This window comes from Podarcis gaigeae, assembly GCF_964106915.1.
Source record: "Podarcis gaigeae genome assembly, chromosome: 13".
NCBI classification, from domain to species: Eukaryota; Metazoa; Chordata; class Lepidosauria; order Squamata; family Lacertidae; genus Podarcis; species Podarcis gaigeae.
The window spans coordinates 17,886,090-18,142,323 of NC_139689.1; the positions used below are offsets into that span (position 1 = coordinate 17,886,090).

Sequence of the window (256,234 nt, forward strand, 5' to 3'; positions counted from 1 at the left end):
GCTCCCCCTCTGGAAACGGCTAGACATCCTGCCTTTTCCTGCTTCCATTTAGACCCATGTTCCGCTTTCCTTTTCCCTGCTGAAGAACCCTATGCGACCCAACACCCTGTGGCCCTGCTCTAATACCAGCAACTGGACTTCTAGAGGAAAAAGAGATACCTTGGCCCATGCTCTCTTTTTTTCTGAAAGGGGTGCCCACTAATACTGTTCTCTATCCTTCCCAGTTTCATTCATTCCAGCAACTTTCTCATGTAAAAATGCAGCAATACCAGTTCTATTCTTTCATGACTGGTGGTTTTTTGTTCCCCCGTTGGCTCATTTGCCATTCTTCCAACTTCTTGCGCTGCCCTTTTTCTTCTTCCTCCTCTTTTGTACTTGCGCCTTCATCTTGAAGAGTAGTGTCACCTCTCCCCCCCCCCCATAAAACCCACCACCACTCTTACCAGTCTGTTCTCTTCTTTGCAAGGCCCTTGGCTCCTTCTTTCTCTTCCATTGCCTCGTCCACAATTTCCACTTTCACGCTCCAACTTCCACCGGTCCCGTTTGTTAGAATCATTTTGCTCAGAGCGGTATTCCCTCGACATTGATTTTATTCATTTCTCCAGCCAATACCATAAATTTCACTGCCGTTCTCTTTCCTGTTGAGTGGCTGGGTGATGGATTCGGTTATACAAGCCAACCTCCACGCCTGTGTTTGTGTGTGCCACCAATCCAGGCAGCTTTGGCCTCCTTGTTAGCAGACCTCCTCTGACGCAACAGTTAACTCACTACAACAACCTCCCACCTGCAAAACTCTGGTGGGCTCTTCGCTGCTTGTTCCTGCTTGCTGTCTTTGTAAACACGACGGATGAGAGCAGGAGACCTAAGAAGTGTTTCCTCTCTTGCTGCTGCTGGTTCTGTTCATTTGTTCCCAGCAAACATGTAAACATGCTCCCCACCTCCTTCCCAGGGGGGTGGGGAAAAAGAGCTTTTCTCCGGCAGGTTCTTGTAAACATGGAATATCGAAAGAGTTTTATTTGCTGTCGAAATTTGGCAGTGGATGGAAGATGGGCAGATGGGTCATTGGTTGAACAGATGACTGGATGGATGGAAGGAGAGTGAGAGAGAGTGCAGAGAGAGGGAGAAAATGGCGGAGAGGAAAGAGGAGATGGGAATACATCCCCATCTAATATTTGTTTTCTTTCTCCTGTTTCGCCTTATTTTTGGTTAGCTAAAATCCCTAGAAGGATGGGACACATGCAAGCATAGCAAAGACGTTGTTTCTCTCAGTTTCTCTCTCTCGTGTCCCTCTCTCTTTCTCTCCCTCATCTCCGTTCTTGTGCTCCTGTTTTTGCATGGTTCAGAGATGGATGGGGACATGGGATGGATGTTCTGTACTCATGCTGGCTCCCAGCTCCAAAGATGAACGTTTCGGTGCTAGGGATGAAGTGGCAAGTTGAGTGCCGCCTTCACTGGAACACTGAGGGGTTCGGGTGGGGAAGGAGAGGGATTCAGGGGCACGGTGGGTTGGGGTTGGGGGAGCGGAATAAGAACACAGGGAAGGAGAACAGAAGAAGGAGATTTTTACTACCTGGAAAGAAACATGGAGGGGAAAACATTTTCACACATGCCCCAATTCAACCTCCCCACACCTGGCTTCCACTAGAATCTGGAGCATGTGGGAACAGGTCATTGGGAAAGCAACATGGAGGCTAAGGAGGCAACGTCAGGGGAAGGTCTGATGGATGCACTTATTTTCTCCTTTTTTTGTTTTTGGCTGCTTTAGGTATGCTGGCAGCAGGAAGCAGGGAAGGTAGGATGGGAAAGGGTTCTGAGGAGACATTGGTAGTTATGAAGATGGCCTGCTGCTTAGAATTAGGGCCAAGGTTGTGGCTGAAGGCCAAGGCCGACATAACCTTACGAAAAGCACTGTGTAATGCGAGGGGTGGGGAGGCTGTAGCCATCCACATGTCTTTGGGATTCCCATTTCCATCAGCCTGGGTCAAAGGTCAGGATTAGTGGGAGTTGTAACATCTGGAGAAAACATCTGGAGGACCACAGGTTCCCCATATCTGGGATAATGTGTAATAATTTGGGGGGGAAAGAAGCAATAGCTGTGCTCGGGGAGGGGGGTTGCTCTGAAGGGAGAACATGAAAAGCAGAGCATACAGCAAAAGGGATAAAACTGACCATTTCAAGAAGCTGCCATTTTCCCCAGAGGGTTAGGAAGAAAATGGAGGTGTTGGGGACAACTTTATGAGGAAAAGAAAAGCTCTTTTCTTTTGAGAAGGGAAGGCATGGAACTCGCCTCACTCCTCAGGTAAGAGTGATCCTGACTGCTCTCCTGAACTCTCAAAATACTTTTGTAAGTGTACACAGCAGGATATGAAAGGGGTAGGAGAGGCAGTCTCTTTCTTTGATTTGGTTTCTAACCCCCCCCTCAAAAAGACCCCACCTTTCACACTCTTCTTGAGATTTGGCAACAAAATATTGTGGCGTGGAGTGCTCCCTATATTCAGTGTTCCAGCCAGCCATGCCTCCTCCATCCCACGTCCACCCTTGTCTTTCCTTCCCAGCAGATAATAATAATAATAATAATAATTTATTATTTATACCACGCCCATCTGGGCGGCTTCCAACAAAATATTAAAATACAATAGTCTGTTAGACATTAAAAGCTTCCCTAAACAGACACTCAGCATTTCATGATTTCTGAGCATGCTTAGCCCTTTCTGGGTTCCTTCAGGTTGGGGGCTTAATGGAGTTTTCTTCTATTCTCTCCCCCCTCCCCCAACATCATCTCCTGCAAAATTCCGCAAACTTGCTGATCCCTCCCCCTTTTTCTCTCAGTAGCCCCATTTTGGCGACAGAATTAACTTAGCACCTGCATTATATATGTATATTATCTCTCCACTGATAAGCCTTTCTCTTAAGAAGGGCAACTGTTACAAAGATAGCCAATTTGGAGCAGCTTCCCCTTGCTTTAAGCAGCCCCCTCTATTCCACTGGCTCAGGGAGAGGTCACAATCTGATACAGTACAAACATATATTCTTGACTAGAAATTGCACCATCTGTTTATTTATTTCATAAAATTTATACACCCCTTGGCTATAAAGTAAAATTGGTTTAAAACAATACTTCTGTGACTAAGCACTGAGTGCTGTGGCAGATGCTGACTTTTTAAATGGCAATATTAAGGATTCTAAGAATAATATATTCTCCTCTGGCCTGATGGTGTCCCACAGGTCGCAGGTCCCCCTCAAAAGCACTCAGGCAGTCAGGATCCAGCTGAAATACGCTGTCAAGTGGCATGTGTGCAAATGAGCCACCATTAGTGTTTCCATCCCTAGGCTCACTACGTCCCATAATGCTTTGCCAAGCCCTTCTCTGGCCAAACTGATCACAAATGTTACTTTTTTTCAAAAACCCCAAAATCCCTGGAATCCCATTCTGCTGGTTTCTTTGTATACTGCAGCAGAAGACTGGGCAAGGGGGTTAGAGCTTAAAGGACAAAATGTTTGGACAAGAGTCCTCTCCACCCCCCAGTTCTTGGGATACTCACCTCCGAAGTTGATGGCGCAAGATGCCACGATGATGAGCACCCCCCCGACCAACGCAACAATGCTCAGCAGCTTTGCTACCCGTCCCAGGCGCCGTGCGCCGTCAATGTCTCCCTGCTGGAAGCTGTTCCGGGACTGGCGAGGAATTACAAAAGAAAAGAAAAAAGGAGCAAGGGTTTGGTGATTGTCCTGACATACAGCCTTTTGGAAGAACAGGGAGAATTGAAAGAGAAAACTCTACACTTGCCTGCATTGTCAGAGGAAAATGGGCCCACAGGCAGGGGGCCCTCAGCATGGTGCCACCAACACCCACCCACCCCCAAGGCAGTGTGTGCTTCTGTTTCAGCTGCTATGGCAGCAGCAGCAGCCCCAGCCTTCTGCTGTAGATTTCATAGATCTATAGGCTGGGGCCACCATATTCATCAAGAAAGCAGGCAGTCACCACAGACGATACCACTAAAACAGCCATCCAGGGGGTCCATGGGGAGGTAAATGGCAGCAGAGCTGGGTCAGGCTGGTGAGGGACCCTTCTGAACCCCTGGGGTCCTCACCCACTGCCTCACCTGGCTGGCTGCTGGGGAAAAGCCAGGGTTGTGGGGTGAGAGTCTTGCTGTGCTGTCCCAGGCTGGGTCCTCAGCACCTTCAACGAAAGGCATCTCTGGCTGCAGGTATGGGGAGGACCTTTGCTAAAGAGGCTGTCAATCCACTGCCAGTTCAAGGGGACAGCAGCCAAGGGACTCATGGCCTGACCTGTCACGAGGCGGCTGCATCAGTGCATGGGGTTTGGGAGAGGACCTAATGCTATGGCAAGAAGCCAAGAAGTTGAGATCCTTCTTGGCTGCCGCTTGGATAGAAGTAGTCTCTGAGCTTCCTAACGGAAGAACGAGACACAAGAAAACAGAATTTAAGCCTGTGATCCTATGCCCACCTGGAAGTAAACCTCGTGTAGCTCAACAGAACTTACTTTTGAGAAGACACAGAGAGGATTGTGCAGTGAGAGGCTCGTAGGGTGGTAACGTGTGCTCAAAATGGATTTGGGTGGGTTGCAAATGGTCAGCTGGCATGAGCCGCCAAACCTATTTTGTTACATTTAGCGGGTTTTACCAAATAGGAAACCTGAAGGAAACTTTCTAGTAGGTTGGTCGACTCTCGGAGAGGTGTCCCAGACTGTCTTCTTGTGTGGATAGATTTACCTGTGAGGAGGTGCTCCAGTCTGAGATTTTAAGCAGCAGACTGAGCCACTTCCAAGTTAGTAGCCTTGTTCCTTGGCTGAGGAGGAGATTGACCCACAACCTCAAGGGGCAAATGAAAGAGAAAAGTGACAAGGAAGCGTTATTGTGGGGACAGCCGTGGTGCTGGTGGGTGTATCAAAGCAGTAGGTGGCTCTCCTAGTGTTCCAGGACACACAAACCAAATACACACACACACACACACAGAGAGAGAGAGAGAGAGAGAGAGAGAGAGAGAGAGGCGCCACTCCCTTTTTTTCACTTACCATGACAGAATACACAAAGGCGACGATGTTGATAGGCCAGATTGGACAGAAACAGGAGAGGGCAGCAATGAATATGTAGTCTCTGGGTTTCTCCCCAGCTTCACCAGCTGCTGATCCTGTTGCAGAGGCCTGCCGGCTCAGGCTGGCCCGTGGAGACCCCGCGGATCCCGCTAAGTGCACCTGAGACCCGGACAAACTGCCCCTCACGACAGCCCTTGGGCCGCCATTGATGCTGTTCTGAGGCTTCAGGTCATTCAACGACGCCGACTTGGAGCGGGCTGGGGGGCTAGTGGGTGGGGCCGGGGTGGTCCCTATCTCCTCAGCTGAGCCAGCCCTAATCCCCGGGGGGTCCCCATTCTCCTGCGGCTCCCCCACCGTCTCCTCCTCAATGGTCACCGTCACCATCACGGGTGATGCGGGGGTCTCGGGCCCTTTGGGGCTCTTAGGTGGGGACTGCGGCTTGGGCTGCTCCTCAGGCTTCCCCTCCTCCTTCTCCTCCTGGGCATGATCCTCAGGCTTGCCCTGCTCCTGCTTCTCCTCCTCCTTCCCTTGCTGCTCCTGTTCTGGGGGAGCCTCGTTCTTCTCAGCGTCGTCCGACATGGCAGGCAGCTACCTGGATTAGAGGAGAATTAGAGGAGGGGGAATGTTCAGGGTGGAGAACCAGCCGTCTTTCCCCTCCCTGCCTGGTTCTGGGTCTGATCTGCAGAACCAAAGTCCAGGACCAATGGACCAGCGCTTCTCAACTTGCAGCCAAGTTCCCAGAGTCCTCCAACCCCCTAGCAGCCTTCAGTGTCCCTTTGAGCTGCCTAAAGCAGGGATGGGTGACTTGACGGCCTTCAGAGATGGTTGTGTTCCATTTCTCATCGTTCCTGGCTTCTGCTGGAGATACCCCTTCCCAGTGCTTTTTTTCTAAAACAAAATGTTTAGGGGTACTCTCATTTTCCTACTCGTATTGAAATACTGCCCCTCAATGAGGCCAAACTTAGATTCATTATATGTTTAGGGGTATGCGTACCCCTGCATACCCCCCCAGGGGAAAAAAGCACTGCCCTCTCCCCTGGTCTAAAGCGATGCGTTGATCAGGTTGATGTGCAAAAAGGTTGACCAACTTATCAACCGTGGCAAAAATTGTGACAGCTGCGTATGGGGGAGGGAGGAAATAACATCACCTCTCTTCTATGTGATTGGTTTTTTATAGGATATGGGACGTTGCTGTGAAAATTGCTACTTCTTATTAGACACGTGCTCAAGAGAAATAAAGTATATGACGCTCGGTTTGTAAAGAAAGGTGAATGGCTTTTAGCATTATATGGAAATATTAATTCAGCTGTGATGCAAGGTTTGTTTATTTTAATTGCTCCTATATATGGAATAACGTAACAGGTGCTATTCATAGGGCAATAATTCATAGCTACTGTACATGCCTTTCTAACAACACAATTATTTCATAATATATAATATAATACATACTAAAATATGAACAGAATGCCTCTGAATTTATGCTTTCCCTTTCACCTAAGTAGCAGGTCTTCTAACACCAAAGATTGGGGGTTAGTATTTATTTCCTTCTCTTTCAGCAATTTTGAGCCCAGCATTTCATTTTTATTTTATTTTTTACTGTGTAATGGGTGGCACCCATCCAGGTGCAGACACTCACTCAAGAAGGCCAACCCAAGACACTCTGCCGCCTGAGGCAAAATAAAACATTGCATCCCCTCTGGATCTCACTTCAGCACTGACAATGGGACTCACATCTGAGTCAGCTGACTAGTTTAGCAGGGCCCTGTGTGACATACATCGCTCTACCTTCAACAGAGAGAGGTGGCTGGGAGGTTCAGAAAGAACAGCATAGCTGTCAACCTCCCCTTTTTTGTGGGAAATTCCCTTATTCCAGCGCCGTTTCCCGCTGCTATCCTGGATTGTTAGATATCCTGTAGTCTGTTCCCGGAACAGGTGAGGCTACTGATCCCTTATTTTCAAATCTGAAAGTTGACAGCTATGAAGCAGAGTCAAGGACTGATACAACTCCCCACCCCCCTGTGACACCTGAGGCAGTTTCCTCACTCTGCCGCATGATCCAGCTGGCCCTACCACCCAAATAAATACCCACCATCGCTATCATCACCATCTTTCCAACCAACACAACCCAATATTGCCATTCCACTGAGTGGCACATGTGCTGTTAGAAATTAGCCAGGCGCCAGGCACGTTTTGCTACTGGTGTGGTTCCAATAGCAACTACGTGGAGATTTCTGGGTGCCGCAGTTTAAAAACCTCTGCCTTAGTCCATTATTCCATTTCTATTTCCACTGTGTGTGTGTTCCTCCTCCTTGCATACTGGGACAAGTGAATTGTTGTGAGAGCAAGCTACAGTCAAGGAACGTAGATGAGATCATAGGATAATAGAACTGTAGCATTGGAAAGGACCCCAAGGATCATCCAGTCCAACCCCCTGGAGAATAGACCTAGATTTAAGACGCCATTTGACACCTTGCTTATATACCTGAGTTTCTAGTGCTGGGCACATGTCAATCTAAATGATGCACACAGCCCTTCTGTTACCGAGAAAACAACCTGGCTCCTATATATCTAAAGAGCCCCTGCGGACCCTTTACTGTTTTGTCCCATCATGATCTACAAGAAGGACTAAGAAACTACTTATTACTTTATGAAAAGCATTTGCAGTCCGCCTTTTGTTTCATGGAGACACTTCTGTGGGAGACGTGTGTTTTTAGTTGCCAGTGGGAGCACCTAACAGTTGGCACATCTCCAGAGGTAACTCATTTCACACAAGTTGGGCTCCTGCATGGAGGAGGTCTTCCCTGCAGTACCATTTAGCGGACCTAGGGAACCTGTGGCACACTTAACAGGACCTCCTCCACAGATTGTGTTTATATTAAATTTCGCCCAGTTTCTTATTTGGCAGAAATTCAGATTCAGCTTTTACGTTGCCCTTGGAAATGGACTTGGAGGAATGCTTAATGAAGAGCCTGCCAACAAACCCGTAAGGCGAGTAATGTGAAGCATAAACTCAAGGTGCCATTTCAGATTTCAGTAGCGGGTGGATGAGGGTGAGATAGAGATATAAGTGGTTGGGAGATAAGCCCTAGCAGCTGGTTTGTGCATACCTTCCTAGTTAAATTGCAAAAAGCGAAACAAAACAACAAAACATGCATGCATACTCAGTGGCGTAGCGTGGGTTGTCAGCAGCCGGGGCAAGGCAAGTAATTTGCACCCCCTAACCCGTGGATTTGCGCCCCCTAACCCCAACCCCCAGATGTTGCACCCGGTGCGGCCGGGGCCCCCTGCACCCCCCACGCTACGCCACTGCACATACTTTAAGACATACCATTGCATAAAGGAAAATTGTTATGTGTGTGTGTGTATAATCTGTGTTGTGATTATTTTCTTCTTTTATACTTCACAGTATCTATGACAGTTTTTATTCACAGAGGATAAAGACCTGCCTCACCCCTTTTTGAATGCAAAGAGATCTCTGGCAAGCGCACCTTGTATGCATCTCTATTCCGTTGCTCAACAATAGGCTACATAGCGTACAGAACCAGAGAATGGGCTCGAGAGCAGCTAAGTGCTCCATCACATGGGGCTGTCCCTGCCTTCCCTGAATGGTGTTCCTAACGCCAACACTCCAGATTCAATATCTATGCTTTTCTCTTTCCAGAAACAAAACTGGGGAAAGCAGTCTTTGAAAGGAGGTAGAAATGGAACTCAAACAAGAAATAAATGCTCCCGTTTTAAATCAATAAAGTAGCTGCAAACACTAGCCCACTTGAAAACACACACCAAAACAACTGTTATCAAGGACATGCACAAAACTAAAGGCATCCTCTTGCCCAAGGCACAGCTCTTAGGAATTGTGAGAAGGGCTAAGTACAAACGGAAGTCTGGAAATAGCAAGCATTAAACTGGCGGCTCTGGTCAGTGGACCACTTCACACGTAAACAGACTCCCTGACAGGGCCCTATAGCCAAAGGCAGCTCCTTTGCAAATGTACCTCTATGATGCATATTTGCAAGCAGGTGTGTATTGCATTCCCTTCTAAAAATGCCCTGCATAAACTGGCCTTCCGGACTGCCTGCACCACAGCTATCAGTGCAAGCAAGTGGACCCGCCATTCATCTTTGGCTGATATGCCACCTATACCTGGAAGCTGCCTTAGACCAGATTAGACCATCAGGTATTTTTTCCACTGACTGGGGGCAGCTCTCCAGTGTTCCAGTAAGGAGCCTTTTCCCAGTCCTTACCTGGAGCTGCTGGGGATTGAACCTAAGACCTTCTGCATGCAAAGCAGATGCTCTTCCAGCTGAGCTATGGTTGTTCACCTACCGCTGGGAGATCAAGGCACTGATGTGCATGCTTTGGTGGCTTCCAGATTAGTGCCCTCTGAAGCCCTCCACATGTGCTTGAAGATAGTTTGGAAACTTCAGCTAGCGGAAAATGCAGCAGCAGCAGCCCACCTGCAGACAGATGTATGCGACTGTTCTTAAATCTCACCTATTTTGAGACATCTGCCCTTAAAATCCTAGAGGTTTAGAGTCCTCATGAACTCTTAAGATCTTCTGATGAAGACCTGTTGCTGATGCTCTATGGAGAGGTTGGATTCACTCCCAAATATGGACAGCATCTTCTCAGTCACAGCTCTGATGTTCTGCGAACTCTTTATGAGGCAGGTGAATAGTTTCTCCCCTGCTGTCTTCCGAAAACTGAGCTAAAATGTTTATTTTTCAGAAAGCCTTTAGAAATCAGTTGGTTTGTTATGCTTTGTTTGATTGCTGGCCTAAGCTCCTTCTAAAACTGTTGTGGCTTTTATCATTGTCAATGTTTGTTGGCGTACAGTTTTTGTGATTAAAATTGTAAGCCGCTGTGCAGGTTTTTTTTAAAAAAAGAGACACACATGTGATAACATAAACAGACAAACAAACAATTGTACTTCCTAGTGGGCATCCTGTGATCTGTTGGGACACTTCCCTGGCACGTGTTGCAGTGCCTCTATAGTTGTGTAACACCAAAGCAGACTCTCATCATATACCAGGCTGTTAAGTGCAAAGCATTATCAGAAGACACAAGGTCCCAAATGAATGTGCGAAAGCAGAGCTATATGCATGATTATTTACATTTCTATCCTGTTTTTCTTCCATCATAGAATTCAATATGATGTACATCTCCCATCCAGGCAGAGACCAGACCCAGATGTGCTTAGTTTCATTGAGTGGCGGCCTTCAGACTGCACCCTAGAGCTCACAAAGTCAGAGGAGACCAAGTCAAAGGACACACACAAACACACACAACTCCAAAACATCCAGTATAACAAATACCTTGCATCGGCTTATCAGGAATTGGAAATGATCAGGACAGTTCACATCGGATCCAAGGAGAGAGACTGTAGAACTGGTATGCAAACCAAGAGCATCTTTCACCACAGTGAGATGAGCAAAACAGAAGCAGACTCTCACTACATACAGGGAATGTGTATGCAGAATTGAACTGCTGGTTGGTATTGGAGGGGAGCAGTAGGTGGTGGAACCATATTGAATTATCTTAAATTTATTGATTCTGCAGAGGAGAAATTAAATCTTGGCAGGCATAATTATTCCATCAGACTCCTTCCTAGGTCATGCTAACCTCTGCTTAGGTGAGTTATCACTAATCTCCACCTTAAATCCCTTTCCACCAGAGTATTCACAAGGAAATTTCAGGGTGGGAACTGACCAACCTTGGACCCCCTCTTCTTTTCCCCTTCCTTCAGTTCAGTTCTTTGACAGAGGATAGACCATATGAGTGATGCTGTGGGTTGATAATCTTCAACAAAAGATGTTACAACTTCTGCACTTTCAGGTCTGACCTACCTCTCAAAGATCTGGGGCGCTTGGCCTGGACACAGTATACTGCAGTGTTAAAATGTGCAAAGGCAATGCAATTTTAGAAGGTATGATCAGTTGCAGGGAGAGGGAGAGGGCATGGATCATCAGAAGAAAATAGAAGCTAGAGGGAGCTGGTATAGATCTTGTAGAGAGGAAAAAGGAAACCTTAACTATGTGAAGGGCACCAAATCACATGGGAGGGAGAAGAGGGGAGGGGGTAGGATGGATGGGGAAGCCCCATGGGCCATCTCTGACCTACAGGCCAGAGGCAGCTCCCCCACAGCTGACAGACTGTGCTAATTTCCCTGTGGATACCACTGGGAGTGATCCTGATTCAAATGGAACTTACTCTCACAGGTAAATGTGCATACGATTTGCAGGCAGACTTTGGCTCAGACTTCAGAGCACAATCCATTGGGTTTCCTGCAAAAGCACTACTGAAATTAATGGGAAATATGAAATATATTATTTGGAGGGAAGCAACAACCAGGGGAAATTTAGAGTTCTTCTCTAGAGGCATAAATGGTTTAGGAAATCATACGTCAAGGATGCAGGAGGCTGTGTTCATGCATTCCGTCCTACAATCTGGCCAAGTGGTTCTCCAAAGCTGTTTTAGCCCTGTTGTTTGTAAGAGGGAAGAGTGGCAGGGATGTGTGTGTTTTTTCCCTCTTAAGAAAGTGCTACAACAATTGTCATGATATACTGGTTCTCATTACCATGTTCCTGCTTCCTGACTGACACACTCTTTGAACGAGACACAGACAGACAACATGATTAAAACACTGGCAGGCACAAAGATGCCATAACAGATTCTGTGACTGACACAGCCATCTGATTATTATGGAGCCTGGAGGCATGGAACACCTCCACACGACCAAGGCAGTTGTTTCTGACATCCTGCTCCTTGCTGATCCACATAGTGCAATGGGCATCCACACAATTTCTCTAGTACCCATTCAGCAGGCACATAGAGAAGGCTGACATGTGGCACGGCCACCACTTTGTGCAATTCAGATGCACAGAGACCTGATTTGTTCCCGAGGCAGATTATTATTTTATGACAAACCCCAATGCAATGGACATTGATCCTTAAAACCATTACCTTATTTCCACACACTTGCATGTGCCCTGCACACATTTTGATCGTCTACTGTGCAGCAGATGTAACCACAGCAGTAAATCCTGGGCCATCACAAAGAGATCTTTGCCTGACACCTCCAATTAGCCTGACCAGCCGATCTCTGTGCATGACAGCCTCAACAATTCCTTCCCAGTTACTGGCTCTGGCAACCAGCTGCTGTCTTCCTCAAACGGAGGATCTGCCATGGGGAGGCTGACTCCCCCATCTGTTGAAGCCATACGCCATTGAAGTCATCCTGACAGGCCCCATGGTCAAGTCACCAATGGTCTCACCCACTCTCTCCTTCACCCACCCACAGCCTTGCCATTACATCACATCCTTGGTCCACTGCTAAGCATTTTCTCTTATAAGAAGAGGACACACACACACACACACACACACACACACAGCATAGTGCTGATGCAGACTCTCCTTTGACTTAGGGTAGTTCTGTGTGCTTTGTCCCTCGCCTGTCCACCCTCTGCAAGCAGTCACACGTTATGCTTGCTGCAAAGACCTATTAGGTGGCTTAAGGAGAGCCGTTGGTCTTCCGACAGCTTCTTCTGCCAAACAGAATGGGAATTGTTGTACATTAAAGCATGCAAGCATCATAAAATCATCTAAGTCTCATTTATACTGCAGGTAGCTGGGGAGTGAACTTGGAAACCAGTTTGGGGGCCACACATCAGAGAGATAGTGCTTGACCCTACCTTGGAAGGAATTCCCTTTCTCAGATAAATCACCTGTTTTGGGACAGAGGATCTCACGTGTGAATGTGTTCTGTGCTTTACATAGGCAACATCCCTCCCTCCCTTCTCTTTCTCTAAGACCACACCCAACTGGGCAAACCCACCTTGGCGCCCCCCCCACCAGAGCCGCCCCTCTCTTTGGGCTGCTTCCACACACCCAAGCCCCACACAGTCCCTCCTTCTCCCTCTTGTACCAGGGGCAATTTCTCCTTCACAGCATCCATCCACAATCGCCTTCCCACCACCCAAACCCCCTCCCTTGGGGACTCCCCTTCTATCCTTCATCTTACCCCTGGCGGGAGCTCACCTCCACACGTCCTTCCCTCCTCACCTGTTTTGCCTCACTGTTTACGCCCCCCTCTCCCCCTCCGCCCAGTGACTTCACTCCCCTAGACCACACGACCAACGCCTTTTGCTACCAAGGACAGCTCCTTGCAACCCTTTTCTAACTCCGAGACGCGTCTGTATCTCCTCCTCCTCCTCCTCACATCCACCCCGGTCCCCAGCTTCAAAGGGGAAAAGCAACCCTCCTTCTCCAACCTGCCAGCCATTCACTGCCCCCCTTGCTCACTAAAACCCCTTTCAGAGAGACTTATGGGGAAATCCTACACGGGTCTACACAGCAGCTGGTCCCATTGAGTTCCATAGGACTTACTTCCAGGAAAGAGAGCATCGGGTTGTAGTTTTAGCAAAGGCTCGCCACAGCCCACCCCTCTGCCCCCTTCGTCTCCTCCTAAACACCCACTGCCCTCCCCCCTCTATTTATTTCCAACTTCCCTCTCACGCCCTCCTTCCTTCACACCCATTTCTGAGCAAGGCTGAGCCAGAGATTCTCCACACTCAGCCTCCCTCTTCCACCTCCCTTAGCCAGCCCGTCCAACTCTTCTACCCATTTCTCGTTAAGAAACACGCACGCGCGCGTACACACGGGATCGAGACCCTCCGAACATCTCCCCCAACCCCAAAACCAGGTGCTTTCTTCCTCCTCCTCCCTCCCGCTGCCGCCCTCCTTTTCCGCGCTGCACCTTTCCCTTTTTCCCATTTCTGTGCCCATAGATGACACCAGCAGCCGGCGAGGGGATTCGGTTGCCCTACATATCCACCCCCACCCACTACTCCTTGCTGCCCCGCCCTCACTTCGCATCCCTACACCCCCACCGCCAGATGCCTCCGTGAATCTTCCAGCCCCCCATCTCCATCGTCACCCCTTGGAGAGTGCCCCCCGCTCCCCTTTTCCCGTTCACACCCATCTCCCCTGCTCCCTTCAGTCCCCCCCCCGGCTCCCCCGCCCGCTTGCCGCAGCACCGTTATCCTTTTAGACAAATAGATAAATAGGGGTTGGGGGGGGGCTAAGGATGGACCAAGGCAGGGTCTCTCTTCTCCTACCTGGGCTCCCGGCTGTGTCCAGTTGGCAGAAGGGGGTGGGGTGGGCAAATGGCTGGCAGGATTAGTGCCCCCCCTTACGCACACATCACACCCCTCCCTTTCTGCTGTATCCCTCCTTCTCTCCCCTCCCCTTCTCTCCCTGGCTTCAGAGGGAGGAATAGATGGGGAAATGCAGCCTCCGCCCCCCTTCCCTCCCCCCCACAAACCCACCCCTCTTACTTGCTCACTCGGCAGCTTTGTCTGCAAAGACGCCCCTTCCCCTCCCTTTGCACGAGTGTGTGCATCAAATGGTCTAATCGACCCTGCTTCTTCAAGGCAAGCTGGTTGAGGTTGGGGGGAGGGAGTTGTGGTTTGGGTTTTATGAAGAATCAGCTGATCGGGCGGGGGCAAGACATTAGCAGAAATGGTGTTGGTACTGGAAGCGTCCCACATATTCTGTATCTCCTCTCCACCTCAACCCCCCTGGAATAGACCAAAACTTCACGTCAGCAAGCCACAAGTGCAATGAGCATCAAAGGACTAAGAAGTCCCAGCACCGCCACCATTGCCTCCTCCTCCTCAGGACTGCCCAGAGGCACAAACGTGTGCTGAATAAAAATGGGAGCTGGCAGATAGGGCTGAAGGGTGCCTGGGAAGACCCCATGGGTGGGACCTGAGGGTGCGGGGCTGAAGGGGACCCCGGCTGGGCGAAGGAGGGAAACTGTGCCCTCCGCCCAGCTGAGCTCAGCAAGATGATGTGGGAAATTTTCTGCACCAATCTGTTTTTGGGGAATCCTGGCTCCACAGCCCTCCCTCCTCCCCCTCCGGGAGAAAATTATATAAAATCTCTCGCTTCCAGTTTCTCATCCATTATTTATAACCTGCCCCGGCTGCTGCACAAGGGAGGGAGGAAAGAGCCCACAATTAACCCACCTCGCTCACACCATGCCACAGCTCCAGTGCAGCATTTGCTGTCTACCAACCAGCAAAAAACCCACTGCCGCTGCCCCCACCGCCGCCACCACCACCCAGATGTCCAGCCACAAGGCATTGGCTCCTTCTCCTAGAAAGGGGAGTTTGATGCAGCAACCATGAAAAAAAGAGAAGAGATCCTCCTGGGTAATCACAGGAAGCAAGGAAGTGCATTGGGAAACCCACTTAGAGCTGAGAATTGCGACCTGGTGCCAGATCCATTAGACATTTTAAATTTGCAGAAAGGTCCTGAGAGGAGATTCTGATGGTGTAAGGAGGTAGGCAGAGCAAGAGACCAGCAAACGTAATACTTCCCCCTTTACACTCAAAGTGACACAGAAACGGTCTAACAATAAACAGACAAGAGTGTGGATTTTTTTCCTTCAATGTTTTTACTAAAATCTTTTGCTGTTGAGACACAGATCCAGAAAGGGTGCATGGGAGAAGGAAAGATGTGGGGTGAGGGAGGGAACAGGGAGAAAGGATAGATGGACACAGCTTCATTACATTTTGTGTTAACAAAAAACGAAAACAAAAAAAAAAAAAAACCACAAAGGGAGTTTATTTTAAATGTCAGGGGATTTTTTTTTTAATATATATAATACAAAAAAGCGAGGACTCTAACCCCAAACTGTGGGGGTTGCATGCAACAAGAAAGGTTTTCAGCGGGTGGGGCATCAATGCTTGGTGTGGGGGGCTGACACGCTTGGAACACGAATCACGAGAGAAGCTCAGGGAATGGAGCATTAAAACAGACACCATGAAAGAATGAGGTGCTTGGGCAAGGAGGGAAATTCAGAGCAGTTCCTCAGCAGGGGAATGGAGGGCACTCCACACTGAAGCCATGGAGAAATCCAATCCAATCCTTTTTCATCCCATCCCACTGCAGCCCCCTGCCACCCCAGACTTGAGCTCCTGGCACCTACAATGCCCCTCAATCCTGATTTTCATCCCTCTTCTAACTTCTTTTTGGGTTTCCCAAGTTCTGTCAACCCCTCAACCAACACAACTCTATTCCCAACTCTGGCCTCCCCCCGCCACCAGCTGCAATCTTGCCCCACAATTTTGTCCCACAGGTATCCCATCCTTGAGCCCTCCTCGTTCTGTTCCTGAGCTGAGCTTGTTAAGTCTTTCCTGTCCCATTGTCTCACTCTTTTTGTGTAGCTGATTTAGGGGCAATAGGGAGCACTGCTGGAATGAGCAAGAGACTTAAGGTGACGAAGACTGTAGCTATTTGGCTAAGGACAGGAGAGGGTGCATGGGTTTATGGGACTCTTGTGGGGCTAGACGTTAAGGGGACTAGAGCAGGGGAGTCAATAAAACGAGGGTGCTCTCTGAATGCACACACAGCCCTTCCATGGCCCTCTGAACAAGAGCTGCTGCTTTGGCTGGGCAGGTGCTTTCCCAGCACCACTATTTTACGAGCACAGGCAGGGGAGAGAATGAATGAAACCACCATTAAATTAAACACCCAAATATGGCCACTGCATATTCATCTGGGCTTGGAGGCTCCAGCTGCCAGTGAGGGAGAGGGATGGGACTGGGAGGGTCGGCTTCTGCCTCCCCACTCCCAGAAATCACCAGGGCTGTGTGGGGAGGGCTTGGCTCACAACCGAAGCTCCCTCCATGGGCAGCACCGTGACGGCGGCGGGAGGTGGGGCCGAGACGGCTGCCGCGAGGGGGCAGACCTCACCCGTACCTGTGGAGGAAGACAGATGTACAAAGTCAAAGGGGTTTCTCACCCTCAGAAATTTAATTAACACAGTTGTGTAGCCTGCTTCCTCCCACCCTCCCCCTGCTGTAAGCTGGAGCAGAAGACACAGCTGGTTTCACGTAGTAAGAAAGAGATGGATGCAGCTGCCCCTTCCTCCAAAGCACCATATTTATCCATGTCCTGTAGGGAAGTTCCCTTCCTTAAAAGGCTGAAAAATAAAGCAAGGTTGAAAGAACTCACTAGCTCTAACTCGAAATTAACCGCAGATAATACAACTAACTGGGGTTTATCACTTAAATTGTTGTCCTAATGCATAATAAAGGTTAAACTTTCACAGGAAAGTTTTCTCAGGGGACTCCAGCTCTCACAGTTCTCCAAGATGCATGATACATAGGGAATACATCCATAGCAGTGAATGGGGCTAGAAAATCTCCCACTACATTACAGCATCTCATGGGAATAGATTCACTTACTGCTGCCCCATGATCAGTTGTGTCTCAAAAGCAACAGTTACGCCTAATGTTGGACAGGAGACAAAGTAATGAAGGGCAAAAAGGAGACAAAACACCCATCAATGTGCCCTGTCTGTTGCTAACTTCAAAATATTAATCGTAGTCTATATTTCTTGTTAAAAGTACAAGAACTCCTTTGACTTTGGAAAAATAAAACAATATTCAGATAAATAAAACATTCAAAGGATTATGTGCACCTTTTAATTTAAAAAAAAATGAAAGCTCAATCCTGCTTCTATCCTCTTTAGATGAACCTGCAAAAGGATCCTTAGTCACACATAAGCATCCAAACCAAGATAGGCACTGCAATATGCAGGCACTTAAACACTGGCAGAGGGATGCTAATTTAGGATGCAGCCGCCCCAGGGGAGATGGGGTTCTCCGTCTCCCACTGAGAATACAAGGACACGTGGGTACCCTACGGGACAGATGGGCCTCCCCTCCCCATTCCCTAGGACAGAAGGAAGCGGCTCTTGCCTGGTGGCCCGGCCAGCGTTTCACCGCAGCGGTTGGCCCTCAGTGGCCGCAGCCCCTTCTCCTGCGTGCGTCTGCAGATGCCCGTTGAGCTGAGCCGGGGTCTTGCAGTGCACACCACACAGCTTGCAAAGGAAACGCTCCAGCCGCGGGGCGGCCAGTCCGTGGTCCTTGACCGCGTGGACCCTGAGGTAGGCCGCTGTGGTGAACCCTACGGGAGGGGGAGAAGGACAAAAACCAGCCAGGTCAGTGTCCGGTCTACTGAAAACGTACTCCAGTGTCCTGTAATGCTTGGCTGTGCCTCACCCTAGAGGCGGCTGCGTCTCAACATCTAGTGAAAGATCCATTGCGACAGGGCTCCCTGGTGAAGAGGCAGCTTCTCCACCCCAGAGATGGCTGCATCTTGCCACCAGGTAAGCTATCTCTGTATGAACAACAGACCCCACTCTAGGGGCAGCTGCATCGCGGCATTGAGGAAGTAAAGGTGAGGAACTTAAGACTCAACACAAAAATATCAGAGCTGTAATCCTAGACCAGAAGTAGCTGGATGAGAAGAAAGCAGATTTCCTGCTCCCGCCCCACAGCAAATCTATGTTATCTATATTCTCTGCAACATGAAATATTTAAGCCATAAAAGAATTATAAGAAGTGATTAATAGTAAACTGCTGCTTTATGCTTCTGAGAATCCAGTTATCTACAATATGTTGAAGATTTTATTTTAAATATATGGGTAAAGCATATATGGGATTATGCATATTATCCAGTGAGATAATCCAGGTGTTTCCACAAAGGAAAAGCAGATTGTTATTATTATTGTTTTTTAAAAACTGTTTCTTACTACCCTGCACATTATTCAGCCTATTTTGACTTATGTTTTAAGGATATTGTTTTCTATTTAAAAATAATATACCCATCTAAGTATATCAGATGGGTAAAGTTGTAACACACAAAATTCAAATATTAGCAGTCCTCTTTTCATACTGTTTAGTTATCTACCTGCACATTGGATTCCACCTATATATGGAGAATTAGCAAATCTAACTATATACAATAAATCATGTCATCCTACACTTACACAGTACAGTGAAGCTATTTAAGTCTGTGGCAAAATGGTACTAAGGAGATACTCGGACATGTAAATAGAGAAAAAAAGATTAGGAGCCAGCTGTCTTGCCAAGCAGTTTTCTTATTGAGATAAAGCAGGAAGTCTGAGCAACAGCTGCAGGCCAACAAAAATAAAATGCTGCCTGGTCTCAACATTGGTCCTTCAAATGCAGCTTGTTTCAAAGGCATTATTATATATCCTTATCAAGTCAGTCCTCTTCTGCAATTCTGTATTTAATCCTCACAGAGAGGAAGTTTGGCCTCACATGTAAAGGATTCAAATCCGGCTGACTACTTCTAAAGCAGGCATATGCAACTTTGACTTACCAAGATGAATGCAGCCCACCTACCACATACTGCGGCCTGTCAGTTGGATAATAAACCAATATAGCTATCTATAAGGCCCTGGTGGGTCACCATCCATGGCTGTTCAGCTGAGCTGAAGTTAGTGAGAACCTGGCAGGTCTGTTTGAAAGCTTGTGGAAAACCAGCCACATCTAATTCAAACTGCAAATGAAATAACCTGAAGCAGGTCTCAAGCATGACTCTGGCTGATATGCTGAGGAACCATATTATAAAGGAGCAAGCACTTATGCAAGTACCAATTAAAGTTGGAATCCTATGCAAATGCAGCTGGGAGTAAGCTCCATTGAAACCTAATTCTTACAAAACCATTCCCAGAAGAGACGGTTAAGTATTTTTCTCTCCCTTCCAGATACTTTCACAGAGAGCCCTGTCCTCTTACCTTTGTTGCACAGTTCACAGACATGATTCGGCCCTTGGCTGTGTACTTTCATGTGGTCCGTGATGTAGGCGGCGCTCAGCATCTTTCCACACACGTGACATGGCACCTTCTCCTCATGACGGACTGTGTGAGCACGCAGCCGATCCTTGGTGGCAAAGGCTGCTTCACATGTCTGCACAAACAGAGAGAAAGGAATCATGGCGAAAATGTTTTTGCCTACAGCAGCCCACTTCCCAAGGCAACCAAAGACTACGGGACTTGAGAACGTGCAAAGTTCCCTTTAAGTACAGGGGACCTGACATTGCCTTCTCTTGCACCAGAAACAGGCAGATTATTGGTGACAAATTAAATAATGGGAGGGAGTAGAGAGCTGATACAGCAATACTGTCAGTGGGGGAAGGTACCTCACATTTGAAGGGTCTCTCTGTCGAGTGGACTTGCCGCACATGGCTGTTCAAATGGTCCGGACTGTGGGAGGCAAGAAATATTCAAGTAAGTGATCTGTTCTTGAGGAATTCTCTTTCATTCCCTGCTATAAAGGTCCATGTCCCCCCATTATTAAATTCATCTCCTTTTCCTTCTCAATCCCAACTATGTTGCTATAGTTTCATGTCTCCTAAAGCTGGGTTGTCCCTGTTTCTTTTACTGGTAAAGTTTTTCTGCTTTTAACAGATGCACAGGAATATGCTTCGTTTGGAAAAGCTGTTCCTCTTAAACGCCAGTTAGCTTGTAGCTGTTAACAGTAAAATAACCCTGTCATTAAAAAGTGCCAGTTATAGTTTTCACAGGCTTAATTCATCATTTTCAAGCATGCACTGATGTGAGTCTAGGCAAGATGAGTGAGGGAGACTATGTGCCTACAGAAATGTTCTTGGGGAATTCATCCACTCAATGGTTTATTAATTAGCCACAGATTAGTCACAGATACTAATAAAACCTAAGCTGGAAAACAATTCAGAAAAGGATTTGACACTCAAGAATCCAATTGATTTACAGGGAACCCTCCATTAGAAAGCAAGCTGAAAATAGAAACTGTAAACTTAGAACTAAGAGATGCTGACATGTTTTAATCTCTTTTTAGTTTAGAGCTGATTTTAATTTTTTTTAACGTTTCTTATTTTTAACTAGCTTTGTTGATAATATTCTTGTAAACCTTTTAGAGGTTTTGTTACAATAAAATGGCATATAAATTTTGTTAAATAAATAAAATAAAGGTTGTCACTTATTTGAAAGGGTAAGAAAGTGCAGTGTTGGGAGCAACCTTGAATATATATAGCTAGCTTGCCTAGAGGAAATTTCTACAGCACATGTGTAATTTATATGTGCTTTCTGCTGCTAAAATTACAAGCCCTTGTGGTGATGAAAAAAAATTCTGGATATATTCAAGTAGTTTCTACCCAACGAAATAAACAAAAAGGGTGTAGAAAACAGTGTATTCTAGTCAGGTGTTAACGGTCCTATGTATTTTCTGTAGTTCTGTGTGACTTGAGTGTATATGTATCAGACCATACCAACACTCATATTTTAAAGACCTACTTTAAAAAGGTTGCATTTCTAAAGTTATTTCTTTAAAAGTTCATGTTTACTCCTTTATTGTTGCAAGTCAGAAGCCTGACTCTATGGCCTCTAGGAGCTGTGAAGCCTGGAATGTTACTAGAATTTTTTGTTAAATAGGTTAAATAAATTTGTAATTTTATGTTGTGAACCACCCTGATATCTATGGGTATTGTGTAGTACACAAATTTAATAAACCAATCAACCAACCTACACCTGTCCTCTTGCTTCCATTTCTACAAGGGCTGTCAGATCAGAAAACTTCAGCAACCTTCTTTTTATGTTCATGCTTTTACTGGGGGCTTACAAGAACATCTAAAGCCCATGGGGCAATTTGTTTCTCTGGAATTTTCTTTGTATTTTGAGCACAGGCTGCTCTTGGTATTCCATGCAACTGCAGGTCCACACAAAACCTGGGCCAAGTGAGAGAATTGAGATGGCCTAACTTATTTTAAAGAGCAAGTGCATTCTTTCTACAATTGTACAGAAAAGCTGGCAAATGTAAGGGCAATTCTGGTAAAACCTCAGAAAAAAAGGGAGAGAAACCTGGTCACAGAGCCTTTCTGATCAGGCTGCAACTTATCAGTGTTCTATGCTGCCAGCATGGTGACAATGCAATTACTAAGTACATTTGCAAATGTTTAATTCTGGAAATGTGAGGTTTTCTTTCCCCACAAGCTGACCTCATTGTCTGTTGCTTGATCTAACAGCCAATTAATATGCAAAGAAATTCCATAGATCTGGCACTTCTTGAACTGTACACTTCAGACTGCAGGTGAGGTACTACATGTTTGAATACACCTTCCTGTTAAAACAAATCCCTTGAATGAAAAGCTTTTAGTTTCTTACTAACATGCTAGTTCAGTATATGCAGGGATTTGTTTTTACACGGAGGAACAATGAAACACGGACACGTCTGTTGAGTTGACAAAGTAAGGAGAAGTCATGCTATTTCTACATGTTTGAATCTGACCTGAAATGGGCAATATTAAATTGTGGGGTTATATTTACATTTTCCTGTTTCTTTTCAATACTTTATGAAAGCCACTCGTTGCACTTTTGTGAAGGTTCTTTGAATGTCTACACTTACCTCCCATGGGTGTCGATGCCTCAATCCCAGTTAGAAGCCTCTTGTTAATGGTTGCATTTTATAGGTGGTCAGAAAGTAACACTGCCTAACACTCTCTGGTATTATAATACAAAAGTACTAGTGGCAGGACTGGGGAAATTTTCTGGATTGGGTTATACTTAAAATAACTTAAAATAACTTAAAATAAGTCAGTGAACCACAATTAATATGTGCTTTCACATGCCTCCCCTTTCCTTTCCTTTCTTTCTGTCCTGTTTGTTCAGCTGGATTGGTACGTAAGAACTGCAATGAGTTAGCTGCTCCTAGGAATGGAACTGGTGAGGGATTTGGATGGATTTCCTATGTGGTCTTTACTGTTCTGGAGTCCTCCCACAGAACCAGCACCAGTTGGTATCCCTCATAAAACCTCTTATATGGCCAAGGTAGTCAAGATTAGGCTTGGAGGAATTTGAGTTATGGCAAGAGCTGCAAAGGGAAGGGATCCTGAGGCGCCCCCAGACATCCCTCAATCAGTTAATGTTAGCTTCTAGTGTAATAGCGCCATCCTAACTCATACTGGTTCAGGATGTTGTCTGCTAAAGCTTATTCTCTATCACAAGGGGAAACACCTTTTCTAAAAGCCAACCTTCCTCATGTAAGCCCTGCAACAAGTCCCCTTTGAACTGCCTCCTCCCTGCACCCTTGAATCCCTCGTACCGAGAGAAACTCTTCCCACAGTGGCTGCAGATGTACGGCTTGTGCACAGCACCATCATGCGAACGGACGTGATAGCTCATGCGGTCCTTCCGCTTGAATCGCTGCTGGCAGACAGGACACTGGTAGGGCTTCTCGTCTGAATGGGACAACTTATGCCGATTGAGATGGTAGACGTCCCGGAAGGCTTTCCCACACATCTCACAAGCATGGTTCTTCCGGATGCGTTTGCCTGATGCTGTAGTGGTCACCAGCCCTGCTCCTGACCCTGCTGTGTTTCCGGCACCTTCGGCAGGGGCAGGTGTTGCTGCTGTTGTGCCACCGATGGCGGAAACACTAAGCAAGCTGAGGGGGACCATGGTGGGCATCTTCATGGTCGTGGGTCCAGCGCGAGAAGCTTTGGCCCCCGTATGAATGGCTTCATGGCGCCGCAGGTTGTAGCCATTTTTGAATTCTTTAGCACACAGGGAGCAGATGTAGGGACCTTTGCTCTTGGGCTTCTTCTGGGCATCACCTTGCTGTTGCGTAGCAGAAGCTGCCTGGGAGGTTGGGGCTTGTGTAGTTTGAGAGGATGGTGCTACCTGCCCACCACCACCCTCTGAGGCAGAAGGTTGCTGCTGCTTCAAAGCGGCCGTGTCTACTGTGGAAGCAGATGGTGCAGAGCCAGTAGCGGCAGCAACCACAGCAGCAGCAGCGGCTGTTTCCTGGGCTGCAGCCAAGACTGGAAGGAGATCCACTTGGAGGGATTCAGCAGGGGTGGCTGACTGCTGGGGAGGGGCTGTTGTGGTGGCAGTCTGAACAGAAAAAGAGATTTTATACTTGAAAAATACAGTAATGAACAATGAATTCTGAAAGCCTACAGTATTCTAGTAACTTGTAGAGTGGATGGAATAGTAAATTCCCATTTCAAAAGCATCCATCTCTCATAAACTAGCTTGAACTCATCTTAGGTGGGGGAAGATTAAGATGGGCTGGATTATTATTTACCAAATGTTATGGGAGGAGAAGCAGGAATACTCACTACAAACACTCACCAGCTCCACTGAATAGTTAGAATTCAAGTTAAAGACCTGGGCATCTCAGAGTTGGAGAGCTCTGCTTTTACAGATACCATGCCCTGCAAAGTGAAGACTTTGGTATTTCTTACTAAGTCTGGAAAATCTAGCTCAGTACAGTGCCATCAGCTTAAGTGTACTGGAAGCTTCACCCTAACTCCAACCACAGAAAATACTAGCCCATTTGCTCTCATGCATCTGCACGTTTACAGGTGGGAGAAGGACAACCAGGTTCCAGTTTGTTAAACATTTCTTGCTGGTTGCCTGTGTGTCAAAGGCAACTGGATGATTGGCTATTTACAAACTTGGATTACAGAAACTTTATCTGGGATAGCTTTCTGCCTATCTTAAATGTGTACCCTCCATTCTAATAATACTAATAATATCATCATAAGCCTTTAAAATTGATGCCAGTGAATGGTGTGGAAACCACAGCATGCCTGAAGCTAATCAGGTGTGAACCTGATCGTTCTCTTGGATGGGAGTTCCGAGTACGAGCAGAAAATAAAAAACACATTAGAAAAGAAATTCAGCCTACAATTCAGCTTACATATATGTCTGATGCAGCTTTGTACTATTTAAGTACTAGCCTGGTAGCCATCAGTGAGAAGGAATTCTATGCAGGCAAGTGAGTAGTCTCAGGAAGGAGTTTTCCATCCCTCCTGTGCACCTACCAGAGAAATGCAGCTAACTGATGCAGGAGGGACAAAGCTCTCTGTCCATCTGCCATCCCTAGTGTGCTAGTAAAAACATGGCAGAAAAGCAATGTTTGTAAACTTATTTACAAGGCTTTTAGAAAGAAGAAATGCACAGATTTGAGCCAACAACCATTTAGACACCAATTTGTTCTTATTCCTTGGCCAAAATATTTCCCAGAATTTTCAATCAGGAAATAAATCACAGGATTAGAGAAAAATGTGTTTGGAACCTTTTAAAAATCTAGAAAAGTATTCTTTTAAAAATGCTAACAATTTAGAAATCAATTTCAATGAAAATATGTTCAGTCCATATATGGCAATCCATGGGTCCAAACTAAGCCGTTTTACTTTGTGATTTTCACATTTACAAAGAGAGATTAAATTTTTTTCACTCCAAATTCTACAAACCAAAAATTACTTCTTCACTGAGAAGCTTTTGTGCATTAGCTATATAAGGTGATGAACATAAATCAAATATCTTTAATACGGTCAATGACCAGAAAGCAATTTATAAAAAAATATGACATTATAAGTAGTATTGTGCTACAAATAACAGTGGAAATATGGCCAATTCACTGAATTGGTGCTTAGATGAACATAATTTAACTCCAGGCAACAAAGAAATACATAAGGACCCATGGTACTGGCTTGCCTGGCTAGAAGACTTTCTAGTGCCCATCACCATCAGAAAACAGTAAGGACAACTACCATATCATGAAGTGACAGTCTTTCTTAACTTCTATAGATGTGAAGTTAAGAAGAGACTTGAATTCAAATTCCTGTTCAGTCACTGATTTGTGACTAAGATCAAGTCATATGTGTCAGAAACTAGGCAGAGTTACTTGGAAGTAAATTATGCTTTGTTTTGCATTGCTTATTCCCAGGAAAATGTGTGAAGAACTAACCCCTTAATCTCTGTACACTGGTCAGAAAAATGGAACAAGGGATGCTATCAGGAAAAATGACAAACCACTACATAAACCTAAGTTCAATCTAGCATTTCAGAGATCTGTTATTATTCAAAAATACAGTTGTCTTGGTTATGTTCCTTCATGACCTTTTAAATTCAATATAGAGCATTATCTGTAAGTGAAGTTCAAATAGTTCTTTCTCTGGTAGAGGTTTGTCAGCATCCAAGTCTGGGTAGCTTCCAAAACAACCAGCTATATGCAACATTAAAGGTAAAGGTAAAGGTACCCCTGCCCGTACGGGCCAGTCTTGACAGACTCTGGGGTTGTGCGCCCATCTCACTTAAGAGGCCAGGGGCCAGCGCTGTCCGGAGACACTTCCGGGTCACGTGGCCAGCGTGACAAAGCTGCATCTGGCGAGCCAGAGCCGCACACGGAAACGCCGTTTACCTTCCCGCTGGTAAGCGGTCCCTAATTATCTACTTGCACCCGGAGGTGCTTTCGAACTGCTAGGTTGGCAGGCGCTGGGACCGAGCAGCGGGAGCGCACCCCGCCGCAGGGATTTGAACCGCCGACCTTTCGATCGGCAAGTCCTAGGCGCTGAGGCTTTAACCCACAGCGCCACCTGCATCCCTATGCAACATTAGTTATACTCAAAACAGATCCACTGAAATCAATGAACCTAAGTAACACCAGTTGATTTCACTGGGTCTACTCAGGGTATGATTTAATTAGATATTACCCAATAAAACTTTGATTTTAAAGTATAGAGTTAACCAGGGAAGGGCTGACCTTAAACTGCAATCCTACGCCTACTGAACATGGTGACACTTCTGAAAAAATGTGTATGGGATAAAGCTGCCTATCAGGGTATTTACACAATAATAATTTATTTTGTTTTAATTTGTTACCTGCTGAAGTCTGGGATATATGAGGCTAGTAAAATTAATAAAAGCAAAATAAATCTAAATAGAACCAAGGTAATATCTGCACAGCAAGGCAGAATTCTTGGCCCAGTAAAACTTTAACTTTTAATTCAGAGTAAACTTGAAGTGCACCAAATTAACTTCATGGGTTTGGTAACTGTGAACTGGGAAAAGGGGACGGTTACTTTTAACATAAGGGTATAGATTTAAAGTACTTGGCTTTAAAACTCTGCACAAGCTTTATAGGGTGGTCTCTGGCAAATCATTATTTCAGAGCCTCAGTCCCACAACTGTTTTATGCTGTTTTTCTTTTTTAATTGGTGCTGCTTCTGTAATGATTTTAATTGACTGAATATAGTTGTATTTTACTGATTTTAATTTGTGAACTGCCCAGAGGACATGGTTAATTGGGTGGTATATAAATGCTGAAAGTAAACAAATAAAAATAAACATTAAGTGACTGACATCAAGTAAGAGTGGCTAAATAAATGTAAAACAGTATTTACAGTAAGAAATACAGAAATTATTTTTTAAAATCAAGTATTTGTACAGGGTACCCTTTGAGGTTGAGGCAATTCGTATAAAAAATTTTGGTCTCCAGCACTGAGATGCAGCTGCCTCAAGTAGATATCGTTTTTCAAAGGGGTCCATCGCTCTCCATTTGGTGCCCAGACAGAGCTCACCTGGAAGGGGCTTTGACTGCAGCCCTGAGCAGCAAAAAATCTGGACTGGATTTCGGTCCCAACCTGCAGAGGGTTCTGTGTATGACTCTGCTAAAGAGACAGAAAAAAAGAAAGATTAGGGAACCTTAAAAGAATCCTCCCCACCCTTCAGCAAATTTGGAAACTCAAGAGTTACCGTAAATTCAAAGGACGGCAAGAGAGAAATGGGTAATTGTAGGAAATCAGTGTGTTTGGTTATTCCACAGGAACTATGGGTGATGAGGTGAAAGATGTAGAGAGAGCAGCAATTGCTTGACCCAAGTAACTTCAAGCACTGAATGTAAGTGTGTAGTAGTTATGGTTTACAACAGGAAAAATATGGGGTTGAATCCAATGTAAGTAGGGCAATTTAAATTAATAAATATGCCTTTCTGGTCCATTAATTTCAGTGGGTCTACTCTAAGCAGAACTTAGTTGGTTTCCCATGGTGTGGGAAAGGAGGAAAGTTTGTTTGTGGGAGAACAGAAAGCTGGGTGTAAGGTATGGGACTGTAAAGATAAATTGCTACACTGGGCCAAGATGAAGGTTTGAATATTGTGTACAAAAGTATGGAATAAAAGAGGGCATGTACTAGGAGAGTCTACTTTTCTTCGGGAATGGGGAAAAGGACAGGCAAGGAATTCCCAACAGCAGTAGATATGGGCCAGCATTATGTTAAGGTCTATGCCTGGGAGATCCCCCTCCCCAACCACACACATGATGGTGAAGTACTAGGGGAGCCATGTCTCTGACTTATAAGAGGAGAGACATTAAGGAAAAAGCAAGTACAGTAGTTGCATATCTGAAAAAGGGGAAGGCCTGAGGCTGAGCTCTGCAAAGGGAAAACCCGGGCAGGAAGCACTAGGAGGGAGGGCGATTACCCAGGAAAGGAGCCAAGGGTGACAGCAGCAGGCAGGAGGTTATTATTTGGTCAGAAACTGGAAAGGGGAGGTGGCTGGGGAGGTGGGGCTGCAGGTTTAAAGAGGAAATTGACTGCAAGGGAGGCTCAAGAAGTGGAAGCAGGAGGTTAAGACAAGGAGCTCCAAAGGGTGGGGAAGTAGGGGCCTCATGCAATCTTGACAAAATTTGGCCACACGTGCCTGGTCACAGGAAAAGTTGGAGGTAATGTACCTCCCACCGTGTATACAGCCACTATATCATAATGCATTTGTAGGTGAGGAGGAAAGAAGTGGGGTCATCTCCCTGCATTTTTTAATGTCCAGAGACGGCCCCTTTAGGAGTCCACACATAAAGGTAGGCAGGAAACAGGTGGGAAATCCAACACTACACCTGTTGGCTGCCAAAGGTCACACCTAGCTACCTCCTTTTGTGCCTGCGCTTCAGGGTAAGTAAATAGTGGGGCCAGGAAATGAGCATGAAGCCTCTCCTTGGCATGTGTGGCCAAACTCGCACTGGTGTTAGGCAGAAACCCCTAGAGGGCACAGCTTTGGGGAGGGGAGAGCAATTATGGCAGGAGGACATTTTATTTTGTGGGGGGCATGACGGGAAGAGAGGATTATGCGCGCGTAGCCTTGGAGAGGGCGAGGCAGCTGTAGTGCGTGTGTATCTGAGGGGGGGCATTTTGGAAAGCAGGATCACTGGGAGTGGGACCGAGGAGGCACCGAGGTAGCAACTGGCAGGGAAAAAGGTGGGGGACAAGCGCGAGGGGATGGGCAGAGCGAGCGCGAGAGGGAGGTGACCGTTGGTGGGGGGGAGAGGGAGATGAAGCGCGAGGCGGAGGGAGGGGCTGGGCACAGCGAGCGTAGAGAACGAGGGGGTAGGGGGAGCGCAAGGCTGCGCTGGGCGGAGGGAGGTGACCGTTGGGGCAGCGCGAGGCGGGGGGGGGGGAGCGCGTGCTGAGTGCGCCCTGCTGGCCCGCGCGCGCAAGGGCCCCCGCCCGCTGGGATTCCCGAGGGGAGGGGCGGGGCAGGGAGGGTGTGAGCGGGGAGCCTAGAGCTCTTGCTTGCGCTCCCTTGTCCTCCGCTCGCGCTCCCCCCTTTTTTAGCGGAGAAGGGAGGGGGGAAGGTGGAGGAGAAGGGAGGGGGGGTTACCTGGAAGATGAAGCTGCTCCAGTTGCTCGGGTCCATGGCGGCGGCAACGAGCGGGGGAGGGGGGGTTCAGCTCGGCGAGAGGGGGGGTCGGGAAGGGAGGGGGGAGCGAGTGGGGAGCAGCAGCAACGTCGCGCGGGCGGGGGGAGTGAAGGTGGGAGGGGGGATAGAGCGAGGAGGCAGCGGCGCGAGGAAACCTCGGCGCGCACGCTGATTGGCCCCCTCTGCGCGCGCGCGCGCCCCCCGGCGCCACAGCCTCTCTGGGCGGGGAGGGGTGAATAGGGGGTATGGAGAAGGCGGCAGGTAGCGATTGGGTGGGGCTGCTGTCCTCGCTCCCGACGTGCGCGGGATCGTACAAAAGGCCCCCACGTGTGGTGCTTGCTGATTGGGTGGAGTGACGAGCGCTGTGGCCGTAGGGTTTTTTTCTTTTAAAGAAGAAAGTTGATTGGCCGGCGCCGAGGCGGCCGCGCGCGAGTAACGGTTGCTCCTTTCCCCTCCCCGTTAGTTTTCTTTTGAGTGACTCCGTCCCCTCTCACAAAATGGCCGCCAGGGAAGAGCTTCATCCGTAATGGCCATTATGGTGCCTTTTCTCTTTCTGCCCCTCATTCCGTATTATTCAACCCCCTGCCGTACACTTATGTCGCCTATATTTAAAAAAATGTCGCAGGGAAGACGAACGAACTCGACAGCATATTTGGGCTTGCAGGTACTAGTAAGTAAAGTGTAGGACGATCTGCATGACGCCTGCTGTGATCTAGAACTTAACACAGACAGCTATGCTTTCATAGTATGGGATTATGTCACTGGCATGCGGCATTGTACTGCAGCTTCAACCATATCTGGAAATAAACCCCGTTGAATCCAGTAGAAATTCTGAATAGATATGGTTTGTATTGCCCTCTTGGCGCTTACACCACAAACAGGAGATTTTACTCATTTATGCAAGTTACTTTAATGTGACTTTAATGCAGACTTCACCTGGACAACCTTCAGCAAGAACTTGAGTTAAATGTGAGACTTCTAACTCTATGTCACCTCTTGGCCAAGAAGGCCTCAACCACAATTATCTAGCTCCCTTGTTTTATCACATGACAGGCTTGGGAAAACATCAGGATCGCATTTGTGCACCAAGTGTTCTTAATTGAGCTCATATTTAGCACCACGATGCTGCTGACTCAACTTGGCTGGCAAACAGATAACAATTTTTAGTAGAAATCCCAGTGGGTAATACCTTGTTTACTTATTTTTACTGTGATCGCTGTCCCATGCACCCTGTTCAATCCACATTATACTTGTGCCAGGGCAGATTTGTAAGTTAGCTACGTTCATTTAATATATGCTATTTTACTACATTTATAATTTTCTTGTCCAAGGAGTTCAAGTGGAGTACTTGATACCCTGTGGGATAAGTTCCAAATAGTGACAACGCCAAGGTCACCCAGAGCTTCATGGGCCAATGGGAATTTGAACACTATGAGTCTTCCTTGACTAGAGGGATACTAACCTCTATAGCACTCTGTCTCCTGGCTTGAATTGCACTTTGCAACCACAAACCACTGAGCGCCAGACTTTTACATTGATGCTGTCAACATATTTTCTCAACGCCTCTGCTTGGTTTTGAGTTGGGCTTTTAAAAAAATCTTCCAGTAACCAATTTTCCACAAGCCTGCCTGTGTCTTGAATGATTCTGATAACTTACTTGTTTTAAAGCCAACCCAAAACACAAGTTTACAACCTATTTGTTGTATCCTATGTAGCACTGAGCTGGGCAAATTGAGGAGTGCTTTTGAGGGATTACAATGTATCACTATTATAATCGCTATATAATAGGAAGATGCTTCAAATACTTAAGTGGTGGTGGAGGAGGTGAAAATAAACATTTTTTAACAATGACAATGTCTGGCCCTGCTCCTGGATCATGCATATTCCAAAATATAACTGTGTTGCTTATGAGTGGGTATAGAATGGGACTCATTAAAGAGGGACTGCAGCCCTGCTGTGCAGTCCTGTGCATGGTTTCAAAAGCAAAGCCTTCTATGTTGAATGATGTTTACTCACAGGCACAAGTATGATTAGGGTCGCTACCTTAGGGCTTCCAAGTAAACAGGAGTCGAAGTGGAATGTTTGCCGCACAAGTGAGGTCACGCAGTTTGCTTGGATGTGACGGCAGAGGAAATGGCTGGCAGATTAACCCCCCAAAATGACACGCTTTTGTTTTTCTGGTGCACCTTTCAAATGGCTGAAGTGGACAATTAGTATTCCTTAAATTAAAAAACAACAACAACAGACTAGGTGACGTTACGGTACAGAATTTGTCTTGTTTTGGAAGCTATTTCTCAACGCGCATGCGTTTTGCAGCAGTTCGGTACCGTAGTCTGAAAAAGAAGGAAAATACGCATGCGCTTTGGGAGAAACGGGGGCGTAGCAGTGAGCCGTGCATAGACCGATGCGGAGGCTCTGCGAAAACAATACGCTCGTGCGCAGTACAGCTCGCTGGTTGTGTCGCGCGCGCGGCTATATAGTGTAAATAAATCAATGCGCATGCTCCTAAAGCTTCGGAGAGCGCATGCGCAGCGGGACGCCTGCGTCTTCCGACTGCCGTGAAGAATGCAGTATGCGTTTGCCGCATGCGTAGTAAAAGCACCTCGCGATTTGCCGCCTCCCCTCGTTTCCCGTATGAGTTGTGATCTCCATTTTACTCTGCCTGAGCGCCAGCAGTGCTGCCTGTGAGCGAATTTCAGTCCGGATTGATTCATTTTTGCAATAAATGTGAAGAGGCCAGGATTGAAAGCAGTTGCTCAAGAGGGTTCCTGATGAAGAATTAAGTGTGAAGCACGTTGGGTTTAATTTTTAAAAACGCATATATTATTCAGTCTTCTATCCCTGCGACTGATGCCTTCCCTCCTTTTTTACTGTTAATGTGTAAGAAGGAAGAAAATAAAGCATCAAAAGTAACCAGGAATTCCCACCTTCAATTCAACTAAAGAAAGTATTTAACTGATAATTATTCTGTAGACCTCATGCGATCTTAGTGGACTTGAAGCTCATAGGTGTGGGAGGGGAAGCACTGTAAGGAACAAACGTTCAAATCATATAGGAGACTCTTCTTCAAGCTAGAATTTCAGTGAATTTCTCCCCCAAGCTGTTTTGTGTATCTAATAACCAGAAAAGTGCTGAAATCATTTCTTCTACATTGCTTCTGTACTCGTTACAATAATGTGGGGTTGGCTTTTCTTTTTCATTTGTATACTGCCCACCATCTGAAAATCTCAGGGGTGGTTCACAAGACAAATAAAAGATAAAAAAACTACAAAATATATGATAAAAACAAAAAAACCAGCAATGCTCCCCTCCCTGCCACACACAGCAAAGGGCTGGTTGTAGAGAAATGTAATGAAGGCACCAGGCAGACCTCCCTGGGGAAAGCAAACAAACAAGAAGGCCTGTTCTTGTGTTGCCAGTCACCCTCCAGATCTCTCATGGAGGAGGCACACGAAGAAGGACCTTGGAAGATGATCACAGGGTCTGGGTCGGATCATATGGGAAGAGGTGGTCTTTGGGGTATTGTGGTCCAGTACCAGGACTTTGAATTAGGCCCAGAAATTAATTTGCAGCTAGTGCAGTCAAGCCAGGATCAGTGTCATGCTCAAACAGTCTTGCCCTGGTGAGCAACCTGGCTGCTGAATTCTGCACCAGCTGAAGCATCCAAACCCATCTTCAGAGGCAGCCCCACATATAGCTCATTGCAGTAATCTAATCTAGTGGTTACCAGAGCATAGACAACTGTAGTTGAGCTAATATTTTTGACAAATGGATAAACTGAGATGAGGCTATGACTGCAATCCTAATCCTGTTTACCTAAGAGTAAATCCCATTGATTCACTTGGATTTACTTCTGAGTAGACATGGTTAGGATTGTGTTGTAAGAAATAATTGTCTAGATTTGAAGCAAGGATTCAAAGCTTGAGCTCATACCCATGGGTAAATTATTCAACCACTTAAAGAGAAATATGTATTCCTAGATGTGCCCAGGTAGTCTGATACAGTACAGCATACCAAGTGTGCATCTATTACACAAATGTAAAGCAGTTTAGGCACCAGTGCTTTGCCCCAAAGGAACATAAGAATTGTAGGATGACATCTCAGGCAGAGATTCCTTGGTCCCTAAAACAGCTACTATTCACTGTGAATGCTAAAAACTTTTCTATCTGAAGTTGAATGATTATGCTGGATGTAGGGTAGGTTAGGGTGGCCAACTGTGCTAGGGCTCCTGTGCCTTTAACTGCTGCCCTATAGTCTTCCCCTCATGGTTGAAGTGATTGAAAAAGCAGCATTCTGCTGCATTCCCTCCTTTCATGCAACTGTTAAAAAGGGAGCCCTGCCCTAAAATAGTCTTTGGTAATTTGCCAGCTTTTAGCAATTGGGTTGCTAGCCTCTTTGTTTATTGAAGGAGTTATGTAACTTGAGAAGTAAATAACCAGGCCGAATTAAGTGTGAAGCACTTTTTACAAGTTTTCATCAGACCCACCTATCCCAGCATGATATATAAAAATGCTTCTAAGTCAAGTAGAAAATCTCTAACAATTTTAATACCCCAGTAAGTTAAGGTTACCAGACGTCCCTGTTTCCCGGGGACAGCCCCCGGATTTACAAATCAGTCCCCATGCAAAATCCATTGAAGTTGAAAAGTGTCTCTGAATTCATTGGAAAAAAATCTGGTAACCTTACAGTAAGTCAGTCTCAAGTATCTTTATATGTGAGTGGGATTATACAATATCTGGTAGGAAGGCTATGATACGATATCTGGTAGGCCACTTCCCTCGCATGGGAATTTCCTTGTGACTTTACAGCTATGTAAAGGACAGGCTTTCAACAAAGAAGTGTTTCCCACCACTGCTCAAACTTCAGCTGTTATTCTCCATCACGGCCAGCTCAAGACATTTTAGCACCTGAGGCAAACCACAAAATGGTGCCTCCCCATTGCCAGGGGGAAAGGAAAGAGTGAAGTTCTACATTGGGAACAAGGGTGGGAGGGAGACCCACAGCACCTCCTGTTTGTCAAGAGGCTGCTGTAGAGTGGGCATGAGGGGGCTCTGCCGTCATTGCCACCATGGGTGGTGCTTTCCTTGCAGGCTGGATCTGCTGCCCCCGTGCATCCTGCTGCCTGAGGTGACAGACCCAAAGGAGGGCTTGTGAGAGTGGTTGGGTGCAGGGGTACCAAAGAAGGAGGTTAAAAAATGCCAGAGTAAACTTTATTAAAAGAAAGTTGCAGATTTCAGCAAATCAGCCTGCCAGCGTCTCCCAGCCTTTACAGATGTGGGACAGACACTGCAGCGAGGACTTGGCTTGCCCGCACCCAAGCAAATCTGCATATATTACTTACACACAAAGCAGCATTTGTCACTTTGGCCAGGACTTCCATCACTCCACCTGACTAGGTGAAGGCATAGGTGGCAAATACCCAAATCTTACAGCTAGTTCGCCTTTCTGGGCTCAGAGCCCCGCACCCTAAGCCCACATATAAGGATAACCTCAAAGCAAGCCCATTAGCCTATTACAAAGCAAATGCATATACAGTGGTACCTCGGGTTAAGAACTTAATTCGTTCTGGAGGTCTGTTCTTAACCTGAAATTGTTCTTTTTTAAAAAAAAAAATATTTATTAAGGTTTTAAAAGATTACAAAATTAAAGAAAAAAGAGCAAAAACACAGAGAAATAAAAACAATTAAGAAAAAAACAAATTAATCCTTCCATAACTTATCTTTCATTTGCTTGTTTCCTTGACCTCCTCACACCTCCCTTTTTTGTATTCTAGTTCAATTAGCTATTTCAGCAAATCCTTTCCATCTTTGTTTTTATCCTAATAATTTATCTTAATATAATGTAACTTTACATTCTCACCAATTAACAATCTATTTTTACTTAATCTTTTATAACATTTCTGCTAAAACCACGTAACTTCATTCCAACATCCTTCTAACATTCCTTTTTACAATGTTTCTGTAAATAAACTTTAAATTTCTTCCAATCTTCTTCCACCGACTCTTCTCCCTGGTCTCGGATTCTGCCATTCATTTCTGCCAGTTCCATGTAGTCCATCACCTTCATCTTCCCAGGTGGGTAGATCTTGTGTCTTCCAATACTTTGCAATAAGTATTCTTGCTGCTGTTGTAGCATACATAAAAAAACTTCTGTCCTTCTTTGACACCGATTGGCCGACCATGCCCAGGAGAAAGGCCTCTGGTTTCTCCAGAAAGGTATATTTAAATACCTTTTTCATTTCATTATAGATCATCTCCCAGAAAGTCTTAATCCTTGGGCATGTCCACCAAAGGTGAAAGAATGTACCTTCAGTCTCTTTACATTTCCAGCATTTATTATCAGGCAAGTGCTATAGTTTTGCAAGCTTGACTGGTGTCATGTACCACCTGTAAATCATTTTCATTATATTCTCTCTTAGGGCATTACATGCCGTGAACTTCATACCTGTGGTCCATAACCGTTCCCAGTCAGCCATCATAATATTATGTCCAACATCTTGTGCCCATTTAATCATAGCTGATTTCACCGTTTCATCCTGAGTATTCCATTTCAACAGCAAGTTATATATTCTTGACAAGTTCTTAGTTTTGGGATCTAACAGTTCTGTTTCCAATTTTGATTTTTCCACCTGGAAGCCAATTTTCTTGTCCAAAACCTGAAATTGTTCTTAACCTGAAGCACCACTTTAGTTAATGGGACCTCCTGCTGCTGCTGTGCCGCCGCTGCACGATTTCTGTTCTCATCCTGAAGCAAAGTGTATGTAACCTGAAGCGTATGTAACCTGAGGTACCACTGTATAAGAGCTCATTGCTGCAACAACTACCAATTAATTGTGGGGTTATCTCAACTACCAAGGTGGTATTAGCAGAGCTTCCAGAACAGTTCACCTTTGGATCAACACAGTGGTTGCCTCACCTTGCCTCACGGATGGACCAGCCCTGATCCCCACCCTCTCTTTCTTTGCCTGACACTGCACCGCCCACAACCATTGTAGGCATGATGCTGAAGTATTTTTCGCTCTATAAGACACACCAGACCATAAGACACACCTAGTTTTTGGAGGAGGAAAACAAGGGGGGGGGGAATCTGAATCTCAGAAGCCAGAACAACAAGAGGGATCACTGTGCAACAAAAGCAGCGATCCCTCTTGCTATTCTGGCTTCTGGGATAGCTGTGCAGCCTGCATTCGCTCCATAAGACGCACACACATTTCCCCTTACTCTTTAGGAAGGAAAAAGTGAGTCTTGTAGAGCAAAAAATACGGTAATTACCAGTTCCCAAAAATCCAGAAGGCTGTTCTCTACAATATGGCATTGAATCCTGCCTGCTCCAAAGCTTCACATGACAATAAGCCACTGTCAAGGGCATATTCACGTATGAATAATAGCCAAAAGATGTAGGGGGGCAATAAGGAGCTAGGAGTTCACATCCCAGAATAAGCTCTGAGCACCACAAAGCCATGCTTCTGGGGGAGTGTCCTCTGTAAGATGGTGTTGAATTCCATCTAGCTCAAAGCTTACTTGGGGTGCAATGGATATATATTATTACATTTTGGGGCTATTGTCCCTGTGCAGACATGCACTTGGCTGTTCCTTGCACCCAGAGGATTCATCAACATTTCATAGAAGACCGTGTCCCAGTTGTGCAGGTGCATGCTTTGTGTGGTCCCAAACCTCATCCTGAGTTGCTGGCTCTCAGTTCCTTGCTTTTATATTGTCACATGTTATCACACATTTAGGAGTGTTGTGCAAAGATGGTCATTTTGGGCTGAGTCCAATGCTAGTCCTATTCAATGAGTAGCCTCATTGAAATGATCGCATCTAAGTTAGGGTCTGCTCTGAGCAGGATTAACATTGGGTTAGATGATAGAAAATCATTGCTTGTCCCAAAGGGAAGAGTCCCCTGAAAATGGAGGAATGTGGGGTCAGTATACTTACCTTGTGATTCAGTTCAGGGACATATATTTCTTTTTTAGAATTATAGAATCATAGAGTTGGAAGAGACCACAAGGGCCATCGAGTCCAACCCCCTGCCAAGCAGGAAACACCATCAGAGCACTCCTGACATATGGTTGTCAAGCCTCTGCTTAAAGACCTCCAAAGAAGGAGACTCCACCACACTCCTTGGCAGCAAATTCCACTGTCGAACAGCTCTTACTGTCAGGAAGTTCTTCCTAATGTTTAGATGGAATCTTCTTTCTTGTAGTTTGGATCCATTGCTCCATGTCCGCTTCTCTGGAGCAGCAGAAAACAACCTTTCTCCCTCTATGTGACATCCTTTTATATATTTGAACATGGCTATCATATCACCCCTTAACCTCCTCTTCTCCAGGCTAAACATGCCCAGCTCCCTTAGCCGTTCCTCATAAGGCATCATTTCCAGGCCTTTGACCATTTTGGTTGCCATCCTCTGGACACGTTCCAGTTTGTCAGTGTCCTTCTTGAACTGTGGTGCCCAGAACTGGACACAGTACTCCAGGTGAGGTCTGACCAGAGCAGAATACAATGGCACTATTACTTCCCTTGATCTAGATGCTATACTCCTATTGATGCAGCCCAGAATTGCATTCGCTTTTTTAGCTGCCGCGTCACACTGTTGGCTCATGTCAAGTTTTGGTCAACCAAGACTCCTAGATCCTTTTCACATGTACTGCTCTCAAGCCAGGTGTCACCCATCTTGTATTTGTGCCTCTCATTTTTTTTTTGCCCAATTGCAATACTTTACATTAAAATTCATCTTGTTTGTTTCATCTTGTAGTGTTATGAACTTTCATCAGATAAGGAACTGGGAATTAGGAAGCTACTTCAGCATGATGAGGCAAATCTAGAACTAGGATATGAGAAGTAGGAACCAGCTTTAGCAACATAATAGTGGCTGAGATGTGTGGCCACACTTCTATTATGAGCAGACCCAGTTCCGTTTGATAAGTTTGTCGTGTCTAAGAACGCCCAATATGATGATTAGGGGATACAACTACCAATGTCTCTTCTCCCCAGTCTTTCAAGGTGTGGCCCCTGCCCTTATGATTCCTTCTATGCTGTTAGGGTCATAAATTAAATTGCACCATCCATTTAGCATTCTGCTTTCCCTTTAAAAGGTTCTCTCCCACTCGCTCCTCCTCTACCAGGAACCGAAAGCTTCAGGGGGAATTCCTGGCTACAAAACTCTCCAGAAAACAAGCGCTCTGCTCTGCAGTAAGTTTTCTCCTCTCGCAGATTCCGCTTCATTTTAGCTAGTAGACGTCTTCGCTTGGGATGTGCTCTGGATACAATCCATCTAGAATCGGGAGGTTGCTTACAAAAGCAATAATCCCTTCCCAGGCTGGAGCTTGAGGAATTCGGAGTTGCTGAATCCTTCCGTCTGCCATTATCTGGAAATTTAATTTGTCTTGCTTTTTCTCCCTCCCTCTCAGATACCAAGTGCTGCAGCTAAGCTGTTGGAGAAGTCTAGCCTGAGATTTATATTTCCAACAACATTCAGGTCCTGTAACTTCCTGTCCTAGTCTTTTTATGTGCCTGATTGCTAAGCACTTTCCCTGTAATTGCCTGGAGACTTTGATTCTGCTCCGTGGAAGTGGGTGTGTCCCCTTCGTAGCACCCCCATCCAGGCTTGTGGTTGTTGCTGTATATTGGTTTCTGCAAAATAGGGCAGGGCTGGGTTCCCTCAGTTTGTTGAAGGATTAAGTGCAGCGAAAGGCATTGGTTTTAGCACAATGTGGATACAAAGGGTGTTGCACAGTTCCTCCAAGCCCTGCCCATGGGGGTAAGCCTGTGGGAAGGTGACTCAGGAGTCGAGGGTGTGCCCAGGGCAGCATTTTAAACTGGAGATTTCTGTCGGGTTCATCCTATTCAGATTGCCCTCTCTTTACAACCGCTCTCAGGAGTCGAGATGGCAGCTGAATCGATAATCCGGATCCCCCCATACCATTACATCCATGTCTTGGACCAGAACTCAAATGTGACTCGAGTGGAAGTGGGACCCAAGACCTATATCCGCCAAGACAATGAGAGGTGAGCAAGCCTCAAAAAAGGAGGGCAGCGGATGGGTAGTTTCTGTTTGCCCCCTTTCCTCAGGAGGGCTCCAGTAGTGCCACAAACAGTGAGTGACACAAGTGTTAGTACGTAATTCCCTGCGGTAGTTATGCTCCTCTTCCTGCTTCTCCGTTTTCTCTTTCTCCCACAGATATACACTTCACTTTTTAATAGTTGTTTATGAGAGGCATCGCCCACCCTTAACCATAAGGTTCGGGTTTTTTGTTTTCGATAAATTGGCTTTATTTATACGTAGGGGAGACCACAGTAACAGAATCGTTACCTTAAAAGTGGCTAAAAGAAAACAATGTCAGAAAGGGCAAACCGAACTCTAAAGTTCTGAGGTATGTTACAACAGGCATGGCTGTGGAATCTTGCCTAGGCCGAAGCTTACTTCAGGTGCAAAGGACATTCGCCTTTCTGTACTCTATTTGCACTAGTCTGTCACTGCACAGCCCTGTTGTAGGTTTGGAAGTGATTTGCATGAAGTCAGGGAAGTGGAGGGGATCCAGTTGCACAATGGGCATGGCAATGGAGTGAGAAAGGAGAGAAGTGGTGCTTTACAAAACGATGGGGAGAGGCTGAAGAGGGTGAGAAGGGGGAAACATTGAGGTTTTGTTTTTTTAAACAAGTTTTAACAAGGGAGAAAGAGTGAAGATGTATACAACTCACAAGCCACAAATGCCTTTCTCGGCTCCCTTCTTGCTATACTCAAACCTGGTTTAAACCGCCACATCTTTCCCCTCAGTGTCCTTGCAAGACTACGGGTATAATGAGGTCACTTTGCTAAACCTGAGCTGCCAACAAGCTCAGATATAAGATCTCTTCCCAGCTGCAGAGAACCCACAAGTCCACAGTCCTAGCTGAGCCTTTTAATACTTCCCTCCAAACCTTCCTTTAATACTTCCCTCCAGGATTGTGTTTGCCCCAGTGAAGATGGTGATGGTCCCCCCTCGCTATTACTGCGTCATCCTCAATCCAGTGGTCCGAGGAGCAGATGGTGCCGTTGAGCTCAACGTCGGGGGGCAGGTGCGGCTGAGGCATGCCGACCTAGAGATCAGACTGACTCAGGACCCTTTCCCTCTGTACCCCGGGGAAGAGCTACAGCAGGTAAGGACACGTGAGCTTCTGCTCTCCACAGCGGGGCCCCATAGCGAGGGCACAATCAGAGGGCCATTAGATGTGGGGCACATGTGTTTGGGCCTACAGCTGTTAGCCGTGATGGTTCCATTAACCTCCATCATCACAGACAAGACGCATTTGAATAACAATAGCTAGGATCGAGCAGGACCTTGTGCCCAGGTCCTGCTTGGGGGCTTCGCAGGGGCATGTGGTCAGCCGCTGTGAGAACAGGATCCTGGACCAGATAGGCCTTTGGCCTGATCCAGTGTGGTGTTCCTTTGAGATTCAGCATTTTGAGATTCTCCAGAGGAGTCGGAACATAAGAAGGGTCTGGTGGATCAGGCCAGTTGCCCGTTTCGTCCAGCATCCTGTTCTTACAGTGGCCAGCCGGATGCCAGTGGAAATCTTCATGTGTTAATCCAAAAGCAGGACCTGAGCACAAAGCCTTTGACCTGGGAATTGTTCTGTTGCTATGACTCCCTTTGCTCACTGTCTCCCCCTCCCTCTCTCCAGGGTGTTACACCTCTGCAGGTCGTCCTGCCTAACACTGCCCTGCATCTGAAAGCCCTCTTGGACTTTGAGGATGACCATGGCGGCAAATACGTTGCTGGGGATGAATGGTTGTTTGAAGGGCCTGGTAAGTGAGAATAAACTGAAGTTCAGTTGTGGCCCAAATGCTTGGTACGCAGAGAGTTCCAGGTTCAATGGCTGGCTTCCCCAGTTAAAAGGAACAGGTAGAAGTTGGTGTGAAGAGACTTCACCTGAGACTTTTGCTGGTCAGACTAGACCAGAGCTTCCCAAACTTGGTCTTCCAGTTTTGTTTTGTATGGACTACAATTCCCATCATCCCTGACTACTGGCCCTGCTAGCTAGGGATGATGGGATTTGTAGTCCAAAACCAGCCAGAAACCCAATTTTGGGGAAACGCCGGACTAGACAATAGGTGGACCCAACAGCCTGGCCTGGTGAAAGTTCATCTGTGTGGTTTGAGGCCCACCTTCTTGTATAACATCCTTGTTGTTCATAGGCACCTACATCCCACAAAAGGAGGTTGAAGTTGTGCAGACGATCCAGGCCACCATCATTCGGCCCAACCAAGCCATAAGACTTCAGGCACGGAAAGAGTGCAAGGACAGAGAGGGCAATAAGCGTGTGACAGGTATTCCTGCCATCCCACCTGCAGTCTAGTAAGATGTTCTGTTTTTCCAATATGACCTGCCTTGTGACTCCCTCTTCTTCACAGGTGAGGAGTGGCTGGTGAAGCGGGTTGGGGCTTACCTGCCAGGCGTGTTTGAGGAAGTAGTTGATACCGTTGACGCCTATGTCCTGACTGAAAAGGTGAGTGATGGGCTTGTTGCCCCTCGTGATGAGTGGAGGAGGCATGTGGATCAAGTAGCTGAGCAAGGATGCTTTGTAGGATATTGTTAAGAGTGCTCAAGGTCCATACTTTGGAGAAGGGGGAATCGCAACAGCTCTGAGGGGAAAGTGATTGCTCATCAGCTACCTCTTGGCTCTCCAGCCTAGGCACTTAAAGTTGATTACCCTGCAGGTGGTTGAAAATATAATATTTTCAGAGTCAGAGCAAACAAGTGGGTGGGACAGCTTTTATCTTTGCCCCCCCCCCCCAGCTCAGTAGGCTGCCAGGGAAGAGGCCAATATCTTTTGCCAGAGCTCTGAACTGACCACTTGCAAAGTTTTTTTTTTGAAATATATAATTCAGCTTAAAGGTAAAGGTAAAGGTACCCCTGCCCGTACGGACCAGTCTTGACAGACTCTGGGGTTGTGCGCCCATCTCACTTAAGAGGCCAGGGGCCAGCGCTGTCCGGAGACACTTCCGGGTCACGTGGCCAGCGTGACATCGCTTCTCTGGCGAGCCAGAGCCGCACACGGAAACGCCGTTTACCTTCCCGCTGGTAAGCGGTCCCTATTTATCTACTTGCACCCGGAGGTGCTTTCGAACTGCTAGGTTGGCAGGCGCTGGGACCGAGCAGCGGGAGCGCACCCCGCCGCAGGGATTCGAACCGCCGACCTTTCGAACGGCAAGTCCTAGGTGCTGAGGCTTTAACCCACAGCGCCACCTGCGTCCCCATAATTCAGCTTAGGGCCATGTAAAATTAGGCAAAGGGCCTCAGATGGCTCACTTGTGCTCCAGCCCAGTGGTTCCCAATTAGCTAAGTACTGATGACCCCCTGTTTTTCAAAAGCCAAGCTGTTAAATAGTTCCTTTAAACAGCCTACCTAGACCATTCCCCATGCTCGGGTAGGCAACCTAAGGCACGGGGGCCGGAGGCGGCCCAATCGCCTTCTCAATCCGGCCCACAGATGGTCTGGGAATCAGCATGTTTTTACATGAGTAGAATGTGTCCCTTTATTTAAAATGTATCTCTGGGTTATTTGTAAGGCATAGGAATTCGTTCATTTATTTTTTTTCAAAATATAGCCCGGCACACCACATAGTCTGAGGGACAGTGGACCGGTCCATGGCTGGAAAAGGTTGCTGACCCCTGCCCATGCTGCAGTTGGTGTGGCCACCTGTTGGTGACCACATGAACTGCAGAACATGATGGCACCTTAGGTTTTTATGTATATAGGTGCTGTGGGTTAAACCACAGAGCCTAGGACTTGCAAATCAGAAGGTTAGTGGTTCGAATCCCTGCGACAGGGTGAGCTCCCGTTTCTCAGTCCCTGCTCCTGCCAACCTAGCGGTTTGAAAGCACGTCAAAGTGCAAGTAGATAAATAGGTACCGCTCTGGCGGGAAGGTAAACGGCGTTTCCGTGTGCTGCTCTGGTTCGCCAGAAGTGGTTTTGTCATGCTGGCCACATGACCCGGAAGCTGTACGCCGGCTCCCTCGGCCAATAAAGCGAGATGAGCACCGCAACTCCAGAGTCGGCCACGACTGGACCTAATGGTCAGGGGTCCCTGACCTTTACTTTGCATGTGTGCGGGGGGGGGGGGGGGAGGCAGAATTAAAAATGGTCAAAAAGCCATGGAATGGATCACAGATTTTTTTTTAATCACATGTTCGTTAATCTAGATAAAACCTGAGTTGTTATATAACTTCATCAGACTGAAGTTATGTATCTCTCCCTCCCCCCATGCATCTGAATATTATTGCAGTATGGTGGTACAGTATGGTTAGTAGAAAGTAGAAAGTGGTTGGCTACCACAGCCAGCCAGAATGACTAATTGTGTGTGTGGAGGTCACTTGTATGAAAAGTATGTGGAAAAACAATGGTGGCTTTCCCCACAAATTCATGCCATTGTCTCTTTCCTTCTTACTCTTCCCTCCTCAAAGAAAGCACTGCACCTCCGGGCCTCAAAGACGTTCCGGGACTCCCAGGGTGTTACCCGGAAGACAGGAGAAGAGTGGCTGGTCACCATGGCTGACACCGAGGCCCACATCCCCGATGTTTACGAGGAAGTCCTGGGTGTTGTCGATATCACCACCCTGAACAGCTGCCAGTACTGCGTGGTTTGTGACCCAGTTGGAGCAGATGGCAAACCCCAGCTGGGACAGAAGAAGGTGATCAAGGTATGCGGCCAAACTCACATAGCACAGAGGACTTTGGGGGAACAGTACTTTAAACCTCAGAAAGCACCATGGGAGTTTCACACTAGTAATTACGGCCAATCTCTTTACACTGTAGGAGGGTGAATCTATTTATCTGTATACCGATATTAGGCAGGGGCCTGCTAAAAACTTCATTGTTTCACCAAGTCCAGGCATCTAATTTTAGCATGTGATATGTGGTTTTAGTGAGTACAAGTGTTTTATAACGTTGTGTGTGTTTTTGTGGTATTTTTTAATTATTGCTTTAGACTGTCTCGCATCACTTAGGAGGTCTTTTGTTCTAGTAAGTAGTACAGTGGTGCCCCGCAAGACAAATGCCTCGCAAAATGAAAAACGTGCAAGACGAAAGGGTTTTTCGGTTTTTGCGTCGCTTCGCAAGACGAATTTCCCTATGGGCTTGCTTCGCAAGACAAAAACGTCTTGCGAGTTTGTTCGCTTTTTTCCTAAAGCCGCTTGAAGAGGCGCAGTTGCGACGGACCGTGCTTCGCAAGACGAAAAACATCGCAAGACGAAAAGACTCGCGGAACGAATTAATTTCGTCTTGCGAGGCACCACTGTATATACATTTTGTAAAATAGAATCGCCACATTTCCAAGCTGGCTGCAGAGCTGCCCCCTGCCTCCCTCTCTGATTTTCTCCAACCCTCATTGCTGTTTCCGCAGGGGGAGATATCGTTCTTCCTGCAGCCTGGAGAGTGGCTGGAGCAGGGCATCCAAGACGTTTACATCCTTTCGGAAGAAGAGGGCCTCCTGCTCCGTGCCCTTCGTCCCTTGGAAGAAACAAACGAGGTAGGAGGACTTGAGCTTGCAGTGGGGGAAGGTCCGCTGGAGCACATGGGGCGCTGCTGCCCCATTGCGTGACCGACAGCCCAACCAGTCCAGGGGCCTCCTCTTTAGTCTCGGCAGCAACAGCAGGTTGGGGGACAAAACTAGAATTCCTTGGCTCTGCCTCTCATTGGCTCTGGCCTCCCTGCCTTCTGCCCTCCCAGTGGTAATCGGCACCGGCCACCCCTGTGAGCTTGTGCTTGCGCCAGGGAAAAAGACTGGTCGCATCAACGCAGGTGGGCACGGGAGGAGCCATTTCCCCCTGTTGTCTTTCTCCCTCGCACCCAGGACGGAGAGGAGGTTACGCACAAGCCGGGTGACCGTTGGCTGATCCGGGGGCCCCTGGAGTATGTGCCGCCGGCTGAGGTGGAAGTGCTGGAGCGGCGCCACTCCATCCCGCTGGCTGAGAACGAGGGCATCTATGTGCGGGATATCAAGACGGGGAAGGTGAGTGGAGCAGGCAAGACAGCGGTTACTGGATATCGGCTGCTCCTGGAGAAGCCTCTACGCAGCGCAGCCTAAACACACCAATTAGCAGCACCCTTGAGACACACACACCTCCAGAGGTCACTGCTAACAAAAGTATCGTGGCACTCTGGACACAGTTTGTGTATTTGTGTACATTATTTATTAACCGTCCTTCAGTTGAAGCTTAAGCGCAAGCCTCTCTCTCTCTCACTCTCTCTCACATACACACGTGTAAAAGATATCATATGACTTCTATTCTGGTGCCTTGGTTGTGGTCCTTTGCAGGGATTAGAGAGAGAGTCCCTTGAATATGATCCTCTGCTAGAAGCAATGCTGAAGGTCGTTTTCTGCCGGCAGGAGACCCCAGTAAAACGTCCCTCCAGCAATCCAGCTGTTTTGCTGTTTTGCTGGAGAGGGTGTCAGGAAAGAGCCCCCCGTGGCACTCCTGGAGGGACTGTGTTCAAGTCAAAGGGTTCCAGGGTCAGATTTTCCCAACTCTTTCTGAGCTTATTGGGGTAGCTGAACTGAAGCTTGCTCTCTGATCACCGGAAAGTGTACAACCCCCTCAGAAAACCTTAAGGAATTAGAGGCATTTCTTTTGGCATGGAGGTTGCACTCCGTTGGAAAAGCTAGGACAGGTTTTTCCAGAAAGGTTGGTTGGCCCATGCATGGTCAGTTGTACTTTCTGAGCGCCATAGGGTTGCTCAACACTATAGAGGGTGGTCAGAGGTCCTTCGAGAAGGAACCATTATGAGGAATTGTGGTTCCTTTCTTATGCTCTGTAACAGAATGTGCCTCAAACCAACCCACTAGTTTCTCCTTTCACATGATGGGGAAGACTATTGCTCTTGAAGCAAGACATTCGCTACTTGATGTAACACCCTCTCCAGTTAATTGGGTTCCTTTCCTATGTCGTTATTTTTTTCCAATAGATTGAGAAAAAAGTATACTTTCCAATGCTTAGTATGTTTGTTGGTTATTTGTTCCTTGCTTTTGTACTTGCTCCCCCCCCCCAAAAAAAAAATTAATAAAAATGAATTGCCAAAAAGAAAGAAAAAGCATTTGAAAGAAAGAAGCCATTTTGTTTGCTAGGCTTCATAAAGTGAAGATATAATATTCCAGGTAGGCTTTTCAGCCAGTGATGTTACTGCAGTATATTTCAATCTATTGTATCAAAGCTCAGCATAGTTCCTGACTGTGCTCTATCTATCATCTATCATCTATCTATCTATCTATCTATCTATCTATCTATCATCTATCTATCTATCATCTGTCTATCTGTCTATCTCTATCTCTCTCTCTTTCTCTCACAGGTCCGAGCTGTAATTGGCCACACTTACATGCTGTCTCAGGATGAGGAGCTGTGGGAAAAGGAACTTCCGCCCCACGTGGAGGCCTTGTTGACTGTCGGAAGGGACGCTCTTATTGATCGTTCCAGGGATACATCTGAAGGGAGCACTGGGGCGGCCCGTGACCGGACTCGGGTCGTGACCTACCACGTCCCCCACAATGCCGCAGTGCAAGTGTACGACTACAAGGAGCGGAAGTCCAGGTGAGAGGACCAATGAGGGTGTGAGAGATTTCCCTCCACCCTTGGAAGAAAGCTAAACGTGAAATATGAGGGGAGCAGTATGTTATTTGAGGGTCTTGCTTAACTCAGTAATTGGGAAGCCCATGTTCTTCCATTACGTCGTTGGACTACAACTCCCATTGTTCCTGTTCCTTGGCCTTGCTGGGCTGGAGCTGGTGGGACTTGAGTGCCCGCTGACCACAAGTTCCCCCACCCCTGGCTTACATTTGGGAATTAATTTCAGGAATTTGTGGCCTCTGACCCAGCAGGAAGCCTTTCCTCAATCGTAGGTGGAGGGGTTGCTGGTCTGTTCTGCGGGAATTTCCCACATCTTGGCAACGGCTGATGGTGGAATGAAGCCTTAGCAGCTCCACCCTCCCAATTTGAACTTGCTCCTCTAAGCCCCTTGCCTGAGAAGGGTGGCTCCTCAAAGAGCCAACCCTTTGGCCTGAAGGCGGCAGGCATTCCTGCTTTGTTTTGCAGCCTCTCACCTGGCATTCTCCCTGTGGCAGACTCTTCAGGTGAACTGGGCTTGGAGGAAGGCACCTGTAAGGGGTTCTGCAGGCCCCTGGCTAGCAACCTCTGGTTCTGTATCAGGAAACCTTGGCCAGTGACACAGCAGCCCTAGTTTCTGCTAGTTCCACCTGCTCTGTCTCTGCCCTTGTTCCAAGAGCCTAGGCACCAAAAGCAGATGGTGTGACCAAGGTTTTTTCTAGGCGAGCTCTCTTGTTCGTTTTTCATTCATTCACCCGCATCCTTTTGTGTTCATATCCCGCCTTTCCCTCAAGGAACTCGAGATAGCATCCATGGCTCTTGCACATGTGCATACACACATTTTTATTTTATTTTATTTTTGCCGCAACCCTGCAATGTCGGTTAGGTTGAGAGCTTGTTCCTAGCTTAATGTTTCCCAGTGAGCTTTTGACAGCATGGTTGCCTTACAGCGGGTTTATTCTGCCCAGGATGGGCAGGCAAAGCTGTATTGAACCTTCTAAGGGCTTCTGTGAGGCCCACATGCTCCTTAGAGAGTTTCTCTAGAAGACTAGAATTAATGAAAGGAAGCCGCTAATGAAAGGACCTCCTAACATGGGATCAGGTGTTTTCAAAACTGGGGGCGATTCATCACTCATCCTACTCTTAATAGGAAGCCGCAAAACGAGTGGAAACATTTTATGAACCTTGTGGGAGACCTTTTCTGAACAGGACTTCCTTGTGAGTAAGCATTTTGAAAGGACTGAGGTCATAAAGATGGGCATCGCTGGTCGTTCTGCACTGCTCTAACTGCTTTGTGAAGTCCCGCTTTTAACTCCAGTTCTGTTGTGGAAAATCAATGTCTCAGCAGGACTAAATGAGTTTAGGATAGATGGCAGTTCTGTCCTGGTTGAGCAGTATCTTAGGAACACCTCCGATGTAGGCGGGCACTGAAGGTCTGTGCTCGTGGAGGTGCCGTGTTCCTTTCAAGAGTTCATTTCCAAGTCGGTTGGAAATGAAGTTTAATGCCCCCTCCTTTTATTCTCCCTCAGGGTGGTCTTTGGGCCAGAACTTGTGCTTCTGGGTCCAGATGAACAGTTCACGGTGCTCAGCCTGTCGGGGGGCCGACCCAAGCGCCCCCATGCTCGCCGCGCCCTCTGCCTCCTCCTGGGGCCGGATTTCTGCACTGATGTTGTCACCATTGAAACGGCTGACCATGCCCGCCTGCAGCTGCAACTGGCTTACAACTGGTGAGTTGGAGACTACTACTGAAGGGAGGCCGAAGGGAGACCCTCAGGTGGGCCAGGAGGGGGTTGTGCTGAGGGATGGGGACATGTTGATAACAGTATGGAGGGCTGACAATACAGTGGTACCTCAGGTTACAGACACTTCAGGTTACAGACTCCGCTAACCCAGAAATAGTACCTCGGGTTAAGAACTTTACCTCAGGATGAGAACAGAAATCGTGTGGCGGGAGTAGGAGGCCCCATTAGCTAAAGTGGTATCTCAGGTTAAGAACAGTTTCAGGTTAAAAACGGACCTCCAGAACGAATTAAGTTCTTAACCTGAGGTACCACTGTATGCACAGAACTGAGTATTTTTTGTTTCTTTTTTATGTTCTCTATAACTCTTCCAGCGCACGCAGGCATACACTGTGCACCTTATTCTCCTCCCAGAATTCATGTGTGTGTTTTTTGAAGCCTCTGGGTTAGCTCAGTTGGTAAAACATGAGATTCTTAATCTCAGGGTTCTGGGTTCAAGCCCCACATTGGGTGAAAGAATCCTGCATTGCAGGGGGTTGGGCCAGGTGACCCCTGAGGCCCCTTCCAACTCCATAATTATATGAAATAAAACAGGATGGGGAAAGACGCATGTGTCACCCAGGTGTCTTTACAGTTCACATGTAAAGCAAACATGGGATGTATTTCTTTTTTAAACGAGAAAGAACACGTGATGGAGTGGAGGGCAACCCACCCCTCGCTCCCCAGATTTATTCTCCACCTTCCCTCATGGTGCCCTGTAGTATTTAAGCCATTTCTCCCAGTCCTCTGGCTCAGCTCCAGCATGGCAGACAGGCTGGAAGGAAACTGGCCAAAAGAAAACTACGGTGGTACTTCACGCAGCAAGGCTGCAGCAAAGTGTGTTGTGTGTGCCAGGGAGAAGCTGTCATTTCCACCCCTCACTCATTCCTAGTCTGGGTGGGTGGGTGTGTTTTGAAATAGACCCTGACCCACTTATGTAAGTAAAAGGGCAGAAACACAAACATGTCTCCACTGCATTTTATATGGCACAAGGTAATTTTTTCAGCAGGATCACAATGGAGGGAAGGAATGAGGTGGGGCCATGATGGGAGGTCAGGTCAAGTTGGCTAAGAGTTGTGGGAGATGACAGATAACAGTATCTGTCAGGGAAGACAAGTATGTTTTGCTTAAGTCCCGTTCCATAAGTACTGGAAGACGGTGCTGACAAGGCAGGCAGGCTCTCTGAACCTTGACTGCACACTGCTGCTGTCATGTATTTGTTTATTTGTTTATACAACTGAGGACTATCAAGTATATCCACCAATTTCCCCCCTCAGGCACTTTGAGATCCCCTCTGCTGCTGAAGCTTCCCGCCTGTTTAGCGTCCCAGATTTTGTGGGTGACGCCTGCAAGACCCTGGCCTCGCGTATCCGGGGGGCAGTGGCTGCCGTCACCTTTGACGACTTCCATAAGGTGAGCTGTGTTTTCCCCCTTGACTTCCTGTCACTCGGAGGGCACAAATACTTATATGTCTCTATTTTTTCCCCTTTCTGTTTGGGGGGTGGGTGGGAACCCTTAGTCCTGTATTCATCAATATCCATGGCCAGACCAATATATTTTGCTGCCTAAGGCAAAGTGGCGGGTCTTGGTTTTGCATTGTCATTTCCCCAGTTCATTATACTAATGCGTTCGCTGGCGCAGAAGCTGTGAAATGCTATTTCTTACTGGAAGTAAATGTTGCCAGAACTCGAACCGCCTGATCTGTGCTGCCGTGTTTGGCTTCGATGGGGAAGGGACCATGCGCGGCTCCCTCCGCTTCGCCCCCAACGGCCTCGTCATCAGCAGCATTGACATCCAGAGCGTGGAGCCCGTGGACCAGAGGACGCGAGATGCCCTCCAGAAAAGCGTCCAGCTGGCTATCGAGATCACCACCAACTCTCAGGAGGCAGCTGCCAAGTAGGGAACCTCTCCGGAGGGGCATGGGGGACCCTCAAGCCGACTCTTCCCCAGCTACGCTCCAATCCATGTGACACTTCCTTGGCCAAAGCATTGCCTGGTCCCTCCTCCTCTTTGGCCTGTTATTCCTGTTCCCCTGTTAGGACAAAATGTCCATGAAACAACCATCTGTCCAGAATTCTGACTCTGGAGCATCGTGATACATGCAGTGTCATTTTGGAAAATCCTTAGAAATCATGCTAGTTGCTTTTTTAAAAAAAAAACAAAACCCAATGTAATTCATAGCGACTTAAGACAACATGAAAACCACCCTAAAAATAAAACAGAAAAATCTAAAACTCATTCCTTTTATAAAAAGGCAGGACTGTTTTCTATATCCAGTCTCTGCGCACACATCCAGTATTTTGCATGTACATGGCATGTAGATTTCAAAATCCTGTACCAAATTAAAGCTGGTCTTTGTGGCCACCAGGAATTACACAGTTATAGCTCTTTTTCCATCCAAGATTAGCTCCCAGAGTAGCTCTCAATTAAAACTCACGCAAGTGGTACAATCAAATTAGGGATTTGGGAGGGGATGATCTCTTCGGTCCAGACCCCGGGCTCTGCTCTGCTCTCATTCAAAGACAAGCAGCCCTCTCTGCTGGGCAAACGAAACAGCTGTACACACCCCTCTTGTGTCCTGTTGCTTGTTCGGCTTTAGCTAGCTGCATGAAGAGGCAAGGAGCTAAACCGGGCTCTGCAACCACCGGAAATCTGATTCGGGCATCTCTCTGGCTTCTGAAATTTCAGCGGATCATTGAGGTGCCACACTTTCAAGCATGTCTTGGCAACTGCATGGGCAGTTTAAGGCTTCCCAAGCTCCTTTCTTGACTCCATCCAAGTGTCCACATCTATTGCTTTCCAAACATCCAAGCCCCACAAGGAGTTTTTCCTATTCACTCGCCCCTCTCCATCTTCCTGACCCTTCCACAAGTGGCAAGCGGTCTCTCCCACACCCTTTCCCTTTCAGACCACCAGAGCTTCAGACCAAGAGAGGACGATGGCAACTTTTTTGCAGTCCTTCAAATGGATGAATCTCTGCCCTGCCCACTCTGCCCTTCTGTTTTCTTCTTCTCTGATACCATTTTCTTTCCCCCACATCTCAGGCACGAAGCAGAGAGGCTAGAACAAGAAGCTCGTGGGCGTCTTGAGCGGCAGAAAATCCTTGACCAGGCCGAGGCCGAACGGGCCCGGAAGGAGCTGCTGGAGCTGGAAGCACTGAGGTGAGCAAGTCAGGATTGAGAAGGGGCCAGCCCCGAAGTGGCCCGGAGCGTCGCATGGGCCCGGCGGCAGATAACGCCCAGGGGGGCTTCACCTTCCCTCACTCCTCTCCCCACAGCACAGCGGTCGAGAGCACCGGGGCGGCAAAGGCTGAAGCCCAGTCACGGGCAGAAGCTGCCCGGATTGAAGGTGAAGGGGCAGTACTGCAGGCCAAGCTGAAGGCCGAAGCCACAGCCATAGAGACGGTGAGCTCCTCTGCGTCCTCTTGTGGTTCTTTCCTAGTCTTGCCTCCCTCTTGGCGCCAAGACAATGGCGGCTCTCCTGTTCCCCTCTCTAGCACAGTGCAGTGGTACCTTGGTTCTCAAACTTAATCCATTCTGGGAGTCCGTTTGACTCCTGAAACCGTTCAAAAACTAAAGCGTGGCTTCCAATTGGCTACAGGAGCTTCCTGCACTCAATCGGAAGCCACGTCCGCAAACTGGAACACTTCCAGGGTTGCGGCGTTCAGGAGCTGATTTGTTCGACAGCTAAACCAAGGTACCACTGTGTCGTGAGCTGCTGGGAAAACTCATCTGAAAACGTATGTTGACTACTATAATTTCTTCTTTTTTGTGTTCTTTTTTAAAAATCTCCAAAGCATTTGTCACTAAACAGTTTTTTATACATACATAGTTTCTTCTTGACTTCCCACCCCTTCTTTCCTGATGTTTGTTTTTTAACTCCTTTTTATTAACTGTTTCGATAATCCACGGCTTCTGTTTCAAATCCTGCCTGCGACTTCATGTATGGGTGATAATTTGATAGATAAATCCATCCGTCATCTCATTTCCTCCTTAAACACTTCGTCATTGTTCCCTTGTAATTTAGCAGTCAATTTCGCCATTTTTCCACCTGCTATAATTTCCCTCCCAACTGTCAGAAACTTGCTTACTCTCTTCCTTCCTGTGCTTAACTCATAACTGCACCTTTAGCCTAATAATAGCATTGTTTTGGTTCTCTGTTTTGTTAGCACAGTTCTCTAGCGCTTGCCAGAGTTGGGGCATTTTGCTACAGTAGTGGATTTTTTTGCACGGAGATATAGTTGAGTTGCATGGCATGCTGAGATCCATTTCAGCTCTAGCATTCTACCCTTGTCTGAGTGGAATTAAAAATTCCTGATTAAGAAAATGTTTCTTAATCAATACATCAAGAACACTACACTCGGGAACGCCTGACTTGGAGACTTTTAAAATTCCATGGCTCAGCTATTCCAGGAGCCTTTGGCTCGGTGGCTCCTTCAGCGAGCCCTAGGCCCTGGCAGCTGCCCAAATTTGTTTAGAAGAAATGATGGCTGTATTAGTGGCACGTTTGAATTTTTAAATACATTGACTGAATCCAGAAGTGCCTTTCTGTATACAAAAGCCATCTTCCTCTTGTCGAAGTAGTGCCTCTCTTTATACCCTTGTCTCCAGGACATTGGGAAAGAAAAGTGGAAAATAATAATAATAAATGCTTTTCCTTTGGTGTAAAGCTCTTCCATAATTGGCAGTATGAGACCCAGTTATCAAGACTGCATGCCACACGCTGCTCTGCTTCTAGGCTCTTGTGCAGATGTTTTAACGTAGAGCTGGCTTAAAAACTGTGGCCCTCCAGATGTTGGTGAATTCCCAACTCAAGCTACCTTGAGTCCTGCCAAGGTGAAAAGCGAGGTATAGATAAATCTACAATAATATATAATAATCGGCCACCATGGTCAATGGCAAGGAATGGTGGGAGTTGTAATCCAAGGCCATCTGCTCCTGGTCTAAGGAACCGTGCTAGTGGACTGCTTTGGCTTCCGCTCAGATGTTTGGATCCAAACCAATGTGTCCTCCTAGGTGCAATGTTTATTTCAGAAAAACAACCCAAACCCTTTTTTATGCTGGTTGTCATTGTCCCATGGGCTGAGCATGTTGCACACTCTCTTCCCCACCATCCCTTGCAGGAGTCAGAACTGAAGCGCCTGGACCGAGCGCGAGAGCAGGAGCTGCGCTTCTGCAAGACTCAGGCCGAGCTGGACGTGGCTCGGGCGGAGGCTCTGGCTGCTGTTGAAGTGAAGAAATTTGAGGCGGTGATAAATGCGCTGGGGGCCAGCACTATCCGTGACATTGCTGTGGCCGGCCCAGAGATGCAGGTGAAAAGCGAGGAGAGGAGAGAGGGTTCTGGAGCAATAGGGAGGGGTTCTTTAGAAGTGTGTCACTTTTATCGGGGAAGGAGCCGTAGCTCAGTGGCAAAGCTTGTGCTTGGTCCCAGTTCTATCCCTGCTGGCTGCTTCCGTTAGGAAGGATGAGCCTGCCAGGTGGAGTAGAAGATAACTGAGCTTTTTCTAAAGCAAGTAACTTGACCTGGCCTAAGGACTTGAGGGATGTGGGGGGACAAAACAGAACTTGAGTGTTCGCAACAGGGAATCCTAAGAGATTGCTTTGTTTTGGCCAAGGGGATTGATGAATTATCTCACTAATCTTGTGCAAGGTCCTTGAGCGGGTGGTTGCGGACCAGATCCAGGCATTCTTGGAGGAAAATGATTTTCTAGATCCATTTCAGTCGGGGTTCAGGTCTGGTTTTGGCACAGAAACTGCTTTGGTTGCCCTGTATGATGACCTCTCTTGGGAGAGAGACAGGGGAAATGTGTCCCTGTTAATTCCCCTCAACGTCTCAGTGGCTCTCAATACCATTGACCACTGTATCCTTCTGGAGTTAGGAGTGGGTAGTCCTGAGTGCCCAGCTGCACCCCTATCTGCAGAGCGGTAGCCTAAGTTTGGTTCTCTGTGCTCTGGTAACCTCTAGATTATATTACTGCAAGGCATTATATGTGGGGCTGCCTCTGAAGATGGTTTGGAAATTTCAACTGGTGCAGAATTTGGCAGCCAGGCTGTGCTCACCTGGGCAAGATGATTTGAGCATATTACACTGATCATGGCCTGACTGCACTGGCTGCCAATGAGTTTCCAGGCCTAATTCAAAGTGCTGGTTTTGACCTTTAAAGCTTTAAATGGCTCAGGACTACATCTCCCCATATGACCCAACCTGGACCCTGCAATCATCCTCTGAGGCCCTTCTTCATGTGACTCCTCCATGAGATGTCTGGAGGGTGGCAACACAGGAATGGGCCCCAGATGTCTGGAGGGTGGCTCCCCATTTGTGGAATGCCCTCTCCAGGGAAGCTTGCCTGGTGCCTTCATTACATATCTTTAGGCACCAGGTGAAGATTTTTCTCTTTAACTAGGCCTTTGGCTGATTGATGTTCTATGCCTTTCAAAATGTGTTAGTGGGAGGGGGGTAGTTATTGGTTTTTGTTATTTTATTTTATGTCCTCATTTTATATTTTTAGGTTGTGCCCTGTGATCTTTGGATGAAGGGTGGTATACAGATTTAATTATATTATTATTAATAAAATAAATAATCTTCCATGCAGGCAAAACTACTCCAGGGCCTGGGCATTCAATCCACACTCATCACAGATGGTTCTTCCCCTATCAACCTTTTCACAGCTGCAGGAGGATTGTTGGGGATTTTGCCCAAGCCTTCTGAGACCTGATAGATCCTGGAGATGGATGCTTCCCTTCCGGATGAAAGCTTTCTTTAAGTACCTTTGCAAACAACATAGAATGTAATAATTTCCCCAGGCCATCGGAGCCTCCTTTGAATGTGCCTTTTTTTTTTTTGTACAAGTATACAATAAACACTGAAGCAATCTATTCTCTGTAATTCCCTTACTCATTTTCATTTAAAGTATGGAGTTGTCGTCTTGTGGGAACATTGATCCTGGGTTTGTTGGGGGGTGTTGGGAAGAATCTTGGCTTTTAAGTGAAGGAGGGAGTGTTGGTCAGAGATGGGAGGCACATGCATTGTGAGGTCATAGAAAGTGGGTGTGGCCAGGAGAGCAGCTATGCTGAGCAGAGGGCAAAATCTGCTACTCCAGCTCCTGTACTCTTTTACAAATCTCCCTGAGCTGATCCTGAGTAGTCCTCGGCTTGTGACAGGTGAGCACAGGTCTCCCTCCACTGGGCCTCCTTCCACCCCACTCATCCCCAGCAGCAGTGAGTGCTGCAGAAGTGACCATGGCTCAGTGCTATTCCTTTCAGGCGGAAGATCCCAGGTTCAATCTCTGCATCTCCCGTGAAAAGGGTCTGGAGTAGGAGATGATGGGGAAGACCTTCCAGCTGAGATGCTGGAGAGCTGCTGCCAGTTGGGGTAGACAATACTGATCCTAGGTTTAAGGCTGCTTCCTAGACCTTGCCTTATGAACCCTGGGATGTTTCAATTGGCTGTGTGAAGGGTCTCTCCACAGTATAATTTTGACCCCTGGCATTTCCACACTACTTGTTTTAAACTGCTTTAATTGAAAGCCATAACAGGGAGTCCTTGGATTCTGATCTAGAAACGTGTCAACAATCTTGCATTATTTTTATATTTTATATTTTTATATGGTTCCAGCCATATAAACCAACCAAGTTAAGGCCCTTTGAAACTACATGTTATACTTGTTGAAGTGATATGGTTACTGCCAAAATTCCCCATTACCGCAGTAGCTTCCAAGTAGGTTCTCAGTGGAGATTATTGTCCCAATAAGGTTCTGATGATCTTGGAGGTCTCTTTCCTTCTCCACGTTCGTCTTGCAGCACAGATTGTAGCAGGAAACATTTGCTCCTTTTTAACTTCTGCTCTTGCCCAAGCAAAGTAAAGGGCTGTGTGGGGCAGCTGTTTGCGAGGCCAAAAGGAGTTTGCGGTGGGCTGTGTGGGGCCTAAATCAGGGCTACGATAAAGCATTAGCGTTGTGTGGCTGGCTGGAAGGCAAATATTCATTGCTGCTGCAATGCAAAGGCATGACTGTTCGTGGAACAGGAAATTAGTAGCAAATGTTTCTTGGAAAACAGATTTTTTTTGTGTGCTTGTGTTCGTAATGAGGTAAATGGACTAAGCACAGGAATGCTAAAAGCGCCCACTGATGGGAGGTGCTTTTGGGGCCCACAGCTCGTGCAGGAAACCTGGGAAATGCCACCGAGACAGATTTGTCCCGACATCAGCCGCTCTGGTTTGATTATCCCGACTCGGATGAGAAGAAGATCCTTGCTGTTTACAAGCTCATTGGAGAGCAGCCTGAGTTTATTCCCCCAAGTGAGTCCCCCTGCCACTCCTGTCTCTTGACCCTCTCTCAAACGCTCCCTCCCCAATAGCACCTGCAGGGGAGGGGGCTGAGCACAGCCTTTGCAGGCACCAAGTCCCAGCAGGTTCAATCCCTGGCATCTCCAGGTAAGAGCTGGGAAAGACCCAGAGCACCACTGATGGCCTGAGTTGACCATATTAGGCTAGCTGGACTAATGGCCTGATTCCCCCTGCTCTATGCCTAACCTCTGCTGTCCTCCCTTTCCAGAATGATTCAGGGCTGCTTTGGGCTTCCTCCTCCTTGCCCTTTTGCCCTTGCTCTGCTCTAGCCTTGCCCTATTTCCCCGTGACAAACCAACCCTCCTCTTCTCTGCCCCCTGCAGGTTCATTCCCTCACCAGCTGCGTTATATCCTAGTGGGATCCATTATACTCATCCTGCTGTTCTTCCTCTATCAGATCATATCAAAAGTGTACGTGTCATTTTGGTCGGTGTATGTTATGCTGCAAGTATTCTCCCTGCCTCCTTATTGCCTTTGGATATCATTATTTACTCCCACTTCCACGGATGGAATGACACCCCCTCCCCTCCTTCTTCTTCCGCAATTTCATTCAGGATCTTCAAGAAGTCAAATGCAGGATAAACATCCAGGTGATCAGCAGATACGGCTCTGTAGCCAGCCAGCCACTCTTTGTCTTTTCCTCTGTTCAATAAAAGGCTATTGAATGAGGGGGTTTTTTTGCAATTGGTGTGATGTGCCAATGGAAAATCAATGGGGGAAGGAGAGCTGGGATTGGCAGGTTTGGTTTATGGGGCACACGAGGGCTTAAACAGCAGACAGACCTAAGTTCAGTACTGCGATCGGCCGGTGGAAGGCTTAGCAGGGAGAAGAAAGAAAGACACACATTGGCCCTCTGCTGGCATTAGATAAAGGCTCCTTTAATACTTTTGCAGACCTCAGGTTATAAATACAGCCCGCCCGCCCCCTATTTACAGCTGGATCCCTGCCCCATGGAATGGGCGTTCCTAGGAGGGAAGAGGGAAGGGGTTGGTGTGCCGAACAGAGGAGGAGGTGGAGGCAAGAGGCTTGGTTATTGCTAGGTGGAGGGAGGGGTGGGCGCATGTTAGGAAGCACACCTCTTGGAACCTTCCCAGTGCAAGGGGATACATTTTATACAGCATTTGGGGGTTTTCTGGGCAGGTGGCATCACAGTAATACTGAAGATCACTTGCAATTTAGCTGCATCCAAAAATTCCAGGGTGTTTCCCTATTAGCTACCCTACAACAATTCCTAATTCTGCTGATAGAACCCCTAATAATACAGTGTGAGGAAATCCAGACTATTTCCCTGCCCCTTTTAATAATAGCTGTGATACTGTGACTCTATGGATAATAGTATAGAAAAGCCCCCGTTGTCTCTCTTCCCTTCCTCCCCACCCGCATCACTAGCATCTCTCTCTGTTCCCAAGAAACAGCACCACCCCACCCAAATAACTGAGTTGTCTCCTTGCCTAGTATGGGCTCAGGTAGTCCTGGGGTGCTCACAGCATTGTGTGGAAATAAATAGCACATATATTATTTGGGGGGTGTGATTTGTGAGAGCCCCTAACACACTAGAGATGCCTTGTTCTTATCTTGCAGCCTCAAATAAACTTCGTCCATGTATCCTGTTCTCAGCCCTCCTATATAACCACTGGCCTGAAAGTCCCTCTGTAAAAGAAACATCATATATATAATATATATATATATATATATATATATATATATATCCCTTTGGTTTAGGTCTCTACCCCCATCCCCGCCCCCGAGGAGTTTCAAAATACTGAGTGTTGCAATATTAGAGGGCTGCCTTTAGCAAAGGAACCCCACACTGCACCAAAGGACTACTGTCTCTGTCCCTTCCAAATACTTCACTGGAACCCCCCACCCCCCACAACGCCTTTCCAGGCCTCCCCAAATCCCCTTTGGCCTAGGAGCCCACTCCCCCAATCCATCCAGTCCCTCCCATACCCCAATAAATAAATAAGTTAGAGGAAATGTGGTCTGTCCGTCTGTGGCTGAGGAGGGAGAGGTATCATCAGTCCAGCACCTGCGTCTCTGGCCTGTGCCCATTTCGCAGCACCTGATCCTTGGCAGCGCCCTGGGAGCGGTATACGCGGAAAGCGCCACGGCATATGAGGCCAAACCAGTAAACCTGGGGCGCCATGAGGATGGCCGATCCCAAGTTGTACTCGGCGGGGATGGAGAAGGGCACACGATAAAGGGGCAGGCCGGCATAGTGCCCGTATACCCAGTACATGTAAGGAAAGAGCAGGATCCGGCAGCAGAAGAATGTGATCAGCATGATTATCCCATTCACCTTATGAAGAAGGGTGTGTTGCTGCTTGTACTGTGGCAGGAAAGAAGAGGAGGGGTTGAGAGGGCAGTCAGGCCACAACCAGCTCCCTCCAGGAAGCCCAAGAACCTGCTCTGCCCCGCTGGGTTCTCGTTCCTCTCCCCAGAAAACCCACAGGACTGGGCCATACTTACCAGGATGAGGACTTTGCCGAGGCAGACAAAAGGGGTGCTGAGCTCAGCCATCAACATACAACCCAGGAAGAAATCGCCCTTGCCCTGGCGCCAGAGCTGAAGTGGGGGAAAGCGAGAAGGGTGACTTTTGGGGGGTGGGCGTTAGCAGCCTCTAAAGCACACAGCCCCTCTCTGCCCCACTCTTGCTCCATACATTGGCATCCCATCCCTTCCTTGCCTCCTCCTCCTCCTGTGGTCAGAGGTTCCCATGGCAGGCCACACTCACCACGGACATGGGGAAGCAAACCAGCACCATGAAGAGATGGTGGACCACCATGAGGAACTCCTTGTGCAAGTAGGTGCGGACGACGGTGCGCAGCGTCCGGGTGCCGGCCGACTCGTGCCCTTTGACCCGGTACTTGTGCCAGTGGCACAAGAACATGGCGTAGATGTCGTAGATGAAGTAGGGGATGGCAAACTGGGTGTAGGAGGAGGTCAGCCAGTGCCTGCAGAAGGAGGAGAAAGAATGCTAGGGCAGGGGAAGGTTGTGAGCAAGACACAGTCCTGGCAGTGACTCAGCAGGGAATTCCAGCGGGGGGGGGGGGGAGCAGCAAGAGGAGCTGCCCCGCCCCCTTGGAACAGGCTCACGGCCATGATCAATGAGTATTGATGACCTGCTGATGCGCTCTGCTCACACAAGGTCAATGAGAACAAAGCCTTGCCCATACCCCCCAAGTTCTTCCATTCCTGCTCTCTGCTCTCACAACGCTGGGCTCTCTGTGGTTTAACAGCTCCCTGTTGTTTCTCCAAGCCACGCTGACCACGGCCATAACCAAGCATTGGGCTGCCATTCCCACCTCACCTTGTCCTGACATTGCCTTTCAATCCTGACCACAGCCCCACTGCCACCCCCAGTCAGGGCACCCTCAATCCCCTTAGATCCGGGATATTTTGTCTGACTACCGGCAGCAAACCATGCTTCCGACCTTGTGCTTATTTAGAAGTCCACAAGTTCTATAAAAGGTAATAGGATTAATGTAAATAAGTCCAAGACATTGGCCTTAATCCTATTCCATTTCAGGTGATAAGAGGGGAATTCAGGGACTGAAAAAGGTGCTTCTAGCCCTGATCCCTTTCCCCCTTCAAGCTGAGAGGAAGGCAAATGGAGTGCTGTTTCTTTAAATCTGGGCTGTGACTTCCTTACTGCCACCTCCCCAGCTGACTTCTCGTCACTCTCCTCCCTCACCACTGCAGCCTGCCTGGGCATTTGTGCTGATGGCTCCATGCAAGGTGATTAGGCCAAATGCCAGAGAAGCAGCCAGGATGCTGCAGTGCTATGCGGGATGCAGGGCCCAAGAGACGCTGTGGGGTGCTCAGCTTGGAGACCAAAATGGGGCAGGTGGGTTCCAAGCAGAATTCAGATGGGGTGGAGGTGGGGGCGCTGGTAGACGGTTTCTGTGCTACAGGACTGCAAAGATGATATCAGGAGCCCGGCATTGGGGTCAGTTAAGGGAACGCTTCAAAAGAGTTGAAATCTTGCCCACCCTCACCCACATTGCTTCCCAACAGGAGATTCCCAGTGCAAAGGGCACAGTGAGAGCATTGTAATGGATATACAGAAATCTGGAAACTCTTCTCTTTGCCCTAAGAGAATCCTCAACTCCTGTCTCTAACTGCCTTGCTCTAACCAGCTGGAGTTTACTCTCCAAAAACCCAGATATCCAGCCTCCATATGATGTAACCTGCTAGAGCCCCTCCCCCCTCTAGGGAGCCCAGGAATTCGTCATCACTGGTTGCCCAATAAAGCCAATTATGAATCCACAGAACGCAAATCAGCAGTAGAAACAGCTGTTGCTTTGGTCTAATCCCCTGCCCTGCTCTATCCTAGGGGAGAATTAGCACACGTGCTCCCCATTCTAGCCTGTCCTGGGGAAGGGACTAATCCCAGCTAAATTCATTAGCATGAAATGAAGCAATCCTGATGGCAAAGCGAAAAGGGATGGCGGATTGGAAAAGGCCCAGACACATACACACCCCACACCTCTATCCCGTCCCTCTTCCAGGAGCTCTCTGGGTTCCTGCTGTGTTTATGGTCCTGCTTGCCCTGCAGAGCTGCCCTCTTGCCAAATTGGTCTCTGCAGAGACCAAGGTCTGGCAGCTGTCCTAGAATCCAGTGGGACTAGCGGCTCCTGCCCCTTTGCTCTCTCTCCAGCACACGCTCTGGGAATCCTCAACTCAGGTGCCCCATGAACTGTTTGTGCAAGAGGGAGCTGCCCATGGTGCTGAACCTAGAAGCTGTAGGGATGAGGCTAGCATTTCTGCAGCACCACGGACAGCGCTCTGTGCCACACAGGCCAATCTGCCTCAGTTATTGCCATCGCTTTTGCCCTGCTCTCTCTCTCCAGCACCCCCTGTTGGATTTGTAGCAAGTGGGAGCAGCTTCCAAAAGGAAAGTTCCCGACTTTACTCTCCAACTACCTCCCAAATACCTTCTTATGGGGCAGAAACAGCAAGGCACTGTCCTCTTCCCACAAGCCACTGCTTCCACCAATGCTGTTCCCCACAGCACCTCCTGCTGGTAAGATTATTTCATTTCCTGTGCTGTGCCTTCCAGTTCCCTGTACTGACTTCTTCCCAGGCCTACTCCTTGCTGCACATCTGCCTGTAACATGTCACTGTCATCCTGTTCTAAATTTGGTGCCCATCCCGGTGAGGGTGTCAGGTTTCTCACTAGCGTGACCTTGCCAACACTCTGCTGGGTTGGGAAAGGTGTGGGAGACACAGGGAGAGAGAGGTTACCGCACTGCAGTGCTGGGCTGGCATGCACACAGCAAATGCTGACTTACTGGTCGTCGATAATGTGCTTGCAGGAAGAGGAGACGATGTAGCCGACCGTGGAAGCCATGATGGCCTGCACCGAGGAGACAAACCTGTTGTCGGGAAGAAGGGGCAAACAAAAACAAAGTTAACTGCCATCGCCTCTCTCTTCTCTTGGACTCAATAGTCTCCTCACCATTCCAGTTCTGACCCCGGGAATCCAGACCAGCAGACCTCAGAGCAATGAAATGCCCCATGGAGCTGATCTGGGCCTCCTCCACCTTGAGCCCGGCCAAGCACCTTCAAATCCATGCTCTTTGCCATCCCAGAACAGCTGCTATCTTAAGGTCATCTTAGGGGATCAGCAACAATTGCTAAGAGCCTCAGCTGCTCCGTGACCCTGACACACAGCCTTGTCATGTGATCACCAGAGACTGCCAACCCTGGAGCAGCTTTTGAGCGCCTAGATATATGCACTAAGCAATGAGAGCAACCAGACATTCTGCCCCAGAGCGTCCCCCTGGAGACACTGAGCAGACCAAGTGTCTTGACACTCCTGGGAAGCCCAGCAAACAGCCTTGATCTCCTGAAACACCCTCTTAACAGCAGATCCCCCGGAATCTCATCCCTCACAAGTCACAGACCTTGCCAAACCCTAACCCTAACCGTGGGTTCACCAATCTCCTCAATGCTGGGCTCCAAACATCTTGCTGAGAGGAACCCTGGGTTTATATGGGCTACTGCTTCTATTGGCTGTCATTGTGGGATAGTGACACCTCATCACCCGAGTTCAGCTTTAGCTCAGCTCTTGATTCCCAATTAATATGCCCCAATCTTGAGAAACCCAGAGGTCTGGCTCATGGTCCCAGGCACTCCACCTCTCCCAGAGAATCCAGCAGATCTGTCCCTCTGCTTCCTTGCAGATATGCCCACGGATCCACTAGGGAAAGCCACTTTGCAACTTGCTGCACCCCATTCCAATCCCAACGGACCCAGGAAACCTGGCTCCCAACCCCGCCTCATTCTAGCACCTATTTTTAAAAAGCGCCTCATTAGAAAAACCTAGTTCATAGCCCATCCTCTCTATGCCCTTGTACCACTCCCCTTTCAAAGGAGCCTGCCCCTTTGCCTGACGCCCTGGACCCACAGCGTCCACCCTCATCCTTCAAGAAAATATGGGAGGGAAGAGTCCTAGCCCCTCACACCTGAGGCCTGCTGGATGCCCACCCTCGCCTGATGCGGCCCACCCTCCGCTGCTGGACCCTGGCTGCATCCTCCCTCCCCTGGCTCCCTGGTTACCTGGCGGAGACGATGACCGCGTCGGCCTCCTCCCATCGCAGCCATGGCAGCCACTTGAGGCCGTTCTTGGACAACAAGAAGAGGCCGGGGAAGACAATGCCCCCTGCTACCAAGGCGTGAAACATCTCGCTCAGGCTGCAGGGTTGAGGGGGGAGGAGGAGGAGGAGGAAGAGGAGGAGGAGGAGGGGGCCACACAGATGGGGAGGGTCAGCGGGGCTAGGATCCCTCCAGGCGCTCCCCTCGAGGAAGACTCATGGTATCCAAGGGGGCGAGGGGGGGATGGAGAGGGAAGGGGGGGATGGCGGTGGTGTGCGGGTTGGTCCCAAGCAGAGCTGCTGTGACAGACAGAGAGACAGAGCCAGGGGAGGGAGGGGGAGCAGGGAGCAGCTGTCAGCACAGTGCGGGAGGGAACTTAAAGAGACAGTGGCCTGTGGTGTGTGGAGGGACTGGCGGAGGAGAGGAGCGGGCGGAAGGAGGATGCTGCGAGGATCAGCGCAGCCAGGAGCTCAGGGGGAAGCAGCGGCAGCAGAGCCCGGGAGGAGGAGGAAAGGGAAGAAGCGGGTGCTGATAGGAGGGAGGCAGGGAGAGGATGCGGGTTGGGGCTGCTGGACTCTATAGGTGGATCCGAAGCGGGGAGAGGTTTGGGGTGGTGACTCAGAGCGGGAGGCTTGGGACAGGGAAGAGTGGCGGAAGGAGGGAGAGGAATCTGCCCATTCATCTCCTTAAAACCCTCACCGCAGCAGGGAGTCCCCTGGGTTTAGCCTCTGCCTCTTTTAAACTGGGAGAAGCTGGCTAAGAAGATTGGGGGTGGGGGGAGGAGGAGGCATTCCCCCCCATTTGCGGCTAATCAGGCAGCAGAATTAACCCCCTGAGTGCCAGATCATCCTTTCCCCTATCTCTCCCTCTCTCCCTCGCTTAGCAGGAAGTCGTGCTCACAGGATGATTTAGGCTAATCCTATAATCCCAGCCTGGTTTGTGAGGAAGGATCAGGTCTCTGATGTGGGAAGTGGGAGGGTGTGGGGGCGGGGAGAGAGAGAGGTAAAATGAAGGGGTGGGGGCAATTAACCCTTTCCGCTCCCAAAGCATTAGGGACTAATCCTCCAATAAAGCTCCACCTGCTGAGCAGGTGACCCTGATGTGACCTTTGATAGGTGCGTGGAAAGAGCCTGGCAAGTGCCTGTGGAACTAACTAAAGCAATACTGACACCTTGTGCTGGACTATAGGAACTGCAGCAGGTGGGTTTCCCAAAGAACAGAGGTGACCTGGTTTTATGAATTGCTTTAACCCATTTCTAAGGTGGGCCAAAGATATTATGTAGTCTTGAAGTGTGTGGGAGAAGATTACGTGCTCACCTACAGGAGCTGACTGGACTGGCAGCTGAATCTTGCTTTGAACTTCAGCATAGGACTGCCTCTCCACTATATCTGAAGGCAAGAGCACACAGGGCTCCGTCCTTCAACACCTCATCATTGTTCCATCCTTCCCACCTTTCACCCCCATCTGATGAATGGTAGGGCCACCTCTCTCTCTCTCTCTCTCTCTCTCTCTCTCTCTCTCTCTCTCTCTCTCTCTCACACACACACACACACACACACACACACACTAAGAGAATCTGGGTGTCCAGGTAGTCTCTCACTTGGCAGATACATAGACTGCATTGAGCTCCTCCATTTGCCCAAAGCGACGCAGAAACCGATACACTGTGTAGAAGAAGCTAGGATAGGCGGCCAAACCCAGGAGAAAGAAATAGGGAAATTCTATCTGCAAAAACTGGGAGTGGGAGAGAATGTCAAAAATTAGATTAGTCTCCTAACTAACAGAAGATTCTCCTCCAATAAAAAGTCAGCACATCACTCTGGTCAGCAAAGTACAACTATTCCGCTGGTTATTTTGGTCATTCCCCCCCCCCCCTTACATATAAATTATTGGAGGAAAGTATTGTAGCAGCTGGTAGCCATGACAGCTGAGGCATGGTGCAACAAGGCAAGCTTAGGCTATGGAGTCCATGGTCTCCAAGGAACCACCTTCATTTGGAAATGTGAATTACTTCGTTTGCCAACAATGCTGTGTTTAGGGGCCCTTCTACTTATTCTGCTGAGAGGGTCCCCCCAAAGCCCCACCCTGTTGGCATCAGCTGTAATGTGGACGTGGTTGCTCCACGGACAGAAGCAAGACACCTCTGCTAGCAGATGCCAAGAACAAAGGACAAGAGGGTCTCCCTGCTACACTCTGCTTGTGAACTTACTGGGCTGGATACAGGATGAAGGCTTGACAAGACCTTTGGCTCCATACAGGAAGGCAGTTCTTATTGTGCTCTCAGCCAGCCAGTTCATTGTGAGCAAAGTATACTTTCTGTTAAAATGAATGAAGATTTTCACACTGCAACCCTATAAACATGACTGCCTAAGAAAGTAAGTCCCATGTACTTTGATGTGGCTTGCTCCCTGGTTACAGGATTGCAGCCTAAATTGACTTAATCAAAAGCAAGACTGGAGCATAGTAAGAACTGCCTTGCTGGATTGGACCACAAAGTCCATCGATAACTCTTACATTCCAGAGCTTTTCAATTAATTGTGCCATTATTTCCTGGGTCGTCCTGTCCTTCCCCTTCTCCCCACCCCACTCTCCACCATCTGCTGCTGGAGAAAACTGAATTTCCTTTGCTTCTGGGAGGAGCCTCTTCACTGGTACAGAAATCAATGAAGTGCACATATTTGACCTCAACCAACTCACCTGTTCCCATGCCATCCTAGCAAAGACAGCAGTGGTCACAAATGACATCCCAACCATCCGCTGTCCTCCACATCTATGGAGGGTATTTCATGTTGGCAAGCGATCTTCCCTAAGGGGCTAATGAAGATGTAATTGAAATCTCACAGCTGAAAAGGATTCTACTTCAACCACATATTATTTCTTGAATATATTATTGATTTAATTTGTATACCACCTTGCCTACCCAAGGTAAAGATAGGTTTTCACATTCCTCCTGAAAGTTACGGTAATAAAAATGGAAACTGGCACAGCTCACTAGGGATGGCATTCCACAACCCAAGTGATCAAATTGTACTGGAACAAACAACTGAGGTAACCAAGAGATGCATTTCCTAATAACCCATCCATGGCCTAGTGGCTAGAGCAGTGGTCCTCAAAAGGGTGTGGCGTGTCACACGGGTTGGGCAGGAGAGGATGGCAAGTGTGGCAGGAAGATTCAATGACAATCAATATTGTATCTGGGAGATGATTTGTGTTCTTATGTATTGTTTTATACATTCTGAATGTCCCATGAGCATATTATAAAGTAGGTGTGTTCTATGATATAAATCAAGCACTGCTATTTTTTGTTTTGTTTTCCAATGTGTTTCTTATCAATAAAAATCCAGTGTGGTGCAAGCAAATTATTATTATTATTATTATTATCAACTGAATTTATATACCTCCCTATACCTAGAGGTCTCCGAGCGGTTCATACTTTATTCTGAAAGTGTGTCCCAGAGAAAAAAGTTTGAGAACCACTGGGCTGGAGGGTTAGACTCAGACCATTCCCATTCCCTGATGAGGATCACTTAGGCTGGTCACAATCTCTCAGCCTAATCCTACCTCACAGGGTTGTTGTAATGATGAAATGAAGGGAGGTTATGCCTGCCACCTTGAGCTCCTTGAATAAAGGTTTGGATGGAAATGTAATAAATAAAACATATATTTACTCCTGTGGGATAAACGCCACAACACAAACATACGAAAAAAAGAAAGCAGCAGGTTTTATGCAAACACAGACACAATCCAAAGCTGTGCACTTTCCGATGTCATTGATCTCAACAGTGCAACCCTGTGTGAAATAGCCACACTTTAGGTTTTCAAAAAGACCTGGAAAACCCACTTGATCTCGGTGGCTCTTTCATATTACTCCATCCAGTTATTGTACTCCTTTTGGCTGGCAGGTTTGTTAAGGTTGTGGCTATATTCAATAAAGCCACAATATGGTATTTTATCTTTGCGCTATAATGAAGTGCACCTCTAGCGTATCTGAGGTATTCACCAGTATATTTTAGTGGCATACCTGGTGTTGCATCAGTGCAGCAAGGCTTCTGCCCTCTATCCCAGTGGTTCCCAAAATCGCCCCCCCCCCCACTTAGCCCCATGGGCCACATGAAAATTGGCAGACCGCTCTGCCTTTGTAGCAATTTCAGTGTATTGCACTAGATGCTGTATGATATTTAATTGTAATTTCAGACAAGCTGTAGACCACCAGAATGAAGTTTGTCTGGAGACCACCATTTGGGAACTTCTTTAGGCCCCCAGCCAGCATAACTGAAGCACATAATTCTTTGGGGGGAGTCTGATATTTGAAGATTTGGGCTGCAGTCCAACTCTTGAGTGGGTTAATAATGGGCTGAGGAGGCTCTGCCACTGCTGAAATTCCTGGTGTCCTCGGTAGCTAGGAAAAAGACACCCCAAATGGAGCATTAAGGGCACAGGGACAGGCAGAGCAAGGACAGCCAATGAACCGCTGGATATGGGATGGATTTGGTTCCTGCTGCTGTGCCAGCCGCTCCAGGGTCCCTGGGGCCACATGGCCAGAGGTTAGGATTGCTCAGCTAGCACTTCTGAGTGAAAAACGCATAGTAAATTTCAAAACATTGGGGTATCTAAATGTTATTTTTTTCTGATTAGCAACCACTTAGTAACAATGAGTAAGTAGTTCAGCGTGAAAACCTTTGGATAGGAACCAAAAAGGGAAGCTGTTAATATGCTGAAGTTTCAGCATTACAGTGGTACCTCGGGTTACACACGCTTCAGGTTACATATGCTTCAGGTTACAGACTCCGCTAACCCAGAAATAGTACCTCGGGTTAAGAACTTTGTTTCAGGATGAGAACAGAAATTGTGCTCCAGCGGCGCGGCGGAAGTGGGAGGCCCCATTAGCTAAAGTGGTGCTTCAGGTTAAAAACAGTTTCAGGTTAAGAACGGACCTCCGGAGCAAATTAAGTACTTAACCCGAGGTACCACTGTATATCTAGGGGGGGAAATGACATATTTTCTATTACATAAATGAACCATAGGTGTCAATTTCATAGAATGGCAAGAGACCAACGAAGGTCATCTAATCGAACCGCCTGCAATGCAGAAACCTTTTGCCCAATAGCCCTGAGATGAAGAGTCTGCTGCTCTACCAAATGAGCCATCCAGTGCGAAGAGTGAAAATCCATTTTTTTACGAGAACGAGGCACCTAAATGCTTACCCACCTTCAGGAATATTAATGCAGCGACCTAAATATTTTCTTATGAAGGCAGATCTGCGTATATATTTAAATGACTCTTTCAATTATTACATATGCACCGCCATTCACCTGGGCGCATCTGAGTAACTCTGCAGGTCCGCTCTCCTTCCCGCCTAGTCCTGGGGCTAATTAACGAGGGGTGATTAATACATTTAAATTATTGCAGCAAATGTCTGCGCAAACCCAAATCGCGGCCTGCCCTCGTCTCTCCTGCTCTCGCCGCGCATCTAACGTATTGCACGCAGCCCGCCCCAGGCCTAACTGCCCCTTCAGATAGTTTGTGGTTTCCGTGGCAACAACGAGCCGCCAACAGTAGCGGGGGCACGGGGAGGTGGAGGGGTGGAGCAGGAGAGACGCTTTGCGCATGTGCACAGAGCTGCAACCCGTCTTCGAGACAGATGCAGGAAAAGTGAAGAGGGGGCAACGCGGTTTTTTCTGAAGACGGGACTTCTTGGGTTCCCTTCTCTCTTTTTCTCTCCCTCCCAAACCCCACCACCACGTGGGGAGGGGGGAGCGTTGTCCATAGCAAACAAAGAAGATCGCAGCTCCGTAGCCGAGGCTCTACGTGGGATCGGAGCCCCTCCCCCATTTCTCACCTCTGATTGTCATTTAGTGCGGGAAATGCGTTTAAAAATAAAAACCCTGGCAACGCCAATGTAGCCCATTAATCATCCTCTTTCTTGCAGGCTGCGGTACTGCAGGAGGGAAAGAAAGAGCGCTTTGCAACAGCCCTGCAGTGCAGCCGCCCCGTGAAATGTTGTTGTGTTGAGAGAACAATAATTTGTATTGATTTGGGGCTTTGCTATTGTATATTGGGTTTCTATTTCTTTCGTAAGCTGCTATGGGTATTCACTTGGAAGAGCGGAGCAGAAGTATCCTAATATGAAATAATAATAATAATAATAATAATAATAATAATAATAATAATAATAATATAACGGGGAAGCTGTTCTGCAGCATCTGCTCTGGTTTCTAGTTCCAAACCCTCACGCAAAATACCCTTCAGACAGCAGGAAAGCCGAATCTGCTTAAATTGTACCCCGAGGCGAGGCCAAATCCTGTGCTCAGTTGCACTCAAAATCCTGGGGCTCCGTCGAATCGCATGCATGCAGATGGGTGGGTGTGCTGCACTTTGAAATGCTTAATTAAAAAAATGAAAATAAATACGGAGCAACTCCCGAATAATAGTACGATCTCCTATTTTTGCTGCTGTTTATGGGGCGTGGACACTCCACTTCTCTGTCACACCTAACACTAAAATCTTGCATCAATTTCCCCCGTCATTTTCTATCAGCAGCGGCCTCTTTCTGTCCTGGAGGAGACTGAATATGACGCCCGAAGTAAACCCGCTGGCAGCCTCCGCGTTCAAGTGTTTTGTTTATAAATCTATAATCTTGCTATTGAGCGCATGCGCTGCGCCGCGGTAAACGGCGAAGAAAACCGAGCGAATCATCCGCGCATGCGCAGCTCGTGGAGCAACGACTGTCATGAACTTTAGAATATGATGCTCTTTCCGTTTTACCCCCACCCGGCCCCGCCCCGCCTCCTTCCCTCCAGCTTTCGGGGCCTGATTGGTCGCTACAACGGGCCAATGCCGCGCTACAGAACACTCCCGTTACTGGGTAGATTTCCTTCAATAGGTAGGATGAGTCTGTCTGGCGACGTTTCTGTGAGGACCGAGAGAAGAGTGGAGGAAAAGGCTGATGGTTTGGCGGGTTGCTTGTTAGGAATGAACTGGGACGACGTTTACTCGAATGCAGGAAATAAGGGAAATTCCCGGCCACGAGATTAGATGAAGGGCTTTGACTATTGTACCTCATCCCGCCCCCCCCGCACCAAAATGGAAGAGGCCCACTCGCTTCCCCTCTCGCTGACGTCACTTCTGGCGCAGGCGCCGCATTTCCGTTGACGCCACTTTTTTCATTCCTGTCCTATCTCTCGCCTCACTTCCGCGGAGGAAAACAGCGGCCTTAAAAGAGTTTGGTCGCAGTGGGAGCCCGTAGCGGGCCGCGCGCGCAGGTGCGGTTTCCAGGGCGACCGAGGGACGCCTTGGTATATTTACATACTGCATGGCTTCCAAGTTGCTCAGAGCAGCGTCTCCCACTCTCCCGTTTTATCCTCACAAAAGCCCCGTGAGGTAGGCCAGGCTGAGAGACAACGGCTTGAGCTTCAGAGCCCAGTTTAGTCTCGGCCGCTCGCTCCACAATGCAGGAAGCCTGGGAAACGTATGAACGTGCTACGAATAAAGCTGCACCGTGAATGATAAACTATATTCATAAGGGAGTGGACATCAATGAGAAGAGCCTGGAGGTTCATCAACATTGGGAGGAGGAGGAAGGCCTGTTTCGTTTCCATTTGGTTATGGAAAGAGGGAATTTTGAGGAAGGAATGCTATGAACAGGGAGAGGGGAAGTAGGCTTGTGGGAGGGGGTTGTGGGGTCAACTGTCAAAAGAGAAGACTGTCAAAACTGTCAAAATATTCGAGCTTCATTTCCAAAATAAAAATTTATTTATCCCAGTGACACTGAAACTTTAATACCATTCTACACATGTGTGTGTTATAACAGCAACATAAGAGCTTTGGAGCCTGTTTGATCAGTCTCAATATGGTTGAGACCTCTTTGAAATCAGTAGTGTTCAGAGTTAATGTATATGCATGAAAGCTTCATGAAGAAAGTGAGTTTTAACTCTGTTGTTTAGTAAATTCTGATCCTCTCTTTTGATTTAGCAGACTATAAGGAACAAGTGGAAGCATGGACTGTAATAGCTTCAAGTTATTTGTCTCTTCCTCGGGGCTCTGAGCTATCCATGGAGCCTCCAGAGGTTGATGCCTAGTCCTTCCCCAACTGAGGAATGGCAGTAAGTAGAGCATTCTTACTCTGTATTCACACTGCCCTTCACTTCACTTCTCAAAGTGCCCCATCTCTCCTCTCCCAGTTTGACATGTGATTGAACTAAATTTAATAAATCTACTTAGGAATCAGTGAAGACTGATTTGAAAACCATGTGTTAAAATTCAAACATTTTGAGTTTGGCATATTGATTATTGTGGGATACTCTCCATATAAGTTTTAGTATGTGATCCTCTGTGCCTCACAGATATTTGAAGGTTAGTACTGTTTAGTGAGTTTCTATCTCTGCAGCTGCTGCTGCCACCACCAAATTAAGAGGAATCACCTAACTTCCAAACATGTACTAACCTATGTCAGAGAAGCTATACACTTGGTTATATGCTTCTGGTCAGAGGTTAAACATTCCCTCTGCCAATTTTCTGATATTAAGAACCTTCCAGTTTCCCAGAAGGTATTTCATGTTAAGTCAAAAGCTGTATTTCAGTGCTCAGCCATGTAATTCCTTTAATTGCTCTTCTTCCTCCTCACCACTCCATACTGTAAACGTCCCTTCTCCTTTGGCTTTCCTCCCCTTACAGACTCCATCGCTGAACCCTCCACCAGACCTCCCTTTTGCCACAACCTTATTCCTGCCTCTCCCTGCCATCGTTTTCTTGGTCGTTGGATCCTACTTAATACTCCTGGCCCTGGTCCTTGTCCTCCGACAGTGCCTGATGGTAACTTGGGGAAGGGATGGCAATAGTTGAAAGGGCAAACACATTTGGGGATTTTTAAGTGTTGGTGTTGACCTTTAAAGCCCTAAACGGCCTCGGCCCAGTATACCTGAAGGAGCGTCTCCACCCCCATCGTTCTGCCCGGATGCTGAGGTCCAGCGCCGAGGGCCTTCTGGCGGTTCCCTCATTGCGAGAAGCAAAGCTACAGGGAACCAGGCAGAGGGCCTTTTCGGTAGTGGCGCCCGCCCTGTGGAACGCCCTCCCATCAGATGTCAAAACGATAAACAACTACCTGACATTCAGAAGACATCTTAAGGCAGCCCTGTTCAGGGAAGTTTTTAATGTATGATATTTTAGTGTTTTCTGGTTTCTATGGAAGCCGCCCAGAGTGGCTGGGGAAACCCAGCCAGATGGGCGGGGTACAAATAATAAATTATTATTATTATTATTATTATTATTATTATTATTATAGGTGTAGTAATGAGAATAGATCTATCTTTTCCATAGTGCATTACAGCATACCACATGACAGTGCATTATGGGAGCAGTAGTCCTTTGGAGAGCAAGTAGAAAGGGGAACAAATTCACATTGTTAATATTGTGCGGTTGGTGTTCTGACAATTTTGGATTACTTGCAATCAATTCCGTAACAAATCATAGGAGCTCTAGCCTATAAGAGATAAAAGGAATTGCTTCTTAACTCAAGTTGTTTGGTGAACCAACCTGGTTTTCCTTCTCTTACCTCTTTGCAGGCCCGGGGTCTTTGTGCCAACTGCTGTTCCTGTGAAAAGCGGCCTTGGCCAAACATGTGCGAATGCTGTTTGACCTGTGCAGAATCATGTGACTGTGCCCTTCCTTCCCCAACCCGCTGTATGGATCACTACTGCACCTGTACTAATGTGAGTTTTCCCTCCGGATAATTGATCAGCTTTTTGGAAATATCTGAGACTAGTTCTCCCTGGGGCATTTGAATACAGTGGTACCTCTGGTTACAAACTTAATTCGTTTGTTTTTTTACTAAAGCCCATACTTAAAATCATATGCTAAGCAAAACAGTATATATAATTTGAAAGGAGGAGAGGGACAGGCAAGAGGGATCCGTGTGGGAGGAAGAAAGATGAACAGGGTAGACAGACACTTACACTTTCTTTAGAGCTTGTCAGAGCTTCTCCAGGGAGGCTGTGGCCTACATGTTGAGAAACATCAAACTTACAGGTGTTCAGAGTGGAAAAATGTCAAGGGAACTTACCATGATATTCAGACCTAACCTTTGCTGATATCTTATCTTCAGACAATGCCTATTTATTAATTTAAAATATTTATACCCTGCCTTGCAACAGTCTTGTGGTAATCATTATTCAGTATTTCCCTGAGTCTCAAGTTTAGTGAAGGATGCTGTAACATCTTGATGCAGGTATTTCCATAGGTTAACAGTGTACAATTTCTGTCTCTTACCAGCAGGGCTGGGAACCAGGGGCTTGTTCCTTTCCTCGCTTGTGTCCACTCTGCGATTGTGCCTGCACATACCAGCCCCCAGACTGCCAGAACATCAATTGCATTTGCTTTGAGATCAAACTGCGATAAAGAACTCAAAATAACAAAAATATTATGTCTGTGATTTGGGAGTGTGGGAGGCTTTGGAAGTCTTCATACAAGTGGTGGACAAGTAAAATGGGGAGTTAGTTGCTCAGCCTGACATAATTAACTTGTCCTGATGCAAGAAGTTTTGAAACTGAGCTTTTTCTTTTTCATGTTGATTTTTCAAGTGCTTTTGTACTTTGTACTGCATGTTTGATATTAATGTTTTTATATGAATTGCTGCATTTTATAATAAAGCAGGTTGAATATCACTTGTGTCTCTCTTTAATGAGAATGCAAATGGAGTCCATTTAATAGACATTTGCTGCATGGAGAAGTTTATGAAAAAGTTTAGGTATTTTTTCTTGTTCACCGAAGTATGCAGTTGAATGTTGGAAGCTGGAAGAAATGCAATGAGGATATCATTGTCAGAAGATCTGTGTGAAATAAAAAATAATAATATAGTATCTTCCAGTAGGGAAAAAAAAGCTTTCCTCCCCGATTGCATTTAAAGCAGTATCATGCCACTTTAGATAGTCATGACATTCCCCAAATAATCCTGGGAAATGCAGTTTGTTAAGGGTGCCGAGAGTTACTAGGAGGCTCCCTATTCCCTTCACAGAGCTACAGAGTTTCTTGGGAAGAGGGATTGACTGTTAAATCACTTTGTGTGGAGGGGAATAGATGTCTCCTAATAACTCACAGCTCCCTTAACATACTGCAGTTCCCAGGATTTTTTTGGGGGGGAAGCCATGTTTAAAGTGGTAGCATAGTGCTTTAAATGGATAGTGCAGATGGGGCCTCAGTGATAGCCTCAAAAATGACCAGTAGTCCCTCCAAGCCACATAAAAGCATCTACAATGTGACAAACACCCTTGCCCCCTCTTAAGTGCACAAACACATGAGGGACAGGCGTTTAATTACCATTACAATTATCTGCATTCTGCCTTTCAGGATACAGATCAAGCTAGCTCACAAGAAGCACTGAACTTTAATCACATTTAAAAACGCAATAACATTTCAATAAACATAATAAATAACAAGATGAAAGATGAAAAAATCTTTTTAAATAATTCCAGTGGCACCTTTAAGATCAACTAAATATAAACTTTCAAGGTATGAGCTTTCGTGTGTAATATTTAGTTGAGTATAACAGATCAACATGGCTATCCACCTCAATGTAATTTCAATGAACAATATGAATATTTTAAAAAGTAATCAGCACAGCTGGAGAAGGCTCACATGCCTGTTTCTTATCTCCAGGATCCATTCCCACAGGACCAGTAATGGTAGATGTCCTGGAGAGGAAAACACACCCAAATAGCTCTAGGCAGCTGGATGTAAAAACACAAACATTGGGATATGGCATATATTCTGGATGTGTCCTAAACTCAGAAAGTGCTGGGAAGAGATAAGAACAGAAATTGAAGAAATAATGGGCTATACTTTACCCAAGGGTCCTCTAATTTTCCCATTTGGGTATGCTCAAGAAGCTCTTTTAATAGAGGACAGGGAATGAAGACAACATCTCTTGATGGCTGCCAGAATTATTATTTGTCAAAATTGGGGGAAACAGAGCATCTATGAGGGGGGAAATAATTAAAATATGGGACACAGTATGCATGGTTAAGCTCACATGTGGTTAGAACCAGAGAGGGTAGACAGCAAGGTAACAGATTTATGGAGAAATGGAGTCTTTGTAATGTACTGGAGCCATAAGGTACAGAATAATGCAGTTATTTAGAACTTTGATCTGTTATACTTATTTTCATATGGAAATTGGTTTTGCTATGTTCAGTTCTAGATACCCCTTATAGTTTTGTTTTCAGCATTTGTTATATTTTGTTGTGTTCCACAAACATACACTAACAGCTCTAGGCAAACATGGAGGAGAATGAGCAAAGGAAAGTGTAAAAGGATCACGAAGAGATTGGGGAATAGGGTTGTACCAGAAAGTCTGTGCCTAGCCCTGAAGATGTTCCTGGGAAGCTGAGGTGCCCTGGCTGTCTGAAGAAACTATTGTGTGCTACCTTTTGGTTCTGCAGACCTAGGGCCATCAAGGATAAAGTATGGTTTCTCATAGAATCATAGAGTTGGAGGGGCCACAACGACCATCTAGTCCAACCCCCTGCAATGCAGGAATCTTTTGCTCAATGTGGCACTTGAAGAGACGCATGCTCTACTGACTGACCTATCCCAGCTAACAGGGAAACTGTCCCTCAAAAATAAAAGCCAACTTCCTATTGGGGGTGCATGCACCTTAGTTCACCAAGTCTCTTTACAAGGCTAACAATGGGATCCTATGCATGCCTTACTCAAAATCCCATCAGACTTACCGTACTCCCAAGTAAGCATGCATAAGATTGTTGCTCCAGTAGTTTGATATATTTGCATGTGCAGATGAGGGATGTAAAATTTGAATGGAGCGGAAGAGCACTAGTAACTGATACCCTGGATATCCCAGCAAAATACTTTTAATCACTATATTCAACAATTGCTAAACAGCCGGTCCTCTCGTCCTTCTTTACTGAAGCATTATCACAACAGGGGGGGGGGGAGTGGGAAGCCCACAGTTAAACCTCCCATCACAAAAGCAGCAGCTTGTCGCTAGATGGAGAGGCGACTTCATCTTGGAACTGGGGCTCGTTCCCACAGCCAAGATGACTCTTTCCCCTTCCCGGCAGCTTCACGGCCAGCTTGCCCGGCCTCAAGATGGCCGCCCCTCCCCGGTTTAAAGGGGGAGCGGGGGTGCGTCACTTTCCCATCAACCCTTCTGTAGCTGCAATCAGGGTCGCTTGCAGCGATTTGAGGGAGGGGAGGCTGCTGGCTGGAGCGCTGGGGCTCTGAATGGGTTAGAGACGGGGAGCCGGGAGCCAGGATGCCTGGGTCCTCTGGGGAGGAGGGAGCGGGGCTGCAATAGGTCGTGGCCGGGAGCTGTGGGGTTCCCCGGGAGGAGGCGAGGTGTGCGAGGGAAGCCATGTGCAGACAAGGGAGAGAGGGCTTCATTGTGGCGCTGCTGCAGAGGGGCACGCTGAAGAGCGCTTGGAGGGTGCACAGCTGATCTTTTTTCCTTTTTGGAGGGGGAGGCTTTTCAAGATTGCTTTTGATCCGTTAAAGGGCTGCAATGCAGCATCGGGGTGTTGCTTCCAGGGAATACTGGAGAGTAGTAGAGTGGATGCATGGACATCGGAGGGGAGTGAGGAGTTGCATTATTGTTTGTCCAGAGCTGGTGGGGTGGTAGGCAGATAGGTTTCGGGAGGCTGCGTGCAATATTTTTGGATGCTGGAAATTTTGGGAGCCAGGCTACTTCTGGGGGTGTGTTTTATTATTGTTCTGCTGCACTGGGGCTAGTTGGGGGGTGGGGTAGAGAACGGTGGCCAATTTGTGATCTATCGAGGTGGTTGGGGAATGGTCTCCATTAGGGGACGCTGTTTGGGGTGCTGTACCTTTCTCCAGAGGATAACCAGTGAATTGGGGACGGGCTGATAACAGGAGTGGATCTGTGAAAAGTCCCCATTAACCTTTTGGTGGGTTAAATCCTATGCTGGGGTAAGAATGCTTTCATATGGGAGTGTTGCAATTCTGTGGAAGTTATTCTATTCACTTGGTGGGTATGTCTCTTCATCTGAGAAAGATTAGGTTTTGAAAAGGTTGATTTCCTCCAAACCTTGACTTTTTAAAAAAACAACCAGCAGTATCCTGCTACGTTGATGAGGTGCTGGAGGAATTCTGGAGGATTTTTTAGAGGTTGCAGTCATATCACACTTTTTGGGGGGGAGGGTTGTGTGTGCTACTTAATTCACCAAGTATGACCTCTTAATTTTGTAGGGATGTTCTAATACAAGGACGTAAATATACTGTACGTGTTCCCTGCAGATATACCACTGGTTTCGTTGTATTATATGAAGATGGTTATTCAGTAGAACCTGTATTTGAGTAGGTATTTAACTGTTAATAGGGTAGGTTGGTCAGGGAAGTGCCCCTTCCCCATTATATTAGAACTTGGGAGGGATGTCTAGAAGTGACCTAACTTTTCATGACATCCCATTAATTTCCAGGATTTGATTGCAGGTTGTAGAAGTGTTGTCTGCATTTCTTAGTTATTTCTTTCCTTTTTGGAAATCTACTATTGTCCGAGAAGAGGGGTGTGGATGCTGTCAAGGGATATCAAATTTAGATTATCTCAGTATAAGAGAACTTGGGGTGGAGCGACATAACGAAGAACCGTATTCCTTGGGGGGGGGGGAGGGTGTTATGTGTATCTGGATTATTTGGAGGTCACACTGAGCTGGAAGGAAACCGGAACAGCTACATGAGGTCACTGTTCAACAGGTTAATTTCCTCTTGACAAAGTGCTCTCAGACTCCAGGGCAACTTAGAGATCAGTTTTCTCGGCTATAATACAGGGGGGTGGGTTTCTTTCCACCCCCTGATGCTGCCCCAAGCCATGTCGGCTTTTGGGGATGCCCATGAGTGGTATATGGGGGCTCTGAGCCGGCAGGAAGCAGCCGCCTGTCTCCAGGGACACCGCCATGGAACCTTCCTGGTACGGGACAGCACCACTTGCCCCGGCGACTACGTGCTGTCCGTCAGCGAGAACTCCAAGGTGATTTCTGAAAAAGGGAATTTGGGGGTGGAAGGGCCCCATAGGAGGAGCTGAAAGTGTGTGGGTTTAATTGCACGTTGGAAGCGGAGGGAGGAAGCTGGGTGTGTGCCTGCGGAGGGTCACGGTGCAACAGCCTCCTGCTTCTCTACCCTTCTCTTTCCTCCAGGTGTCTCACTACATCATAAACAGCCTCCCCGGGCGCCTGCGGATCGGGGAGCACGAGTTTGACGGCTTCCCTGCTCTGCTAGATTTCTACCGCCTCCACTACTTAGACACGACCACTTTGGTCGCCCCCGTGGGACGGGTTGTGGCGCCGGCCTCTGCCCAGCCGCCTCCCGCTGGGGAATGGGTCCGGGCTCTCTATGACTTCGTCGGCCGCGATCAGGAAGACCTCCCTTTCTCCAAGGGAGAACCGCTGAGGGTGCTGGCCAAGCCGGAAGAGCAGTGGTGGACAGCACAGAGGGCCGATGGGCGTGTGGGCATGATCCCCGTGCCGTACGTCCAGCCCTGTCCGTACGCTCACCCGAGCAGCCACGGTGCCCCTCGCCACGCTCCGGTCATAGCGAGGGCAGTGCAGCGAAGGGTGCCCGGTGCCAGCGACAAGACGGCACTGGCCTTCGAGGCAAGTAATGGGGTGGTCTGCACTGGGAGCAAGTGCACAGGGTTCCTGGTTACCAGGTGGGTTGGGGAAATGTGCAGATTACTGTTTTTTGTTGCACAGAAATGTGGCGTTCTGGTCCGGCCCTCTTCGCACCCCCAAACAAAAAGCTTGCGTTTGGACTAGATTTTGCACATTAATTCAAATGAAATAGTTATGCAGCATAACACTTATCTGGAGGGTTGATGAGCATAACTTTGAATAGCTGTGGAGCAGGATGAGTGGTGTAGTGGAAGGAGGAAAGAATGTGTCAGTTCAGATAGAAAGAAGATTCCACCTAAACATTAGGAAGAACTTCCTGACAGTAAGAGCTGTTCGACAGTGGAATTTGCTGCCAAGGAGTGTGGTGGAGTCTCCTTCTTTGGAGGTCTTTAAGCAGAGGCTTGACAACCATATGTCAGGAGTGCTCTGATGGTGTTTCCTGCTTGGCAGGGGGTTGGACTCGATGGCCCTTGTGGTCTCTATGATTCTATGGATGGGAAAGGGTGTGGAGGCTGTGTGGGAGTGCAGACGTTCATCCACACATTAGATTCTGTGGTCCCATTGCCAGGCTACACTCCTGAAAACTAGGATCTTCAATCCATGTCATGTTTCCGTGCGGCAAAACTCCATACAACACACCCTGCCTTTGATCCTGTTCCTCATTTGAAATGGCAGTGAAGGGAAGATGAGAAGCTGTGTGATTTATTCAGGAGAAAGGCTTATTTCCAGGGGGGCAGGAAGGAGGAAAGGGAAAACTGGCTGTGCAGTGGTGGGTGGGTAAAAAAAATGCCCCCATGATATTTGCATTCTGATCCTTTCTGTGTCTCATGATGCTCTACAGGTGGGTGACCTCATTGCTGTCACCAAGATGAATGTCAACGGCCAATGGGAGGGGGAGCTGAACGGGCGCCGTGGCCATTTCCCCTTCACCCACGTCAAGGTCCTGGACCCTGAAGAAGCCAGCTGAACATTTGATGGTGTAACCCATAGAACGCTGACTTTCCCTGCAGTGGGGCACGACCCTTGAACTCTGACCCACACTTGTGAGCTTCTGACCGTCTCAAACATTGTACTTCCTTGAATTTTGACCTACCCGGTGGATGTTATTGATCATCCGGTTCATTGATACTCAAGCTCCTTGGATATGGACCTCTTCTACCACTTTGGACTCCTTCACCCATGAACCTTGTTCCTTGACTCGCTGTTCTTAAAATGCTGTGGTAGTTGAACCCTATAAACTTTTGACTCTTTACGGGGACCCGTTCATATTTCCTCCCTAGAAACATTGATCCATTTTGGCCTTGTGATTTTTTCAACTCTGATTATGTGCCCTTGAATCTTGCAACTCCCCATCCTGTGCCCTGTGAACCCAGAAACTCTTGAGCTTTGATTATTGATCCCCTTATTCTTGTGATTTTTTCCCCCATTTGATCCTGTCCACTTGGGGTGGGGAAACAGGGCAGGGGGGGGGGGAGTGCTTGGCTTTGGCCAGATGGCTGACAGGAAATCCTCCCCACTCCTTATAGAGCCCCTGCTTCACTTGTTGTCTGTTCCAAACTGCCTTGTTAATTAAAGTTTCCTGCTGATTATCCCTTGCTGGAAATTTACTCCTTCTGGGGTGGGGCTAGAGGGTTAATATGGGAAAAGAGTAGCACAGTTGTTATGGTAACGAGCATCACAACCCAGGCCTCAAATGTTGCCATGGTGAAGTGGAGCACAGCCTATTGCTGTAGGCAGGAGGAGGCAGCAGCAGCAGCAGCAGGCCACAAATGCTGTGTAGAGCATCTTGGTTGCGTGAGGATCACTATTAAGTCTCTCTCCATGCCTGCCAATGGTTCCTGCTTAATAGGTACAGTATTCCCCCCCCCCCGCTTGTACCTCTTCTTGATACAGTCCCAGCTTCTCCCTTCTCTTAACAACATCATTGGCATATTCAGAATTTCTAAATTCAGTATGTTATAGAATTTAGAGCAGGCTTCCCCAACCTGGTGTCTTCCAGACGCCTTAAAACACCAAATAATAATAATAATAATAATAATAATAATAATAATAATAATAATAATAATTTATTATTTATACCCTGCCCATCTGGCTGGGCTTCCTCAGCCACTCTGGGCGGCTTCCAAAATAATATTAAAATACTGTAATACATCAAACATTAAAAGCTTCCCTGAACAGGGCTGCCTTCAGATGTCTTCCAAAAGTCTGGTAGTTGTTCTCTTTGACATTTGGTGGGAGGGTGTTCCACAGGGAGGACGCCACTACTGAGAAGGCCCTCTGCCTGGTTCCCTGTAACTTGGCTTCTCGCAGTGAGGGAACCGCCAGAAGGGGAAGGCCCTCGGCGCTGGACCTCAGCGTCCGGGCAGAACGATGGGGGTGGAGACGCTCCTTCAGGTATACTGGACCAAGGCCGTTTAGGGCTTTAAAGGTCAGCACCAACACTTTGAATTGTGCTCGGAAATAGTGTCTGATCTTGGAAGCTAAGCAGCGTCTGTCCTAGGGAGTACTTGGAGAGAGCCGGTGTGGTGAAGTGGTTACAGTGTCAGGCTAGGATTTAGGAGGCCAGGGTTCAAATGCCCATTTGGCTCAGGAAGCTCGCTGGGTGAGCTTGGCCCAGTCACTGCCTCTCTGCCTAACCTACCTCACAAGATAAGAACTCCCGTCAGTCCCAGGCAGCTTGATGGAGCTGTAGTCCAAACCATCTAGCTGGCACCAACACAGGGAAAGACTGGTTTAGAGGCACGATTTGTGTGGCACACCATACACAAATTACATCTGTACATACACAACCCCTTGATAGAAGGTAAAAAGTCATCTTGCTGATCTGTAGTCGTGTTTTTGTCATTACTTTCCCCAAAATCCCTCTGTGATCCACGGACATCTTAACCCATGTTTATCTCTAGATAGAAATTATTCTTTCTAGGTGGCAGGGAAATGTTAGCATCATAGTACCACCATCACTGTTGGTCATTTAGTTCAAGAGCAGGATCTTGCTCAGGACGCAATCTGCAAATGCAGGATACCACCTCAGCATCCTTGACATTTGGATGTCCAGCCTCAGCTTCCAAAACTCCCCAGTCCATTCCACTATCAAACAGCTCCTACCATTAAGAAAACTTCCCCTGATATTTCAGATGCAATCTGCTACTTGTACCCATTGGTTTGAGCCCTGCCCTAGGCACCTATTGTGTCTTCCTGGGTCTGGCCTGGGTGTTCTCTCTGCTAAACAGGCCAGGGCAATGTCAACTCTTCCTCGCAGGACTTGGCTGAAGTTCCAAAAGCCCTGTAGCGGCCAAATTCACCCGCCCATGAGGAAGCATCTAGTTGTGTTGACACTTGCTCTGCACTGCTTATATAATGTAAAATGAGACAGCCTTCCCCCACCCCCTTCATCATCTGATGAATTTGGGAAGATGTAACTTCTGTCCACTTCATAGCAGCGAAACATCAGCTAGAAAAACAGAGGGGCTCTTGGTCTGCCAGCCAGCTGCTTTACAGCTGTTGTAGCCCCTGCCTCCTCTTCCAGTAATAATTTGAGGTGGGGTTTGTGTGATAATTCCCAGTTCCAATTGGTTGTGTAGCTCTAACTGTAGACCTGAAGAGCCTGACATGTCCCTTAAATAATCTTAAGGCCTATTTCCTCCCCAGGCCCTAAATATCAGGAATCCACTTCCTTTAGCTGAGTTGGTCCACCACACCCATTGCTTTTAAAAAGATTTCATAATCCTAGAATCATACTGTGGAAAGGGACCCTAGAGGTCAACGATAGCACCCTACACAACTCAATGCAGGGTGTGTTAATGCAGGATGTACCCCCGACTGATGTCTGCCAGCCCCGCTCTTAAAATATTTCCAGTAAACCAGAGTCTGCCATCTCCTCAGGTCCTGCTCTGAAATGGATCGTGCCATCTTTCTGTAATCTAAACAGCGAGTTGCATATACAGTGGTACCTCGGTTTAAGTACTTAATTCGTTCCGGAGGTCCGTACTTAACCTGAAACTGTTCTTAACCTGAAGCACCACTTTAGCTAATGGGGCCTCCTGCTGCCGCCGCGCCGCCAGAGCCTGATTTCTGTTCTTATCCTGAAGCAAAGTTCTTAACCTGAAGCACTATTTCTGGGTTAGCAGAGTCTGTAACCTGAAACGTATGTAACCTGAGGTACCACTGTACCTCTCGTTTTTTTCAAAAAAGAAAAACAAACCCCTTTTGGTATTGAGTTGTTGTTCCTGCAGGGGGGCAGCAGATGGCGCTGGGAGACTTAAGGTCCTGGGGTAGGGGCAGAAATGGGAAACCCAACAGAAGCTTTAAAATGCAAGCCAGTAGCAAGAGAAAATTGGGGGGGGGGGGGAATCACCCAAGATGGAAGGTGGAAGTTGCCTCCTTTAGCCTTCTCCTTGGGAAAGGGAGGAGGGGGCTGGATACAGCTCACAGGTTGAGGCGGATGGCCAAAATATATTCTAAACCCTAGGGGTTGCTTGTAGTCTGCACCACCGCCAACGCAGGGCTGCAGGGAAGTGGGTCAAAACTTGGCTTTCCGGCAGCGAGAAGGATAGCATGCATGTGTGGGGATGGTTGCTTGATTGGGACTGAGCCACACTGGGGGAGGGGGTATCGCACAGGTCTCTCAGCCCCGGGCCCCGTGACACCCTTGCTGTTCCTTGCTCTGCAGGGAATGTCAGAGGCCTCGTGTTTCACATTCCCAGACCCCAAGGCCTATATTTAGGCTGCCCTGCAAAAGGCCAGGGGTCGGGGAGAAGGTTAGCGCGGCCCCTCCCTCCCGCTCCGGCTCCCTTCTTATACAGCCCGGCCCCCGGTTTTGCCTCTGCCAGTCACCCAGCACCCAACGGAGCCGTCGTGTCTTGCCAGAACCCCCGCTACACCCACGGTATCTGGGAGATGGGAGGGAAAGGAGGGGGCTGTGGAGGGGTGGGTGGGAGTCGGGAGAAGGGGCTGTCGAGAAGAGGCAAATCTGAATGGTCGCGCTGCTAGGAAAGGGCCCAAGATGCTGCCTGCAGGATGTGGGGCTCAGTAGGGGTGCAGTGAGCAGCCTTAGCGGGAAACAACATCTATAGCTCAGCTAGTTGCAGTGTGGTGCTGATAACGCCAAGGTGGCCTGTTCGATCCCCAAATGGGACATGCGCATATTCCTGCATTGCAGAGGGTTGGACTAGATGATCCTTGGGGTCCCTTCCAACTATGCAATGCTATTATTCCATCTCTGTGAATGACAAGGCATGTGATTGGTGGATGCTGTCTCAAGGGCATATCCTTTTGTTTAAAACAGACAAAACCCTCTGCCTGTTCTGAGTTTACGAACAGTATATTTCTCCTTTAAAAGGAAAAAAAAGCAACAACACTGAGCCTGTCTGTGTCTGATCCCCCCCCCCTTAAATCCTGTCTCTGTTCTCTTCCCATCACCCCCTTTATCATTTATTTATTATGTAATTGATGGGGCCTCCCTAAACCTTGAATCCTGTTTTCATACATCCAGTAGTTACTCCATGTAAGACCAAAGGGACTCCAGCTATATTATCTAACACGGCTGTTTCCTTTGAATGCTGCAATGACTTGCAAAAGTCTTGCACAGTTGCTGATTGTTTGAGGAAGTAACGCTCACATAATCCCATGGTATCTGGGACACAGGAACAGAAAGTATGTGTGTGTGTGTGTGTGTGTGTGTGTGTGTGTGTGTGTGTCTGTCTGTCTCAATCCTTCTGTCCCTGGTGCTTGCCCAATCCACCGCTCCAGGGTTTGGGTGTGTGTGTGTGTGTGTGTTGCACCTTCCAGTATTTGTCTTGTAAGCAAGCCTGTGGCCTCACTTTGCCTGGACCTCCATTGCTCCTTGGCTCATTCTTTGCTCCTCCTTAACCTGCTTCCATCTCTTGTCTTATCTAAGGCAGCTTTCTTCCAAAGGATGCTTTCAATCAGGTCGTGCAATCCCTGCATCTGCAACTCAGATGTAAAGCCTACATTGAATGGAATGTATACTTTGATTTTAAAAGCCCCGCCTGCCGCTTTCTATCCTGCATGAAAAGGATGCCCTTGTCCACACTGCAGCTATTCTGAACATTACTTGTGAAAACCCTCTTCCAGATAAGGTGGTCTGGACAGGGTGTGTATGGTAGATCATTGTGGGCACTAAATGGGTTGCAGTTTGCCGACTTGCAGGTTGCCGACTAGTGATCTGGCATTTTTTAAAAAAGGGCTGCAGTCGTTTCTTGGAAGGATCTGCCTTGTTTTTGCTTATTTGTTGTTAAGGGCCTGGGGACACGCAGTCAAGCTCCTTCCTTTGTCCCCCCCCCCCCCGCCACTTCTTTGGGGAGCAAGAGCTTCCAGAGGTGGGTAGCTGGGTTAATGTGTTGCAGGGGAAAAATCAATTAATAGTCTTACGGCACTTTGAAGACTTAACAGATTTATTGTAACATAAGCTTTTGTGGACAAGAGTCCACACCATCCTTCAGAGGAAATGGATTTAAGTCCACGAAAGCTGCCACAACAAATCTGCAGCGAGGCTCTTTGATATTTGAGATGGGGAAGGCAGAGCTATAATGCCCTTAACAGTTGCCGGTGGAGCAGAAATTTTAGTAGGCTAAACTTTCCTTAGCATGAAGACGAAGAGGGGGAAAGCTTCACCCCCTACACTTCTGCACTGGAAGCCCGGTGGCAGTGTTATTATTCAAAAGGCTTCTGTACCGAGTACTCTCAAAGCGGCTTGCCATCCATACCGTTCATTAAAACAACCAACAATGAACATCTATTGCCATTCAGCAACCGTTTCAAAGAGACAGGGAGCCTTCGCCACCTTCTTCCTGGAGCCTAGACACCTCCTCCTATACCCCCCTTGTTAACATTTCGGGGCTTGGTCATTTTGGCGTTGTGGATGAGCAGCTATTCGACTGCATTTGTCGTTTAAAGGCTGGCTGATCTAAGACTCTGCAGAAACTTTATAGGGGGCGAGTGGCTGTGATAGTTGTGGTGAGAAGGGGTTGGTCTTACTGGCCCTGCAGAGGTGGAGCAAACAGTATTAACTGCTGCGGGTAGGCCTCCCCCCCCCCCGCCGCCACCTCCTCTCCCTGTTGTACCTTTAAGGCAGTGCATGAGGTGGAGAAATCCGGGAAACGCTTCACCTGTTGAATGGGTGCCTGACCTGCTATTTAATTAAAAAGGCCGGGCAGCTTCCGGTGTAAATCACTTTGTTGATTAACTGCTCGGTATGACTGTGCGTTTTGGAAACGTAAAAAAAGAGTAATGGAGATATTTTTTTTAAAAAAAGAGACAGGGACGTTCTCCTCAGGGAGGGGGAAGAGGTCAGGAGGCAACCTTACTGGAAAAGCGTTGGGATCGGGTGGGGAGAAAGAAATCGGCGCATGAGGAAGAGGGATCTGAACGGATGGTGACGTTTCTGCCGTTCAAGCCGCGCGTACGTTCAGTCCTGGCAGGGAAGCTCCCAATCAGCCAACCCTGTTTATAGTCGCCAGTCAGGTCCGAATGGGGGGAGGGGGAGGGGCGCCTCTCTCGTACCCCCTGCCGCCCGCTACGTGCTTTCCTGCACAGAGACCAGTGACTCAGCTATTACCGTAATCACCCCAAGAGAAGCCCAGTTTGGATTCTGACCAGGACTAAGAAGAAGGTTCTGGACTTCGGATTGGGGAGCCAAGGCAAAGGGGCGGCGGAGGGGGGGGGGTTGCAGCATTCCCATGTTACACTGACCCCACAGGTGCCTGGCCTTTTCGCTCCTCTCATCAATCAAACAGCAGCTGCCTCTCACTTCCCAGCCGCTGGGGTGTTATATAACCCATGGTGCTCCCGTGGCAGTTCCTTGCTCAGTGCAAAAAAACCGACAACAGGCCAGTTTTCCACCCCAGCCCACATCTTAGATGTGCATAAACGCCCAGCTTTTTCTCTGGGTTATTGATCTCTCCTGGTTCATTACAAGTGCAATAATTGCACAGGAAAATCTGCCCTACAACTGAAACAAACAAGCCGAAATGCACTGTTCTCCTTAAAACATGGATCAGTGGCACTTTGAATTGCAACTAGCATATTTTATTAAATTTATCCCTCCCTTTTTTACAAGAAAAAAGGTCTCAAAGCAACTGACAGCAAGTTGAAAATGCAAAGATGACATAAAATAGCCCAAAGCAACTAAACATGGTACTAAAAGTTTACATCCACCAGCAATCAGTAACAGAAAAATAACATCTGCCCATCCCAAAATGTGGACACCATGAACAGGCCAAAAATCAAGCCACGGCAAGATCCAAATGCTTGGGAAAACTGGAATGTATCTGCCTGGTGCCTAAAATCTTACGAGACAGATGCCAAGGGAACCTCCTTATCTGGCTCTCTAAATTGCAAATGTGTTGGCGCCAGAGAATGTCAGATGGGACGAATGTTTGGCTCCTAACACCACAAAAGGTTGAGACTCATCCCAGTGTAGTCTTGAGCAAAAGGCATTCTGCGCTCGCTCTGAAGCACCCCTATTTATGAGTTTACAGGACTAAGAAGAGTGAAACCAGGTTCTGGGAAGGTGCCCTGAATTGGGTTAAGTTCTGGGCAGAATTCAAAGTGGTTCAGATAATTTTGGGTTTATATGTTTTGCTTTTTTTAAAAAAACTATTGGACAGCTGGACTGTTTCGGTGGGCAGGTTTTGAGTCATTATTACAATTCTTCCTCCCCACCGCTAATCTCAGTTAGCCACCCATGACATCTTTACCCCTATGCACAGCTTGTAGGCCAATAAAGCACTGGCAGGATCACAACTCCAGAACCCAGATGCTTGGTCTTGTCAAAGAAATCTCTGTTGCCCCTATACTGATAAAACCACCAGTTTTGACCCTGGAGCTTTTATGGGGAGTTCAGAATCTTCGCTGTTGTTGCTTCTGATCTTTTAGTACTGTAATCCCTTATCCTGGATTTAAAGGCAACGTTTTGCAGTCGCCTGTGGCTACGGCCAGCAAATATTTGTCCTTTCAAACGGGTCCTACTCTCTTGCAAATGTGCTTAGGCTTGCAGCCTTTCCCCGTTATAGAAGCTGCCCTTTCGCTTGTGAAAATTCCTTTCTGCGGGGCCACCGGTTCCATCTTATCGCTCCCACTCCGGTTCTCTCTCTTGCCCAGGCCTCTCTCTCTTTTCCGCAGCTCAAGCCCAACACTCATGGGGGTGAGGGGATCCAGAAATAGCAGCATGTCCTTCAGAAAAGGACAGAGGAGCTGGAGGAGCGGGGATCAGGTGTCCCCTTGAAAGGTCATCGCTGAAACTAGAGTCTGGCAGAGGATGCAAAGGGGGGAAAGACCTATGGAGCCCGATTTGGCTTCCCTTTCCATCTCCCAGGAAGATGGGGCAACGCCCTCGGTCCTCAACAACATTTTATCCCTCCGTGGTCTTTAAACGAGCAGGTTAAAAAGTGCATGTGCCCTTTTAGGGTATGCAGTGAATGCGCCTAGCTTATGGAGGTTTCTAATCTAATCGCAAATATGAAAACGTGATTTTGCTCCTAAGCACATGCTGGGGTTCTGCAGCACGGTCGGCCACGGGAATGAAACCTCTTATTTCCACGCGTAGGACTCAGTCGAGTGGAGCAGAGTTCGTCCACGCTTATCTCCGTTTCCTTATATTTAAATAAATACCTTCGCCGCTATTAGGGGGTGGGAGAGCTTGGGCCCTTTAAGTCTCCTCCCTCCCCCCTCCTCAATGAGTCAATTTCACACCCTTTTCCGCCTTGCCCTGTTACATGACGTTCGATCCTGGAACGCGGAGCTTCTTTTGAGCATTCGATTCGAACGCTTCACTTTGCTCGCGCCCATCCCGGCTCCTGTTTGCTGCTGCTAAGGAAGAAGGCAGGTTTGACTCCCCCCCCCCCCATTTTCTTACGCACGCATTCCTCCAAGGAGAATCCTTCCTCTTTACAGATTAGGATTTCGGGGGGGTTGGAGTGGGGAGTAAAGAAAAAAATAAGGAATGGTCGCAGGAGCACTTGCGGATATTCTCTCCTGCCGCCGCCGCCGCCGCGGTTTATATAATATGGGGATCGGACTTGGAGATAGATAAGATGGAGACGGTAAAACGTGGGGTGGAGTGGGGGAAGGGAGGAGGAAGTCCCGGTGGGGGAAAAAACGCAGCATTTGAAATCACGTGACGAAGCTTAATGTACAACTGTTGCAGAGGGGAAAAGAAAACAGGACCCCCCCCCACAAAAACCCCTAAAGTAAGCGTAAATATTCCTAACTCCTTCGCTTACACTTTCCAGTTTTTCCCCCCTGCAATGGAACTCGCATTGCAAAGGTGCTGCAGCTGATTGCGGTAGCTAATATCAGGGGGAAAGCTCAGAGCATGGCGTGGAGTTGGAAAAACTGGGGGGGGGGGGACTGGGGTTCTCTTGAGGAACAGGGTAAACGGCTATTTCCTCTGTCCTTGAAACGTCCTTGGTATCTACTAGCTATCACCTGCTGGAGCCTTTCCTCCTTCTTTCAAATATGGCTTTAATCTGGGCATCCCCTTTGACCTTAGTGGGAATCCTCCGGTTTCCATAGCAACAGGGAGGAGCAGAATTCTCTCCCGCCCTCCTTGCCAGTCTCTGTACAGACACGAAGGTCCTTGTTGTGGGTGTCTCCTTCAGATACAGGACTGAGCAGGCAGAAAAGAGGAAGGCAAGTCCAGAGACTGCGTTGCCAGGCTTGTATTAACACTTCTTTGCCTTCTCCAGTTTAGCCATTCAAGATGCCTCACCAATACCCAGCCTTGACACCCGAGCAGAAGAAGGAGCTGTCGGACATTGCCCACCGCATTGTGGCCAAGGGCAAAGGCATCCTTGCTGCTGATGAATCCACCGGTAAGGGACGGAGAGCTGCTGGGTGGGGAGGACGAGCCAGGAATGTGGAATCAAAAAAGGGCTGCACAGCCTTCCTTTTAACGTAACAACTGTTTGCTTCATCCTCTCCTCCGCCTCCTAGGCAGCATTGCCAAGCGCCTGCAGTCCATCGGCGCCGAGAACACCGAAGAAAACCGTCGCTTCTACAGGCAGCTGCTCTTCACCGCTGATGACCGGGTCAACCCCTGCATTGGTGGAGTCATCCTCTTCCATGAGACCATGTACCAGAAAGCCGATGATGGCCGCCAGTTCACCCAGGTCATTAAGGACAAGGGTGGCGTTGTTGGCATCAAGGTAAGCAACGTGGGTGGCAAGTGATAAGTCTGAAATTGCTGAGCCCACCATGCTTGGTGCTCTAGGAGGTAGGCCAGTTCCAGTATTCTGGACGCATGACCTTGAAGGCTGCATGACCTTGCAAAAAAAACCACAACAAACCACCACAACGCAGGAAAAAATGCTCCGATTTGAAGACACCACCCACTTTTTAAAAAATCTGTTTGCAGAAGGGCTTGCTAACTGATTGAGCTAGCATCTGAGCAAACCTTAAAGAAAATTCATATTTTCTTTAAATTTAGATAACCTCTCCACATGTCATAAGAGACATCATTTTAGAAGAGGCATTCTCTCCTGTGTGTGAGAGGGGCAGTTGTAAGCAATAGAAAATTATTCATTTTTTTAAATAAAAAAGTCTGCCTGACTTGATGGTTTATTTATTTAGAAAATGTATAGTCGTGCTTTCTCCTTGCTTGCTCAGAGTAGTTTACAAATACGAAAGGAAAAGAGTGGTCTGGCCATTAACACTAATTACCAAACTAAGAACAGCAGCCAAAACACACACAAAGAACTTCATCACGGCACTTGTGATCAGTGCACTAAGCAGCAATAGGGAAAAGCTTGTTTAAAAAGGAATGTTTTCAGTCACTGGAATGGAGACAGAGGGAGACTGCCTAGCCTCATGGGGCAGAGAGTTCCACATATGGGGCTGGTGGCACAGAGAAAGCCACCTTGGGCACTGCTACCTCTCTTGCCTCAAGAAGACAGACCATAAACACTGCAGTCCTACTGCATAAATGTGGATATGCTTAGATGGGAACTAATCTTAAAGGGATGAAAGCATTGGAGACCACAGGGTTATCTGGATTTGTCTATTGCCTCCTTCCCTCCAAATCACGGCCAGATATTTTGAATCCCAGCTACCTATTCACTAAGGAAACAAAAATCTTGGTCTAAACAACTTGCATATGGCCTACAGACTATTGAGTTGGGCCAGCAAGTTGATGAGCAGGAGCCACTATTTATGTTGTTTGTTTCTGGATGAATGACTTGATAGGACAAGATGTGTAGCTCAGTGGAAAGAAACTTGCCACGAAGCAAGCCAAAGGCTTAACAGACTTCTCTGCCTCGCTTTCCTCCCTGCAGGTTGACAAAGGTGTTGTGCCTCTTGCTGGGACTAACGGAGAGACTACTACCCAGGGTGAGTCTAGATCTCTGTGTGTTGGTAGGGTGAGTTGCAAAGGGAAGTCAGTCTAGCCTAGAGCTAGGAGAAGCAGCTGGGTTCGGCGGCATCCGCCCTTAACCCCCCTTTTACCTGTGCAGGTCTGGATGGCTTGTCTGAACGCTGTGCCCAGTACAAGAAGGATGGCGCTGACTTTGCCAAGTGGCGCTGCGTCTTGAAGATCACTCCAACCACCCCTTCCCACCTGGCCATCATTGAGAACGCCAATGTGCTGGCTCGCTATGCCAGCATCTGCCAGGCGGTGAGTGCCAGCAGGCATTGAGGGGAAAGGGGGCATTTACAGTATCAACATCTACTTAAGCACTAAGCAGTTTCTAGAAAGACCCACTTGTTTTCCGTTTTTTGGATGCTGGAAGAAGGTTGAGTCATCAGGTTATGTGCAGCTCATGGATCATTTTATGACTGACCGGATGGTTGGCATTAGGAGTGTTTTATCTGCTCTGTATCGCTGTTTATATATTTTAAGAAGGGATTTGTAACCAACCCTGAGGTTGTTAGATGGTGGGTGGGATGGAAGTTCCCCAAATAAACAAACAAACGGATGGAGGAGTGGTCTGACTCTGTAGGGCAGTTCTTTGAATCTGACTTGCAGCTTGGCAGTCAGATTGCATCTCAAGATGGTAGTGTTGAAATGGCAGTTTCGTCCTCTTCGCCAAATACCGCTCTGGGAAATTTCCCAAGGACATGCAGTGCCCTTATTTTGCAAATGGGTGGAGGCAGTCTTCTGCAACTGCAGTACCCATCTGCTGCTACAAGAGGGCAGCAAGGAATTTGGTAGGTTAGACATGTGGCTTCCCCTCCTGGGTGGAATTTCCAGCTCTGATGTACTTGAACTAGGAAGAAGTTCCACATATTCAGTAGCTGCTGAAACATCTAGGTGGAGCCCTCAATTAGAGCCTAAGTTGCATCTAACTAGATTAGGCATGTGATCAAATGTCCTTCTTGCAACTTGGAATTCTTACTGTGTTTTGATTTAGCTCTGTTTTTTTCTGTGGGATCTTAACTATCCATCTCCCCTGTCTCTCAACTCCAGAACGGGATTGTCCCCATTGTGGAACCCGAAATCCTCCCTGACGGTGACCATGACCTCAAGCGCTGCCAGTATGTGACTGAAAAGGTGAGGTGGACCTGGAGGGAGGCGCTTGATTGACGCAAGTTGGTGTGGGCTGGCTTTTGCCTTTTTTTGCCTCTGCCGTGGAAGGAAAGGAGAAGGACCTCGGAAGAACTTCCCAGCACTGACCTCCTGCTCCTTCTGCCATGCCTAGGTTCTGGCTGCCGTGTACAAAGCCCTGAGCGACCACCACATCTACCTGGAGGGGACCCTGCTCAAGCCAAACATGGTGACCGCTGGTCACGCTTGCACCCAGAAATACACCAATGAGGAAATTGCCATGGCAACCGTCACCGCCCTGCGCCGCACTGTGCCCCCAGCAGTTACTGGTAAGCGAATGGTACCCAGAAGCACCTGTTCCTTCCTGCCCCACAAAAAATAGGTGGCAGCCCTCAAAAATTTACACTGCAGTAATATATAGAGCCCACCCCTACAGGACGGTTGCTGGTATCTGTTCAATAGTGGAGTTATCATTCTAATGGCTACAGAGTTGCCACCATAGTTTGTTACAGTCGTACCTCCGGTTACTTAAAATTCAGGATATGTAAGCAGCAAACCTGGAAGCATATTTCTGGGGGTTTGCTACATGCACAGAAGCAGTCCCTCCGGTTGCGGAAACCTCGGGATCCGACCAGAGCTCCGGAACGGATCCTGTCCACAACCGGAGGTACCATTGTATTTGTTCAAGGAAACTCCTTTAGCTTTTGCCTGGAGAGCTTCCTGTAGTTGAGACATTGTCCCACCCCACCAGCTTTTTTGAAAAAGGTGTTGTGCTAGACAAACCCATTTTTTGTGTGAAGGGAGAAGCGGTGATTCAGGAGGCAGGACTGGGGTGTGTGTGGATATAATACCCTCTATTCCTAACGTTTTCTGCAATCAAACTCCATTCTTCTCCCTCCTCACCCTTCAATTCTGCATTTCTCAGATGTTAAACCGTTCCTTCCTTACCAGCTGCTAACTGTATTGTCTTGCCGCAGGTATCACTTTCCTGTCTGGTGGCCAGAGTGAGGAAGAGGCCACCATCAACCTGAATGCCATCAACAACTGCCCCCTGCACAAGCCATGGGCCCTGACCTTCTCCTATGGCCGTGCCCTGCAAGCCTCTGCCCTCAAGGCCTGGAGTGGCAAGAAAGAGAACCTCAAGAATGCTCAGGAAGAATACATCAAGCGCGCTATGGTACGTATTGCCGGGGCCCCAGTCGCCCTTGGGAGTGGGATCTAGCAGGTCAAGGCAAGGGGCTGGGTAGCCACTGGACAGCAGCAACTCCTTTAAGAAGGTGCTCAGGGGTTGGGTATGTCCAGCGATCATCTCCCCAAAAGCTGCCAAAAGCTGCCCTTTGACAGAGGCACTCAAAAGGGCTTTAGGAAGACATGTATTATTAGTAAGAGGATCAAATGCAACAAACCTGGTTGGGTGCAAATAGCAGAAAAACTAAAAGCAACGTTGGTGGGGAACGGGAAGGGGTCTGAGGTGTGTCTTTGAAAAATAAACAAATTAACTGGTCACTCATTGCATTGAGAGTCAGGGTTCCCAGGTTCTGTTCGCCCAACCTTTTGGTGGCAAAAGGTAGGGCTATGGGCAAGGTGGCAGGGGGTTGCAATTGTCAAAGTTACGGGTAAAGTGACACTGGGAATCAGGACTCCTTGGTGTTTCCTCCTGGTAGGAGACAGGAGTTTTGTGTGTCAGGAAAAGGGGCCTAATTTATGTTGTGGCTGTGATCCTAATAAGGAGGATGTGCGAAGTGTAGCTTTTCCTTTTAAAGAGGAAAGCAGTTCCAACATCTCTTCTCACTCCCCCCTCTTGTTTTACACAGGCCAACAGCCTTGCCTGCCAGGGCAAATATGTTCCATCTGGAAAAGGCGGAGCCGCTGCCAGCGAGTCCCTCTTTGTCTCCAATCATGCTTATTAAAATCAGAGGCCTGGCTGCGCTCTTTTGTTGTTACATTGTGCCTGTGGTGTCTCTTGTTCTGTTTCTTGCCCTGCCCTGCTCCCTCTCTACCAGCTTCTATAGCAGGGAAAGGTGGACATCTTTGCCTTGCCTTGAAAGAACCCAGAAGCCTTGGCTTCTTCCTTCCCCTTGATCCGCCTCCCCCCCCCCCACCTCTGTATGCCTTGTGTGTGTGTGATGTCCCGCTTTTCCTTCTGGTGACCGACGACACTCCTGGTCCGTGGCCATAACACCGAAATGTCTCCGGAGCTGGGACGACGCCTGACTCGCGGACTTCTAGAAATAAAAGAGAATCTATTTAAACATTGCCAGGGTCTCTGTTGTTCTTTCTCTCCCCCCCCCCCCCTGCAGAGTTCTAGAAGATGTACAGGGAGCTGCATTGGGCTTATGTCCTATTTTGCCAATTGTTGTTGACTCCAGGGATAGCCAGTGAATGCAGTGCCTTCAATATGTTGTGGACTGCAGCTCCCATCGTAAGGACATAAGAAGCGTGGCCCCCCTGATCCAACATCCTGTTCTCAGTGGCCACCCAGATGCCTGTAGGAATCCAGCAAGCAGAACCCCAGAGCACAAGAGCACTCTTCCCTCCTGTGGTTTCCAGCAAGTGGTATTTAGAAGCATTTTCTGCCTCCAACCATTGAGGCAGATTATAGCAGTTAGTAGCCATTGATAGCCCTACCCTCCCTGACCATTGACCATGCTGGCCAGGGGTGATGGTGGTCTCCAGATGTTTTGGACAAATACTCAACATGTTGAGTGGCAGATTGTGTCCCCCCCACCTTGCCCTTCTTTTTGAGAGTCTTTGAAGCCAGGGGCTTGAATCTCTTCTATATACCTGTTCAGCTATGCTTCTTAATGACTTAGCTATCAAAGTGTGTGTCTCCATTTCCCCCAGAAAAGTGTTGAGCGAAATAGTGGTGAAGACTGTAGATCATGGGAAGTAGCATCAAGGTCTTTGCTAGTTAGCTTTTCTTAGAAGAAGCCACATTAGTTTTTATTCACTACTGCACAGAAAATTGCTCCTGATCATGGATAGTTTGAGCAATTAATATGGGATGTAGAGCTGGATTCATCTGAATGCTATTTAGATTACTGCTAATAATTCCTGTAATATTTGGGAAGTGTGGATTACAGAAGATCTTTTGGTTTGAGAAAAACCTAGCATATTAACCTGGTAATTCCATTGCAGATTGGCTAGAGGCCTATAGAATAGGAATATCACATGCAAAAGGAACTTGAAAATATGGGTATACAGTACTGCAATGCTTTTAGTTAACCATTGTACTACATAGAACACAGCCCAATTTGCAATCAAATGGAAGGGAAAATGGATAGGATAGTCTTTAAGTGAGACAGGATTGATAAGATGTCTATCTTTTTTAGTGGCTTGACCATAAGTGTGGTGTAGTGGTTGAGAGTGGTAGTCTTGTAATCTGGGGAACCGGGTTCGTGTCTCCGCTCCTCCACATGCAGCTGCTGGGTGACCTTGGGCCAGTCGCACTTCTTTGAAGTCTCTCAGCCCCACTCACCTCACAGAGTGTTTGTTGTGGGGGAGGAAGGGAAAGGAGAATGTTAGCCGCTTTGAGACTCCTTAAAGGGAGTGAAAGGCGGGATATCAAATCCAAACTCCTCTTCTTCTTCTTCTTCTTCTTGGGTGTGCTAACAACCCCCCAACCCTGTATCTCTAGGTTTTGAAAAATGTTGGATATAGAACAAAGGGAGAGTCATCAGCTTGGGCTATCCTCAGTACATGCACAAATCAGGCTTTCGTGTGGTCTTGTAGTATTTCACAGTTCAAACTTAGCATAATGAGGTGAGTGCTCAATTGAATGCTCAATTGTTTCAAAGCACAAGTGCTAAGGGATGGAAGGTGCTGACAAATCTCTGGATTCAGCCAGAATAACAATTAACTTCTGCACAAGTGGATTTGATTTTCTCCGAATATATATGCTGGTCCAGTGTTTGGCTGGATGAGGACAGTACACGAGGGACACAGAAAATATACAGCAGAAAAATAATTATGCACATTTAGAAGGTTGTACATATATCTTAAGCTCGATGACTAAGCAGCCCCCTTAAGGCCATAGTTCCGCCCCTTTGGCTGAAACCCTCTGGATCCACGGAACGCAGCGCTGCCTGCCCTGTCTAGACTCTGCTAACTGGTAGCCACTCACACCCCAGGGGCTTCAGACGGAGCTCTTTCCTACAACATAACAGCGTTGATGGGCGGTAGGGTTGCAAATCATTCTGCTTTGGGACTGGGGACACTTTAAAATCCCTTTCCCACCCGCCCCCGCATGGCTCATCACGCCCCTCAACTGAGCCCTCAGAAAGTCAGGAGGCGCATCCTCGCCTCCATTTCAGGAGGCTCCCTCCCTCCAGCAGCTTCCGCCCGTGATACTAGGCCACTTCCAGACCGACATCCTTCTGCCTCCCAAGAGACAGAGACAGACCTTTTGAACTCCAACTCCCATCAGCCCCAGCCGGCAAGGCCGACGGCGACGAATGACGGGGGCTGTAGTTCAGCAGAACCTGAAGTCCCATAAGGTGGCCTCCAGCCACGCTTTCGTTCTCGACCCCCTAGCTACCTGCAAACACCTTGTGAAGTGCTGTCTAACTAATACCATGTTCATATTTAAAAGGAATGCGCGTCAGTTAAATAATAATTGGGGGTGTTATTGTTCTTATTTTGATTTTATATATTGTGATTTTTTTATGTGAACGCCCTGAGACATTCGGGTATAGGGCGGTATATATTCAATAAATAAAATAAAATAAAATAAGAAGGTCCCCCCCCCCACGATTTCCGTCACTTCCGCCGGAGTGTCAGCGGCGCCTTTTAAACCCCAGCATGGCCGGCATACTTTTTCCGCCCCGCCCCGCCCTTTTCCGTCACATCCGATGAGTCAAGGTCCCGCCCCTTCAAAGGGATAGCGGTGAGAAGCCCCGCCTCACCAGCGCCCGTTCTTGGTCCTAGAAGGAAGCGGAAGTGACGTCCAGCGCCCAGTAGTTGGTGGGAGAGCCGGAAAGCGAGAGGGGGAGGGGCCGGGCCCGGGAGCCGGAGGGAGCCGCGGAGCAGCCGCCACCGTCGCCGCCGCCGCTACCGGGACCCCAGGTAGGCGCCCGGGAGGTGGGGCGTCCGCGGAGGGAGGGGGAGACGTCCTTTCCTTTGGCTCCTGGCCGCGGGCGGGGGCGCCGGGGAAAGTTGGTTGCCATAGAGACAGCAGCCTGTGGGGTCGGGAGGGGGAAGAGGGGAGAGTTGTCACCTGGAGGGAGGCTCTAGGCGCTTTTCACAAGCGAGACGGCCAGAGCTTCCTGGGGGAGCGGGGCAGGTGGGGCCCATGAGGAGGAGGCGGGAGAAAGAGGGGCTTCTTTCCCCTCAGGCTCATGGAGGGGGCAGGCGTCGCTCTGTCTTGGGGTTGTCCAGCCTCGTGGAGTGAAGTGTTTTATGTTTTTCCCCGAAAGGAAGGCTTTTTGGAAAGGGATGGGCGTGGGGTGGAAGGTGGCCCTTCTGAGGGTGCGAGGGAATACAGCACGTAGCACCTGGCTGAGTAGGTTTTATTAACTTGCTTGATTTCTTTATATGCAAATATCCCTTTGCCCTTTTAATGGCTAGTTCAGGGGATATGGGCTCATTTAGAAGCGTGAGGGGGGCAGAGAAGCAAAGATGGGTGCCATGATGGGAAGATCTTAGGGACCTATAGGGTGGCATTGTCATAGTAACAGGAGGTAGTTGGTCATGCTCTGCTCTCTCCTTTGATGTGACTCATCACTCCTTATCTTAAAAAGTTCTGGGTATCATTCGGCAAAGAGATCAGATAGCGAGGTGGAGACCTGGCCTTTTGAGTGAGATGGTTGGGTGGAGGCACCTTCTCATTACTGTTGGATAAGAAAGATGGAGAAGGTGGGAACTTTTTCCTAGGAGATAGGAAACACTCACTCTGTTGGTGTTGAAAAGAAGTCCTGGGACACAACATAAAGATTTCACCACCCTCTCCCCTCAGATAACTGAAGTGTGTAGAACAATGATCATTGTTTTTATAACAATGCATTTTATTTTACTGCCTTCCAAATCAATGTATTGCCTTTTCAGTGTATGAGACAGTTTGCATAAATCTTTGGAGAAGCTTGAAAGAGAGTGCCTCTGCTACCAACAACCTCATATTATCAGAGGGTCTGAAAGTATAGTCTTTTCCAGCACTTTTTAGTAACACACATATATGAATATAATCCAGCTTGGGTTTAATTCACTTTCTTATTTTGTCTTTGTTTTGTTACAGTTTGTGAAGTTTTTTTACAGGTGCTTCAGGGTAGTATAAGGGGTTTACTATATAGATCAGCCTTCCCTAACCTGGTGTCCTCCAGATGTTTTGGTCTCCTATCAGCCCCAGCCTGCTTGACCAATAGAAATTAATAGTCCAGCAAAATTTAGAGAGCACCAGCTTGGGAAATGCTGATATAGATTATAAGTCTCTCCCTTACTGATATTCCTTGTGATTCTTCCTACAATAGTAGAAAACAACATAGAGCTGAGGGCCTATTATTTGACTTTTATTCTCATCCTTTTTGATGGAAATACTTTCTGGGTGTATGTGCTCGATTCCTTTTCCCCATTGTCATAAAAGCTGTATGCCTTGATGTTAAATGTTAATTTTTTTAAAAAAACTTGACTGCAATTTTATTCCTATAAGGGGGCAAGATGGCCGAAATCAGTGACCTTGATCGTCAGATTGAGCAGTTGCGGCGCTGTGAGCTCATCAAGGAGAGCGAGGTCAAAGCCCTCTGTGCCAAGGCCAGGTGAGTGTTGCCTGACATCTATAAGAATACCTGTTCTAAGACTGTAAAATGCAGCCAATTATGGTGTAGAGTGTCTGTGTGAGACACATTTCCTTTTCTTTCTCTGCAGAGAGATCTTGGTGGAAGAAAGCAACGTCCAGAGAGTAGATTCCCCAGTAACAGTGAGTCTTGTTTTTAAGCGAATGTTCATCTGTGTTTGGGGACTCAAATGCTGGCAGCAATAACACCTGAACTTTTTATTTTATCCTTTAAAAAAATTTGCTATCACAAGGCATTTTACAAATAAGAAACTGAAGCAGGCTGCTGATTAAAAAAAAATACATCCTTTGAAGCAGGTTGAGGGAGGCCAAAGGTGACTTTCTAGGACACTATCTGGCCTTCAGAACTATTCCATATGCCATGTTACTGTGTAATATCCTCATGTGTTTTTCCCTCAATTGGAACATGTGCTTGAAATGTAATCATGTCTCTTTCCTGGATGGAAATTTGGTGTGTGTCTGCGTAGGTGTACAAACCTCTTGAGTTTTGCCTGACTGGAATGTAGTCTTGTATAAGAGGTACAAGTCACAGCTGTTTCTCCATCCATTTCTGCCTTTGGCCTCATTCCCTACTAGCAGGCAGAAACTGGACACAGGCCAACAGTGGAATGTGAAAAAGGTTCTCCTTTCTTCCCTTAATGAATGAACAATAACAGAAGAAAAAGAATATCAAAACACAGCACCTGGATTCTTCTGAAAGTTCCAAAGTTCTTTTGAATAAGAGGAATGACAGAGGGAACACATATTTCCCTGGGGGTGTAGTTTCAAGAATGTTGTGCTATCACAAAAAATGCCATGCCCATTCCTATCTAGTGCTTACTGGTGGGCAGAGAGAAAGGCCTTGGTCTTTCAGATATACTGGACTAGGTATGATAGTAGTAATAGCCACCTTGAGAACATTAAAGAGTTCAATATTCTTTCCAGGTTTGTGGGGATATCCATGGCCAGTTCTATGACCTTAAAGAGCTCTTCAGGGTGAGTACTGCTCAGGCATCCAATTCCAGTGCCCAACTTCAGCTTTCAAGCTCTCCTGGGACAATATATTTACCTGCCCTTTGTTTCTCTCCTGCAGGTGGGTGGTGATGTGCCTGAGACCAACTATCTCTTCATGGGTGACTTTGTCGACCGTGGCTTCTACAGTGTTGAAACATTCTTGCTACTGCTGGCGCTCAAGGTTAGGAACGACCTTTGCCCTTAATGAATCCAAGGATGCTTTCCTTGTTCTACCTGAATAGAGATGTTTGGAATTCTGGGTTACATAACATTTCCATGTCTGTGGCCTATGCTGGTTTGGTTGTTTTCCCTTACAGGTCCGGTACCCTGACAGGATCACCCTGATCCGTGGCAACCATGAGAGCAGACAGATCACCCAAGTATATGGCTTTTACGATGAGTGCCTGAGGAAATATGGCTCTGTCACCGTTTGGCGCTACTGCACTGAGATCTTTGACTACCTCAGCCTCTCTGCTATCATTGATGGCAAGGTAAGCATGCTGTGTGTGTTTATGATGGTAGGAGTATTTGAGAAAGAGTGTGTACACACCATCACTGTGTGCAGGGCTTTCCAGAGTACTAGAGGCCCTGCCCCTGCGGCAAGGGCCTTGCAGCCTAAAAAACACTTAGGTTTTCTGGTGTGAGAATAGAGTGCAACAGTTAGACTAAAGTGGGAAGGCAGCAGCATGAGTTTCAATGTGGTGGGTGGGGAGGTGCTGTTTGGCCCTAGAGCTTCTAATTGAGGCTTTCCAAATGCACACGTTCCTTTTCTGTTGCAGATTTTCTGTGTCCATGGTGGTCTGTCCCCATCCATCCAGACACTGGACCAGATTCGAACGATAGATCGCAAACAGGAGGTTCCTCATGATGGTCCCATGTGTGATCTTCTTTGGTCTGACCCTGAAGGTATATTTGCGTGTGGAGTGGGGTGGTTTTGTGTGTGTGCGCGCGCGCGCGCCATGCATGAAGGAGAAAGGAATCTTTGTGCGTTGGATATGGTTAAGATGGTAATAGTATTTGGTCCAGGAAAAGTTTAATAGGCTAAACAGTATTAGGAGCAGAGCGTACCAGGAAGAGCCGTGTAGCCTAAGCAGAAGGGCATTGAGCCTTTAATTCTGGCTTAAAATTGCATTGGAACCCAAAGAGGCGGAGTCTGTTACCAAGAGGTCCCCAGCAACTTTGATCTGACCTTGTACTTCCGCAGCCCAAGCGGGGTGGGGTGAGGGCTTTATACGAAATCCTACCTCTTGGCCAATTGCTGATCAGCTTTGTTCAATAAGTTCATCAAGAGCAGCTGCCCTTTCCCCTCGTCGATCATGCCTGGTTCTTAGTTTCCTTTGTGTCGTAAGCCCAGCTTTTCTGTCCTTTGCAGATACTACAGGCTGGGGGGTGAGCCCACGAGGTGCCGGTTACTTATTCGGCAGTGACGTGGTGGCGCAATTCAACGCGGCGAACGACATCGACATGATCTGTCGAGCGCATCAGCTGGTCATGGAGGGGTACAAGTGGCACTTCAACGAAACAGTTCTTACTGTGTGGTCAGCTCCCAACTACTGCTACCGGTGAGGAGACAGAAGGGACGGGTGTGGAATAGGGGGCAGATATGGCAAGCCTAGCACTGTGTACCATTTGAGCTGTGTGGCATATAGGAGGGATTGCAGGGTCAGTGTGTTGAAGGGTGGAAGGATGGCATTGATGAAACTGGAGGCCCTAGAGCCCATTGTGACCCTTCTCCTCTGCTCTGCACACAGCTGTGGGAATGTGGCAGCCATCCTGGAACTGGATGAACACCTTCAGAAGGAATTTATTATCTTTGAAGCTGCCCCCCAAGAAACTCGAGGCATCCCGTCTAAGAAGCCTGTTGCGGACTACTTCCTGTGAATGCTTCTTCCCTCTCCCCCCACCCTCCCCTCGTGCGGCTTCTGTTTTTCTTGTCCTGGCTGGGGTGGGCAGCCTCTTTGAAGTTTGGCAGGGTTCAGGTCTCTTCTCCCCCCCCCCCGCCCCACTCCATTCCCCTTGCCCAATAAACCCTCCGTTCTGGACCCCTTAGACTGAATTGGCCATCTTTTTCCACACTACTGAATTCCAGCCAGTCGCTTTATAGTCTCTTCAGGGCTGCCCTACTTTTTATTCTCCGCCCGAAACACATTTTTGGGACCTCTGGTCATTGAAAAACCTAGAACTCTGTTGATCTCAGATCACTGCAGGCGAAACGGGGGGGGGGGGGGAAGGTCAACCCAGAAATGGAGAGAAGCTTCAGAGTTCTATGGTTTCCTAGGGGCGCAGCTGACAGCCTCCCAGCCTAGTTCTCTAGCTCATCTGCAGTGCGACTGGAAATTATTTATAGAGGATGTATCAGATGGAGAGAACTGGACTTGGAAATAAAGAGGAAACCAGTGACCAAAGAATATCTGCAACTGTTAGGAGGATGAGGTCTCTGGACTAGTTCTCTGCTTCTACGTCACTTAGGTGCTTCCTGGTTTAACTCTTTTTTAAAAACAAAAATATTTTTACTTTTTGTTCGGCTGATCTTTGAACTCCGGTTTTGGTGCCATTCCATAGCATTTAAGCAGAGAATAGGAAGTGCTTCAAACCTTGCTGTGTCTGGTTGCTGGAAGACCTAGAACGCTGGTTTCTTCGCACTTCGGTGTATAGTCTGCTTGAGCTACATGGAGTAGATGAACATAGACTGGGAAGTGGTTCCTCTGTGTGCCGCCATATCTCATTCCCACTTTCCTCAAACATTTATTGGCCACTGGAAGGTTAAACTGTCCCCACCTTTTTGCCAGACTTTGCAAAATAAATAAAATTAAAATAAAGTAGACTTTCTGGTCACTGGAGGATGCAAATGCTTTATGAAATCCATTTAAACTTTTTTGTGGTGGATTTATTAAATGTATTATTGGCAAATCTATATCCTGTTTACCCTGCCGCTCCTTCTCCTTGAGTGGGGAGACTGGGACCATATCACGCTAGTTAATTTGACCAATGGGGCTTGTTCTCTGTCTCTCTCCATCCCTCCATATCCTACCCCCTGTGGGGTTGGTGTATCCAAATCCCACCCACCACAGGGTCAAAATCTCCCACCCCCTCCCCTTTATTCCTGTGAAGGGATACTCACATTCAATCCAGATATCTACTTAGAGTTAGAAGGGGAAGGTGGAACTTCCTGCCACTTTTCTTACGTCTAGGAGTGCTTTCCCCTCCGATGATCTGTCTCTTGCTCTAATTTTATTTTGTTTTCATTTTGGGTTTTTTCCTATTTACAACTTTTAGATAAAAAAATTCTAATAAAACTAAAAAAAAATTGACATTTTGTACATTGCGTATTTCTGTGGCCACATGATTTGTGAGCAGGGTGCATGTTGAATGCTGCCAGATCCTGGGAAGAAATGGCTGTGTAGGTGTCCTCCTTGTCCTTCCTTACCTCCCAAACCTGCTTGGCTCCTGCAAAGAGTGGAGGATGAGATGAGCTCCATACTTTCACTGTTGGGGAGTGTTTCCACTTCTTTTATTGAGTTGAAGCTGACAGAATATAGGGTCAAGCAATCTTCATGGCCTTCAATCATACCACAGGGAGAATCTGTCTACCGCGGAGCTTGTCATCTAATATATGTTACTACTACTTCCTACATTTTTTACAAACGAGTTTCTCACTTGATGGTGCTGCTTCTCGAGGCAGGTTGATGCTACACACACCCATCAATACTTCTTGCCCCAAAACTGCGCTCTGCAACTGAGAACTGCCCCGATTTATTTAACCTGTTTTGGTGAAATGTTTTAAAAGGATCTGCTGAAGCCTTCTGACGTATAACTTTAAACCAGTCAAGCTGTCTGGCAGAAATCTAGGCTGGAATTTCAGAATTCTAGCTTGCTTAAATATGTCATGGAAGAAAACAGACGTACACTATGTTATGACCTTAAAATTGTTTAATTATAAGACAGGCAGGATACAGACAAGTTGACCCTTCCCAACATGGACAGTAATAAAGAAACAGGGAAAGCCATGAGATCTAGCAGGGGAAACAGAATACCTAGAAGACAGGAATTCCAGGGTTTGTGGGAGGAGCAAGAGTTAGAGCATAGGTGGCTGAGAGCCAGGATAGCCAGAGGGGGGCCCATAGACGCGAGGTGGAGGTGGGTAGGGTGTGAAGCTGAATTTGAAAGGGGGAGAGGAGGAGGTATTGGGGGGTTCTGTTCCCCCAAGGAATGGAATAATATCCAGCCCATTCCAACTCGCCGGGAGCATAGGTCTGAAATCAGATTGCTCGGGAGGTGACTTGGTAGTTGGGGATGATGGAGGAGCTGCCATTTCTTGACTTGGGCTGTGGGGGAAAGATGAGGGTAAGTCAAACACTGATAAAAATGCAGGTGGCCCCCATTTGAGTGGCTCGACATGACCAAACTTCCAACTGCGTGTATCTGCCCAACTACGCCTCCCCACAAACAGCTATAGTTTTTCTGTATGCTACTGGTTCTGGCTTCCCCATAGATAATGCTCCAGCCCTGAATGTCTTTTTCTGCATTCTCGCCTTGCATATTGTTCCTGTTAAATGTCATATTGTGTGGGATGTTGGCCACAGTAATCAGTACGTGGTTAATTCTGGTTCTACCACAGAATGGCCTTGGTAAGGGCCAAACAACTTTATCAGTTAGAGAGTTCTGCACTGGGTTGGGTTCAAGAGTAAGACGGAGTGATGAAGGATGCTTAGCATTCAAATCTTGTGAATAATCAGAGACTCCGCCATTGCATGCAGCTGGTGACAATTTGTGGCTGCTCTCTGTTACGGATCAAGCACTAGCATAAGTAAAGTGGTGTTTACTCACTAAAGGCTGCAGGTTATCTATTTGTGTAGGTTTTTAAGAGACTGCTCTAGTGGCTTTTTTCATCGTGGGCATGACCTTTGCTTTGTAACTTGCTTTACAACTGTATCTTCCAGTAAGTTAAATGTTGGTTAGCAGCTACTCTGGTATGTCAGGCAGACTTCTACTTACTTTTAAAAATAGTTTTTAACTGGCACAAGTACATTTATTTGTTCAACACACCAAAAAATAGGGGGGGACATCACAGCTGGTAGCCAACTGCTAACAAGAGAGGGCAATACCTATTTTCAGACTAAAAAGCAAAGTGAACTTACAAATATGCTAAAGACACTTGTATTGCCCTGGAGCCAGGGTGGCCATGGGAGTGCCCTGCAGATGTTGCTGAACTCCCATCTACCATCAGCCCCAGTCAGCATGGCCAATGGTCAGTGAGGAGGGAAGTTGTAGACGATAGCATATGGAGGGCACCATGTTGGCTAATATTTAGAGTACAGTGGTACCTCGGGTGACAGACGCTTCAGGTTACAGACTCCACTAACCCAGAAATAGTACCTTGGGTTAAGAACTTTGCTTCAGGATGAGAACAGAAATCACATGGTGATGGCACGGCGGCAGCGGGAGGCCCCATTAGCTAAAGTGGTACCTCAGGTTAAGAACAGTTTCAGGTTAAGAATGGACCTCCAGAATGAATTAAGTTCTTAACCTGAGGTACCACTGGTCTTTGCCAGGTGCAGCTGCAGTAATTCTCAAAGTAAATTTTGGACAATGGGCACATAAAATCATAGAAGTGTTGAGTTGGAAGGGACCACGAGGGCCATTTGGTCCAACCCTCTGCAATTCAGGAATCTTTTGTCCAACATGGGGCTCAAACCCTCAACCCTGAGAATAAGAGTCTCGTGCTCTACTGACTTGTTTACAATGCCATGATGTAGCTGTAGAGAATTCCAATTACAGTGGTACCTTGGTTTTCGAACTTAATCCATTCCAGAAGTCCATTGATGCCATCAAAAGGAAAAAGTGCCCATTGCCAAGTGGGTTTTTTTTGTTCTTCAACGTATTAGGCGTGGCAAGAAATCAGAGCACTTCAAATAATTGCCTTAAATGCTGTGAGGGTGCTTTCAAATCAGCCCTACCCCTCTAAAATCATTTATACCTGTTTATACCCTAAGACAGGGTTTATTCAGCTACCAAAGGAAACCTGAACATCAGGGGTGATTCAGATCACCCAGGGATGCTCCACGCTTATTTTACAAAGGCAGAAGTTTGGCATCACAGCTCTAGAACTCGGGGAATGTGACATGGCTGGCTCACCTGCCGTAGGGTGAGGGTGCCCCCCGCAAGCCATGGAAGGCGGCTGGGTGCTGCACATAAGCCTCTGCTCCGCTGGGATTGATCCCTGCAGGCGGGTAGAAGGAGCAAGAAGGGTGTGGAAGCGCAGGTGGTGGCTGTTGCTCCAGAGGTGTCTCCTCTGTCAAGGTGGAGTCGCAGGGGCCTTTCTTGCTCTCTAGGTGGAGGCGAAGTGCAGGTAGGGAAGGAAAAGCAGACAGAAGGTTATATAATGGGAAAGGGGAATAATAAAACCGTACTCGTATGGATTTAGAAAGCACATAAATGTGGCATAGGAGGGAGCGAACCTCTAGGGACATATACAACTTTAAAAAAATATATCCAAAATAACAGGTTCTCTGGAATGTTGTCTGAAATAAAGAGGGAATTCATTATAGTACCTGGGGTTGTGACCTTTTGAGGTAAGGGCCCTCTAGCAAGTTTGTGCTATCAAGGCAGAGCAGGATGTGATTGTAATTGTGGGGAAAGACAGTTCAGAGGAGGCAAAAATATGAAGCAGCAGGTATAATTTAATGAGTTATAGGACTCGGGGTGAGGGAAGTGATGGGATGTTGTGGCGGGGGTCACAAAAGTCAAGCAGTGAAAGGAAGCAAAAGGTGGCCATTGTATGCGGCATTGTAAGAAATGGATATACATTGGGCAGTGAGTAGCTACCGAGATTTAAGGATGGTGAGGAGGAAAACAGAGTATCCACTTAAATGATCCTCACTTTGTTTAATGATGTCTGCAGAGAAATGTTGTGTTTTGCTTTTAAAGTGGCGGAAGGAGACAGAGACCAGACAATGTCTTATGAAGCTAAGCGACAGAATAAGGTATGTTTGTTTCGCTTACCATTTCCCCCCATGTTGGCTTCACATTCATTTGCCTTCATTTTCCTCTTGATTCGGGCCTCGCGCTCCCTAAATTTTGTAAGGGGGACCATAATAAGATGTGGAAAAGCAATGGTAGAAGCCAGGAGCAGACTGTAATAATATGGTGCCCTGAGCAAGGGCAAAAATCCCGCCCCCCAATATTTATTATTTTCTCAAGAATTCCTTTTGGCATGGTTGCTTTTTTAATGGATCGTCTCAGCAGGTACCAGTATAAATATAGTAGTAGCAGTTGTTATGAGCCCATTCATTTTGGCGCCCTGTGATTCTCCAGCCCAGTGAACTACAGTATTTCTCCAGTGAGGACAAGCCCATTTCATAGAATCATAGAGTTGGAAGAGACCACAAGGGCCATCGAGTCCAACCCCCTGCCAAGCAGGAAACACCATCAGAGCACTCCTGACATATGGTTCTCAAGCCTCTGCTTAAAGACCTCCATTTCCGTATGGTCTACGCCCCCCCCTGCCCCCCTGTCAGTGGCAAACATTTTGGGAAGGGAATCACTGCTGCCAGCTAATGTGAAGGCTGAAATAGCTCCTCTCTATGGCGTTGACATCTTTCGTGATTGGGTCAGTTCACCTTTTGCTGTTCATGCCGTTCTCCCGGAAGCCCTTTGCGAAAGGGTTGCTCTCTATCTTCATCTGAGTGATCTGGGAGGGGAGGAAACAGGAAAATGTAAGGTAGGTAATTGAAAGGGTATGATCAGATGTATACGCACATATATTTTTATGTTTTATGAGATTTGGTTTAGCGTACGAGCACAGATATATGATCAATATTTCCACTTTTGTATTATGTTTTCAAAAATGATAGAATACTGGCATATGCTGACAGCATATTCAAGTTTCAGAACCTAGAGCAAAACTTTTGCTTTTGCGTGGGCTTCTTTAATAGAGGAGACGGTCAACAAAGGCAGCTCTCCTAAACACCTCTCTACTTTTGCTGGTACTAGTTCTTACCTAGATGTGAGCTGTTTGCCATGTTACTGTTTTTTCCAGGTTTGGGGCCACACACACACACACACACACACACACACACACACACACACTGCTGGGGGTACGCAGGGGTATGCATACTCATAAACCTTTTGTGAATCTAAGTTTGGCCTCATTGAGGGGCAGTATTTCAATATGAGTAGGAAAATGAGAGTACCCCTAAACATTCTCTCTCTCTCTCTCTCTCTCTCTCTCTCTCTCTCTCTCTCTCTCTCTGTATCTATATCTGTCTGTCTGAACTGTTCAAAGTGGGTATGCGTGCAAAATAGCTTTTAACCAATCTAGTGCTCTTCAGAAGTATTGGGCTACAACTCCCATCAGCCCAGGCCGGCACATAATAGGAGGAATGAGACAGAAGGCACTATTTTAAGACCGGAGGAGGGATATATAGTGCAATAGCTATTGTAGACCCTGTGTGAGAGTAGAGGACTTGCACTGAATAATAGTTTTGTTAAGGGATATTAAGGTCCAAGGAAATGGTTAAATAACCGAGAAGCTGAATTTGTGAGGGGGGGAGGGGTATATTACTTACAAAGGAATATCGCAAAACATGGAAAGACTCCCGATGAAAGGTAAAGGCTCTGACTGAGTAGAGGAAAGGATATTTTGGTTGGGAGGTATGAAGAGCTATTCAAAAGTGGAAGAAACACAGGAATGGAGTAATAAATAAGGACACATAGGGGAGATACAAAATGATGAGGGCTGCAGGGGCCCAAGCGGAGGTGGAAGGGCAGCATTCAGCATGAGGTGAAAGGTTGTGGAGTGAAGGGATATGGCCAGGAGGAGAAAGGAGCTGAGGTGATTTAGAGGTGGAAGAATCCTGAGGAGAAGCCATTGTGTTCTAGCTGTAATGGCATCAATAGATGTGGGTGAGCAAGTGAAGAAGGGAGGCCTCAGGCCTGAGTTTGATGGAGGTGGACAAGTAGGGGAAGAGAGCTTCATAGGAAGGCGGAGGGTGTCAACAATCCCGGATTTCATGGAGGTAAGTGAAATGTAAGGTTTGCCCCATGTCACAGAGATTAAAAAAAAAAGTCGGGGTGGGGAGAATATACTTTTGCAGCACTATTTAAAAGGAAAAGTGTCAAAGCTGTCTTAGTCAAAGGATGCTGTTAAGCATGAGGGGGCGAAGGAATATGGGCAGAGAAAAGGAAAACAGGCCATTTTAGCGACATAGAAATGCTCAGGGAAGGTCAGTGGAGTTCCAAAATGTGCAGTGTTGGAATGGTTTTTAGTTTGCTGTGATTTTTCCTGCTGTATTGATAGTGAGTCGCATGGGATTAAATTGAAAGCGAAGTCACTTAGGATCCCTTGCGCCTGCCCCTCTGGACATGGGGTTCGGTTGCTACTTAGAAGTGAGGGGAAAATGCTGTGTGTGTGTGTGTGTGTGTGTGTGTGTGTGTGTGTGTGTAAAACCCTTGTGAAAACAGAGGCATCTTCTTGCCATACTTCCACAAAATAGCGGTGGTGGTTCAGGAATATGTTGATGGATTAATATTTGTGCCAATTCCAGAGTGTCTCTAAGGAAATGAGCATTGGAAGGCTGCCGTTTCTGGAGCCTGGTGAAAAGAACAGGCACAAAAATAATATGGAGTGGGGTGTTGGTCTCACAGAAAGCTAAATTAACTTTCTGGGGAGGGTCTCCTGTGCTATTTCTCTAAAATGAAGCTCTGTCTCACATTTGTGCTTCTATTCTAAACATATTTCCTCTGAAGTCCTTTAGAATTTGACGGGGTTGATGTTCGCCTGAGAATTCTCAGGACTGCCGCCTTATTTTAATGGCCAGTTTTTTATTTGATTATCATTTGCTGATGGAAAAAAGTGCCTTTCCTTCAGAGATAAGCAATGGGGGTGGGCAGTGAGGGCGGGAAATGGATAAATCATTTGTCCAAGGTGACACATCCCTGCTTCCTGCCACCAATGGGGAAGGGCCTTTTAGATGTAAATATTACATTTATAACAGTGGCCTTGTTTCTCACCTGTGGGTTCTGGTAGGCCGTGACAGTCAGAAACTGGGTCTCGGGAAAGGTGAAGGAAGCGCAGCCACTGCCTGCCCCACGGCGTCCTCCGGCTCCAACCACATGTATCCTCGGCTGGTAACGGTGCATGGAGTGAACAATCAGCTGAGAAGGGGGTGCAAGAGCCAGAGGTGAGTCTTATTATTTATTTACTTGTCCAAACAGTTTTTCCTACCATATTTCATTTTTAATGCAAACAGATATTTTAGCTCCCGTTGTAGTCAGGGCCAGTGTAAATTCTGTGAATCTGCCTGAAGCACAGGCTTTTTTATGTTAACTTGCAGGATTCACTCGCTTGAGAATCTCTGTTTTATTGTTCATTAAGAAGGATAGCAAGATTCTAGTCCTCATGGCTACATAATGAGGTTTCAGTCCCTGGTGAAATCACATGGACTGAGTAGACTTCTAATGATCTAAATATGGGGCTTCAGGGAGCTGCATAGTTACTTGCCCTTTCTCACGAATGATGGGAGCAAATTATGCACAGAATCATAGAATTGTAGAGTTAGAAGGGACCCCGAGGGTCATCTAGTCCTACCCCCTGCCATTCTGGAATCTCAACTACAGCATATGTGAGAGAGAAAGCAATACATCTACGTGTGTTTAGTTTATATAATTTGCAGACAATGTAGAATTACAGAATGCTGGAGGAGATTTTATTTTAAGCACAAATTGTACAAAACCCTGGGTATGCCTCTTTGCTATATAACCCATAGCCATAATCCATTATTGTTATCAATCTGAACCGCCCAGTATCTGTTAGTGCCATTCTTTTAACCCATTTTTCCCTTGAGGCGCTCAGAGCATTCCCCACAGCTATATTCCTTTCCACCAAATATCCTATGGTTCCATATAGCCTCATGCCCAAAGTGCCCTTTCCCCCTGGCCATACATGTCCATGGGGATCCAGTGTGTTGTTGGTGAGCTTGAGCCGGTGGAAGGATACAGGTTGGCGCATCCAGTGGGCGCCTGATGCAGGCGAGTCGGGGTGGATGTAGACCCTGTCTGGTGGGGGCAGTTCAGCCTTGCCACTGGCGTCCCACCGCTTGCCATGCCATTTGTACCGGGAGCTGCCCACCGGGACCACATCCACTAGCAGCAGGTACTTGGCTTCAGGATCCAGTCCTGTTACTGAAACTTTTAGCTGTGGAAACATCCGCCTGTAAAGTTGATTAAAAATGTGGGTTAGAATATTTTAATTGGGCAGGTTGTGGGGGGGGGAGAGGTTTCATCAGTGAGACATAACAAAGGGCGGGGGGGGGGGGAATAGGACCACCACTTATTCCTGCTGCCGCCGCCACCCTCAGCATTAGTTGGCACAAATTATTATTTTTTTCATTTTTGATGCTGACAACTTCAGAAAAATAAAAGAACGGGGTGAGTGATCCTGTCATACTGGACTTCTATGTACAGGGAAAAGTGAAGAAAATTAACAGTTCCTGATGATATACATCCCATCTCAGTACTAAGCTCCATACAACTCAGCGGAAACTCCCTAAAATTGTTCAAGTGTGCATATATATGCCTCTGACATGAAGGTTCCATTAGTTGCAGATAGTTGTATTCTGTGTGTGTGTGTCTAAGTCTAAGTGTCTAATCTTTCCAAAGTCATCTCAGCTAGTGATCATCATCACATCATGTGGCATTGAATCCTGTGGATTAATTCCGAGTAATGTGAATAAGTTATTTCGTCTTTTGTGTGCTTTGAATGTACTGCCAGTCATTTCATTTTGATGACACTTCGCTCCAGGATCTAGCATGGAACTTACAGGAGGGATGAAGGAAATAGAGAGCTATGTTTATCAGCCTCTACTCTTCCTTGATTCTGAGTTTCTTGAGCAGTAATTTCTAAGGAGAAAGGGGATATGCACTGGCTCTGATTACTCAGTACTGGGGAAGATGCAATCTGCGTTGGTTCAGATGCATTGGTTTTGCATGTGGCTGGGGAATCTCTAGCACTGGACAGGGTTCTGGAGCTCAAGGTCCACTTTTTTCTCCTTTACCTCCTGCTTGGCATCTCACCTGCCTGCCTTGGTGATGATCATCTCTGTACCAATCCCACTGAAACGCTTCCAAAGTTCTCCATTCTCCAGGCTCATCCGTACTCCCGGGGGTAGGCGTGTAGTTGGTGGGGGGCCGGATGGGAGAGGCTGGCCTGTCCCATAAGGGAGGCCAGGAGCAGAGGGCAGGAGGCGCCCTGGGGGTTCCAACCCAGGGAAGAAGCTATCCAGCTTAGGGGCAGCATCAAGTTCTGATGGCAGGGAAGAGAAGAGAAGGGAACAAGTCAGAAAAGAGGCCTGATGGAGCTGAGGGATATTGGTTGAGCTAGGGGGGGGGCGGGAAAGACAGGGGCTTGCAGGCAAGACTGAGGGGCTTCATCCCAGGAATTTGTCACCCTCCTGCTGGTTTCCGCCTGTTTGCTCCCCCCTCACATCTCCCCCGACCAGTTGGTCTTGGGTGCTAAAAGTCCAGCTGATGGGAGCAGGAAGCAAGCAATGGAATTTATGTGAATTTTGCATTTCTTCTGTCCCAGCCTGCCCTCCCACTGGCCTGTTAAACCCACAACTGCTTTCTTCTTTTCTGGGTACCGCTGAGTCCTACTCATGCCCCTCCTTTGGGTGCCTGCTCTCAGCCTTCCTCTTGTTCCCCCCCCCCCTTCAGATTCTAAGTCCTACATTTCTCCCAGAGCATAAAGCAACTCTGGCCTTCAAATCCCTTTGCCCCATTCAACCATCTCTGAGAATTCAGCAGTCTTGGTTCCCACCCAGTCCCCATTCTGTTCTATCCCACTTATCTCCTGCCAAGCACAGAAGTCCTGGGTTGCAGACTTTCCTCTCCCCTTTCTCTAAACCACTCTCCCTCCCAAAGAACCTGGAAGTCCTCCTTATTCTAGTTCCATCTGCTCTAATCTCTTAAGACATTGCTATTCCACCCCACTCCCATTCTAAAGAACGCCACAAACTGTGGCTCTCATATGTTTCCGTTCTTTTATCCCACCCTTCTTCCAAGGAGTCTAGGGAAGCACATGCGGTCTTCTTCCTCAACAACCATGTAAGGTAGGTTATATTAGAATGAGGCATGGTGACTGGCCCAGCATCAGCCAGTGGCTGAAATGAGGATGCACTTCAGCTCAGTCAACATTTTTGGTATGTGATTGCTCCTTTACTCACCCTTGTAATCTTACTTTGGCTTTTAATTTCCCTCCCCCTCTCCCACCACCTCCACCACCTTCCCCACCACCATATCCCAATTTCTCACCTGGATATCTGAAGGCTTCATATTGAGGTACCTGACCCTGGGGATACCCAGCCCCGGGAGGTGGGGGAGGTCGCAGAGGATAGGAGCCCCCATACTGTGAGAACATCTCTGTGGGGTGATACATGGGGTGCTGCAGGAAGCCTTGGAGCCAGGACTTCTGGGTTCTCTGGGAAAGGAGTGAGGAGCTCGTGGGTTAGAACAGGTGAGACTGGAAGCCAGGGCTCCTGCTTTCTCTGGGTAGGAAGGAAGGTCTAGAGGGTTAGAGGGATGGTGCAAGTCGTAAGGGGACCTCTGGGGGAGTGGGGTGCAGAGTAGGAGCCTGGAAGGAAGGGAGGCTGTTCGGCTAGAGCAGGGTTGAGGGGCTGGGAGCCAGCTTTCCCCGGTTCTGTCTCTGGAGGCAAGTCTGGGATGCATCCACCCTGCAGATCCTCTCTTTCCCTGAGGAGCCCCTGGCTGGGGCTGTATTTATGATTCAGCTAAGACCCTTTGAAGTGAGACCCCAAATGGCACATTCACACCTCAAGAGGGGAGGGGTTTGGGGCTTAAGGCAGGGGAACAAGGGAGAGAAGTAGCAGGGACATATATATTCTCTGTCGCAGGGCGTCCCATCCTTACACACCTCCTAGCTATTTCTGTCAACATTGCTCTATTTTATCCCACTTCCTCCTTCCCTGCTATTTCATCTCTGGCCTGTCTGCTGTCATGCAAGATGTGTGCAGAATCCACTCCCCCCTCCCTATTCCTGTCCAATCCCCACTTCATCTCTTCTGTCCCAATTTAAGCCCCCCCCCCACGCCCAGTCCCACCTCAGACTTCATTAAGAACAGTCAGCTGAGTCCCTTTCTGAGCCCACCACTTGATTTCTCCTAATTGCCTAATTAACACCCTTGCTCCAAAGTTTCCTGATTGATCCTGACCTATGGGATCCTTGGTTTACAAGTGGGTGAGGGAGGAGGTGCCATGGTCATTTGTCATCCAGTTGTTTTCACAGCTGGACAGGACAGCTGCAAAGGGACTGTCAGATCCTTGGGAGTGCAGAGTAGGTCCTTGAGTTTATATCCACAGTTGGAGAGCCCAGGATACCTTGCTTCTCTGGAAGCTCATTGTGGTACAATATTTTCTAAACTGTTAATTTAATTGCTCGTGGAAACTACTATGTGATTGCACACTATAATGGCACAAGTGGAACAGACAGAGGAGTAATTAAGTATTGTGATGCCTCAGGATGTATTATGCCAGGCGTGTCCAAAGTCCGTTTCGGGGGCCTAATCCTGCCTACCAGTCGATTTAATTCAGTCCCTGTGGCACTTTAGCTCCTGGGGTAAAATCCTAAAAAACCCCCAACAACTTCAATCCTAAAAAAACCTCACAACTTTGGGGTAAAATCATAAAAAGGTCAACAACTTTGGTCTGCCCTCACGGCCCTTCACTTCATCAAATCTGGCCCTCTTTGAAAAAAGTTTGCACACGACTATGCTGTTGATAGTAAGTTGTATGCATAGCCCTATTCAACAAAAGAGGAGTGTCTGTAATCAACAAGAATGTTCTTTAACAAATCAAAGGTCAAAATTCTGTATTGTTCACTTTTATGTGTTTTTGTTCTGTCCTTCCACTAAGGAACTTAGGGCAGTGAATAGGGTTGTTTCCCCATGTTTTCTTCAGAAGAACCCTGTGAGGTGGTCAGACCGAGAGGTAATGATAGGCCAAAGGCCACGCAGTGAGCTTCATGACTGAGTTGGGGTTTGAACCTGCATCTACCCAGCTCTAATGTGACATTCTAGGGACGCGGGTGGTGCTGTGGGTTAAACCACAGAGCCTAGGACTTGCCGATCAGAAGGTCGGCAGTTTGAATCCCTGCGACGGGGTGAGCTCCCGTTCTGGCGGGAAGATAAACGGCGTTTCCGTGCGCTGCTCTGGTTCACCAGAAGTGGCTTAGTCATGCTGGCCACTTGAACCGGAAGCTGTACGCTGGCTCCCTCGGCCAATAAAGCGAGATGAGCGCCGCAACCCCAGAGTCGGTCACGACTGGACCTAATGGTCAGGGGTCTACCTTTACCTTTACCTTTTAATGTGCCACACTACATCTCCAATTATGCTCCCATAAAGGCTGAATTCTGCAACCTGACCAATTTGTGCCAGTTAAACAAATCTGCACGCAGTTACTTATTTTGCAGAATTTATTCTCCTTTTCCTAGCCATGATAAAAGGGCAAGGAGCTTGCTAAGTCACAGAAGTCCTTCTCCTGATTGCTGGAAGTTATTTGGCTTTGCTGCTGACTTTGTAGACTTCACTGGAAGTTATGTCTGTGTTTATGTCTCTGTGGTTCTAAGGGCAGGACACTAGAATTCTTAAAATACAAGGTGATGAATTCTGCACCCATATATATTTTTTTGTTTGATTTATACACCCCCCTTTATTTAAAGATCCCGGGGCTATATACAACTTTAATAACATAATTTACACAGCATAATAAAAAAAATATAATACACAGCATAATAATAAAATAATCATAACAACAGTCTCCCCCACATTTAACAGGCCATAGGTTATTTAATGGTTGAAGGCCTGGGTAAAGAGGAATGCTTTTGCCTGGTGCCTAAAGACATGTAATGATGGCGCCAGATCAGCCTTTTGGGAGAGAGCATTCCACAAATGGGCAGCCACCACCGAAAAGGCCCTTTCTCATGTTGCCACCCCCCAAACGTCTTGGGAAGGGAGGGTGTAAAGAAGGGGCTCGGGTGGCAAGTGCAGGGTCTGGGTTGGTTTGTATGGGGAGAGGCCGTCCTAAAGGTATTGGGGTCCTGAGCTGTGCAAGGCTTTATAGGTCAGCACCAGCACTTTGTATTGGGCCTGGGAACTAATTGGCAGCCAGTGCAGTCAGGTCAGGATCAGCGTTAATGTGGTCAAACTGTCTTGCTCTTTAGCAAGGCTGACGGGGAAAATCCGACACCAGAGCGACCAAGCTTTCCTGGGAACACAAAACTCTGGCCAAAAAATTACTCCACTCCAGAGAGAGTGGAGTAAATTTATTCAATATATAGACAGTTATTGTAAACATGTAAAGACACTGGCAGGACTGTGATAAATCATGCAGTGTTTATTGGAAGAAATTTTCTATTTTGTGCATTAAGTTTAGGATAAGTTAGGATGAATGTAGAATTGAGACGGTATAAATGTGTGAATTTAAGATATGCTTTATAAAAACCAGATGACAGAACGGAGGGAAGTCAAGTGGCTTGGTGGAGCTAAAAACGTATAAATGGAGATATGACGTTATAATATTGTTAAAAATGGATATATATATATATCACAAACTGTCTTGTTCTGGTGAGCAACCTGGCTGTCAAATTTTGCACCTGCTGAAGTTTCCAAGCCGTCTTCAGAGGCAGCCCCACGTATAATGCATTGCAGTAATCCAGTTTGGAGATTACTGGAGCGTAGGCCACAGAGGTTAGGCTATCCTTGTTCCGAAGGCATTCCGTGCCACCTCTGCACAGGGATGTGCCCTACACCTTCTGCAACATGCTCATTCAGCTTCTCTGCGAACTCATTTCCCTCATTTAGCACACCTTTGACTGCCTTGTTGTCTGAAGGTCCAAATGCCTCCTTGCCAAGTTGCCTGCTTCTGATGTGTTTCAATACCATTTTTAGCCGTTGTTTTTGTAATGTGCTCCTCGGTTTCTTTTTTTGCATCCCTTATTGTCTGCTTGCTTCTTTTCTCTTTTTGGCCAGAGTTTTGTGTTCCCTTTTGTTCTCATTTGGACAAGAATGAGAACAAGAGGTCTTCCATTTTCTGAAGGAAGACCTCTTACTGCAATAGTTTCCTTGACTCTTCTCATGAACTGTGCTGGCGTCCTCTTGGCCCTTGTGGTACTTTTCCTGACCTGTGTGGTACACATTGTAGCCGAACTTCTCTTGTGGTTTTGAACAAACGTCAAGCGTCCTGGAGAGATTTAAACCCCTTAACTTCCTTCCTACCATTCCCCTAATTTCTGGAGAGGTTTCCTCTTTTGACATGAAACATGACTGTTGGACTTCCCTGGCAGTTCACTTAAATATAAGTCACATTTGATAGCATTATCCTTGCCGTTTCCAGTTACTTCAAAAATAAAAGCTGGATAGCTCAGTTGGTTAGAGCATGGTGCTGATAATGCCAAGGTTGCAGGTTCAATCCCCATAAGGCACAGCTGCATTTTCCTGCATTTGCAGGGGGTTGGATTCAGCAGTTCTCAACTTGTGGGTCCCCAGCTGTTGTTGGACTACAACGCCCATCATCCCTGAGCTCTGGCCTTGCTAGGTAGGGGTGATGGGAGTTGTAGTTCAACAACATCTGGGGACCCACAGGTCGAGAAAGGCTGGATTAGATGATCCTCAGAGTCGCTTCCAACTCTGCGATTCTATAATCTTGCACTAGGACCTACACTTCATGGCCCACGTAAGATAAAGGCCAGGGTTGCTGCTTCTTTGGTCAGTTCCATGACCAGCTGTTCTAGGGCATAGCCATTGTGTGCATTTGTTTTTACTGAAACATGTGTGTACTTGAAACCACATGAACGTATAAACAACACAGAGGGGCCCAAAGTGTTGTTGGTGTTGTTGGTGTTTTTAAAATTACTTTCTTAACAACCCTGCTTTAAGAATAACTTGCTTGGTATGCCACTGTGTGAGCTTTCGAGTTGTGCCAAGAGATATTGGGGTAAAAGCACCATGCCCCAACTTTTTCTGATGGGCAGCAACAGGGCAGTACTGTGTGTGGGATTTGAGCGCCCTCTTCTGCTGCTTTAAGGAAATGCCCAATGAAAATAGAGAATTTGCATCCTCTTCCTGCCTAAGGTTAAAGCCTCAGCGCCTAGGACTTGCCGATCGAAAGGTCGGCGGTTCGAATCCCTGCGGCGGGGTGCGCTCCCGCTGCTCGGTCCCAGCGCCTGCCAACCTAGCAGTTCGAAAGCACCTCCGGGTGCAAGTAGATAAATAGGGACCGCTTACCAGCGGGAAGGTAAACGGCGTTTCCGTGTGTGGCTCTGGCTCGCCAGATGCAGCTTTGTCACGCTGGCCACGTGACCCGGAAGTGTCTCCGGACAGCGCTGGCCCCTGGCCTCTTAAGTGAGATGGGCGCACAACCCCAGAGTCTGTCAAGACTGGCCCGTACGGGCAGGGGTACCTTTACCTTTACCTTACCTGCCTAAGCAACCTTCCCTCTCCCTGAATCCTGCCCACTGCCTTTGGCATTCTTGGGGGGGGGGGTTAAAGGGATGGAGGAATGAGATTGGCCGTGTCACTTCTCGTTATATTAAGTGACATCACTTGGGAAGACATGCGAACTAATATCAGTGTACTGGATTAAGCAAAGATCACCAGTGTTGAAGCAATGATTCTTCAACATCAACTTTGTTGGACTGGTCATCTTGTGTGAATGCCTGACTATCATCTTCCAAAGCAACTACTCTATTCCGAACTTAAAAATGGAAAGTGTAATGCTGGTGGTCAACAAAAGAGGTTTAAAGACTGTCTCAAGGCAAATCTCAAAAAAGTAGTATAAACACTGACAACTGGGAAACACTGGCCTGTGAGCGCTCCAGGTGGAGAACAGCCTTTACCAAAGGTGTCATGGACTTTGAAGACACTCAAACTCAGAACACAAGGGAGAAACATGCTAAGAGGAAGGCACGCTTGGCAAATCCACACCGTGATCAACTCCCACCCAGGAACCAATGTCCCCACTGTGGAAGGACATGGGTCCAGAACTGGCCTCTACAGTCACTTACGGACTTATTGTTAAAATCCGTGTTTATGGAAGACAACCTTACTCGGCTACGAGTGATCGCCAAAGAAGAAGGTATTAAGCAAAGGTAGAGTTTGGACAGTGTTCTCGAAGCTACAAACATGAGTCTGACCAGACTGCGAGAGGCAGTGGAAGACAGGCGTGCCTGGTGTGCTCTGGTCCATGGGGTCACGAAGAGTCGGACACAACTAAACGACTAAACAACAAAGGGTATGTAAGACTCTTGCTGTAGGTAGTTACTATGGGAGATGGCAACATCAGCAGACAAGCTCCCCACAATTCCTGCCAAGGCCCCTCCCTCTCTGTTAAGCATGGAATAAGTGTTCAAGTGTTCATCTCTGCTGTCTCCGGATCAGTAAAACTCAGTTTATTTGTAGTTGCTCCTGATGCTAATATGCTTTGAGGATTTCTATGAAGTGAAGCAGATTCCATTACAGCTTTCTGATTATTGGGGGTGGGGGAGGGGGGGAAATATATCCGCGCTTGAATCCCATCTAGAATTCTATCTTTGCCTCCCAACCCTGAATGCCTGTCGTTCTAGCCGTCTGTTTGGGCTAGGATAGCAGTCACACCTGCCCTGTGCCAATGGCAGTTGAATCCAGGAGGGTGATGACAGCTGCCTCTCTATAGATGCACAGCTGTTGGGGGTCAGGGGAAACTGGAAATCTTTTGCTCTTTAAAATGGAACTCCCAGACCTGTGGCGCCAGAAGCTGGCGGCCTGAGCCCACCAAGGCACAGCTGTGTGCATGTTTCATGTATGGCAGCGGGTTGGACTAGATGACCCTCGGTGTCCCTTCCAACTCTGCAGTTCCATGATTTTATTCAAAGGCTGTATATTGCTGACGAGAGGATGCTGGGAGGAAACCTGGTGCAGCATCACGATAGTCACTGTTGGGAGACAGGACACTGGGCTGAATAGGTTTTGTTCTGGGCCAGTGAGCTGGTTCTTAAATTTTAAAAACTTAAATTCATAAGATACTTAAATAAAATAGGAAAGCAAAACTTTTGTCCTCTGAGTTATTGTGGCAAGAGAAAGGTATGATGTGGCAACTAATTCATATTAGGGGGTCAAAAGAACATGCCGCATAGTGTGGCGCAAGTATTTTAATCCAAGTTTGCCGTCTGCAAGAACTACTCCAATAAGAGTTACATATTGCCAGATACTGTATATGGGTTAATCCAAAATTGGCGGTCTAATTCTGTCACTGAGCAGCAGAGGGAGCTATTGAGCAGTGCCGTTTAGGACAAAGGAATTGTGGTTGAAGTGGGTCAGTAGGCGTCTTTGAAGATGCAAGCGCTTATGCATATAATTTGTAGCTTTGGGGGCATGATGGGAAGGAGAAGTTGCTAAATCCTCTTGCTTCATAACCAGAGAAGAGAAGGGGAACTTCACTAGCTGATCTCCCTCTCAGTTCCTTCCTGGTCTTCTTATTCTTCAGCTGTTGAATTGTCTAGGACTTGGAAAATCCACCTTCTTTTAAATTATGCTGTAGGTTTGGTTGTTGTCAAGAGATGTGCTGAACGCCATCCTAGTGCAGAAGGAAACCTGCAAAATGAATTGTCTGTGATACGTGAGCTAGTCTCCCAGATAAAATGGGTAGGATGAGCAAACCATAGTTTGCACCTGAGTTTTCCAATTCTTCGCTAAGGAAGGAGACTCACTGCTCTTGGATCTTTGAGACGGATTTGTCTGTCTGTCTGTCTCTCTCTGTGTGGTTCGTGCAGGAACTACTGCTGTCTTAAAGGCTGTGTAAACTAAAATGAAGACTCCTCTCCCATCCCTGGGAAGGATACCTTGGGAAATATAGAAATCTGCCTTACAGTATGCTGGGTGCGTGACTGCCTGTTTTCTCAGAACCTCCCTTTGTTCAAAGCTCATTGTCTCTCTCACTGGGACCTTGTGAAGTGATGCAATTTACACGGAGGTGTGGCTAATGGAGTAGTCGCTAACACTTACATGTAATGTATTTGTTGTTTTGCTGCTGCCCTTGTTGGCTCTTGGCATACAGAACCTGCCAAGAATATATGGCCTTTAGAAAAAGGTGGGGTGGTTAAAAATGCCAGAAACAAATAAATAACGAGGGACAAACAAGGCCACAGACTGGAGTCGTCAGTACATCCCTTTCTAGGCAGACAATGCAGTCTACACCGCCCCCTACTGTAGGGAAAAAAACGGTATCACTTCAATGCTTTTATTTATATAATACATACTCGCACAAACTCACAAATACTGTACAACCCACCCCTTCCCTGCCCCACTGTACATCCCCACCCCCCGCCTGTGTGATTTAATGCAGACTCCCTCTGTACAACAAACCCCACCCCACCCCAAACCCCTTCTTGCACAACTGCCCCTGGCCTAGGTGTCTCCTGGTGTGCTGCCACTTCTTGCCACACGATGGCGACATATCCGAGCCCCGAGTATGTCCTCCTGGCGGAAGCGCTGCTTCCTTCACAGCTTCCGTGCACCTGAAGGTGGTTTGGATGGCAGCCCCTTGGTTAGGAAGGCAGAGGCAAGTCTTGTGGAAATTGTCATTTCTGGCGCTCCACCCCTTACATATGTAGCTGTCCAAAGGAGGCAGCGTTTGTTCCGTTTTGTTTCTGTTTGTTTCTTTCAATCCCAGCCGTTATCCTTGATCATGTGGTTGAGTTCAATGATGTACTTGCCCTCCTTGTACTTCTGGCTTGTCTCGAAGGCTTGCTCCTGCAGAACGAGAGAATGAAAGTGTGAGCTTCCTTTAAGGCAGTGTGTGAGTCTTTAGGGGAGCAGGGAGTGGGGGATGCCAAGGGAGACTCACATATTTCCATCCAAGCGTGGTCTTGCAGTTCTCGCAGTAGATGTCTGCCACGGCATGCAGGCCTGTCAGCAGCACCCGTTCCTCTGCTGGGCCACACCCAACATTTACCCTGCAAGGGGGGAAAGAGAGAGGGTGTTGGAGTCCCTGATGCTTTCCTAGTCTGAGTTTCACCTTGTCTTTAGATCAGTGACGGGCCTCAATCTAGGCAGGTATTGGCCAGGGCCCACAGTTCTGCTTGCCACGAACCGCCCCCTCTGACGAGCACGGGAATAAACCCAGCCGCCTTCCTGACCTTAAGAGTTGGGGAAGTGAGTGTATTATCCCCACCGTGTGCCCTGTGCTTCTGAGGCGCTTCCACTGAACAAGCCCACGCTATGTATGGTGAAATGAGAGAACACTCATAAACCTGTCTCTGGGCTGCAGCTTTTCAAGCTATAAGTGGGAACAAGGAAATGCTCCCCAGACAAGGAAAAGGATACTCTTCCACTGAAAAGCATCACACCTGAGGGCACAAGCTTGTAGACCTAACATTTTAATATAATAATAATAATTTATACCCTGCCCATCTGGCTGGGTTTCCCCAGCCACTTTTAAGACCACATAAAGGTTTATGGTTGGTTGTAGCTTGCTGCTTCAACCTTGTATGTAGCTGTCTTTTATAGTTTTATGCCTTAAGTCTGCTGCTCCCCTCCTGTGATACTCACACAGAGTTGAATAAATATGCCCGACCTTGGCTTCCTTGGAAAGACTGTAATGACAAGAGACACAAAAAACAGGTTAAAAAAAGAGACCATATCCAGAGGGATAGACACGGTGTTAGTTACGGCAAACAAATGACAGCAAACACAAAAGGAGTCCCGTGGCACCTTAAAGATAAACAGACTTTGTGTGGTGTTAGCAGTCCTAACTAGCAGACTTCTGTTCCAGCTGCATACCTCTCTCTCTCCCCCCCCCTCCCTCCTCAACTGATGGTCCTTAGCCTCAGCCCTGGTTTCTCAGCTCCCTTCTGCATTTCCTTATTTGTTCTCTGGCTTGTTTTCAGTCACACCCCAACTCTCCACACTGGATTCTGTGTAATGATTAATCAGCCAGCAGCTCAAACTTGTTGACCTTGCAGTATCTCAAGCACAGGAGGGTGGAGATGGCAGATGAATGTTAGGCTCAGGAAAGACAATACCCCCCCCCAAGCTGCCCACCTAAATTCTCCCCATTCTCTGCCTTCATTCTCCACTTCTGATCAGCGGCCCTCTCCTTCTGAGCACCGGGGAAGTCTAAAATACCGTATTTTTCGCCCTATAGGACACACTTTTCCCCCTCCAAAAATGAAGGGGAAATGTGTGTGCGTCCTATGGGGCGAATGCAGGCTTTCGCTGAAGCCTGGAGAGCCGCAGCGCCAGCCCCACGCCGCCATCCCACTGTCTCCCGATGTGGTTTGGAGGCTGACGGCGAGGAGACTTGGTGCGTCCTATGGGGCGAAAAATACGGTAGTCCCTGTTTGTTTAGCTCCCTAGGATATGATCTCGCAACTGGCAAGTGTTCTAATCCCGCCCCTTCCTTACTGAGCATTTATAAATTGCTCACCAAGGAAAAGCTTCTAGGCCTATAGCTGGCCCACTTGGGAGGTGAGCCTTGGTGATTTCCCCAGAATAACCTGGCCCAGTTCCAGGGCTCTATGCAGTGGAAGGGGTGGAGCATTCAGTGTTGTGGGTTTCGACTGAGATTTCTCATGCTGGAGCTGTGGCAGTAGGTAAAATATTCAATCCAAGGGATCAGAGTTCAAATCCTGTGCCTGCCACAGTCTGCACATGGCCTTGGGAAATCCACACTGTCCTGGACAATTGCAAAATGTGAATGCTTCCTTGTGCTAATGTCCTTTTACCCGGTTTCTTGATTTTGTTGTCAAGTGACCCCCCCCCCCAGTGTTGCTGTGAGGACAAGCAAAGATAAAAGATCGTAAAGGCACACTAAAAATGCTAGATACATGATCACTGTCTGATTATTGAGATGGGGCTAATATCAGCAAATCAGAGTAGGACTCCCTTTAGTTTCCTGACCCTTTCCCCCCAACTTTTATGCTATCTCTTCTTCCTTCCTCCTCCTTTGGGCTAAGATCAAGTGTAGAAAACCAATTGACGGAGGGAAAACAACCCCTCTGGTGCCGAGAGCTGCCCCCCCCCCACTATAGCAGTGTGCCAGGGACCGTCCCACTCCCCCTTTTCACCTTGGAGATGAGATCGTCGTGGTTGGCCAGGTGTGCCCGGCAATGCACGCAGCTGTAGCGTCGGTGACAGTTGTCCAGATAGGCTTGGAAAGTTTTGGGTTTGGACAGCCTCACCATTGTGGGAGGGTCACACAAGTGGGAGAAGCTTCAGGAGAGTTGTGAAGAACCAGATAGTCCCTAGAGGGGAAGTTGTGTGGGCGGTGGTGGGAGGAAGCCCCCTGAAAGCCCTAAAAGAGAGGGAGCAATGAGAAAAGGGTTACCAAGGTATGGACAGGCTCGTGAGTGGAGGGGGGAAACAGCAGGGAAGTCAGGATGCCCGGGACCTGCTTCTTCTTAGCCCTGGGAGCCAGCCAAGTTCTGCCTAACCGGTCTGGTGTCTAAACAAAAACAGTACCACGTGCTTTCCCTCCCTAGGCAGCTTCCTGGAGGCTCAGCCTGTAATTAACCCCAGGATGTAGGTCAACTCTGATCATCTCGTGATGAAGCTGCATTACCAGGAATAGAACCCAGGTGTCCTAGCTCTTCCAAGCAGTGCCTCTCCAAAGAGCCTTCAGTTTGTGGCCTTTCTAAAATCTCTGGAACCATGAGTGCGACTGCCAGGACTCATGAATTCCTGGCTTTCCTTTCTCTTCATTCCTACCACCCTTCACCAAGAGATCTGGGAGTTTCTGGCACATTGTCAAAGAATTTAAACAAATTCACCACCTCTCTACGTGTTCCGCTTTCCCTTTGGTCGTGTATACCTAAGTCCCTGTTTTAGAGATGTCGGGTGGTGCTGTGGGTTAAACCACAGAGCCTAGGGCTTGCCGATCAGAAGGTCGGCAGTTCGGATCCCCACAATGGGGTGAACTCCCGTTGCTCGGTCCCTGCTCCTGCCCACCTAGCAGTTCGAAAGCACGTCAAAGTGCAAGTAGATAAATAGGTACCACTCCAGCGGGAAGGTAAACGGCGTTTCCGTGCGCTGCTCTGGTTCGCCAGAAGCGGCTTAGTCATGCTGGCCACATGACCCGGAAGCTGTAGGCCGGCTCCCTCGGCCAATAAAGCGAGATGAGCGCCACAACCCCAGAGTCGGTCATGACTGGACCTAATGGTCAGGGGTCCCTTTACCTTTACCACCTACCCTGGTCGGTTGCTTTATGTCTCCCCGAGCAGACTGGACTTGAAATGATTAATTTTATGAAAATCTTGGGAGGTGGGTATGAAATAATGGTGGATGCATGAGGAGGCGAAAACGTACAAAAGGAATCATTGTTGGGGGTGGGGGTGGGACCTGATCAAAGGATGCTAGAAAATGTGCAGATGTGAAAAGATGGTGGGAGAGAGAGGTGGGTATGATGCAGGCGGTGGATGAGTGTTTAAGGAACCTACAGGAATTGCTGTTAAGGAATGCAGACAGTGAGGAGGCAGGGCAGACGGGGCGGGGGAGAAGAGCTGCAAAAAAAAATGCAAACCGAAAGGATGGAAGCCACAGATAAGCATGCTTAAGTGCAGTATGGAGGAATGGTGTAGAAGAGGCAGATGGGTGCAGAACCAGAGGGCAGAGAAAACAGAAAATTCCAGCTGGAATGTGGAAGAAGGAGATATAGAAACAAAGCAGCCTGCGGATAAATGGGGTGGAAGGACCAGACGGGGAGAGGAGAGGCCAGCAGAAATGAAGTGCCTTAAAGGAATGGTGCAGGGGAGGAATGGAGTGGGGAGGAAGGCAAAGGAAGAGCCCTTTGCAAGGGAGGGAGGGATCCTTGCTTTCCAAAGGGAAGTGGCTGGGGCAGGGAAGGGGGGGGGGAGGGAGTCTGGAACATGGTATGGGGGAGGGAAAGAGAGGCGGTTCCTTGAAAGGAAACAAACCAGGCAAGGGAATGCTGAGCTGGGGAAAATGGAGGCTGTAGCTCCACATCTTTGCAAACAAATAATACTGGGACTTGAATTGAGAAGGTTGGGAGTTTTTTGGAAGGGAAGCAACATTTATGGTCACTCTATGATGCAAAAGACCCGGCACCCTCCAGATTTCCCATCCCCTCTTTGCTCTTATTGTAAACTACTGTATTGCTCTGGTCCCCACCTCCTGTACAAGTAGACATTCTGTGTTTTTCCTTGTTTAGGGGTGGGGTAAAAGAGGAGAAAAATGTGCTACAATAGTGGCTCAGAGGAACAAGGTGTGTGCGCAGAGATCAAACAACTGGAAGAGGAAATGGCAAAGAGAGATGAGGTGGTAGAGGCAAAACAGAAAGGAATGAAAAGAGGGAGGTAAAAGAAAGGGGTTTTATTTTACATCTGGGATACAACCTCAGTAGCCCCCCCCCCAATTCTCTGTGAAAATTTTCCTCAAACTGTAGAGAAATACTAAACAAAAAGGTTTCTCTCATTACTGGAGAGCATATGGTTGGTAAAGGGGCAGTCTGTGATTTAGTTCCTCTTCTGTGCAAAATACAGCATTGCCCCAAGGGCAGTGAAAAATACTAGCTAACAAGTAGGCATTTTATTTAGCAGATTAATGTGTGGTTGACCATCTGCTAGATACAAATGATAATAAAGTAATCTAGGTTCCACTTTGATGATCAAAGGCGCTCAGGATATGAACAAGGGTTCACTTTCCATAATAATGCACTTTACACATTGACCTCATCAGACAATGGGGACTTTCTTTCACATGGCAGAAAACAATGGACCACTACATGCAAACACGGTACAATGGAAAGCAGGAGTTTCTTAAGGTGCTTTAATATGGAAGCCTTGTAAATAGGTATATATTGAATCCCAGGGCCTGTCTTGACCTTGGTCTCTTCCTTTTTAGGGCAAAGATGGCAGTTTCCACATTAAATTTGGGCTTGGCCTTAAACCTTGCATTCATATTTTCTATAGTAATGAAAAGTAAGACATGAATGTGGGTAGGATACAATATTTCAGCTATCTGTTTCTTGTGAAAATGTGTTATACAGTATGTGGTTCAAGAAGAAGGGAGGGAGGGGTTAACAGAATACTGGGGAGGAGCCTCTCAGGAAAGAGGGAGGGGCCATGACTGAGAGGGTAAACCAAGTTACGATATTACAATGCAGTTCTGTGCCTGTTTACTTGGAGAAGGCCACATTAAGTTCAGTGGGGCTTACTTCTGGGTATAGGATTGCTGCCTAGGTCTCCCCCCCAAAAAAAAATCTGTTACAAAATATTACCAATGTACAAAATGTACATTTAATGATATCCTTATCCATTAAATTCAAAACATGTAATGTGCATGCAAAAGGAGGGAAGGTGGAAAGAGTGGGGTGTCTGATAACAGTTTATAAACATAAGGCTTGAATACTCATTAAGTGAAATTTCTAGTTGGATTCTCTGACAAATGAAAATAATGCGATTTTCATTCAGTAGGTTAGAAGTAGGCAACTGTTGCTAAATTTGCCAGTTTTAGGTAAACTTCCCTATTTGACCCAATCAGCCAAAATGTTTTTCCATTACTTGTAATGATGGAAATATGAATACAGTATAAAATATGAATACAGTATGATAAAATAAAAATGTGATGGGCAGAATCTTCTCTCTCTGTGTGTGTGTATCATACCTTTATGTCCCTCAATATGAAAGATGTCAAATTTGATCTCAAGGCTAAGTAGTGATGAGGGGCGATCTATTCTAATTGAAAACGTGTCCGATATCAAAATTTCAAGCTGGAAAATAATGGAAATTTCCTTTATTTGGCTCTAGCTCATCATCCTGGCTCCTGGGAAATATAGAGAATTACATGTTCTCATAGACAGTTAGGATTCCATTTGGCACCGTGCCTCTAATCAATATTGCGCTGGCAGTGTATTCTAGGGGCCAACAACAACACAGACCGCTCAAGACATAAAGGATGCCATTTTATCCTGAATGAGAAGATCTTGAAAATTAAGAGCCTTTGTCTATACGGTATAGCATTTCCTTCCCAGTAGAGGCTTTTTTTAAAGTATGTAACAGCTCTTTTGAAATCCAGTACAAGCAGGGGGCATACTTTCACATTAGGAAAAATGCCCCCCTTTGTTGGTAACATATTCTAGATCATTTATGTAGTGTGGGTCAAAGTGCAGGCAGGCATTACTAAAACAATGCGGGGAAACATATTACAGGTGCCTGCTGCAAGGAGGAGCAAAATAATTAATTACCCGCTGGAATGTCTTCCATCCCTTGTTATTCACCAAACCTATTTGTATCGGTCGGATTATTGCACCGCGGTTAGGTGTTTACAATCTCCCACTGCAGTCACTCACCCTAAAGCCCGATTTCCCATTAGAGGTAAACACTCCCCAGCGCCCGCAAAAGCGGGATTCTTGGCACCTTAAGGACTAGAAGATTTATTGTGGCATATTGCTTCCAAGGAGGAGAGCCCACTTCGTCAGCCACCCTCCACCAATCTCACCTGGCAGAAGAGAAATGCCGAAGAAGCCCGTCTTTGATGGAGCCCCTTGGCTTCCCCGAGGCCCGTCTAGGTCAGGGCGAGGGTGTCGGTGCAGATTTTGGGTGGGGGGAGACACCCCACAGAGAGACCTGTGGCCCCCCAGAAAAAGCTCCAGCTGGAAGTCTAGACTTCCTCTTGTTTACAAACCAAAGCCGAGAAACAAAGGTGTCTCCTCCCCTTTTTTCCCTCTCCCTCCTCCTCTCTGCGGGCTTTCCCCCTATGCTCCTTCCTCTTTCTGCTCAGCCAATGAGGGGAGAGTATGCAAATGAACTGCAGAACTTTTAGAAGGGGCGGGGAAGTGAGTAGAGAAAGCACATAATCTGGCACGTATGCTGGGGGCGGGCAGGGCGGGGCTTGCTCTGCGTGGGGCTTTGGTAACAGGGAGTGCCCCTGAGCCTGTGCAGAGTGCTTTTCCCTCGTCGCGGGGAACAGGAGCTTAGAAGGTTTCAGATCAGGAAGTGGCTGTCAGGCAGCTGTGTCTTTTTGTTTTTTGGAAAGTTGCCTCTTGGCACAGATAAAACATCACAGCATATATATGGATATGGTATTTAATACTAGTAATAGACTTTTCAGTGTGGATTTCTCAGGAGGAGGGGGAATGGGAACTGGCCATTGTCCAGTCATAGACAGACAGCTTCACATCTGGAACATTCCAGGCTTAGTCCCTGGCATCTCCAGTATAAAAAAAGGATCAGTCTGCAAATGATGGGAAGTATCTCTGCTTTCTGAGACCCCAAAGAGTCATTGCCAGTCAGAGAAGACAATACCAGGCTGAATGGGTATTACACAAAGGGAGTAACCCTGTACACAAGAAGGTGAAATTAAACTGGAATAAAGTACAATTGCTCATTTGGTATAAGGTGCAGCTTTATACACTCACAACAACCCTGAGCTAGTGGCTATGCTGACACACAGTATAACCCAGCAGAATTTGTGGCTGAGTGGAGCTTGAATCTGTTGTGCTTCTAAAGTCCTCAACACACTTTTGCAAATAGGCACAAATGTCTTCTGCAAGAGAGAGGTAGCCATGTTAAGTCTGTTGCAGCAAAAACAGCTTGTGCCTTCTTGTATCGCCTTAATAAGTCAGGAAACTTTCCTATTGTCCTTCTTCCAGCGTATACTGAGTACTTTTTCCATTGCAGCAAGCATTTTAATTGAAGTTTGACATAATGGTTTGAACTGATCTTTAATTTTTGTATTGTATCTTTGTAAACCGCCTAGAGACTATTGTAGTCAAGTTATATATAAACTGCTTGAATACATAAATGTATTTATTGTGGCATATGCCCTGATGAGGCACAGTCCTCTTTGTCAGGTGCATGAAGTAACTACTGGCATGGGGAAGTTTATATGCACCCCTGAGTGTGTGTAATTTACAGGGGGGGGGGGGATTCCAACAAGAGGAACAATTAGTTTGTGCAATGAACTTCTCCTTCTCAGGATTTGCTGAGACCCTAATTCTGCAGTGTCAAAATTCTGATTACGTTGCTTTCCAGCTTCTCATTGATGTCGTAGTTTTGTTGTTAATCTGTGGCAGCAAAAAAAAAAAAAAAAAAAAAAAAAGGCTTGAGAATCCTTAGGCACCTTGGAGCCTAGCTTGTTTCTTAGGGCAAAACCTTCTGTAGGCGAAGGAGAACCCACTTAGTCAGATAATGGCAGTGGACAGAGGATGGTGGCTTTGTCATATTGCCGTCCAAGCATAAGTTTGAGCATATAGAGCTGTCCTGTACTGAGCGAGACCATTCATCTGTGCAACCCAGTTGTCTGCTCTGGTCTGGTTGTGGCTCTCCAGCGTCATTTCACGTTTTTATTTTGCCTTCTCTTGTACTGTTTAATTTGCATGGCTGAAGTTTCCTGCAGCAAGTATTTACTCTGAGGTGGTGACTAATGTTGGAGAGACCTATGTTCAAATCCTACTGAGCCATAAAGCACACTTTGCAAACATGGGGCCCAAGCCCTATCTCTCAGCCCTATCCTACCTCACAGGGTTGTTGTGAGGTGGGAATCAAGCACCCTATCCTGAGCTCCTTGGAGGAAGGACTAGATAAGAAAGGTAGCTTTACATGGGCTATCTTATACTTTTCTTGTTACTTCTTGTGGCATGTTCTAGTTAGGATTATGTGACTTGATCTATAATGGGACTGATTTGCTGAAGATACAGTGGTACCCCAGGTTAAGAACTTAATTTGTTCTGGAGGTCCGTTCCTAACCTGAAACTGATCTTAACCTGAGGTACCACTTTAGCTAATGGGGCCTCCCACTGCTGCCGCGCCACCGGAGCACAATTTCTGTTCTCATCCTGAAGCAAAGTTCTTAACCTGAGGTACTATTTCTGGGTTAGCGGAGTCTGTAACCTGAAGCGTCTGTAACCTGAAGCATCTGTAACCCAAGGTACCACTGTACTGTATTAGAGCCCAGGGATTGGAACAGGTGACCACTGGATTTTCTTCAGCCCCAAGAGTCTCTCTACCATGACTCTGAAATTAGGCAACAATTCTGTGGCAGCAGCACAGCCACAGAATCTTGTCTCCCACAACCATTCATAGCAGAGGGTGCCTTTGTTGTTCTTTCTCTCTTTCTTGGACTGTTTATGTTTGTGTGCATTGGCAGCTTCTTATGCATTAACTTCTCAGGGCAACAAAGCATCCCCGAAGAATTAAGGATGGCAAAGGAGGAGTATCTAAAGAAACAGCATTGTCCAGTGGATTAAGGGCAGGGATGTGTAAGGTAATAGTGAATAATGATAGTCATTTAAGTATTTAAAACCACACTTCCATTTTCTCCTGTTGCTTTCCCGGGGAGCAAATGGCAATCAGGTTTTCCTCGAATTGCTGTTTTTTCCAATTCATCACTAAAGAGCAAGTTTTGCAGGGGAAGGAGGAAGGGCAAAGGCAAAACCACTTGGACCCGTGCTTTCTGAGCGCAGGACAAGAGGAAGTGTGGACAAGCCCTGATTTGACTGGGCTAGAAATAAACTTGGCAACCAATACTGCTGTTTAAAAACAGGGGTTGTATGTGATCTATATAGAACATCAGCCAGTAACCTGTCTGCTGCGGGCTGGCCCTGTTTGCCTGGTTCCAGGTAGCAATCAAGCCACTGTATTTTTGTACCAATTGCAGCTTCTGAACATTCTTCAAAGGCAGCCCCACACATCATGCATTCCCATAATTTGGGGTGTGAAAACCTCTCCAGTCATAGTGTATATGACTCCTCCCGATCATCTGCTTATAGGGCATTCATCTTTATTTGCTTGCAAGCATTTATACATCATCTTATAAGCCATTCATTCATGACACACTTGTCAGTGCATTTCCCTGTCACCTTAATAGCTACAGAAAGTGTTCATTTTAAAGTGGATTTGTTGCTTTACAGAGCCCTTTAATCCACTTTAATTGCACACACCGAAATTCCCCGGTATAGCAAAATACTGACTCACTCGGCTCGCTGGTGTATTGGCACGAGGACATCATGCTTGAGCACAAAAAGTAGTTTTAGCTTGGACAGCTAAATGCTCCCTGGGCTTCTGGTGGCAGATGTGTGAGTCGGGATGGTTTAAAAGCTCATTGCGTGAAACAAGGATGTGTGAACTTAAGTTCCTTACTCAAGCTGCTTATGTACATGTGTTGATTGGAAACCAAGCTCAAACCTCCTTACTGTGTACATATCAGCAGTTCAGTATCAGCAAATGCAAAGCAGAAGCCACAGCTAGAAACTTGTATTGTCACTTGCTGCTTGCCGGTAGTGCCAGGAATGTGCCCAGTGAGGGTGGGGACTGGTGGCAACAAGCAACACACCCACCTGGGAAAACATGTTGGCTTGCCTCTCAGCTCCGCTCAGCCTCTGCTGACACCAAAAAGCACAGAGGAAAATGAAAGCTTGTCTTAGGAAAGAAAATAGCGTAAGCTCCCTGAGCTCTGCCAGACCCATCTATTTATTGCCCAAAGCATCCAATTCCTGCCTTGTCTCTCACAACATCAGTAATAGGGGAAAATCTCATTCATTTCGCTAGCTTTTCCTAAATCTTTCTCCTCCATGAACTGCTCCATCCTCCACACAGGATTATCATGCAGGTCTTAGCCTTTGGGCAGTCTGTGAAGAAGTTGTACCTGTATCCTCAAAGAGGTTGCAATGCTCAAGAAAATAATCGGTCAGGGAATTTACACTGGTCTGGATAGATCCAGTACAGGCCATCATGGTCCTCTTGAGATCTTCTTCAGGCACTCGGCCAGCACAGAACATGTCCCGGTCAGCAAAGTACTGGGTAACCATGCCACCAGTCAGAAGCTTGGAGAGGATGACTTTGGCCCCTGACTTGTGGAGCTTATCAAGCTCATCATACAATATGTTCCACTCGGCGTCCACGATGGCCTGGTAATCCTGCACAGAGTGGACTCTGACTTCAGCATTGTCCTTCTCGGCCTTGAGCTCCAGCTCAATCTTGAGCAGAGCGATCTTGGGGGACTCATAATTCTTGGGCTCATACTTCTCAAAGCCAGCATAAGAGAAGGTCTTCTTGAAGGCAACTCCTGCCACCGGTTAGGAATCCACCAAGGGCTCCTCCCTGCACCTTCTTGATCCCAATCATTTTGATCTGCAGCAGCTCGTCCAGCATCATGATGGCATCTGTCACCATCATCTTGGCAAAGAACTATTTCTGGTGGGAAATCGGCTTTGAGCTCAAGGCTGTGCTTGTGCACTTCTTCAGCAGGCTCTGCAGCGCCTCTCGGTCAGTCTTCTTGATCTTAACGTCAATCTTCTTGATCTTATTCGCTGCCAGCTGGGTTGCAGTATGGAAGGCAGCGATGATGATCTGGGGGTGCAGCCCTTCTTCCACTCGGGGCTTGATTTGCTTTCGGAATTCAGCAGCTAGAAGTGTAACTGAAGTGGTGCCATCGCCAACCTCGGCATCCCATGAATTGGCAGTGTCCACAAGTGTCTATGCAGCAGGGTGTACCACATCGAGAAACTTCAGGATGGTGGCGCCATCATTAGAAATGGTTTTAACCTTTAAAGCCCTATATGGCCTAGGACCCTCGTACCTAAGGGACCGCCTCTCCTGGTATGTTGCACGGAGGACCTTATGGTCTTCAAACAAAAACATCTTGGAGGTCCCGGGCCACAGGGAGGTTAGGCTGGCCTCAACCAGAGCCAGGGCTTTTTTGGCTGCGGCTCCAATCTGATGGAACACTCTGTCACAAGAGACTAGGGCCCTGCGGGACTTGACATCTTTCCACAAGGCCTGCAAGACAGAGCTGTTCCACCAGGCCTTTGGCCAAGGCATGTCTGACCCCCTCCTTTGGTAATCCTCACAGAACTCTAGCCCAATGGTTGCCATTAATTTGAACTGATTTTATAATGAAATGATTTTAGAATGTGGTATTATTTTACTGCTGTTGGCCGCTCTGAGCCTCGCTTCGGCTGGGGAGGGTGGGATATAAATAAAATATTATTATTATTATTGCTTTGCCTCTGTCATCATCAATGAGCTTCTCCATGCCCCGAGGGCCGAGAGGTCTGGCTGGCCTCTGCAATGACTTGGCAGGCATTGATGTTACTCACAAGCTGAGGGATTCAATGAGAAGTGTCTGTGCCTTCCTTCAGCACGATAACAGGTATAGGCATCATCTTTGCGGCAGCCAGGTTGCTAACGGCCCCTCCCCCATTTCTTCTTCTTTTGGGATCTTGTTGCTATAATCAAGAAAGACTAGAAGCGCAATATACAAATTAAGGTTTCCAGGCTTCTGCAACAGGGCTGTAGCAAATAGTGTGCTTTAGCACAACTGTGGCCAGATAAAATCCTAGACACTCTGCACATACCTTGCTCATTCAATGAAAACACAACACACTACTAGTAACAGTAAGGTTTATTTGTTTCTTATTTTACCCCCACCCCCAACAAAATGTCTTTTCTTCTCTTCTGACCTCACACACCTCTCCCCCTTTTCCAGTTGGGAGCTATTCTCCCACACTGAGGATCATTCACTGCAAAGGGGTGGGTGAGCGTCTAGATACTTCCGGAGGAGGGTGGGATAATCGGTCATGACTCCGGAGACTCCATAGCTAAAGGCTTCCTCAAAATACTTATCCTCATTCAAGACCCAAAGAAGAACCTATACGGAAACAAAGAAGAAGAGATGACGGGTTTGAGTGTGGAGCCCTTAGTTGTTCTAGCTGATCACTTATTTATGCAGCTATTAATTCAGTCAACATTTTCCCTGCAAGCAGGATGTTGGTGGTGGAGGAAAAGCCACAACAACTGCTTTGCAGTCAGCAAGATGCTCTTTCTGGGAAGAAGAAGAAAACTTCCTGGTAAGGAAAAATCATAAGGATGACTTTACTGATTGGAAAACACAAGATGGTTGCACTAATGCCACAGGCATCTGAGAACCAATATAGAGTGGGTTGTGTGAGCTCTGAGGGAGGAAGTTCCTGCTTGAGATTTTGTCTCGGTTATGAACTTGTTAAAGCGGCATTCCGTCGCATGCCATAAGCACCACTAAGCTTTCAAGTACGCGTGACACAAATCTGGCAACATGTGTCTTAAATATGCTACTGTTTCTACATCTCAGCTCCCTACCTAAAATGTGGGAGTAATGAGCTATGGTACTTTCACAAGGCTGTAGTTGCAACTACAGAGGAGGAGGAGAGCTGAATTAATCTGTTGCAGTAAAGCAAAACACACATACGCCCACCCACCCACCCACAGAGAGAGAGAGAAAGACTGCATATTTGCACCATGCATGCATTTAAAAGACATGACTTCCCTAAAAGAAGGAACTGTAGTTTATCCCCATAGAGCTATTAATGTCCTAACCATCTACAGTTCCCAGGATTATTTGGGAGGGAGTAATGTGATTTAAATAGATGGCATGCAATGCAGCCAAAGTTCGGTCTTTAAGATACCATAGCTTGCTTAGGAGGAGGATATAATCCATTAAAAAAAACCTGATTTAGGCACCCCTTGCTGCCTAGGAAAGGGACACAACCATTTATAAGCACACTCTCAAATCCTAAAACAGTGAAAGCCATGATACTTGCTGAGGTAGGTGAAAGCGCTGGGCCCACCTCTCTCAGCTACCTACCACCCAGGGTTGTTGCACATATAAACATGAACTATGCAGCTCTTTTTCCTGAACACACAAGAATACTCTATTAATATGACTCTGTGCCTCTCGGGTGAAGGGTCAGCACTATATGTAAATATAGCTAATAGTGACATAAAGAAGTCAAATAGCCCTCTCTCCCTTGCCACCTATTGCAAAATACTTAAATACCAGGCTAAAGTCTTCTAGCTCAGCCTTCAGCAGTTTCTGCTAAGGAGGGACTATAATTCCTGATTCCTCCAAGTTAATTTACCTGTATTCCTCTGTCTTCCAGATGCTTGAAAAGCTTTCTCCGCATTGTCATCCTATAAAAGAAAGGAAAATATGGTGGGGTATATCGGAGCAGTTCAAGTGGTAACATTTGGGGGAGGGAGAGAGAACAAGAGAAACTGCCCCTTTACCTTTTGTGATGGCCCCCTTAACAAAACCATGACCCACTATGACCTAAAAAAAGAAAAAGAAAAAAGAACAGCAGCTAAAAGTGGAGAGGGGGGGAATCAGGTGGGTGGTTCATGTGGACCTCCGTATCCTTGTAGTTTTGAGCATCAGTCAGTTCTCTAGATTAGAGATACAGAAGAGGGAAGCAGCAGGGGATGAAATGGGTCAGGTTTGGTGGTGAGCAGGCTTCTTAAGAACTGAGCAGGTAAAGTATTGCTTGCTTTCACTCACCTGTGGGCAAATTTAGCCACCAGTGCTCCAAACCAGCCCTTTTTTACTGGAAAATATGTCCTGCAATTAAAGGAAAACAAAAAGGCGGCAGAGTTAACAGATCACTGAGAAGTTCTCATTTCCTCCCATTCCTCTTCTAAGCTATCAGTTCCAACACAGTTTCATAAAACCCAAGTCACTCCCTCACTCACACCCACACTTTTTCTCAATGAGCACAACATTTAAATTAACGTAACTCACTTGTTATACTTCTTATAACATACAAATATGACATGGGGAAGGCCTAAGGGTACCAGGAAAAGCCTGTCATGTCCAGCTGAACTTGAGTCTCACTCAACTATACAACCTCAGACTGCAAGCAGGAGCTCAGATGAATGAATGCTCCTCCAGTCCAAAATAAAACTTGGAATACTAAGGAAATGGCTAGGCTATAAACTTTCCCCCAATATATTAAGTTTCTTTCTATTTGTTAAAAAAAGGCTAGGTTTTATCAATAGGTTATCCATTATATACAAAATTACAAGTAAATTATAGGATACAGAAAGCAGGAGGGATGTGGACAGCCCAGCTTGCAAACCATTGTGGAAGAATTATACATCACACTTAGTTTTCACTTCCCTTTCCTTCATCCTAATAAATATAACAGTATTAACTGTGCAACCAAAAACCAGTTATAGAGGAATAAAAAATGTTTTGATAAGAGGAGAAGCCTCATGTCTATTCTGCTTGGGCATAGTATTATTACTCAGTGAAAGAGGCAAATGGCAGTTAGGTTTCAAGAAGTAATATTCTCTCTTTTTTGTACCTCTGGCCACCAAAAGTTGTTTGCTTAATTTGTGCGTAATTGCAGGTTCTCAGGACGTATTAAGGCCATGTGAAACAGATGGGACTTTGGCAAACCTCCAGTGCCGAGCAAAATCTAGCTTGGCAGTGGCAGGAATACTTTGCCGGCGTCTTTTTAAGTTTAAGAAGGGGCATGCTAGGCGTTTGTTGTTGTTGTTCAGATTCTGTTGTTTTATGAAGAAGCATCCCATCATGCAAGCTCAGCTGCTTAATTAAGTGCTGAGTTTTTTTTAGAACCATGTCACTTCATCACTCATGCTGCTCCTAACAAGCTGTTGGTACAATGTTTTTAACTGGTCCTCAGTACCTCACCCCCTGTGTGAACTCACTTGGACCTGACTTTTCTTCCAGAGGTACCTCATTCCCTGTGTTTGGTTGGACCTTACTTCCCTTCCAGAGTCAGTGATAATCATTTCCTTTCCCACTCTTTCTGGTCCCAGATTTAGAGAGAGAAGCTATGAATGTGCATGACCACCAACATCCAAAAAAAACCAATGGATATCAGTGCCTGCATATCAGTTACTAAGAGTCCAGTGGATAATCCAGCTCTGTCAAATAGTCTAAATCACACCAGTTGAGTCCTAACTGGATCAGACCAAAGGTCCACCTAGTCCAGCATCTTGCTTTCCAAGAGGATTAGCAAAATTCTTCTGAGGATCCCACAAGCAGGACGTGAAGGCAAGACATAGCAACACACACACACACACACACACACACACACACAGAGGTATCAGCGGGCTTGTGGAGCCCTGAGATTTGCAGATGGACAAAAAGTCTTGGAAAAAGACTTTCAGTTGCTGACCCTTACACCAGGAAAACTGCCCCTCTGAACCTTTACATTTCTTTTCACACAGACACACACACCTCCCCCAGCTTCTGTCACCTGTTCATAATGGAGGGCAATGGAAACTCAAGGAAGGTTTCTTTCAACGGCACAAACGGCAGGATCCCTACGTAGTACAGGAGAAGCATCATGATGCCACGTTTAATGGAGAAGATGTAGGGCATCTCTGTGTTCTGGGGGAATGGGTAAAGAGGATAAAATGAGGTGAGGGTTTTGTGGTTTCTAGGCTTAAAAGCCAGGAAGAAATACGGAACATGTTGTCATCACCCCCACTGATTCCTTCAGCTCATTGGGGACATATCTGTGGGTATCATACATCTGCACTGCACACTTGAACTGGTTTGGACGTTTATCTTCCCCCAAGCAAGCCTATGAGTTGTAAGGTTGTCAGAATTCCCTGTGGGAGCTCCTGATACCTTGCACAGATGTACATCCCCCAAGGTCATTGACAGAGGAACCTGACAGCTTAACAAGTTGGAACAGTGTAGGCAAAGAAGCAAACAGAGAAAGCAGGAAGCTGTCTCCTAGCCATGCCCTGACTGATTTATTATGGCATGTCCTTTTGACCCATGCCTCATTTTTATTTTTATTTTTTTGCTATATGAAAGAGTCTTGTATAGTCTGAAAACCTGCATACTATTCTACAGTCAGAAACCTGGACCAATCAAAGGCATTGCCTCATTTAACGGTGCCAGCATATCAGTTACCGAGAGCCCAATAGCTGTGAAGGTGGATGAAAAACTGTCAATAACATACAGCTGCGCAGCATTTCTTCAGTACTTTCCCTTCAAAGGCGGCCCAGATGGTGATGTGGGAGCGATTGTATTCTCGGACAAGATCTGCTACCTGTGCGCAAGAGGAAGAAGGCAGAGTAACATGGATTCAGTTAACAAGTTTTTCTCAAAAGCACTGACTTTCTGTAGTTGCCTAAGTTCTGGAAACTGAATGGAAGATCGTTGTGGGAAGGTAAAGATGGTCTCTCTAGTAAGTCTAGTTACTAATCATTGGTGTGAGCTAGGTGTCTGGACCAGGGCAGATTATTCCACACAGTCCAGCCCTTCAGAGTTTAAAATTAATTTCAACTTGGTAGTTGACTACAAAGATCAGCTTCCTTACAAATGTGGCTGAGTTATATGACTGGGAGGGAAATCGCAGGGAGGGTAGTATCCATGTTAAGTCTGTTAGAGCAAAAACAAAAAATGAGCCTTGGGTAGCGCCTTAATCACTAGCAATTTGTTGCCGTGTGAGTTTTTGTGGACTAGAGCCCACTTTATCCAAGGATGCGTCTGATGAAGCTTAGTGCCTAGTCCCCAGAGGTTTGTGCTACAATAAATTTATATTTGTCCTTAAGGTGCAATGAGACTCCTTTTTATGATTGGGAGAGTGAAAATGTGGAGATGGGAGAGCAGCACTGATGTTGCCTAGGTTAGCATAACCCACTATAAGGTGTGATGAGCTGTGTGTCCCTGATTAGGAGTAGGGTGAGGTCTGAATATTGAAAGGGGAGAATAGCAAAAATCTGGGTCGTGACCTAGAACGAAGATGTTGGAAAGTAAAGAAGCACGAGTAGTTTGTTGTCCCCATACCTTTCGTATGAGTTCGTCGCTATCCTCTTTGATTTCTAGATTGACCGGTACTCCAGGGAATTTCTGGAAAACCTCCTCCAAGCGTGGAATCCGGTGGTCTTTGCCATGGGAGTAGCGTCCTGTTGGAAAGGGTGGCTTATGCAGCAGGTGGAGCATACTTTGCTGGTCACAACCCCACCACACGTCAGCACCCCAAACACAGCACTCCTCAAACCAAGCAGCGCTACTCCTCCTACTCACCTGGGGAAAAGTTCACCTCCAGAGAATCCTTATAGGGTGGCAGATCCTATGGGACACAATTAGGGTAAGGACTAAGGAGCCAGGAGGACACCTGGGTTTTCTTGGGGAGATGTGGGATTGGGGGGCTTAGAACATAGCTTGGGGTAAGGACCCCTGGGTTCTTTGGGATGGGGGCAGGTCCTGGGTTTAGAGTCATTGCCCTCCAGCAAATGGCTTCTAGGCACATGATTCAGTCACCTGCAGTGGACTTGTAAAAGGGTAAAAGAGTATTGGGAAATGATCCATAATGAATTGGGGGGGGGAATGTTTAAAAGTACTCCCCCCCAAAAAAAACCAGTCTTTTCTGTTGGGGGTAATTCAGACTGAAATTCCCAGGTGTCAGAAAAGGTTATTTATGTATGCCACTACTGCAGCCTGTGTTTTGTTAGCCAAAAAAAGGGAAAAGGAGCGAGGTCCCAACCAAAGAATGACAACTTAAGTTGACAGAATATGCTCATCTTGCAGACTTAACTTATAGAGTAAGAGAACGAGAAGAACATATGTTTAGAGAAGATTGGAAAACATTTATTGAATATATGGGAAATAACTGTGTACAGCTGAAAGCGCTGGCAGCATTAAGATAACTTCAATAAGTTTTGATGAATGTAATCATGAAATACTGAATGGTTTAGTTTTTGTAAAATATGATTGATGATATGTAAAATGAACCATGGAAAGAGAAGAAGGGAAGTCACTGATATCTTAAGGATGTATGAAGGAAGACTTTAAATTGTAAAACAGAAAATTTAATTAAAATTCAGCCACCTTGCCAGACCTAAGCAGCTTAGGGTCTGGTCAGTGGCTGGAGGGGAGACCACCTGGGAACTCCACATTCACTACCTCATCGTCTTTCCTTCCTTCGTTTAGAATTATGTACAAACTGCTTAATCAAAGAGCTCTCTTTGGGGTACATAATAAAATTGTAGATAAACCATAGCTAAAATCCACAGTATTAATAAGCAAATACACATAAAATAATTATAAAAACACAGATACGATCAGATTTTTTTAAAAAAATGAATATGGGTCAGGGTAAGTTCTCTGGATGGATAGGCTTGATGAAATGAAGTTTTCAGTGGGCACCCAAAACTATAGTATGGGCCCCTTCTAGTTCTCAAGAGGCAGGGAGTTCCAAAGACAGGTGCTGCCTTGTGTTCTACCACAGACAGAGAAAGAGGGACGCAACTCTAATAAATATCACAAATAGTAATGAATAGGGGCAGGGTACGTCGCAAACCTTATAGTCCGTCTCGCTGATCTTGATGTTATGCCCTGTCTGGCGTTCCAGGTTGTCATCATGGGACACGACCACAACCCCATCTCTTGTCATGTGGCAGTCAAGCTCCAAGAGGTTTGTCCTCTGGGTCAGTGCGCTGGAGGGCGGAGAGAAAGATCAGCATGGGAGGCTGGATGGCTGTAGCAGCAACATCAGTGCAAGGCAGGGGGGGTGTAAGGGGGGGGGCAACACTCACTGGCTAAAGGCTCCTAAAGTGTTCTCAATCTCTTCTCCAGCACCTGGGAAGAAAACGGAGATGTTGACAGAAGGCAGGCACTCAGCTTCCTAAGGGCTGGCATGGCATTACCCCATTTCCCTTCCAGGGACACCAAGTGCCTGTTCTTTTTGTGATAGGAATGCAGCATTGCAGGTCTAGAGAACTGGAGCAGAAACAAAGACATCTGCACCTGTCAGAACTGGGAGAGTGGGAGGGCGAGCTGCTAGGAATTACCGTAAGGCTTCACTCTCTAAGCCCTGGCTTGCTGCAGCATGCCACCCCTCCCCTCCCAGACGTCTATCAATGCCCCCCCCCAAGCGAACATCCTTGCAGAACTCACCGCCCCGGTGGGAGACGTGCCGGCATCGAACGGGAAACCTGTGTGGCTTGTGGAGCAGATGTGGCTTCTTTCTCAGGCAGTGGGATGTCAGGGCATAGATCCCAAAGGCGGGCAGCCCAAAGAGGAGTAGCTGGAATCCCATGGCAGTGGTCGAAAGAGGCTAAAGCTCCTTGGCTTGGTGGGCGAAGGCAGGAGAGAGACGTCAGGCTCAGCCGGGGCCCACTGAAGTCTCTGGAAAGGGAATGATGCTCATGGATTAGCAGAGCGGAGGGAGGAGGGAGCCCTTCAGGTCCTCTGGAAATGGAGTGAAATCAGGTGGGTTGGGGACCCCGAACTCCTGGGATCTTCTTGATCAAGTGCAATGTGTGATAAGTGTAGAGAGCAAGACTATCCTGGCCGGGAGTGGCTGGATAAGCAGGTTGATGTGATTTTTTGAGGCACTGGAGGAGGAAGAAAAAAAAAATGAGGTGTGGAGAAGACAGAAACTTACTCCTCCTCTTTGCCTGTCAGGACCTCTCTAATCTTGCACCTGTTCACCCGCTTGAATGACTGTACATATGCATATATAGAGGCGCGCGCACACACACACACACACACACACACACACACACACACACATCATGCTCCTGTCCCCTCCCCTCTTAATGCCAACCTGCACATTTTAAAGACTGCCACTCCCTTGGGGCAAAGAGCAATTTTCTTGGCAGCCGAAAGTCAGGAAGGTGCTCTGGTCCTTCCTGCTTTGAGCCACTTGACCTCATTCCTTTCTCCTTTACTTCAAGAAGAGATTGCTAGAGCCCTCCCCTCCCACCATGGCAGCAGATCTCATTCCTAAAATTAAACAAATAAGGGCCTTTCTTAGATGTGGAATGAAATCTTTTTTTTTTTTACAGGTTGGCAGTCAGTTAGGAATTCCTCTCAGTGCAAAAACTAACTCCCCAAAGGGGATTTCCCTCAGGATAGCATCAAAGAGGATTAAGGGGTTAATTTCTTCCTTCGTGTCTACACTGATCTATCAGCGCTCTCCCTCTCTCCTTCCCCCAATGCAACTTACATTTAAAAAACAACCCTGCCCTTTAAATGCAAAGACACAGGCAACATTTTATATCGGCTGCAGTTTTTGGAAAGAGACGGATCTCCCTTCTGGTCTGTATCTTGTGCCACCGTTCTGGCAGGAGAAGCCTAATAAATATTTAACTATGGTTGAGATAAGATGAATTTCGCTGCCAGCTTATCTCATGGGGAAAAGGGAGAGTGTTCAAGTTGTGAGAGAACTGATGGGCCAGGCTTTCTGGGGGGGCTCAGGAATAATCTATATTTCCTTGTCCCTTTTCACTGCCCCCCCTTTCAGGGTTTCTACTTTCAAGTCGTTGAACTAGTTATATTGGGGTTCAGACCTTTCCACTTAAGGTTATGCCACCTCAGGCTGCTTGAAATTAATTTCATCTTCCTCCTCTAAACAGCAACTCAGTGTCATTCTTGGGGAAAACATTTATTTCACTCTGTTGTTGTTGTCACTGACATTTGCTTTATCATCGTGTAGAATAAGAAACCAGCTTGGAAGGGGCCACACTGACTGTAAAGTCCTGCAGTGTGGAATCCCTTGCCTCTTGCTACTGGTTGCATGTCAGTTAACTTCACCTGAGGATGCCGTTAAAACTCTTGGTGACGTCCACCCCAAAATGTTCTCACTTGACTCTTCCTGACCTGGAACAGGTCGCCTAAGAGGACTGTCTGGTTTGGTCAGTCCAGTGACTGATGCATCATTGCCAGAGGAACATGTTCCTGCTTCCTTAATGGAAGTGGTGTTTTGACACCTCTTAAATAAATCACCATTACAACTTTCCTGCCTGTATAGGCTGGTCTCTAATTTTACAATTGGGTCAGGTTGGGGTATGTGTGTGTGTGTGAGGAAGGTGCTTGTAGGGCTAGCAGCAGCAGGACAACTCTTGGGGTGAAACTAATTATGGTGGTACCTCTGGTTACAGAAGCTTCAGGTTACAGACTCTGCTAACCCAGAAATAGTACCTCAGGTTAATAACTTTACCTCAGGATGAGAACAGAAATTGCGCAGCGGTGGCAGGGCAGCGGCAGCAGGAAGCCCCATTAGCTAAAGTGGTACCTCAGGTTAAGAACAGTTTCAGGTTAAGAACGGACCTCCAGAAAGAATTAAGTTCTTAACCCGAGGTACCACTGTATTCCAATCTGTAGCAGGTTACATTTTTAAGACCTAAACCCATTTAATCTGGGAGTAAGCCCCACTGAGACGCGGGTGGCGCTGTGGGTTAAACCACAGAGCCTAGGACTTGCCGATAAAGTACGTCAAAGTGCAAGTAGATAAATAGGTACCGCTCCGGCGGGAAGGTAAACGGCGTTTCCATGCGCTGCTCTGGTTTGCCAGAAGCGGCTTAGTCATGCTGGCCACATGACCCAGAAGCTGTACGCTGGCTCCCTCGGCAAATAAAGCGAGATGAGCGCCGCAACCCCAGAGTTCATCACGACTGGACCTAATGGTCAGGGGTCCCTTTACCTTTTTAAGCCCCACTGGATTCCATAGGACTTACTGCTGAGTTGGACACATGGTTAGGATGATGCTGTAAGTCACTCTTGCAGCAAAAACAAGAGACTTGTGGCCCCTTAAAGACATACAAGTACTGCATTGAATTTGATAGTCTTTAAAGTGTCACAATTCTTGTTTTTTATTCCAGTCTGGTTTCAGGCCTGGTTGGGAGACAGATGCTGCTTCAGTGACCCTGGTTTATTTCTGTTCCACCTTTCAGTCAAGCAGGTTCCCTGGGTGGTTCACAATAAGATATGTAATAATGAAAACAATGCAAAATAAGTATTAAAACAGAGGATAAAAAACAAGACAAGCAGCAATTAAAAGCAGCAAGTTAAAATGGTAAAGTCTGCAATCGTACAGATGCCTCCCAAGTTCAATGAAGCTATACACAGGTAAATGTTATAGGATTACAAACTTTGGATCAAAACCTAAAAGTCCTGGAAGAAGCAAAAGGTATCTGTCTGGTGCCAAAAGAATGGGGAATTCCATAGACAGGGCAACACCATTAAAATGGCCCACTTGATGTCTCCTACGAGAAGACAAGAGGGAGTGTGACTGTTGATCCTTATTTTACACCATCAGCTATCTCCCCCTCCCCACCTCCTCCAGTCTGGGCTGATGTCTGACTGAGTACCTGGGTAGGCAGAGCTGAGTCACATCTGTCCCACCCAGCTCCCCCACCCAGGACTTGGAGATAGATGCACACCTGGCCAGCCTGCTCACCCACTATCCAGTCCTGGATTGGCATGGTTTTAGTATGGATGGACCAGGCTGTTGGTGCCAGTGGTAGAGCATCCATTGGGACCATGGATAGGAAGAAGCTTGATGGCAGGTATTAGGTGATTTCTGGGAGACTTGTAGGAATTGCCCTTGGAAGGTCCTCTTTCCAGGGTGATGCTGTATGGTGTCATCCCTATGTTGACGACACCCAGCCCTGGTTCTTTTCCTGCCCACCACCTCCTTCAGTTCCAGGTAAAGTGGTGAAGTCCCTGAAAAGTTGCCTGGATTTGATAATGGACAGAAGGAATTCAATCCAGGTTGAAAATGGACATCAGGGGACCAGATGGCTGGGGAAATGCCTGTTTTCAGATGGGATTGCATGGTCCCTGAAGGAGCAGGTCTGCAGTCAGGAGGTACTCTCAGACACACAGCTTTGCTTCTGGAATCCCAAAGGCTCGAGAGTGCCTTATGCTGGGTATATGCCTTTAAGCCACATTCAAAGCACACACACTGCCCCAAGGAATCCTGGGAGCTGTAGTTTACACCTTTACAGAGCTACCATTCTCAGCACCCTTAACAAACTACAGTTCCCAGCATCCTTTAGGAGTGTGCTTCAAAGGTATGGCTTGTATGCAGTCTTAGCTTAGTTCGTCTTAGTTACTGCCAGGTTAGACTGTTACAATGTGCTCTGTGTTGAGCTACCCTTTGAGACTGCTTAGCACAACAAAGTTGCTTAGGATCTTTTGTGAATGAAAGGTTAGCACCCACAAGAAGCTGGACCTTGTCAAGTTTCTGTCCCTATCCTCCTCCAAGATGTCTGTTTCTGCCCCAAACGGTTGCTTCTTTTCAGAGATATGTAAAAATATATTTTGTTCTATTGGAGCTTTGGGAATGCGTCTCCCTCTTGAGGGGTAAGGGTATGCGGGTGGCGCTGTGGGTTAAACCACAGAGCCTAGGACTTGCCGATCAGAAGGTTGCCGGTTCAAATCCCCGCGACGGGGTGAGCTCTTGTTGCTCCTGCCAACCTACCAGTTCGAAAGCATATCAAAGTGCAAGTAGATAAATAGGTACCGCTCCAGCGGTAAGGTAAACGGCATTTCCGTGCGCTGCTCTGGTTCACCAGAAGCGGCTTAGTCATGCTGGCCACATGACCCGGAAGCTGTACTGTACCCTGGCTCCCTCGGCCAATAAAGCGAGATGAGCGCCGCAACCCCAGAGTCGGCCACGACTGGATCTAATGGTCAGGGGTCCCTTTACATTTACCTTGAGGGGTAGCCATCACTCTGTTGGTTAGTGAATTGCTTTAGGTTTCATTGCTTATAACAAATGGTACTTTGATTTTAATGTCTACTTTGTAAAGTAGATAACTGAAACATAGGAAGGAAATAAACTCTTCCTCAAACTCATATTCCAGGCTGTGCCCAGCTAAGTGGAACCCCTTGTAATGAAAATCTCAGCTCTGCCTCCATCTGCAGGCTCGTCTGGTTTTTTGCTGCCTCCTGATCTCCTTTGTACCTTCCCCCAAACATGTTAAACCTTTGCACCTGCAGCACTGTCTCTCACGCGGCTTCTTCCCAGCCCGACTGGCTGAATGAGCAAGCCTATGGGGGGTGACGGCAAAGGCTTTGGTTGCCAGGGGAACCCAGCAGATGCAGTCCCTAATTGCAGTTGCCTAGCAACTGCGGGGCACCCTGTCCTCATCTCCCCAACCTGACAGAATAGCTGGCTGGGCCCAGAGTGCCAGCGGTGTTTGGTGCTGTTGGGGAAGACGTCAGCAACAGAGGCACCGAGAACAAATGGCCCATCTGCCCAATAAGACAGTCTAACGTGTGTTTGTGTTAGAGAGAGAGCGAGCGGTGCTGCTTCTTTGTTGCTTGTTTTGTCAAGCAACCTATAAGAGACTTAAGAGACTGAATAAATGAAGTGTGAAGGGTAAGAGTCGCTGGATACCTTGTCGCTGTGATTTTCCCATGTGTTACTTGGTTACAGGCTTAAGAGAGGTTCTTGTCTTGGTTCTTGTCTTAAGAGAGAGATTTTGTAACCTTGAAGTGTCAGTGTGGTTTCATGTGTTTGATTCCGAAGACCCATTTCAGATTCGTGTGATTGGAAAATAATATTTTGGAACTCATGAGAATTGCTTTGATCACACCAAAGGCCCTTTAAGTCCAGCGCCCTTGTTTCCCAACAGCCAGATGGCCCTGGGAAACTCCTTGCCACACCTGTGTTGTTTTGTTCTAGCCTCTACTAATCGATGGTAGACTGCCTTTGAACGTGGATGCTACATTCTTCCCTGGTGAAACTAGTTACCATCACTAATAAGACTCTCTGTTCCTCTGTTAGTGGTGATCATCGCGTCTTGTGATCACAATCACAAAATAATATTTTGAAACTCAGCCTCCAAAGTGCTTTATATGCATTATGTTGGTGTAATTCTCACAAACAAGCTGTAAAGCAGATCAATTTTTTATCATCCCCATAATGTAGATGACTAGACTAGGCTGAGTAGGACTGAGAGAATATAACACCTCCTTGACTGTGCTGAGGCAAAGAGAAGATTTTGAGCTGAGAGCTGCATGACTCACAAGTCAGTCTCTAATACACTAACGCCAAATTTCCAGTGCAGAAATTCAATTCCACAGGGAAGAGAGATGTAGGGACACAGTACCCCACACTTCTGTTTGTCCACATGCCTATAAAACTTTCTGCTTGCCCAATGCTTCCTAGGCATGGGTCCAAGTGGTTTTTCCATTTGCCCCACTGCTTTCCCTGGGAAAACCCACTCTTTACCTATGAATTGGTGCAAATGCCAGTCTGCGGGACAACCCGATTGAAGCTTGCTCCTATTCATCAGTAAAAATTGAGTTTTCCCATGGGAAAACAGCAGGATAGGCAGAAGTCTGGATGAGCCCTGAGTTCCGGTTGTCTGGTAGCATTGGTCAGATTTTGCACTTAATTTCAACTGACAGCTGCCAATCAAACAACTACCCCCATTTTGCACCCATGGTATGTCTAGCTGACCACATCTAGCTGGGCTCGATGGAGCTTTGGTCTGACCCTGTTTATATCATTGGATATGCACACTTAAGAGACTTCCTCATTCCATGTTTTTGTGTTTTCGAAAGGTATTCAAGATAACTCACCCCAAAATAGTTACCCCCTGCTATACTTCCAGGGTGGCAAAATGGTGGTTTATCTCTCCTCTCTCTCCTTTAATGCACTTCTGCAGATGCTGATTATATTATGGGCTTTGCTTATTGAGCTGGAGCATAGAAGTGGAGTCTCTTGCCTGTTCATCCTGTACTCATTCTTACGGTAAGAGCATGGAGGCGGAGAGAGGCATTATTGGTGGGGAACCCACAGGCCTCCATCTGGCAGCTGCTCCAGCCAGCACAGCTGGCAACCAGGGATGATGGGTGTCCATCAATAAGTGGAAGGGACACAGCTTCCCCACTCCTTCTGGTCTAGAGGCACATAACTTGCCGAATCTCCAAGCCCATGTGGGTCTGGCTAGAGCCTGGAATAGGAGACCCACTGGGAACTCCTCTCTGTTTAATCCTTTTGAAGAGAGCAGGATAGAAATATTGGCATATAACTCTTTAGAGCACCCCATACACATGAAGAATATTTTTTGGAAGGGCCAGAAGAGACTTCAGGGAAGGTCCTTGCCGGTTCAGGCCTTGGCATCTCCAACTAGCACTGGATTTGCCCAGTCTACCTGCCCTGGGCTGCCGCTCAGAATAGACATTCCTGGATAAGAGGCTTTCAAAAACAGATCTATAAATGTAAACAATCAGTCAGAGGTGAAATAATTTAAAGGGGGGGGGGAGTGTTTCCTTTCTCAAAAAGTGTGGGTTTTGCTTTCAAAAAAATAAAATAAAATAAACACACAGTGTGGGAGTTTCCTCCCCAAACTGCTTTTCCCTGCATCAGTTTCAGCCTGCTTTGACAAACATTGTTGCCTAACCAAGACCTTTGCATGAGTCTAGATTAAAATCTCCAAACATAAAACATTTTATTGATGTGCATCCAGCTGCTTGTTAACTTTTTTTAAAAAAAACCACAACATACTTCCTCTCTGCTCTCCTTCTTTCATGTGAGTCAGTCCCTGCTCACTTTTCCCTATTCACGGGTGACTTTTAGATATTTTGGATAATGTCAGCTGTACACATGCTAGAGGAAGACATCTGACGCACCCCATTCCCATGTCCTCTGAGGAAGATGCAAATCTCTAAGCATGCTTTAGAATTGTCCTTCATTTGGTTATCATCACCTTGTTCACTGCTGCCGGAACAGTGTGCTTTAGGAGTGTTCAGAGCACTTTACATACCCCAGTTATCTGTGCCACGATCCTGTAAGGTTGGTCATAGGAAAGCACCTTAGTTGGACCATTGGCTCATCTCAGTCAGGAGTGAAGAACCTTTGCCATTCCAGATGTTCCTGAACTACAACTTCCAGCATCCATGGCCATTGACCATGTTTGCTGGGGCTCACGAGAGTTGTAGTTCAGCAACACTTTCAAGGTGCTTGTCTTACAAAGTACCTTAAAGATTATGAGATCCCTTACGCTCTGCCTTGATCACTTAGATTCTCAGGGGGCACTTCTGGTGCTTTCCCCCAAACCCCTGAGGTTCAGGTGGCCTTTGCTTGGGTCTGAGGCTTTCGTATGACAGGTCTTGCCCTGTGGAACTCCTTGCCAGTAGGGGTTTGGGAGGAACCACCCGTCTTTCAGACATCTACTAGAAATGTTTAGGCAGGCCTTTGCAAGATGCATTCCCTCTTTTTTAATCAATCAGTATTTATTTGTTTTTAATGGATACTGTTATGGTAAAATTGAGGTGCGAGGCTACTCAGTCACCCAGCTCATTGGGCAGAGCCCGCGGGTCCCTGCAGAGTAAAGGAAGGTGTCCAGCCACCAACCGGAGCAAATAGCTGTAGACCAAAGTTTATTGCGCAACAGGTTCAAAGAGAAATTTTGAACCTCGAGGATGGGGTGACAAGGACTTTTTAAAGTTTCTATCTTATCCCAGCATACAGTTCATTAAGCATCGTCACTACATCATTGCTACATCCGAAAAGGGGAGGATTATACATGATAAGCATAGGAGGAATGTGCTGGGGCAACAGGCAGATACAGGATATGTATTGGGAAGTACATTCTAAGCGCCTACGACAAAGGGACGATAAAACTTTGATTTGCATAATCTGCCACCTGGGCAAGTCCAGAGGAGTACCTTTGCCCAGCAATTGACACCTATGAGTACCTCCCTGCCAGAATGTGACCTCCCACTTGAGGGATTATGGCGGGGACCAAGTGGTTTCCAAGTCCTTGGCCAATGAAGCAAATTGGCGGTGGAATGAAGGAAACTGGCAAAGGAGTAGATTTTATATGATTTTTAAAGCTAGGTAACTTCCCTGAGCTGTCAAGTCAAAAGGATACATTTATGCATAATATTTGTAAAATTTAGCAACTTTAAAGATGTGTCCCCCCTAATTTCCGTAACAGGTACCTTTTGCTGATATTTATTATTATAATTGTATACTGCCTTGATAGATTTTTTTTTATGAAACTGCAGATTATAAATCCGTAAATGCCTGGAGGGTCAAAGGTTCCCCAATCCTGAGTTCAGCATTGACTACTCTTCCCTGGCACCTTCTCTTTAGGTAAAGGTAAAGGGACCCCTGACCATTAGGTCCAGTCGTGGCCGACTCTGGGGTTGCGGCGCTCATCTCGCTTTATCTGGCGAACCAGAGCAGCGCACGGAAACGCCGTTTATGTTCCCGCCGGAGTGGTACCTGTTTATCTGCTTGCACCTTGACATGCTTTCGAACTGCTAGGTTGGCAGGAGCAGGGACCGAGCAATGGGAGCTCACCCCGTCGCAGGGATTCGAACCGCTGACCTTCTGATCGGCAAGTCCTAGGCTCTGTGGTTTAACCCACAGTGCCACATGCGTATTTTTTTTAGGAGGGGGTTTCAGAACTGGGCTTTGCCTAGCCCTGCCGGGAGCCACCAAAGCTCCTTTTGCATTCGAAATATCTGCTCTTCCACTGAGCTACAGCCCTTCTCCATAGTTACCACCCTCATACTGGAACTGTAGGGGCTGAGAGAAGAGTGAGTCACTTGCCTAAGGCTACCACACTGGTTCATAGCTGTGGGGTTTCTTGAAGCTGTTACATCCCAGCAGTCACTATGCAGCACCCTTTACCAACCCTCAGCTTTTCTTAAGCAACAGAAAGCAGCAGCTCCCTAAATATTTCTCAAAAACCAAGAACGCAGAGAGACCCTTGAGTAGGCTTGCTTCTAGCTGGAAGCCGCAAGAGGCGCAATCACTCCTGCTGCCAAGTATGTGCAATATACAAACCTATACTGGTGAACTTGTGCAGAGACACAGGAACAGACTTTTTATTTTATTTCCTCCCCCCCCCCTTCCTAAAGTGAGTCATGCAACTTCAAGCTGCCATTTCAGATGCCTTAAAAAAAAACTACTGTCTTGATTTCCTCTGATTGTAATGCTTTCTTGCCATAATGGTCCATGTGCATAATAGGATGCCTATTTATATTTCTAGCCCGCCCCCCCGCCCCCATCTTGAAGACTTGAGGCAAGGGCCAATAAAATATTTGTGCACATAAAGCAAGCAATTAAAAATTAATGGTGGTAGTTGGGGGATTTTAACCTCAGTTGCTGAAAGCCAGGCCCAAATGGAAAGCTTCCCTAAGAGGCTTCGGCTTCGATGAGGTTATAGAAGAAGGCCTGGCTCTATAACCACAGAAGTGGTCTTTTGGCCTGCTCTTCTAAATAATTTTATTCTAGTCACCAGACTCCCCAACCAAGACTTAGAAGTGCTCTCCAACTGAACACAGAGGACTGCTCTCAATACACAGCTGAATGAAGCATCAGGGGTGATAGAATATGCTGCATGACTGCAGACTGCAGGTGGGGTAATACCAAGCTCAGGTGTGGTGAACCTTTGGCCCTCTAGATGTTTGCTTATGTATTTATAACCTGCAGTTTCATAAAACTCCCCCTGTCTGTAAAAACACCTTTCTGCAAGTAGAAAACAAGCTGATCAGGCTGAGCTACAACCTCTCTCCCCAGTATGCTAGCTTTTTACTTGCAGTGACTCCTTTCTAAATAACAAGCAGATTTAAAATATGGCAACCCCTACCACCACCAGTCTAAATGGACAGTTCGTTGTACCATTTTGTTCTCCTACATGTGTACACAAAAGCCTCAGGGGAAAAACCCCACCACTCCTAGCAATAAGGAATTTGAATATATTTCAGTTACGTGCCACTTCCTAGTTCAAACTTTCAAACACTCGCTGTCAGCTTCAGTCACCAATTGCCCAATAGTCTCTTTTGCCTACCCCAGGAGAACACCCCCACACACACAGTCACACTGAGAGAGGAGGTTTGTCAGCTCAGCTGAAAGCCCATGTCCCAATGGTTAGTTTTCCTGGTGTCAACACACTGGGTTAAGTAAGAAACAGGTGGAGAAATTTCTATTTTGGTTATGCAAGGACAAACTCCTGAAGTTTGGCAATGAATATGAGATAGGTATGACGGTGAGAGGTGGGTGGGAGAAAGAGTATGACTCAAATGCAGACGCCTGTATCGCTGATTAACTAACACCCCCCCCCCCCAAGGCTGAAGGGATTGATGGTGTATTTATATCACCCATTTTGTGATATACGTACTGGATACCTCTTGGAGGGTAATTGCACAATAGCAGGCAGACAGGTCAAGAGTGTTTCAGAAGGCATCTGAGGTGCGCTAATGATTAAATTGCAGGCAAAGCCCTGCAAAGGGATCACCGCAAAACATTTCCTGCATTCGCAATCTGGTAAACAATCTTCCATAATCAAAATATGTTCCTTCGTGGGTGCTTCAGTGGCAGTGGAAGAACTCTGCCAAGTGCCAAGATGATGTGGTATAAGCCTCTGTGCTTTTTCCACCTCCAGCCTGTCATGCAGATTGCAAGGGAATGTATTTCCCCCACCAACTCACAGACAAAAAACTTCGCTTGGTTTTGGGGCCACTGGCATATTGGTTGTTGCAGCATGGGAGATCCAGCCTTGCAAGGTTGTCGTGTATCAACAAGCGCACACGTTACAGATCTCACAAGGAGGCGGCCTCTTGTATGGGACACCAACTCCCAGTCAACCTTCAGATGGAACAGGGCCTTCTGTCATGGCACCCACACTATGGAACATCTTGCCACAATAAATTTGGGTAGCCCACCATCTGCTTTTGGAAACCCATTTGGAAACCCAGGCCATAGCTTAGTAATAGGGCAAATGCTTTGTACTCAGAGGGTCCCAGCTCAGACCCTGAAATTTCTAGGTGGGGTTGGAAAGATCCTAATCTGAAACCCTATCAAATCACTTCCTATGCTCCACGAATGTGTGTTCCACTGGCCATGATAATTGCCTGCTGCTTTTAATATTGTTACTGGGGTGACTTATTGCCACTACACTTTAAAATGTGCATTTTATTTGTTAGTTAAGTTGGGGTAACCACCGAAGGGCCAACAAGGCAAGCTCTCCACCCCCCGTTGCCCAGAGAATTGTACTTCAGCTGTGTTTGAATAGCTTATTGCAAGGGCCTTGTACACATTAATATTTTATTCCATGTGCTCAGTTTAACATTCTCTTCTTTCTCAAGTTTTTAAACGATCCTATTTTTAAAAATACCTCAATGGAGGCTGCTACTATTCAACAAATATGAGGGACAGGAAAGAAAATTTAGATTGAAAGAGCTGGCTCTCAAAAATGTAAATTTTGGCAATATTCAATAACTTCTGAATGGGACAGGGATTGTCTCATTCCTGAACTCCCCCCCCCTCCTGCCACAAGCCCGCTGTCCTTTACACCTCAGAAGACAGCAACTCTGGGGCAGACAAGTTGGTGCCACTTGCCAACTCCAACATGTGCAGGCTTGATGTGTCGCCATCTCCATTTGGGACAACAGCAACCCATCACAGCGAGCAGACAAGGAAAAGCACCAGCTCCAGCTGCCTCCTTCCCCCTTGTGGCTTGGAACGATGCTAACTACCCGTTATCCCATGACAAAAATCATCGAGTGAGTTGCAATCTAAGTCAGGTAAGGAGGATACCTCATGCCAGCACAGAATCCTAGCACTGTAGACTTAGAAGGTACACCAAGGGTTGTCCTGCAATACAGGCTGCAAGGCAGCGACTTCCAGGGCAGCACTTGGAATGGGAGGCTGTAAGCAACTTCTTTTAGCTTTGAATTCGGACTATCAAATAATGGAATTGCTTTCTGGTGTGTTTTTGTAATCCTGGAAATACCTAGGGTTTTTTTTTATGGGCAAGTTTATGATGCCCCTTGGTCACCGTTGTAAAACTCAAGAAACAGAGATCTGTTTACGGCCTGCAAGAGCGAAGACTGGAAGCAGCGAAGGCAAAGGTGAGGGTTTTGCAGTCGTGCAGCCATCCCCGCTGTCAGCATATCCTGTCCTAGCACTCCTTTTGCACCCTCTCACCACAGGCCACTTCCTTCCTGTTACAGTCATGTCTATTAAGATACAGAACTCAAGGCAGCGCTGCTACCCCTTGTACAATGGAGATGCAAGTGTTCCTGTTGAATCTTCATTGTGGACTAAACTTTTAAATGAAAAACTAGTCCTGCAGCCAAGTCTTCCTTCTGGGCCAGCCTTCCTTCTTGATGTTTAGTTGGGGCAGATGTCTGCCCGAAGCTTCTTTTTTTCTCGACACCCCAAACCCTCCTGGGGGAAAAACAACTTAAGTTCTCAGACAGTTAAAAATACATGCACCTATGTTTCCCCCTCCAAAATAAGAAAAAATGAGGCATTGAAGGAATAAAGGAATGATTTATTTCAGGGTCTTTTTATACAATTCAAAGCAGGAGGGGATGGGGAGGCATTATTTCCCTTCAATCCAAGTTCCCTCATAGTATTACACGCCCCAGGAGGAAGCCCATTTAGCATGCCGTCGTGGATGGACAAAGAGGCAACACTGTCCGAACAGAGACTTCCTCCTCACTCAACTAGATAAGCTAAGGAAACAAACAAACAGACAAAATCCACATTCCCGTTTTTCTGCTTGCAAAATTTCTGTCTTTGGGAACCCGAAGGTTCTGGCAGTTCTTGCTCATCCCAACTGGTACCCCCCTCCCCAAAATGGCACAGACAGAGATGGGAGGGCTTAAAATCCAGAAGTTAGTCCATCTAAAAAGTAGTGCTCCCTCCCCAAAGCTTTGCCTTCAACCAAGGTTGCTTCATTCCCAATACTTTCAGCAGACAACAGTCTAGCCGCTTGTTCCTGGTTTAGTGCTCGCATATCCAAAATACCTCCTCCCCTCGAGAGTTTGGTTGTTACGGGGCAACTGGGTTGTCCCCTCAGGACACACAAGATGTGATCGTCCGTCATCTTCCCAGCCTTTCCCCTCCCTTGTAAAATTCATGTTTGCTGATAGCTGCAGGCCCCTGATCATTTTTGGACTTTGATCTGACCAAGGCAAATGGGGGGGGTAAAATTCTGCACACATTGTTTAAGAACATCATTGATGAAAGTAGAGGGAGGGGGGAATTAAGAGGGCAGCCATGTTAGTTTGTAGCAGCAAGAAGACAAAAGTGCAGTGCCGTTGCAGAGGCCAATTGGTTTCTTGAGGGATGTCAATGGGTTCACGTACCCCGACTGCCCAATTTCTCAAGATGCGAAATGGAAAGGGGGAGGAGGGAGGGAGGGAGAGGCAGACAAGCACAAACCTTGCCTTAAAAGAGGAAGCAAATGAGTTGAAAGCCTTCCTTTTCATCTGCACAGCCACAGAAGCAGAAGGGGGAGACATTTCCCCCCTCTTCCGAACAGGCACACCTTTCAAGCTTTGTAAAGATCTTCATCTTGCGCTGCACAACAGCTGCTGCCCACAGTGACGTTTTAAGGTTAGAGATGTGCATGAAAGGTGTTTGAAAAATGGCACTAACCAGCAGACAAAAAACCAGCACATACATGCCCTCCATTTGCGCAGGGAGGAACCAGGACTCCTGTGAGTTCTCAAGGAGTGTAGTGGGGGCGGCGGGGCGGGGGAGAGAGTCAGAACCCTTGGGCTCTGTTCCCAGTTGTGGAACAGTCATGTGGTTCTGTGGATTACAAGAGCGAGAGTCCAGGAGCCAGGGTTTAGGTTCAACTCCCTTTGTTAATAATGCCCAAGGGATCAGAAAATGGCCCTGCTAAAAAATCAGCATTAGTTTATTAACTCGTTAACAAAGACAATAAAATGCCAAAAAAAGGAGATGACACTCCGCTCCCTTCAATTTCTTTGAGGGAGGGGTTAAAGGACAGGGGAAACCGATTTCCTTTCCCTCCTGTAGGGGAGGGTACTCCCCTCCCCTTCCCCAACCTGGGCACCAGGGTCTCACCCTGACACATCACATTAAGGGGGTCCAGAGATGGGTTACCAGGGTTCACAGCCACGTAGCAAAGCGCAGTTGTACAGCAAGTCGACAGGGGCACCCCCAAATTGGTACCCCCTGAATCCTGTGCTCCCCTCTAAAATCCAGTAGGGGAGCTGGGTACAGTCCCAAATCATCTCCTGGTGTAGCAGAGACCTGGAACAAAAAGAAATCCTATGAGAATTACAGACGCAAATACTCAGGAGTCCTGTCTACAAATCACACGATGCAGCAACATTTAAATCGCTTAGCTGCAGCGGGGGGGGGGGGGGAAAAAACCAAACCCAAAATCATCCACATAGCAAACATACACATTTCTGAAATTTGTAATAGCAAAAATGTCTACCTAACAACTCTTGATAATGCCTCGCAACTGGATGGTATATATGTGTAAGTATTTGCAGGCAATGATCAGGCAACATAAAACTTCTCTGGCTACATACACATGCAAAGTTCAGATAAAACTCTCTCTCCAGGTTCCTTCACATGTGCATTTCATAACTTAAGCAGCTTGCAGCAAGGATCTGCTCCAGCCCGTTGGACATCCCCAGTCCATTCACAGAACTGTAGGCACCTGGAAGTGGAATCTCCACCAAGGGGATGTCCCAAGTTCATCGTCGCAAAGTAACTGGTGGTGGGAACAAACCACTTCAGAATCACCGCGTTCAACACCGATCATGTGAGTAACTTGGGCCAACGTATTTCTGCCCCACAGCTGGCCTTCCCAAGGTCAGGCAGATTTACTAAAACAACCTCTTGACCCGCAGTGCTGTTTGACTTACCAGTGGTCTGAACAGCCCCTCAGGGCCCCTGGTAGCCAGGCTGGAATCGTGCTGTCTCCTCAAATATCAGCTCTTTCAGCTTCTCTTTGGGCAGGTCATCCAGCTCCATGTCAAAGGTGAAAGGCTCCTCAGCCACCGGCTAAGCGTGGAGCAAAGGGAGAGATGTAAATATCTAGGAATCCTGGTCCCCAAACTCCTTTGTTTCCCAAGTCCTAGCCCACTGTACTCCCGCCTTCTCGTTCCTCGCCCTGCGCTCCCAAATCCCCTTGAACGGTAGTCAAACCCCAAGAACCAAAGCGTCCAGCACCTCATCTGAGGGGTCGTAGTACTGCTCTAGGTAAGGGTGGGCAAGGGACTCCTCCACCGTGATGCGCTTATTAGGGTTAAAGGTCAACATTTTGTCCAACAGGTCCAGAGCTGAAAAAGGGAAAGGAGGGTGGGGGAAATAGGATGCAGTATCAGCAGCCAGACAGCAGATGGCAACAGGAAGAAAACGCGCACACAAACACACACAAAATTGGGCCAGCAAATAGTTGCAGGGCTGGAATCTGGCCACAGGTGGCAGCAGAGAGCAATGAAGGGTGGCTGGCATCACCGACAGCATCCCATAGCAAGATTCCTCCTGGATCAGGACCAGGGCTCAGCTAGCCCAGCATCCCATTTCCAATGACGGCCAGGTAGATGCTTCCATGCCCTGCTTGTGCAGCAACAGCTCTCTCCATTTTGTGCCTATTCACAGGTGTATTTGTTTTCGAAGTGGACGTTCCTTTTCTCCGTTGTGAATATGGGCAGCTGCCGACATCACAATCGCGCCATGCAAATGGGTCTACTCCCTTTGAATGCGATCTATGCTGGCGGCCACCAGCCCCACAGGCTTTGCTCTTTCCTCCTAGGGAAGATGCTTCACCGCACTTGACCTCCTTGGCTGTTCACTTCTGTACCTTCTCCCAGTCTGCACTACCCTGCATGGCCTGGGCGTGGTCCAGAACGACACTCCTCTAGCTCAGGCATTGCTACAGGTTTAAGGAGAGGCACCAGAGTGTTATTCTCAACCCCTTTCCAATTAATTCAACATTTGAGTGCCTGGGAAATCCGAGTGCCTTTTTTCGCAGCAATGATACACTGAGTTGATGTTTTCACCATGACCCCAGAATCTCTCTTATGCACTTAATAACTGGCTTTCATAATGCTTTTACCAATTGACCTGTAACAGTAAGACTTACAGGTGTGGCATTTGCAATTCACCCCCAAATCCTTTCTTTAAAATTGGCCTTACACTGACAAGTTGCACATCCTTGTGAAGTTGCTGGGCTTTTAACATCTAAGGTCTTTAAGGACTCTAAGGTAAATGCAATCTGTCCCCAATTGCAATTTGAAACTTATCAATTAGCTCCTAGAAATCTTCACTGTGTATCATCTTGATTTAACGTAGCTCCTTAGTGTTCTGTATTCCAAACACTGTCATAGAGGAGAGCTCTCACACACCGTACATGTCCTCAACAGGGACAATTCATTTAGCTTCTCAGCCATCACCTGTCCTCCTTCCAACGGTCTTTCCACTCTTTTGTATTCTAAGAACATCCAAATGCCACTCTGGCTGGTTTCTTGCTCTTTAGAAGAAATTGTTTGCTGCTGTTTTAAGTCTCGAGTTATTTGCTTTCCAACTTAAAGGAAGTAAGTCTCACTGAACTTAGTGGGAGTTGCTTCCAAGTGAAACATGCGCTGGATTGGGCTACAACAATTTGACAGATCGTGGCAAGGGAACTTCTCTGAGTTGCAACATTTACCATCAGCCAGCCCCCAACTGCCAAAGAGCAGAAGGAACCACCATAAACAGCTCCAAATACCTTTAATGTTTTATCTTTTTGTGGTTGAATTATAATTTGTTTGGGGAACTGTAAGCTGCACAGAGCATAACCATAGTGCAACAATCTCAGTTGTCTTGGCTTCAAGGGGTCTAACATTAGCATCAACACTATGTTTTGTCCACCTTTATTGGTAGCTGACAATTTGATTGGCATTACCTCTGAATGCTAATTAAGAACTTTTTTCCTATCCTCAGTTTTGAGGGCACAGAATGTTATGAACATCCCCTATCAGGGAATGAGTTATTTCAAATCAGATGCTTCTCAGCTGGCCTGCTTTCCTCTAGAAGTCTGCATAAAGCTGCTCTGTGGTGTTTTTTATTTGAAGTCCCAACAATCCACTTTCCTCTGGGATTCAAGTATAGCCTGTCTCATTGCTTTGTCTAGGGTGTGGCTGTGTGTTTATGTTATTAATTAGAAACAAGACCACAGCTCTTATATTGTTAATAGCTGCATCAAAAGGAAATTTCAGGACATGCTAATTTTCATACCCCTTCATGGCAAGAGTGATGAGAGGCACAAAAGTCCTGGTCACACTGGGTGGAAATGCAGGTGGCTGAGCAACATTTATATTTGAACAGTGAGGGGGAAACTGCAACCTGCACAGGCTAATGGGAACCTTTCAGCAGTCACTGGTGAGCATGAAACAAAAGAGTTTAAAGACTTCTGGCTTAGGTTATATTGGGAAGTATAATTAGGCAAATAGTTGGGAAAACACTGGAATGTGAGAATGGACAACAATGAGCAATGCATGCTGGGGCACAGAAGTGGCTGAACACCCTTTGCCTTCTTCCTCCCTTACCTTTCAGATCAGCCTTAGGGAACAGTTTAGCCCAGGGAACCTTGGGCTTTTGGGGCAGCGACTGGAGATAGTTGCGAGCCTTCATGTTGATGATGCAGTTCAAGTCGTCTTGAGACGGGGAACCCAGAATACCTGTAGAGATGGCAGATAGAACTTCGTTGGATATATTGGACAGGGAAAATAGTTTTCAAGTTCTGTAACAAGCAAGGCCTCGGGCACTGAAAAGAGACCAAGGAGGAGGCAGAGTTGGCCATTCAGTGGCGAGTGCCAAAAACCTCTCCCCTCCAATACCAAATGCTTTACTCCCTGATATTTTCCCCTTACCCAGGATGTGGTTCAGCTGGTCCAGGTAGTGCTTGCCAGGAAAAATGGGTCGGTTTGACAGCATCTCAGCCAGGATACAGCCCACAGACCATATGTCAATAGACTTGGTGTAGCCCTAAGAAGGGGGTAAAAGACACGGAAAGAGAACCAGGTTCTGGGCTTCCCTGCCATGCATAACCAGCCCACAGTTCATAAAGAGGCTGCTTTCTCCTTGCACAGTGACTATCTGGCAGGATGAAAACTAAGGTTCCTTTCTTTATGAGGCATTGAAAGCCTGAAACTATGGCCCCAGCAAAAGTACAGGATTCAGGAAGACATCTCTCTTTCCCCAGATTTTCAGATTTACTGAAAAAATAAAGACCCATCTGGTGGGTGTGAGCTAAGTGTTATTAAATTAAGAAAATGTCTTCATGTTGCTTTCATGCCTATGTTAATCCCCCGCCCCCAAGAAGTTGAGAGACCTCACTTCCAACTGAACTTTGCAAAACTTGTCTTCACTCCGACTATCTTACCTTGGAATTAAGCATGATTTCAGGGGCTCGATACCAGCGAGTAGCGACATACTCCGTCAAGAAACCTGTGTGGTCATGGTCTGGGTCTGCAATCCGAGCCAGGCCAAAGTCACAGATCTGTGAGGAGAGAGAGATGGGATGGGCATGAGTAGCAAACCCAGGATGAGCAGAAATCTAAGGTTGCAAAATGCAGAGTGGGGGTGGGAGAAAGCTGGTGTCAGCTGGAGAGGGAAGGGAAAAGTCTAGCAAAAGTTGCTGAATGCCACCTTCAGGTCACACGTGGTGTTGATGAGAAGGTTGCTGGGCTTCAGGTCCCGATGAAGCACATTGGCAGAATGGATGTATTTCAGCCCTCGGAGAATCTGGTAGAGAAAGTAGCAGATGTGGTCATTGCTGAGCTGCTGGGTCTTCAGCAGCTTATAGAGATCAGTTTCCATCAAATCCTGAACTATATATCTGCAGAGGGAGAAATGGTGCCCCCTCCAGGAAAGAGGGAGCAAGAGCAACAGTCAAGAAAAACAACTTTAATAGTAGTACTGTACGTAAAGGAGCATCTTGGGAGGGGAAGGGGGAACCATAAAGTGCACACACACCTTGCTGAGCCACCCACAATTTGTCCCTCAGGTTGAGTTAGATTTTCAGAGGTGTAGTCCAGCCAGATACTGAGTGTTGCTAACACTTCCAATGGCTGCCAAGCAGAATGTATCGCTGATAATGATGCAGCTAATAACACCGCCTCTTCACATGCTTGTGATGTAAACCTATTCAGAGGCATGGTACTGAAAGAGCATGCTTGATCATAAGTGATCATTTTAGCCCTAACCCATTAAAAGTACAACACCCAGAGCCATGCTCAGAAGACAACAGGAAGCCAATGCAGATGCTGGTGCAATCTTTTCCCAGCAATTCCACAGCACATCATTATGCTGTGTGCCAGCCAAAGCCTCAGAGCCACACATTTGATTCTATGCAGATCACAGTGTGACTCCCACAGCCTCTGGGCATCAAAACATATTTTAATGTAGGTGCCCTTCCAGGCTTGGAAGGGTGGTTTTCAAGGATACACATCACGCATCTGGTCGATGGTAGGTGCACGCAGGATGTCATTGATGCCGATGACATTCTCATGCTTGAAGCGCAAAAGGATCTTGATCTCTCGCAGTGTGCGCTGGCAGTACGTCTGGTGCTCAAAGGGACTGATCTTCTTTATGGCAGCCCGGATCTTGTTGACATGATCGTAGGCAGAGCTGTGGGGAAAGGAAGACAAAAGACACATGCAGATGGTAACTTCTGGGTCTGTGCACATACATAGACCGTTTCCTCAGTATAAAAGCTTGCATACATTCTTTCTCCAAATTGCCAAATGCCTCTCCCCCCCTCCTCTCCCCCATTGGAAGAAAACAGTCTGGTGATTCACAAGAGCAACTGACAAGGGGAACTGCTTCCATGCAAGCCAGTCAGAAAGCCCCAAATGTACACCAAGGTTTTGGATCTTAAGTCAACAGGATCAATACAAGGACAGAAAGATAAGGGAGAGAGGAGGAAATAGCAGGCACAGCAATACAAATTGCATGATACAATTATTTAGAAAACCCAACTGTTTGGCTCCATTATCACCACTTGGCACAAGTACTGGCAGCTGGCAAGAGCTGGCAGAATGAGACGTAAAGAGTCAACACTAGGTGGCATGGTACAGGGAAACTCTGGCCCTGCAGATGTTGCTGAACTACAACTGCTATCATCCTGGCCACTGACAATGGTTGCTGGGGCTGATGGGAATTGTAGTTCAGCAACATCTGCAGCGCCAAATGTTTCCTATACCTACTGTAAAGCTCTCAAGACAGGGAGTGTAAGCACAGAAGCCTAGAAGTTCAGATGCTTAGCGAGGAGATAATGAATACTTCAGAATAAAAGGTGTTACACAGTTTGACTGCTACAGGTACTGGCAGCATATGTACCAGGCCCAAGCTGTTGGGTGTAATATGGTGGCTAGGTTTCATACAATAGGATATTGCAAATACCCTAGCCTGGGTTAACTTTTGGAGGCACAAATGAGGCATATACAGCAGTTCTGAAGGCTCAGTGATTGGAATACCCTACTATTAATATAAAAAACTATAGGCCTAGTGTCAATACAAGTCTAGAAAAGAACACACACTATGTCTCAATATGGCATTTAACAAGGCTGGCAAAACTATGGTGCCTTCAGGAATAGTGGTGTAAAAAGTGCAAGCACCAAGTGGGGCTGACATCACATTAAGCATTCCTGCATTACTTAACTACATGGCAATGAGAGGTTTGGCAAGAAGGCAGGTTAGCCAGCCTCCGTGTCAACAGCCGTGCAAAGAAGAAGTTTGTCAGACGCAACTTCTCCACCAAAGTGCTGCAGTGATAAGGGGGCACCAGGGCTGTGACCACCAAGCTTCTTGCCACTTTGGTATTAAAATGCACAGAAGCGCCCTTCGAAAGCAGCAGGAAGGCACCAGCCAGCCTCCGAACAATGGAGGCATGAGCAAGGAAGCTGGCAAATATTGGCACAAGGAGATAGCGGGCCGGCAAGGGCCAGTCCCTGGGAGGGGCTCGGAGCACAACAATGACTTGGCAGGGCTAGGGCGTGCTGCTTCTGCTCGTTCCCAGTTCACAGGGCAGTTTGGGAGAAGAGCATCTGCAAAAAAAGGCTGCAGCCGAGAGGAGAGCCGTGCAACGGGCAGCGGAGAGCCTTGGAGCGGAGGAGCAACGGGAGCCGACGCGGATAGGGTCGGGGCGGGGATAGCAGCGTCGAGAGCGCAGCAGGCGCCTCTGTCGGGGTTCAGTAACTAAGAAGCAACATGGCGGAAGCCTGTCGGAAAGGCTACGGCGGCCGGGAGGGCCGCTTTCGGCGGGTGGGCCAGCCAAGCCTCGGGCTCCTCGCCCGGGTACGGCGCCCGGACTGGGCCATTCCGCGCGGTTCGCGCTCACTCACCAGACCATGCCGTAAGCCCCCTCGCCGATGTACTGCAGGTCCGTGTAGCGCGGCCCCACGTCGAACACTTGCCCTTTCACCGTCTCCACTCCCAGCTTCGGCGCTCCCGGTCCCGGCACAACCCCCGCCCCGCCTGGGGCTGCTGTCGCCGCTGCTGCCGCCATGGCCGACCTGATCGAGAATCTCCTGCAGCCGCTCCTATCGCTGCTTTACCCGGAACCGACACCGCCCGACAGCACCGCGCATGCGCTCGCCGAGGAAACGGAGAGACCGCCACTGCCCATGCGCTCGGCAGAAGCTGCGGCTTAAGGTTCCTCTCAGGGCGCATGCGCCCAGCCTGCCTCATAGCGTTTTGCGGGCCACAACGCGCCTGGCTCGGATTGGGACGTCAAGAACTCGACCCGGAAGCGCCGCACCCATAACATTCCACTCAAAGCGATGCTCCACCCTCTCGCGCGCGCAAGCTTCAGTCCCGTTGGGCCACGCCCTTTGGCTCTGATTGGGCCCCGCCTCTTGGCTCAGCTCGCCTCCAATCCAGTTCCCGACGCCACGCGCTTGCTCTTGTTTCAAGGCCCGCCCTTTTCCCTGTAGTCGCGTGTTCGAATCCCCAGTGAGGCTATATACTGCATACACTTGCGGGCTTCTTTGTATTCATTTGGATTTCGATTTATAGTCCACTCCATTGTGAATGGAGAGATGCAAAGCTACACCGGTTGGATTTATGCAGCTGTGCGGTGGCAGGAGCTCTGCCTTCCTTTATTTACTACCTATGGCGTAGGGGCTCCAAAGAAACTTTACAATAAAAACAAAGCAACTTGGGTTTAAGAATGACTCTAGATACCTATGGGCAAAAAGGGGTTCCCAAGCTATAGTCAGAGCAGGACTTTGTTAGACTTCGTTATTGGGGGTTATAGAATCCGAGAATTATAGTTGGAAGGAACCATGGGGGTGATCTAGTCCAACCCCTTGCAGTGCAGGATTCTTATGCCCAACATGGAGCTCAAACCAGTGACCCTGAGATTCAGAGTCTCATGCTCTACTGACAGACACTTGACCTCGCACAGGGCACCGTATTAACAAAAGATTATCAAAGGCTGTCCCTGATTTGTTTTTTAAAACAACAACAACCTGCTTTTCAGCCAAAAGAGCAATCCCCAGAGTGAGTTAAAGCAATCAGTGTTAAATGCGTTCAGGCACGTAAAACTGAAAGACATGGTACAAATGGCGAAATATTTGAAAGGAAAAGGTGAAAAAGCAAACTTATGGAGAATGCCCAGATAAGTCAGTTGGTTAAAGGGTGGCGGCACTGATAATGACGATGTTGCAGGTTTGATCCCCTTATGGGACCGCTGCATATTCCTGCATTGCAGGGGGTTGGACTAGATGATACTCAGGATCCCTTCCAATTCTATGATTCTATGGTGCTCCAGATCTTTGGGGGAGCTTTGGTCTCTTGCGAGAAAGGAACATAAATGTGACATTTTGAAGCTCCTGGGAAATTCTGGCTATCACAAAGCACAGAGATGGATAAAATGGCCACTTGATTGTCTTGCTTTATCTCCCTTATGAAATTCTAAATATCTCCGTTGTGAACATGGCAGGGTTTTTTTTATTGCTCCTAATTATTGCCTCCTGTGTTTTAGATCAGGAGATACTATGATGCTGGAAAATTTAGCCATCCTTTTCTTACAAAGCACAAATTCACCTGTTTACGGACATGTTTGTTAAGAGAAAAAAAGCTGACGCAAAAAGTATTCTGTCAGTCTAAAGTGGAGACCTCTCAATCTGGCCCTTGGGATTCTCTCAGACATAGGAGCCAACTGCAAGGGGCGATGAGGGCTTCAGCCCCCACAATGAAATATTTGAGGGGGTGGGCCCCCACAAAGTTGATGAGCATTCCCATTCAGATGGTGTGTGATCAATTATGTGGGGCGGGGCTTTCCTGGGCCCCCACAATATTTTATTCAAGTTGGCACCCCTGCCCTCAGATGCCATATCCCCTCCTCAACTGCACCCCTCACCAGGCCAACTACACTACTCAGACATTTTTGTCTGGCTGCAATGCATCTTTGCACTTTGATCCTGCCGCTTGGTTTCCTGGGTGGAGAAAGGGGTGTGTAGAAACAGACCTGCCACCACTTTTGCCTTCTCACCACTGCCATGTGGCCCTCAGTCTGGGAAAGATTCTCCATACCTGCTTGAAAGGCTAAGAGTTGCGTCCAATGGTAGGCCTACTCAGAGCTGACCCATTGAAATGAATGGCCATAGTTAATTAATTTCAGTAAGTCCGCTCCAAGTAAAATGTATGCAATCCTATATGTGTCTACTCAGAAGTCAGTCCTGTTGAGTTCAATGGCATTTACTAAGATTTCAGCTTTATTGTAGTAGTATATGCTTTCCTAGACTAGGCGGGGTAGTGTTGAGAATGCTAGGCAGGGCAGGTTAAAGATCCTGCTAACCACAAAGTATATTGGGTGAATTTTAAAAAAGCACTGTAGGATCAAGTCAATGGCTAATCTAATCCAGCTTCTGGTTCTCACAGTGGCCCACTAGATGCCTGTGGGAGAATTTCAAACTCGATGTGAAACAAGGGCCTTCCTTCCTGTGATTTGCAGCAACTGGTACTCATAAACTTTAAGGCAGTCTCGCTCACACACCTGCTTGTTGCAGAAATCAGAGGGAAAGACATCCATCCATTCTTCCCTGAGCTTCTCGAAGGAACGGAATAAAAAATATATAATAAAGATGTGGTGTTATCCTGGCAGGTTATTTACATACGCGAAATTATAGAAGGTAGGGTGAAAAGGCCATGGGATGTGCAGGGCTACATGTGTCTACTCAGAAATAAGCCCCATTGAGTTCAGTGGGGATTACTCCCATGTAAAGTGCATATAAGAGTGCAGCCTAAGCGCCAGTTGTAGTCAGTGAGATTTCTACATAAAATTCAAATGTATGAAAAAGCATTAGCACACCATCTACCCACAACAGCATCTGTAGGGAACAACACTACTTTCCATTGCTTTCCTTTGCTAACTTAAAACCTACAGCAGTAGAGAAATCTGTGCTCTCAGTTGATCACAAACAGAAATGCTTCTCCTTCTTAATTTATATAGTTTAATGACAGAACAGACGTCTCAGGATTTGTCTGAAACAAGCAGCTGGAATGGATGAGCAGAGAGAGCTTCACTAGATTTAAAAGGGGTGCTTAGTTTCTTTCTCTGTTCCCTGATCCACCATCACCCACACACAATCCTCTAGCCGTCCCCTCCCCGCAAAACAAAACCCCAAACAAAAAGAGGCCTTGGCATCTTAAACAAATGTATCCTAGCATCAGATGTCCAGTATGCAAGAGCCCTCTTTTGTCTGATGCCATCTGCTGAAGAGGACTCCACTCTTAGCTAGGATCACAATAAATGCATTAGTCTCTGAGGTGCCACAGAGCTCCTGGCTTTCTTGCAGCAACAGACTTGACCTGGTGACTCATCGGGAATGAACGCCTAAAAAACATTTCTCTGCCTATCAGTGAGGCCGTGCTTGAATAAATAAAATCCTGGCCTCCAGGCAATTACAATTCTGTGCCAAAAAGGAAAGAAAAAAATGAAATGGGTTGGATTTGCATGAGTTTAGTTTTATGCAGTAATTGTCAACATTTTGCATGCTTTATCCAATGTCTTGTAGTTAGAGTGGGCATGGAGCTATGTTGAGGATTGGAATACCTCTAACCATTGGGAATATTGTCCAGGAATTCCTCTGGCTTCCAAATTCTCAAGCTGCCCCCAGAGGTTGCCCACCTAAAATCAATGCTGTTGTTACACGGCACCCTCTTCCTCCAGCAGTGATACCAAGCGGAGTTTCCTTTGAAGGAAAGAGCCCTGAAGAGGGAAGACTTGCACTGTCTATGATAACTTGGTTCATATACAGTGGTACCTTGGGTTAAGAACTTATGTATTTTTCGCTCTGTAAGGCGCACCAGACCACAAGACGCACCTAGTTTTTGGAGGAGGAAAACAAGAAAAAAAATATTCTGAATCTCAGAAGCCAGAACAGCAAGAGGGATCGCTGCGCAGTGAAAGCAGCAATCCCTCTTGCTGTTCTGGCTTCTGGGATAGCTGCACAGCCTGCATTCGCTCCATAAGACGCACACACATTTCCCCTTACTTTTTAGGAGGGAAAAAGTGAGTCTTATAGAGCAAAAAATACGGTAATTCGTTCTGGAGGTTCATTCTTAGCCTGAAACTGTTCTTAACTTGAAGCACCACTTTAGCTAATGGGGCCCCTTGCTGCTGCCGCCGCGCTGCCAGAGCACGATTTCTGTTCTCATCCTGAAGCAAAGTTCTTAACGCGAGGTAATATTTCTGGGTTAGCAGAGTCTGTAACCTGAAGTGCCTGTAACCCGAGGTACCACTGTATATGTGGCTGATGGGTCCATACTACAACTCCCATAAGCCCCTGTCAGCAAAGTATTTTGGGAAAGTAGCTTTAGTAAAGCATCTGTGGAAGCAAACATCAGGCCATCCCACAAGGCAGCAGATTCCTCCAGGAAGCAATTCAGGTAGCTACCACCCTGTGAGAAAACCATGCACCCCTAATTTTCCCTCTATCTGCTCATTCCAGCTGCAAAAATGGATGTTTCTCTCTCAGGCTGTGTACACATTGCTGTTTACTCTGTCTCCAGTTTGCTCCCGCCATGAGTGTTTGAAGCTGAGTACATGTGATGTTAGCTAGAACTCATGTGCATCCTGTAGTTTATTGAGAAAAACTCTGGTTTGGTGCATTTTCTCTCAAACCAGATGCCATCTGATTTGAAAACGTAAGCCACATTCACTTCGCAGTTAAGCTGTGGTGTGGTGTGTACACTTGAGGGAACTGTTGCACATGCACACAAGCTGACAGCCTTGTGAAGAGGATATGGGGTTGCACGCACAGGGGAAACCAAAGAGGTCATGTCTGTTGGGTTAAGATACCCCTCTTCCCCTTTCTTGGAAGTGTGTAAGTGTGCGTGTGTGGTCTTGCTGCATTTTAAGCCCCTGATGTGTAGATAGCCTCACACATGTAACAGCTAACAGCTAACATTTACTCAGAAATAAGCCCCACTGTGTAAAATAGTTAAGTGTGCGTAGGATTTGCAGCTACAGTCTTCCAAGAATTTAGGTGAATTGCCCATTCAGGGGACCACCCCCAGACATAAAAGAACATTAGTATTTTATTTTTTTGCAAAACCGTGGGCTCTCAGCAGGTGACACTTGGGGACCATGTTGTAGTGATATAGATCTGTTTGCTGGAATTGGCCAACAAACGCACAGTACATACCTTCAAAGCCACAAGGTTTGGAAATTTGGGGATTTATTTAAAAATGAAAGCATTGCTTTTTAAGGAGCTGAATTTTGTTCCTGTACCACCACCTACATTTTGGGCTACTGTGGAATCTAAGGCTTGGATGCAGCCTTGCTTATTACTAAAGGATGGGTGTGAGCAAGGAAGCAAAGTATACAAAGGCATGTGCACAAATTTTTAGAAAGATAAAGCAGGTAACAGCTAACATGCTATCCGATTATAATTTTACCAAAAAGCTGCCGGGCTGTGGCGAACTGTTCCTTCGGGCAGGAGCGAAGAGACCTGTGCAGCCCGCAACGTTTCCAAATAGTTGGTTTAACGAGGCATCCCTTCCAAACCGTTTGCGTGTCTCTGTTTAGCACAAACGTATCAGCAATTCTCTGTAACGTTCAGGATGAAGAATATGTACGGAGAGGAAATGAGATGGGGGGGGAGGAGAGAGAGAGAGAGACCTGAAGATGGATTCTCTGTGTATGTGTGTCTGTTTGTGTGTAGGGCGAGATATGACAAGCAGAGCCTCTGAGCTCCCTGCTCGACGCACGCTGAGCGCTGGCCCTTTAAGAGACCAGCCCTCCTCGCTCTGACAGTTCCAGGGCGATGGCTCTGTTAAAAAGCTCTGAGCAGCTTCATCTCCAATTCATTGTGTGGTGCATCTGCAAAAGAGGCTGCAGGTGAGAGTTTGGGGCTGGGGGGCGAAAGGACCTTCCGGTTGGGAGGGGGAGATGGCAGTGAATTGGTGAGGGGGCTTTTGCTCGCAGAGCACTGGGGGGGCTCTTGTATTGATTATTTTATGCCTGAAGCACTTTCCAACGTGCAAAACGCTGCATGTTGCATGTTCCTCCTTTAATACCTACCAGTAATTCACAGGACCCTGTGAGGCAGGTCACAAAATTTACTATTCCCATTTTAAAGCATGCAAAACCATCCATTTTTTAAAAACAAATCTCTTGTGGCTTAATCTGTGCTCAGGATTTTGCTGTAGTTAGAATTTTCTTTCCAGGTCACATTGGCTAGCAACCCTTGGCGTGTGATGTGTCTGTTGTCCCCTGTGCCCAGGCATGGTGTCATAGATGGAGTGTTTGGTTTTAGGTCAGAAAGTCCTGGTTTCAAATGCTCCCACCCCCGGTGAAGTGAACTCGGTGACTGTGGGCACATTTTTATCCTTGGCCAAAGCCACCTCACAGGACTGTTGTGAGGATAAAATATAAGCCCATATATATCATCCTTGGAAGAAGAATGGTATGCAGATCTGACAAATGTGTAAATGTGCCGGGTACAAACAAAATTGCCTTCCCTTTCCCACACGCGACTTGGCTTTGTTGCTTGGGTAATCTAAAGAGTTTGGCGCCTTTCAAACCAAATCGTGCTCATTGGGGGAGCAAATATGGACTTATCAGGAGCTTATTTCTTACAGGCATGGGATCGGGCTGCATATACCTCTCATGTGAAATGTGCAGGCATCTCTAGAAAGGGCTGCCTGCACAGTGCTTGTGGAACTGCCTGCCACTCCTAATCTTTCCCAGAATCTGAATGCTATTTTGGTTGGAGTGTTTGTGGGGCTTCAAGTGTGGCTTTGCTGGTTGGGGGAGCTTGCCAGGGCAAGGAGCTAGGATGCACAACCCTCAATTATCTTGCAGACTGTGTGACTTTGAAATGGTGGCATGACTGAGACCATTGGGGCCACAGCTAAGATCAGACTTCCTAGCTGCCAGGCTGCTATATGGTCTGAGATATAAATACTGGGTTGAGGGGTCTGGCGACACCAGTGCTTACGGGACTAGGAATTTGACCCTGGGACCATTGTGATTTGATGCCCCCCAACAATGTGCAAGTGAAACTCTTTTTTGTTTTTGCAGGAACCATGAGTCGTAAAGTTGTGAGGTCTAGTAAGTTCCGCCATGTCTATGGACAACCGGTCAAGGCTGACCAGTGTTACGATGACATCCGTGTGTCCCAGATGACCTGGGATGGGAATTTTTGCTCCGTCAACCCCAAATTCTTGGCCATCGTTGTGGAAGCTAGTGGCGGAGGAGCTTTCCTGGTCTTGCCATTGTCCAAGGTATGTGAGCCACTCTCTGGAAAGATGGCCTTTCTATAATCTCCTGCCCCTCACGGACCTCAGCCCTCATCTCCCACCAGAATTCAACCCCTTTCAGGCCAGCCATCCCCAACCGACAGCTACATGCATGAATCTTAACTCTGAGGTCTCTCCCCCCCCCCCCCGTCTTTCCGGGATGGCGCTCTGAAGATGGCACAGAGGAGGAGGGACGGGGAACTTGTGAAACTGCCGAAACGACAGATCTCTTTCGACAGGTTTTTTGTTTTGCCTTAAATGGCCTGAAGTTTGAACCTGCTGCGGAAATGGGGCCTTGAGAAAGAGGAAGTGGGTTTGGGGCAGGCAGAGAGGGGAAGGAAATCGGGAGAGCGCTTGGTAACTAATGAAGCTCTCTCGGCCTGCCCTGTCTCTGCCTGTGCCCCAGTTCCATGCGCCCCCTAACTCGCTGCCCTTTACTGCCACCCCAAAAACCCCTCTGCACCATTCCCCAGAAATGGAAGCCAACAAGTGATGGATTCAGCCTTTCTCTAGGCCTCAAATCCTTTCCAGTTCTTCCAGTGAAACCAATTGCCATTGTTAGATGTCTGGCTTTTGTCTGATTCCCAAACCGCATGGTTTACAAGTGACTCTCTTCCCCTCCTGTTTGGTTGGGGCATTTTCTATCTTTTTGTCACATTTGAGGTCTTGGTAGGTTAATGCTTCTGACAGTGCACTTGTACTTCTCAACGTGCGTGGGTTTGAGTGGTTCAGTCTAGTCAAAACACACTCAAGGACCCCTCCCCCCCCAAAAAAAATGCTTCTTCATTTTTTATTTGGCCACTAAGTTGAGGCTCAAAGCCAAGGCTGGGCCTCCTCGCCCCTCCACACTTTCATCTGCGACGATCTTGTGTTTGCCCCTAGGACACAAGTGTCTCATGACTCCAGCGTGATATGGGAAGAGGAGCGGATTCACACTCCTGAGAGCGACAAAATGGGGGAGAGGGGAGGGGTGGAAGTGCGAGAGGGAAGCCATGTGAGCGTTGCTGATCCCAGTGAGGCTGATCCCCTTTCCAGCAGGGCAAATGGCCCTTGACGTTGGCCCATTGTTCCTTACTTGGTTGCTGGACTCCCACCCAGGTTGCGGTTCCAGCCCATTTATTGGGTGGACGAGACAAGCAAATCTCCTGGTGGTCACAAGCCGAAGAAACTCTGTCCCAGAAGAAGCGATAGGGAGGGAGACAGATTGTAGAGCTGGCATTTACAGTGTGCAGAAGGCTGCAGTGGCGATCTAGAGCAGCCATTGGGACGTGTGGCAGGAGTCCAAATGTGGGTGGCTAACTTAAGCCCAATAAGGCTGGTCAAATAACAGAGGCTGGTCCATTAGAACGAATGGGGCTCCACCAAATTCTCAGTTTGCTCTCAGCCAATTACCACTTGTCTGCCTTCTTATTGACAGCCAAGTTGGGGGCGGAACGGCATGCCATTGGCTCTGGCGCCACCTACTGTCAGCTCCCCTGCTGTCTGCCCTGCTAAGCCCAATGGGCACCAAGCAGCACTGCGGTCAAATCTGTGGGTCACATACCTTTGAAAGGGTAGCCCAGGGTTGCAATTTTATGAAGGTTTATAGAGAAAAATAAAAAACTTAATACCCCCCTTTTAAAAACCAAACTAAAACTTTTATCTAAAAACATAAAGGGGGGGGGGAGAGAGAAGAAATAGAGAAAGAAATACCAGTAATGGAAAAAAGGAGTAGAAAATAGGTTAAAAGAGAAAGATTAGGGGGGGAACCACCTACAGGCAGCCAGGCCTGTTGTGCATTTCATAGCAGGCTGATGCCAGGAAGCGGAGGTTTTCACAGCATGGAGATAAACGTGATCACTTGCTGCTGTGATTCAGCTTGCTAAGAAGCGGTGCCTAAATTGAATAGATAAAAATAGCCGACAGTGTTAGTGATATCTGCAGATCAACCTTTCATTCAAGGCACAGGAGCAGAGGCTGGCTGAAATGTTGACAACTCTGCAGTTCTTTCAGGCTGGAAGTGGAGCCGTGTGGTTTTGGGGGGAGGAGAATTGGTGGCAAATGTCTCTCTGTTTTTGCGCAAAGGAGCTGAAGAAGGAAGGGAAGTATTGAAGCAGGGTGGGTGGCAAAGAAATAGAAAGGAGAACTTGGCAAGGAGGGTTGCAAAAATCCAGCCACCCAGTTAGCCACTGGCACTTAGGACAGGGCCTGACAACCGGCACTTGGCCTGCTGCCATCGCCTCTTCTCTTAGCTGGCTCCTGGGGCAAAAAGCTTATTTCTTCAGAAGATTTATAAAGTGCTTGATCAAAGAGCTCTCCAAGCAGTGTGCAGACGAAATTGTACATGAAACGCAGCTAAAACCCACAAACCATTTAAAAGCAAATATGCAGCAAACTATCACCATTAAAAAACAAACCCCAAAGATAAAAGCCTTAAAACTTTAAATGAAGATAGGTTTTAAGAGAAGCAATCTTGTCAGCTCCTAAGCTTTTTGAAAAGGGATTGCACTCCTGCAAATAATATTTCAGGGTGGGGCCAGTGTCAGGGGTCGCCACTGCTGTGGACCTCCAGACGCCCCTGGCCCTCATCTGCCCCCCTCCAAGAGTGAGGAGATCTAATTGCATCTTCCACTTGCCTTGCCTGTTTGTTCCACAGCTGGGACTGATGGGAATTGTGGTCCAAAATGTCTGGAATTCGCCAGCTTGTGGAAGCCTGTTCTGAGGAACAGGTGTGCCTTTTGGCCTGCAAGGAGAGGGCAAGGGATTGGGCAGCGGCCAAATTTCACCCCTCAGAATTCTAGAGCGAGCACTGCATCATGGCAGAAAAGTCATATGCTTAATCTTCATAATGTACCGTAACATGCGTAATCTCTACAAGCAGGGGATGGGGGACCTAGGTCCTACCCCAGGTGTTATTGAACTCCAACTCCCATCAGCCCCTGTCAGCATGACAAGTTGCCAGGGATGATGGGAATTGTAGTCCTGAGTTGTCAAGATGGCCGCAGGGTTTACAGCAGAGTTGGGGCCTTACCTGGAATGCCTCCCCAACTCTGCTTGAAACTTGAACCTGTGACATCTGCCAACACTGGAAAGCAGTTGAGAATAATTTCTGCCTGCTGTAATGTCAGGGAAGGCAGCCAAGACCTGCCAGGAAGAAGGGGGAACTATGCTGGCAAGTAAGCACTGGGGGAACTTTGGAGTCTAGGACTCCTACTTCTTCATTGCCATTCTAGATGCTTGTGTTGGGGCGAGCTGCTTCTGGATTTCCAAACCTTTGCATGTTTTGTGGAATCCCCTACATGTCTACAACAGGGATGGAGTTGGGGGGAAAGGGCTAGTACCTGCCAGGTAGTTTGTGTAATGTGGTTTATTGCAGGCCCATAACCAGAGGGGGAAACAGTGCTTTAGTTTCATTGAGAGGCACTGGAAATAAGCACCGTTCATTTGTGGGATTTTAACTGTCTTGTGAATTAATTGGTTCTCCAACTTCTTTTCTCTGGGCCACACTTTCAGTGTCACAATGAAATTTTTATTAGTGAGAAATACATTGGAAAACAAAATGAAAAAAATCCTAGCTGTTGTTGGCATCTGTCTTTTTTGAGAAACAATGGAGTGTGCCTCTCAGGGTGAAGTCAAACGGCTGTATTAGCAGCACCAAAGTTGATGCCGTTTCTGGTTGTATATTCCAAAAAAAATCATTTTGATGCTATACTCAGTGCCGGATTTACGTATAAGCTAAAGAAACTATAGCTTAGGACCCCACTCTCTTGGGGGGGCCCAAAAATGAAAAAGGGGAAAAAACTGGATGTACATTTCCAAAATATAAGATAAAAAACAAATAAAACAATACCTACATACAGCAAATGGCATTGGATACCTATTAGGTCCATAAATTACCATATAGCATATATTCAACACAAAAACAGTGACAATTTGTTGTTGAGAAAGGACAGCGGGACATATAAAGGGCCCCATTACCTTCAGTAGCTTAGGGCCTCATCCAACCTAAATCTGGCCCTGGCTATACTATACTATATTACTGAATATACTATATTACCGAATTGTTTAAATGTTTCTTTCATTGTCCTTGAATCTTCCTGCCACATTTGCCATCCTCTCTTGCCACACCCTTTGAGAACTACTGACCTGCGACAACCCCCCAAAAATCTGGATGTCTGCAAAAGTTCAGGGTTGTTTTTATTATTTACGTAATCAGAAGAACAGGGCCCTTCCGTTGTAAATGAGTCCTTTATGTCTCAATCTCTTTGTCAGCCACTTTCTCTACTGGGGCCAGCTGCCAAACTCTATTAAGTCAATTAGATATGGGTGCCCCTTTCAAGTTCCCCCCGAAAGCCAGGCTTGTCACAAGTCTTGCTGCTATCAATAAGTAAGTGGTCTAAATGAAGTATTGGCCTTTTCACCCACTTGGCCCTCTCTCCCCTCCTCCTTTTTGCAGACTGGCCGCCTGGATAAGGCGGCCCCGGTGGTCTCGGGCCACACAGCCCCCGTGCTGGATGTGGAGTGGTGCCCCCACAACGACCACATCATTGCCAGCGGATCTGAGGACTGCAGCGTTATGGTGAGTGGGAGCAGCTGGACGGGGAAAAGGGATGGGGGCGGGAGAAGGTAGGAGCTGGGCTCATTTGCCAAGAGCAGGGTGGACAGAGGCAAGTGGGTGGGGCTTAGAGGGAGATGTTGGGGGAGGGGCTTAATGTGCTTCCAGACAGGGGCGCTGGTGGGCAGTGCTTGACAGAACCTGTTCAGGTGGCGCTGTGGTCTAAACCACCGAGCCTTGGGCATGCTGATCAAAAGGTCGGCGGTTCGAATCCCCGTGACGGGGTGAGCTCCCGTTGCTCAGTCCCAGCTCCTGCCAACCTAGCAGTTCCAAAGCACACCAAAGAAGTGCAAGTAGATTAATAGGTTCCACTCCAGCAGGAAGGTAAACGCCGTTTCTGTGCCCTGCTCTGGTTTCGCCAGAAGTGGCTTAGTCATGCTGGCCACATGACCCAGAAAAAATGGCTGCAGAGCAGACAAACGCCGGCTCCCTTGGCCTGTAAAGCAAGATGAGCGCCGCAACCCCAGAGTCGTTCGCAACTGGACTTAACTGTCGGGGGTCCCTTTACCCTTTATCTTTTGTCACTCCACCCCTTACCTCCGCTCAGGAAGCTGGGGAGAAAAGGCAGGAGATGGCAGGCAGATACAAAGGGGATAGGGTGGAACACATAGAATGATAGAATCACAGAAGGGACCTTGAGGATCATATTTTCTGCCCCCTGAAACGCAGGAAGATGTAGCTGTACCTTACAGGGATTTAGCCTGCAACCTTGGCATTACCAGCACCACACTATAGCTGACTACATGGACACAGGTGGCGCTGTGCCAACCTAGCAGTTCAAAAGCATATCAAAGTGCAAGTAGATAAATAGGTACCACTCCGGAGGGAAGCTAAATGGCATTTCCATGCACTCTGGTTTCCGTCACGGTGTCCTGTTGCGTCAGAAGCGGTTTAGTCATGCTGGCCACATGACCCAGAAAGCTGGCTGTGGACAGACGTCGGCTCCCTCAGCCTGAAGCGAGATGAGCGTCACAGCCCCATAGTCGCCCTTGACTGGACTTAACTGTCCTGGGGTCCTTTACTTTATAGCCAACTACCCATGAAAGGGTTCCAAAAGTCAAGGGGGCGGATCTTCAAGGGGGAGATAAAGGGTTGTCTTCAACTAACTTTTACTCATAGTAGACCCATTGAAATGAATGGATCCGCTAATGGCCATCACCAAGTTAGATCTATTGATTTCAGCGGCTGTTCCTCGAGTGAAAGTTGAAAACAACCCAAACGTAACCCAAAGGTCACCTAGAAAAGAATTCATCTGGTAGGTGAGAAGGGCTGCCCCCCTTATTAGGATTTATTCCCACCCCCCGCAAGCCCAAATAAATAGCGATCTGAGTAGTGCCCTGCAGAACCTCGCAGGGAATGACACGGCGCAATAATTCAAGGAGTGCACCTTAACAGCATGTCTGACACCCCAGGGGCATTTCTCACTCAGATCACACACACTGGCAAACATATAGCCCCCAACTGGCCATTTGCTGGTTTACTTATGGGTCTGGCTGGCCCTGAAGATGGGCAAAAGTGGAGGGGATACAGGTATGGGCTAGGCATGGCTGGGAGCGAGGAAGGGGGCTGCATCTTGATCCTGATGTCCTCCATTCTCTTTGGTGCCTTGCTTTCAGGTCTGGGCAGTGCCTGAAGCCGGCCTCGTGAGGTCCTTGAGCGATCCTCTGGTGACCCTTGAAGGCCACTCCAAGCGGGTGGGGATTGTCACGTGGCACCCGACGGCGCAGAACCTCCTGCTGAGCGCAGGTAATGAGCGGCAAGTGCGCGGCGGGCACTCGCAATCTGGCTGGCTCGCAACCCTCTCTCCCTTCCATTGCCGGTCCTTTGTTATCGACAGCCTTGCTCTCTTTTGCAGGCTGTGACAATGCAGTGACGGTCTGGGACGTGGGGGTCGGGCAGGCGGCCCTCTCCATGGACGAGATGCACCCAGACGCCATCTACAGCGCGGCCTGGAACCAGGATGGGTCGCTGCTGTGCACGGCCTGCCGGGACAAACGCGTTCGGGTGTTTGACCCGCGAGCGGGAGGCACCGTTGCCAACGTAAGTATGAGCTGCAAGTCTGTGTCCTGTGGCAGCAGGAGAGGCAAATCTAGATCAGTATACAAGACCAAGTGAATAATTCGTTAAGCCAAGCTAAAGGGTCCCTCCATCCCAGCATTTGATCTGCCAAGAGCATAATCCCACAAGGCAGGGCCAGATGAAGTTAGCTGCCCCCTGTTGCTTGATCTGGGAATCAGACGTCCCACAGTTTATATCAGGCTTCCTCACACTCAGCCCTCCAGATGTTTTTGGCCTGCAACTCCCATGATCCCTAGCTAGCAGGACCAGTGGTCAGGGATGATGGGAGTTGTAGTCTCAAAACATCTGGAGGGACGAGTTTGAGGAAGCCTGGCTTATATGCAGGCTTCGTTCTTAACTCCCACACAGAATAATTTTTGTTTTGTTTTGTTATTAACAGCTTTTTATTGAATTTTCCAAAAATAAGTGATAACAAATACAGTTGATACAAGCTAAATAATAATACCGTATTGGCCCAAATATAAGCTGCTCCCTTAAAATTCCACAGGCACTCACACCCGTTCCGTTTTGCCGTATGTCTGTTTTAGCAGCGATATTGTACAAGCCAATTTTTGTAAGGTTGCGAATTTAAGACGCACTTTAACTTTTCACGGTTAGAATTTGGGGGGAAAGTGAGGCTTATATTCAGGCCAATACGGTAAATCAATACTAGTCTAACCCTCTGTAATATCATATGTAATACTTACAGTGATCTTGATTTTCTGACAGTGCCACTCCAACAACACCACCCATGCATAAGAGGGAGCTAGCAGTAGTGGGTGGAGGGCAATGTTTGCATAAGTACAAAAAAAAAACACCTTTACGGAATTACATCCGAAAGACTCCCCTGTCCCAGGTAGTGTAATTAGGACTGAGCATGTTCAGTGGGCATGGAATGCTGACCGGCCACAACCCAGGATGGGATGGCGGGTCTAGAAGCCAGTGGCAACATCTTGTCGAAGGCTCCCCTTTGTCAAAGCTTATTGGCCACCTATAGAAACATCACCCATGACTGCCTCCTGCTTTAAGGAAAAAAAGAAACAATCTCAGATTGCGGCTGTTGCAACATCTTCCACGGCCATAAATTGATTAAACAGGGAGAGATGCTTCATCGGGTATCTGGTGCCAACCCATTTAACTGGAGAGTCCTGAATCTGTGAGCAAGGGACACCCATCAGGCATGGTGGGGATTAAATGGAACCTGTCTCCCTAGCGAGTGGCACTTTATAGATGTGGGCGGAGCCTACCTGGAACAGGTGTGGCTAAAGTGTTGGCTGTATCTGATGCTTCCTCCTGCCTCTTCTTCCCACCACAGGAGCTGCCCCGCCCCCACGAGGGCTCACGTCCTGTCCGGGCAATTACTGTGAACGATGGAAAGCTCTTCACAACGGGCTTCAGCCGCATGAGTGAGCGTCAAGTGGCGCTGTGGGACCTGGTGAGAAGAAAGGAGGGCTGTCCTCTCCGATTGTCAGGATGTGTATCTTTCGTTGCCGTAATGGAGAAGGGGGAACCCACTCCTACTTCAAGAGAGGCTTGCTAATAAAAGGATATATATTGTTGGGGCATTACACGGCCACCTGTGCCCCCTTCATCCTCTACATAATTAAACAAAGAAAACCTTTTAAAAGACAAGTAGTACACGTTTCAGATTCCAAAAGAGTAGTAGGCATGTTGGTTTGTTGCAGTGAAAACGACGAGGTGCCTTGTGGCACCTTAAAGGCCACTAACGGCCTTTAAGCTTTCGTTGACTTCAGTTCCCGCAGATGCGACAAATTAGCAGTCACACACACACACACACACACACACGATTGGGGAAATTGCGTGTGTTATCACAGGTACTTTAGTTATTGCTCATTAACTTTCTTTTGAACAAGATTTTTGAATAATGTAGCATTTATTTTGCACTTTTGTTTGTTCATAAAGCATGTGGTTCCCCTTCATTTTGTCAGCGGTTCTGACAAAAATCTCTGTAAAACAGACCAGCTGTTATGCCCACATTACAGACTGAATGTTGGTACTGAGGCTGCTCACCTAAAATCGCCTTCTTCTGCTGGAGATGTGGTCTCCTAATTCAGAGTTCAGTCTCTTCAGTGCTATTTTTCTGGAAAAAGAGGTGCTGGAACTCACCATGAATGCTTATTCTATTTTCTTTCTTTTTTTTCAATTTTTTTTATTGATTTTCCAAATTTATAACAAAAATAAACAACAAAAAAGAAAAAAATTTACAAAATAAAAAACATACAAACATTAATCCTATTATAATCCCATTTTTGTTACCATTGTTAGATGACTTCCTCAAATCCCTCTAGCTGAGTTTCCATAAGACTCATTGTAGCAGTTTTCCAATACTAATTTCCAATGAAATTAACTTAGTCAATTAACATCTTTCTTTCTTATCATATTCACTTCTATCCATATTATTATGCAATTTAAAACATTTAACTCCTAAGCCAATTTGGTACTCACAGATAGTGCTACTTATATTATCTTAGAATATTTTACTCAATAATCCTTAAATTTCTTCCATTCTTCTTGGTACTCCTCCTCTTTCTGTTTGCGGATTCTTCCGGTCAGGTTGACCAGCTCCAAAAGTCCATCATGATTGCTTATTCTCTTATAATGGCAATGGCACCCACCTGAGAGGTGCTGGAACTGAGTTCTGGCTGGAAAAAAGCCCTGAGTCCCTTGGCTACTGTGCTATGAGCCTGCAACCAGGGGTCATCTCCAGTCTAGTCCTCCTCAGTGTAGACTGAAATTAATGTTGTTGTTCTTTAGTCGTTTAGTTGTGTCCGACTCTTCGTGACCCCATGGACCAGAGCACGCCAGGCACTCCTGTCTTCCACTGCCTCCCGCAGTTTGGTCAAACTCATGCTGGTAGCTTCAAGAACACTGTCCAACCATCTCGTCCTCTGTTGTCCCCTTCTCCTTGTGCCCTCCATCTTTCCCAACATCAGGGTCTTTTCCAGGGAGTCTTCTCTTCTCATGAGGTGGCCAAAGAACTGGAGTCTCAGCTTCAGGATCTGTCCTTCCAGTGAGCATTCAGGGCTGATTTCCTTAAGAATGTTGAGTTTTGATCTTCTTGCAGTCCATGGGACTCTCAAGAGTCTCCTCCAGCACCATAATTCAAAAGCGTCAATTCTTCAGCGATCAGCCTTCTTTATGGTCCAGCTCTCACTTCCGTACATCACTACTGGGAAAACCATAGCTTTTACTATACGGACCTTTGTTGGCGAGGTGATGTCTCTACTTTTTAAGATGCTGTCTAGGTTTGTCATTGCTTTTCTCCCAAGAACTGAAGTTAATACACGTGGCTAACTTACGTTCCTTAATCTCAGTGAGTAGAGCCTTACTGGATAAAACCCCATGTTTTGTGGTTCGAGAACCCCTTCATCCTGCAATGGGGATACCTAGCACATGAGAATATATGCTTCTCCTGCATAAGCAGTATTGCCTTCTAGTTTCTCTTCCTCCTTGGACTCTTGGTCCCACCCACTTAAATTTAACTTGCTTTCTCACTTTTACTCTGCAGAGGAAACCTGAGGAGCCATTAACCCTCCAGGAGCTAGACACAAGCAGCGGAGTCCTCCTGCCTTACTATGATCCAGACACCAACGTGGTTTACCTGACCGGCAAGGTGAGTTCTGGATGGACGGGGCTGTCGGTGTTTAGAAGCAGAACTCCGGAGGAGCTGTTCACAATTTCTGTGATGCTAATTGAGGGGGTTGTGGTGATCTGAGGGAAGAGAGCAGGGGAGAGCTTGAAACTAACATTTCAAGAGAGGACGAGGGGAACAGAAACTTCTTCTGAAGAGAGGGCAGAATTTCGCATCCTTCACTGGAATTGTTAGAAGGGCATCTCAGCTCACAGGGAGGAAGAGGGGGTTTACAGTTGGGAAAGCTCTGGAATCAAACCCTTGTATTTACCTGTGTTGTTGCAGGGAGACAGCAGCATCCGTTACTTTGAGCTCACGGGAGAGGCGCCCTTTGTGCACTACTTATCCATGTTCACCTCCAAGGAGTCGCAGCGAGGAGGAGGCTGGATGCCCAAGCGAGGCTTGGATGTCAGCAAGTGCGAGATTGCCAGGTATTTTGTGAATGCGTTTGTGTTTCTTCCCCTTCCCACCCCACACCCAAAGGAGTGCATTCCCAGTCCCTTTCCTCCTGCCTCAATTTATCCTCCCAACACACCTGCCAGGTAAACTTAGCTGCCCCGTTGGCTTCTATTTGTTGATGGACTGCAACTCCCATCACCCCTGACCATCGGCCATGCTGGCTTGGGGCTGATGGGAGCTGGAGTCCAACAACATCCACAGGGACACAAGTTATCCATTCCTGGGCTAAGAAATAGTAACTGGCCCAGTAAGTTTCATACTTGGGTGGGGATTTGAACCCCCATTTTGCTAGTCCTGGTCTGAAACACCAATCCACCCTCCCTCCAGACGTTTAGGACTACAACTCCCATCAGCCAAGCCAGTTCCATGTTGGGTCAATGCTTCTCTAACCACTGCACCGCCCTGCCTCCCTGATCGAGGCAAAAACAAAACATCTAGGATTCTTTGGCTTTCGTTTAGGGGCATTCGTCTCCCTCCGCTCCAAGGCTTATCCTTACTACAAGTGTTTCTTGCCTCTTCCAGGTTTTACAAGCTCCACGAGAGGAAATGTGAACCCATTGCAATGACTGTGCCTCGGAAGGTAAGCTGAGATTCCTGGGTTCTGTAAATCGTGGAGGATGGGGAGATCCACAGTGTGTCTTTGCAGAAACTCAACTTCTGTTTAAAGGCAAAATTTGCATTTATTGCTCCACCCATTTTTGTCTCTGGCCCCTCCTACCTCTAGCATGTGGCTCCTCAAAGGCTTCCCAGAAGGGAATGTGGCCCCTAAGTAGTTCTCTAGCCTTGTTCTATGTAATTGAGGCATCCATTTTACCCTCTTGACATTTGAGTTTGGATTTGTTGTTCTCAACTTTTCATAAACCACTTGGGTTTTTTTTCCTTTTCTTTCAAGCTGTATGTAAATGCCATGAAATAAATAAAAATAAATGAAGTTTGGAGGGACTTTTTCAGGAAATCCTTGACAGAAGGGTGGAGAGAGAGGCCTAGGAGGAGTCCCCCTGAGGGAAAGGAACTGCTGCTCTCTTTCCCCAATAACAGAGTGGGAGGTCTCTTTTAGATCTATCTGCCCCTTCTGTTCAGCCTGTGTCTTGGAGAGCCAGTGTGGCATAGTGGTTAAGAGCGGTAGTCTCGTAATCTGGGGAACCAGGTTCGCGTCTCCGCTCCTCCACATGCAGCTGCTGGGTGACCTTGGGCCAGTCACACTTCTTGAAGTCTCTCAGCCCCACTCACCTCACAGAGTGTTTGTTGTGGTGGAGGAAGCGAAAGGAGAATGTTAGCTGCTTTGAGACTCCTTCGGGTAGTGATAAAGCGGGATATCAAATCCAAACTCTTCTTCTTCTGCCTTCTCTGCAGTCAGACTTGTTCCAAGAGGACCTGTATCCTGACACAGCTGGCCCAGATGCTGCCCTGACCTCCCAAGAGTGGCTGTCAGGGAAGAACGCCAGCCCCATTCTCATCTCCCTCAAGGACGGCTACACGCCCCAGAAGACCAGAGAGTTCAAGGTCAACCAGACCCTCCTCCAAGGGCCCAAAAGAAGCCATCATTCCCACGAAGGGACAGCGCCAGGGGTAAGAAGGGGAGAGAGCCCAAGATCTAGATTATGAGCCGCCACCAGAACTGGGCCAGTGGGTCTGGGCCGAGGGTCATCAGAATAAGGGACAGAGTGAGAGCTGGAAGAACCGGTTGCTGTGGGCCAGAACTGAAGCTTGCCTTGTGTTTTCCCACAGAGTCCAGCTCTGGAGCAGCTCTCGGAGGACCTGAAGCGGCTTCAAGCCACTGTCTCAGAACAGGAACGGCGCATCTCAGAGCTGGAGCAGATTGTGAAGAAATAGCACCCGCCCTTCCACTGCCACCCAACCAATAGCTGATCTCCATCGGTCATACTGGACTTTGTTTCATTGGTCTTTTTTAAACCCTTCAGTTTTTTAAATGGGTGGATCCTCAGGGCATTATTAAGCACCACCCACCCCCAAACTCAGGGCAGAAAGTCAGCCTGCCAGCTCCAAACAGGCTTTGCTTTTGGCTAGCCAGGTTCCACCCTCTTGCCAAGATCTTGCACGCCAGTCGCCTCTCTGCCCCACGACCTGCTGGCGTCCTTCTCCGCATTGCCTCCCAGCTCCCAGTTTAGATGCATGGCACCGCCTCCATGTTGCTGCCTCCTCTGAGAAAACTTTACCCACCTTCAGGATTTTTGTAGAAGTGCTGTAGGACCACCTTCCTGCAGTGGTTTTGTCTCACATTTTAACCAGGGCTGCAATGTTTCACTGACAATCAGTTGAACATTTTGGTTAACTAGGCCGGGGTACATTTCTATCGGCCAGCAACTTGCAGGGGATGGGGTGAGTAAGTACTTCTTTTTAAAAAGCAGGTAGCAAGGGCTCTCTTAGAAGACACATTCCCCTCCTACGTGTGAGAAGGGAAATATCTTTTTAAGATGTATGCTGCAACAACCGCAAGTGTGCATTACCTAATAAAGTACGCTTGTTTCTTTAGAAGTATTGTCATATGCAAGTTTATATGAATATTAGTCAAAACTCACGACGATCAATCAAGTTTTCTTATAATGTGTGGCAGTACTAGTGGGGTTTGCCTAGTACTTATTTTTAACCTCTTCTTAAACATCACAGAGACCTCCTCCAGAAAGGTGAGCTAGAAATTAATAATACCAAGTGGCCTGACCTCCCTGTCCCCTCAGTCCAGAATGCAATCAGATAATACAAGCTCATCTTTTAAGCACCCAGAGGACAGCAAACACAATCAAAACCCTACTATTCCCATTTTTTGTCATAGGAGTACGTACAGTAGCCAGTCACACCAAGCCGTAATTCTAGAGTTGTTCTGTTTAACCACTAGAGGGCAGCATAAGAGGGGGGTTCCCAAACTGCAGTCCCTAGCACAACACATTACAATTGCTACAACAGGTGGAGATTTCGTTAAGTAGTCCACCAAGAGCCTCAGCAATTTTCAAGGGGTCGGGAAAGTTTGGGAACCACTGTTTTACACCCGGCTGCCCTCCTCTCTCTGTCTCCCTAGCTCAGTCAGTAGAGCATGAGACTCTTAATCTCAGGGTTGTGAGTTTGAGCCCCACGTTGAGCAAAAGATTCCTGCATTGCAGGGGGTTGGGCTAGATGACCCTTGAGGTCCCTTCTATCTCTTGGGACTTTAAAATCTGACTCTATATTTGCAAGAACAATCCCACCTCATTTACCGCTTCTTTAAGGGTCAAGACTTCTTTTAACAATCAATGGCAGGGGGGTGGGAGAGAATGAGAAGAGATCAAGCAATGAACTCCTACCAACAAAAACAAAGTGTTAGTTTGCACACGTACTAAAAAATGTAGCTGGAACCTTTTCACCTATAGGTAAAGGGAAAAAATTACTTAGTGCCCCATTCCCTTTGCCCCCCCCCAAAAAAAAATCTGAAACACGCAGGATAGGAAGGTATTGTCAAAGAGGGAGTGGAAAAACTTATGAGCCTCCATGTTGCTGAACTCCAGCTCCCATCAGTTCCTGCCAGAATGTCCAATGGCCAGGGATGATGGGATCTGTAATCCAGCAACACCTGGAGGGTCACAGGTTTCCTATCCTTGTTTAGAGAATTTGGCTTCAGAGATGCTCAGAGCAGAGTCCAACAGGTAGGAATGATTACTATAACAGACAAGGAAACTGGTTTTACATTTTATTTTCTGCTACATGCTCTTCCAAGTCCTCCTAGTCTTCCCGCTGGACAGACCTGTGTGGGTCCCACGCCTGCATATGTTTGCTCCACAGCTGCCTCTCCCATTCCCTTGGGGGTTTGTTTTGGTCTCTGGGCTGCTGCCGCCGCCTTCTTTCCCAGGGCAGAGGAGCTCCTCTCTCACTTAGCTTCTTGTTCTTTTGCCCACTGCTCTGGCGTTAGCGTTCTCTGCTCAAAGGCGTGAATGTGCTTCAACTCCTCCACTAAGACTTCATTGACCAGCCTAGGGAAGGTGGGGAGAGGAGATGGAAATGGGCAAAAAGCCAAGGGCATTCTTGCTTTTAGATTGCATCTTAGTCAGTAATGTAAGTTTTAAAAATACCACTCTGGCCATTTTTAGCTACCAGCAACAACTTCTAACGCACACAGTCAAACCGATTAATTCAAGAAGTCAATGGTGTGGTGCGAAAACTGTTTCATCACTCTTCTCTGTGAAAATTTTTGACGTTTCCAAAAATGAATGGCTGCAGATGTGATTAGTAATGTGGGGAATCCGTACAATACCAGTCAAATTGGTTGGCTTCCAAGTCGTAATTAACTTTTTCATACCACTATACAATGAAACATCTGTATCTAATATGCAGCACTTTGGGCTGTTAGTATGTTAGTTTTCAGTGCCTTCATTTCCCCCACCCCTAAAATTTAAACAATGTAAGGGAAGTCTATGCTATTGAATTGTTTGTCTGAACATTTACAAGTACTCCAATAAATAAAATTTACAAGTAAAGCTTTCAGTCTGTTTGAATAAAACATTCAAGCAACACTGGGGGGGGGGGATCAATAGTACACACAATCATTTAAGTTTAAGTGCTTTTGGAAGAGACAATTATACCGCATGTAAGCCTAACATGACATGCATATTTAGTTTTGTTTATTAAATACAAGTCAAATAGCTAACTACAGATAAGAGCCCCCTCTATTTAAGGCATTTTATTGCTTCCAAGTTTTCCAGTAAATAATCACTGACCATGTTTTTATGGACAAAGTTTGTAAAACATTTCCTGAGTCTTGCATATTTATAAAGTGCTATTTGGTTTAACATAATTAAACCTTAGGCAGCTTTGATTTAGCCACTTTGATCACATTAATGAAAAATCAGAACATCAATTTAATAAATTCCAAGGATACGGAAAATGTCAGTGAGTGTGTTTTTGAGATATACACAATTCATTGTGAACGCAATGGAATTTTGTTAAAGTGCAGTGTGTTAAGTGATGTAGGCAAGGGTGTAATGAGCCCGGTGTAAGAGCTAAGAGTGTTGGACTAGGAAAGTGATGGTCAAACTTGGCCCTCCAGTTATTTGGGGACTACAATTCCCATCACCCCTGACCACTAGTTCTGTTAGCTAGGGATGATGGGAGTTGTAGTCAAAAATAGCTGGAGGGCCAAGTTTGGTCATCACTGGACTAGAAGACCCAGATTCAAACATCTGCTGTGCCATGAAGCTCACAGAATGACCTTGGGCCAGTCACTCTCAGCCTAACCCTCCTTCACATGGTTGTTGTGAAGGTAAAATCAGGCAGGGGGCATGTGATCCACCTTGAGGTCCCTGTAGCAATGGTGGGATAGAAATGTACGTAAATGCAAGAATGAAACAATCATGGAAGGGAGAAGTTGCTGGGTAAGGAACAGCACATGAAGCTGTAGCACTGACAAGAGCGGGTGAGAGATACAAGGAATACTTTATTTGGGAGTCTTTTGACTCAAGAATCTGAGTCTTTAAAGAGACACTGCCAACCAGTGAGAGAAGAGAGTCCCCCTAGCTATGCTAACTCATCCTCTCCCTACTTACCGATGCCGCTGCAACAGGGCTTTTCCTCGGAATCGTGGTGAAACTACCAGGACTTTGAAGCTTGTGGCACAGCGTCCAGGGGTTGTGTCTTCCACCTCCTGGTGTAATGGGATGAGGATAAGGTTGATTATACAGAGTTTAGAATAGGAGTCAACGCAGGCCAGCCCTCCCCTTGCAAATTCATTTCAGGGTAAGGTACCTGCGTGTCATGAAAATACAAAGCAAGCCAAGCCAAGTACCAAGGTGTGTGCATAATGCGTACCAAGGCGTACTACAGTGACAGTCCACTCCCTACGAAGAAGGGTACACCCACTTCTCTTAATCTTACTACAGAATCACCCAAAGCTGGTCAAGGCTGCAATCCTAGATACACTTATAGAAAGCAAACCCCAGCAAGCTCAGTGGAAAACACTTAGGAATAGCAGACACGCTTATGACAATGCTAAAAGGCGTCCCACGGGTCCTAGAATATAGGTGATAGTCATTCTGGTTTGATCTCATTTTAGACAAAATTTAATATCTATCAGATGCATTACTTATCTCTTTCCTTGCACTCCTCAGTTGAGATCCCAATATTTTAATTGCCAAGATTTGCAGCTGACACCTAGCTAGTGTGAGGCTATATTTCTGTGCACACTTTCCTCGGAGTAAGCTCACTACACACAGCAGCCCTTCCTTCCGAGCAAACCCGGACCAGGCTGGGAGAGAATAAAGAGCGTCCAGGAGCCCCGCAGGGAAAGGAGACAGAATGGCTCTTCCAACAAAGGAAGCGCCGGCTTCTTTTTCAGAGAAAGAGGGGCGGGTCAAAGGTCCCTGGGGGGCTGCCCCGCTTACCACATGCTCGGCCTCGAGCCCCTGGAGCAGCCGCTCCCGCAAGGCCTCCACGCTGAGAGCGCCAGACGCCTCCATCCTGTCCAGGGAAGCGCCCGAGATGAAAGAGAACCCCCACACGCCCCACTTCCGCCTATGGCATACGTCACATCCGCCCCTGGTCTCCTCTAACCAATCACGTCGACCTAAAGTCGTGCGTGCCTGCATTACTTCCGCGTAATTTATCTTACCGTAGAGAAAGAAAAAATTAGAGCTGCCCCACCGCCGCAGTCTTTTGGGGAGAAATTGAATTAACTTTCTCTTCTAAATTTGAATGCAAAGTATATATCGATATTATTATCACTTTACCAACGAGAAGAAATAAGGAATAGAGTGACATCACCCTGAGGCTACCGCAAGCTTAGGATGCAATCCTACGCCTGTGACTCAGACGCATTGAACTAATTGGGGCTTACTTCTGTGCAGAGGAATGAACTAGAGACATATAAAACCGCCTCCATGTTTGACACCGCTTCGTTAAAATATTCAGAAACGTTTAACTGAGTGTTTTGGTTTTTTTTGTAATTGTTGCAAGCCATATTCTCAAATGTAAACAAAGATATATCTCAGCGCAACCCTGTTAAACAGCTTAAAGATGAAAATGAAGAAAAACTAAGTTACGAAAAAGCGCTTTTAGGTACTTTAAAAAAATGTTCTCGGCTACTCATCGACACTAGTTCCGATTAGACCTCTTTAAGGTTTTCTTAATAAGTCTATGCTCCCTGCATACCCCGTGACGTCACCCGCTCCTCTCGCGGGAGGTTACCCACGTGGGCGGGGCATATCTTCCCCGCAGCCAATAGAATGCAAACGAGGCCGAACTCAAAAGAAACGGTTAGCCGGAGCTAAGGTGGAAGGTTGACGGGTAGCAAGCGGACCGAGATGGGGACAGTAAAGTGGGGTGCGGGGCATGATGGGAAACTGCGGATAGGCTCAGGCGGAGCATGATGGGAAAGGGAGGGGCCTCTGTTTGAAAGGCGCAGGGCATGATGGGAAATGCTAAAGCAAGAACTATATTCCGGTAGTGCTGCATGGCAGGCAGAGGTTCAATAGGTGCAGCTCTCCCCTCTATGGCAATAAAGAACCCTCGCTGGGCCGTTCTTCCTCCAAGAACTGTGTTGACAAGCAGCAGCCCAACATGTCCAAGACTCCCCTCCATGGAGAGGCAGTGATGCTGGATTTCTGCCCTGCACGTATCTCTTGAAAAGGAGCCCTGCCAGGAGAAGAGGCGGCAGCCCTATACTGAGCGGTGTGGAAAACGGGAAGGCGTCGGAGCAAAGGAAGAGCAGAGGTGAGAGAGGAACAACAGGTACTGCTAGAAGAGTGCGGGACTCTTCGCCTAACACTTGCTTTCTCCTTCCTTGTAGGTCTCCTCGGACGTGCCTGAGCCCTCGGCGGTTGCCATGGTGGTGGAAGTGTGCAACTTCTTTGGGGTCTACCTTCTGTACTGCACCAACCCTCGTTACCATGGCCGAGTCTACGTCGGCTTCACTGTCAATCCTGAGCGACGCATCAATCAGCACAATGGCGGGAAGCGACGCGGTGGGGCTTGGAAGACGAGCGGCCGTGGTCCTTGGTAATGCATAACAGCCAAGGAAGCTGCGTTATTCCCATAGCTGTCAACTTTTTCCTTTTCTTGCGATGAATCCTATTCAGAATAAGGGAATGTCCCTTAAAAATAGGGAAAAGTTGACAGCTATGGTTATTCCAAGTCAGACCTTTGGCCTATTCAGCTCAGTAGTTGTCGACCACTGACTGGCTGCACCTTTCCAGGGTTTTATACTTGGTGGACGGAGGGGGGCTTTCCCAGGCCAGCCTTAACTCGACATATCAGAAATTGAACTTGGGATTTTCTGCCGGTAAAGCAGGTATTCTACTACTGAGCTTTGACATTCAAATTTTCCTTTTCTGTCTATGTCTTCCATCTCGGTATGTCCATTTTCTAGGCCAACCATTCTGAGGAGACTTCAGTGCATACTGGGAACTAGACTTCTAGGCTGTGCATGCTGGGAAATTGAATTATCCTTCCTTTTCCTTGCAGGGACATGGTGCTGATCATCCACGGTTTCCCTTCTGATGTGGCTGCTCTGCGGGTAAGGCCCTTCTCAATTTCCGCTCACCTTCCTTTTCCTTTTTAGCAGTCGGGTTCCTTTCCCCACAACTGCTAGCCCCCCACAAACCTAAGCAATCTCCTTTGATTTCCTCTCTCTTCCACACAGTTTGAGTGGGCTTGGCAACATCCGCACTCCTCCCGCCGCCTCACTCACGTGACCCGCCGCACTTCGCGGGAGCGTCAGTTTGACTTCCACCTGCGTGTCTTAGCCCACATGCTCCAAACTGCTCCTTGGTGCCGTCTGCCCCTCACCATTCGCTGGCTCAAGCAGGAATATTGCAGGGACTTCCCTGCAGGCCTGGAACCTCCGCTACACATGCCGGTGGCTTTTGGGCAGGTCCGAGCTGTCAAGACCAAGGGGGTGAAACCTTCAGAGGTCAATGTGGCTACTCCAAAACGCTGCAGCATCTGTCTGAAAAAATTCCAGGTAATGCTGGGTCTAGCATATTTGGTATCCTACCCACCTGTCTTCATGGACTGGCTGGATGCAGAGGAGTGGCATTAGCTAGGGAAGGGAAGAAGGCTCAGAGCCCGGGGAGTGGTGATGCGATGACTGTGAGTGGTCAGAAGCTGAAGAAGAGGGAGCAGACTGGGAGATGTCAGAAGCTGAAGAGAGAACAAGGCTTGGTGAGCAGGAAGAGGCTGTGGCAGAGAGCAGTCCAGATGTAGAAACAGAGGGGAGTGGTGGGGAGGCTGCTGAAGAAGCCAGGGAGTCTCCCCCTTTCTTCTGGTCTCCCAGAACATAGAGAGGAATGAAGAGGGTGGAGCAAAGAGAGACAAGACCAAGGAGCCTCAGGTTCCTGGGGAAGGACCTGCAGTAGAAGCCTTAGAGAGTGGTGGGGAGGCAGGGACCTTCAGTCCCCACAATTGCCTCCTTGAGGCAAGACCTACTGGGAAGAGTTGCTGTGATCACTAGCCCTGCATTGTTTGGGTTTTTTTGAATAAAGAGTTAACTTCATTGACACCAGATGTTCTATTGCTGGCCTGCCCCTGACTCCATCTCCTGACACCTGTCAAAGTTGGGCCGCAGGGGTAGGGGGGACAGAGAAAGATCAGGGTCAAAAAGGTTCCCCGCCTCTCCTTTAGCAGGAGAATGGATTGGAGTGAGTGGGGCAGGGAAGGAGGGCTGGAAGCCGGCATTCCTGAATGGTTTGAGAGGTGAGATCTATGGAATGAGTGTCCATTGCCAGATTTTTGAAATAATCTGGGGGAGATTTGAATTCGGGGGAATAGGAACTTTGAAGTCAGGACACACAGGCTGTTGGAGAATGCAAAAGCCCTACTAGATCAAGCCGAAGGTCGATGCAGTCCAGTCCTGTTCTCGCAGTGGCCAACTAGATGCCTCTAGGAAGCCGAAAAGCAGGAGTGCAGCAGCACTACTCTCCTCCCTGGTGATTCCCTGCAGGTGATACCCAGAGGCACCCTGCCTCTGACAGTAGGGGGGAAACACAGCCATTGCTGTGTGCCTTTATGATAGAGGAATTGGTGCTGTTTCCTCCTGTGTCTGTTATTGGAGTAGGGCTTAAGCTAGAAGGAGTTGAGGACTGTGTTTTGGATTTCTTTCCCCCCCTGCAGGATGGTGACAATGACATCCCCTTGCACTGCTTCCACCCTGGCTGCACCATGGCTGCTCATATGACTTGTTTGTCTCGGGCTTTCCTAGAGAAAGAGCCGCTTCACTTCCTGCCAATCGAAGGGCAGTGCCCGGGGTAAGCAACTCCTCCTGCACACTGGCAGAATTAAAAAGAGGTTGGAGCAGGTTGACAAAATTTGAAATGCTGGTCCTGAGCCTGCCTCATCCTGCTCCAGCTACCACACTGAGAAAATCCCGCTTTCTCCCCCTTTCCCCCAGCTGCAAGAATCTTGTGCTCTGGGGGGACCTGGTTCGTCACCATAAAGGCTGTTACGGCAACCTAGAAGCTGATCCCACCTCCTCCCAGGTAAAGGCCTCTAGACGCTATTTCTACATTTGACTAGTTTGTGCTGGAAACTATATTGTGTTCAAGCAGATAGATTAGGGTTGCCATATTTCAAGCAGGTAAAAACTTGGACATTTTTAAATGTCCGCTATTTTTAAGGAAAATCAGCAAGAACGACACTGCTGATGTGGGTTGCCATATGTTCAGATTTTACCAGGCATTTTAGTGATTTCCCCCCAGACACTGCTTCCAACTGCAGTATTCTGGTTATGTCTAGGAAATTCTGGCTGTATGGAAACCCTAAGATAGATGTACACCCTTGTCATAATTTAAGCCCATCCCTGTCCCTTATACGCCTTTCTCCTCCAGCCAGCTCCCTTTCCTTCCAGTCAAGTTAATCTCCTGCCTATGCTGCTTAAATTCTCCCTCCTTTATTTGGCCACATCACCTCTGGCATAAGCCCCACCTGTTCCACTCCGCTATGTTGTTCCTTGCACGTTAATCCATTTCCTTCCTTTTATGCTGCAGGAGCATTGGACTAATGAGCTGCAGTTGTGAAGGAGGAGTCCTGTGCTTTTGCAAAAGCTGTCCATGGCTGACCTTTTGTCCTTAGGGCAGCAGAAGAGAGCCCAGGAATTCCGACACTTTGTGTGACCCTTCTGAAAATCCCAGCATGCCCTCTTCCTCTTCCCTGGGTCAGCTCCTGTGTTTGCTTCTTCCCCAGCTGGATCTGGGCACTTTTAAGCTTCCAGCCCCAGAATCATGCAACTGACAAGTGAAATAATTAATTCTCTTAAGTGAAATGATTAAATAAAAGGACTGAAGGATTCAGCAGGATGTCTATGAAATAAGAAAAGCAGGGGTGGGAGAACTCAAGACTTGCAAGATGAATGAAAAGCTCCCGTCCTCCAGGATTTTCTGGCTGGGAACCACGGAGAGTGGATGTTCCAGTGCATTGGGACAATGGTGGGAATTCTGCCACTGGCATTCAAAACACTGAAAGGGCAGAGCAGAGCAAATTGGGGCCAGAAGAGCAAGAAAAAGCACCCAAAGAAGAGTAGTGGAGGGGAACCTGTGGCCTTTCGCGTGTTGCTGGATACAGCTCCCATCATGGCTGCCCTTTGGCTATGCTGGCTGGCTCACAACTACTGCCCTGGAATGTGGTCAAAATTAGGACAATTTTATATCATGCCTATTGCACTGGCTGCTCATACAGAACAAGGAAATGGCATGTTTCTTGACCATTCGTAAAATACAGTAGGTTCTTAAGGCAATAGTTGTACTTTATATTTGCTTGAATTTCTTCCTCTGTTTAAAGCACTTACAATTCATCCCCTTAGGCTGGTATTATCCCTATATTGCATAGGAGAGGACTCAGTGAATGGTGGCACGCCTAAAGCCACTAAGTGAATGAAATGAAAGTTCAGCCAGAGACTTCTCACTGTTAAAGTATGTCGAGGGTACATTTACTAATTTTTGAAAGCTGCTTTATAGAGGCCCAGTTCACTTGTTAATGCTAAGCCAAACCAGGGCTTGGCCCCAGCAGTTGGCATGACCAGGGAGGAGAGCAGTGGCTTTGGTCTGGACATCTACGTGTTTGCATATCCTCGTTAAGTCATGAGCTTTGTGTTTTCAGAACAAGTAGGTCCTCCATTAAAATGTGATCTTCTTCCAGCATAATCAGAGTTCTAGATCTTAAAGAGGCTAAAATAAAGCCCATATGGGGAACCAGGAGCATATACAAATGAGCCCAACAAACTTAAAAACCCTTAATTACCCATAATGACCATGTGAACAGATCTGCAAATGCTTAAGCTTGCGTCTATTTTGTGCTTTTTTTAAACAAAAGATCCAAGATTGCACTTAGGAAAGCTCAGTTTCTCCCCTGCCATAAACAACATGTTAAAAAAAATAATCCGTGTACTTCTGATCTGCTCTTTTAGGAATCACAACCATAGATAGAACAGGACTATGAGAGCCTTGAAGAGCAAGAGGCATCCTGCTTAGGGAACAACAGCAACTGTTGCCAGGTTTTATTAGAAGCGACGTCTTGGTTTTTTTAATGTTTGAATTTTTTTTTGTAGGTGGTTTTTGTACCACATTTTGGGAAACACGAGAATAAATTATTAAATAAACAGAAGCGCTGTTGATTTTCCATTTCTAGAGAGTTAAAAGTTAAAATACACCACCGACAGCCAAGTCAGTTACACCGTGCATTACTCAACCTGTACGGGGCACAGTCACTATCCTGCATAAGTAGTAAGCCGTGCCAAGGAATCGCAGCAGGACCCTGTAAAGCGTTCAGCAACAAGAGCCATTGCCCAGACGTTTCCTATTTCCCCATCCAGCCCTCCCTTTCCAACCTGGGCTGCCAAATTTCCAACCAGCCGCTGCACTTGTAAGCCTTTAACAGCAGCAGGATGTGTAGATATTCACAACTGGTAGTGTTATCCCCATGCTGAGAAACTGGTTGATTTTATGCCACGAATAAAGGCACAAAAGCACATTTGGAAAGTGCTTTTCTTGTTCAGTTGGCAATCCTATTTCCAGCTCAAGGCCCGGAGTTTATACACGAGTTAGGCTGTACCCTATTTCCCCCTGGGCTCCCTCGCAGTCCAGCATGCTCCTCTGCTCCTGGAGCATATTTTGCCTTTTAAATGCTTAAGAACAAAACAAGCACCTACTAAATCAGGCCAATGGCTAGTCTCTCACCTAGCATCCTGTTCTCACAGTGGCTACCCAGATGCATGTGGGAAACCTACAAGAGCACTCTTCCCTTCTGTGCCTTCCAGCTTCGGGCTGTTGCCATGATGTGAACGGTCAGTTTCAGGCATGGGTACAGCAAGGTGCTGAAAGTGTACTTCTGACTTGGCAAAGCTTGCTTGGATACAAAAACGTTGAGTGAGACGCTCAAAATTTGCAGTCCTCCCAGTGGCACCTGCCCATGTCCTGATACATATTCCAGCTCCAGCAAGTGATCCCATGATAACGTTAAATAAATAGATGAAACCTGACCCAGGGCCGCCTTTCTGGATCCGAATGACAATGGATAGTTTTCCTTTCTCTTAAGATGCTCTCCCAGTTTCACGACTTTGCCAAATGACAGAACGGATAGTACAGACCCTTCTCCCCCACCCCTCCCCACCCCCTGGAAGCTGCTTGCCCTCAGACATCCTTTGATCATAGATTTGAGATGCACACAAGCAACAAAAGCTCTAGAAGCCACCCCTCTGCCAACAGCATAGCCAGCCTTCTGAGCCTCCCAGCGCAAACACCCGGCTGCAGCCTCTTCACCTCTGGATACAGGAGTAAATTCCTTTGCTCTCTGCTCAAATCTGTCGCACCAACAGGAGACAGCAGGAACTTCGTCAAGACCTTCCTTGGCTGCAACAAAAAGGAGAGAAGGTGTGTTATTGTAAGAAAACAGAAATTCAGCCCTTGTTTTCTTGTCAAAATTTGGTCCATAATGACAGCCGACGCAGTGTGGCGGTTGGTGTCAGACTAGGACCTGAAAGACCAGGGTTCAAATCCCCACTCAGCCATGAAGCTCCCTGGGTGACCTTGGGTCAGTCACTTACTCAGCCCATATAACAACAACAACAACAACAACAACAACAATTTATTTATACCCTGCCCAACAACAACAACAATTTATTTATACCCCGCCCATCTGGCTGGGTCTCCCCAGCCACCCTGGGCGGCTTCCAACAAAGTATTAAAATACAGTGGTCTGTTAAACATTCAAAGCGTCCCTAAACAGGGCTGCCTTCAGATGTCTTCTAAAAGTCTGGTAGTTGTTTTTCTCTTTGACATCTGGTGGGAGGGTGTCCCATAGGGTGGGTGCCACTACCGAGAAGGCCCTCTGCCTAGTTCCCTGTAACCTCACTTCTCACAAGGAGGGAACTGCCAGAAGGCCCTCGGGACTGGACCTCAGTGTCCGGGCAGAACGATGGGGATGGAGACGCTCCTTCAGGTATACTGGACCGAGGCCGTTTAGGGCCTAACCTACCTCGCAGGGTTGTTGTGAGGAAAAAATAGAGATGGGGAGGGCTATGTACCTCCCATTGAGCTTCTTGGAGGAAAGGTGGGATAAATACATAGAATCATAGAATTGGAAGGGACCATAAGGGTCAAACCTGCAATGCAGGAATCTTTTGCCCAACGTGGGACCCGAACCCACAACCCTGAGATTAAGAGCCTCATGCTCTACTGACTGAGCTATCCCTAATTCAGGCTGAGTTTGAATGCAGAAAGTGTGGAACAGATGCTCCCGGGTTGTACCACTTCAGAATACAAAGGGAGGGGTGGCTTGCTTGAATGTTCACCCACATGTAAACAAGCACATGCACACATCTGCACTATCATTTGACAGCAGTATCATGCCAATAAAGTAACATGGCTTGCTCAAAAGAAACCTGGGAACTGTAGTTTTTAAAAGGGTTTTCTGAGAGTTGTTAGATGAGGCCTACCCACAGGGCTACAATTCCCAACACTCCCTGGGAAGAGGAAGCGACTATTACGCCACTCTGGGAATTGCAGCTTTGCAAGGGGAACAACCAACAGTCAAAACAGGTTTCTCAGTCCACCCTCTTCATGTGGCTCAGGACCACAATGCCTCAAGGGCTGCCTCTCTCCCTATGATCCTACTAGGACCCTGAAATCATCCTCTGAGGCCCTTTTTCATGTGTCTCCTCCATAAAAGTCTGGAGGGGGCCAACATGAGAACAGGCCTTTTCTGCAGTGACTCCCTGATTGTGCAATGCTCTCACCAGGGAGGTTCGGCTGGTGCCTTCATTATACAGTGGTACCTCGGGTTAAGAACTTAATTCGTTCTGGAGGTCCGTTCTTAACCTGAAACTGTTCTTAACCTGAAGCACCACTTTAGCTAATGGGGCCTCCCACTGCCGCCGCACCACCGCTGCACGATTTCTGTTCTCATCCTGAAGCAAAGTTCTTAACCCGAGGTACTATTTCTGGGTTAGCGGAGTCTGTAACGTGAAGCATCTGTAACCCGAAGTACCAGTGTACACCTTTAGGTGCCAGGCAAAAACATTCCTCTTCCACCAGGTCTTTGGCTGACTGACATCAATGCCTTTGGCATTGTGGGTGGGGGGGATTATTGGGCTGTTGTATTTTGTGTTTTTTATATTGTACTTTTATGTTGTGAACTGCCCTGTGATCTACAGATAAAGGGTGGTATAAAAACAACAACAACAACAAATGCTTCCTTTCTTACTGGCACACACCCCACCCCCACAAGATGCGGCTAATGGGCAAGTCAGAGTCGGCAGAGGAGAGGAACGGAAGGCAGCTCCTACCACGAATGGCGCCTCTGGTGGTTCACGACGTGCGACCTCCGCGTGAATCTCTTCCCGCAGTAAGCGCACTGGTGGGGCTTCTCCCCCGAGTGGACGAGGAGGTGCTTCGTGAGGGTGGTGTTCCTGTTGAAGCTGTTCCCGCATTCCGGGCACTGGTAGGGCTTCTCGCCCGTGTGGATCCTCTCGTGTCGAATGAGGTCCCACCTCTTGCGGAACCTTTTCCCGCACTCCTTGCACAGGTGGCGCTTTGCTTCCGGGTCGGCGAGGACTCCTCTGAGACCCCTGTCCTTGATGACCCGGACCGAGAGGCAGCCCCCCTTCTGCTGCATCCCCACGCCGCGCTCGCTCCCGTGCGGCCTTCTAGGATCTCCTCTGGGGAAAACAGCCTCCCCGAATCCTCCAGGAGCTCTCCTTCCCGGCTCCTCCACTGCAGGCTGGTGAAGCTCCTTGGCCACAGCTCTGCTTGCAAAGTAGCTTTCTGTTGGGAAAAAAGAGAGAGGGGCGTTTGGGGTGGAGACGCCAACATGCCATGTTCTGCATGCCGGCGATCTTGGGCTCAGTCCTGGGCGGCTCAGTCCTGGGCATCTCTGGTAACAAAAAGAAAGGAGGGCAAGCAGAGCTCCTGGGAACTGCAGTTTTCTTAAAGGCCGCTGTATTGCAGAAACCTAACCCTGCAAAAATGGAAAAGCCATCCTTCCAAGGCACTTTCCTGTTGCGATTACCTTGCAAGCTGTTATCCTCGTCAGCTGGTTTGGTTTCCCTGCGAAGATGTCTCTGTGTCGAGTCCGACAGGTCTACAATGGGGGAGTTTACAATAACCATCTCAATCGGCACCGTTATCTGAAAGGAACAGAACGGGAAACGGTTGAATTTAGGTTGCGCAGAACAAGAAGCCCCGACAATAACGGACTGGCATTACAAGCTACAAGAATTTGCTGAAATGGCACAGTTAACAAATACCCTGAGAGGCAATTCAAAACAAAAAATTATGGAAAAGTGGGATAGATATAAAACATATGTTCAAAAATACAGTAAAGGTTCACTATCTATGCTGGCATTTGATTGACGTTGGAGTGAGACTGAGTTGGGAAATAAGACTAAGAGCACATATTGACATAGGAATGTATTAGATAATATGTAAAGAAATATATAATAATAAGAGTACATTCATTTGTAAAAAAGGAATATACAGGAAGTCTAGTGTGTTGGTATGTATATGATTTTTTGGGGGAAATTGTTTTTTTCTTTGTTCTTTCTTTCTTTTGTTTGTTTGTTTGTTTCATTTTCTTTTTAGGTATATAAAATCTGTATATAATTTTTGTATACATGTTGGAAATTATAGTAAGTCCTGTAATGTAATATGACAATGTTTACCGATGAAATATAAGAATGTTAATAAATAAATTAAAAAAGAATTTAGATTGTGCAGAAACTGATGCCGAGTGGCACCCATAGAAGCTCAGTTCCTGTATTCAACAAGTCAGGTTTCTAACCATTATGGGTGCACAAAGATAAGTTTCAATTGCATGGGTTTGAAATGAAATGTTTCGCCAGAAGAAAAATGAAAGCGTGGTCAAGACTCCCTGTGGCCAAGTGACGAGATTCCCCATACAAATGTTGACAGTGACCACAATGTACGGTTCTTGGAAAAAGGCAGGATATATAATAACAATATCAATAATATAATACCACCTGAAGGATGTGAATAAATAAGTGCTAGCAGCCAGGGTGCATACAGATTATCAGAGCAGAAACACTGGACGAGGGAAAGTGGAGCAACAGCTTTGTAGGGAATGAAACCAGAAAAGAACTGCTATCACTGTGCCTCAAGAGGCCAGCAGTGTGTGATGCAATCACCACAGCTAGTATATGAACAGAGTTTGTTGACAAGCTTAACCCCCCCCCCCCCCCCGCAATTCTGTGGTGAGGAATAACCTTCCCACTTTCAGACAAAACCACAGCCCACTTTGTGTTGGCCACATGGGGCTACAGTGGATTTTTAATTGGTCTCCTCTGCATCCATCACACACAATCTACGCTGCTTTTAGAGGCAAAATTTTCAATATCTGTTACTTGATAGTTTGTGGGTATTTCCCTCCCAGTACATATACAGTGGGAAAACGGTTGTTGAACCCTTTGGAAGTCTAATGTTTCAGCTTTTGAACGCCGACAACCCAAAAGTTAATGCTTTTGTTTTCGAATGCGCCTCAGAAGTCAAACGGCTTTTGAGGGGCGTTTTTCCTTTTTTTCCAATGGATTTTGCTGACAGCCCATTGCACCTCAGTTGTCAAACGTTTCGGAAGTTGAATGGTCTTCCAGAATGGATTATGTTTGACAACCGAGGTTCCACTGTATTCAGGGAAAGATGGAATCTGACAGTTCTCAAGATGACTTGTACCCTCATCTCTATTTTTCACACTGCTCTTGCACTATGAAAAGCTGATTAGACCCCTAGCGATATGTCCCCACCCTTTCTGCTAGACAGAATTCAATTTCTAGTTTGCAAACCCATGAAACCCTCTCGGCACCCCCAGAAAAGACCAGGGCTGATTATGTCCCATACCTGTTGGGCCCATCTCTCAGTCTCCTGCTGCTCCTGCAAAAACTCCTCAGCCAGAGCCACAGCCCGGTCACAGGTCTCCGGCCCACGTTCCCTGATCCAGTCTTGCATTTCCTGCGGCAGGATGACAAGGAACTGCTCCAAGATCAGCAGGTCCAAGATCTGCTCCTTGGTCTGGCTCTCGGGCCTCAGCCAACGGTGGCAAAGCTCCTGGAGCTGCTGGCACGTTCCTCGTGGCCCCTCGGCATCCTGGTAACAGAAGTGCCGAAAGCCTTGGCGATGGGCCTCTGTGGCCATGTAGCTGTCCAGCCTCAAAATGGCCACCTTCACCTTCCCATAGTCGCCCTTGTCTTTCGCATCCAAACCAAAATAGGCCTGCTGGGCTTGGCCACTGAGGACAGGCACAAGTCGAGTTACCCACTCCTCTCTAGGCCACTGAGAAGCATCGGCCACTCGCTCAAAGGTGGCCAGGTAGGCCTCAGTATTGCCCCCCTGGGACAGAGGAGGCAACTGTGGGTTGTCCCGCACTGAGGCCGCCACTGGAGTGGGCACCACCTCCAACGCCCGCTGCCATTGGCAATCCCAGCTCTGAGGCGGCTCCTCTGCCAGCTCCTGCTTCACCCTGGGCACAGACGCTCCTCTCGCTAGCTCCTCGGCAGCGCCACAGGGGCTTACGCTGGGGAATTTACCATTTCCTTCTGGTGAAGCGCTCGCTGCTTGGCTCTGAGCCTCCATTTTGACTCGAACCGGCAATGGAAGTGTCAGGTCTGCCATTTCTCCTTGGGGAGCCGCCATTTTGGGAGTGGGCGTTGAAGTCTGGCCTCTTTGCTTCTCAAGGGACTGATGCAGCCGCCGCTTTCTCTCTGTTTCAGTTTCTCACGCTGAGGAGAAAGGCCTCTCAATCTCTTGACTTGGCCTGCGGTTAGAATAATCTGTGGTAAGGCAGTGAAGTCATTGTCCTGTCATGAAAAATGGAACACTCTTAGCCCAGGACTGCTCATCTGAAGATTGTTCCATTTTTATTCTCACCCTGCCTAATATTCCAGTCCCCAGGTGTACAAGAAAGGGGGGGTGGAGTCACAATCCCTGGCATGGAGATACAGTGATGACTGATAATAACACAAGATCCCTCAGAGAAAGTAAAATACAAGTTGATAACCCTGTTCGCCCTTCCAACAACAATTGCTAGTTATTATACATGGTGGTCAGCCATCTTGGCCTTTGGTGCAGACACAACCACTGTCCATGCACTGTCACTTGATAAGAGCATTCAAATGAGATGGAAGCCATAGAGAAGAATGCTTTATGCTTTTAAGTGCTTAGTCCAGTGTGGTGTAGTGGCTGGAGTGTCTGACTAGGACTTCGGAGGCCAGAGTTCAAATCCTCTCACTCAGTCATGAAGCTCACTGGGTGGGGTGACCTTGAGCCAGTCAGTGCCTCTCAGCCTAACCCACCTCACAGGGTTGTCGTGGAGATTGAGGATGGGAAGAACCATGTATGCCACCATATACAGATCTTTGGAGAAAAAGGTTGGATATAAATGCAATAAATAAAATAAATAATAGCTACTACCAAGTTGCACTTGGTCACAGACTCAAGACTGATGAAGTGGGCCTAACTATTTTATCTTTCGCTTTCAATGCAGCCAGGTGGAAGGGTTAGGGTTAGGGTTAGGGTTTGTTGATTGATTGATTGATTGATTTTGATTATCTATAAACCTATAAAGATGCAAAATTCTATAGTGGTAGGGAACAAGAAAATGAAAAAAGAAGTGAAAATGGAGAAACACTTCTCCAGAAAAGAAAGAAAAGTCATATCTGACAAAATGTATACAATGTTGGGGAGCCGTTCTGAGAGGAGCCAGAACCGGATAAGAACACAAGAAGGGCCTTGCTGGATCAGGCCAATGTCCCCTCTAGTTGTGCATCCTGTTCCCACAGTGTCCAACCTGGTGATAGGTCCACCTCCCACCCCCCTGGGTCAAGGCATTGCTGCCTCACCTTTTTCTCTAAGGCAGTCAGGGCCTGACCCACACATGCAGGAGGACTGTACCACTTCAGTCTTTGGTACAGGAGTGGGGACTCACACGTTCCACTGTCCCGTTATGTCAGAAACTTCCTACAGTCAAAAAACTAGTACAACCGAGACAGTGAGCTAAGCTAAAAACAAACAAACGAAGATGCTTCGATTTCCTGATTTGCAGGGAGCAGGTGCCCTTGACTCATCGTGCAAGTTTAAAAAAGGGCACGCTCCGTCGACAGTCCTTCGTAGTACGTACAGCGAAATCTCGACGGACCATGCCAGGAAATGATCCCACCTCATTCTGCTGTGTGCGTATGTGCGTGTGTGCGCGCCTATGAGCATATATATCTATAGGTATACAGTCCAAGCTGGATCTACGAAAAGGGAGTGTACAAACGCGTGTCGGGTCATCTTTCTGCAGCCTTCCAAAGACAGCAAGGAAGGGAGTGTATGCGTGCATTTGCAAGGGCAAGCAGGCAGCCCTAGTCCAGGTGTGATCCCAACCCCCCAACCCCCCCCGTCCGCTCCCCGCCCCCCCCCCGATCCAGGGAGCAGAAAACTCTGGAGCAGAAGGGGAACCACGTGGCCCTCGGAGGGAGGAAATGATTCTCTTCCTACCTTTTGCGTCCCTCCTGGCAGCTTCTCTCCACCCACATCTGGAGGCTCGCACTGCGCAGCCTCTCTGGCTTTGCTGCTGCTGCTGCTGCTGCTGCTGCTCTGACAGGGGCGGGGGGCGGGGGCGGCGCGCGAGGGGGACCCAAAGCCACTTTCAGTTCCTTCCCCACTTCGGGCGGAACGGGAAAGTGCCGTAGCATTTTGCATCCCCTTCAACGGGTGTCTCGGAGCCTCTCTAGGCTCAGGGCTTTTGTATTTGATTTTTTAACCCTTCGAGTATTTCCGCATACGGCTAACAGCTTCTTGTGCTGAAGTTGACTTGGCTAAGGATGGGCGAATCGTGTCCGTTTTGGGTACTCTCAGTTTCTCGCTTTCCGTCCTGAAGTTCAGCTCTCCACATTTCCACATGCAGATTTGCTTGTTTAAAGTCTTTATGAAAATTCATCAGCATTCTTCGGGTGAAATCTTCCTAATAACGCACCCATTCCTATGCGCAATTTTGCCTCACCTGCAGGTTTTGGTTAAGCAATATTCCCAAATGGAATCGTGGAGTTGGAAGGAACCCCGGGGTCATCTAGTCCAACCCCCTGAAATGCAGGGATCTCAGCTTAAGCATCCATGACAGATGGCCATCCAACCTCTGCTTAAAAACCTCCAAGGAAGGAGAGTTCACCATTTCTCGTGATCTGTCAAACAGCTCTTACTATCAGAAAGCTTTTCTGAATGTTTCCAGGGTTCCTCAACCTCTGTCCTCCAGATGTTTTGGGCCTACAACCCCCATGATCCCTAGATAGCAGGACCAGTGGTCAGGGATGCTGGGAATTGTAGTCTCAAAACATCTGGAGGGCCAAGGTTGAGGAAGCCTGGTTTAGTCGGTACTGTATCTCCTTTCTTGCAACTGGAAGCCATTGGTCCAGAGGAGGAGAAAACAAGCATGCTCCCTCCTCCATGTGACAGTGCTTAAGATATCTGAAGATGACTATCATGTCTCCTCTCATTCGCCTCTTTTCCAGGCTAAACATACCCAACTCTTTCAAGCGCTCCTCATAAGGCTTAGTTTCCAGACCCTTGACCACCTTGGTTGCCTCCTCTGCACACATTCCAGCTTGTCAATATCCTTCTTAAATTGTGGTGCCCAGAATTGGACACAGTATTCCAGGTGTGGTCTGACCAAGTCAGAATAGAGTGGTACTACTACTTCACTTAAAAGACGCCTGAATTCACTTAAAAGACGCCTGAAAGACGGGAGAATGTACTACTACTTCACTTAAAAGACGCCTGAAAGACGGGAGAATTAAAAGACGCCTGCTTCTTGGGAGAAGGGCAATGACAGGCCTAGACAGCATCTTGAGAAGTAGAGACATCACCTTGCCAACAAAGGTTTGTATAGTTAAAGCTATGGTTTTCCCAGTAGTGATGTATGGAAGTGAGAGCTGGACCATAAAGAAGGCTGATCGCCGAAGAATTGATGCTTTTGAATTATGGTGCTGGAGGAGACTCTTGAGAGTCCCATGGACTGCAAGAAGATCAAACCTCTCCATACTGAAGGAAATCAACCCTGAGTGCTCACTGGAAGGACAGATTGTGAAGCTGAGGCTCCAGTACTTTGGCCACCTCATGAGAAGAGAAGACTCCCTGGAGAAGACCCTGATGCTGGGAAAGATGGAGGGCACAAGGAGAAGGGGACGGCAGAGGACGAGATGGTTGGATAGTGTTTTCGAGGTTACCAGCATGAGTTTGACCAAACTGTGGGAGGCAGTGGAGGACAGAGGTGCCTGGCGTTCTCTGGTCCATGGGGTCACGAAGAGTCGGACACGACTAAACGACTAAACAACAACAACAACAACAACTTCACTTGATCTGGACACCACACTTCTGTATAGTGTATACTCCTGGAATGCATTTTTGTACAGTATGCCATTTTCACAATTAAATGCATTTTTACTCACAGTTTACCTTAGTTTTTGCATTTCCATACAGACACTTGGCTGGATAAATGCCCTGCAGAGAAGTCCAGATTTTGAAGGATGGCTGTGTTTTGGTTCATGTATTGTTTTGTTGTTGTTGTTGTTGTTTAGTCAGCTTTGTTCGTCTTTAAATGTCAACTGAATAGCATTTCTCCCTCCTGGGGTTCTTGTCACCCCAACCCGTAACAATATGTACTGGTTGTCCCAAACAACTTTCACATTCCACCAGCCCATTTAAGAAATGATACTTGCCAGTAATGGGGACACACACACAATTCACTTTTTCCAGACTCCGAAGTGCCTTGAGGCCAAACTAGACATCAGATTATTATCCACACCTTTAGACCTTGCATGACTAATTTAAAAATAAATATCTGATAAAGGCACGCCTGAGGGAGGATAGAATCCTAGAGAATCGTAGAGTTTGAAGGCACCATGAGGGTCATCTAGTCCAGGAATCGTTGGCCCACCATGGGGCTCGAGAGGAAAGAGTTAATTTCAGGTACCGCCTCTCTGTGGGCGGAGCTATTGCAGGAAGAATGCCGGGGAGTTCCACGACGCTGCTGCAGCTATTCCTCTGTAAGCTGGGACCCTCGCGTGGAAGAGAAAATGGGAGGGGGGCTTTTCTTGGGTTAAATATATGTACTGTAGTGCATGATGGAAGCCAGAACTCTTGGATTCACCAGCAGTGAATCGCAGATTAGTTCTTCTGACACACTACTAGTCACAATCTAGCTTAGATCCCACTCCTCCTTCTGTCTTTCGGTGCAAATGCTTATGAATTAAATTAATTGCAATCTGCATTTTGTGTTTGCGAGTGTAGAACCAGAGATCGTCGATTATTCCCGATAAAAGATGGATGCGTGTGATTTTTGTGTCTGCCCTTTATCAAGAGGCTCGTAACCTTAACACGTTTAACCTTCTGCACTGGCCGCTTTTCGCTTCGGAATTCTGTGAATATTTACTCCAATACCCTGTGCTGAACAATCTGGAGGAAAATAAAGTGTGAATAGTGGGGAAAGGAAAGCTAAGAACACTCAATAGGAGAAAGTTATAAACCAGGACTTTTTTGATGGCTTTCCCACATTTTGGACACAAGGTGTGTTTGCTGAGTTCTGTTGGGAGCCGGTGAACTCTTTGCATTCGTCTCCTTGTCGTGTAAGGGAGAAAGCCGCTTCTCCTTTTCCATATTACGGAGGTTCTTGCCCGCATCCATAAGGCTGATCTTTGTGTTTTTTATTCTCCTTTTAGTAGCTTCTTGTCTCATTAAATCACAGGTGGGGAACCTTTTTCAGATTGAGGGCCACATTTCCTTGTGGGCAGTCTTCTCAGGACCAGAGGCAAAAGGGTGTGGAGCAATGACAATAAATGGTTCCTTTGTACAACAGGGTTAATACGGTAACTTGGCACACACTCACACACCCCTCTCTACCCTGGCCCTGCTCTAGATCCTTAGGGACCAGTTTCCATTTATTTCATGGTTTTCGAGTGGGTTCCAGAATTTACTGTAGCAATTCAGCAATGTTCCAGTAGATTATATTATGGATTGTGGGGTGTTTTTTTTTGTAGGATTCTTATTTACCAGCCTCAAAATGAGCCATTTTCAAAACTGCCTTTCCATATCACAACAGTCATCCCCCCCCATTTGTTTCCAAGATTGAAGGTCAAGACAGAACCTCTTCCGTCCCATCCAAGCCATGTCTGTAGCATCCAGTCTCGTGAGGATGAGTGTCCTCTTCCGGCCACGCCTTCTGATGTTACTAGACCACCCGCATCGCACTGTCCACGCCTCCTGGGCTGCTTTCGCCGGACACAACAAATGGTCCAAGGTCAAAAACATTAAGGGTCCAAAGGATGAAGCTCGGGCCCGTGTCTTCCAGAAGCTTAGCATGTTGATCCGACTGGCTGTAAGAGGTACAGCGGCAGGATTTGTGTTGCTATTCTGCGATGGAAGCAGAGATTCCTAGTGCACAGCTAGGCTCCCATGTTTCCGCTTGCTGCGTGGCAAGTGTGCCCCCGGTCTCTGGCAAGTATGGGCGAAACCCAGCTTTGCCCACATACCTGGAGCAACAAATCTGGTCAGTGGCCACCCCCGCAGTTCCTGTTCCCCACCTCCCAAGATTTATACAGAATGCACTAGGCTACATTCCCCTCCCTTATGCTGAGTTTTCTTATTATTTTTTTGATAATTATTTTTATTAATTTTCAGTTACAGTCCAATAATAGCCTCATTATAACAATGCCAAATTATAATACCATTACCAATACCAATCATTCAAATACCGAATTATATAATTTAAGTGGCCGCCCGCATGCTAGATTTGATGGTTTGATGATTTTCTTTATTTCTGCATTCCAAAATCTTATTGGTTTCAATTACGTTCCAGTCAAAATAATAATCCCTTATACAACAGCTGCACAATTAATAACTTAGATTTGCATTGGCACATTAAATGATTTATAGAATTACAAGCGAGGCACTCAAACTATATCCTTGTTCTTCCTGTGCGTGGCAATTATTCTGACCATGGTGTTTCTTCCTTACGCTGAATTTTCGATTGTAAACACTTCAAGGCAAAGACCCTCTTGCGTTCCCATCATTCTGCGAAGCGAGACAATGCTTTATGATAAACCATTTGTTTAAGGGTAATCTTCTGTCTTCCTGCATTGTCTTTGCCAGAAGGCGGACCCAATCCGGAACTGAACACGAATCTCGCCAATGTTATTGAGCAGTGCCGCAGCAAGAGCATGCCCAAGGCCTCCATCGAAGCAGCACTCGCCCGTGGGGTACGTTTCTGAGCTGTTTGGAGCCAGGGCACAGATGCAGATTGTGCCACCTCTTTTGTGTGAGAGGAGAAAGTTTTTTGTGTGTGTGTGTCTGGTGGGGTAACAAGGAAATGGTAGTGATTGGAAAGGGGTTGGTTGGTTGGTCTGTGTCATTCACCATCTTTTGTGTCCTCAAGCCACCCTTGCCCAAAACTTAAATTGTTAGTAGTAGTAGTGGAAAATCTTTTGATTCTCCACATGACGCTGAACTACAACTCCCATCATCTCTGTGTGTGTGTGTGTGTGTGTGTGTGTGTGTGTGTGTGTCTGTCCCGCAAGATACAACTTACTGTTCTTTTCAACTTTTCTCTTTCGGTAGGAAAAAATCAAATCGTCCTACCTGCTGTATGGGGTGCGGGGGCCTGGCGGCTGCACCCTACTAATTGAGATGCTGACGGACAATACGAAAAGGTCCTTCAATGAAATCCGGCATCTTCTGAACAAACACGGGTTAGTGTGGGGGTCAAGTGGTCGGCTGGGGGTGGGGAACACATCTGGCTTGCAGTGGTTGAGAGGGTCTTACTGCATTGGAGGAGAGGGTCTGGATTATTTGCTTCCTGGTGGTCACAGTGCGGCTTTTCTGGATTCTCTTTGGACTGGAGAAGTTCAAGCATTCCCCATCATATGGCGATGGCAGACAGCAGATGTTGGCTGCTCCTTCTCCTCTGTGTTCCTCACCGTCTCAACCTCTTACTTGTTGGGGCTGAACCTCCAATGGCTCTTCGACTCAGGCAGATTCCCCATGCATTTCAGCATTGCAGCTGCAAACATTCAACTCCAATGCTTGTGGGGCTGGGATATCAGGGGCAGGACAGAGGCGGTGGGGACAACACATCCTTGTTCTCCCCACCTCATCTCTACATGATGGGGAACATGTGAGGAAGATTCTGTGTCCAGGGCAGCTGTCTACCAGCTCCATCTGGTACGCAGGCTGAGACTCTACCTGCCTGCAGACTGTTTTGCCGGAGTGTTGCATGCTCTGGTTATCTCCCGCTTGGCTTACTGCAATGCGCTCTACATGGGGCTACCTTTGAAGGTGACCCAGAAACTGCAACTAATCCAGAATGTGGCAGCTAGACTGGTGACTGGGAGTGGCCGTTGAGCTACATTGGCTCCCAGTATGTTTCTGAGCACAATTCATAGTGTTGGTGCTGACCTTTAAAGCCCTAAACAGCCTCAACCCAGTATACCTGAAGGAGCATCTCCACACCCATCGTTCAGCCCAGACACTGAGGTCCAGCTCTGAGGGCCTTCCGGTAGTTCCCTCACTGCAAGATGTGAAGCTGCAGGGAACCAGGCAGAGGGCCTTCTTGGTAGTGGCGCCCACCCTGCGGAATGCCCTCCCACTAGATGTCAAGGAAATAAACAACTACAGAAGACATCTAAAGGCAGCCCTGTTTAGGGAAATTTTTTATGTTTGATGTTTTATTGTGCTTTTAATATTCTGTTGGAAGCCGCCCAGAGTGGCTGGGGAAACCATGGATCTGCTACTGTTGGACCACGACTCCCATCTGTGACCTTTGGCTGGGGCTTATAGGAGCTGGCATTCAGAGTGTGTCAAAATGCCAGCCTTGCCCAACCTGATGCCCTTGAGACATTTTGGACTCCAGCTACCATCTGCTGCCAGCCAGCATGACTGCTTTGGCTGGGGCTTATGGGAGTTGTAGTCTAAAGTACTTGGAAGTCCCTGGGTTGGGGAAGCCTGCAATAAAGGGGGTTTTGGTTGGGGTTTTTTTAGTTTCTCTCTGGGAGGAGAGGAATGTACTCTAGTAAGTTGGAGGTGGGACCATAGGAACCTCATTTCTCTGGGAAGAACATGGTTAAATATTGTGTGTATGGTACAGGACTGAGGCCTGCACGTCAGGCATGAGTTCTATATGCAGCCTCTGAGCAAACTGTATTCCCATACTGCTTCTAGTTTTGAACGTCTTCTTATATTTTTAGATCTTGTGGTTCACTATCACTTAATGTCCGTGCTGGGGGCGGGCGGATTGCTGCCTCCCACTTTGTGTTCCCCGCAGGGGACAACTTGTCGACGGTGCCCAACATAACTTTGAGAAGAAGGGCGTTGTCACGGTGAGCAGCGAGAACCGGTCCGGCAACGCCGTCACCTTGGACCAGGCCCTGGAGCTGGCTATCGAGGCTGGAGCAGAAGATGTCCAAGAGGAGGAAGATGAGAACGAGAAGATGTTTCTGAAGGTGAGAGGCAGGTTTCTCATGTAGCTGCACTACTGTGTTCGAGTCTACGAAGTGTTTGTGGCTGAATGCCTTTCTTCTTTTGCCCCCTTCTGCCCAGTTTGTTTGCGCTGTGCCAACATTGCGCCAGGTCCGTGAAAAGCTCGACTTGCTGGGCCTCTGTTCTGTCTCTGCCGGCCTCGACTTCATCCCGACCGTCAGCACCCAGTTATCGGACGAGGAGATGGATCAGGCGTCACGGCTGCTGGAGGCTCTGCGGGACAACCTGGATGTAGTCCGTGTGTACGACAATATTGCATAGATTGATGAGCCTCCCTGGAGAACCTCTCTCAGCATCAGTGGCAGAAGACTGCTATAAGCTGTGGCCTGATGTGCACCATGTCAGAAGCCTTGCTGCGAGGTCTAATTTGAGGTGCCTTTTCTGAGCAGTTGAGGGTGGCAGCCAGGAATGAGGGTTATTGTGCTGCTGAGGCTTCCCCTTGTCTCCCCTGCTGGACTTTTCTCTCATAGTTAATGGTACCTTACCTAGAGGCAGGCCCACACTGTGAGCAAAATCTAAGGGGCCCTCGAGCAGCTGTGGATGTCAAGTGAGCACTCTGGCAAGGCTGGATTCTGGCTCTGTTTTGCACACTTCTTCTGCTGGAAAATCCAAGGAGTGTTCACTACAAAGGCCTCCTCCTTGAAGCCGCAACGTTCTCTGGAGTTCCAGTACTGAAGTAAGGTCCATGGACTTTTAGTCTTATTGATGACCCAGGAACAGCCAATGAATTGAGGTTATTCATGAGCTAGCAATGGCATAGTTACTGAATGCCTCACTACCTCACCACCTGACTCGATGCCCAAATGATCCAAGTGGGATTTTTATGTTTTCTCAGGCATTGTTTAGAGGTGGGTGTGATTGAATAACCCTGCAAGGGCAAAAACCTTTGATAACATTGTCCACTTTAGAGTGGAAGGCTGCAAAGCAGCATGAGGCTGAAAGCAGGCGTCATGTTTTTAAGTGTGGTGGAAGCAGTCTGAAAGCTCACATGTATTTTGCCTTGGAAGACATTTGTTGTCAAGAGGCAGGAAATGGTGTGTTCAACAAGCCACGATTCCCGTCTCTATCCTGAGTGTTGCCTGACGTTTGGAGAGAGCTAATTAAAGTTTTGTGTTTGCTGTAGCCTTCTGGTTCTGTTGCAAAGGGCAGAAGTGGGAATAAGGAGTTTTGACTGGAAATGAGTAAAAGGACTGGCCATTATCCCCCTACTTGAGGCTCCCATAAATACTGGGTCATGCTTGTTTTCTCATTATGTTCCTGAATGCACTCTCTCTACACTTCCTTCAGTGAATGCTAGAGAGCAAGTGTTTGGGAGTACGTTGGCAGCTAGTACACGTCTTCAAAACTATTTGTGTATGTTGCCGAGTGTTCCCTTGTTGATGCGTGTAAATTGAGCACCTGCCTGCCTTTGTAGCTGCATGTGAGAGGTGGTGTGGATTACTCTCTGCACATGAAGCTGCTGCCCTTTTGGTATTTGTTTGGTGGCTGTGCATACAAATGTGTGATATTAACAGGTGGATACCTGCATGCCTGCATTTTAAGCATCTCCCTGTGCCTGCATTGGGTGCATGTGAGAGTGTGGATTTCACTGGACGTCTACAAGTGCCTCACTATGTGAAAATTAACTCCTTCGTCTCTTTCCAAGTACCTGTCCTTTCAGTCTCTCCATGTTTATGTACTGTGGCTTTTACACAATAGCTGTATGCTATACACTGTCATTTTGTGAAGATCCTACAGAATTCCCAGTACACCTGCAAAACTACAAAAAATAACCTACTACAAAGAGTGGGAACATGTTTCTGCATCAATGTGCTCTGGTTCAGGACGGCAGTGTGTGTTTTTTGGCAGAAGCTGTGTTAGCCATTTAGCCTGTAACTGGTTTTTGTTATACAGTGGCACCTTGGGTTAAGTGCTTAATTCGTTCTGGAGGTCCGTTCTTAACCTGAAATTGTTCTTAACCTGAAGTACCACTTTAGCTAATGGGGCCTCCTGCTGCCGCTGCTGCATGATTTCTGTTCTCATCCTGAAGCAAAGTTCTTAACCTGAGGTACTATTTCTGGGTTAGCGGAGTCTCCAACCTTAAGCGCATGTAACCTGAGGTACCACTGTATATATATATAGTATGTACCATTGAGACACCACCCACTGCTTCCTACCCTGAAAAATGCCAGCCCTCCCAACTATTACCAAAATCTGACCAAAACTGGGAGATTGTGGAGGCCCAGAAGTCCACAAGAGAGAATCCTTTAATGGAACTGTGTTCTCACATACCTGATCTCAAAGATTCCTGCAGGCCGGGGCAAAATTTCAAAAGCTTTATTACAAACAGGTTTCACTGATGAGTCCTGTATACAAGCCTCTTATCATACAGGCCCAAGAAAGTAGAAGAACCTGTCACAATGCTTTGTTCAGTCGCCATCAGCTCCTCCTCCAATGCAAATGTCTCTTTGTAGAGAGTTAAGCAAGCCCATATATGATTCTGCCAATACTGGCTTAATTCTGCTCCGGCTCAACCCAAGGAAACCCCCAACCATTAGTGACAGTGATTTTCATTAAAGTAGAAACACCGAAAGAAAAAAATTGAGAAGCAATCATTTGAAGTACCCATTTCAATAGTGTGTGTGAATGTAAACGCATGGCTACTCCAAGGGAGAGACAGCCAACACATTGCCCTCCAGGTGCTGTTAAGACTGCAATTCCCATCATGCCTGATCATTGGCCATACTAGCTCAGGCTGATGGGAGCTGTAGTCCAACCGCATCTGCAGGGCACCACATTGGCTACCCCTGTTAGGGTGTCTCCATGCAAACTGATGCCCATGAAGAATAAAAGAGACAGCTCCAGCTTCAAAGCAGAACTAGCAGTTTATGACATCTATGCAGTTGCAGCTACTAGAATACTCAGGTGGAATAATGGACGGCTCCGGCCCAATTCAGTCAGTGTCACTCTCTGGGCTTTGGGGGATGGGGGACCCTCCTGAGGGAGCGCAGGGCAGGAAAAGTTCTGCATATCCGTTGCCGCTCGGTGGGGAAGGGGTGGCGGTGGGGAAGTCCAGGCCCACAGGCCCAGCCAGGCCTTGGCTTTGGAAAGCCTCATAGTCAGTCCCAGGGTTTCCTGAGGGCAACCCCTCAGGAGGGGGGCCATCCGCTTGGCGGCACACCTCAAAGCGCAGCCAGCGGTACCCGGTGCACTTGCGAGCTCCTGGGCAGCTCTGAATGAGGTGCTGAATGGCCGGGTGGGAGAGGCCAAAGAACTCGGCCCCTGCTGGCTCAAGCTGCGCTGCTCCCACAGCCTCAAGAAGCTGAGCGTGGCAGGCATCGGGAGTGGAGCCAGCGACCACGCAGCCCGGCTCATCCTCAGGGGCAATCTCAAAGTGTGGCCCGCCACCGCCGTCCTTGATCTGGCAGGTGTAGAGGCAGCGGTGGACTGGTCTGCGGGTGCTGGCGAAGATCCTGGTGCTGCAGTAACCGACGGGATAGATGGCCGTCTCCGTGTGGAAGCCTGGGCGGTCGGGAACAATTTCCCCCAAGCTGTAGACGGTCAGTGGACCCAACGCAATGGGTAAAACCGGCCGCCCGGAAGGATCCAAGGGAAGTGGCGGAACCAGCCGGCGGACGCTGAGATCGGGGGCCGCCCTGCGCTTGGAGGCCCGGCCGTTCTCTTTGCCTTTGCGTTCTCTGCGGGGCTTGCGGGCAGCCGGCTCATCCGGCGAGGGCTGCGAAGCGGAAGCGACGGCCGGCAGAGGAGGCTCGTCTTCCGCCAGGGCTTGCGCTTGCAACAGGCGAGCGAGCAGGAACCGGCGCTCTTCACGGACACGCAGGTATTTCGCCTCGAGCCTGGCAATCTCATCGCACAGAGCTGCATTCTCATAAACCAGCACTTTGGCTGCACGGCGCAAGCGCCGGAATTTCAGGCGGTAACGCTCGCCTTGGTTTTTGCGTAGGGTTTTCTTCATGGCAAGGGGAGAGGGCAGGATGGAAGGGGGCTCGCTTGAGCAGACAAAAGCTGGGGAGGAGAAAAGATTCAAGAGGCAATTCCAATATTAACACACATACACACACACACAAATCATACAAACATTTCCAGCTCAATATTATCCCCAGGATCAGAGTGAGTAACCATCTTTCATAATGCTAAAAAGGCTCAGATACACATTCAGATGAACAGTATACACCTTGGGTGTACTGCTATCCCTAAATCCAGGCACTAGAATGTTTTTGTACCTTCAGGGGTGCCTGAAATTATGCTCAAAAGAAAATAGGATATTTTTTTCCTCTCTAACTGGATCTTCACCTGCACATGATACTGAAGGCTCACTGTGGGTTCTTAGCATCTGCTCAAAGAATCTCCTACTAGGAAATTGCATGAGTTTTCCATTCTGACATTTCCATCCCATTTTGCTACCATTTCCCTCCGGTAGCAGTAAAATATTATGGGATTTTAAAAGGCATGACTTCCTGGCCGGTTTCTTATTTTAGATATTAAAAGCATCAAACAAAGGGCAGGCAGTTTTGTAGCAGTGGGGTAAACTGGAGTAATAGAAAATATTAAACACAACCTCCATAAAACGAGGAGTACTTAGCAAAGCTCCTCTCCGGAATGGAAATGGAATGAGGAAGCCGTAGCCAAAGAGTTTAGAGAGCTCTGACAGCAGTTTATAAAATTATGTATAGCAAGGATGGGGAACATCCAGAGGTTGCTGAACTGTAACCATAATCTCTGGCCATTGATCACATTGGCTGAGGGCTGAAGGGAACTGGAGTGCAATATCTGGAGAGCCACGGGTTTCCCAATCTTGATATATAGTGTGGATATGTGTTTTCCCACATCCCTGTTCCATATTAGACCATACCGCCCTGTGATCCTCAGATGAAGGGTGGTAAAAACAACAAGAACTCAGGGTGACTCAGTGAAATGTACTGGCAGTAGGATCACTACAGATCAGGCTAATGACCCATCTAGTCTAGCATCATGGAAGGTATTCGTCCTATACACGTCATACATGTAAAGCACATGCAACACACATTTACAGCTCATGGCTCCCACCCCTAAGGGTGCTGGGAACTGCAGCTTTGCAAGGGTAAAACTACAACTCCCGGGTTGTTTTTTTTAGATGCCGCATGCTTTAAACGTATGGTGTGGATCCGTCGTCTAAGTTTTACTCAAGACAGACCCAGTGAAAGTAATGGGCATGACGAAGCTAGGGCCCGTTCATTTCAACAGGTCTACTCCTGAGCAAAACTTAGTTGCCTAGCATCCCTGCTCTCACACTGGCCTAGATGCAAGCCTAAAGCAGGACCCGAGTTGCAATTTATGCTTGCAACTTATGCTGAATTTGGGGGTCGGTGCGACACATGCAGCGCTTTTCCCAAGGAAGCGGCTGCAAATGATGCAACTGCCTACAACCAATCGATGCTCGGCCACGGGATCCCGCCCCCCCCATTCCCCTCTTTCATTTGCAGCCCCCCAGCTTCTCACCCAAATGTTGCTGCTGCTGCTCCCTTTGCTCTCCCGGAAGCTCTGGCGGGGACCGGAAGCTTCCCTGCGCCGCGCGCCCCGCCTGCGTAACCCTTTCCTCCCTGGACAAAAGGACAGCCTGGTTTCCAATCAGGAAGGGGCGCGGGGAGCGAGGAGGGGTCGCCAACCTTTTGCTTCGGGCGGGGCATCAGCGGGGCAACAATGTCAGAATGTGGACTGAAAGGTCCTGAGCGATGCTGGTCACAATGCGAAAAGCCCTCCTTGTTGCGTCCGGCGCACTTCCTGCTCCCTCTGCGGAGTGGGATCCAGCCCTGCACTGCTGCTGCATCGCTGTCTCTCTAGGCCGGAGAAAAGTCATATCCCTACGCCTGTTAAATGGCATCAGGAGACAAAATCTGCAACTGGAAGGGATAAGGGAGGGAAGCCAGAATTCCGGCTGAGAAGGAAGTGGGGAGTCTTATTTACCAGGGGGGGGTGGTACCAGGTTCAAGTCATGGCATCTCAGGTACTGCTGGGAGAGGCCCCTGCCTGAAACCCTGGAGAGCTCCCGCAATCAGTGTTGACAGCATTGAGGGAAATGGACCAATGGCCTGGTTCACTTTTCCATTTTTGCACTATGAGGTGTGCAACATGCTAACAAACATTTCATGTTAAATGTCACCAGAGCTGAGGGAAAATGGCCGCACAAATCCACCTCAAAATCCTCTCCTGCAAAAATTTCGTGCCAAACATGTTACTGTTTTTCCCCGACGTCCTAACACTGAGTTTCAGCGACATCTGATGGTATCTGATATTTGACATCCAATATTAGATAGGTAAAGCGGACCATGAGACTTCTGAGTGCGTGTAAACCACCTAAGCTAGTGCCCCCCCCCCAACATCGTGTGGAAGTAAATTCTGGAATTAAATTTTAAAAAGATTGCTTAGGGCCTCTGCACGTGTTCAAAGACAATTTCGCTTTACATCCTTTGTGGGCACTATGTCCTTCCTGTCACTGAAAGCATACGAAAGCATATTTGGGGTGGCGCCTATTAAGCAATTGCCTAATAAGCAATTGACACTCCTTTCCTAATACACAATGTCTTTGGGACAATTTATTTTTCTAACCCTTTCCCCACTGGGGAATGCCAAGTGGGTTTCCTCCCGTTGTCCTCTATTCTCGTAGGACTAATGAAACAATATTTCTGCCCTACAGACAAAATCTGATCCAGCCAGGCTGGCTGGCTGACAACGCGTGGGTGAAGAAATGAATTACCCAAGGTCATTTTACTATAACGCGCGCCACGACTCATCCACGGAGCCTTTCGGCTTTTGCTATGGGGTTTGGGGCGGGGAGTGTGATTCCACCCCTGACAACCGCCCCCCCCTCCATCAGCTCTCGTCCCTGCCTGGTGGGAGATGTGGGGGGAGGTCGGAAGGCGGCACGCGCACGAGATCTTCGGTCTCTACTGGCTGCTAGTGCTCCTGGTGCGCCGGAGAAGGGAAGGGGGGGAGCGGAGCCAAGCGCGAGGGCCAGGCGGGCAGGAGGAGGCGGAGCTGGGCCTGGCGGTGGTGCATTGTCTGCCGTGCTTAACCCCTCGCGTGCTGCGAGCCGTGCAGGGGGGCTATGGAGACGGTAAGGGGTGGCAGCGAGGGGCTGGGAGGAAAGGGGGAGCCTTCGCCGGAAGGCACCCGGCTGCGCACAGTACCAGGGGACCTTGGAGAAGGCCAGGCCGTACGCTGCCCCAGGGGCGGGAGAAGGGACAAAGATCCTGGCAAAGGGGGGGGGGGGGCTGGCAACGAGGCTCAGGTCTCCAGGCCCGGGGATCGGGAAAGGGGGCCCTGGCGGAAGGCGCGCCCCGAAGCTGCTGCGCTTGTGCGTTCTGGCCGGGGCTGCGTGATGTTGGGTTTAAGGAGAGCGCGCTCCCTCTGCCCCGGCATGCGGAGATGAGGGAGCCCAGCGAAAAGCAAGAATTTGGGAGGTACAAGGAGGCTACGGAGACCTCTTGATTCCTATAGGGAAGGACCTGCGGTTGCAAGGTGCGAAGAGGAAGGTGTAAGGATGTGGCCCCGATCCTTCCCAAGCGCGATCCTTTGCAGAGAGGGGGCCGCTCCCTTTAGGCCCCGAGCGGACCTGCGGGATGCGCGTGTCCCTGGGGCATGCGCGTGGCACCGTAAACCTAAGCGAGCTCAGTTTTCCTTCCCATCTTCAGTTCCCACAAGATTTCCCCCGGGGTCACGCCATACATTCAGAACACTCCAATGCCACCTTAACAGTCCTGTAGAATCCTGGGGACTGTAGTTTGTCGAGGGTGCTGGGACATGTAGCTCTATAAGGCCCACAGCCTTGACAAACTACAGTCCCCATGATTCTTTTTTTTGGGGGGGGAGCCCAAAAAAGGGGGATACAAGAGTAGTTTAAAGGTATGGTGCACGAGTGGCCTTGGTATGACAAAGAGTCTGACTTGGAGACTCGTTTTTTGTAGGTGTGATTTACATTGTTTTATCTTACCCTCTGCATACATGGGTCATTCTCGCAGCAACCCTGAAGGGCGAGCTCTGATTCGTCTTTATGCCAAGCTACAATTCCCAGGATTCTTTGTGGGAGAAGCCGTGACTCTTAACAGCGGTATAAGGCTGCTTTAAAGTTATGGTGTGGGTGCGAAATGCCTGTCTGCTGGCTTGCCCTTCCCTCTCTCATCCCTGTGTCTGTAAGTGTCAGAGAGGGAGAGAGGGATGCTGCTTCTATAGCCCAATAGCACCAGACCTGCACAGAAGGACCCCTTTACTACCTTATCTGGCATAATCTTTATCCAGGCCAGAGCTAGCAGTGTGGGAGCCTCACCCAGCTTTGTCCCCATCTACTGACACTCTCTTCTCCCCCATGCAGATGGAATCGGTACCCTACCCAGGCTTCCCAGTGGATGCTGAAAACAATGGACCCTTTCCTCTGGAGGAGGACGATCCCAGCGTCCCAAAGTACAGTCCGCTTTCTTTCTCCTTTTCCTTTCCTTACCTTTATAAACCCAATGAGGGCTGCTCAATTCTATGCCCATTTACCTGGGAGTGAGTGGACTCAGCTGGGTTTTTCTTCTGGTGAAACATGTGCAAGACCAGGCTGTGTGACACTTAACAGTCCTGGGGTTGCATGTGCTCTGATATCTGATATGTGGCACTTGAGACTTCGATGTGGCACTTTTGCAAGAACTCTGGTCTTGGCAGGTGGCGGCGGCTGCAGAACTGCATGCCCAAGGAAGATTGGCCTCTCCCAATTCCCTGGGCACCTCCTCTCATTCCACAAACATGGGGCCACCACCGAAAAGGCTCTGTCATGGGCCACCATCAACCAGGCAGGGCCCTGTGGTAACACCACCACTAAGGCCTCGCCTGCCCATTGCAGTGTTTGGGGTGGTTGATCTAGGCATCATTTGTGGAATGCAGAAAGGAGAGTCACTTAGGAGAAAATGACAAGTGTTCTTCTGGTCAATGTAGGTCTTTGATTCACAGGCTCAGGGAATCCACATTTCAGTGTGAACATCCACTTTGTGAAAAAACCTAAAGGATTTTTGGGCCACCCCAACCCTTGAATTTTTATTTATTTTTAATGGGCATGTGAGATTTGTGTGAGGAAGGTTCTGTAAGGTTGCCCCGTCTAAATGGCTTGTCCTTTAGGTTCTCAGTTGTCAAACAACATTTCCCCTGGATGGAGCACGGGGAGGAGATGCAGCTGCCAGAGCCAGGAGAGAGGCAGGAGCTGACAGTGGTTAACGCAGGTAAGGAGCAATGGCTTGCTTGCACGGAGGGGACAGCGTGGTCTAGCGGTTAGAACTTTGGGGAAACCAAGCTCTACATCCCCACATGGCCAGGATGCTCACGGGGGTGATTTGGGCTGGTTGGTCTTAGGCCTGCGATGATTTTGTTATTTGCTTGATTTTCATAGAATCATAAAGCTGTAGAGTTGAAAGGAACCCTGAGGACTGCCTAGTTCAAAACTCCCTGCAGTTCAGGAATACGTAGCTGTCCGCTGGTCTCCCAGAACCAGACAAGGCATGAAAATGGCAGAGGAGAGGTTGGCTGCTTGCAGGCACAGTTTCTGATTGCTAGAAAAAAGACCTGGAGAGGAGGGGACCTAGCAAGCTACGGGGAGGCATGGATTTTCAGTCTCAGCAACTGCTCCATGGAGACAAAAATCCCTCCCATAGGGTGGGAGATGACTTGCTGTCCCCGGTGGCAGAGCTTCATGCTGCAGCACCAGGGGTGCGGAGAGCAGGCGGGTGCGGGGCTGGTGCATGTCCTGGGGGCGTGGCATGCCGCCTGTGAGGGCGTGGCACCCAGCGTGGGCAGGGGGCCAGCCGCGATGGCACCCCACTGGGATCGCACTGCTGGGGGCAATGCACTCGCCCCCCCCCACTCCTCTTCCTCCACCACTGGCTGTCCCCATTAGGCCTGACACTCAGCCAAGTCGGTGAGGGTCGCGTTTTTGCTAATAAAGAATTAATTCCAACTTTGAACTGTGTGATAGCAACAACAACAATTTATTTATATCGCACCCATCTGGTTGGGTTTCCCCAGCCACTCTGGGTGGCTCCCAACAGAGTATTAAAAACACGATAAAACATCAAACATTAAAAACTTCCCTAAACAGGGCTGCCTTCAGGTGTCTTCTAAAAATCAGATAGTTGTTTATTTCCTTGACGCCTGAAGGGAGGACGTTCCACAGGGAGGGCGCCACTACTGAGAAGCCCCGTTTGCCTGGTTCCCTGTAGCCTCACTTGCCTGCATGCTCCTGTGACAATAAGCCTGATCCAGCACAGCACTTCTTCACGATCTTCCTTTCTCCCACCAGGTTCTGACACAAGTGAGGAAGAGGAGGAAATGGTGGAAGGTGCTGAGGAGCAAGGGGCCTCGACTTGCCTGGAGAGCTGGGACTGGGGCCAAGCAGCGTCAGGAGAGAAGGACGCGGAGGCCTCCGTCGCCACAGACCCTCGGCCGTTCCGCTGCTCGGAGTGTGGCAAGGGCTTTGCCCAGAGCTCAAACCTGGTGAAGCACCAGAGGATCCACACCGGGGAGCGCCCGTTCCGGTGCCCCGAATGCGGCCGCGGCTTCAGCTGGAGCTCCTCGCTGGCGGAGCACCTCAAGGCGCACGGTGGGCGCCGCCCCCACGCCTGCGGTGAGTGCGGGAAGCGCTTCGCCCGGGGCTCTACGCTCGCGGAGCACCAGCGGGTGCACACGGGGGAGAAGCCTTTCCGGTGCCACCAGTGCGGGGCCCGTTTCTCGCAGAGCTCCACCCTGGCTCACCACTTGCGCACACACTCGGGTGAGCGCCCCCATGCCTGTCCCGACTGCGGGAAGCGGTTCGGGCGCAAGTCCACCCTCGTCACGCACCGGCGGACCCACACCGGCGAAAAGCCCTACCTGTGCAGGGAGTGCGGCCGCTGCTTCGGCGTCAGCTCTGACCTGGCCAAGCATGTGCGCAACCATCGCGCCAACGGCAGTGGCTGGGGGAATGCCGTTGCGGAAGTGCCCTGCCCTACTCTGCTGCCAGCCGCAGATCGGGGCAGGCAGCAAAATGAATATGCTTCGCTTGAGGACTCAGATGGAGGTGGGCAGCAAAATGACCGTGCAGAGGAGGAGGAAGAGGAGGAAGAGAAAACCTTTATGTGCTCTGAGTGTGGGGAAGGCTTCAGGCAGAGTTCTGAGCTGACTCAGCATCAAAGGATCCATCTGAGTGAAGTTGCTCACAGCTGCCATCAGTGTGGAGAAACCTTCCCTGACCAGTCAGAACTAGACGCCCACGTGGCAAGTCACAGTGTGGAAGAGAAGCCACACAAATGCTCTGACTGTTACGCTTGCTTCTCTGAAAACTCTGCCCTCCAGATACATCAGAGGCTACACCTTGGAGAGTTATCCCACGTCTGCCACCAAGGAGGAGAGAACTTCCCTGAAAACTCTGACTTGGAGGAGCCCCAGAGCACCCGCAATGGGAAGCAGAATCCCTTTGAGTGTCCGGAGTGTGGGGCCCACTTTGCCGAGGCCACTGCTTTGGCTGCACACCAGACAACCCACCTGGATGTGGAATCGTTTCCCTGCCCCCAGTGTGGGAAAACCTTCCTTGATCGGGATGAGTTGGCCCTTCACCAAGTGAGTCATGCTGGCAAAGGAGATGAGGAGGCGGAAGAGAAGCCTTATAAATGTACCATCTGCGGCACTTGCTTCCTGGACTGCAGTGATCTCCTGGTGCATAAAGTGAGCCATGGGGCGGATGGAAGATCCCACTCCTGCCACCAGTGTGGCGAAACGTTTCCTAGTGACTCAGAGCTTGCCATTCACCAGCTGAGCCACACGACAGAGGCCGCCTTAGACAAGCTGTACTCCTGCGCCGTGTGCGGCAAGTCCTTTGCGCTATTTGCCACGCTGGCGGCGCACGAGCGCACCCACATGTCAGACGACGATGCCTACCGCTGCCCGACGTGCGGCGAACGTTTTCCAGACAGCGGCAAGCTGGGGAGGCACCAGCGGCGCCACTTGGGCGAGGAGAGGCCTTTCCGGTGCCCGGCGTGCGGCAAGGGCTTTGTGTTGCTTTCGGGGCTGCGGCAGCACCAAAGAGACCCTCCAGCCCGGTGTCCTCAGTGCGGCGAGACCTTCGTGTGGCGCTGCCGACTCACCGAGCACTGCCGCAGCTGCCACCCGGCGGAGCGCCCCTACAAATGCCCCGATTGCGGCAAGGGCTTTGCGCAGAGCTCGAAGCTCCTGCGCCACCAGGTGACGCACACCGGCGAGAAACCGTTCAAGTGCCCCGACTGCGGCAAAATCTTTAGTCAAAGCTCCAACTTGGCGGAGCACCGTCGCACGCACGCCCCGGGCAAGGCGCACTGCTGCGCGATCTGCGGCAAGGCTTTCGCCCTGGGCTCCTACCTAGCCAAGCACCAGGCCACGCACACGGGCGCCCGCCCTTTCCGGTGCACCGAGTGCGGCAAAGGCTTCCGGCAGAGCTCCAACCTCATCCAGCACCAGCGGACGCACACCGGCGAGAGGCCCTACGCCTGCGCCTCCTGCGGCAAATCCTTCACCCAGAACTCGCACCTGGTCAAGCACCGGCGAGTTCATACAGCCGAGAGGCCGTACCGCTGCCCCGTTTGTGGCAAGAGCTTCCGGCAGCGCGGCAACCTGGCAGAGCACCAGCACCAGCACGCCGGCACCCGCCCATATGTCTGCGGCGCGTGCGGGAAGTCGTTCCGGTGGAGCTCCGCTTTCTCCAAACACCAGCGTACTCACCTTGCTCCCTGACCCTGTGAGGAAGGGGAGAGGGGAAAGCAGGAAGTCCTTCCCCCATATTTGGCCTTATCGGAGCACCAACGGACCTTCCTTCCTTGCTCTCTGTTTCCTACATCTAAACAGGAGATCCCTTTCTAAGAATACAGACCAGTGAACTTGGGCTGTGCCCTGATCCTGACCTTTCATCTTAAACTTTGCCCCTTCAATCTGACGCTGAGTATAGCCTTCTGCATCCTGACTCTGAGGCCTGGCCTTCATGCAAACAGGAAATGGATTTTGAACCTGTAATGGTGCTGACAGAATCACCCTTTGCAAAGTGATGGCCCCGCAACTTCAATTTCCGTCCCCTTCTCTAAAATTTAAAATGGCCTTCGTGCTGTTTCTGGGATTTGTCCCAAGGGAACAAACCTCTTAGATTCTTGTCTTGTTCTCTGAGCATCACTAATCTTTGTCATCATGCCCTGGTTAATTTTCTAATTTCAGACCTCTGATTCTTATCTTTAAATTTCAGCGATTTGAATTCAGTCCCTGACTGAATTATGTAACACATGAAACTTTATATTTAGCCTGTGTGAGACTCCCATTTCAAAGCCTGAAATTCTAACCAGCAAGTCCTCAACTTCATCTTTGAGCCAGTTTTGTTTCCCAGGTGTTAAGGAGACCCCACACTCCCAACCCACAGAGAAGTGACAGACACTGAAGCTGGCCATTGTCCTCTGAACTTGAACTCAGGGCTTCAGGCCTTACTTTCTTCCCAGCAGGAGCCTGTCCAATGTACCGTGGTCTTCTGTTCTTGGACAGCATGAGCTTGTTGAGGGGGGCGGGGGCGGTGATAGTCGAAACTATCTTTTGTAAAATTGGGAAAACGTTTGAGGAATTTTGTTTATTTTTCTGTTGCATTTATTCTGCTGTCCCTCCAAGAAACTCAGGGCAGGTCTTTTGGGGATTAGTTACCACCCTTTTATCTTCCCTATGAGGCTGTTTGGGCTGTTTTCCCTCTCAAAGTTACTAAAAACAGCTTTGTGGCCCAGGTCTCTGGGCGAGTGGGAGCATTTCTGCCCTCATGGAAGCTTTTTTGGAAGAGGAACACCTGGCATTTCTGTCCTCGCATCATTGTCCCCTCTATTCTGAGGTCACATTCACGCCATACATTTAAAGTACTCTGATACCACTTTAAACAATCATGGCTCCCCCAAAGGATTCTGGGAGCTGCAGTTTGTGAGGGGTGCCGAGGGCTGTTTGGAAACCCCTGTACCCTTCAAAGAGCTACAGAATTCCCTTTGAAGAGGGATTAGTCGTTAAATGACATCTGGCGGCCATTTTGTGTGAGCCGCCAGTCTAACTGAGGAAGCAAGATCCATGCCAGCAATGGGGAACCTGTGGCCTTCCAGATGTTGCTGGAGTCCAGCTCCCCACAGCCCCGGGGGACATAGCTGTCAGGGATGATGGGAGTTGTAGTCCAGCAACATGCTGAGGGCCGCAAGTTCCTCATTCCCGGTCTAAACCATTAAGGGCAAGGAGTGAAAGGAAGGAAGGAAAGTGTGAATATAGCTAGTTTGCATGATGTTTAAACAAACAGGAAAAGCAAATCTCTTCCCACAAAGGGGCAAAACGTCACCTCCTCTTAGTTTCTTCACTTTCTGTTCCTCTCAGGCTGAATGGAACTATTGCATTCAACTCACATCTTGAACAGGGGGTTGTGGAGGAAATGAATGAGGCTGATGCGTGGCATATTTTCTTTATTGCCTTTAAAAGAAACTGCTGTTTGGGGAGGGACTCGTCTGGGTCAGGATATTGGAGACGGGGTAGGGAAAGAAAATTCTTCCTGGACAAGAGTTTTAAAAGTGTTCTTTGGAAAAAATATATATATAAAGGAATGTGTTGTGCTGGGTATCTGCTCCCATGCCCCTTATTAAAAACTAATGGGCTTTAGACCCCCCCCCCCAAAAAAAGCCCAAATGAAACCCCTCTGAGATTCATTTATTTTTTATTAACAGGGTGGAAAGTTTCTTAGAAATGAAGTTAGATGGAAATGCTAATATTTGTCATAGGAATATACCTATCATAAAAGACAGGAGAGAGAGGATATCAGTGACGCCCCATTGCAATTCACGTGTTTATTCAGAAATGAGCCCTGCAGTGTTCAATGCAGGTGTGCTAGCTTCCATGCAACATTGTGGGTGCCCAGTGTGCATGTGTGACTAGGAGGTAGTGTCTTGTATGGGTGCCGAAGGCCATGTGGCAGAAGCAGGGAGCGTGTGGCCTTCCAGATTTTGTGAGACTACATTTCCCATCATTGTAGCCATTGGCCATGCTGGCTGGGGCTGATGGGAACTGGAGTACAGCATCAGCTGGAAGGCAACAGGTTCTCCATCTCTGGTCTGTGCTAAGGCACAAAATAGCATTTTGAGCTTCTGTGTTTGTAGAAAAACTCAAGTCAGACCACTGGTCCATCTAGCCAGCCAGTATCATTTACCAACACTAAATGGCAATGGCTGGTCTCTTTGGTACTTTCCCAGCCCAGCTTCCTGAGGTCCATTTTCAAAGCTGGAGATACTGGGGACTGTTCGTCTGCTGAAGCCTCTGCTCAACCCCCGAGCAAAGGGTCTTCTCCCGTTTTATGCTTCAGTTAATGGCTGGGTGCTACTTGGCTTCTATGCACATGGTCTTCCGTGATTACAAAAGGCGTAGTCAGATCCGTGTGCCCTTCTGTGATGATTTAAAAAGAAATGATGATAATTCTGCTCCAAGGTGACGAAAATTCCGCAACGACAAAAAAGTGGATTCTGCAACCTGAATAAAATTATGCAAATGTGCATGGTTTATCTTTGTTTTTTGCTTCATTTGTTTTGCTGGTGATGCTTGGAATGGGGCAGAGCAAGGAGGAGCACTGAAATCCTCCCCCCCCCCCCCCGCTGCTATAAATTTTATGCAGCAACTGTTTGCGCTGCTGAGATTCACCACCCACAGGATTAAATGTATCTTTAAAAACACAAGAAACTTGGTTGTTGGGTGGGTGGGTAGAATGAAAAGGAAGGGAGCTGAATGCCGTGGCCAATCTCATTCTGCAGCTTTTTTCTGCTGTTGTGTAACTGCAACATACACACCGCTATACACTATAAGGGTATGTTGTTTTTAGTGAAAACAGATTGGGTTGTAAGCAGGTTTGAACCACAGACCTAATAACAGCTTGCCAGGGATGTAACAGTTAAAGATTCTGCTCTACACTGTCAAACACCATCAGATTTCAGCTGGTAGGCTAGGAGGAAGGAGAAGCTATTTTCCCCTTTAAAAGGTAAAGGGACCCCTGACCATTAGGTCCAGTCGTGGCCGACTCTGGGGTTGCGGCGCTCATCTCGCTTTATTGGCCGAGGGAGCCGGCGTTGGTCCGCAGACAGCCTCCAGGTCATGTGGCCAGTATGACTAAGCCGCTTCTGGCGAACCAGAGCAGCGCACAGAAATGCCGTTTACATTCCTGCTGGAGCGGTACCTATTTATCTACTTGCACTTTGATGTGCTTTCGAACTGCTAGGTTGGCAGGAGCAGGGACCAAGCAATGGGAGCTCACCCCGTCACAGGGATTTGAACCGCCGACCTTATGATCGGCAAGTCCTAGGCTCTGTGGTTTAACCCACAGCGCCACCCGCGTCCCTATTTTCCCCTTTAGCTCCTCCCAAACTGGAGAAATGCAGTCCAGCCACAGGAGAGATGGGCATCCTTCAAATATGGAGTACTGCAGCAGAGCCAGCAGTAGTCATGTTTCGGATTGTTACGTCTTCAACAGGTATATGAATGCATATTCAGTAAAGTGAGCAAGCACTTGACTCGAAAGTTGTTTTTTTAAAAAATGCAACAAATAGTGTGGATATGGCGCTGTCCAATAATTAATGCAGCAGCTATTCCGGGGGACGCAGGCAGTAAAGGAAGGCCTGCTCTGTTGCTGCTATAACTCACCTTGCCCACCAGAGGGCAGCTGTTCCTGTTCTCAATGTCAGAACTGATTCTCCGTCTAATCACTCTCCAGCAGGGCATCTGCACCTGTTGGATTTATGGCTGCTATAAAGGTGTTTAAGGCAGAATACCTCTGTCTATGGGGAAATGATGGACAAGGATAGTGTTAGCACGTGTGGGCCTGTTTAGTTGTCATGTGAAACTTTCATGTATGTACGGTACATAGCATGATGATGAGCAATTCAGGTGATTGGGTTACTACAATGTACTCTGTGTGGGGCTTCCCTTGCACGATGGCCATCTGTCACAGATCCTTTAGCTGAGATTCCAGTATTGCAGCGGGTTGGACTAGATGACCCTCGCAGGTCCCTTCCAATTATATAATTCTAAGCTGCACTTAGTGGAGAATGCTGTAGCACCATCGCTGGCAGGTAGTGAGATTGCACATGCCTGCATAGAACGCCTCTGCTCAGAGATCTGCACGGGTTGTATATAAAGCCCTTAACAGCTTGGGACCAGGATCATCTAACCCCATATATGCCCACTCAATTGCTTCAGCCTGCACAACTGGCATTGTTACACATGCTGCATAATGCTCATTCCACTCTTTCCAGTGCCTGCTTAAATATTTCAAAAACCAGGACACCCCAAAAGTTGTTTACAAAAATGTGACTTGCCTAAGATTCCGCCTTTTGGAATTTCCCCCCGGACATCCACTTCCTTCTTTGAAATCCTGTTAGTGTTTGGGGAACTCCGGACGTATGGCAGCCCTAGGCTTAAAACATTTTGGTTTAGGCAAGCCTATTCAGACATGTAGAAGTTCCATGCTGCTTTTGATCAATACGTGTTTTAAACTTCTTTTATCAATACTTTTAATGTTTTATTATATGCTTTTGGTAAACCACAGTTCTGATGAATACAAAGAAAGGAAGGTTGTTTGAGCGGTAAACCTGCATTCCTCCACCCCCCCCCCCATAATCTATCTAAAATGAAATTGACTTTTTAATAGGGTTAGGGGAACAGAAAAGTGGCCTGCCGTTGTAGGGCCCCACATTCCATTGACCCTTTAAAATTCAAACCCGAAAACCTGACTCTGAGTCATAATTCTCCTACTGGCTGTAACATATGTCTCTTTCCTGCAGCTGTTATAGATGGGTGGGTGGAAATTCTACAGCTTCAAAGGTTTTTGGGGGGAAACAACTTTGACTTGGAAATCATCCCATGGCAGGGAAATGTTGTGGTTTCTGCTAGGTAAAAGCAAACGAAGTCTCCAAGTATTTTATTTTATGCTGACGGGAAATGAAAGTCAAAACACCCATCTGTACCTTGGAAAATGCCAAGATGATGATGAAGATGATTTTAATGGGATTTTGTTCCAAAAGGATTCCCAACCAACCCCAGGAGCAAAGAAGATGAAAGAGTCTGGTGGAACCTTAAAGACTGACAGCTTTGTTGCAAGGCAGAAATTGTGTCCGCAGAAGCCGAACACCAGTCTGCAAAGTGGGGCGGGGCGTGGGGGGGGGGGGAGTTCTAAACCAGGAAGCTGCAAGATGAAATCATAGGAAGCGATCTGGCCAGCCATCTACAGACTGTCCAACTCTTCTCCTGCCCTGTTTTCTCTCCCTTCCCCCCCCCCTGCCAATTTTATGATAGCATCAGTGTCAGCACCATTTTCTGTTTCGCCTCCTTTTCCTTGTGGGAAAATGGCACCAAAACGTTAACATCTGGCGTGGCGGAATGTGGGTCTGTTGTGCAGGCACGGAAAAGCAAAACAGTCACATAAGAGCAGCTTGTGAGCAAGGCCTTAGGGATGCAGCAACATCCAGCGTGTGGTGTGTGTGTGTGTGAGAGAGAGAGAAGAGTGTGTATGTGGTGTTTTTTTATTTAAATGGACTGAAAATGTGACTGTTTCGGATGCTTTGTTAGTGATGAAGCAGAACGCAAGCCTTTCCCTAAGTAACAGGTGGAATGAAGGGAGCTTAAATATGCCATGTCTTCTAGCAGCAAAAGGAAATGGCGCAGCAAATTTGTTGGAGGCCCACAAACGGAAACCAGAGATCCTGGGCCCTTGCCCATAACCCAGCAGGCCCCGCTGGTCCCCAAAATTATAGGGCAGCTTGCCCCCTCTTCTGCCCTCCTCCTTGCTGTATCCTGACTCCATAAAGCATGCCCAAAGATGTTAATGTACTGTGAATTTGCCCTCTCCTCCATCTTACCACAGAACAACCCACAGGGACAGATTCCATGTCTTCTGCCCTCCTTCCTTCACTTCCTCTAGTTCACAGATGCTGTTTTCAAACGTTTGTTCTTAGGGTCCTTTTTTGTGGACTGCACTGTGAGCACAATTTATTTATTTTTATGAAGTTGCATGATTGTATGTTTAAATGTAAAAGCATCACAGCCTGGGATAGTTCAGTCAGTAAAGCATGAGACTGAATCTCAAGGTCATGGGTTTGAGCCCCATGTTGGGTAAAAGATTCCTGCATTGCAGGGGGCTGGACTAGATGACCCTCAGGGTCCCTTCCAACTCCACAATGATTCTGTGCTATTGTTCCCCCTGTTCACAAGCAGACAAATGAGGCTGTGAGGTGCAAGTCAGAGGAGGAATGAAAGAGGACCCATTTTCAGAATACTGGAGCATAGCACAGCTGCTAACTGCAAAGAATAACCGAGGAATATACAGGGGCATATACAAATAAATGTACAAATTGGATGATTGTGTGCATAAATATACAAGCAAGTTTTTTATAATAATAAAAAAACCTGAAGACAAAAATGGGAAAGAACAGTAAGAAACACTTTTGATTCCCTCCCTCCCTCTCTCTCTCTCTTTTTTTCCCTCCTCTTTCTTTCTTTTCCTTCTCCTGCGATGAGGCTACATTTTAATATTTTAATGTTCCATTATTTTAATGTTGTATTTTATATTTGTTTTTAAGTTGTAATCATTCATCTTGTTTTTATTATTGCTTGTAAGCCGCTCTGAGCCCAGCCTTGGCTGGGGAGGGCGGGGTATAAATAAAAAATTATTATTATTATTATTATTATTATTATTATTATTATTATTCTCTTCATTCGTTATTACAGTGGTACCTTGGGTTAGGAACTTAATTCATTCTGGAGATCCGTTCTTAACCTGAAACTGTTCTTAACCTGAGGCACACTTCTGCTAATGGGGGCTCCCGCTGCCGCCGCACGATTTCTGTTCTCATCCTGAAGCAAAGTTCTTAACCCGAGGTACTATTTCTGGGTTAGCGGAGTCTGTTACCTGAAGCGTCTGTAAGCTGAAGCATCTGTAACCCGAGGTACCACTGTAATTCATTCTTTAGGGAAACATGCCTCTGAGCATGTAAAAAGTTTGTCTTGGCGTGAATAGAAGGAGACACAAATATGCCTTTGCAACAGATAGGAAGAACTTGCAGAGCTGAGGCCTTGCAAGGGCAGGGAAATCACACTTCTCAAGAAACGTACACCTGTTGGTTTTCCACCTGCCGTATGGCGAACAGAGACCCAATGCATAAACAGCAACAACCCGACAAACCCTCACTTGCGACTCATGAGAGTTTGGAGACTGGAAATGCAGCCCTGGGATTGTGAAAGGATTTCTTATGTTCAATTTCTCTTCCAAAGTCCACGCTGTTTATGCAATGGATTTACAGTCTGGAGACCTGTGGGGGAAAGAAAAAGAAAGCAGAAGAAGGCCAGGAAGCCTTTGATGTCCCTGTAATCTTTAAGTCAGGGATAGGGAACCTGTGGTCCGGCTGGCTGAGCTGTAAACAGAAATGGAACTCTTGCTGCCTGTTTTTTCCATGGTCAGCGGCAGAGGGAGGGTGGACACTTAGCACATCTCCAAAAAAAAAAAAAAACAGGCAATGCATCACACATACAAAGACAGGAAGAGGAAAGTGATTTACATGAAATTTGCATATGCTAATAATCACTGTAATTGAAATAGAATAGGCAACACCATAATGGACCCGTGTGCCTGCCTGTCCAGCAGCTAACGGGGGGCTAGCTAGCCAAGAATCCATTTGCTTTGGACTACAACTACCATGATGCTCTGCTGTTGGGCCTGCTGGCTAGGGCTGTTGGGAGTTGTAGTCCAAAACAGCTGCAAGGCACTACTTTAAATCAGGTCCCTTTAAATCAGGGGTAGGCAACCTAGGGCCCCGGGGCTGGATGCGGCCCAATCGCCTTCTCATTCTGGCCCACAGAAGGTCCGGGAATCAGTGTGTTTTTACATGAGTAGACTGTGTGCTTTTATTTAAAACGCATCTCTGGGTTATTTGTGGGGCATAGGAATTCGTTCATTCCCTCCCCCCCCCCAAAAAAAAATATAGTCCGGCCCCCCACAAGGTCTGAGGGATGGTGGATTGGCCGATGGCTGAAAAAGGCTGCTGAAAGATTTAATGTTTGCTCTCTTTGTATCTGGTTGGAAAAAAGGACTGGTTTTTCAATAATGACAGGGAAATCTAAGACTGCAGCAACAGGAAAATAATTTAATTCCTTGAAGTCCTTTTTCTTCCCCATAATTTTTTGCACCCAAAATGGGGAGATATATATATATATATATATATATATATATATATATATATATATAACAGCATTAAAAACAGTTTAAAACAAATTAAATTTACTACTAAACTGTTTTTATTGGTGTATTTTATATTGCTGTCATTTGCTTTGATAACGTCTGGCACAGGGTGGGTGGTAACAACAACAACAACATTGTCATCATCAATATCATCACCATCATCATCAACAACAACAACTTCTTGGGATAACAAATCATATTAAGCTGACTCTGGAAGTGAGGTTATTTTATTTTGCACATGATTTGTGATAGAGAAGAAGACCGGCTGGGTTCTAAAAACTGATCTAGTCCTGTCTGTTGCAATGACCAATACTTTAAAAAAAGTTAAAGTTAAAAAAGGGCAATTCATCTCTTCTATTCCAAGTCAGGGTTTGTAAATACTGTGTGTCAATTTCTCTCTCTCTCAGTTTCTAATTTTTCCATATGAGAAGTTCAGTTCACATCAGATTGCAAATTTCTTTTTTCTTTTTCAATCCTCATGAAAATTCTAGTGTGCCTTTTTTTTAGTGTACATATTTTGGTGTGCAACTTGACCTAATACGCACATTTTTGCAAAGCATATTTCCCTTAACATTTATATTAACATCCCTGATATAATGCATTTTTTCATGTTATTTTCACTTAAATATCCATTTTATGCATACTTTAGTATATGCATTTTGGTACACATTACTTTGCTGGAGAACTGCATTGCATCATTCAGAGAATGCAAATTTTGAAGGATGGCTGTGTTTTGTTTTGCTTATTGTTTTGAAAAATGCAAATTAGCTAGATTCACCTTTAAATTTGAACTGAACCGAATCTCTGCTCCCTAATTTTTTTTCCCCTCTTTTCTTTTTTTAAGATTTTCCTTTATTACTTACAAGTATATCTTTACATCATAACTTTACATCTTACAATTATACATATTCCTGTTTTCAGAGTATGTTCGTAATTATTATTATCATAGATCGACAAGTATTACTGTACACAAAAAAAGAAAAAAAATTAATCTTAAAACCATAATATTCCTCATAAATGAATGACTTCCCGTCTCTTCCAATTTGTACTAATAAACCTATTGCCAAATTTGTCCACTGTCTTTTTATTTATAATATTTTCTTATCTATCGGTTTTCCTTTTAAATTTGTTATCCACAGAAACTACTTAAAGGCCGTTACCATTTTCAGATTGCAGCAATTACTCTTCAAGTATTCCTTAAAACAATTCCAATTTGAGACAAACTCCTGTTTGGATTTATCTTTGATTCTTTCTGATAAGTTGTCTAACTCCGCATACTCTGTTAGTTTTTGTATCCAATCAGATCTGGTGGGTACATATGTGCTTTTCCAATGTGTAGCTATTATAACCCTCGCAGCTGTGGTGGCATACAGAAAGATTTTCCTTGTTTTTGGGGGGCTATCCAAACCGGTAATACGTAATAAGAATGATTCAGGGTTTGGGTTTTTTTAAATATTCACTTTCAAAATTATTTTTAGTTCCAGATAAATATCATTCCAAAATGGTTTAATCCCCCTGCATGTCCACCACGTATGTAATGTATTCCTGCCAGGTTCTCCACATCTCCAACAGTTATTATACATCTTAGCAAGTTTACAAGGTGTTAAGTGCCAAAGGTAGAAACTGCTCCCATGATATGCAAACAGCAGCCTCCTGTGGATTAATGTAGACAAAAATAGTGTGATGCTTAAAATACTGACATTAAACTAAATATATGAAAATTATATCCCAGTCAACTATTAATAATTTAGGCTACAACCGTATTTTGCATTTCCCTGGGCGTTACCTCCATTAAATACAGAAGGACTTAAGGAAACATTGTAGGTTTTCACTGTCCAAGGGTTACAATAGTAATATATCCATTTAATTTTTTTAAACAAATACTAGAGAGCAACAAGCTAGTGTCAGTTAAATTAGATTCTTTAAAAATAATAACCATATCAAATTGAACCAAAATACTGAAAAAATGTTTTAAGACATGGAATTTAATATATTTAAAATGCATATATAGCTGATCAAAATGTAATCTCTCTTTCCAATGGTGCAAGTTCAGAAAAAAATGTCTATTAATATTGCCTAATTCAAAATATACTTAATTCTAATAATACTTTAAAATACTTTTAAGTTCAAAGGAGATCCATCCCTTAAGCTCTCAGTCAAGCATATTCTGTGGAAAAAAATAGCACCCTCTCACCCATTCCTGTACACTGCGTTTTAAAAATTGTAATAGAAGGTGTTTCAGGACTTCATATAACCTTTATGGATTTTCATTTCCCTCAGTTCAGTTTGATTTTGCTACTAAAGAAAGGTTAGTAATGTACAGAACTGTCCTGTCTGCATTTTCTCGGAAACAAGTCCCACTTCTATCAGTGGGATTTACTCCGAGGTAAACTGTACCAGTTTACAGTCGGGAAGGGGAAGCTTTTGTCCCCAAAATCTTTTAAGGTTGTGTTTTGCTTTTTAATTAACAGCTGCCTCTCTTTTCTCTGCTCTCTTTTCAGAGGCCTGAGGATAAAGTAGAGCAGGATGGCTATGCATCGTGTGGTTATTATAGTTGTTGCTCTGCTGTGAAACTTGCATGAGATGTAAAAGCCACATTCGTCTGCAATTTGCCACCTCTTCCAGATTCAGGATGAGGTGGGGGAAGAATCCTTGCTAGGTAATTCACATTTCTGCAAATTACTAAATGACTCGGCATGTTGTCCAATGATGAGGGCTAGAAGCTTGGTTCATTTTAAACAGAACCTGCAGTTCTCAAGGTGCAGCGAAATGTGAAGGCAGCCCAACCTCTTCCAAGCCATCACCTTGATGGCCAGCCAAACTTTGTGGACGACAAAGTTCCAGAGCAAGGGATGATGCCGACGGGGTCTTCTGAAATCACGCTGATCTGGATGCCCAGCACAAATGAACCCTCTACTGCTCATGGATCACACTTTGCCTCTCTTGTTCTCAACTTCATATGCTCTGAAATTAGCGAGAAGCCTCACAGCTTTACAAATAGCTCCAAGGTTCGGGGAAGCGTATGGCTGAACCCTCCATGCCCCCAAAATTCCTTCTCTCCTGTCATTTTTGCTTCTGGAAGAGGGGCAGGGGAGTCTTCTGATGGCCACCAGGAGAAAAATGACTGAGGAAGTGATTTAGGGGCAGAGCAAGAATTCGGTACACCCTCCCAACTGTACACGTTTCACTTAACATCAAACCCCCCATTCCATCCACTTAGTAAGGAAGTTGTTCGGGGAGTGACCCAACTCTTAACACATGCTGGGGATCAAAGCTTCTGTTTAAAAGAAAACAAGGCCCTATAATGACTCTCAATAAGCTGCGGCAGTCTGAGTTTCCAAAGCTTTGCACCCTGCAGCGTGGCTTCAGACATAAAGGCAATGCTCAACGTTCATCTGGGCCTTCCTCGTAGCTGAGTGGTTGGGCATCTGCTTTGCATGCCAGAAGGTCCCTGGTTCAATTCCTGGCATCTCCAGGTAGGGCTGGGAATTCCTGCTGCCTAAAATCCAAAAGAGCTTCTCCCAGACATTGTAGACAATAAGAGATATTGGTCTATGTCAGTTCTAGTCAGTTCTTCATTTTTCCCATTTGTAAATTTGGTTATCCACATTTCTTCGGCAATTTGTGTATTTTCTTTAAAAAAAGAAATCATGAAAATTCTTCAGCATTTTAAAGTGAACTTCTCCTAATAATCACACTTTTATGCTGTTTTGACTAATGGATATGTTGTTGCTAGGAATTTATCCTAATATAATGAATCATTGTGTGCTAATATATCACATTGTGTGCTAAATATATTTTCACTAATATATCAATTCTAAAGCACACTTTCCCATTAACATATGCTTTAAAAAAACAAAAACACCATTGGTTGGGAAACCCCATTGCAAAATTCAGATAAGTGTGGCATTTGAAGGATGGCTGAGTTTCGGTTCTCATATTGTTTTGGAGAGTGCAAATTTAATTGAACTATATTTAAATGTCTTTTACTTTTCTTTCTTTATTGCATTTCCATCCCACTTTTCCCCTCCAAGGTTTTCAACCCCTCCCAATCTTATCTACACAACAACCCTGGGAGGTTGACCAAGTGGGGATTTGAACCCTGGTCTGTTTCCCAGGTCCTAGTCCTACACTCCAACCACTGCATCACGCTGGTGCAAATGGAATAAAAATCCTCTCCCATCCCTAGGAGACAACCCTGAGCTTGATGGACCAACATTCTGACTCAGCAATAAGGAAGCTCTCTGTGTTTTTCGGGTGCCTTTCATTCCTTACCTGCCTCGGCTCAGATGACCTCCTGGCCTTCTCCTTGCGGCCTCTCTCTGTTCTGGAAGCATCGCAGGGAAGTGCGCGACGACCCCCTCTGGCGGGCGCGCAGGTACTCACGGTAGTTGCGCGTCAGCAAGGTGTAGAGGAAGGGGTTGATACAGCTGTTGCCGTAAGTCAAGCAAGTCACCAGGTGGTTGATGGAGATCTCTGTGTGGACGGGCAGGCGGGCAGCCTGCTGGCAGTAGAGAGGCAGGAGCTGCCAGACCCAGAAGGGCAAATAGCAAGCCCAAAAGGCCAGGACAATGACGAGGATGAGGAGGAAGACCCGGTTCTTTGGAGAGCGGCCGAACCCGCCGCGCGTCTGCGACACCCAATAAGTCCTGGCCAAGCGCCAGTAGAGGGACCCGATGATGATGCCGGGAGCCACGATGCTGGTGCTGAACAGGACGCTCAGGTAGACCCTGTACTGCTCCTCACTCCAGGTTGGGGAGCAGAGACGCCGGACGGGCACGCCGTCCCCCACTGCCCGCTCCTCCTGGTGGATCATCACCATCATGGGCAGGGCCAGGGCAAAGGACAGGAGCCAGATGGCGAGGGCCAGAGGTCGTCGGCAGCGTCGCGCACGCCTTGCGGCCTGGAAGGGGTGGGCCACGGCAGCGTAGCGCTCACAGCTCATCAGAGTGAGCAGGAAGATGCTGGCATGCATGGTGAGGAGGTCCAGGCTGAGGAGAACCCGGCAGCCGGCCTCGCCGAAAAGCCAGTCCTTCACCAGCCCATTGTGGACAATGAAGGGGGCCGTCGACAGGTACAGCAGGTCGGCCAAGGCCAGGTTAACCAGGTGGACACGGAGCGAGGAAGCTGAGGGTGATGCCCGCACCACGGCCAAGGCATAGAGGTTTCCCGCCACACCGGTGGCGCACATCAGGCTCAGCACAGCTCCCAGGGCTGTGGCTGACTCACCTCCCTCCGACACAGTCCCATTGCCCAGGGGCACCCACAATGAAAGGTTGGTTGTTGGTGGCTCCATGGGGAGATGACCGAGGGTAGGGTGTCCTGGAGAACTTCTTAAGGTCCCCCTGGGCCTTCAGAGAAAGCAAGACAGCAGTACCGTGCTCTTTTCTGACCTACCTACTTATTATTTTAGCAGCACATCTATCTGTCTTCCAGGCTATCTCTGTGTCCATTTGTCTACCTATTTTTCTTCCGCTTACTTCTGATCCTCCGAGAAAGAGAGAGGAGTTGATCTGAGTGTGCAAAGGTTTTTCTGTGGGGGTTCAGCTCCCCAAAGACCTGTCTTCTGTGTGGTGCACACGGTCTCTGCTCTGCATCCGGACATGAAGGGCTTTTTGTTCCTCGCCTTGTTCCTCCGCTCAGTGTGTCCAAAGCTCAGCGGTGACATGAGGTCTCCAGAGTGTGCGAGGAGTATCTCTGAGTGTCTGTCTGAGGCTGCGAAGAATTCTCTTCTCCTGCATTCCTCGCACCCTGCTAGTGTCGGTATGTTGGGGTCGAACATTGACCCGGCCCCACACGGGGAGCACAGCTCTCGGCTCCTGTCTGAACTGAAGAACCTGTTTATTTCATCCTTGGGGTGGAATCCTGACAGCGTGTCAGCAGAAGGGACTGCGGGGCGGGCGATGGGACAACGTACGGGGGTCCGATTGGTCCGGAGTTTGCAACAGTAAGAATCGCCACCTCCTTTTTCTCCCCCACACCAAACAGGCAGACACCCAGGGTCCAACTCCCTGCTGGCATAGTCATGCAGCTTTCCATGGAATGATGCCAACCAAGAGAGAGAGAGCGAAAAAAAATAACCAAGAGATAGAAAGACAGAAGGAGACTGTATGGATCAATGGACAAAAGAAACTCATAAATGCAAAAGCAGAGAGAGAGAGAGAGAGAGAGAGAGAGAGAGAGAGAGAGAGAGGTGGGAAGAAAATGAGCAGGCAAGACAGGGACGACCAGACTCACCTCTTGTTCATCATCAGTTTATTTATATAGACCACTTTTCCAGAAAAATTCTGTTCACAACATACCAATTGAACAATAATAAATACAATTAATATGTATCTACAAATATATATGAATCATGTGTATTCACAGGACTATAAATACAGAAATCCATGCAACATGATATAAAACATTACATAAAACAATACAAAAAGGTGTAGCCTAACTTATCAGCTCAGGAGAAAGAATGTCCATCACAAAAATAAACTTGATAGCACAGTGGGTACCTCAGTTTTCGAACGTAATCCTTTCCGGAAGACCATCCGAGTTCCAAAATGTTCGAAAACTGAAAACTCAGTACGGAAGCCTCAATATGGAAAACTAAATACGGAAGCCACATGGCATGTTCAACTTCCGGGGCAAGTTCAAAAACCAAAGCATTTACTTCCGGGTTTACGGCTTTCGAAAACCAAGGTATCACTGTATACAAAATGGAGGGTTGGGTGCAGGTCACTCTCCCCAAAGGACATTAGATCTGTTCCTGCATCAAGGTAAGTGGCTGGGAACAGCTGTATTATTAACAATGGATTTTCATTTCTACCTCTAATTCATAGTCCCACCCATAAAATAAATATTTCTGACCTTTTTTTTGCCTGCCTAGTTTAAGAGAACTTAGGGATTAGTGATTCAGCCAGGGTCTACTTTGTCATAGATGTCATACTTTCTTGTCCTTTCCTCCCCAAAACACTTTGGATTTCTGGAATAAGGAAGTTTTGTTCACCATCATGAAATAGGGAGAACTTCAACAACAAGTCCTCAGCATAGTAGAATGCCTTATTATTGATTTGCTACTTAAATATATTTCAGACTTCTCCTTCAGCTTATCAGGAGCCCCACTCTTCACCATGCAAAAAGGCTGTCAAAGTGAGAAGATGAGCTGTGGTTTTTAAATCCCTGAGTATCCACCAAGTGAGCCTTCACCAACCTGGTGAAGGTCATGCAACTCCTACGAGCAGGTAGTGGGGCCCATGGGGCTGCAAGAGAGAGGAGAGGAAGGAAAAGTCCTATTGCATGAGATGCCTGTTCCACCGGTGGATAGACACTGTTGGATGTCACCTACGGTCTGGATTTTCTGGCTGCTAATGTAACTTATGATTTATGATTGTGTAAGTTACCTGGTATGTGTTATGCCCTAAAAGGAAGGCTGCAGTAAGTACTGCGGTTATTAAAATTGTGCATATGGAAGCAATAGGATGACTAAAACCCTATTCTTCTTGGAATAAAAATTGTCCAGACCAAAAATATGGTTCCAAAGCTTTACTAACAGAACTTGTTCCAAAACAGACTTACAACAATTAGGATACATCCAAATAGTTGCCTAAAATCATGTGCTTGTCCAAGCATAGGCAGAACATCTTAAAAATATAAAATTACTTCAAACAGAACTGAAAGCAAAGTTCTTTCACTCCACACAGACTCCATTCAACCTGACTGTATTCTCTCCAGAAGAAACACCATCAGCACATCCTTCGTCTTTGGTGGCTTGAGAACAAAGACTTGGCTCACACAAAATGGTGATTTGCAACTGAATACCCCTCTCATGTGATTTAAGTTAAACACGTGAGAGAGCAGCAGAGATACATTCTCAGTTAATCATCCCTTTATTAGGAACTCAGAGAGTCTCACTTAGCTTCAGTGGACTTTTCTATGGTCCCTTTAGCCATACACATACAGAGTTATTTCCCTTTTAAATGTACAATTAAACAGTCATACTTAATGGGTGTATGTGTGTGTGTGTCACTGAACATTTATGCAATTTGACCTTTCACAAGGCTGCATATATCCTCTGAAACAGGGACACGTGTCTATTAGCCCTATTATTATGCCCAGAATCACTGCCTGATTCTGCTTCTCTCACTTTCACATTGTTGCAGATTGTTAAAAGACTGTACCGCTTAATGCAGGAATAGGGAACCTTTGACCCAATAGATGGTGTTGACTTACAACACTCAACAACCAGCCAGGCTGGTTGGGGTTGATGGGAGGTGTAGTTTAGCAACATCTGATCTAAGGTATGCTATATCCATTTACTCTGCAATAAGCTGTGCTCAACTAAAAGGGTGTGGGTTCCTTTTGTTTAAAGATATACTGGGGAAATGTTACTGGTCTGCAATATAGCTAATATGTCAATTTCTGTTTCTCTCCGTTTCTCATTTTTCCAATCGTAAATTTGATTTTCCACATTTCCAAGTCAGTTTGTGTTGATTTTGTTTTTTTAAAGTCTTCATGAAATTTCATAAGCAAATGTGCATTTTTTGCATTCAGTCTTGCCTAATATGCACATTTCCCCCCAAAGCTGTTTCCTTAATATAATAGACATACCTCAACAGTTGCAATGTGTGAAAAGGTTTTCTGTATGTTGCATGATGCTTTAGTGCTCATGTGCAGGCATACACATGCTTTTGCATGACAGGCAAGACACAAGCACACTCCAAACAGATTCAGAGATTTAACTTCTAGAGATTCTGCGGAGGCAGCTGAACCCTGCAGAATGACATCTGTATTGTCTCCAGTGTGCGAAATCCCTACACTGTGGTATTCTTCTTTATTTTATGGGAAATCATCTTAAAAGGTTTTACCTTAACCAAAAGGTAATAATTTATAATTATTGTGAACAATATAGGTGAACAATAATTGTTTTTTAACAACCGCATGTGACCTTTTTTTTTTTTTTGCAGGAAACCAATCTGATTAAAAATCCACTTATGGGGACTGCAGAGTATTTATCAACGGGGATGCAAGCAGAAAATTCAATTGAATGCTATCGCAAAGTCTTTAACTTTGGTTAAAATCACAGTCTGTACATCTTCAGGTACAAACAGTGCATTAATGCAGTGTTTTTCAACCACTGTTCCGCGGCACACTAGTGTTGCCTGGTGTGCCGTGGGAAAAATTGAAAAATTTGAAAGATTTAAAAATAAAGTATTTTATAATTTTTCATATTTCTGTTTACTTACTACTTCATAATAAAGTAATTATAAAATACTTTCTTTTTGTTTATTTGATTCCTATTCAAGAGAATTACTTTATATATAGTCAATATAGGGACAGAGTTAATTTTTTTAACATTTTCTAATGGTGGTGTGCCTCGTGATTTTTTTTTTAATGAAACAAGTGTGCCTTTGCCCAAAAAAGGTTGAAAAACACTGCATTAATGTATGGATTTACTACACTGCAGACAATACAGATAGTAGTTTTGCCATGGGAGGCAATGACTAACAGCCTAGTACTAAACAGATTTTTCATGGAATTTTCAGTCTGCTTTGCTGCCCTTTCTCTGCATTCGGGCCCCCCCACTGGCAGAGTCAGTAGTCAAGTCTTCTGTGTTTACTGGTGTTGGGGAGAGAAGAGAGGCTGAACTCGGATGTCTTCCAGGACTTCTGCTCTGGAAGAACGCTCTGAGTAATTTTCGGGAAAAATCCCACTGAGATGAAAGCAAAGGCAACAGCAAAAGAAAGTCCTAGCTCTCGTGCACAAGCACATTTGCTTACTCCCCACCTCCTGACTCATCCAGATTGCCCCCCACGCGATTGCCATCCACCGTCCAGAAAATGTCATGGTACAGAAGGCTTCACCTATTGAATTTGCGCCTGCTACATCAAGAAGTCTCCATCAGAAAATAATAATAGGGGAGGAGTTATGCTTCGAATAACAAAGCACTTTGGACGTACTCACAGTAATGCCTATGTTATTGCACCCTATATATATGTTATATCACACACACACACACACACACATATATTCACATGTCGTCGTCGTGGGAATTATAAAATATAGCAGCAAAGGATTCTGGGAGTTTGGTTCAGTGTAGAGCTAAGAACCTCAAGGACCACCTCTTTCCATATAAACCTATCTGGACCCTGAGATCATCTTCTGAGGTCCTTCCTTGTGTGCCTCCTCCTTGAGAGGTCCAAATGGTGGCAACATGAGAACGGGGCCTTCTCTGCAGTGGCTCCCCCTCTGTGGAATGCTCTCCCCAGCGAAGTTCACCTGGTGCCTTCATTACACACCTTTAGGTGCCAGGGAAAAATGTTCCTTTTTAACCAGAACTGTCATTGATTCGATTGACATCCGGTGCCCTTTTAAAATGTGGTTCTTTTGGGGGGGGGTGTTATTAAGTTGTTTTTATGTTGATTATATATACTGTGGTTTTATATTTTTATTTTGTTCTGTGAACTGCCCTGAGACCTCCAGGTGTATAAATTCTAACAACTACTACTACTACTGGTGTGCCATGGCATTCTGGTCTACTCTGTCAAAAGACTTCATTTCTCCTGTGAAGACACTGTGTATATTTAACAAGGCAATGTCCGTGAGCAGTGATATGTCTCTTGCTTGTGAACGTGCTATTATACACATGTGAAATGCTTGTGCAACCTGAATGAATCCACAGGCGGTCTTTGCCGAGTTGCCTTTCTGAGCTGTATTTGTACATCATTCTGTCAGGCGTTTGTGGCTGTGTGGCTTATGCGTGTGTGCTTTATCTGCTGAATCTACTGTTCAGAAATGTGTTGTTGTTGCTATTATTATTATTAGGGAATGAACACGACTCAATAGACTGCTATCATGTCATGTGCCCCTCTTGAGTGTACCCCTCTTTCATATAATATCTGTACCATTTATGAGGTGCCCTCTCCTCCACTCGTGCTGGTGGCAGAGCCTCGCCCCCCCCTTCTTCCCCTGCCCTCAGATGTCCCCCATCCACCTTGCCACCAGTCTCTGCCTTCTCCTACCCTCAACCCCGTCTTAGGCTGGTCACCAGCTTGGCTTGAAAGGAGGTTATTCCTGGCTTGAGTTGTGTGGATTATACTGAGGGAGGGGGGAAGCATATGGAGGGGGATTCCTCGCCAGCAAGCCACAGCCTCAGCCAAAGCAAACTAGATTGGCGCTGCTGGGTTTGTCTAACCTTGTGACCCTCCGGCGCGCAGTGTTCCCTGGGAGGGAAATGGGGAATCTAACAGATTCAAGCAAGAAGCCAGGCAGAACCTATCAAGAAAGGTAGTTTGGGCCCTGGGCAGGGCCTGAGTCACAGCTCAAAAACCTATCAAGCAGTAATAGAGAGCTTGGGCAGAGTGCATTTTGCCCATTCACCATCAGTCTGGTCTAGCAGGTGGTGCATCGGGACCAGTGGGTTGCAGCCCTATCCTGACCTCCATCGATGGTGGATCGCAACAGGAGCCCTATCCTACCCTCCAAGTGTCCCGATTTCCCAGGGACAGACCCAGAATCACAGAAGTCATTCCAGTTTGGGGTTTGATCCTGGAATGTCCTGGTTTTCCCTTTTCCTCCCCTCCATATCTCAGAGAACAATTAAAAGTGGTGGGGAGAGCTAACCCCGCCCCCTCCTGTCCTTTTTGGAATAGGATCCTCTGTGTGTGTTTGTGTGTGTGTGTGTGTGTGTGTGTGTGTGTGTAGGTGCAAAAACAGGGTCCTGTTTATACTGAAAATAAAATACCTGTACCACATGAAGGAAATTGTGACGCTGGCATACAAAGCCCTTCCTATAATTTTGAAGGAAAATGTAACCAATGTCCACTTCAAGTATTTTAATGACAGTGCCTCAGCAGCCAACAATTTTTAAGGAAACCTGTGGAGTGTTTATTCCTTCATTGTAAACTGAACCTTACACTGCAAGTGTGCTGGTCCCGGGGGTAAGGTACCGTGGGCGTAAGCAGAGTCCACACGAAAAGGGGCGAGGTCCGAGGCGGAGAGCCGGGCGGGGAACAGGAACGCTGGAACAGGAGACCGAGCAGGGAACAGGAACACCGGATGATCAGGAACAGGAGGCCGAGCAGGGAACAGGAGCACCGGACGGTCAGGAACAGGAGGCCGGGCAGGGAACAGGAGTACCGGATGGTCAGGAACAGGAGGCCGAGCAGGGGTCAGGAACACAGGAAGGTCCGAAGCCAACAACGACGTTGCTCCCGCAACCTGGGACCGGGCTGACTAGGCTTTTATCCTCTTCTAAGGCCGGGGGCGGTCCCGGCCCCCAGGAGCCCCGCCTCCTCTGGCCTTAAGGCGAGCACTCCTCCTGGGAGCAACCAGTTCCCTTCGCCTCTCTGCCCTAAGCCTCTGCAGATCAGGAGAGGCCGAAGGGTTACTGGGCCCTGGAGGAGGCTCACCTGACGCCACTGAGTCCTCAAGCACCTCTGGGGCCAGAAGGGTTTCACCTGGGGCCAGCTCCTGGTGCTCTGCCACAGGTGCAGGCTCTTCAGCATCTAGGCCTTGCCCCAGTTCAGCCGGCCCTGGAGGCGGGGACTCCTGTGCAGGCTGGGATTCCTCTGGTTCATCCTCTGAATCGGAATCCCAGGCCATCACACCATCCCCCCTCCCAGGCCCCCCCCTCAACCAAGGGTCCGGACCCGGCTTGCCGGGGTACGTCGCATGGAACTCTCGGAGGCAGGCAGGTGCGTGGACGTTGGCCGCTGGTTCCCAGGAACGGTCCTCCGGTCCGTACCCCTTCCAGTCAATGAGATACTGCAGCTTTCCCCTGCGGTATCGGGAGTCCAGGATGTGTTCCACCTCGTACTCAGGCTCTCCCTGAACCAACACTGGCTGCGGTCGGGGACGGTTCGGGTGGAACTCGTCGGGTGGGGCCACCGGACTCAGAAGGGACCTGTGGAAGACCGGGTGAACCTTCAGGGTTGCGGGTAACCGGAGACGGAATGCCGCAGGAGAGACTTGGTCCACGATAGGGAACGGGCCGGTGAAGCGGGCGTCCAACTTCCACGAAGGTCGAGAGGGGTGGAGGTGGCGAGTGGAGAGCCAAAGCAGGTCACCGACACGAAGTTCCGGCCCCACCTGGTGGTGGCGGTTGGCCTGGGCTTTGTACACTTCCTTGGCCTGGTGCAGTTGCTCCACCAAAAGCTGTTGCTGGGACTGGAGCTCTTGAAGCCACTCCGTCACCGCCGGGACCGCAGAAGCCGGCAGCACATCTGGAAACAGCCGTGGATGATAACCATAACTGGCCTGGAACGGGGTCTGCTGGGTGGACGCATTCACCGCGTTGTTGTAGGCGAACTCCGCCAATGCCAGGTGGTCGACCCAGTCATCCTGCTGGTAGCTGCAGTAACACCAGAGGTACTGCTCCAGCACCGCGTTCGCCCGTTCCGTCTGGCCATCGGTCTGTGGGTGGTAGGCTGACGAGAGGCAGACCTCTGTCCCGAGAGTCTGGTGTAAATGCTCGCCAGAACCGGGACGTGAACTGAACGCCCCGGTTGGACACCACACGCTCAGGTAGGCCATGCAGGCGGAAGACATGCTGAAGGTACAGCTGAGCGGTTTCCTTGGCTGTGGGTACAGATGGGCAGGGGGCGCAGTGCACCATCTTGGTGAAATGGTCGGAGAAAACTAGAAGGTAGGTACAGCCATGAGACGGGGGTAAGTCCACTACAAAGTCCAACGAAACCGTGTGCCAAGGGCGTGGTGGAACTGGCAATGGCTGAAGTAGGCCGGAGGGTCGCCCAGTAGGGCCCTTGGCGCGCCGGCAGACATCACAACCAGCAACGTAGCGAGCCACGTCAGCCTTCAGGCGGGGCCACCAAAACTCACGACTTACCAGATGGGTGGTCCGATACCGTCCAAAATGCCCCGCTGCTGGGGCATCATGAGCCATCCGGAGAACCTCCAGCTGCAGTGGCCCTGGCGGGATATACAGACGACCGTGGTGCAGCAGAAGGCCCTGATGCAGGACCAGCCCCGGATACTGAGGACTGGACCCTTCAGCCAGCTCCCAGAGTCGTTCCTGGGCCCAAGCGTCGACCTGCTGCTGTTCCCGCACCCGAGCCTGCAGTGGCTCCGCCTCCTGGGTGGCCAGGAATGCAGCTGGAGGTAGGATCGTGGTGGGTACTGTTTGCTGTACCGTGCCTGCGTTGTCTTCAGGTTTCCGGGACAGGGCATCCGCTTTCTGGTTCTGAGAGCTAGGGATATAGCGGATCCGGAACTGGAACCGGGAAAAGAACAACGCCCACCGGATCTGTCTTTGGTTCAGCTTGCGGGTGGTCTGGAGGTACTCCAGGTTCCGGTGGTCGGTTCACACCTCCACCGGATGTCGTGCCCCCTCAAGATGGTGGCGCCAGACCTCAAAGGCCACCTTGATGGCCAGTAGTTCCCGCTCCCACACAGTATAGTTACGCTCCGCTGGTAGGAGCTGGCGGGAATAGAAGGCACAGGGTAAGAGTGGCGCTTCAGGTCCATTCTGTTGAGACAGGACGGCACCGAGAGCTGTACTGGAGGCGTCGGTCTCCACCACAAAGGGTCGAGAGGGGTCAGGGTGTTGTAAGATTGGCGCCCTCTGGAAACAGGCCTTCAACCCCTGAAACGCCTCCTCGTCCCAGGAAAACGGCGTCTTTGGGCGCAGTAGCCGGGTCAACGGGGTGGTGCGATGAGCATAATCTGCAATGAAGGTCCGGTAGTAGTTGGCGAACCCCAGGAAACGCTGTAGGTCCTTGCGGTTCCGGGGTGCCGCCCATTCTCAAACCGCTGCCACTTTCCCAGGGTCCATCTGCACCCCATCTGGAGAGAGCCGGTGACCAAGGAAGTCCACAGTCCGCTGATGGAACTCGCACTTGCTGAGCTTTGCGTACAAACAGTGCTCACGCAAGCGCTGCAGCACGGTCCGGACATGTCCCTCATGGCGAGCCGGGTCACGGGAGTAAACCAGTATGTCATCCAAGTACACCACCACGTACTTGTCTAACAAGTCCTGGAACACGTGGTTGATGTAGCGTTGGAACACAGCAGGCGCGTTGCACAAACCGAAAGGCATAACCAAGTATTCGAACTGCCCGTACCGGGTCCCAAACGCTGTCTTCCACTCATCCCCGGCTCAGATCCGAATCAAGTTGTAGGCCCCCCAGAGGTCCAACTTGGTGAACACCTGTGCCCCTTGCACCCGCTCCAGCAACTCCGAGATAAGGGGCAAGGGGTAATTTTGTTCAGGGCTCGGTAATCATGGCAAGGGTGGAGTTCCCCACATTTCTTCTTAACAAAGAGCACTGGTGCCGCGGTAGGCGAGGTGGAAGGCCTAATGAACCCACGCTCCAGGTTCTTGCGCAAGAAGTCCTGCAAAGCCTCGCGCTCTGGCTCTGTTAGAGAATATAAGCGACTCACTGGTAAAGGCGCTCCGGGTTGGAGGTCTATGCCGCAGTCAAAAGGCCGATGCGGCGGCAGCTGGTCTGTCCCCCGTTCCTCGAACACGTCCTGGTAGTCCTGGTACACGGCTGGGAGCGTGGGTGCTGCTTCCTCCGTGGGCGCGGCCGCCAGCGTCTCGGATTGAGCATGGGAACATGGGTCTGGGAAGTGCACAGTCCGTTTGACCCAGTCAATCTGAACGTTGTGAGCTTCCAGCCAGTCCATCCCGAGCACTAGGGGGAACCGGGGCATAGAGGCAATGTCCAAAGTTCGCAACTCCCGGTGCTGCTGGAGACACAGGACCAGGGGCTGGGTCTCCTGAGTAACGGCACCTGAACGCAGAAGCCGTCCGTCAATTGCTTCCACCTGGACCGGTTCTGGCTTGTTCTGAAGTGGCACCTGATGATGGGCAGCAAAAGCAGCGTCCATATAGGAGCGGGTTGCTCCTGAATCTACCAAAGCATGGGTGAGGATCCAGGGCCCACCTGGAGGGTATAAACGTACCGAAACCATAAGATGTTGCAAGTCCATTGGTGCGGGCCCATTCTGCGCTGTTTAGGACCCCCGGTAGCTAGGGCCATCAGCTACTGGGGTTGGCGGTTTCCCTGCGGCTGGCGTTTCTCAGGGCAGGACTGAGCGTAGTGTCCACTTCCGCCACAGTAGAGACATAGATTTCCCTCCCGACGCCGCGCCTTCTCTGCGGGGGAAAGGCGTGGCCGCACTGCCCCGAGCTGCATTGGCTCCTCCGTTAAATCAGTTGTGACCGTGGGGCTGCCGGACGGAACTGGTGCCGAGAACTGGAAGTGTCGGCGACCCCGGGCCTGACGACGATCCTCCAGCCGGTCGTCTATTTGTAGACTCCGTTGAATGAGAGTGTCTAGCGTGGTGGGGCGTTCCATTGTGGCCAGATGGTCCAGTATCTCGTCCGAAAGCCCTTCGAGATACTGGTCCTGCAGTGCCGAGTCATTCCAGGTCAAGTCCTGTGCCAACAGCCAAAACTTCGTGGTATATGCGGCCACCGTGGACTTGCCCTGTTTCAACCGCCGAATCGCCCGGTTGGCTTGACTCCCTTTCTGGGGGTTGCCGAACGCGGCCTCCAAGAGATTGCAAAACCCCGTATAGTCTGCCAGCAAGGGGGAGTCTTGCCTGAGCAGCGGCAACGCCCACTTGGCCGCCTGGTCCTTTAACAAACTAATCAAAAAGTGCACCTTGGTGCGGTCGTCAGGAAAGTTCCGGGCTCGCCCCTGAATATACAGCTTGGCCTGGGCAAGGAACATGGGAAAGCTGGCCGGGGCCCCATCAAATTTCTCAGGCAAAGCCACTGGGTACTTGCCAGGAGCCGGGGCGTCGGCCCCAGGAGCCGGTAGGGCTTCCAAGCACTGCTGAAGTGCCGTAACCGCGTCGCTGAGCTGCTGCATGGTGTGAGTCAAGGCCTGGTTCTCCTGGGCCAAAGCCACCAGCGCAGCAGCCTAGTCAGCCATGGCCTCTGGCTCTTCCGGAACGCACCCCAACGAAGGGGGAGTGCGGGTGTGGTGGGAGCAAACTGTGCTGGTCCCGGGGGTAAGGTACCGTGGGCGTAAGCAGAGTCCACACGAAGAGGGGCGAGGTCCGAGGCAGAGAGCCGGGCGGGGAACAGGAACGCTGGAACAGGAGACCGAGCAGGGAACAGGAACACCGGATGATCAGGAACAGGAGGCCGAGCAGGGAACAGGAGCACCGGACGGTCAGGAACAGGAGGCCGGGCAGGGAACAGGAGTACCGGATGGTCAGGAACAGGAGGCCAAGCAGGGGTCAGGAACACAGGAAGGTCCGAAGCCAACAACGACGTTGCTCCCGCAACCTGGGACCGGGCTGACTAGGCTTTTATCCTCTTCTAAGGCCGGGGGCGGTCCCGGCCCCCAGGAGCCCCGCCTCCTCTGGCCTTAAGGCGAGCACTCCTCCTGGGAGCAACCAGTTCCCTTCGCCTCTCTGCCCTAAGCCTCTGCAGATCAGGAGAGGCCGAAGGGTTACTGGGCCCTGGAGGAGGCTCACCTGACACCACTGAGTCCTCAAGCACCTCTGGGGCCAGAAGGGTTTCACCTGGGGCCAGCTCCTGGTGCTCTGCCACAGGTGCAGGCTCTTCAGCATCTAGGCCTTGCCCCAGTTCAGCCGGCCCTGGAGGCGGGGAGTCCTGTGCAGGCTGGGATTCCTCTGGTTCATCCTCTGAATCGGAATCCCAGGCCATCACAGCAAGCCTTTACAGAAGTAAGTCCCACTGTGTTCTAATTTGCATCCATACATGTAAATTATCATATGCAAGGTTTACTGCTAGTCAGCTCCTAATTCTAGCTCCACCTCTGAGTCATTCATTGAGTTTTAAAAACACAAGAAGGGTCTAGCTGGGTCAGGCCTAAGGCCCATCTAGTCCAGAATTTTGTTCTTGTAGTAGCCAATCAGATGCCCTTTATGGGAGGGCCAAAAGCAGGACACGACCTCTTCACCTCCGTGCCCCGAGTGTTCCATATTCTTAAAATGAAAACGTGGCACAATGCTAAACCTGTTGGCCCGTTTAAGGGACCTGCTATTTTGTGGTTCCTGCTAGAAAAATGGATGTTAAGTCTCTCAGGTTTCATTTTTTGAACCCCGCACCCCATTTTGGAGTGTTTAAGCAGCTGGCCCCTGAAGACTGCTTGCATGATTCATCCTCCTCAGTTGTTTTTCATGCTTACAGCTCTCTCTTTTTGGCCCTTCTAGGAGGAAACCATCAAAGGCTGCTCAATTCATAGCGCCAAGTAGACACCTCCCTAAGCATGGTCAGCTACACTTTGGAGCACAAGAAGAGCTCTGTTTGGCCAGGCAAAAGGTATTTCTTGTTCAGAAGCCACAGTGGCCAGCCAAATGCCTCCAGGATGCCCTCTCCAAACCCTAGTTGCTCCTCAGCAACGGGCATTCAGTGGCCCTGCACCTGAACATGGATGCACCACATAGCTTCCAATAGCCACGGAAAGATCTATCCTCCATTAATTTGTATAATTTGTATAATCCCTCCCCTCTCACAGTGAACCCAGCTGGCAAGCGCCAGTAGGACTATAGCCAAAGTGGACCCACTGAGGAACAAGAGGGTGCGTTTGGAGAAAGCCCAAAATTTGCAAAACTACACAAAAAAATCTGGGAGAAAAAACCCCCAAGAGGCCACTCAAAAGAGCCATATAAGGAGCAAGCATGCGCAGTGGCCATAGAATATTGAATGTCTTCTTTGGACAAGGGATGGAAAATGAAAGGGAAGAGAGGAAGGCTTGAGCAATTTGCAATGCAACATTTTAGCTCCTTTCAGGCGTTACCTGAAGGAGCGTCTCCACCCCCATCGTTCTGCCTGGACACTGAAGTCCAGCTCTGAGGACCTTCTGGCGGTTCCCTCACTGTGAGAAGCGAGGTTACAGGGAACCAGGCAGAATGCCTTCTCGGTAGTGGCGCCCTCCCTGTGGAATGCCCTCCCATCAGATTTCAAAGAGATAAACAACTACCTGACCTTTAGAAGACATCTGAAGGCAGCCCTGTTTAGGGATGTTTTAATGTGTTTTTAATCTTTTGTTGGAAGCTGCCCAGAGTGGCTGGGGAAACTCAGCCAGATGGGCGGGGTAGAAATAATAAATACTATTATTATTATTATTATTATTATTATTATTATTATTACAGCTCCCATGTGATTCTACACAGGAGCTGGGAGTGGAGACGCACCAAACAGCCCTTCTCCTGGCATCTGCACAAAGAGCATGGAAAATTGTGGGGATGAAGCCTTTCCGTGTCCAGCATCTGCCTCTCTCTAGCCAACGGTAGGGCTGGCCCCAAGAAATCTGAGCATCCCATAGCTCCCCTGGTCAGGACATCAGCCTTGTCCAGCGTGCATATAGACCAAAAAACAAAAACAACACCCTGGTCTTGAACTGAAATCACTGTGTGGCTCCCTAGTTTACCTACTAGGATCCTGGGGTTGCACCTAACTTTGGCTGTATACACACTATACCTTCAAAGCGTATTTGCTCTGGTTCGCCAGAAGCGGCTTAGTCATGCTGGCCACATGACCCGGAAGCTGTATGCCGGCTCCCTCGGCCAGTAAAGCAAGATGAGCGCCGCAACTCCAGAGTCGTCCAAAACTGGACCTAATGGTCAGGGGTCCCTTTACCTTTATGCCCCTCAAAGAATTCTGGGCACTGTAGTTTAGTAAAGGCCGCTGGGAATTATAACTCTGTGAGGGTAAACTACAGGGCCCAGAATTCTTCAAGGGAAAGGATGCGCTTCAAAGGTGTGGTGTGCACACAGCCTTTCTACTCAGAGTAAACCCATTGAAATGAATAGACCCACATTAGTAATGGCCAGTGGGCCTGCTCTGGGGGTGACTAACACAGGACACACAGCCTCCTGACTCCCAGTTATCCCCTTCCTTGTTCTTGTGAATTATTTTCCGATATCAAACCTGCGGTGCCTGGCTTGAGCTACAGGAAAGAAGGAGAGATGGACAGCTTCCCTGCTTTCTTCCCTTGCCCATTCTCTCTCCACCTGGAAGCCAGACACAGCTTTGGTTTTTTTGAGGAGAGACGGGGTAGTTGCAGACGGGGGTGGGGAGCAGAGAGAGGGATGCCTAGGGAACAGCTCATGTCATCCCTTGGCCGCCATTTCCCAAACCGGAGCCTGAGGACAGCGGGGGGCTCCCAGCCACCATGCCTGAATTCTGCACCAGCGCCAGCAACTCACAGGAAAAATAAACCGAGAGGGAACAGCAGCACTGGCACCAGATGTGGGGCAAGAAGCCCCAAACCTCCGCTAACAAATACTCAGCTTTAGAAAGACCAGGAATTCTGGATTTCAAACTGGTCCAGCCTTGCGGGGAGGGGACGAGACAATGATGGTAGTCAGCCGCCTCCCTGCAATTTTTTTATAACACCAACTCAGACCATTGGTCCAACTGGCCAAGTATTGCTGGCAGCTTGCTCCACCGAATTTCAGGCAGGGAGTCTCTCCCAGACCTCCATGAAAATGCTAGAGCAGGGGTAGGCAAACTAAGGCCTGGGGGCCGGATGCGGCCCAATCGCCTTCTCAGTCTGGCCCACGGACGGTCCGAGAATCAGTGTGTTTTTACATGAGTAGAATGTGTCCTTTTATTTAAAATGCATCTCTGGGTTATTTGTGGGGCCTAGGAATTTGTTCATTCTTTTCCCCCAAAAATATAGTCCAGCCCACCACAAGGCCTGAGGGACGGTGGACCCGCCCACAGCTGAAAAAGGTTGCTGACCCCTGTGCTGTATGTGGTGTAGTGGTTAAGAGCGGTAGACTCGTAATCTGGGGAACCGGGTTCGCGTCTCCGCTCCTCCACATGCAGCTGCTGGGTGACCTTGGGCTAGTCACACTTCTTTGAAGTCTCTCAGCCCCACTCACCTCACAGAGTGTTTGTTGTGGGGGAGGAAGGGAAAGGAGAATGTTAGCCGCTTTGAGACTCCTCAGGGAAGTGATAAAGCGGGGTATCAAATCCAAACTCTTACAAGTATGCACCATCTTTCCTCCAAGGGTAGTGGTACAAGGTTCTCCACTCCCCCTTTTATACTCACAACCAGTGGCATCTCAAGGTGGGGGTGGGATAGGCGGTCCGCCCTGGGTTCCATGTTTGGGAGGGTGACAAGAAGGCGCCCTGCAGGGTGCTTTCGCTGCCACCCTGGCCTGAGCAAGGCAGCTTGAGCAGCCATTGTGCCGCTGCAACCCCGAGCAGAGGATCCCACCACCGTCCGTACGGTGTTCGAGTGGCGCCGGCGGCAAACTGCTATGTACAACACATGTGCAGTGTCGCACACATGCGCTGTACATAGCGACACCACACATGTGTTGTGCATAGTGGTTTGCCACCGGCACCACATGAGCGCCATACGGACGATGGTGGGATGCCTCCGTCACTGGCAGGAGCTGCTTACGGCAAGCCGGGGGCCCCCCTCCCAGCCTCCCTCTCTCCCTGGCTCGCCGTAAGCGGCTCCCGCTTGGTGCTTTACAGTGAGTCGGGGAGGGAGGGAGGGAGGGAGGGAGGGGGACGGATGGGAGCCGTGGCTCCTGAGAGGACACAGCTTTGCCATTGCCCTGGCAAAGCGGCATAGCTCCCCCCCTTCCCCCGACAGCTCGGGGTACTTGGGAGTCATGGGGGTGGGGGCGCAGAGGCGTAGGAAGGGGGGCAGACATTCAGTGTCCACCCACAACTCCCAAGCCTACCCCGAGCTGTTGAAGGGGGTAGGGTGACAAAAATAAAATAAAATGCACCAGATACCACCTGGACTTGCCACTCACAACAACCCTGTGAGGTGGGTTAAGCCAAGGGATGTTGACCGGCCCAAGGTCACCTGGTGAGCTTCATGGGGATGTGTGGGGATTTGAACCCGGGTCTCTCAGGCTCTAATCCAAAACACTCTAATTGCTACACCATGCCTATGCAGAGGAGACTCGCTGAAGCTAAGTTAGCCATGTGTATTAACTTCAGCAGGTCTGCTCTGAGTAGGTCTAGCATGGAATTTGGTGACTAATTCCACCCCAGTGATTGATCCTAAGACCTTTTTCATGCAACCACGGAGCATGTTCCTGGATTTGTGGCCCTCTCACTCTCACCTTTCAGGATATTTAATATGCAAGGCAATACACAATAGCCCTGTGCAGGGCCGGATTTAGGTTTGATGAGGCCCTAAGCTACTGAAGGTAATGGGGCCCTTTATATGTCCAGCTGTCCTTTGTCAACAACAAATTGTCGCTGTTTTTGTGTGTTGAATATATGCTATATGGTAATTTGTGGACCTAACAGGTATCTAAAGCCATTTGCATGTAACAAAATATGTATTTTATCAAAGTAACTTTTGAACTGAAATACAATTAAGAAGTATATTGGGGGCAGGAGAGTGGGGTCCTAAGCAAATAATAATAATAATAATAATAATAATAATAATAATAATAATAATTTATTATTTATACCTGACCATCTGGCTGAGTTTCCCCAGCCACTCTGGGCGGCTTCCCCTCAAATGTTAAAAACAATACAGCATTAAATATTAAAAACTTCCCTAAACAGGGAAGCTATAGCTTGTTTAGCTTATACGTACATAAATTCAGCATTGGCCCTGTGCGGATCTGGATGACAAAGCGAGGACTTGACCAAGGCCTGTCTTGCAAATACAGGCATGGTTTTGAACTCAGGACTCTCAAATGTACAGCTGATCAGAGTCCACGCTGTACCAGCTTGGCATTCAGACTGGCAGTGGACGAATTTAAATTTATATATGCCAATGAGGTATTTACATCAACACATACAAATATTAAATTGCAAGCCCTGTTCCTCCAGAAGAGGTTCCTCCCTTGAGAAACCCTTTACGGCAGCATGAATCAGACGCCTTGGCCAGACCCAGGCCAGAGAACCGGTTTGGGATTAAATGTGCTCTGGCTGGCCTCACCCGCTGTGAAAAGGCCTTGGCCTCTCTCGCCAGCCTGTGAACATGAGAGGGACCTTTGTTCATGGGCAGAGTTTGTTTTGCCACCTGTGTGTGACAAGCGCTTTGAGGTGAGGCAAGGGGAGTCTGGAAGGCGGCTTTGATTTCACCTTGGTGGGGCAGAAGGGGAAGCAGTATTTGCTGACAGGCCGAGGTGGGATGAGGGGGGAGGCAGATGCTGGCACCCAGATGTGTATTCAGAGGAATGGCGTGAGTGTCTGTGAGGGGCTGGGGAGGGAGGCAGACAAACTGCTGAAACTGCGCTCCTTCTTGTGGGGGCAAGTGGGGAGGGATTTACTTCCTCGCAAGACAAACTGTAAGAGCTCCTTGTCAGAGCAATATTATATCATGTTGAAGGGTCATGGCTTTCTCCAAAGAATCAGTTTGTTAAGGGCGCTGATATTTGTTAAGAGACCCCCTGTTCCTCTCATAGAGCTACTATTTAGCTCTATGATGTTTAACAGTTGATCCCTCTTCCCAGGGAATTCCGGGAACTGTAGCTCTGTGAAGGGTCCAGGGGTTTCCTAACAATTCTCACATACCCTCCAACATTTCTCCAATGAAAATAGGGACGTCCCATTCCATAATGATAATTTCACTATTTTATACCCCACACACATCTTACTGGTTTGCCCCAGCCACTTTGGGTGGCTTCCAACATATATAAAAACATAATAAAACATTAAACATTAAAAAACCTTCCCTATACAGCTCAGGGGTCGGAGAGCACAATTCTCAACTACAGTTCCCTGCTTTCCTTGGGGGAAACCATGGCTGCATCTGACCTTGAAGAGTTTGTCAGTAAATCATTTTTAACTTAGCAAATGTGTGGTCTTTTTTTCTATGCTAGGGGACATAGGAAACTTTGGAAATAAACTTTTTAAGGAACCTTTTGGAACTCACTTGAAAGGGCACTTTTTAAGATTCTACAGCCTAAATTCCCATGCTTTGCTACCTGTTTTGTGATGTTAAATATCAGCTGGGGTTCTCTCACCAAAGTGTAGTTGCCCCAAACCTGAAACTTGGCATCCAGGAATTCTGGTTGATGTCTATTTATTTCTCCTTGCACCAACAATGAGAGAGTGGCGGAAATGTCCGCTACTGTTGTAAACAAAAATTGCCCTTTTCCCTTATGGGGTATCCAAGAGCCAATATAGAGTCCTTACATAGGTGCCCTATTGGTAGGAGAAAATAACAGAGGCCAACCAGAGAATATTGAGAAGCAAAGCAGCTAGTAAGCTTGATCTTTATTGATCTGTTGCAACAGGGTGCTCCCCTCACCTGCAGGAGAGAGGAGGAACCCAGAAAAATGGCGCGCAAGGCCTTATAAAGACTTTTGAAATTGCCACCCCGTAGATCAAGACCACCCCCCAGATACATCATACCTACATCACAGAAAAGGCAGTCTAAAACAGAAATTTGAATGGTGTTTTTTCTCCTGTTGTTGTTTATCTCCTGTCTGGCAGGTTACTTGATTGGATTTCCTGGGGAGCCTGGCCAGTCTTTTGTAATGATAAATACTTAGTTCCTGGGCCAAGTCACAGGCTCACACCCTATTCATATCTTAAATGTGCCCTTAAGACAGGATTTGTGAGGAAAGAGACAATGGGGAGGTCTCCCACTTTGACCTTGCAGAGAAAACATTTGCTCAGTTCAGGAATCAAAA

The 256,234-nt window shown here is 47.7% G+C and overlaps 20 protein-coding genes and 2 pseudogenes across 61 annotated transcripts; 10 read left to right on the plus strand and 12 right to left on the minus strand.

Annotated features, from left to right (window-relative positions):
• Positions 1-1,177: 1,177 nt before the first annotated feature.
• Positions 1,178-14,564, minus strand: PRRT2 (proline rich transmembrane protein 2). Of its 3 annotated transcripts, none has more exons than XM_083710516.1 (4): positions 14,400-14,564; positions 5,036-5,648; positions 3,543-3,675; positions 1,178-1,459 (listed from the first exon to the last, which is right to left on the minus strand). In XM_083710516.1, exons 2-4 carry the CDS (start codon positions 5,633-5,635, stop codon positions 1,449-1,451), a joined length of 744 nt encoding a protein of 247 aa, XP_083566642.1. In that variant the 5' UTR covers positions 5,636-5,648; positions 14,400-14,564; the 3' UTR covers positions 1,178-1,448. The 3 variants fall into 3 exon arrangements, with proteins under 3 accessions (XP_083566642.1, XP_083566640.1, XP_083566641.1); XM_083710514.1 differs by having other exon boundaries at positions 14,392-14,559; XM_083710515.1 differs by lacking the exon at positions 14,400-14,564 and adding an exon at positions 14,173-14,337.
• Positions 14,565-15,492: 928 nt separating this feature from the next.
• On the minus strand, positions 15,493-29,697 carry MAZ (MYC associated zinc finger protein). Of its 11 annotated transcripts, none has more exons than XM_083707652.1 (8): positions 29,350-29,687; positions 27,281-27,367; positions 24,740-24,805; positions 23,014-23,804; positions 20,078-20,141; positions 19,674-19,845; positions 17,827-18,034; positions 15,493-16,822 (listed from the first exon to the last, which is right to left on the minus strand). In XM_083707652.1, exons 1-7 carry the CDS (start codon positions 29,383-29,385, stop codon positions 17,847-17,849), a joined length of 1,404 nt encoding a protein of 467 aa, XP_083563778.1. In that variant the 5' UTR covers positions 29,386-29,687; the 3' UTR covers positions 15,493-16,822; positions 17,827-17,846. The 11 variants fall into 11 exon arrangements, with proteins under 11 accessions (XP_083563778.1, XP_083563777.1, XP_083563772.1 ...); XM_083707651.1 differs by having other exon boundaries at positions 27,281-27,370; positions 29,350-29,594; XM_083707646.1 differs by having other exon boundaries at positions 27,155-27,370; positions 29,350-29,594.
• Positions 28,620-55,621, plus strand: MVP (major vault protein). 10 transcript variants are annotated; one of them, XM_083707640.1, is made up of 18 exons: positions 28,620-28,643; positions 38,801-38,868; positions 39,269-39,398; positions 40,334-40,529; positions 41,055-41,178; positions 41,569-41,700; positions 41,785-41,879; positions 43,837-44,073; positions 44,775-44,900; positions 45,225-45,383; positions 46,718-46,956; positions 48,498-48,695; positions 50,024-50,159; positions 50,431-50,642; positions 51,791-51,907; positions 52,024-52,150; positions 53,869-54,057; positions 55,339-55,621. In XM_083707640.1, exons 3-18 carry the CDS (start codon positions 39,277-39,279, stop codon positions 55,459-55,461), a joined length of 2,532 nt encoding a protein of 843 aa, XP_083563766.1. In that variant the 5' UTR covers positions 28,620-28,643; positions 38,801-38,868; positions 39,269-39,276; the 3' UTR covers positions 55,462-55,621. The 10 variants fall into 10 exon arrangements, with proteins under 10 accessions (XP_083563766.1, XP_083563765.1, XP_083563768.1 ...); XM_083707639.1 differs by lacking the exon at positions 28,620-28,643 and adding an exon at positions 28,650-28,946; XM_083707642.1 differs by lacking the exon at positions 28,620-28,643 and adding an exon at positions 28,650-28,924.
• A 138-nt stretch (positions 55,622-55,759) lies between these two features.
• Positions 55,760-57,757, plus strand: LOC310829356 (fertilization-influencing membrane protein). Of its 2 annotated transcripts, none has more exons than XM_083707687.1 (4): positions 55,760-55,906; positions 56,898-57,041; positions 57,413-57,500; positions 57,644-57,757. In XM_083707687.1, the coding sequence occupies exons 1-4, from the start codon at positions 55,813-55,815 to the stop codon at positions 57,669-57,671; spliced, it is 354 nt and encodes a 117-aa protein (XP_083563813.1). In that variant the 5' UTR covers positions 55,760-55,812; the 3' UTR covers positions 57,672-57,757. The 2 variants fall into 2 exon arrangements, with proteins under 2 accessions (XP_083563813.1, XP_083563812.1); XM_083707686.1 differs by having other exon boundaries at positions 55,795-55,963.
• Positions 57,758-57,946: 189 nt separating this feature from the next.
• On the minus strand, positions 57,947-66,523 carry TLCD3B (TLC domain containing 3B). Of its 3 annotated transcripts, XM_083707676.1 has the most exons (6): positions 66,388-66,523; positions 65,291-65,424; positions 62,384-62,467; positions 59,824-60,043; positions 59,559-59,654; positions 57,947-59,418 (listed from the first exon to the last, which is right to left on the minus strand). In XM_083707676.1, the coding sequence occupies exons 1-6, from the start codon at positions 66,442-66,444 to the stop codon at positions 59,107-59,109; spliced, it is 903 nt and encodes a 300-aa protein (XP_083563802.1). In that variant the 5' UTR covers positions 66,445-66,523; the 3' UTR covers positions 57,947-59,106. The 3 variants fall into 3 exon arrangements, with proteins under 3 accessions (XP_083563802.1, XP_083563804.1, XP_083563803.1); XM_083707678.1 differs by lacking the exon at positions 65,291-65,424 and having other exon boundaries at positions 66,388-66,521; XM_083707677.1 differs by lacking the exons at positions 65,291-65,424; positions 66,388-66,523 and adding an exon at positions 63,654-64,199.
• A 3,921-nt stretch (positions 66,524-70,444) lies between these two features.
• LOC310829355 (uncharacterized protein) lies at positions 70,445-74,348 on the plus strand. Of its 3 annotated transcripts, none has more exons than XM_083707683.1 (5): positions 70,445-70,586; positions 71,665-71,792; positions 72,364-72,501; positions 73,251-73,397; positions 73,957-74,348. In XM_083707683.1, the coding sequence occupies exons 2-5, from the start codon at positions 71,787-71,789 to the stop codon at positions 74,080-74,082; spliced, it is 417 nt and encodes a 138-aa protein (XP_083563809.1). In that variant the 5' UTR covers positions 70,445-70,586; positions 71,665-71,786; the 3' UTR covers positions 74,083-74,348. The 3 variants fall into 3 exon arrangements, with proteins under 3 accessions (XP_083563809.1, XP_083563811.1, XP_083563810.1); XM_083707685.1 differs by having other exon boundaries at positions 70,449-70,586; positions 73,960-74,348; XM_083707684.1 differs by having other exon boundaries at positions 70,457-70,582; positions 71,662-71,792.
• Positions 74,349-76,756: 2,408 nt separating this feature from the next.
• Positions 76,757-80,911, plus strand: LOC310829354 (crk-like protein). Of its 2 annotated transcripts, XM_083707682.1 has the most exons (3): positions 76,759-78,682; positions 78,849-79,304; positions 80,164-80,911. In XM_083707682.1, exons 1-3 carry the CDS (start codon positions 78,509-78,511, stop codon positions 80,287-80,289), a joined length of 756 nt encoding a protein of 251 aa, XP_083563808.1. In that variant the 5' UTR covers positions 76,759-78,508; the 3' UTR covers positions 80,290-80,911. The 2 variants fall into 2 exon arrangements, with proteins under 2 accessions (XP_083563807.1, XP_083563808.1); XM_083707681.1 differs by lacking the exon at positions 80,164-80,911 and having other exon boundaries at positions 76,757-78,682; positions 78,849-79,567.
• A 122-nt stretch (positions 80,912-81,033) lies between these two features.
• On the plus strand, positions 81,034-95,076 carry ALDOA (aldolase, fructose-bisphosphate A). 3 transcript variants are annotated; one of them, XM_083707670.1, is made up of 9 exons: positions 81,034-81,171; positions 90,029-90,154; positions 90,276-90,487; positions 91,613-91,667; positions 91,790-91,950; positions 92,743-92,826; positions 92,975-93,149; positions 93,798-93,997; positions 94,635-95,076. In XM_083707670.1, exons 2-9 carry the CDS (start codon positions 90,043-90,045, stop codon positions 94,728-94,730), a joined length of 1,095 nt encoding a protein of 364 aa, XP_083563796.1. In that variant the 5' UTR covers positions 81,034-81,171; positions 90,029-90,042; the 3' UTR covers positions 94,731-95,076. The 3 variants fall into 3 exon arrangements, with proteins under 3 accessions (XP_083563796.1, XP_083563794.1, XP_083563795.1); XM_083707668.1 differs by lacking the exon at positions 81,034-81,171 and adding an exon at positions 83,672-84,207; XM_083707669.1 differs by lacking the exon at positions 81,034-81,171 and adding an exon at positions 84,152-89,162.
• Positions 95,077-97,734: 2,658 nt separating this feature from the next.
• On the plus strand, positions 97,735-103,713 carry PPP4C (protein phosphatase 4 catalytic subunit). The gene is made up of 9 exons (XM_083710441.1): positions 97,735-97,884; positions 99,461-99,566; positions 99,676-99,727; positions 100,529-100,579; positions 100,677-100,778; positions 100,915-101,088; positions 101,377-101,503; positions 101,970-102,159; positions 102,349-103,713. The coding sequence occupies exons 2-9, from the start codon at positions 99,469-99,471 to the stop codon at positions 102,476-102,478; spliced, it is 924 nt and encodes a 307-aa protein (XP_083566567.1). The 5' UTR covers positions 97,735-97,884; positions 99,461-99,468; the 3' UTR covers positions 102,479-103,713.
• Positions 103,714-104,509: 796 nt separating this feature from the next.
• TBX6 (T-box transcription factor 6) lies at positions 104,510-114,414 on the minus strand. Its single transcript, XM_083707666.1, has 8 exons — positions 113,906-114,414; positions 112,670-112,898; positions 111,540-111,807; positions 110,609-110,752; positions 108,217-108,287; positions 107,600-107,667; positions 106,733-106,925; positions 104,510-104,922 (listed from the first exon to the last, which is right to left on the minus strand). Exons 1-8 carry the CDS (start codon positions 114,027-114,029, stop codon positions 104,673-104,675), a joined length of 1,347 nt encoding a protein of 448 aa, XP_083563792.1. The 5' UTR covers positions 114,030-114,414; the 3' UTR covers positions 104,510-104,672.
• CORO1A (coronin 1A) lies at positions 110,755-186,888 on the plus strand. 2 transcript variants are annotated; one of them, XM_083707665.1, is made up of 11 exons: positions 110,755-110,778; positions 171,445-171,647; positions 176,098-176,220; positions 177,873-178,002; positions 178,112-178,296; positions 179,630-179,749; positions 181,844-181,948; positions 182,252-182,397; positions 182,948-183,005; positions 183,779-183,994; positions 184,154-186,888. In XM_083707665.1, exons 2-11 carry the CDS (start codon positions 171,450-171,452, stop codon positions 184,256-184,258), a joined length of 1,386 nt encoding a protein of 461 aa, XP_083563791.1. In that variant the 5' UTR covers positions 110,755-110,778; positions 171,445-171,449; the 3' UTR covers positions 184,259-186,888. The 2 variants fall into 2 exon arrangements, with proteins under 2 accessions (XP_083563791.1, XP_083563790.1); XM_083707664.1 differs by lacking the exon at positions 110,755-110,778 and adding an exon at positions 170,131-170,259.
• Positions 122,301-129,311, minus strand: YPEL3 (yippee like 3). Its single transcript, XM_083707689.1, has 5 exons — positions 129,095-129,311; positions 124,708-124,934; positions 123,191-123,234; positions 122,487-122,595; positions 122,301-122,392 (listed from the first exon to the last, which is right to left on the minus strand). The coding sequence occupies exons 2-5, from the start codon at positions 124,822-124,824 to the stop codon at positions 122,303-122,305; spliced, it is 360 nt and encodes a 119-aa protein (XP_083563815.1). The 5' UTR covers positions 124,825-124,934; positions 129,095-129,311; the 3' UTR covers positions 122,301-122,302.
• LOC310830447 (T-complex protein 1 subunit eta pseudogene) lies at positions 133,109-134,262 on the minus strand (annotated as a pseudogene). Its single transcript has one exon. The product of its transcript is annotated as a T-complex protein 1 subunit eta pseudogene (transcript).
• On the minus strand, positions 134,981-142,871 carry GDPD3 (glycerophosphodiester phosphodiesterase domain containing 3). The gene is made up of 10 exons (XM_083707675.1): positions 142,292-142,871; positions 141,931-141,973; positions 141,696-141,831; positions 140,420-140,465; positions 140,180-140,298; positions 139,350-139,439; positions 138,633-138,766; positions 136,907-136,966; positions 136,491-136,542; positions 134,981-135,244 (listed from the first exon to the last, which is right to left on the minus strand). The coding sequence occupies exons 1-10, from the start codon at positions 142,431-142,433 to the stop codon at positions 135,110-135,112; spliced, it is 957 nt and encodes a 318-aa protein (XP_083563801.1). The 5' UTR covers positions 142,434-142,871; the 3' UTR covers positions 134,981-135,109.
• MAPK3 (mitogen-activated protein kinase 3) lies at positions 155,407-164,652 on the minus strand. Its single transcript, XM_083707667.1, has 9 exons — positions 164,255-164,652; positions 162,357-162,539; positions 161,559-161,748; positions 161,293-161,409; positions 160,781-160,895; positions 160,457-160,588; positions 158,097-158,206; positions 157,790-157,928; positions 155,407-157,163 (listed from the first exon to the last, which is right to left on the minus strand). The coding sequence occupies exons 1-8, from the start codon at positions 164,416-164,418 to the stop codon at positions 157,809-157,811; spliced, it is 1,131 nt and encodes a 376-aa protein (XP_083563793.1). The 5' UTR covers positions 164,419-164,652; the 3' UTR covers positions 155,407-157,163; positions 157,790-157,808.
• On the minus strand, positions 186,092-188,943 carry BOLA2B (bolA family member 2B). Its single transcript, XM_083707688.1, has 3 exons — positions 188,788-188,943; positions 187,954-188,051; positions 186,092-186,384 (listed from the first exon to the last, which is right to left on the minus strand). The coding sequence occupies exons 1-3, from the start codon at positions 188,860-188,862 to the stop codon at positions 186,282-186,284; spliced, it is 276 nt and encodes a 91-aa protein (XP_083563814.1). The 5' UTR covers positions 188,863-188,943; the 3' UTR covers positions 186,092-186,281.
• A 637-nt stretch (positions 188,944-189,580) lies between these two features.
• SLX1A (SLX1 homolog A, structure-specific endonuclease subunit) lies at positions 189,581-194,995 on the plus strand. Of its 2 annotated transcripts, XM_083707679.1 has the most exons (7): positions 189,581-190,114; positions 190,191-190,399; positions 190,865-190,916; positions 191,043-191,363; positions 192,512-192,645; positions 192,789-192,876; positions 193,384-194,995. In XM_083707679.1, the coding sequence occupies exons 2-7, from the start codon at positions 190,227-190,229 to the stop codon at positions 193,411-193,413; spliced, it is 798 nt and encodes a 265-aa protein (XP_083563805.1). In that variant the 5' UTR covers positions 189,581-190,114; positions 190,191-190,226; the 3' UTR covers positions 193,414-194,995. The 2 variants fall into 2 exon arrangements, with proteins under 2 accessions (XP_083563805.1, XP_083563806.1); XM_083707680.1 differs by having other exon boundaries at positions 189,594-190,399.
• LOC310829344 (zinc finger and SCAN domain-containing protein 12-like) lies at positions 194,307-203,926 on the minus strand. 4 transcript variants are annotated; one of them, XM_083707661.1, is made up of 5 exons: positions 203,374-203,926; positions 200,737-201,649; positions 198,896-199,013; positions 198,174-198,651; positions 194,307-196,239 (listed from the first exon to the last, which is right to left on the minus strand). In XM_083707661.1, exons 2-5 carry the CDS (start codon positions 201,526-201,528, stop codon positions 196,224-196,226), a joined length of 1,404 nt encoding a protein of 467 aa, XP_083563787.1. In that variant the 5' UTR covers positions 201,529-201,649; positions 203,374-203,926; the 3' UTR covers positions 194,307-196,223. The 4 variants fall into 4 exon arrangements, with proteins under 4 accessions (XP_083563787.1, XP_083563786.1, XP_083563788.1 ...); XM_083707660.1 differs by having other exon boundaries at positions 200,737-201,692; XM_083707662.1 differs by lacking the exon at positions 203,374-203,926 and adding an exon at positions 202,734-202,855 and having other exon boundaries at positions 200,737-201,692.
• Positions 203,927-205,844: 1,918 nt separating this feature from the next.
• TACO1 (translational activator of cytochrome c oxidase I) lies at positions 205,845-211,521 on the plus strand. Of its 3 annotated transcripts, none has more exons than XM_083710485.1 (6): positions 205,845-205,916; positions 206,994-207,251; positions 208,018-208,124; positions 208,483-208,613; positions 210,185-210,362; positions 210,460-211,521. In XM_083710485.1, exons 2-6 carry the CDS (start codon positions 207,035-207,037, stop codon positions 210,658-210,660), a joined length of 834 nt encoding a protein of 277 aa, XP_083566611.1. In that variant the 5' UTR covers positions 205,845-205,916; positions 206,994-207,034; the 3' UTR covers positions 210,661-211,521. The 3 variants fall into 3 exon arrangements, with proteins under 3 accessions (XP_083566611.1, XP_083566612.1, XP_083566613.1); XM_083710486.1 differs by lacking the exon at positions 205,845-205,916 and adding an exon at positions 206,361-206,436; XM_083710487.1 differs by lacking the exon at positions 205,845-205,916 and having other exon boundaries at positions 206,907-207,251.
• Positions 211,522-212,699: 1,178 nt separating this feature from the next.
• TBRG1 (transforming growth factor beta regulator 1) lies at positions 212,700-218,156 on the minus strand. Of its 4 annotated transcripts, none has more exons than XM_083710491.1 (2): positions 217,860-218,156; positions 212,700-214,404 (listed from the first exon to the last, which is right to left on the minus strand). In XM_083710491.1, the coding sequence occupies exon 2, from the start codon at positions 214,352-214,354 to the stop codon at positions 213,332-213,334; it is 1,023 nt and encodes a 340-aa protein (XP_083566617.1). In that variant the 5' UTR covers positions 214,355-214,404; positions 217,860-218,156; the 3' UTR covers positions 212,700-213,331. The 4 variants fall into 4 exon arrangements, with proteins under 4 accessions (XP_083566617.1, XP_083566618.1, XP_083566616.1 ...); XM_083710492.1 differs by having other exon boundaries at positions 217,884-217,906; XM_083710490.1 differs by lacking the exon at positions 217,860-218,156 and adding an exon at positions 216,045-216,245.
• On the plus strand, positions 217,144-225,954 carry LOC310830672 (uncharacterized protein). Its single transcript, XM_083710488.1, has 4 exons — positions 217,144-217,492; positions 218,747-218,835; positions 219,529-219,629; positions 220,703-225,954. Exons 1-4 carry the CDS (start codon positions 217,484-217,486, stop codon positions 223,141-223,143), a joined length of 2,640 nt encoding a protein of 879 aa, XP_083566614.1. The 5' UTR covers positions 217,144-217,483; the 3' UTR covers positions 223,144-225,954.
• A 4,718-nt stretch (positions 225,955-230,672) lies between these two features.
• Positions 230,673-237,141, minus strand: LOC310829349 (urotensin-2 receptor pseudogene; annotated as a pseudogene). Its single transcript, XR_014568597.1, has 2 exons — positions 235,949-237,141; positions 230,673-230,747 (listed from the first exon to the last, which is right to left on the minus strand). The product of XR_014568597.1 is annotated as a urotensin-2 receptor pseudogene (transcript).
• Between the last annotated feature and the right edge of the window lie 19,093 nt (positions 237,142-256,234).

Bases quoted from the DNA above. Each gene is read 5' to 3' on its own strand.
- LOC310830672 (XM_083710488.1), top strand. The intron at 218,836-219,528 runs GTACAGTCCGCT...CTTGTCCTTTAG, and splicing joins GACGATCCCAGCGTCCCAAA to GTTCTCAGTTGTCAAACAAC. The intron at 219,630-220,702 runs GTAAGGAGCAAT...TTCTCCCACCAG, and splicing joins GCTGACAGTGGTTAACGCAG to GTTCTGACACAAGTGAGGAA.
- CORO1A (XM_083707665.1), top strand. From the start codon at position 171,450: ATGAGTCGTAAAGTTGTGAGGTCTAGTAAGTTCCGCCATGTCTATGGA. The intron at 178,003-178,111 runs GTAATGAGCGGC...TCTCTTTTGCAG, and splicing joins GAACCTCCTGCTGAGCGCAG to GCTGTGACAATGCAGTGACG. The intron at 182,398-182,947 runs GTATTTTGTGAA...TGCCTCTTCCAG, and splicing joins AGCAAGTGCGAGATTGCCAG to GTTTTACAAGCTCCACGAGA.
- LOC310829344 (XM_083707661.1), bottom strand. From the start codon at position 201,528: ATGGCGGCTCCCCAAGGAGAAATGGCAGACCTGACACTTCCATTGCCG. The intron at 199,014-200,736 runs GTATGGGACATA...TGTTCCTTTCAG, and splicing joins CTGAGAGATGGGCCCAACAG to ATAACGGTGCCGATTGAGAT. The intron at 198,652-198,895 runs GTAATCGCAACA...TTTTCCCAACAG, and splicing joins CGAGGATAACAGCTTGCAAG to AAAGCTACTTTGCAAGCAGA.
- YPEL3 (XM_083707689.1), bottom strand. From the start codon at position 124,824: ATGGTGAGGCTGTCCAAACCCAAAACTTTCCAAGCCTATCTGGACAAC. The intron at 123,235-124,707 runs GTGAAAAGGGGG...TTGTCATTACAG, and splicing joins ACGACGATCTCATCTCCAAG to TCTTTCCAAGGAAGCCAAGG. The intron at 122,596-123,190 runs GTGAGTATCACA...CCCCCCTTGCAG, and splicing joins GCATATTTATTCAACTCTGT to GGTAAATGTTGGGTGTGGCC.
- LOC310829356 (XM_083707686.1), top strand. From the start codon at position 55,813: ATGCTGAGCAGAGGGCAAAATCTGCTACTCCAGCTCCTGTACTCTTTT. The intron at 55,964-56,897 runs GTGAGTGCTGCA...TGGGGCCCACAG, and splicing joins CCCACTCATCCCCAGCAGCA to CTCGTGCAGGAAACCTGGGA. The intron at 57,501-57,643 runs GTACGTGTCATT...AATTTCATTCAG, and splicing joins TATCAGATCATATCAAAAGT to GATCTTCAAGAAGTCAAATG.
- PPP4C (XM_083710441.1), top strand. From the start codon at position 99,469: ATGGCCGAAATCAGTGACCTTGATCGTCAGATTGAGCAGTTGCGGCGC. The intron at 100,580-100,676 runs GTGAGTACTGCT...TCTCTCCTGCAG, and splicing joins ACCTTAAAGAGCTCTTCAGG to GTGGGTGGTGATGTGCCTGA. The intron at 101,504-101,969 runs GTATATTTGCGT...TGTCCTTTGCAG, and splicing joins TCTTTGGTCTGACCCTGAAG to ATACTACAGGCTGGGGGGTG.
- TLCD3B (XM_083707676.1), bottom strand. From the start codon at position 66,444: ATGGTTGGGATGTCATTTGTGACCACTGCTGTCTTTGCTAGGATGGCA. The intron at 60,044-62,383 runs GTAAGTCAGCAT...CTCCTTCTGCAG, and splicing joins AAGCACATTATCGACGACCA to GCACTGGCTGACCTCCTCCT. The intron at 59,655-59,823 runs GTGAGTGTGGCC...CCCCCACTTCAG, and splicing joins TTTGCTTCCCCATGTCCGTG to CTCTGGCGCCAGGGCAAGGG.
- LOC310829355 (XM_083707683.1), top strand. The intron at 72,502-73,250 runs GTAACTTGGGGA...ACCTCTTTGCAG, and splicing joins TCCTCCGACAGTGCCTGATG to GCCCGGGGTCTTTGTGCCAA. The intron at 73,398-73,956 runs GTGAGTTTTCCC...GTCTCTTACCAG, and splicing joins ACTACTGCACCTGTACTAAT to CAGGGCTGGGAACCAGGGGC.
- MAZ (XM_083707646.1), bottom strand. From the start codon at position 29,385: ATGGACCCGAGCAACTGGAGCAGCTTCATCTTCCAG. The intron at 27,371-29,349 runs GTAACCCCCCCT...CTGTCTCTTTAG, and splicing joins GGAGCAGCTTCATCTTCCAG to CAGAGTCATACACAGAACCC. The intron at 24,806-27,154 runs GTACCCTGTACA...TGTTTTTACTAG, and splicing joins AATTGCCTCAACCTCAAAGG to CACACTAGGGATGGCAGATG.
- PRRT2 (XM_083710516.1), bottom strand. From the start codon at position 5,635: ATGTCGGACGACGCTGAGAAGAACGAGGCTCCCCCAGAACAGGAGCAG. The intron at 3,676-5,035 runs GTAAGTGAAAAA...ATTCCTCGCCAG, and splicing joins CCTTTGTGTATTCTGTCATG to TCCCGGAACAGCTTCCAGCA.
- TBX6 (XM_083707666.1), bottom strand. From the start codon at position 114,029: ATGTATCACCCCACAGAGATGTTCTCACAGTATGGGGGCTCCTATCCT. The intron at 108,288-110,608 runs GTGAGAAACAAG...CTCCCCTCCCAG, and splicing joins CGGCCTACCAGAACCCACAG to ATCACTCAGATGAAGATAGA. The intron at 106,926-107,599 runs GTAAGCGAAACA...GCCTCCACCTAG, and splicing joins AGCCAACATGGGGGGAAATG to AGAGCAAGAAAGGCCCCTGC.
- MAPK3 (XM_083707667.1), bottom strand. From the start codon at position 164,418: ATGGCGGCAGCAGCGGCGACAGCAGCCCCAGGCGGGGCGGGGGTTGTG. The intron at 161,410-161,558 runs GTGGCATTCAGC...CTCTCCTCACAG, and splicing joins ACACCACGTGTGACCTGAAG to ATCTGTGACTTTGGCCTGGC. The intron at 157,929-158,096 runs GTGCTGGACGCT...CTCCACGCTTAG, and splicing joins ACTACGACCCCTCAGATGAG to CCGGTGGCTGAGGAGCCTTT.
- LOC310829354 (XM_083707681.1), top strand. From the start codon at position 78,509: ATGCTGCCCCAAGCCATGTCGGCTTTTGGGGATGCCCATGAGTGGTAT. The intron at 78,683-78,848 runs GTGATTTCTGAA...TCTTTCCTCCAG, and splicing joins CCGTCAGCGAGAACTCCAAG to GTGTCTCACTACATCATAAA.
- GDPD3 (XM_083707675.1), bottom strand. From the start codon at position 142,433: ATGGGATTCCAGCTACTCCTCTTTGGGCTGCCCGCCTTTGGGATCTAT. The intron at 141,974-142,291 runs GTGAGTTCTGCA...TTTTCTTCCCAG, and splicing joins GCACGTCTCCCACCGGGGCG to GTGCTGGAGAAGAGATTGAG. The intron at 141,832-141,930 runs GTGAGTGTTGCC...TCCGCCCTCCAG, and splicing joins ACTTTAGGAGCCTTTAGCCA to CGCACTGACCCAGAGGACAA.
- SLX1A (XM_083707679.1), top strand. From the start codon at position 190,227: ATGGTGGTGGAAGTGTGCAACTTCTTTGGGGTCTACCTTCTGTACTGC. The intron at 190,400-190,864 runs GTAATGCATAAC...TTTTCCTTGCAG, and splicing joins ACGAGCGGCCGTGGTCCTTG to GGACATGGTGCTGATCATCC. The intron at 192,877-193,383 runs GTAAAGGCCTCT...TTTATGCTGCAG, and splicing joins CTGATCCCACCTCCTCCCAG to GAGCATTGGACTAATGAGCT.
- TACO1 (XM_083710485.1), top strand. From the start codon at position 207,035: ATGTCTGTAGCATCCAGTCTCGTGAGGATGAGTGTCCTCTTCCGGCCA. The intron at 208,125-208,482 runs GTACGTTTCTGA...CTCTTTCGGTAG, and splicing joins AAGCAGCACTCGCCCGTGGG to GAAAAAATCAAATCGTCCTA. The intron at 210,363-210,459 runs GTGAGAGGCAGG...CCTTCTGCCCAG, and splicing joins ACGAGAAGATGTTTCTGAAG to TTTGTTTGCGCTGTGCCAAC.
- MVP (XM_083707640.1), top strand. From the start codon at position 39,277: ATGGCAGCTGAATCGATAATCCGGATCCCCCCATACCATTACATCCAT. The intron at 39,399-40,333 runs GTGAGCAAGCCT...ACTTCCCTCCAG, and splicing joins ATCCGCCAAGACAATGAGAG to GATTGTGTTTGCCCCAGTGA. The intron at 44,901-45,224 runs GTAGGAGGACTT...CCTCGCACCCAG, and splicing joins CCTTGGAAGAAACAAACGAG to GACGGAGAGGAGGTTACGCA.
- BOLA2B (XM_083707688.1), bottom strand. From the start codon at position 188,862: ATGGAGGCGTCTGGCGCTCTCAGCGTGGAGGCCTTGCGGGAGCGGCTG. The intron at 188,052-188,787 runs GTAAGCGGGGCA...CCATTACACCAG, and splicing joins GGCTCGAGGCCGAGCATGTG to GAGGTGGAAGACACAACCCC. The intron at 186,385-187,953 runs GTAAGTAGGGAG...CACCTTCCCTAG, and splicing joins GCCCTGTTGCAGCGGCATCG to GCTGGTCAATGAAGTCTTAG.
- TBRG1 (XM_083710491.1), bottom strand. From the start codon at position 214,354: ATGAAGAAAACCCTACGCAAAAACCAAGGCGAGCGTTACCGCCTGAAA.
- ALDOA (XM_083707670.1), top strand. From the start codon at position 90,043: ATGCCTCACCAATACCCAGCCTTGACACCCGAGCAGAAGAAGGAGCTG. The intron at 91,951-92,742 runs GTGAGTGCCAGC...TCTCAACTCCAG, and splicing joins ATGCCAGCATCTGCCAGGCG to AACGGGATTGTCCCCATTGT. The intron at 93,150-93,797 runs GTAAGCGAATGG...GTCTTGCCGCAG, and splicing joins TGTGCCCCCAGCAGTTACTG to GTATCACTTTCCTGTCTGGT.